The 233,847-nt window shown below is 34.4% G+C and overlaps 24 protein-coding genes, 2 long non-coding RNA genes and 3 pseudogenes across 34 annotated transcripts; 14 read left to right on the plus strand and 15 right to left on the minus strand.

The window, feature by feature from the left end:
- Positions 1–821: 821 nt before the first annotated feature.
- On the minus strand, positions 822–2,076 carry LOC131618162 (uncharacterized). Its single transcript, XM_058889425.1, has one exon. The coding sequence runs from the start codon at positions 1,893–1,895 to the stop codon at positions 1,008–1,010; it is 888 nt and encodes a 295-aa protein (XP_058745408.1). The 5' UTR covers positions 1,896–2,076; the 3' UTR covers positions 822–1,007.
- Positions 2,077–5,475: 3,399 nt separating this feature from the next.
- On the plus strand, positions 5,476–8,016 carry LOC131618163 (transcription termination factor MTERF2, chloroplastic-like). Its single transcript, XM_058889426.1, has one exon. It carries the CDS (start codon positions 5,606–5,608, stop codon positions 6,716–6,718), a length of 1,113 nt encoding a protein of 370 aa, XP_058745409.1. The 5' UTR covers positions 5,476–5,605; the 3' UTR covers positions 6,719–8,016.
- A 3,412-nt stretch (positions 8,017–11,428) lies between these two features.
- Positions 11,429–23,906, plus strand: LOC131619911 (uncharacterized; annotated as a pseudogene).
- Positions 23,907–26,106: 2,200 nt separating this feature from the next.
- Positions 26,107–28,903, minus strand: LOC131616375 (uncharacterized). The gene is made up of 8 exons (XM_058887688.1): positions 28,842–28,903; positions 28,618–28,686; positions 28,360–28,447; positions 27,813–27,999; positions 27,584–27,710; positions 27,423–27,503; positions 27,138–27,224; positions 26,107–27,051 (listed from the first exon to the last, which is right to left on the minus strand). The coding sequence occupies exons 3-8, from the start codon at positions 28,430–28,432 to the stop codon at positions 27,001–27,003; spliced, it is 606 nt and encodes a 201-aa protein (XP_058743671.1). The 5' UTR covers positions 28,433–28,447; positions 28,618–28,686; positions 28,842–28,903; the 3' UTR covers positions 26,107–27,000.
- Positions 28,904–30,187: 1,284 nt separating this feature from the next.
- Positions 30,188–32,431, minus strand: LOC131619912 (pentatricopeptide repeat-containing protein At1g79540-like). Its single transcript, XM_058890949.1, has one exon. The coding sequence runs from the start codon at positions 32,429–32,431 to the stop codon at positions 30,188–30,190; it is 2,244 nt and encodes a 747-aa protein (XP_058746932.1).
- Positions 32,432–33,222: 791 nt separating this feature from the next.
- On the plus strand, positions 33,223–34,254 carry LOC131619913 (uncharacterized). The gene is made up of 4 exons (XM_058890951.1): positions 33,223–33,324; positions 33,403–33,462; positions 33,521–33,768; positions 34,131–34,254. Exons 1-4 carry the CDS (start codon positions 33,223–33,225, stop codon positions 34,252–34,254), a joined length of 534 nt encoding a protein of 177 aa, XP_058746934.1.
- Positions 34,255–34,317: 63 nt separating this feature from the next.
- On the plus strand, positions 34,318–35,143 carry LOC131619914 (uncharacterized). Its single transcript, XM_058890952.1, has 2 exons — positions 34,318–34,637; positions 34,714–35,143. Exons 1-2 carry the CDS (start codon positions 34,318–34,320, stop codon positions 35,141–35,143), a joined length of 750 nt encoding a protein of 249 aa, XP_058746935.1.
- Positions 35,144–54,037: 18,894 nt separating this feature from the next.
- On the plus strand, positions 54,038–56,342 carry LOC131618164 (uncharacterized). 2 transcript variants are annotated; one of them, XR_009288757.1, is made up of 5 exons: positions 54,038–54,583; positions 54,656–54,933; positions 55,459–55,542; positions 55,629–55,793; positions 56,030–56,342. It is a non-coding gene; the product is annotated as an uncharacterized LOC131618164 (long non-coding RNA). The 2 variants fall into 2 exon arrangements; XR_009288756.1 differs by having other exon boundaries at positions 54,040–54,933.
- Positions 56,343–65,449: 9,107 nt separating this feature from the next.
- On the plus strand, positions 65,450–73,198 carry LOC131616381 (disease resistance protein RUN1-like). 6 transcript variants are annotated; one of them, XM_058887698.1, is made up of 9 exons: positions 65,450–66,018; positions 66,206–66,286; positions 66,500–67,598; positions 67,997–68,272; positions 68,394–69,173; positions 69,356–71,145; positions 72,321–72,371; positions 72,797–72,880; positions 72,986–73,198. In XM_058887698.1, the coding sequence occupies exons 1-6, from the start codon at positions 65,549–65,551 to the stop codon at positions 69,896–69,898; spliced, it is 3,249 nt and encodes a 1,082-aa protein (XP_058743681.1). In that variant the 5' UTR covers positions 65,450–65,548; the 3' UTR covers positions 69,899–71,145; positions 72,321–72,371; positions 72,797–72,880; positions 72,986–73,198. The 6 variants fall into 6 exon arrangements, with proteins under 6 accessions (XP_058743681.1, XP_058743684.1, XP_058743680.1 ...); XM_058887701.1 differs by having other exon boundaries at positions 68,394–68,877; positions 68,998–69,173; positions 72,797–73,198; XM_058887697.1 differs by having other exon boundaries at positions 72,774–73,198.
- On the minus strand, positions 73,196–75,556 carry LOC131616391 (uncharacterized). The gene is made up of 4 exons (XR_009288093.1): positions 75,282–75,556; positions 74,609–74,663; positions 74,413–74,530; positions 73,196–74,286 (listed from the first exon to the last, which is right to left on the minus strand). It is a non-coding gene; the product is annotated as an uncharacterized LOC131616391 (long non-coding RNA).
- Positions 75,557–78,335: 2,779 nt separating this feature from the next.
- On the plus strand, positions 78,336–78,920 carry LOC131619915 (toll/interleukin-1 receptor-like protein). Its single transcript, XM_058890953.1, has one exon. It carries the CDS (start codon positions 78,336–78,338, stop codon positions 78,918–78,920), a length of 585 nt encoding a protein of 194 aa, XP_058746936.1.
- Positions 78,921–79,043: 123 nt separating this feature from the next.
- On the plus strand, positions 79,044–84,886 carry LOC131619916 (disease resistance protein RUN1-like). Its single transcript, XM_058890954.1, has 5 exons — positions 79,044–79,048; positions 79,488–80,586; positions 80,962–81,237; positions 81,359–82,138; positions 84,055–84,886. Exons 1-5 carry the CDS (start codon positions 79,044–79,046, stop codon positions 84,826–84,828), a joined length of 2,934 nt encoding a protein of 977 aa, XP_058746937.1. The 3' UTR covers positions 84,829–84,886.
- A 1,773-nt stretch (positions 84,887–86,659) lies between these two features.
- LOC131619917 (uncharacterized) lies at positions 86,660–96,598 on the minus strand. Its single transcript, XM_058890955.1, has 11 exons — positions 96,116–96,598; positions 94,908–96,009; positions 94,532–94,807; positions 93,672–94,448; positions 92,655–93,324; positions 91,359–91,875; positions 91,125–91,205; positions 89,808–90,906; positions 89,095–89,370; positions 88,069–88,848; positions 86,660–87,411 (listed from the first exon to the last, which is right to left on the minus strand). Exons 1-11 carry the CDS (start codon positions 96,562–96,564, stop codon positions 86,812–86,814), a joined length of 6,627 nt encoding a protein of 2,208 aa, XP_058746938.1. The 5' UTR covers positions 96,565–96,598; the 3' UTR covers positions 86,660–86,811.
- A 3,987-nt stretch (positions 96,599–100,585) lies between these two features.
- On the plus strand, positions 100,586–101,358 carry LOC131616389 (uncharacterized). The gene has a single exon (XM_058887706.1). The coding sequence runs from the start codon at positions 100,736–100,738 to the stop codon at positions 101,321–101,323; it is 588 nt and encodes a 195-aa protein (XP_058743689.1). The 5' UTR covers positions 100,586–100,735; the 3' UTR covers positions 101,324–101,358.
- On the minus strand, positions 101,006–106,239 carry LOC131616384 (disease resistance protein RGA2-like). Its single transcript, XM_058887703.1, has 3 exons — positions 104,831–106,239; positions 101,813–104,680; positions 101,006–101,625 (listed from the first exon to the last, which is right to left on the minus strand). The coding sequence occupies exons 1-2, from the start codon at positions 104,875–104,877 to the stop codon at positions 101,827–101,829; spliced, it is 2,901 nt and encodes a 966-aa protein (XP_058743686.1). The 5' UTR covers positions 104,878–106,239; the 3' UTR covers positions 101,006–101,625; positions 101,813–101,826.
- A 3,198-nt stretch (positions 106,240–109,437) lies between these two features.
- LOC131619918 (uncharacterized) lies at positions 109,438–111,329 on the minus strand. The gene is made up of 2 exons (XM_058890956.1): positions 110,508–111,329; positions 109,438–110,438 (listed from the first exon to the last, which is right to left on the minus strand). Exons 1-2 carry the CDS (start codon positions 111,190–111,192, stop codon positions 109,438–109,440), a joined length of 1,686 nt encoding a protein of 561 aa, XP_058746939.1. The 5' UTR covers positions 111,193–111,329.
- A 591-nt stretch (positions 111,330–111,920) lies between these two features.
- LOC131619920 (disease resistance protein RUN1-like) lies at positions 111,921–115,170 on the minus strand. The gene is made up of 5 exons (XM_058890957.1): positions 114,886–115,170; positions 114,128–114,838; positions 113,683–113,958; positions 112,806–113,582; positions 111,921–112,694 (listed from the first exon to the last, which is right to left on the minus strand). The coding sequence occupies exons 1-5, from the start codon at positions 115,168–115,170 to the stop codon at positions 112,104–112,106; spliced, it is 2,640 nt and encodes an 879-aa protein (XP_058746940.1). The 3' UTR covers positions 111,921–112,103.
- Positions 115,171–116,670: 1,500 nt separating this feature from the next.
- On the minus strand, positions 116,671–121,120 carry LOC131616386 (uncharacterized). Its single transcript, XM_058887705.1, has 13 exons — positions 120,528–121,120; positions 119,688–120,040; positions 119,290–119,598; positions 119,093–119,209; positions 118,675–118,992; positions 118,340–118,597; positions 118,184–118,258; positions 117,818–118,103; positions 117,513–117,704; positions 117,361–117,428; positions 117,145–117,226; positions 116,960–117,055; positions 116,671–116,875 (listed from the first exon to the last, which is right to left on the minus strand). The coding sequence occupies exons 2-8, from the start codon at positions 120,033–120,035 to the stop codon at positions 117,957–117,959; spliced, it is 1,572 nt and encodes a 523-aa protein (XP_058743688.1). The 5' UTR covers positions 120,036–120,040; positions 120,528–121,120; the 3' UTR covers positions 116,671–116,875; positions 116,960–117,055; positions 117,145–117,226; positions 117,361–117,428; positions 117,513–117,704; positions 117,818–117,956.
- Positions 121,121–121,168: 48 nt separating this feature from the next.
- On the minus strand, positions 121,169–124,310 carry LOC131616385 (uncharacterized). The gene is made up of 2 exons (XM_058887704.1): positions 124,239–124,310; positions 121,169–124,105 (listed from the first exon to the last, which is right to left on the minus strand). Exon 2 carries the CDS (start codon positions 123,641–123,643, stop codon positions 121,169–121,171), a length of 2,475 nt encoding a protein of 824 aa, XP_058743687.1. The 5' UTR covers positions 123,644–124,105; positions 124,239–124,310.
- Positions 124,311–125,769: 1,459 nt separating this feature from the next.
- Positions 125,770–127,945, minus strand: LOC131616388 (putative disease resistance protein RGA4; annotated as a pseudogene).
- LOC131616379 (disease resistance protein RUN1-like) lies at positions 127,646–133,780 on the minus strand. Its single transcript, XM_058887695.1, has 5 exons — positions 133,141–133,780; positions 131,853–132,954; positions 131,167–131,442; positions 130,266–131,045; positions 127,646–129,421 (listed from the first exon to the last, which is right to left on the minus strand). Exons 1-5 carry the CDS (start codon positions 133,641–133,643, stop codon positions 128,792–128,794), a joined length of 3,291 nt encoding a protein of 1,096 aa, XP_058743678.1. The 5' UTR covers positions 133,644–133,780; the 3' UTR covers positions 127,646–128,791.
- A 5,948-nt stretch (positions 133,781–139,728) lies between these two features.
- Positions 139,729–143,778, plus strand: LOC131616380 (disease resistance protein RPV1-like; annotated as a pseudogene).
- A 1,258-nt stretch (positions 143,779–145,036) lies between these two features.
- Positions 145,037–150,385, plus strand: LOC131616383 (disease resistance protein RUN1-like). The gene is made up of 6 exons (XM_058887702.1): positions 145,037–145,675; positions 146,669–147,770; positions 147,866–147,922; positions 148,018–148,293; positions 148,396–149,124; positions 149,219–150,385. The coding sequence occupies exons 1-6, from the start codon at positions 145,179–145,181 to the stop codon at positions 149,801–149,803; spliced, it is 3,246 nt and encodes a 1,081-aa protein (XP_058743685.1). The 5' UTR covers positions 145,037–145,178; the 3' UTR covers positions 149,804–150,385.
- A 3,412-nt stretch (positions 150,386–153,797) lies between these two features.
- Positions 153,798–166,266, minus strand: LOC131616376 (uncharacterized). Of its 3 annotated transcripts, none has more exons than XM_058887691.1 (10): positions 165,537–166,266; positions 164,348–165,443; positions 163,893–164,168; positions 163,003–163,773; positions 160,939–161,510; positions 156,511–160,537; positions 156,012–156,152; positions 155,482–155,738; positions 155,057–155,308; positions 153,798–154,194 (listed from the first exon to the last, which is right to left on the minus strand). In XM_058887691.1, the coding sequence occupies exons 1-6, from the start codon at positions 166,073–166,075 to the stop codon at positions 157,462–157,464; spliced, it is 6,330 nt and encodes a 2,109-aa protein (XP_058743674.1). In that variant the 5' UTR covers positions 166,076–166,266; the 3' UTR covers positions 153,798–154,194; positions 155,057–155,308; positions 155,482–155,738; positions 156,012–156,152; positions 156,511–157,461. The 3 variants fall into 3 exon arrangements, with proteins under 3 accessions (XP_058743674.1, XP_058743675.1, XP_058743672.1); XM_058887692.1 differs by adding an exon at positions 155,840–155,902 and having other exon boundaries at positions 155,057–155,738; XM_058887689.1 differs by having other exon boundaries at positions 155,057–155,738.
- A 13,939-nt stretch (positions 166,267–180,205) lies between these two features.
- On the plus strand, positions 180,206–189,404 carry LOC131616377 (uncharacterized). Its single transcript, XM_058887693.1, has 6 exons — positions 180,206–180,773; positions 181,156–182,254; positions 182,423–182,698; positions 182,818–183,582; positions 185,190–185,773; positions 185,944–189,404. The coding sequence occupies exons 1-6, from the start codon at positions 180,274–180,276 to the stop codon at positions 189,017–189,019; spliced, it is 6,300 nt and encodes a 2,099-aa protein (XP_058743676.1). The 5' UTR covers positions 180,206–180,273; the 3' UTR covers positions 189,020–189,404.
- A 228-nt stretch (positions 189,405–189,632) lies between these two features.
- Positions 189,633–193,945, minus strand: LOC131616378 (disease resistance protein RUN1-like). The gene is made up of 5 exons (XM_058887694.1): positions 193,196–193,945; positions 191,987–193,082; positions 191,470–191,745; positions 190,590–191,354; positions 189,633–190,485 (listed from the first exon to the last, which is right to left on the minus strand). The coding sequence occupies exons 1-5, from the start codon at positions 193,693–193,695 to the stop codon at positions 189,775–189,777; spliced, it is 3,348 nt and encodes a 1,115-aa protein (XP_058743677.1). The 5' UTR covers positions 193,696–193,945; the 3' UTR covers positions 189,633–189,774.
- A 1,786-nt stretch (positions 193,946–195,731) lies between these two features.
- LOC131616390 (DNA-directed RNA polymerase II subunit 4) lies at positions 195,732–198,531 on the minus strand. Its single transcript, XM_058887707.1, has 7 exons — positions 198,384–198,531; positions 198,179–198,252; positions 197,840–197,948; positions 197,378–197,455; positions 197,061–197,094; positions 196,860–196,928; positions 195,732–196,127 (listed from the first exon to the last, which is right to left on the minus strand). The coding sequence occupies exons 2-7, from the start codon at positions 198,225–198,227 to the stop codon at positions 196,050–196,052; spliced, it is 417 nt and encodes a 138-aa protein (XP_058743690.1). The 5' UTR covers positions 198,228–198,252; positions 198,384–198,531; the 3' UTR covers positions 195,732–196,049.
- A 4,531-nt stretch (positions 198,532–203,062) lies between these two features.
- LOC131616392 (E3 ubiquitin-protein ligase CHIP-like) lies at positions 203,063–207,001 on the plus strand. Its single transcript, XM_058887709.1, has 8 exons — positions 203,063–203,379; positions 203,541–203,608; positions 203,858–203,921; positions 205,294–205,365; positions 205,864–205,997; positions 206,167–206,323; positions 206,413–206,523; positions 206,614–207,001. Exons 1-8 carry the CDS (start codon positions 203,272–203,274, stop codon positions 206,737–206,739), a joined length of 840 nt encoding a protein of 279 aa, XP_058743692.1. The 5' UTR covers positions 203,063–203,271; the 3' UTR covers positions 206,740–207,001.
- Positions 207,002–221,558: 14,557 nt separating this feature from the next.
- LOC131618165 (serine/threonine-protein kinase OXI1-like) lies at positions 221,559–223,407 on the plus strand. The gene is made up of 2 exons (XM_058889427.1): positions 221,559–222,136; positions 222,238–223,407. Exons 1-2 carry the CDS (start codon positions 221,736–221,738, stop codon positions 223,148–223,150), a joined length of 1,314 nt encoding a protein of 437 aa, XP_058745410.1. The 5' UTR covers positions 221,559–221,735; the 3' UTR covers positions 223,151–223,407.
- Positions 223,408–233,847: the final 10,440 nt, after the last annotated feature.

Consider the following 233,847-nt stretch of genomic DNA (forward strand, 5'->3'; position numbering starts at 1 on the left):
TATGGTGGCTGAAGCAATGGCCTTGAGATGGGGCATTCAACTTGCGGAAGACTTGGGCCTTACGAAGGTGGTGTTCCATTCAGGTGTCCTTGCTGTAGTAGATTGCGTTAATGGTATTAGGACTGTTTCAGATATTGTTCTGCTTGTTGTTGATTGTCATAACTTGTTTAATTTTTTTTTATTGTTATTTCTGTTGTTTTTATTGGTAGAGTCAAGAATTTCAAAGCTCATTCCTTTGTGGGAATAGATAACTTTGTTGGCTCTAGATCTTAGTTGGGTTTAATCCCACCCTACTTTGTACCCCTTTCCGTGTGTCCTGTGTTGTGTGATTAATGGAATTGGGTTGGTTATAAAAATAAAAATGAAAAACATACTCTATTTACGGTGGTTCTCCACTTTTACGTTTCCATTAATTGAATAAACTGTTTGAACTCTTCAATCAGACAAAATTTAAAGTTCTTGTCTCACAATATTTCAGATGGTCCAGCCTTCATTTAGATATAATAATTTTATGCTTGTAGCAGAGCATACACCATGTACATTTGCCGCATATAAATTATTTTTCTCTAAGTTCCATCATTTTCAGTCAGCTGTCCCTAAACTTAATACTCCCTCCGTTTTTTATTATAAGTCGTTTTAGACTTTTTACACAGTTTAAGAAAAATAATAATTGTTGTATGAAAATGAGAAATTATGAAGGTTTTTACAAAATTATCCTTCATTAATGACATATGGAAGATAAATTTATATAATTGAAAGGAGAGAGAATATTAATATTTAAGGGTATAATAGGAAAAATAGCATTAATTATTCATTGGAATTGTAAAGCGACTTATATTTAAATACAAATTTTTTTTCCAAAACGACTTATAATAAAAAACGGAGGGAGTAATGTAACTTCCACTATCTCATACTTTACCCAATCCGATTCAATTCAAAATTATTACATTATAAAATTAATCAAAATATAAAAATATTAACAAATTTTCAAAAACTTTTGACATTAGTTATCTCGTCCGGACAAATGAAATGACGTCGTTGAACCCAACCAACCTACATTTAACGCCACTGGAAGAAGAAACAACAGCGGGGACCGGATTTCCCTGAACCGGGTTCGTGGTTCTACGATACGGTCCAAACCATTTATTTTGCATGTACCGGTTCTTTCTCCAAGGAGGTATCGATAACCCTTTACTCCTTAAACACAGTTTCACAGCACCACACAATGCCAAAACGGTGCGTTTAAGTTCCTCCGATGTTCCAACGAAAATTTCAGGAACGTAACTCATAATCTCTGTGTAACTACTCGTCGGCCGTGCGATTTCAAACTTTCCGGCGAAATCAAGCTCAACGAAGTACCTAGTCTGCCACGTGGACGATCCAGATCGCACCACGTCGATAAACTCGTGGTTGCCGGAAATTAATCCGCCGGAGGATTCCCACCGAGTCTTACAAATCGCAGCATTGTGTCCCTTCTCACGCAAAAATGACATCACGTTTCGATTGAAAACGGAAAAGCTTCGTTCCTTTAGAAATGCGAACTTAACAGCAGCTTCAGAAACATGCACGCGAAGCATGTTCAAGTAAGAGTCTGCATCAGCATTTTCACCTCTTAACTTTAACAGATCCTCCACTGAGTCCAAGCAATCTGAAACTGAGTCAACTCGCTTCGAATCGAGATCAGTCTCCGCTGAATCACACTCATTTTCATTATCCTCCTCGAGGAAACCATGCACAAGCTCCGTCAGAGACGGTGAAGAAGTGAATTCTCCGTCACCGGAATGTTCGCTTCCGCTGCTGACGCCACTCAGTTGGCGGAAATTACCACCGAGGAGTCGAGCTTTGGCTTCGTCGTTGAACGGATCGGTGACTCGTTTATTTCTAGTAAAATTCATCTCAGTAATGATTCAAAGAGCTATAAATTCTGAGTTATGATTTTTTGTTTTGTTAGTAGAGGTAAGTGTGAGAGTTTGGTTATATAATAGTAGTTGGGATTTTGTAGAGAATATTCGAGGGAAACTTTTGAGTTTAAATTTGGTGGAGTTTATGCGATTTTGATTCAACTTTTTTTTGGGATTTAATAATTTGACTAAGTTAAAGTATTAAATTATGAGGATATGCTATGTAGGTTCGAAATATGAGATTAGAATTTGGATGTGCCAATTATATAGATGCCTTGGCATATTATTTTCTTTTAGGAAATTTTTATTTACCCATTTAAATAAAATTGATTTAACTTATTCACACTGAATTGTCAAATATAGAAAGCAAGTATGTTTGTCTAATTTTTGTTGTATTAAGAATTTAATTGATTTTTTTTTGACAACAAGAAACTAATGTAAAAAGATGTTTTATAAGTTCAATTAATAGTAATTCTTAACTTTTATAGATGTTTATACATGAATTAGATAAGATATTTGCATTAATCAATTATCACAATTAATTTCATTAAATAATTTTATATATTTGCACTTGAATTAATGAAAAGTTTTTATTTTTAGTTTAAATTTCACTACCCTTTCATGTTTTTTTCCTTGTTTATTTTAGGTCTCTTTCACATTTGTATTTTTCTTTTCTTTATAGTGTAAAATTAAATTCATAAACATTTTTGATGTTTAATTTTTAATTATAATTTTTTATTGAAAAAACTATCTCTTTTTGACATTTTATACAAACGAAACCAATTTTACTTTAATTTTGAATTTTTATTATTATATTTAAATTGTTGTTTAATGGTAGCTAGATAATATTGTTAAGTGAAAAATTATATTTCAAGGATTGTAACTGGCAACTGGGTACCAATACCACGAGATTGTAACTGATTACAGGTATGAAAATAATTAAATAAGTTAAAAATAAGTAAGTTTTTATATGGTATAATCGGAAACACATTTGTGGCAAATAGTTATCAGTGTTAGTATTTTTTATTTTGTAGCAGCTGTAACAGTTACAGGTAGAGTGCTAACTAACCATGCATGTACCCTCCTTTGATCCTTCATATCGAACATTAGCGACTCCGATTCAAGACCGATATTTCTCGACAACAATTGATTCAAAATCAATGTCTCTAGTTTAAGTGCACCGTGATCGCAGATGATGCATCACTGAATTGCTCAAGAAGCTTTGCTCCTCTGTAGTTTCCACAATCCTCTCCATTTATGGTTCCACAACGGAATAATAACCAATTCGAATATCATAATTTTTAATAATATGTTCCCTACAACTTCTAATAACCTAAATGCATCCATTGCCCTAATCATGTACACCTATGATCCATCATCCGTATCTATATCTTGTTGACCTTCCATGCTTAATTTCTTCTAACGGATATGAATATCAATAATTGGTATTAAATCACCATCCAATTTGCATCTTCCAAAATCACAAATACAAGATAACCCATATGATGATCTAATAGCACACACACAAATTTGAATGTCGATTCTTATATAATCAACTCTCGAAAACTTTTTAACAATGTGTCTCAAAACATCTATTGATACTAACCCACGCAGATTCCCATAAAATAGACTAGTGTGCGCGTGCTCAATTTCTTCAAAAATAAGAAGCTCTAATGTTGTTAATTATAACTTCAAGTTGTTATTCACACTCTTCCAACATTTTCACAAGTCACCTATACTATTTTCCAACATCTACTTTAATTTCCAATGAAAAAACTCAACCATAAAATGAAAAAAATAATCAAATAAGCATACTAAATCCTAAAATGAAAAAAAAAGCATCAAAGCAATACAAACTATAAATACTACAAGTACATACCTATTAGTTGTGGTGTTGCCCAAATATAACACTTGATTAATCTATGCTCTAACAAATCTACGCCTATGAGAAGTCAACCATTTTTACTTCACGTAATTAATAAATTGACTACAATCAAACATGTTTGCTCAAGCTGTTGTAACCACTTATGATACTTTACATCATCATTGTCTCATACAAGTTCCATCCATAGTCTGTGTCACAACATAGTTCTTGCATCTTGCTTGAACATTTTTGTTGACGTAAAATCGTTAAAGCAAATCAACTATCATTGGAAATATAATTTCACTTATTTTCACCAAAACAAGATATCTATCAGTCAAAATCACTTGTGGACATAAACCTTCCTTAATTAACAATTATTTTAGATTATCTAATACTCAATAAAAATTCTCTGTTTGTTCAAATTCCATATAGGCAAATGCCACAAAAAAATATCAGCTCGATTGATGTTATATCAACAATTACAAATAAATATCGTCTATATTTAATTGTCTTGTATGTGTTGTCCATAATCAACATAATAGAACAAATATTCAACAACTTTATTGAATATGGGTTAGAAAAAAAAACATCTCTCATAATATCTTAGTCATTTTTTCTTCTACTATAGTAAACATAACTCACACATCTTTTATCAACTTAAACAAATATTGTATCTCGATTCTAAAACCTCTGATCACTTTTTGTAACCTAATATTATGTTTATATATTTAGGTGATCGAGTTGACATCTATAAAAAGGATAAAACAAATATTTTAAAAGTATTAGGATTGAAGGGATAACTTTCCGATATCAAATAAAGTTCTCCTATTTAAATTTGAAAAAATAAATCAAAACTTTTACACTTACTAAAAAATCATTATCCAGCAATGTAATTGAAAAATTAATATATACAATATATGTATTAGATAAAAAATAAATAAATACTTATGCAGTTATTATTTAATTATTTTATTTTTCAACAATTCAGCCAATGTTATTAATTAAATCTATCTTGACACCATATTTGACACTAATTCTTACATCAAATACTATTCACTATATTTTTAGTGATAAATAATATATTTTTTTAAAATTTTATAAAAAATAGTGTTTTTAAAAAATATTATTGTTTTTAAAATTATTTTTGTAAAATTAGTTTAAACAAATATAAGATTTGTCATCAGCCAATTTTATTATTGTATTAACCACAAAAAATATAGGTGTTTATTAATCACATATTTTAGTTATAATTTATTAATGTTTACTACTTCATTAATCAATAAAAAAATAAATAACATTAATCAAATTCTGACATTAAATTATAAAATATAATAAACTGTCTATATTAACTTGGTTATGATATTAAATAAAATTAGTTAATAGAATGTAAAGACGGATAACTATATTTCATATTTTAATGTGAGAATTTAGTTAATATTATACATTTTTATTGGTTAATCAAGTTGTAAATTTGATGAACTATGATTAATAACATATACTTTTATAATTAATGTAACAATAAATTTGGTTAATGATAAAATTTATATGTATATTATAAAAGTAATTTTAAAAACAAAATATTTTTTATAATTATTATTATTTTCTATTTTAAAAAATTGAAAATAAAACATTGTTCAGGTAGATAAGGAGGGTATATAAGGTGAATAGTGCTTGGGTGACATCTTATGGTGTCAAAATAGCATTTTTGTAATTAAATATTAAACAAAACTCTCTTCTATCTCGCAATAACAACTCGTGAAAGTGAAAATACCCTTTTAACTGTTTTGATGCAATTACTGAACTTCGTTCCAAATTTCAAACTTGATTACAACACTCACTCATGCTTCGATTTCTCTCCAATGGGTCAAATCTTTTTCAGCAGCTTACATTCATCCCTACTATCTTAAAATCGTTGCCAGTTTTCACGCCTGCCACCTATTCGACAAATGTCCCAGCCGAAAATGAGGTTAAATTACAAAAATCAAGAGATAAATGGAAGGATGCCACTGAAGTTTTAAGTAAATGGGGTTGTGGTGGAGACGATATGAAGAGAATATTTACCCGTTGCCCCGCATTGCGCTATGCCGATCCTTCTCAGATTCAATCAAAACTCTGCTTGCTTAGTGACTTGGGTTTAGGGTCATCTGAGCTAGTGAAGATTATCAATTGCAGGCCTCGGTTTTTCAGGACGCGGATTAACCATAAGTTCGGAGAGAGGCTTGACTCTCTTATGTCATTGTTTGAGTCAAAGGAAATGCTTCACAAGGCCATTGTAAGAAACCCTTCATTGTTATGTGAAAATAGCTATGACATCGAAGGTATTGTTGCACAATATGAAAAGTTAGGTGTGCCGAAAAGGGACTTTGTTAAAATGCTGATTTTGCGGCCGACAATCATTTCAAGGACTTCCTTTGACGATGAGAAACTTGAGTATATAAGTAGGGCTAGGGTTTCGAAGGATGCTAAGTTGTACAAGTATGTGGTGACACTAATAGGGATTTCTCGTGTGGACACGATTCGTGAAAAGGTCTTGAATCTAGCAAAGTTTGGTTTTTCGGATGATGAGATACTTGCTCTTTTTGGGAGGTCTCCTAATATTTTGACATTGTCGACCGATAAGGTTCAGAGGAACATGACTTTCATTTTAGGTACAATGAAGCTTGAAGCTAAGACGATCTTAAAGTACCCGAATCTCTTGTTCGCAAATATGGAGACTGTTTTGAAGCCAAGAGGGCTTCTAGCAATGAAGATACAAGATATGGATTCCAAGTTGAAAATACCCTCAATACATAAGGCATTGAGGATGTCAGAGGAGAGGTTTTTAAAATTGTTTGTTGAATGTCATGACAAGGAAATAGCTGATGAATTAATGGAGTTTTATAAAAGGACAAAAGAGGTTAAAAGATTAGCAGCTTCATCAAAGACTTGTACTTCTAGAGGTTTCCCTTTTTGAACTACATTTCTATGCTTTGAGATAAGTTTAGAGCTGAAGTAGATTTCTGTTTTGTGGTTATTATTTTTCTGACGCTTCGTATTAGCTTTCTCTGTCTGTCTAAATCTTAATGGAGATTTTTCCTGTCAGTTTTTGTAACAGCCTGACAGGTGAGCGGCTAAGTTTTGAAGTGAGGAAATAATTTATATTCATATTGATGTAAAATAAATGCTGAATATTCTTACAAATGACAATGCACTAATCCTTATTTATGCTTATATTATGCTCCTGTTGATCTATGTCATAGAGATTCGACAAAGTTTTACGTTGACAGTCGATTGTCTTTCACAACCCTCTCCTTTTATTCCAGCTATACATTACAATGCTAACATAGACGAGATTCCAATGAGGTTGGTCTAGATGAAGCATGTGACGCACCCAAACTCTTTAGTGAGAGGTTCTTGGTTTGATATTTTGTGAAAAATAAACCTCTCTCAGAGAAGTCATACTCTTGTTGCTCTGTCTGTCTTGAACATGATTGTCTCTAGTAGCAGTGCACCTGTGAATTTCATCAAGAAAAGAGAGAACGGTGAAATGCTAACACAATATATGGTAGAATATGATGAGTTGATATATTTCAGACATTGTAACATTCATAAACAACTTAAATGTCTGTATATGGAAGCAAAAATGGTTTACACATTATGCATCAAGGAAGGTTGACTGTTTGACATTTTCTTTCTGTTATTTTATATTCCTATCTGTCAACTTAAAGGTGAAAAATTGTTTCCTCTGAAGGAACTGAAAGATATCATTAACAAGGTTCTTATGGGCTATGGTTGCAACCTGGTTCTTTTTCGTATGGACCACAATTTGAGGCTTTAGGTGATGTTGTATGCTTCACTTGCATATAAATTCATGAGGTGCAGTCTTTGTGTATGGCAAAATTTGCATGTTTGATTGTTTATCTTGAATGATAAATTTTTGGTTCCGTGCTTGCGTTATTCTTGGTTCATATTTGTATGAAACTAAGGACCTGTTTGTGCTTATGTTTTTCTTTTTCTTCATTATTGTTATTTTTTCTGTTTTAGTTATGAGCTCATTCTACACTGAATTTGATATTTGAGTATTAAAGCAATCTCTAATTTTTAATAATCTTACTTTTTTTCAACCAGAGAAAATTTACTGGTTAAATAAAAATCCCTCTTCTGGCATTGAGTTATTTCTTTATTTTGGTTATGAATGCATGAAACCGTAATTAGAGTGGTCAAAGTCAATGTCATGCATTGAAATTGCAAATCCATTCTTAGTGTGTTTTTGTTTGTAATTTGAGAGCAGATTGATTAATTAAAAACACAGTTTAGTACTACACTAACTAAAACAGACATTTATATATGTCATTTTTAATACTCCTAAACTCAAGGATTATAGGACAACTACACCATGCATCATTTAAGTTAAATGGTTTTTAAATAATTTTAACAAGTTAGCCCGTTGATTTTTTTTTTTTTTTTTTAACAAATTAGTTCTTTTAACATGTAAATGTGTAAGTTGTTTTAAGCACATTCACTTTAATGTTATTTTATTGTTATTGTTTTTTGATAAAGTAGTTTAATGTCTAAAATTTTATATTTTAAATGTGAATGAATAAGTGAAACATTGTAGATTTGAACTTATACCCCTATATCTAATGTCATTGTACGACTATCAATCAACTAAGTCGGTTTAATGGGATGCATTCATATTTATTCTACATGACATGAATGTGGTATTTAATTTATCCTTCATCTACAAATATAAAACTCTATATTGATGTATAACATAATTTTTTTTTTTTTAAGTTTGATAGTAAATTAAGGTATCTCTACACTTTATTATTTTTCTTTTAATCTTTTTTTTTCCATTTAGACTAATTTTAAGGATTTAAGATGTGCATGGGAGATGAATTAAACATATCGTTCTAAGGACATGGTTTAAATAATATATACATCCATTTTTTTTATAAAGTTTGTTTAAAAAGTTAGTGAAATAGATTTTGAGACTAAAGTAATAACCGGTTACAAATAAACTTTTAAAGGAAATCAAATAATGTATTCTTGTGTTGTGAAGGTCTTAGCTAATAGGCTAAAACAAGTTATTAGAGGGGTCATTCATTTCTAATAATCAATAGACTTTTGTAACTTGATTGCTAATGAAATGGTAGATGAGGGGAAAAAAAAGAAGAAATGACTGATTTTAATTAAAGTTGATTTCCAAAAAAACTTTTAAAATTATTGATTGATATTTTTTTGAAAGAGTTTATGACTCTTGAAGTCTTATGAATTTTTCAAATAAATAAAATAAATAAAAAATAGAGAAGGTGGATCATCAACTTAAATTCTTGTTAACGAGAATGCTACAAATGAATTTGGAGAGAAACTTAATATAAAGAGGTCTTTTATCACAATTTTTATTATTCTTGTGGAAGGTCATAACTATTTATTTAATGCAACATATAACGATGACACTTTAATTCTGAGTGAGAAAAGTTGAGCAAATATTAAAGGTGACAAATGGGCACGCAAGTACCATTTAGGTATGTCCTGCAAGAAAACATGTCCAAGAAAACGTGGCAGGGTGGGACAAACATAGTTGAGGGTGTGGATATAAAATATTGACGCGTCCTATAACAAAATGAAGGCGGGACAAAGCGGACTTGTGAACATGCACCTTTATAGTTTAAAAATTACAAAAAATTATGTTGATGTCTGTGCACGCAAAAACTTGAGCGGGAGGAATGAACACATTAGAGGGTGCAAGCCTAAACCCTTTATCTGCCTCGCAAAAAAGTGCGGGTAAAAAGGGTACGTCCGACGGACCGGATCCATTTTGTCACCCCTAACTAATATTAGCGCAATTAAATCAATTTTACTTCTTTAAACTTATACCTGATTTGAAGCTGAACTTCTATAAAAGTTTATTTGCAGGTGTCAATGTATCACACTCTTTATTAACTGAGGTGGGTAATATTCTTCATTGTAGAGTTATTAAATGAGGTGGGTAATATTCTTCATTATAGAGTTGCTCATGTTCTTTTCAAATATCTTAGCCTCCGTATCACACTCTTTATGAGGTGGGTAATATTCTTTATTTTAGAGTTGCTCATGTTCTTTTCAAATATCTTAGCCTCCGTATTAGTGGAAATTCAATGATTATTCTTTTGGACCTATAATTGATAATTTGAGTAAGGATTATCTCGTTTGAAATGTCATAATGCCTTTTGAGGCTTTCTTATTTTTCTCAAGTCAGTATTATCGTCCATGCCAGTATACTTTCTTTCTCTAAGACCCCTACAAGTATCATTTCTTTAATCAAATGTCTTTTTTATATTTGTTTATTGAGAATAAATGAGCATGGTAAGATTCATTGGATGCATTAAGATAAGTTTGCTTAGATCGGGATAAGGATGATTAGGGGTGCATATAATTATGGATTCTAATTTTGTTTTATTGAGGAAATGAGGTTGGAGATTGAAAACGGATCAAGATAGCTTATGGTTTAAAGGTTTTATTTTGCAAATATAGTATTGATGAGGTGTGATTAAGAATAAAAATACGTCTTTGAAATGGTGGAAAACCGTGTATATTATTTTTTTCTTGGATGAAAGGTGAGGTGGGAAAATGGTTTTCAAATCCCTTGATTAGAGTGGTGGGTAATGAAAAATATACTTATTTTTGGCGTGTCTCTTAGATTGGTGGGAGTTGTCTCAACGATTGTTATTCTAGACATTTTGGTTTGTATTATGTAAAAGATGTTTCAATAGTTCTTATACTCAAAGAGAGGTGAAAGTTTTATGGGAAAGGATGAAGGTGCAGACCTATGCTTTTTAGTTGGGAAGAAGATTTACATGAGGGTTGTTGTATCGAATTAGATAACTTTTAGATGTTAAGGTCAACTCAAAGTGAAGTGCACTCTATTAAAGATACTTACCGCATTCTCACTCAAGTAAACAAAAGGATCCAATAATAATTTAACTATCCAGTCTAAAATAAAATGGCGTTGTTGAATATTCTTTGCTTGCTTGGAGATTACTGAATAATCGTCTTGCCACTTTGATTAATATTAGTAAGACGTGAAATATCCAATCATAACGATTATCGTTAGTTTGGTGTTATTTAAAAAAATCTTAATAGTCTTTTCTTTAATTGTTTATTTTTGAATAATGAATAGAGTTTAAACTTAAATTTATTCAGTGTATCTTGTGCTTTTGCTAATAATGTATTTAGTTATGTCAATTGTGAATCAATTTTATAATTTATAAGTTTGTCGCATGTATCTAGAAAAGAATCTACATGACCCCTCTACAAGTGGAGTAATATGAACAAAATACTTCTTTAATAAAAAAGTTAAAATTTTGCAATTTTTTGTTACTTTTTTTTAATTGCTTAATTTTTATTACTTGCGAAATTTGCTATTGTACCAAAACTTCTGCGGAAAATACAATACCTACAAAATTTTCAATAGATTTAAAAAAAAATGCATTTTATAAAATAAAATGAAAGAAATATTTTTAATATTATTAGAATATATGGGATGCCAAATAGTACTAGTAGGAGATGCCAAATACAAGTAGGAGATGCCAAGTAGATTCTTCATCCTAAACGTTTTCAGACTTATGTTATGTGTTTTTAGTCTATATAAACCGCGCGCAAAATAAGTTGACCATTTCTTAGAAGGAAATCAACCTTATCTCTAATTTTGACCATATTGTAAGCTTTAAGTTTGTTAGTTAAATGAGTGTAGATTAAAATGAGTGTTTACTTAACATGACTGTTGTTTACTTTGACCCCCAAAAAAAGAGTGTTTACGTAACATTTTCTCCATTTAAGTTGATTCCAGAGTGTTTCTTCATGTAACTTTCTAAACGTAGGTGAGATAATAAAAAGTTATGGAGATATTTGATCTGTATTACGCGTGAACTGTTCACACACCCTCACCCTCTCACACACCCACCACATATAGAAACCCAAAGTGTTGAATCCAAAAATCAATGTATTCATCTTCATCCTCCTCCTCAAATCCCCGATGGATTCACGACGTCTTCATCAACTTCAGAGGCGAAGACACTCGCAAAACCTTCGTCTCCCATCTCTACGCCGTCCTCTCAAACGCCGGGATCAACACTTTCCTCGACAACGAGAAGCTAGAAAAAGGAGAGGACATTAGAAATGAACTAGTTCAATCGATTGGAGTGTCGCGAATAGCGATCGTAGTTTTCTCGAAAAACTACGCGGAATCCAGTTGGTGTTTGAATGAACTGGATAAAATTATGGAGTGTCGTAGGACTCTAGGTCAGGTCGTTTTGCCTGTGTTTTATGATGTTGAGCCTTCTGTTGTTCGGCATCAGAAAGGGGAGTTTGGTAAAGCTTTGGAAGTTAGTGCTAAGAGTAGATATATCATTGAGGAAGTGATGCAGAAGGTTTTGATTAGATGGAAAAAGGTGTTGACTGATGCATCCTTTTTATCTGGTTGGGAAGGAAGCGCTTTCAGGTATAGATTAATTATTAAGTCATTTTTAGTACAGTTTTTAGTGATGTTTTAGTGCTTTTTGGCGTGTGTTTGGTTATGCGGTGAAAAAGTTTGATTCTGAGTGATTTTATTATGGAAATTGATTATGGCTAAACGTGAATTCAAGGTAAAATAATTCATGTTTAGATAAACTCTTGTAAAAGTGAGTTGAACTATAAATTTAAATGTGTGTTTGGTTTGACTGTGGATATGATTGATTTTGATAGAGTTGAGTTTGGTATAATTGATTTTAACATAATTGAGTTTAGCATAAATGATTTATGTTTGAATACATTTATGTGAAAGTGAGTTAAACAACAAATTTCAGTGTAAAAATCAAGAAGCTACAAATTCTAGCTTCAAGGAGAATCAATTCTGGAAACAGAATCAATTCTACTTAAAAAGAACCAAACACTTCAAAATCACTCTATAATCAATTTTGCACCTCTAGAATTGCTTTTGCCTCATCCAAAAACCAAACTAGACATGCTAAGTGTATAAATTATGTTTAGACTCAAAAGCTACAATCCCAACTTCAAGTAAAATCAATTTAGAAAAAGCAGAATCAATTGTACTCGAGCGCAACCAAATATGTTAAAATCAATTCTACGCATCTAGAATCAATTCTACACATCTCGAATCAATTCTAAATGTTTAAACGACGAAACCAAACATACACTAGGTAGTGTTTTGACGAGCATTTGAAACTTGTATGTGTCTTTTACTATATAGTCTTTTGATGTTTATGCTCGTTATGTCTGATTCATAATTAATATATTGAAGGAGTGACCGTGAATTAGTGAAGAAAATTGTTGAGGTCATTTTGCCAAAACTAGACAACACATCCTTGCCGATTACTGACTTTCCGGTTGGATTAGAGTTCCATGTGAAACAAGTGGTTCAGTTGATTAAGAAACAACCGAGTGATGTTTGTATGGTAGGGATCTGGGGCATGGGAGGATCGGGTAAAACAACTGTAGCTAAAGCCATCTACAATCAAATTCATCGTAGATTTGAGTGTATAAGTTTCATTGAAAATATTAGAGAAGTTTGTGAACAGGATAGTAGAGGGCACATTCATTTACAACAACAACTTCTTTCGGATATCCTTAAAGCAAAGGAGAAGATACATAGTATTGCATTGGGGACAACTAGGATCCAGAAAGTGCTTTCTGGAAAAAAAGCACTTGTTGTACTTGATGATGTGACGGATTTTCAGCAAATAAAAGCCCTGTGTGGAAATCATAAAAGTTTTGGTTCTGGAAGCGTATTAATTGTTACAACCAGGGATGTCCGCATACTTAAGTTACTTGAAGTTGTTTCTGTCTATGAAATGAAGGAAATGCTCAAAAATGAGTCCCTTGAGCTTTTCTGTTGGCATGCTTTTAGACAAGCAAGTCCGAGAGGAGGCTATAGTGAGCTCGCAAGAAATGTGGTTGCTTATTGTAGAGGGTTACCACTGGCTCTTGAAGTCCTTGGATCCTACTTATTTGAAAGGTCAAAACAAGAATGGACAAGTGTACTATCAAAGTTAGAGAAAATTCCCAATGATGAAGTGCAAGAGAAACTGAGAATAAGCTATGATGGTTTGAAGGATGACATGGAAAAGGATATATTTCTCGATATATGTTGTTTCTTTATTGGTAAGGACAGAGCCTATGTTACAGAGATACTAAATGGCTGTGGACTTTATGCTGATATTGGAATAGCTGTCCTCATTGATCGGAGCCTCCTAAAAGTTGAGAAGAATAACAAGCTTGGAATGCATGATTTAATAAGAGACATGGGAAGAGAAATTGTTCGCAAAAGTTCAGCAAGAGAGCCTGGGAAGCGTAGTCGGTTGTGGTTTCACGAAGATGTGCACGATGTTTTGGAAAAAAATGCTGTAAGAACTTTCTCTATATACAATTTCAAACTTTTGAGTATCCTTTATAATCTTGTCAAGATTGTGAAATTCTGTTTGTTTTTGTTTTTGTTCTTCATAACTATTGGCTACGAATTGTGGGATTAATAATCCTAGTATGTTTTCCTACTCACATTCATTACAAGTGTGCTTGGTTCTGCCATTTTATGCATAACTTTCTAGCAAGAAAATAAAAAGCATTTCCCCTTACTTTTCTCAGGTTTCTTACTTCACATGCAGGGAACAGAAACTGTTGAGGCATTGATTTTGAACTTGCAAAGAACAGGAAGAGTTAGCTATAGTACCAATGCTTTTCAAGACATGCAGAAACTGAGACTTTTACAACTTGATCGTGTTGACCTCACTGGAGATTTTGGTAATTTTTCCAAACAACTGAGATGGGTCAACTGGCAAAGACCTGCCTTCAACTTTGTACCCAACGACTTTGATCAGGGAAATCTCGTTGTTTTTGAATTAAAACATAGCAATGTTAACCAAGTTTGGAAGGAAGCCAAGGTATAATTACATTTTCTTCAAAAATGTAGAAGTTGAAGACTCTAGCATCTGCTTCCACCTTTTCATTCCCCATTTTCCTCTCTAATTTTCCTTTTAAACAATTATTTTCTTGCAGTTGTTGCAGAAGCTAAAAATTCTTAATCTCAGTCATTCTAGGAACTTAAAAAGCACCCCTGACTTTTCAAAATTACCGAATCTAGAAAAGCTCATTATGAAAGATTGTCAAAGTTTATCCAACATACACCAGTCCATTGGAGATCTCAAGAATCTCCTTCTCATAAATTTGAAGGACTGTACAAGTCTTGGCTATCTTCCAAAAGAGATCTATCAATTGAGATCAGTGATAACTCTCATCTTTTCTGGTTGCTCAAAGATTGACAAATTGGAAGAAGATATAGGGCAAATGGAATCCTTGACAACTCTAATTGCAGCAAATACTGGTGTCAAGCAAGTTCCCCATTCAATAGTAAGATCAAAAAGCATTGGATATATATCCCTATGTGGATATGAAGGATTATCGCGTGACATTTTTCCTGCTATCATTTGGTCTTTGACGTCACCAACAATGAATTCCTTAGCACATATTCCCCCTTTTGGTGGCATGTCAATGTCTCTTGTTTCCTTGGATATAGATGGTAAAAATGTTGGTTTGGTCAATCAATCAGCAATTCTTAGCTGCAGCTCAAAACTTAGAAGAATTTGTGTACAATGTCACTCAGAGATTCATTTGAGAGAAGAGTTAAGAAGATTTCTGTATGATCTTAATGAGTTGGAAACATCACATGCTTCACAAACCTCGGATCTTTCCTTTAAATCTATTTTGTTTGGAATGGGAAGTTGCCAAATAATGAATGAGACTCTTCACAAGAGCTTATCCCAGGTTCTCTATCCTTCCACCTTTACTGATATTTTGATTTTTAATAAAGAGAAGCTAGAACGATATCCCCTTGCATTTGTTTCCCTAAATGGAATTTTTTTCATAAAGATACAAATTATTCAAGTATCTAGATAAGCTAGTATAAATGATAGGGTCAGACATGTAGCTTAGAAGCGATTTCTTTAGATGACTATATCCTTTTTTCTTCCGTAGATTCTATAGTTTTCTTTAACTCTATTTCCATTACTTTTCGTTTTTTAATGTCTATATTTATTTCATTTGTTTTGTCTTCATTCTTTTTACTTATACATATACATATTTAACTTGAAAACAAGAATTGAATAATTTCTAAAGTCACACAAGACCTTTAGATATATAAGGAAAAAAAGGAACATAAAAAAATTATATTTGGTTTTAGTATATTGGATTTTCTTATTACAGAATGCCAAGATCTAATTCAACAGTTGTAATTTCAAATATTTTTATTATGCAACTACAACCTAACCAGAACTAGCGGTAACTTGATATTTTTTTACAACTACTGAATTCTCGAAGTCTTGATATATGTTATTTCTTTCCTCTATATAAGCAGGAATCAAGAACGGTAAACTGGTTGGTATAACATTACACTTTATTAGAAAATAAAGCTTCGAGATGCATATAGTCTGCTCATAGCCTTTTATTTTCATGAAGAAGTGATTTACTTGCTAGAATCAACTCTTTAATGAGGAAACAGACTGTTCTACATAAATGATAACAGTATCTTAATGTTTTGAAGAGAAAATATCTGACAGGCAGATGGGATTTTCTAACATGTCAGTATTAGGCCTTATGTATGCACTGCCGGGAATGAAAGTAGCAGTGTTGTGGCAGTAGAGCTAGTTAGACGCTGTATGTAGTGAAACTCAGAATAAATTCCAAGATTTGTCTTAAGGACAACAACTAGACAAATTAAGTACAGTGCTTTTAGATAATAATCTTGAACTATAATAAAATAAAAATTGGAAGATTATTTGCAGTTGTGACTTTGAGACTCAAAGCAGCTCGAGGATACAATAGATGATTGATGAGTGAATTGGAGTGATCCAATGCAAATAGGCGAAATGTCTGGAGATGCAAATGAAACAAGCTAAGAAAATGATAGAGCCCGTAGGAAAGAAAAGCATTATATATCATATAGAAAGTGAGAATAAGTGTGTAATAACAAGATGAGAAAATGACCATTGGCATATTACTAGTAAAAAATGTGTTTAGCATATCCATATTACAAATAGTTTTTCAGCTATTGCTTGTTTTCTTTCAGTCAGTATCCTTGTAAGTTGTATGTATTTTTTTTGTGTAGTGCACTATTCTGACAATGTCCATTTGAATGCATAATTACATAAATAATTAAGCATTTGTTCATGAAACAGGGATTGCAAACCAAATATACAAGTGAAGGACCTTCAGTATGTTTTCAAGTGCCTGAGGATAGTGATTGTGGAATGAAGGGAATAACTTTATGCATTGTTTATTCATCAACACTTGAAAATATGTCACATGAATGTCTCACTAGTGTTCTCATCATTAATTACACAAAATTCACTATTCAGATATACAAGAGAGACACAATAATGTCCTTTAATGATGAAGATTGGAAGGGTGTGGTATCAAATTTAGGAGTTGGTGAAGATGTAGAGATTTATGTAGCTTTTGGGCATGGATTGACAGTTAAGGAGACTACTGTCTGTCTAATCTATGGTGAATCAACTATAATGGAAATTGAGCCATCAATTACTGTGGAAGTTGAGCCAATACCTGAAGTGGAGGTGCAACCATCACCTGATGTGAAAACAGAGCCATCACCTGGGGTGGAAGCACAACGATCGCCTAATGTGAAAATGGAGTCACCACTTACTGTCAAGAATGAGCCATTACCGAAGCCAAACGAAAAAATCTTTATAAGACTTGCAAAGAGAGTGGGCGGATGTTTATGTTTGAACCATAATTGAGATCTCAACAATTTTCATCGGGAACACCTTTATCCTTGTTAGAATGCTTTTTATAATTAGACACATGTAAAATTTGCGGCATTTGTTGCTAATGGGATTGGAATTAACAATCACATTAACTTGTATTTATTGTAAAATAATTATAAATACAGCTTTGTGTAGTCTCATTTGACACAGAATTCAAATTCAATAATTCTACTATGGGGGTTTCCTTGTATGTGTTTGGCAATAGTTTTCTTGGAGGGAAGACAGAACAATTCTTATGTTTTATCTATATAGACGAGATCTTTATGGTGTTGTTTGTTTCAATTAATGTGTTTATGAAAACTGGTAAGAGTTTCATTTACTAGACTAGGCTTGATGCTATAAAACTGTTACGACAATATTTGGTTGAATACATGTATTCTAACTTTGAGCGCTAGCCTGGAGTAGCTCCTTTATTTGTATAGGTTAATATTCAAGTGAAAATGGCAAATGAGGCATTGGTAAGTAAATTCCTTCATTTGTGAATCATAATTTATTGTCTTGTTAGAGCCAATAATGGAGAAGGTAGTTGGATTTTACAAGCTTACTGAAGTTATATCTGTGTGAAATATAGGAAAACTGAGGAGTATGTATGCACACATATGGTTCTAGTTCCACCTAAATTTTAACAAAATGATAATATATAGTGATGCACCTCAATTTTTATATTTCTTACTACAGCACTTTCACCCTCTTACTTCAGATCACTGTTTTGAGTTTCTGGTATACAGGTCAACGGATTCCAGTCTTGATGACTTCAGGTGTTTGGAGTCAAGAAGAAGCTCAAAATAGAGGACACCAAGAACCATGGCTTGTCCATTGGAACTACACATTGGTAAATATGAAAAGGCAAAAACATTTATCTACATATTAAGAACCACAACTGGGTGGAACTTGTTGCACAGTGGTTTGTGATACTAGCAATACGGTGCTGTAATATAACCTCATTTCTTTCCATCTTAAAGCCAACTAGGAACCTTAGCTATATAGAGACCTTCTTTTGCCGCCTCCACATGTACTTCATATGGCTAAAAAAACACATTTATTTTGTCCTCCAAATGTTTAAATCTGGACAAAAATTATGTTTTTTTTTCCGTCCGGGATGTGGTTTTTAAGAAATCATTGGGGTTGGGTATAGAAGTAGCTCTCATATAAATAAGCTCAAGAGAAGTAGCCCATGAGTAGCAGTGAGGTGATTAAAAGATTATGGGACTTCTCTCAAAAAATGCATTAAATCTATATTTTTTCTCAGGGGAGAAGACCGAAGAACAAGAGGAATCCATCAAATCAACAAGCAAGGACAGGACACTCCTTGTGGTAGACAAGTTTTATCTTTTTGCTTATTAAAAAGACAAGTTTTATCTTTTCTGTTAAATTCTGTAATTAGGTGATTACCATTGTGAAGTATGATCCTGGCTTCCCTTATTTTTCATTGCTGAAGTTACACAAAGATTTAATAACTAATTCTCATTTATCCCAACACTAATTAAATAAGTAACCATCATGATATAAGCAAAAGTGGAAACTAATACTAAGATAACTTAGAATACTATACTTTATTATGAAACAAATTAGAAAAAGTCTTCTACTTATATGGAATTTTTTTTTGCAGGAAACCCACTAGTGTATTTTAAAACACCACTAGTGTATTTCTAAATAATATAAGTGATGATTAAAGAAAGATAGATGACTTGTATTTTATCTTATCCCATTATTATAACTCTTTGTTCTGCATTTGTGACTTTGTATAATTGTTGATTTGATTTATCAATCAAAACAATGTCTTTCTCCTCTGATCATCCATGGATCTATGACGTGTTCATAAGTTTTAGAGGGGGTGATACTCGTGATGCCTTAGTTTCTCATCTCTATGCTGCACTTGCAAACGCAGGAATCAACACTTTTCTTGATAACAAGAATCTTAGAAAGGGAGAGGAGCTGGGGTCAGCATTAAAGAGAGCAATAGAAGGGTCTCAAATATCTATTGTTGTTATCTCACTGAACTATACAAAATCTAACTGGTGTCTTAACGAACTGGTACATATCATGGAGTGCCGCAAAACTTATGGCCAGTTTGTTATACCGGTATTTTACTGTGTTGGCCCATCGGTTGTCCGTAACCAGATGGGTGAGTTTGGAAAATCCTTGAGAATCACATCAAGAAAAAAAGAACATCTCTTTTACCAGTGGATAGGTGCACTCACTGAAGTTGCAAATCTAGCCGGCTGGGATTCCCACCGTTTCAGGTAAAACTTATTTGAGAATAAAGCCAATATTTTTTAGATTATAATGTGAATTTCAAAAATTTTGATCATTCATTATCTTCATAATTTTTAGTATTATTATTATGGAAACAGTGAAGGTGACCTAGTGAAGCAAATTGTTGAGGACATTTTGACAAAAATAGATGTCTCATTATTGTCTATTACTGAATTTCCGATTGGATTAGAATCCCATGTGCAAAAAGTGACCAAGTTTATTGATGATCAATCAAGGAAAGCCTGTACGATAGGGATATGGGGAATGGGCGGATCCGGCAAAACAACCGTTGCCAAAGCTATCTACAATCGAATCCATCGTAAATTTGAGGGTAGAACAAGTTTCATTGAAAGTATACGAGAGAGTTGTGAAAATGATAGTAGAGGAATTATTCATTTACAACAACAACTTCTTTCAGATCTTCTGAAAATAAAGGCCAAGATACATAGCATTGCATCGGGGATAGCTAAGATCAAGACAAGACTTAGAGGGCAAAAGGCTTTCGTAATACTCGATGATGTGACCAATTCAGAGCAATTAAAATCCCTGTGTGGATATCCTATGTTGTTTGGTTCGGGAAGTGCATTGATTATTACAACTAGAGATGTACGCCTTCTCAATTCACTCAGTGCTGGCCATGTCTTCACAATGACGGAAATGGACGACAACCAATCCCTTGAACTTTTCAGTTGGCATGCTTTTCGACAACAAAGTCCTACAGAAGATTTTAGTGAACTTTCTAGAAATGTAGTTGCTTATTGTGGAGGATTGCCACTAGCTCTTGAAGTCCTTGGATCTTACTTATATGAGAGGACGAAACAAGAATGGAGAAGCGCACTATCAAAATTAAAGAAAATTCCCAACAGTCAAGTGCTACAGAAATTGAGAATCAGCTACGATGGTTTAGAAGATTATAAAGAAAAAGATATTTTTCTTGACATATGTTGTTTCTTCATTGGAAAGAACAGAGCTGATGTTACAGAGATACTTAATGGATGCGGACTTCATGCTGATATTGGAATAGCTGTCCTCATAGAGCGTAGCCTCGTAAAAGTTGAAAAGAATAATAAGCTTCAAATGCATGATTTGCTACGAGACATGGGAAGAGCAATTGTTGGCGAAAGTTCAGAAAAAGAACCTGCAAAGCATAGTCGATTGTGGTTTCGTGACAATGTGCTGGATGTTATGTCAAATAATACTGTAAGAACTTTTGAGCATCCTCTACAATCTTATCCAGTTCTTAAAATTCTTTATTTGTTTCTGGACGAGTTTTGCTCTCCCTAGCAAGCAAGACAAATGATAAACATTATCCCTTTTCTCAGTTTTATTTTTATTTCACATGCAGGGAACAGAAACTGTTGAGGGATTGATTTTGAAGTTACAAAGAACAGGTCGAATTCGCTTAAGTACAAGTGTTTTTTATGAGATGAAAAAATTGAGGCTTTTAAAATTTGATGGTGTGGACCTCAAAGGAGATTATGGGTTAATTTCCAAACAATTGAGATGGGTTAATTGGCAACGATCTACCTTTAACTTTATACCCAAAGACTTTGATCAGGGAAATCTAGTTGTTTTTGAGTTAAAATATAGCAATGTTAAACAAGTTTGGCAGGAGACCAAGGTATAATAATATTTTCTTTTAAAACTCAAAGGATGATGACAATAAGATTTGATGCCACCTTTTCATTTCCCATTTTCTTCTCTTAGTTTTCTTTTAAACAAATATTTTCTTGTAGTTGTTGGAGAAGCTAAAAGTTCTCAATCTCAGTCATTCTAAGTACTTGAAAAGCACGCCCAACTTTTCAAAGTTACCGAATCTAGAAAAGCTTATTATGAAGGATTGTCAAAGTTTGTCTGAGGTACACAAGTCCATTGGGGATCTCAAGAAGATTCTTCTCATAAATTTGAAGAATTGTACTAATCTTACCAATCTCCAAAGAGAGATCTATCAATTGATATCAGTGAAAACTCTCATTCTTTCTGGTTGTTCAAAGATTGACAAATTGGAAGAAGACGTTGTGCAAATGGAATCTTTGTCAACTCTAATTGCAGAAAATACTGGTGTTAAACAAGTCCCCTTTTCATTAGTAAGATTAAAAGCCATTGGATATATATCTCTTTGTGGATATGAAGGATTATCATGTGACGTTTTTCCTTCTATCATTTGGCCTTGGCTTTCACCAACCAGAAATTCCCTACCCCGTGTTTCTCTATTTGGTGGCAGTTCATTGTCTGTAGTTTCGTTGGATGTAGAGAGTAATATGGACTATCATTCGCCAATGCTTACCATCCTTTCAAAACTTAGATGTGTTTCGGTTCAATGCCATTCAGAGATTCAAATAACCCAAGAATTACAAAAATTTGTTGATGATCTATATGATGTGAATGTTAGTGAATTGGAAACAACATCACATAGACGACAAATATCAAATAACTCCTTGAGATCACTTGTGATTGGAATGGGAAGTTCCGAAATGGTCATGGATACTCTTGGGAAAAGCTTATCACAGGTCCCTTCTCTATCCTTTCACCTTTGCTCATATTTATTGATATATCTATCAGATAAACTAATATCAATGCTAGAGGTCAGCATGTAACATTCTTGCTAGAATTGACTGGAATAAAACTAAGACATTTTCTAAAATGTTGATTTTAATTAGGCCTAACATACTAACAGTCACTCTTCAAAGAAGCAAATAGAAATAGCAGGAATGTACCAGACAGTAGAGCAAATTTACGAAAAAATCATTTGTATAAAATGATAAGCTCATAGAATTGTGAGAACTTGTAGACAAACTTATATATGTCGCCTGATTTCATTCTATTAGCTTCCTTGTATATTTGTCTGTGTTATTTGATATAATAAATGGCACAAAACTTTCATTTGCATTACATAATTAGAATCACTAAAATAACTAAGCATCTGTTCACGTTACAGGGATTGACATCCAATTCTAGTGATTCTTTTTTTCCGGGTGACAATTATCCTTCTTGGTTAACCTATACATGTGAAGGACCATCGGTAATTTTTCAAGTGCCTGAGGATACTGCATGTGGAATGAAAGGAATAACTTTGTGTGTTCTTTTTTTGTTAACACCTGAAAACATGGCAGCTGAATGTCTCAGTAGCATCTTGATCATAAATTACACAAAATTCACTATCCAGATTTACAAGCGAGAGACAGTATTGTCATTTAATGAAGAAGATTGGCAAGGTGTAGTGTCAAATTTAGGAGTTGGTGACAATGTAGAGATTTTTGTAGCTATCAGACATGGAATGACTATTAAGAAGACGACTGTCTATCTAATATATGATCAGTGAAATGAAATGAAAGCCAAGCCATCATTTATTACAGAAGTTGAGCCATTACATGAAGTGTAAGGGCAGCCATCACCTAATGTGAAAATGGGGCCATCACGTATTGTAAAGAATGAGCCATTATCGAAGACAAATAGAAAACTCTTTTCAAGACTTGCAAAGAGAGTGAAAGAACGTTTATGCTTGACCCAGAATAGAATAGATAACTCGATTAATGAAGTTCAGAACATTCTGTTAAGAGTGTTATTGAAAATATATAAGGATTTTTATATTTATATATATCTAATCATTCAATGTACTAGTTCACAAACACTCTTACTTTTATTTATTACCATAATAAGATGACACCATAATACAAAACTCAGCACATAAATTAAATATATCTATCCTCGACACAACACTCACACAACAAACAACGTAATTTTAGATATATATCAATAACACACAAGCTAATCATGACTACAGTATCCTTAATCATGGAAGAGGACCACTTTCAGGTGTAGGAGCATCGCTGCTATAAGGTGCGATATTTGTGTTATCGTTAAGTGGACAAAACCTATGATACAAAGGCCAAAGGTAAGGAGTAGCCATGCACATGTTATACAAAGTCGAACAATCTATACAATGCCAAGGCTTTTGAGATTTGTAAATACCATCATCTTTATTCGGTCGAGTATATATTTCTTCTGACTCAGCATTGTAACCATCTAGAAATAGTGGCACAACAAGGAGAATTAGAACAAGTGAAACAGTGGGTTTTCCCATAGAAAAGTGATATTGAGTTGCATGGAATGAAATTGGCTTCAAACCAAGCCAATTTATACAGCTACAGCTGCTTAATTAAACAAAATTAAAGAAATAAATAGTATGGTAATTTATGAGGGTGACTTGAGCCATTAATTTTGCTCTTGTCATCCCTTCTAATATGGACAAAAGGATGCATGCCTCAATACACTTACCTTTCAATGTTTTTCATATGAGAGTGATATGACAGTGTAATTGAGACGGACGTGGAACTAGTATCGAGAACCTGTGTAACATGTGTAACATGCAAATAGGAATTTGTCAAAAAAAAATTATGTTAGCTGTACAATTTATAATTTTCACTTTCAGGCTTTCAGCTGTCGACCAACAATGATGTTTCACTTTAAATTATAGTATCATATTAGACATACATCTGTATCATTTGTTAACAACATAACCTCGAAATTGTTGATATGATTCATAATTTGTTACAAGTAGATTGTTGTGGCAATCATCTATCTAACATTCATATGCTGAAATATATTAGAGAGATTGAGAGATCAAGAGATAGTGTGAAACCATAGTCATAGTGTTGAAAGGTTTGGGATTTCTGTAATTGTGGCTTAAGAATGATATTGCAAAGTGCCAAAAACTTCAAGGCACAGACTTAATCCTGTAGTGTTGCTTATCATAATTTGTTTTGTGCTCCTCTATCCTATAAAATATGTTGTTAGGCGGCGCCGGTTTTAAAAGTCTGGCAAATATTAAAAATGGGCTCTAAATAAAAAATAGATAACTAACCTTGAATTTTTATTTTTTCGTTTTATTTTTCTCTTTTGTTTTAGAGAGAGAGGAGAAGGTCAACGTGTCAGCCTTTAAGGGATTGACGTTAGTTGTGGTTGTCACCATAGGTGACGGCGGTACGGTGCATTGGTTGGCGCGTGGGAGGCGAATGTTCGACGATGAAAAGCTAAAAAGGAGATAAATGCGTGAAAACACATATTGAGGAAGGAGATTTGAATTTTACATTGACATCGATACAATCAAATCAAATCAATCTATTGAGATAGAGAGTGTTGCATAAAAAAAATCAACGTATTATGTTAGAGAGTGTTTCACAAAAATAGTTGTTGAAGATTCATTTCTACAAATGATGAAGACTTATATTTAATCGTAAAAATTTAATAATAAATGATATGGTCGTATGATGAATTTTTAAATATTTAATTATAAATAATATTAAAATTATTTGTCTAGTTCACACGAATGTTTCTCTCTTACACACTCGTACACATAAACATGTATTAGTCAACCAATGATATGCGTCTCTTTTTATTATTTATTGAATTCCGATAACTTAAAAATAATATTATAGCTTATAACTTTTTAATATGTTATTATTATTATTATTATTATTATTATTATTATTATTATATATATATATATATATATATATATATATATATATATATATATATATATATATATATATATATATATATATATATATATATATATATATATATATATATATATATATATATATATATATATATATATATATATATATATTGGTCGATGAGGTCATAACAAATAAGTACCATAAGAAAGAAAAGGTCAAATATGTAGCGACAGATGAATATCTCTCAGATCTAGACGACGAGTGTGTCGAAGAGAGTGAGGTCAATGTTGTTGAACTTAAGCCAGGACCTCCATACGTGTGTAATTTGTTGAAACCATCTAACAGGAAGAATCCTGGCGAACCCAGCAAGAATGATGAATTCGTCACAAAAACGTACAGTTTTGATATAAGTAAATGTGATAAAATATTTGATTTATTGGTTACTGATGGGTAGATTATAGTGCCTCCGGACCTAAAAACTCCTCCATTAAAACAAAAGGAAAAAAACGGTTTTGTAAATACCATAATTTTCTAGGTCATAAAACTTTTCAATGTGTGTTTTTCAGGAATTTGGTGCAGAAAGCCTTGAAAGAAGGAATATTGCAGTTTGGCGAGAAGCCAAAGGCGTCAATGCAAGTGAATGTTGATTCACTCCATACTGAAGAGACACACTATGTTGTGTCTGTCGATATTCTCATGGTAAAAGCTACTGATGGCTTCGACATGGAGGTCGGGAAATCTGAACAAATTTCTGCAATTGCGGAGGATGAAATGCAATTGGTGTACCCTTAGGCTGAAGAGGGATTAATTGACTTCTTGGAGAGATGCAAATTAAGTGATTCAAAAACTATGTTATGCCCTAGGTGTAGCACAGTGTTCCACGAAGAGGCTGCGAAGAAGCTTGAAGAGACCCTAATGTATGATCCCAAGAAGGGATGAGTTTTGTCGTCTAGTTTCACTTACGACAAACGAGGTGTCTCGCAAAGAAACGAAGAATATCTAAGGCAGTTTCGACAGTCTCAACAAAGGACTTATCGTCCTCCTGCTAATGTGCCCTAGGGGAAGTGGGTAAAACCTCTCAACCAAAGGGAGCAAGTCAACCAAAATGAAAAATTGTTGACCTAAAGATAGGGTTGTCAAACCAGGATAAATCCAACGTGTTGAAGGGTAACCCATATATCCCTCAGAACTATCAGGGGAAAACCCCCATGACATGGACGCAATGGAGCCGTCATCAAAGAAAGAAGGTCGAGCGTGAAGCCATGAGCCGTCATCAAAGAAAGAAGGTTGAGCGTGAAGCCATCACCGAATGCCCACTTTATAAAAATTCACCAGATTATAAATTTATTGAATTATATTCTCTTTAATTAATCATTGAAGTATCTCCTCTCTCTTTTTTTCCAGAATATGAATTACTACTCACCAAATTCTTTCAACATTGAAAACAAACTAGCACATAATCATTTGAAGAGTCTCTTTCAACTTTTGAACAAAGAAAATAGAAGGACGGATAAGTTTTCACAAAAGCAAGAGTTTTACTTATGGAAGGACTTGCCATTTACCCATTTACTTCCTAAACATTTTATAACAAGGCATTAATCTTTCATGTAATCCAAAAATGAAAAAACATCGAGAATATTTCAGCACTGGTATTATTCGAGAACAATCTTTAGACTATGAGCTCAAAACGTGTCTTCTTTCTGTATTCGGCATGTGTTGACTCATAACTTGGCTACATGATTGACGAAGGTTGGATCCACGCTTACAACCACCTAGAGAAACGATATAATTAGATTGTTACACAACTGTTACAAAATCAAATTAGCACTCGACAGTTTTTCTCAAGAAAGAAAACTACCTTCTCAACGCTTTTGCCTGAATGGAGATACTCAACTGCATCTGCAACAGAATGCAGGCCTATAAATTTCTTTGTATCCACAGCAACCTGAGTGAACAAAGGAGACAAAAACAAAGAAACACAAACTTCAAAACTTAGAAGCACAAGTCAGTGACAGATCCCCCAACTACTGCAATTATTCCCACGGCCTAAAATATAAATGAAATTCAGCACACATGAGTATAGGCATACTGCATCAAGTGATCAGCTTCATAAAAGAAATCTATGTTTGGGGATACATCATACCTCAAACCCTGCATCGAATGGAAGACGGGCTGCAGTGTCATTGTTATTGCCACCATAATAGCGGCCTGAGCTAAAATTTACCTATCAATACAATTCTTGTCAGAATTCTAGCTAGAAAATAAATTCACACACAAATCCTCTAGAAATACGTAAAAACTTACATCACTAGCATTTACACCAGCATAGATGATCTTAACAAGAACATAGTTTGATTTGATAGGTAATCTCAGTGGTGCTCTCGCTAAGCCGGTAGCATTCCGAAAGTTGTGAGTCAATGTATGAACAACTCTGCAAACAGTGAGCAGCAATATGAACCACTGAATAACTTATCCTTAAATGAAGAACTCAATATGCGTGTCATAACAAGATAATCAGAGTTGAAATACACACATTTTCTCAAAACTCTCGGGTAGTTTAATTGATGGAGCTTTGTATTCAGTTCTTCTCCTGAGACGTGTAGAACGTATCGTGTACTTTGCCTCTTCTGATGGGGTTGGCCAATACTCCATACCTAAACGATTAGTAATCCATAGGCAATCACCGGCTTTACTCTCATCCGTGATGAGCTCAAAAGCACCTTGAGAGGTTAAAATATTTTCACATCAAAACTTATGTATACATGATAAGAAATATAGACCAATCACTAAATTATTAACTCAGGGACACTCATCTGTGAAAAAAAACTAAGGGACATTCTCATCATGTGTGTTTTTTACTTTCTAAATCTTCTCATAATGTGTATTTTTTTGTCTTAAACCTTGGGAAGGGGGGTCTACTAACTCGAAGTTCGGCTGAAGGTAAGTGAAGTTTGATGTATTGAAGAAACGGGTTTGGTACAAATTCTCATTTCTGATTCAAAGGTCTACAATTCAAAGTACAACCACTCACGCTCTTTTTGCCAAGGTGCACCAAATAACAAAAAGATATGCAGACTTACCTTTCACCACCATTTCCATAGGTATAAAGCCCCCCATCATATTAAGGAATTTGGGATCCACCTTTAAGCCCATCTCAGTTTCAACAAACTGCACTAAACATTAACATTTGGGGGATTATAGTAAATTGTAATATAGCATAGAATTTAACAATTTAAGGTGAAATAAAAAGTAAAACAATGGAATCTAAAAATTTTATAGGTTAGAATAATAATCTGAAAACAAATATTCATTTTTTCAAGTCCAAAAACAAGTCTTACCTCAGGGCAAAGCACATTGACTCGGATTCTTTGACGTTTGTATAAACGAAGTGCACATAACAACAACACCTGTGAAGTGAAGAAACAGTTTAGGAAACTATAGCAAGTTAATTTTTGGGAAAACAAAAAATGATATAATACTAAGGGTAGAGGGTACTCCAGGAAGCAATAGTAAGTTAGTATAAGTTTTGTGGGGATGCATAATTCGTTGTTAAATGACAAACCTTCAGAACCACTATAGATAGGATCAAGATACATTGGATAAAGACCAGAAGCAGATCCCAAATTGATGATCACGCCAGGCCTTTTCAAAGCTTCCATGCTTTTAATCTATTTAAAACAACACAATCAATGGCAAAAGGTTTCAAGCCCTTTTTTCTATTTAAATAGCAAATGGTTAACTGTGCAATCTATAATGTGATATGTGAAAGATTGCCCTAACCAGAAGGAGAAAGCGAACAATTGAGAAGCTTCTGAGAGGAGAGAGGGATCTGAATCTCACAGAAGATACGCCATGCGAGAGAAGTGAGCGCGATCTGAAACTAAACGCGTGTGATAGAGAGGACGAGGGAATTCACAATTTTATAAAATTAGCTAGAATTGTAAATTCTCCAAAATTAGTCATGTAAAATATAAAATTAAATTCCATTTTTTTTAAAAATTTTGTCATTTATTTATCCAAACAAGGGATTTTGATGAAATCATTTTAAATTCCTTCATTACATTACATTCCCTTATTAAAATACTCCATCCAAACACACTCTAAAGAAAGACAGCCTTACCTACTAGTGTATACTATATGAGATATCACCACAACTAATGTTCGTATGGGAAATGGTTGTCTTCTTTCTGTATTCATTGCCATTATTTGTTTGAGACTATGAGGTGTAAACAAAGAAATATTCTGAAGCATACAACAAACTGAAGCACCCTTAAAAAACCTCAAATGAATGGTCTATAAGATGTGACGACAATCATGCAGAACAATAGAGCAAAAAATTGCCCCGACAAAATCAGCCCTGCAAGAAGTTAAGGAAACTGTCAATAATAATGACATTAAATGGAAACATTTTACATGTTCATGAATTTAATAGAAAATGATCCCACAGCAAAAAAGGAAATAGTGCATGTTTGTCTTTCCATTGGGGTAGCCAGCACAAACGATAATTTCTCTATAAGCACCAAGCGACATGTTCATACATTTCCATGCACTGGAACACGTGTAAATGAATAATCAAACGCACACTTAAAGAAAGAAACTTTGTGGGTATCTCATGTTAGACCAAAAGTCCAAGTGAAAGGAAATTCTAAAGCAATAAAGAAAATTCTGAAATATCAAATGTTTAGATTCCATATTAGTTAGACATGTCATTTCCTAGTTTAAAGTAAAAGCCTTGTAAGGCAGCATGCAAGAATATACCTCTTAATTGATTCTTGTAAGGGTTAAAGGGTACCGTTGGTTCATCACAATGTGTAGCAAGCCTCTTGATTCACGACCAGTTCCCTAGATGGGGATATTCAATGAAGAACCACATAAAGAAACGCGTTCATCTGAATCAATCAACATGACTTAATCTCTTCTTAGATAAATTTTTCTTTGATTTCTTTTTTGGTATTGGTCTATAAGATACACTGTCCTGCTATACTCATTTGAATTTAAACGGTATCCAAAAGATTCCATCCTCCCAATAAGATCAATAGCCCAGTCCTTATAATCTCGGGAAACAAGAAGAAACACAAGGAGATGATTACAAATCATTGGCCTCAACATGAAACCTCTGTCAAGAGTGTAAAGAAATATTTTTACTGCGTCATCTAGCCTCCCTTCTTTACAAAGACCTTTGATCAAATGTACACAACTTGTAGCATTGATTTTGATATTCAACTTGTCAAGAACAGAGAATATAATCAATGCTTCATATACTCTTCCTACCTGACAGAATCCAATAAGTAGAATTGTATATGGAGCTAATTTAAAATCCTTGGCCCTGAAGTCCAGTTCAAGTAAACCTCGAATCACTTGGTCCAATTTTCCTCCAACTAAATATTCCTCCAGCACACTGATTGAATCATTGTCCCGACTAGGAAGGCTCTTCAAATATTCCAAATAAAGACTGAACGCCAGCGAGACCTTGCTCTTTCTACACAACCAAGTCATAAGCCCTTTATATAATGAAAGGCTGGGTTCACAGCCAGCCTTCTGCATACGGTCATAAATCTTTAAGGCATCCTTTTCTCGGTCAACTTTATATAGCCCATTAATAAGTGTCCCATAAGTAACAGTATCGGGTGAGAGACCCTTCTTTTGCAGATCCTCAAAAAGCATGAAAGCACCTTTAATATTATAAGCCCTGCAAAAGGCATTGATTAGAGTGTTGTATGTAATAATGTCAGGCACAACCCCACTATCAGCAAGTTGAGTGAGAAACTTGTAAGCATCCAAAAATTTTCCGGCCTCACACATTTGCTCCACTTTTTTCTGGAGACTAGTACTATCAAAAACCTGACCAGAACCCTGAAAAAGGCTTAAGATTAACGAAGGTCTTCTCCCAATCTCCATCTTGTAAAGTAAAAGGCTTGCCTCCTCGAGTTTATGAGCATTGCATAATCCATTTATAAGCGCATTGAAGGTCACAACCGATGGAACACATCCAAGCGACTCCATCTGATTAAATAACTCTTGTGCTTTCTCAACCATTCCCTGCTTACACATTTCACATATAAGAATCGTATGCGTGTAAACATTTTGCTCAGAAATCTCAAGACAAAGAGACTGCGCTCGATCCAAAAGACCCGTGTCACACAAACCTTTAATTATAGCATTGTAGCAATAAGCATCAGGAGTTAAACCTATCTGAGTCATCTCATCTAACATCCTAGCAGCTTCACCAACCCTGCCCTCCTCCGACAGACCACGTATCATAATGGCATACAAAACAACATCAGGTGCAAAGCCCTCCTTAAACATCCTCGTATACAACGCATGTGCTTCACTATATCTCCTAGCCCTAAAAAACGCATTAATAAGAGAACTATAGCTATTTTGATTGAGCGAGAAACCATCTCTTTTTATCAACCATACAAAAGAAAGCGCTTCCTCTAACCTCCCCATCTTACAAAACCCATTCAACACAACATTACAAGAAATCATATCCGGCGGACACTCTTTTTCCTTCATAACATTAAACAACATAAGCGCCTCATCTACATTATTCGCCCGACACAAACCATAAAGAATCGAAGTAGTCGATACAACACTAGGAACAATACTAACCTTCTGCATTTCATCAAGCACCTCACGTGCACCCTTAATGTTACCACTTTTACAAAACCCATCAATCAACATGTTATAAGTATAGTCATTAGGATCAACATTGGACTTAAGCATGGTATTATACAAAGCAAAAGCAAGCACAAACAACTTTTCCTTCAACACATCTCTCAAAACAGTGTTATACATATGAGCATCAGGAATAACACCAAATTCGCGCATTTTACCGAATGACTCTATAGCTTTTTCGGTATGACCGGAGTATGAATAAGACCTAACTAAAGCTCTAACGGAATCTGAAGTAACTAAAACCCCTTTTTCCTTGAGAAGCTCAAGAGCTTCCCAGTAAAAGGAATGCCATTTCTTACGGATAAGGATACGACTAACCAAGTGATAGGGCTTGCTGGTAAGAGTGTCGAATTTGAGAGCGACCCAGATGCAGAAACGAAGAGCTAGTTGATCGGAGGAATTGCTGTGGATTCTGCGGAAGCCGCATAAGCAAGGGGTTTCAAACGATTTCTTCAACTTGGAGAGGGTCAACATTGGTTCTAGGTAGAATCAATCAGAATTGGAATTCAAATTTGATAGCCTTAGGAACATGAAAAGCTTCAGCTTGAACTTGAGCATGTGTGAAATTGGGTAATTCTGCAGCATAAATTGAAATATTGTTGATTAGCTTCGTATGCCATGTTTGATTTCCATTGAATTATGAAAATTGAAACAGGGGAAGCGATGAACGGAAGGAAATGCGAGAGAGATAACGAAGAAGAGAGACAAGAGGCAGATGAAAATAAGGATTGGGGGCGGTTAGATCAGTTAGGGTTTTACTCGGTTCAGGGTTTTGGGTTCTCAAGTGACCATACATCTCCATATTTTTCGGCAGCACCCCCTTTCAGACTCAATTTCGTCTGGACCCAAGCCCTACAAGCCAACCATGTTAACCACATGACAAATCTACATGCCACCCCATATTTTAATGGTCAGCCTCCCAATTTACGGTATTCCCAAAATACTCCTGAAACTATTATTTCAAAATTTTTATCATTTTTGAAAAAATAATTACTGTTAGAGAAAATCAGGTAAAACGTAAATTTTCGGTACCTTTTTTGGCCGATACCGAAAATTATTTGATTTTAACAAATTTTAGATATTCATATACCGAAATTTTCAAATTTCCAGTGCGATTTACCGGAGATTTTAAAAATTCCGGTACATTTACAAAACTCATTACCCCATATCATAAATTTTTCAAATTTCTGGTAGAAAACCCAGTACCGGAAATTCCAAATTTTCGGTGTGTACCAGAAATTTAATTAAAACATGAAATTTTAGGTATGGCAGACGAAGTTTTATATCTTTGTGATTCTGAACCGGCAGCTTCAGCTTCTTCTACGGATTCATGTAGTGATCTTATGCAGTACTTCGTGACAGATATAGTATGTTTACTTTACTTCATACCGTCTGTTTTTATAAATTGATGCGGTTATCTAATAGTATGTTTTTGTGAATGTCAGATTTTTGAATCACGAGATAAGGTTCTAGAATGGGCACGTGCTTTTGGGAACAAAATCATGGTATTGTTGTTAATGGAGTGCGGGAAAGGAAGGATAAATTGATTATGGGCTGTGACAGAGGAGGAAAAATTACAAACAGAAAAATGAAGTTGCGGCCCCTTCTGATGGCAATTCTACTATGAGGCTTAAATGTTTATTTAGGTTGAGATATGATCTGAGTGGTACTGGTTGGAAGGTGGTGGTTAAATGTCGGATGCATAATCATAGACTAGATAAGGATTTGTTAGGTCATGATATCTTGGATCGTCTAAAAGGTGATGAAAGAAAGTTTGTGAATGACATGACGAAGTACAATATGGCACCAAGGTACATCGTGTCTGCTTTGAAAGACAAAGACCTAGAAAATCTCATGAGTATTATCCAGATATACTGAGCTAGAGCAACATACAGACTAGGCAAGAGAGGTGCACTGACAGAAATGCAAATGTTATTTAGCCTTATCCACCAAGATAAATACATGTGTTAGTCTAGAAATAAGGAGAATACAGATATTGTGGCTGATATCTTCTGGACACACCCCCATTCTGTCAAGTTGTTGAATATGTTTCCTCTGGTGTTGATTTTTGACTGCACGTACAAGACAAATAGTTAAAAAATTTAATTTTAATTCTCCCATCTTAAAAATATGTCGAGTGATCTGGTTCATGAATTCATTTTTAATCGTGTAGGTACCGGCTACCACTACTTGAGATTTTTGGTGTTACATCAACAAAATTGACGTTTTCAGTTGCTTTTGCATATTTGGAACATGAAAGGGAGGAGAACTTCACATGGGCACTAAAGAGGCTTTAGGAGTTGTTCTATTCTGAGAAGTTGCTACCAGATGTCCTGGTGACGGAGCGAGAACTTGCATTAATGAATGTCATTGATTCTGTGTATCCAAATGCGTCTCATTTGTTGTGTACGTTTCATATTTCAAAAACTATTAGCCTGAAATGTAAAGAATATGTGGAATCAGAAAGACAAGAACATGTCATAGATCAGTGGAACAATATGATGTATTCAAATACAGAAGACGAATTTGATGTACATCTAAACCACTTAGAGGGTGTATGTGGTAATATTCCATCATTTGTCATGTATGTGAAAGAAACATGGTTAACACCATATACAGAAAGATTTGTTGCTGCATGGACTAACAGAGTCACTCATTTAGGGAACACAACAACAAACAGGTACATTCTTCTAAAGGAAAATATGTTTATGTTTTCTATCAGTGAGTTGTTTACTTAATTTGTTTATGATTTATAGGATGGAGTCTACACATTGGAGACTAAAGAACATGTTGACTAACAGTCGTGGTGATTTATGTGCAAGCTGGGAGGCTGTGAACACAATGTTGAAGTTGAAGTTGCAGCTAGGTTCCATAAGAGTGTCGTTTCAAAAAAGTATCGTCAACATTGAGCATCGGTATAACACTCCATTCTATTCTAAATTTCATAGTTTTGTTTCAAGACAGTGTATTCAACTCATTGAAAAGGAACTAGAAAGAGTCAAATTTGTTGGTGCGAGCAAGCAGAGGTGTGGTTGTTACATTAGAACAACACATGAGTTACCGTGTGCGTGTCAACTGGTCGGTTACCATATTTTAGGCATACCTATACCTTTGGAATCTATTCATGTGTTTTGGACGAAATTGCAAATTTCAGAATATGAGGTGAGTCCTGACGAGAGCAAGTGAAATTAAGAAGAGGAGTGCGAAGAGTTGAAGTAACAATTCACTCAAACTTACTTTCATTTACACCTCCACTTTATTTTTTTACCTTTTTTTGTTGGATTAATAAAGCCAATATTATTTTTTTTTACCAAAATCCAATATTATTATAATCACCTAATTTCTTTTAATTTCTTTTAATTAATCTTAATTAGCTAAATTGGGTTGCCCACCTAATTTTAATAGTTAATTTAACTCGTTCTAATTAATTGATTAAATTGATTTTGGTTAATTAACTAATTAATTCTCTCATCTAAACAACTTAATGATAAATAAAATCAATTTCTTTTCAAACAATTCAAACCTTTTTCATGATAAAATAGAGAGATGAAGTGACGATTGGCGCACGCCTTACAAATACCCCAGATTTTCATTCTTTTTAAAATTGTTTTTATAAAATTCGTAGATGAAGTGACGATTGGCGCACGCCTTTCGAATGCTCAAGTCTTTCGTTCGAATTCAAAACCTTTTGCATTATAAACTTGAAAGACGAAGTGACGATTGGCGCATGCCTTTCGAATACTCAAGCCTTTCGTTCGTTTTCAAAACCGTTTGCATTATAAACTTGAAAGACAAAGTGACGATTGGAGCACGCCTTTTGAATATCATAGTCTTTCTTTCTTTTTAAAATATTTCATAATAAATTGAAAAACCAAATGACAATTGGTGCACACCTTTTGAATATTTTGGTCTTTCTCCCTAAAACACATTAATTAAACTTGGAATAAAGGGACGATTGGAAGCACATCCATGCGAAACCCGAGTAAATGAGCACCTGGTGTACACTTATGCTCAAACGTTTACTGATACTCCACAAAGATTATATCTTCATAAAATGGACGACAAAGGACCGAGAGATGCATATCTCTTTAAAAGCCTTGGGTAAACGACGATGGGTATACACCTTGCTTCAACGGTTACCCTAGTTCATATAAAAGCGACTTAACCAATCAAACTTCTTTTTCCGTCCTTGTGCGATTCTAAAAACCTTTTTTAAACATGAATGTGTTTTAGCCATTTCGAAGCAAAACAAACAAACACTTCAGTATCCAAGAGCGAGCAACAAGTATTTTTAACCGCTCAAATACGATCCATTCAACGCAAAATATACATTATATCACATGCCACCAATTCAAACAAACATAAACTATTTAAATTATCTTTTTTACTCATACCATATTAACTCATATTACTACCAAATAAATTTAGGAGGATAAGAGATAGACTCCCTTTTCAAAGCATGAACATTATCATTAGTTTCTCGCCTAGTAAAAACAACCTTGAAGTTGTTGGGCCTCTTTAGATTATCTCTGTAATCATCAATAATAGAGCCCTAGATCGCTTTTTTGTTGGGCGTTGCTTTGGTGCTTGTGAGCTTTGTTTGGTTGGTGTCTTCTGTTGAAGGATGACCTTGGCCTCATGCTCAGGATTTTATATTTCTTTTGTTTCTTTAACTTCTTATTTTGCTTTTTGGGTTTCTTCCCACTCCTTGTGCAACCTGTATTTTTTTTTGTTGTATTTTGGGGAGTTTTCTCCCTCTGACCCGCTTTTATATACATGAGGAGTGATTGGAACACTCTCTTTTCAACACTCTCCCAAACACTCACTTTCTTATTGGTTGAAACATGTGTGGGTCCTACCACTTTAAGTGGCACCAATTTCCAAAGTGAGGGACCCACACATGTTTCAACCAATAAAAAAGTAAGTGTTTGAGAGAGTGTTGAAAAGAGAGTATCCCTAGCATTCCTCTTATATATATATATATATATATATATATATATATATATATATATATATATATATATATATATATATATATATATATATATCCTTTCAGAAAAACCAATAACAAAGTCATATTCTCAACCTATTAAAAGTTACACGATGAATATCATCAACCACTTTCTTACAACCTAACTCGAAAATGATACTTGCAAAACCTATTACCAAAATCCATTGTAGTGTTTTATAAACTTCAAGTTTCACACTCTACTACTTGAAGATTCATGTGACACCAATATGTTCTATAGCCATAACAAAACGACCAATATCATCTTGCACACATATTCCAATATTCAACCAAGCTTATTGTTGAAATACAACACCATTTACATTACATTTGAAAGAACAATATGAGGAGTTCTCAATAAATACTTGATAGAGGATTTAACATGGTTTGAGTCATTTGATTTTTTCGAGCATGTATCCATGAGCTAAGCATATACGTTGCTCGAATAATCACACCTTCCCAAAGTTTTATATTTATTTTTTTCCAAATACTCCATGTTATCATAGAAAATATGGACATTTCATCATGATTAAAAGGACATAATTAAATTTGGTTCCGTAGGGGTCATATGTTGGACACGATGTTGGAATAATTGTTCCAACATTTAACACCAGTATGACAACAATATAGAAACACAAAAGAAAGAGCAATAAAACAACACAAGAGATTGATAACTCAATTTGATACAAACAACACCTACATCTTGAGGGCACTATACCCAAAAAAGGAAATTCACTACTTTCGATTAGTACAATTAGCCTTATATGAACCTGATCGGTCACCATTTCTAGTAAGTTTCCGCATCTTTTTCCGACCGAAATTCGTAATCTTGGTAATACTAAGTGGCATTGTCTTATGTTTTTTAAAGTAAGTTTCTTGTTTTTCGGTTGTGTGATGTTGTTGCATGTTAGTGTGTTTTGAGTATTATACAAGTGTCGTTTTATGCGTTGGTTGTTAGTTTGTGTTTGGCCAGGTTGATGCACGGGAGAGGTAGAAACTTATGGCGCGCACGAGCGGAAAAAGAAGCCAAAAGAGCCAAAGCTGAGGTCAACACGGGCACCCGTGTGCATGCACACGGCCCGTGTCAAAAAGTGGATGGAAAAGCATTTCTTGAAGGCTAGGCAGAGGTTTCACACGGGCACCCGTGTTCCTGCACACGGTCCGTGTGAAAAGATGAGCAGAAAGTGGATTTTTGACAAAGGAGCAGAGGAACAACACGGGCACCTGTGTTCCTGCACACGGCCCGTGTTGGCAGGCGCGGGCAGATTTCCAACTTTTGAGATTTTGAAAGCCTTGAACTCATTAAGGGTATTTCGGACTTTTCGGATACTGGGGATGTGAGTCAACACTACTAAAACCTAACGGGAAGAAGGTTGGGGCATCTTGGATCATTCAGAATAGAGAATTACAGAGAAAGAGCAATCAAGGGATTTGGAAGAGATCTTCAAGAGCAATCGCGATTGGAGATCATATCGACCGATAATTTCTTGTAATGTCTACATTTACTCTTGTTATTTTCTTGAACACTATGAGTAGCTAAACTATTCTATGCTAGGGTGATGTCCCTAAATCTTTTCATGTAATGACTTGTTAAAACTGTTGTTGATGAATTTGATGTTTTTATAAATTGAGTTTATGATTCAAAGTTTTTCATGCTTTATCATATTGGAAAATATTTTATCGATCTACGGTTAGGGTTAGGCGTGGCACACCTCCCTAATGCATTTTGAATCAAAACACTACCGGTAAATCGCTTAGGAATAAGGATTTCACTATAGTGATCATCCATTCTAGATTACGATGCATAATGTCTTAATACTAAATTCAATTATTGAGGAATTGAAATTGACTTTTAAGTATTAAGAAGTTCTCCACTAAGGAATTAGGGAAAACCATTTTATAGAATTGATACTCAATTGTAGTCACATCTTTTCGTTAACAACGGTGTTCTCAAGGAGTCACGTAAGATTTATACATCAACCTTAGCATATCTTCTCATATTTGTACCAAATTATCATTTACTTATCGTTTTTAATTATAAACAGTTAGTTAGCTTTTATCAAACAAATCAAAAACCAACCATAGCTTTTTGTTCAATTGAAATTTAGTCCTGGCTTATATTTTATCCGCAGTTCTTGTGATCGATACTTGGATAAATCTCCACTTTAATAACTACATCGGTAAAAAGTAGTACACTTGCTATTTCCCGATCAAGTTTTTGGCGCCGTTGCCGGGGACTGCCAAACTATAAGCCGAATTTTAAGTCAATTGAAATTTTGTTGCTCTGCGACCAAAATTTTATTTTTATCTGTTATTTTAATTTTATTGCAATTTTGTTATCTGTTCTAACTGTTGTCTAACTGTTTATGCGAGGTCAGACCTCAGCTAAATTTTCCTTTGACACAGAACCAGAAAGAGCTCTGCACGAGAGACGCCGCAAGGCGAGAATTGAAAGACTGGCAGTACCAAGTGCAAGTCATAGTGTTCCACATCAGGAAAACGACGACGAAGTGTCTGTGCATTCGGAGCACAGCGACTCGAACTTTGACAGGGAGATAAATCAGGAATTGGTTAACATGGCTGGAAATCAACCTCCGGCGGAGAGATTGTTAGGGGACTATGGAGGTTCAAATGCTCATCCCAACCGGATGACTATTGTTAATCAACCAGTGAATGTGGCACATTTCCAGCTACATCCATCCACCATTCGCCAGTTGGAGAGCAAGCCTTTCTCCGGAAGAATAAACGAGGATGCAAATAAGCATCTTCAGAGATTCCTCACTACTACAACTTCGTTGAAGATTGAAGGTCATTCAGAGGAGGCCAAGAGACTTGTGATGTTCCCATTTACACTTACTGATGATGCAGAAGAGTGGTTTTACTCACTTCCGGCTGCAAGTATCACGACATGGCAAGAGATGGAAACAACATTCCTCAATGAATATTTTCCTGCTTCGGTGTTTATCCGAAAAAGATACGATATTGGTAATTTCAAACAAAAAGAGGGGGAATCATTGGGGGATGCATACAGGAGGTTCAAAAGGTGTCTGACTGCATGTCCTACTCATAACATGGACGCTACTGAACAGATGCAGAATTTCGTGAATGGTTTACGACTGAAGACAAAGCAGCTTATTGATACTGCTGCTGGTGGTTCAACCAATTTTTCTACAGCTACTGTTATCAAAAGAATTATAGAGGCAATCGCTGCTAATGAGCATCTCGAGTTGTATGATCGAACAGTGAGCCAACCGGAGGGTAAGATTGATTTGAAGCTGCCAGAGCAGGTTGTTAAGATGGAGGATCAGATCGCTGCAGAGGTAGAGAGAAGGTTAAAAAAGATGAATATTGGAACTCAGACAGTGGCACAGGTGGAACCAGTTAAAGCGGTTCTTTGTGAAATATGTGGTGGACCGCACTTTGCTATGCATTGTGTGGCAACTCAAGAATAGGTTGAGAAGATTCATATGTTGAGGCAGAATAATCCTTATGCCAACACATATAATCCGGGGTGGAAAAATCATCCGAACTTCTCATGGAAAGACCAGCAAGGAAACGTTCAGAAGCCGGTTCAAGGCCAACAACCATATCAACCTCAGACTCAACAATATCAACCACAGGGGCAACAATATCGTCCGCAACAACAACCATACCAGCAACCTCAACAACAATACCAACCACAGGGTCCAAGAAAGGCGGATTGGGAAATTGCCATTGAAAAGATGGCCGCTCAAAGCTCCCAATTCCAAGAAGAGACACGAAGCAATTTAAGGAACACCGGAGCCTCAATCAAGAACCTTAAAGTGCAAATGAGTCAAATTGCTCAACACCTTGCAATTCCGCAAGCACCGGGAGCCCTCCCAAGCGCAACTGTGACTAATCCTAAAGACAATAAAAAAATCAATGCCGTCACTACACGGAGAGGGAAACCACGTGAAGTAGTGGAAAAGAATTCGGAGAGTGAGGATCAATTGCTTGAAGTGGAGCTGGACATAAGAGAGAATGAGGAAGTGGAAGAAGAAGTGGTAACACCAGCACCGGTTACGAAAGAAAAAGTGTTAACACCAACACCAGCAATCAAGCTGCCTTACCCTCAAAGAAACAAGAAAAAGGGGCAGCAAGAAAAGAATTTTGAGAAGTTCCTGGAATTATTCAAAAAGCTGGAGCTGAATATTCCGTTGTTGGAGGCACTTGAGCAAATGCCCACCTATGCCAAATTCATGAAGGATATCATCGCTAAAAAGCGAACCATTGCAGACCATCCCATTATTCTAACAGAAACTTGTAGTGCTATTTTGCAGGGTCTGAAGATTCCAGTGAAAAAGAAGGATAGAGGAGCAGTAACCATCCCTTGCACTATTGGAGATACATCTTTCAAGAAAGCTCTAATTGATCTGGGGGCAAGTATCAGTCTCATGCCTTTATCCATCTACAAAAAGTTGGGAATTGGTGCAATCCAAGACACTCGGATGACTCTCCAATTTGCGGATCATTCGGTCAAGCGACCTTACGGAGTAGTCCAAGACGTCCTTGTGAAAGTGGATAAGTTTGTGTTTCCGGTAGATTTCGTAATTCTTGAAATGCCAGAAGATGAAGAGATGCCGATAATTTTGGGACGACCATTCTTGGAAACGGGGAGAGTCATGATAGATATGGATGGGGGTACACTTACTTTGAAGGTTTATGATGAAGAGTTAAAAATCAATGTTCGTAATACCATGAAGCATAAAAAGGATATTGGCACTAGTAGCAATATACAAGTGCTCGAACAAGTGGTAGAAAGTGACCATGTGGAGAGTGTATCGCAATTACCTCTCGAAAGAGTTTTGAGCATGTCAATTTTTGGGGAAAATGAAGAAGCCAATGATAATGAATTAGAGGTGGTATCAATGTTGGAAACTCAACCTATCCTTAAAGGTTCTCGAACACACAGGTGGGAAGATCTAAGGCAACCAATAGCATTGGGTTGTAATGAAGACAAGCCAAAAAGTTCAGAATTGAAACAGCTTCCGGAGAATCTTAAATATGTTTTCCTTGATTCTGAAGAAAAATGTCCCGCCATCATTAGCTCTAGTTTGAAAAATATACAAGAGGACAAGTTAATTGAAGTTCTGAAAAAGTTCAAGGGAGCTATTGGTTGGAAAATTGAAGACCTCAAGGGAATAAGTCCTACGATGTGCATGCACAAAATTCTCATGGAAGAAGATCACAAACCGGTGGTGCAGCCTCAAAGGAGATTGAACCCAGTTATGAAGGAGGTAGTGAGAAAGGAAGTCGTGAAGCTGTTAGATGCAGGACTTATTTACCCGATATCAGACAGTTCATGGGTGAGCCCTGTTCATGTGGTACCTAAAAAAGGAGGTACAACGGTGATAGCTAATGAAAAGAATGAGTTGATTCCTACCAGAATGCTCACTGGGTGGCGGGTGTGTATAGACTACAGAAGACTAAATTTGGCCACAAGGAAAGACCACTTTCCGTTGCCATTCATTGACCAGATGTTAGAAAGATTGGCCGGGCATGACTATTATTGTTTTCTGGATGGGTACTCTGGATACAACCAAATTGCGGTTGCACCGGAGGATCAAGAGAAGACGGCCTTTACTTGCCCATACGGTATCTTCGCTTATAGAAGGATGCCGTTCGGGTTGTGTAATGCCCCAGCGACATTTCAAAGATGCATGACTTCCATCTTTGCTGATATGCTTGAGAAGCATATGGAAGTCTTCATGGATGACTTCTCTGTTTTTGGTTCCTCATTTGATAACTGCCTGGCTAACCTTTCACTTGTTTTGCAGCGATGTCAAGAAAGTAATCTGATCCTAAACTGGGAGAAGTGCCATTTTATGGTACGAGAAGGCATTGTTCTTGGTCACAAGATTTCCCACAGGGGAATCGAAGTAGATCAAGCTAAGGTGGAAGTTATCTCAAAATTACCACCACCTGTGAATGAGAAAGGTATTCGGAGTTTCTTAGGCCATGCGGGATTCTACCGTAGATTCATAAGGGATTTTTCAAAGATAGCCAAACCTCTGACTACTTTGTTGGTTAAAGATAAGACTTTTGTATTCGATAAAGAGTGTGCCGATGCATTTGAGACACTGAAAAATAAACTAGTGTCGGCACCCATTGTGATTGCCCCTGATTGGTCTCTACCCTTTGAGATCATGTGCGATGCTAGCGACATTGCAGTGGGGGCTGTACTTGGACAGCGGAGAGAAAAATTGCTTCATGTTATTTATTATGCCAGTCACATTTTGAACCCTGCACAGATGAATTATGCAACTACCGAGAAGGAGTTGCTAGCTGTTGTGTATGACTTTGATAAATTCAGGCAATATCTGTTGGGTTCGAAAGTGATTGTTTACATTGACCATGCTGCTTTAAAATATCTCTTTGCCAAGCAGGATTCGAAACCCAGACTCCTGAGATGGATTTTACTTCTCCAAGAGTTCGATGTAGAGATTCGCGACAAGAAAGGGTGTGAGAACACTGTTGCAGATCATCTTTCGCGGATGTCACCCATTGAGGAGACAGAAGAGCGGCGTCCAATAAAGGATGAGTTTGCTGATGAACACATCCTAGCTGTTATTGGAGTGCCTTGGTTTGCTGATTACGCAAACTACCTTGTTGGCGGTATAATACCTGACGATTTTGATTCTAACCGTAAGAAAAAGTTTGTTCATGATTGCAGGTTCTATCTATGGGACGACCCATACCTGTACAAGAGAGGAGTAGATGGGTTGATACGACAATGTGTGCCTGAGGAGGAGCAAAAGAATGTGTTGAGAGCATGTCATGACTCTGAATATGGAGGTCATTTCAGTGGGGATCGTACTGCATCCAAAGTCTTGCAGTCAGGATTGTACTGGCCATCATTGTTCAAGGACTCCCAAGAGATGGTCAAGGAATGTGATAAGTGTCAGCTTACTGGGAACATATCAAAAAGAAATCAAATGCCCCAGAATTTCATGTTAGAGGTGGAGTTATTCGATGTTTGGGGAATTGACTTCATGGGTCCGTTTCCACCATCATTCGGGAAGAACTACATCTTAGTTGCAGTGGACTATGTATCGAAATGGGTGGAGGCGGTAGCTTTACCAACTAATGATGCGAAGGTAGTAGTCAAGTTCTTGAGAGAAAACATATTTTCAAGGTTTGGAGTACCGAGAGCGCTGATAAGTGATGAAGGAACTCACTTCCTCAATCACCTCATGGAAAAGCTTCTTTAGAAGTACAATGTGAAGCATCGGATAGCCACTCCTTACCACCCTCAAACTAGTGGTCAGGTAGAGGTGTCTAATAGACAGCTCAAACAAATTCTAGAGAAGACAGTGAGTTCGTCGCGAAAGGATTGGGCAACAAAGCTAGATGATGCGTTATGGGCTTACCGAACGGCGTTCAAAACGCCCATCGGGATGTCACCATACCAGCTTGTCTACGGCAAAGCATGTCACCTGCCTTTAGAGCTTGAACACAAGGCATTTTGGGCAACTAAATTCTTGAATATGGACTTATCTCTAGCAGGAAATTCTAGAATTCTGCAGTTGCATGAATTAGAAGAGTTTCGGAATCGTGCGTACGAAAATGCCAAAGTTTACAAGGAACAGACCAAGAAGTGGCACGATAGGAGGATCCAGAAAAAAGAGTTTTGGGAAGGACAACTTGTCCTTCTGTACAATTCCCGCTTGAAGCTATTCCCGGGAAAATTGAGGTCCAAATGGTCGGGACCATTTGTGGTTCATAAGGCGTTCCCTTACGGAGCAGTTGAAATTAAGAATCAAGCTAATGGAGACATCTTCAAAGTTAATGGGCAGAGACTAAAGCCATATTTCCAAGGTCAACCAGTTGGACAGGTTGATGTCATTCGTCTTGCTTAGTAGGACGATGGACCGTCGAGCCATGCGACGTTAAACGAAGCGCTCCGTGGGAGGCAACCCACGCTTGTTTTCTTTAACATTTTTGTTTTCTTTATTTTGTTTTATTGTAGGTGGTAGAGTTTGGACCGGTGGGCGTAACTCGAAGTAAACAAAGCACGAAGATTGCTCCATTTTGATGCATAGAAGTACATTAAACACGGGCCAAGAAAAATTTGCAAAAATGAGGATCAGCATTGGAAACACGGGCGCCCGTGTGCAGAGACACGGACCGTGTGGCCCGTCAGCACGCTCCCTTGAAAATAGGCAGAATTTTCACACGGCCGCCCGTGTGCAGCCACACGGACCGTGTTGGCTATGCGGGACAGAATTTTGAAAATTTTTTTGGGCCACCCATGTGGGCCCCATCTACATTATAACAATATTCTTCTTCTTTCCACTCATTTTCCCACTTCTCATTCTCCTCCTCCATTAAACCCTAGCCTCCACCTTCACTAAACTCACTCTACCACCATCAACCATCCATTTAAACACTTTAGTGCCTTCACAAAAGTTGCTCTACTCTCCATCCTCTTCACTTCTATCGGTTTAGTTTTTTATTTTGTGCAATTTTATTTTTCCGAATTTTTCCTTGTTGTGTTTGTGGTTTCTTGTTAAATTTTCTTGCAGAGCTATTATCATGCCTCCCCGAAAGACAACCCAACGCCGCAATGTCAGGGATGATTTCGCCGAATCCTCCCAACCGAGGCAGCGGGTCCGTCGCGCTCCTAGTCGCGCAACCGGTCGTGGCGGGAACCAAGAGGAAGATGCCCATGGCATTACATTTGCCATGCCGGAACACAAAGCAAGGTATGATGTCTTAGTTCAGCGTAAATTGCTCCCGACCAGGTATATCTGTGACGACACACTTACCAAGTTAGGCCTCAAGGATGAAGTCTACCGTATGTTTCACAACATCGGAATGTTGCCTTTTATGTTATTTGAGGCACCGACTTATGAAGGCCTAACTTTGGAATTTCTGAGCACAGTAGAATTTAAATTGAGACACAAATGGAATGGTTCCGAATTTGAGTATTTTGGTGATCTGGAATTTTATATGTTTGGAAATAAGCATACTTTATCTGTGGAAGAGGTTGGGGCGGCCCTTAAATTACCTTCTGCTGGACCGGGAGCCCCACCCGAAACATTTCCTGCTTGTGAATTTTGGGAAGCAATCACAGGTTCACCTGGGTACAATCCTAGTAAGGCTAAGGCCTCGGGGATTCATAACCCTTGCTTCAGATATGCTCAGAAAGGGTTAGCCTTTACTCTTTTTGGGAGAGGAGATAGTACAGGGGTGTGTGCAAAGAGAGAAATGTTTCTTTTGCATAATATGATTGAGGTAAGCCGAGTGAATATAGCGGCCTTTGCTGCTAATCACCTTAAACAGGTTGGGTATGCTTCTTCTGGGGAGATCTCTGTTGGTGGGATGATCACTCAGCTGGCTGATCACTTAAACTATAGCCAGCTCTTGATAGAGGAACCCTCAATCCCAGGTAAGAAGATTGACTTGCAAACTCTTGTCAATCAAAGAATGATTGTGGTTCAGCCAGGGTACTTCTCACTAACTGTCCATGGACAGCATATTATGGCACTACCTGCACCTGATACTATTTCTATTGCAAATCGTGCTAACTGGTTGTATGTAGCTACAGGTGAGTATATGGGTGAAAGCCCTCCACATGACCATAATTTTGCAGGTGACGACATGGAGGATGACCGTCCAGCCCAAGATCACCCTGTCCCGCCTCCTCAGCAGTTCTTCCAGCACACTGTTAGATCATCCTCCATGACTCAGGATCAATGGGGGTGGGTACAAACGGAGATTGGCGCTCTCTGCACCGAGCAAACACGACAAGGTGTTGAGTTGTTCAGACAAGGAGCTGTGGTGGATGATGTCCAAGAGATGATGCGACGCCTTATGTTGCAGTTTCCTCAGGATCCTCCTCCTCCACCGCCTTATCAGTGAGCTAGGTAATCTCCGTCACACTGGAATTAAAACATTGAGGACAATGTTTCGTTCAGGTGTGGGGGAGGTTCTATTTTATTTTATTGCTTTGCTTTCCGTTTTGAATTCATAGAATAGTTTGTTTAGTGTGTTTATGTTTTATTTCTCTTACTTTTATCTTTAAGTGTGTTTCTTCTAAGTTTGTGGGTGCAGTGCCAGCATGGTGTTACCAGATAAAGGATACAAGTCGGAAGGGAGCGAACTAACAGTTAGTGGTTGAACAACACATTCCACACTTGATCTCCGCAGGCACTACGGAAGCTGACACAATCAAAGAGAAGAAGGTAGGACGCAAGAAGTCGACACTGAACCAAGAGAGGAGTATGGTATACTTTAGATGAAAGGAAATTGCAGGACACCAAGAGCACCTTGAAGCATGCAAGCTTAACCGACCCGGTGAGATGTCAGAGCCAAATTCATAACTCCACATGAGAGTCCAGTCAGGTATGGCACTATTCACTTTGATTTTGCGTACGTTCTCATAACACAAGCACACTACGAAAGCGCACACTGAGGCAAGTTTTTTTTGTAAACCCCGAGCCTTTCTAGCCATCCCGTATGCATTATATCATTTGTCACCCTTTTGAGCCGTAATGTGTGTTTTGTTCATTGTTGTTAGTTATTTTTCTTACCACCCGCATTCCCATTGTTCATATTATCGCTCGGCATTTATAGTAATCACTTGAAGGACACTAAAGAATCTAAGTGTGGGGTTGTAAACCATTGAAAAAAGAAAAGGGGCAAAGAAAAAAAATTGATTCCTCAAAAGAAAAAAAGAAGAGAAAAGATGAATATGGATCTTGTGAAAAATAAAAAAAAAGAGGTTTTAAAAATTCAAAGCAAGAAAAATCTTTACCTTTGCCCACTTTTGAGAAAGACCAAATAAGGTCCAAACCCCATTTTTACGATTCAAATCAGTATGAGTAGAGAAGTGAATCCAATATAAATGCCGAGCACCAAACCTTTTGTTATCCCGTTTCTTGTTTACCCACCAAACCCAAGCCTCGATACAGCCCTAAGACCTCATGAAGTGTGTGCAATCCGTGTGTGTAGTGATTTGAGAATTTATTCAAAGTTGAAAGTAATATGCATGCCTTGATACTGTGAGTGTAGACACTTTAACCCGGAGAGATTTTGTGAGAGTGTGAAAAGCTTGCAGGTGAAAACGTGCTCGAAAGTGAGAATGCAGTCAATAGTTTGAAGAAGGAAACCAGAAAATCGATTGCTAAGTGTGGGAATCTTGCGAAAAACCTGATTGTGTTGTGGAGAAAAGAATCTCGTAGGTGACCTCTATTTTGCCTCGATACATCACTTGAGAACAAGCAATGAGATAAGTGTGGGGTTGTGATCGGTCACCATTTCTAGTAAGTTTCCGCATCTTTTTCCGACCGAAATTCGTAATCTTGGTAATACTAAGTGGCATTGTCTTATGTTTTTTAAAGTAAGTTTCTTGTTTTTCGGTTGTGTGATGTTGTTGCATGTTAGTGTGTTTTGAGTATTATACAAGTGCCGTTTTATGCGTTGGTTGTTAGTTTGTGTTTGGCCAGGTTGATGCACGGGAGAGGTAGAAACTTATGGCGCGCACGAGCGGAAAAAGAAGCCAAAAGAGCCAAAGCTGAGGTCAACACGGGCACCCGTGTGCATGCACACGGCCCGTGTCAAAAAGTGGATGGAAAAACATTTCTTGAAGGCTAGGCAGAGGTTTCACACGGGCACCCGTGTTCCTGCACACGGTCCGTGTGAAAAGATGAGCAGAAAGTGGATTTTTGACAAAGGAGCAGAGGAACAACACGGGCACCCGTGTTCCTGCACACGGCCCGTGTTGGCAGGCGCGGGCAGATTTCCAACTTTTGAGATTTTGAAAGCCTTGAACTCATTAAGGGTATTTCGGACCTTTCGGATACTGGGGATGTGAGCCAACACTACTAAAACCTAACGGGAAGAAGGTTGGGGCATCTTGGATCATTCAGAATAGAGAATTACAGAGAAAGAGCAATCAAGGGATTTGGAAGAGATCTTCAAGAGCAATCGCGATTGGAAATCATATCGACCGATAATTTCTTGTAATGTCTACATTTACTCTTGTTATTTTCTTGAACACTATGAGTAGCTAAACTATTCTATGCTAGGGTGATGTCCCTAAATCTTTTCATGTAATGACTTGTTAAAACCGTTGTTGATGAATTTGATGTTTTTATAAATTGAGTTTATGATTCAAAGTTTTTCATGCTTTATCATATTGGAAAATATTTTATCGATCTACGGTTAGGGTTAGGCGTGGCACACCTCCCTAATGCATTTTGAATCAAAACACTACCGGTAAATTGCTTAGGAATAAGGATTTCACTATAGTGATCATCCATTCTAGATTACGATGCATAATGTCTTAATACTAAATTCAATTATTGAGGAATTGAAATTGACTTTTAAGTATTAAGAAGTTCTCCACTAAGGAATTAGGGAAAACCATTTTATAGAATTGATACTCAATTGTAGTCACATCTTTTCGTTAACAACGGTGTTCTCAAGGAGTCACGTAAGATTTATACATCAACCTTAGCATATCTTCTCATATTTGTACCAAATTATCATTTACTTATCGTTTTTAATTATAAACAGTTAGTTAGCTTTTATCAAACAAATCAAAAACCAACCATAGCTTTTTGTTCAATTGAAATTTAGTCCTGGCTTATATTTTATCCGCAGTCCTTGTGATCGATACTTGGATAAATCTCCACTTTAATAACTACATCGGTAAAAAGTAGTACAGTTGCTATTTCCCGATCAGAACCCCATGATGTTCAAAGCCTCTTCTTAATTATAGTGACTTTCTATTTAGGTCTCCCCCCTAAATATGAGAATCCCTATCACTTTTCCTAAATCACTAATCCCAAGTGATAAACCTCAATACCAACTTATTGATTGCTGAATTTATAACTTAACTAAGACAAACCAACAACTATTCCAAGTTACTAAAACATAAAGTGGTGTACTTAAAGATTCAACACTAATTTTTATAATGACATTAGTGTGGAATACAAGAAATAGAGGACTCACAAACCCTAAACACAAAGAAATCAATCTTGCATAGAAAACCTTCCAAAACATGAGAGTTGAGTCTCCTTATATAACAATGTATTTTGGGCTCTTTTTTCATGGATCTTTGACTTAAATTCGTCTAGAATAATTTAGAATTTTGTTGGATTTGATTTCTCCATAAAAATCTCCAAAAGATATATTTGTTATATTCAAATTCAAATTTGATTTGATCTTCAATAACTGTCAAACAAATCAGCCACACATTGCTAAATAAACTGTATCAAATTTGATTAAGTCTTAATAAAAAACGCACAATCATCAACATTTATCAAGGCCTGCTGATAAGGGCGTATGTTGAGCAACACACATGTCGGAATATCGCGTTCCACGTGTCGCACGAGAACATCCAAATTAACTCTTCTCCATGACTTGTAGATCTTTTATTGTATAGTGAATCTTGGATAGGATTAAGCCCAAGCCAAAACTACAATACCATATTTTTGTTGCCATAGACCAGATGTTGCAGCACACATGTTGAAACATTGTGTTCCACATGTGTCCCTTCTGCATCAAACGGCTTGAACAAACATCATGTTGTTTTGCATAATGACACCAATCCAGCAGGCAATCAAAAGGAACAACAATGTCCCCCTTTGAAAAAAATTAGCAAAATAACTCTTCAATCAAGACACAACTGGATATCAAGGGCATTCCATACTCAGACCAATCAGCAGTAGCAAAAGAATATCCCATCAGAACAAACATCAGCATCCACAGAAGTTAGTAGCTTAGACAAAAAATCATGAGGTAATAACTCACATGAGTTTGTGGGCCAGAGATCATGAGGTAGTTATACACACATGAATCATGGGGTAGTTACACACACATGAGAATGCTACATATAAAGCTCCATAATCAACATGCAATCATTCAAGATGGGTTAGTCATGCATGTAAACACAGTTAGAGTTAGTAGATTGAAAATCAAAAGCTACTACTAACACACACGATAATAATGTTGAGGGCCATATGTCATTCAAGTTGCTTCAGCATATATGCACATATAATCAGATCAGGATCAGATCAATCACCAATTAGTCCCAATCACATCAGTTAGTACTACATGGTACTAAGCATAATCAGAAGTATATCAGTTGAAATCATACACCACGCAATTAATAGCAGAGTTAGTAGATATCAAAACTTCACTACACAGACCATTACTCCTTCTCGTTGCCATGATTTGGAAAAGGTGTTCCTCATAAATTAGTCAGTCAGCTAAGAGGTCAGTAGGTTAGCACATACATCAGATCAAGAGTAAGTAACCAAAAGCATGAATGTTGAACCCGATGCTAGAGCATCAATACTTAGTTATTGTCAACATACAAAAACAAGAGGCTATGAAGCCATTACATATCCAAAACAAAATAAAAACATACCTAAATACAAGGGCCAAATGATCAAAACAAAATCAGGACACGTCTTTAGACTTGATCTTCAGGACAAGCACGAGAATTCATGAAGGTAAACCATTGTTCATCAGCTTCAGAGCCAGAATCATATTTCTGAACAGGTTTCCTCTTCTCAAACTTCATCTTGGTGACATACTTTTGGATAGTCATAATTTTTTTTAATAATCAATAAAAACTATTATTGAACCGAGTACAAGGGGTTCTCAAACTCAACAAGATAGGATACCAACTCTACCCAAAATAGTCTAAGGGAGAGGTAAATCCATCAAAAAAGGAACAACCTGAAGTGGTTTTACAAGAAACACCTAACCACCTTCAGGTGTCGCACGCTCGCGAAAAATGAACAGAGTCGCCACCAATATATTTATCCCATAAGGGAAAGGAATACCAGGAAACCTAACAAAGGAAGGAACAGGGTCTTGCGACCAGAGAATCAAGGTACGGGAGTCGATTACGCAAGGGGAAGGTATTAGCACCCCTCGCGCCCATCGTACTCGATGGTATCCACCTATGTTTGTTTCTATCTAAAGGGTGTATAACTATGTCTATGTCTAAATGCGAAATGAATGCGAAATGTAGGGAAAAGAAAGAATTGTACTCGCACGGGCCCTACCCCGCTGCCTACGTATCCTTTTCAGGAATCAGAGTTACCGTAGCTCGGCTAAAGATTTTCTGTTTGTTTTTGTGTTTTTTATTGGGCGGAGTCAACGTTCACGTTCTTGCATAAGGGACGACCTACGATGCGTACAAACGGAAATGACATTGCCCTTAGGTGCCAACGAGGCAAAAGGAAAAGAAATGATTGGTTTGTGTCTTTTAGGGTAGATGAGTGGTGAACAGTTCCCAATACCGGGCCACTCACCACTTTCTCTACTTTGCTTTAGTCTGAACCATTGTTAGACGTTTTAAGTGTTTTTGGTTGTGTATTTTTTAAGGGAATTTACTTCACGATTCGAATCACATAAAATGTATAATGATCGAGAAGCAGATTAGGGAATGAATCCCACTCGCTTCCATCCCATTATGTAATGTTTGAGAAACAGATTAGAGAATGAATCTCACTCATTTCTCTCCCATTAATTAATGTTTGAGAAACAGATTAGGGAATGAATCCCACTCATTTCTCTCCCATTAGGTAGTGACCGAGAAACAGATTAGGGAATAAATCCCACTCGTTTCTATGCCACTAAGTGATTGAGAAATAGATTAGGGAATGAATCCCACTCATTTCTCTATCACTTGTTTAATGTGATTCGCATCTTCCGTTTATTAATGTTTTAAAGAGTTGAAAAAGAAAAAGAATGCAATAGGGAACTAGATCTAACATTCTAATCTATGAATGGCCCTAAGGTCAAGGATACCTATCCTATCTCAATTCCTCTTAGCAAAGAAGGAAGAGTCTAAGGGAACATGGCAAGCAATAACAAGATGTAATCTAAATCAAAGTAAGAAATGAGAGGCTAAGCATGGAAACAAGGGAAAGAAGCTCCAAGTCAGTAGCAAAACATGGGATTGAATGTCCCAAATCAAATACAAAAGCATCACGGTACCCTACAAAAACATCCACAAGAAGTTACCAAAGTATCGCATACGTCATTACTTACCAGTTAGCGGACAAACATCAATTAATCAAGACAAAAACAAGTGGACACATGAACTAGGCTTGAAGTCAGTAGCAAATAGCCTATACTAGATGCCTAAGCAACCAAAAAGTCACGCCAATAAGTTCCACACAAAATTACGGGTCATTTGTACAAGTTACGGTGCGATCGTCAACCAAAAACAAAGTATTCACATGTGAGAAAGAAAAATCGAGTAAAATAGGAAAACATGATCTAAAATTTTCAATTACAGGTCTTAGGACCTCTAAACATCTCTAATCATATGTACAAAAAGGAACCAACATTATTGCATGAATGCATTTCAATTTGAGAGCGCAAACGTCACAAGTATCTATTAGAAGCACACGTTAATCGAGCTAAAGGAAACTAACCAAATACCAATCAAAACAAAGAATTAGGAGTTCATTTTTTATACACAACATCATGGGTTAGTCTACTGGAATCATACAAAAATTGGTAATTAAATTCTAGTCCTAAGGTACTAAACGAAATTACTTTGCAAACTCTATCAAAATCAAAAGAAACATGAACATACCAAAGTAAATGATTTGTTTAAAATAGCAAGAAGGTTCTAAAAATCCTTAAGAAAATATTACAATTATTTACACACATAAAACTATCTAAAACATATTTTTATTTATTTTTTATTTCATGGAAAAATGATTTAGTAAGCAAAAGTTGGAAAGGAAACAATTTCTAAGCAATGTGCAAATCTGCCTAAGTCTGGAGGGTGAGAAAGTAAAGATGAATTGAACTATATTCATGCTACTAGCGCGTTTGGACCTAATCCTTGGGGGTGCAGAAAGTCAGTGGCGCTAAGGCCCAGTTTGTTTTTGTTCAGATTATTGTGAGACGCCAAAAATGGCGATGGGCTTAGCAGGGGGGTGAATAACAGCAATTCGTACATGGCCCAAGGATTGTCTTTGATCCAGATTTTATATTTGCTTAATCAAACTTATAATCCACTAATCAAACCTAAATCACCAATTAAACTTTGTTCCATTTCAAATTAAATTCAATTAATGTCAATTAATTAAAATAATCAAGATAAACTTAAAAGGGGATTAGGGTTTGAGAGTTGTGACCATTCATCTCACGTTCTTCTTTCTCCTCTTCCTCCTTGCACTCACGAAGCCGCGGCGGAGGAGACAGAGACGGTGTGGTGGTTTCCATTCTCGGATTCTCTAAGCGACCGGCATTCTTCTCCCTCGCTCATCTTTCTCCGATACTCTCAGTTCCCTTTCTCGATCTTGAACTCTCTTCGCCGTTCGTTCTCGCCCCTACTTATGGATTCAACATGATGATGAGGTTGATGATTCTCTGCAGTTGCGATGAAGATGATTTGGTTGCGATTCTCAGAGTTGGACAACGATCGATGATTTGATGGATATCGAATCTTGATTGAAGATGGTGAAGAAACGTTGACGCTGGAGTCGTTGTCGATGGAGTTCTATGGAGTTTTGTCGATGGTTGATGGTGAGGATGTAGGTTGAAGAGAGAATGAAGATTTGATGACGGTGGAGATTGTAGCGTTCTTGGTGACGAACAGATGACGAATGATGGTGGTGATATGAAGAATTGATTCTTCTGACTTCGTGAATCTGGTTTTTGATTGTTGTTTCTTTTGTTTGCAGATTGAAGGATGGAGAGAGCTGAAGGTGGATGGTTGCAGATCGTTGATTCAGTGTGAAGATGAAGAAGGTTATGGTGATGATGAAAGAGTAGAGAAGAAGATCGATTTTGTGGAGTTTCCGCAGAGGTTGAAGATTGGTGGTTGATGAAGTGAAGAGAGGTAGAAGAAGGGAGCCAGATGAATGTTGAAGTCTGAAGGTGGAGGAAAGTGGCGTGTGAAATGGTGGTCGAAGGTGATGCGTGCGGAGTGTGAAAAAGAAGAGAGAGTCCGAGATTAAAGGTTGATATCTTCTTCTGATTTTCCGTTTCTGATTCTGTTGAACTCTTTTCTCCACCCTTTTCTGTTAGTCAGGTTTTGGTTATAGAATTCAGTTAGGAATTCTGTTATTTTTGTTTGATAACTGTTAGCTACATTCGGAAATGAAAGTTAGTTAGGTTGTTTTCTGTTTTGTTAGTTATAGGAGGTAGGAAGTTGCTGGCTGAATGTTAGTAATTGGTAACTGACTTGGGTCTGAACTGCACTGCACCTATTTTTCTTTGTATGAACTTGTATGCCTTGGTTCCGCTGCATTGTTTTTCTTTCGCACTGACTATATGTCGATGGTGCCCTTTGAAATGGAACGAGATACACATATACCCTGTACTGTGGTGGTAATTGATACTCTGAATGTTGTATTGTTGTATGCTAAAGGTAACAGTTCTGACTTCGGTTTATCACGTGGCGTTGAACTGTGTTTGGGGCAGCTTGAGTCTTTTCTCATGGAGGATCCAGCTTGTACACTAACTGATTTGTTTTCTGATGCAGGGTTGTATGTTGATTCAGATTGGCATAGCACGACGAATCGAATGCTGCGGTTTATTGTTTTGGGAATCGGTAGCTTAAAGAAGTGTGAGATACATCCTTTTGTTTTTGAAGATTTGAGTAAAGAATAGGCTTTAGGATAGCTTATGGTTTTTTCTTTGTTAATGATGCAGGGACTGGCTTTATTAACAGTGAAGTAATTTGAATGTAGTGTGGGAGCTGTTTGGATTTTGAACTGGATGTGTGTATTGCTTTTTTCATGCGCTGAGTTAGGACATTCTTGTAGAATCACAACGTGAATGGCTTTGTACAAGTCGGGCGGCTAGTGTGAATTATCGGTATGCCTTTTTGATTTATGGATTTGTATGAAATGGTTTTGAATTGGAAGCAGTAGGTAATTTTATAATGGAATGTATGTTGAATTGTATGGTTTTGGTTTGAATTTTGTGTGGTGCTGTAGGTTTTGTAGCTTGTTTGAATAGGTTATGTTCTTGAAAAAACTGTCATGAAATTGGGAATAGATTAGAAAAGATTTGTTAGCTGTTAATTAATTCAGTTTGGATTTTGTGTGCAGGCTGCTTTAATGCCGTCGGCGATTTTCCTTCTGGTACAGGAGCAAGAGGATATTGAACATGAAGCCCATGGTTTGATGTATTAAGATATGGAGCAAAGCTGCTCATGATGTAGCTCAGGATTAAGATAGTTTGCAATGTGATGTAGACTTAACTGAACCTTGTAACAGATTGGACTTGGTCTTGTAATAAAAGTTGTATTTTTGATGGATTGTAGAATTCTTTTCTCTTTTTCTTTGTAAAATAACAGTGTGAAATTAGGATGCAGCTGAATGAGACCATAGAACTTAATGTAATTTGCTGATTGTATCTCCCTTTCCTTTGAATATGGATTATATAATGAACATACAATGATATTGAATGGACTCCTTCTTCCATGAATTCGGAACTCAATGTACAAAGTGTCTTTCTTTTGAATTTCTGTGGCTAGAAATGGAGGAGGGTATTTATAGCTTGATCTTTATTTGGAATATTACTGAAACATCATCTTTATTACCAAATTCAAATTCGGATCTCCTCAATTTGCATCTTGTCTTGAGATAAACCATGAGATGAGATGCCAATTATCATATTCATATCGAAGCCCCTCGTGAGAACCAAATAAATAGTTTGTATAGATCAAAACGTAACGACTAATTAGAGGACATTCTTCGAATCACGAAGGGGTCAAAGGGAATTCGGACCCACAGTAAATATCACGTGATTCTAGCCATCTAAGCAAGCTCTTTTTTACAACTGAAGAGAATTCAAATGAGACCGCTTTGGTGTAAAATAGCTTTGTACAATGATGAAACAGAAATCCATAGTGATCATAAGTTAAACTATAATTCCCTTGATCCATGCTCATAGATAGTCCAAGACGAATCCGCCTTGAATGAAGTATAAACCACCCATTTCCAAGCTCTTTGATTCTAAGCCAAATTTAGTGATTAATCCTGCATGGTATGTTAGATGACCTAATGGAGATATGCACATGAATGAAAAGCCTAAGCCAGATGAAATAAAGGGTAGGACAAATTTGGGGTATGACATCAGGACAAAAAGGATTTTATGCATAAAAGTAAACTTTTGGAAAGGCTTCCTTCAAAGTTTGATTGCCTAACAATGACTATGCCAGAAAGAAACACTCCTACCAATGTGCAACCTACAAGAAATGTTAGTAGAAAAATAATTTATATCATCTTCGATCATCATATCCACAAGAATAAGAACCTTCCACCATATAGAATCCCCACTGTTGATTAAATTATTGTTACTAAGGAACATTTTCACCTTCGGATTCCCGTACCTATGCTGTAATAGCCCACTCCAATTGGCCTCTTTTTCCTTTACGATCCTCCATTTCCACTTCATCAGTAAAGCTTTATTAAACAATTCTATATTTTTGATACCCAGACCTACGCTTTCCACTGGTCTATAAGTCGAGTCCCAGCTGACCCAACGAATATACTATTTATTCTCACAACCTTTCCACAAAAAATTGCTTTGAATACTCCGAATCTCTTTCAAAACCTTGACCAAAGCTTTATAGAAGGACAAAGAGTAAATAGAAATAGCATTCAAAACAACATTTAACAGAACAACTCTCCCTCCCATGGAGAGATGTCTACCTTTTCACTTCATCCACTTACCTCCGAATCCCATTTTGGTCAAAATAAACCTTAAATAATTCCAACTAACGGTATCATACTTCTTTCTCATTGATGTGAGCCTCATGATTGTTTAACTAGATAATATGTGGTGTTATGAAGTGATTAGGACTATATTGAGTGGAATGAAAAAGTAAAGAAGATCCTAAATCTCAGTCTTTCAATGTATTTGACAAACACTCCTTACTTTTATTTATAAAAATTTAGCATAGCAACTTAATACAAACTTCATAGCACAAAAATAAAGAGTACATAGCTATAACATCTTGATGCAAAACTCACTCAGATAATAAACAACATATTTTAAATACTACATAGATATACATATCAATAACACACAAGCTCGACATGGCTACAATATCTCTTATCATCATGGAAGAAGATCACTTTCAAGCTTAGGAGTGTCGCTTCTATTAAGTGCGACGTTTGTGGCATCGGTACAAAACTTACCATAGACTGGCCAAAAGTAAGGAGTACTCAAGCACATGCTATACAAAATCATACAATCTACACACTTTCCAAATTTTTGAGATTTGTAAATACCATCCTCTTTCTTCGATTGATTAGCTCTTCCTGCTTCCACAACATTATAACCATTAAAAAATATGGCTACAAGAAGAAGAAATAGAACAAGTGAAGTAGTCGTTTTGCTCATAGTGTATATAAATGAGTATTTTTTGTTTTCTTTATTGTTTTGTAGGAATAATATTGAGTTCAAATCATTCCAATTTATAGAACTATTCTAATGCATGAGTGTGCTATATTTAAATATAAAATTTTATCTTTGATTCACTTTTAACCATTAATTTCACATAGTTAATTTGTTCAAAATAATTAAAATTGACTTAATTAATTAACTGAGCAAAATTAATGAATAAATAGCACCAATTAAATTAAATGATACACATGCATGTGTGGTTAACAAATGCATCCGTGGTTAACAAATGAAAATTTAGGATGGTGACTTTTGAGCCATTGATTATGCATGTCTCCAATACACTACGACCATACCCACGTGTTTCTTTCTTTTATCATAGGACAGTGTTAGTGTAACCTGCATGGTGGACACTGTCCAAAAGCTTTCTGTAACATGCATGTAGAAATTTGTAAAAAGAAAAACATCTATAACCAGTTGTAATTAATAATTTACTAGACATCTCCATTGCACCTGATGTTCCTTGATAAGATCAATTTTATAGGATTGTTTTTATTTAATTTTAAATTTTTAAATAATTTAATATATATTTAAACAAATATTATAATAAAACACATAGTATTATAATTAAACATATATTTCAGAGTGATGGTTTAAAATTATGTAATAAAGATAAAATATATAAATTTAATGGTCATAGTGATGGTTTAAAATTATTTTACACAATGGTTAATAAAAACTTGTTGAAGATAGGTCTATTTGATAAATGTTTTTTTTTATCAAATTAATCACCTTATATTATCATATAATTGGAAATTAGAATAAAATTAATTTTTGTTGAAAGTGCATTTTTTAATATATATTAAGATTAAACATTAAGATATGTTCATTGTATTGAAATTAAATGTTATGATAAAATTTATTTTTTAAATATTAAAAATTCCTTAGAGCATGATTTAAATTAAATAAACATTCAAGCAATCTAAGGCAAAAATGAATCCATAAATGATGTTGATCATTACTCCACCAATTCATTTGTTTTTATGTTTGTTTTTACCACTATCATTTTTGTAATAAAAGTTGTACTCCTATTTATTTTATATCTATAAAGTTTGATCCTATTTTTTAACTCACTGTAATAATATTTTTTTTTTGCCAATAATACTCTTTAAATTTTATTGCAAAGAGAAAAATAAATATAATGAGATATAGTGATTAAGGGTAAAGTAGAATAAATATAAATAATTCCATCAAAATAAAATATGTATGGATTTGTGTGAAATCATTAATTAATATAAAATAGTGCATAAGAAATATCACGTAAAATTTTATAGTATAAAAGAGTGCCATAATGTATCTAAACTATGAAATTAAAGTATAAGAATAGAAGAGAAAATAAGAGATGTAAATTCAAATGTTACAATATAAGGAAATTCTATGAATATATAAAATCATATGTCTAAAATATTTTAAAGCAAAAGTTAATAAAACTAAATCAAACGGAGTAATAAACATCACATACATTATATAAAATATCATGACATATTTAAATGGTGATATTTAAAAGAATAGATATAAAATGTATGATATGTGATTGTTAGATAAATAAGTGTTGTGTGAGTTAAATCGTACTAAAATAGTATGGTATTATAAACAGTTCATAAATATTATATGATCACAAAAATAAAAATATTATATATCATATATTTCAGGATTTATTTTAATTAAATATGTTAATCATATAATAATAGTAATAATAATAATTTTTTAAATGAAGGTTGATATATATAAAAGAAGATTGATAAAAAAAGATAGGGGGATATCAACCAAAATCCTATCACGAATTGACAAACCTAAAGAAATGCATCTCAAGCCTATTCTTTACAAAATCTGCTCTTTGGCTAATCGGGATGAAATCAAAAAAAGAATAATCAGTAAGGTTAAGACCTAAGTTAGCAAGCTCATCAACACAACTATTACCCTCCCGAAAAATTGAGAGACTACAAAATTCCAATTAGTGATTAAATTTATACAATTCACCCATTTGTTTCTAATGTTCCACGGAACCAAGTATGGAGTATTAAAAGCTTTGACCACCGCCACGGAATCGGACTCCAACCACAGCCTATGCCAATTTCTCTCATGGGCGAACTCAATAGCAAACATTGCACCGGAAAGTTCGGCGATGAGCGAGTTTGACACATCCAAACCAACAATAAAAGCTACCAAAAATTCTCCATTACAATTTCTCGCAATGCCGCCGCAAGCAGAAAGACCAGAAGAAAAAGCTCCATCACAATTAATTTTGATCCAATTCAACGGAGGAGGTTTCCAAATAACCTCGACGATATTAGGAGCTTTGGGGGGACGGATAACAATTCTAAACCTCTTAAGAATTTCAAAGTCAAACATATCCAAAAACGATCCATCCGTGTTACTAGCAGCTAAAGCAACAACGTCTAAAATGAACGTAACCGAAGAATTGAAACTAATATTGATATCATGAAATCTGACCTGGTTGCGAGCGGACCAAATAGTATGGAGAATGAAAATAACCGCAGCAGTGATGACAGTCTGTCTCTGTCCTGTACCAGCAGAAGTGAGGAGATTTTCCACATCATTCCCATCCATTAACCGGCCTATGACAATTCATCTGATTTTTAAACCAGTGCCAAAAATGGGCAGCAGCACTGCACTCAAAGAAAAGATGCAGAACCGATTCCTCCGCTACCCGACAAAGATCACAACGAGATGGTAAAGAAAAACTACGCCGCTTCAATTGATCATCTGTGGACAACTTGTTATTAAAAAGCTTCCACATAAAGCACAACTTCGAGGGGGGAATAGATTTTGACCATATCCAACTCCACCAGCTTTTACGAATGCCTTTCGCCCTTTTGAATTCAAAGCAATCTTTAGCAGATAAATCTCCAAATTGAAAATGATTCCAAACTCTTGCATCCGGACGAAGATCAAACGGGATATGCTGAGCAAGGATCCGACGCTACATTGAAGAAGGAATATGATTGCAAGAATTAGAAAAATCCCATTTACCATTCACTATAAGGCTGCTGACTTTTTGATCTTCCAACTGAACCGCATCAGACTCGAGGTGAAAAGCCGAACCGCACCACTTATCCCACCAAAGATTAATAGAATCACCGTTGCCTAAACACCAAGAAGAATTGTCCACCGCTGTTGCCAATTCTGCCTTGAGACTAGACCAGATGGAGGAGTAAATGTGATGATTGATGAAATTACCTTTCCTCTGAACCCTTAGCCGAAGCACTCCTGCCCAATCATTCTTAGAATTTAACAAATCCCAGGCTAATTTCAAATTATAAGCATCATTCAGCGTTACCAACGAACGAAGCCTGAGCCCACCTTCCACTATCGGATTGCACATGACCTTCCACGAAATTGTTATAACCTTAGTCTTAGTAACATCTCCACTCCAAATAAACCTCTTAACCGACTGCTCGATGTCTCGAATTAAAGAAATCGGCCACGCATAAACAGCAAAACTATGAATAAGCATGCTCTGAATAACGAATTTAACAAGTTCCACCCTGCCGGCAAAGGACAATAAAGAACCCTTCCAGAAAGCTAATTTATTTTTCACCTTATCCGCAATAGGATGTAGATAAACCGCTTTAGGCCTGCCCTTAAAGATAGGAATTCCAAGATAAACAAACGGGTAGGCACCAATCCTGAAACCACACATCTTCGAAAGAATATTCAGCCTAGAAGATGTCACGTTAACTAGTATCTTACAGGCACTTGATAAAGATTTTGATTATAAAAAATATTATTTAAATAAATCAATTATTGAATCTCTAAATCATTGAATACAAATATTTTTAAACAAAAACATACTATTTATTTCTTGAAACCGTCAATTATTTCAATTTCGAATACATTAAATATAAATATTTCTAAACAAGAACATACCATTTTAAACTTTTAAAGAGTGTCTCATATTTATATTATTCAATAATAAATACTTTATTATTTAAATGAATTAAATTAACTTTAATACAAAGAGCAATATAACTCCCCTAAAGAAATAGAATAAAACCATTTATAGATTAAGAAAGAGAATAATAAAGAAACAAATATTATAGAAAAATAAGATGATTATAAAATATAATAGGTGTAAAATCTTAAAATGATAGTTAATAAATAAACAAGTGAGATAATAAATATGCATAAAATTTTATTGTAATAGCTCAACACACATCTTACTATTTGAATATTTATACATGTAAAAAAATAATAGAAACATTGTAGAATATTAGACAAAAAATTAGAGACATTCTAGGATTAGGATTATAGTATAATATATGATATGATATACTGATTGTATTATAGTGTCACATGAAAAAAAAATATGAATTTAAAATATAAAAAAAAAATTGGTGATGGTGGCCGGTAATTGATAGAGAGAGTTTTTTTTTTTAAAATAAGTAATGGTATTAATAAAATCGGGAAACTGAATACACAGACAATCACCTCTTTATATAAAATAGAGGGAAAATATTCCAAGCATAAAAATTACAAGCTAAAGAAGATCCGTTAACTACTCTAAACCACTTCCACGAGTTCAGAACGATAGCCGAAAAACACTCATCAAAGTTAAAGATATTATCTTTAAAGAGAATGGTGTTTCGCATTATCCACACATTCCACAAAATCGCTAACCAAATAATCCCCACAGTTAAACGATCTTCTTTAGCCTTAACCTTATCAGCATGATCCAAGAAATTCCTCAACTCCTCCATGGACAAATTCAGAGTCACCCAGCCATTGACCCACTTTTGTCCAAATTCTTCTAGTTAACGTGCACGTGTCAAACAAGTGACTGATATTTTCCGGTTCATGGAAGCAAAAAATGCAGCAACAGTCTGAGTCATTGACAATAAAATAAAAATTAGTGGTGGGATGGTGGGAATCGGTAGAGAGTTGAAAATAAAAAGAGACACAAGGATTTTTTAGGCAATTTTCTAATCGGCTTCGCTATGGGTATGTCTGTTTCCATTTTGAAAGAAATTGAGATAATGAAAATTAATCTTTGTAAATATAGTTTTACAAGAAAAAATTAGCCATCCAACCTTCAAAACCCTATGGTTGATGTTGATCCTAACCGAATACTTTCAATTTGATCCTCCGGTTACCGTTACTCCTTCAACAAAATCCTTTCTTCGAAGCTTTCACTTGGATGAATCCAAATTGCAAACATATCCTGACCCAAGATTACCAAAGTGATCCTCCGGTTTCCGTACTCCATTGACAAATATCCCCGTTCTTTAAAGCTTTCACTCGGCTGAATTCAAATTGCACAATCTTATGAAAAACTCTCAAATTAATCCTTGATCTTAGAAGAAAACCGAAATGGATCTATCTTGAAACCCCCACAGAATTTCCAACCCAATTGATTACAACGAATCCCAATTGAACATTATCAAACTATCTCAAGATCACTCAACAAAACTATTATGTGTAGTTATTGTATGTATGCATTAAGGGAATGAACACAATTTTGCATATATTTTTGGTTTCAATAAAGAGAAATGATGCATGAATATATATATATATATATATATATATATATATATATATATATATATATATATATATATATATATATATATATATATATACATGCGTGTGTGTGAAAGCACAAAACAAAAAAAAATAGGGTTGCAAAATTATAAAATTGGACATTTTGAATAGTGGGAGTTGACTCCAAAGGCAAGGGAGTCGACCCATACAGCTTGGGAGCCGACTTCTGTTGGACCGGAAAGAATTTTGAAAAGTTGTTTCAGTGGGAGATACGTAGCTCGTGGGAGTCGATTCCTTCGTGCTTTGTATCGACTCCAATACCCTAGGGGTAGACTCCTTTAGACTAAAGAGTTTCCTTTTCAGATTTTTTTCAGTGGGAGTCGGCTCCTAACACGAATGAGTTGACTCCAAAAAAGATTTTTCATAAAATGCACATTTTTGAAGATCTTAACATGTCCAAAACCTTTTGACTCGATCCTTAAGTATCCTAAGATGAAAATGCAACTCAGACATAAAGAGATAATGTCTAATGTACAAATACTAAATATTACCTAGTTTTGACATCATTCAAAATATCTAAGAGAGGATATTGCACTCACAGTTTTCATTGGAGTTGCTGTAACTTCTAACTTCTCCTTGTCTAACAATGCACATACCTTATCATGTTCATCTCGAATGATCTCCCTCTTTACCAATTAGTATCTCTTTATTATGGATCATAATCAAGCTATTGATGCCAAATGTTAGAACATAAAATCACACAATGGGTAAATCAATGGAGGTTTAGTGCTTGTGGAGAAGAACAAAATTAGAGAGAGAGAGAGAGAGAGAGAGAGAGAGAGAGAGAGAGTAATTGAGGGTGAGAATCAATAATGGCATTAAACTTGAGATGAGATGCCTCCAAGACATTTATACAAGAGTATTACAATAATTAGGACCTAAAACAAAATCTTAAACAACAAGAAAAGCTGAAAATTCGCGTGTGTAACTAGTTAACACAAATGGTTACAATACAACACAGCTGTAATCGGTTAATTAAGGCGTTTGCGTAACTAGTTACCACAGTGCAAAACAACTTTTCCATTAACTTAGAAGTGCTTTTACTTCGACTGTAACCAGTTACACACTAGTGTTAACCGATTACAGTACTTGAATTATTGAATTTTCATCCAACACACCACCTTAACTCAAGTGCTCCAAGTTATCCCTGTCGATGCTCATCTTCAACCTTGAACACATCATTTGTGACTCCCTTAATCAACACAACATTGAGCCAAGATAAAAATGAATGATTCATTTGAATATTTGAATTTGATTAAGACATTTAAATAAAATAAAAAATAGTAAAAAGAATTGTTGAAGTGACACATCAGATACATTAAATACCAAATCCATATAATTGAAGCAAGATTGTAATTAGATATTTTTAACCTTGAAATCAGAAAAGTTGAAAAGTAATAAATGAAGTCAGAAAGATATCCAGTGAATTTTTCATGTACTTTAGTTTTTATAGTAAGTTTTAAATTAACCGCGCTATCCATTTCTGGAAACAATTTTGAACCGTGACGAACGTTGACCTTACTTTATTGATTCATTTCCATAAACTGAGTCTTTCTGTAATCACTCATCTTCTCTCTTTTCATCGTAACAAACTCATGTTTTCTTCATCATCCAAACCCCAATGGATCTACGAGGTGTTCATCAATTTTAGGGGAAAAGACACTCGCAGCAATTTCGTTTCTCATCTCTATGCAGCACTCTCAAATGCTGGAATCAACACTTTTCTCGACGATGAGAATCTTGAAAAGGGAAAGGAACTTGGACCAGAGCTACTGCGAGCAATTGGAGGTTCTCGGATATTCATAGTTGTTTTCTCAGAAAACTACGTTCATTCTAGTTGGTGTCTTGATGAACTCGAACAAATCATGAAGTTCCACAGAGATAAGGATCGAGTTATTCTTCCTTTATTTCACGGTGGTATTACCCCTTCGTATATACGTGAATATGCTAAGCAAACTTTCGGAGAAGCTGTCAATAAAAGTAACAACACAAATAATTTGGAAAATCCACCAAAGACAACACTCAACAAATCTTCCACTTGGGCTGCTTGGGATATAAGTCACAGGTAAGTTTTCTATTTTGTTTTTTTATCGAACGACCGTGTAAAACTTGAGTTATAAGCTTAAAAACTGGCTATGCCAAAGAGAACCTACTAGTGCTTAGTTGACTTGGTTGCAAATGGATTTAATGATTTTAGCCTTCAAATCTTTCATTTTCGTATTTTGAAATATTTTTTGTTGAAATAATCAAAGGAGTGATGTGAAGGAAAATCCACGAAAGAAAGCACTCACCGATGCTTCGAATTTGGCTGGTTGGGATATGAATAATTACAGGTAAATGTCTTCTTCTTTTTAAACTTCGTTTCTAATAGGTTACTTGCAACTTGGAAGTGTTCATACAAAGTACATAGTATTTGAATTTTATTAGCGGTGTTAGTTTAGATGATTGGGAATTGAGTCAAATGTCAGTTCATGATTAGCAGTACTATGTTTTCTACTCTTTCATTATTTATTTCTTTGTCTTTTGAAAAATATTTATTATTGCAGTAACGAAAGCAGCGTTGTGAAGGAAGTTGTTGGCCAAGTTTTGAAAAAGCTAGACAAAAAATGCTTACCTATCCCAGATTTTCCAGTTGGACTAGAATCCCGTGCGGAACAGTTGATTCGGTTTTTAAGACAGAACACAAGAGAAGTTTGTTTAGTAGGGATTTGGGGAATGGGGGGAATTGGCAAAAGCACCATTGCCAAAGTCATCTACAATAATCTTTGTTATGAATTTGAAGATCGAAGCTTCCTTGCGAATATTAGAGAAGTTTGGGAGAAAGATAGAGGCCAAAAGGATTTACAAGAACAACTTCTTTCAGATATCCTAACAAGAAAAATAAAGGTGCGTAGTGTTGAGTTGGGAAAAGCTATGATCAATGAACGGCTCTCCACAAAACGGGCACTTGTTGTACTTGATGATGTTAGTACGCTGGAGCAACTAAAGGCACTATGTGGGAATCGAAATGGGATTGGTTCAGGAAGTATAATAATCATCACAACAAGAGATGTGCATCTACTTGATATCCTTGGAGTTGACTTTATTTATGAAGCGGAGGAATTGAATGCGATCGAGTCCCTTGAGCTTTTCAGTTGGCATGCGTTTAAGGAGGGGCATCCAGCTGAAGGTTTCCTTAGCCTCTCAGGAGATGTAGTTTCCTATTGTGGTGGACTGCCACTAGCTCTTGAAGTCCTTGGATCTTACTTGTGCAAGAGGAGAAAACAAGACTGGCGGAGTGTATTATCAAAGCTAGAAAAGATACCCAATGATCAAATACATGAGAAACTAAAAATTAGCTTTGATGGTTTAGAGGATCGTATGGAAAAGGACATATTTCTTGATGTGTGTTGTTTCTTTATCGGTAAGGACAAAGTTTATGTTACTGAGGTACTAAATGGTTGTGGATTTCATGCTGATATTGGAATAACAGTACTGATAGAAAGAAGCCTCATAAAAGTTGAAACGAATAATAAGCTTGGAATGCATGCTTTGCTACGAGACATGGGAAGAGAAATTGTTCGTGAAAGTTCACCCGAGGAGCCTGAGAAACGTAGTCGATTGTGGTGTCATGAGGATGTAGTTAATGTATTAACTGACCACACCGTAAGAATTTCTTTTCACAAATCTTGACTTCTTTTTTTTTTATCATCTTTCAAAATCTTTAAAGATATAAAAACTATAGTTGTTTTTGAAATGTTTTTTACTTTTCCCATCAATTGTCGAAAAATAGTGGGGTTCATTATCTTTCAAGTGTTTGTCCTTGTTAAAGATGCAATATAAAAACCATCTTAGGCTTATTAAAAATCTTACAAGTTTTTGTCCATGTTAAAAATCTTACAAGGTTCCGTTCATGTGTCTTCATGTAGCATCTCGAATTTTTGGAGAAGTTCGTTCACGGAATCCTGCCATTTTATATGTGATTGTATTTGTTGCTTCATGTAACAACTAAATTAAGATTTCCTTTTTAATTTATTTTTCTATGGTCTTTCTTTGTGTTGCAGGGAACAAATGCCATTGAAGGATTGGTTATGAAGTTGCAAGGGACCAGTGGTGTTTGCTTCGACACTATAGCTTTTGAAAAAATGAAGAGATTGAGATTGTTGCAACTTGATCATGTACAATTCATAGGAGATTATGGGTGTTTTCCAAGGAACCTGAAATGGCTTTCTTGGCAAGGATTTCCTTTAAAATACATGCCAGAAAACTTTTATCAGAACAATCTAGTTGCTATGGACTTAAAACACAGTAATCTTACACAAGTTTGGAAGAAGCCTCAGGTACATATATCACTAGATATTTTCCTCTTATAATCATGGTTAATGGAAATAGTTATTTTTGCCACTGTTTCATTTTCATCTTATCCACTAATTTTTCTTTTAAACAATTATTTTCTTGCAGTTGATGCAGAAGCTGAAAATTATCAATCTCAGTCATTCCAAGTGCTTAAAAAGCACCCCTGACTTTTCAAAATTACCGAACCTAGAAAAACTCGTTATGAAGGATTGTCAAAGTTTGTCCGAGGTGCACTCGTCCATTGGAGATCTCAAGAATCTTCTTTTGATAAATTTGAAGGATTGTACAAGCCTTAGCAATCTCCCAAGAGAGATATATCAATTGACATCAGTGAAAACTCTCATCCTCTCCGGCTGTTCAAAGATTGACAAGTTGGAAGAAGACATGGGGCAGATGGAATCCTTGAAAACACTGATTGCAAAAGATACATCCGTAAAAGAAGTTCCATATTCAATACTAAGATTAAAAAGTATTGGATATATATCCCTTTGTGGATATGAAGGATTACCGCATGATGTTTTTCCATCTCTCATTCGGTCTTGGATGTCACCAACAATGAATTCCTTATCACGCATTCCTCCTTTCGGTGGTATGTCAATGTCTCTTGTTTCCCTGAACATACAGACTAATAATTTGGGTTTGGTCTATCAATCAGAAATACTTAGCAGCTGTTCAAAACTAAGAAGTGTTTCAATACAATGTGACTCAGAGATTCAACTGAAACAAGAATTCAAAAGATTTCTTGATGATCTATACGGTGCCGGTCTTACTGAACTGGGAACATCACATGCACCGCAAATTTCAGATATTTCCTTGAGATCTGTTTTGATTGGAATTGGAAGTTGCCACATTGTCATCGATACTCTTGAGAAGAGCTTATCACAGGTTCCTTTTCTATCTTTCCACCTTTACCGATATTTATCATTACTTAAGAGAACATGGAATTACTTTCCATTTGCTTCTTTTTCTTCAAATGATAAAAGACTCTTAAATATACAAATCTATTCAACAAATTGCATAGCATAATTAGAATAATTTAAATAACTAAGCAAATGCTCATGATACAGAGATTGGCAACCAATTGTAGCAATTCTTTCTTTCCTGAAGACAATTATCCTTCTTGGTTAGTCTATAGAGGTGAAGGACCTTCGGTAAAATTTCAAGTTCCCGAGGATACCGATTCTGCAATGAAGGGCATAACTCTTTGTGTTCTTCATTCATCAAGACCTGAAAATCCGACATCTGAATGTTTCACTAGTGTCTTGATTATTAATTACACAAAATTCACTATCCATATTTACAAAGGAGACACGGTAATATCGTTTAATGATGAAGATTGGCTAAGCGTGAAATCAAATTTAGGAGTTGGTGACAATGTGGAGATTTTTGTAGCTATTGGGCACGGATTGACTGTTAAGGAGACGACTGTCTATCTAATATATGGAACGGAAGTTGACCCAACAATTCAAGTGGAAGCACATCCATCACCTGATGTGAAAACGGAACAATCACTTTTTGTCAAGAATGAACCATTACCGAAGACAAACAGAATTTCTTTTATAGGATTTGTAAAAAGAGTGAGAAAATGTTTATGCTTGAACCAGGATTGAGATCTTACCAATTTTATATTGGACACGCACTTTGTTATGTATGGAACTCTCTTGTATGTTTTGTAATATATTTCAGGGAGGATGTACAATGCTTGCTTGGGTTTTGGATGTGATCTTCATCATCATCTCTACCAATACATTGTAGCCTTGAAAAGGCCCTGCTATAAACAGTGCTTGGTTTGATCGAGGAAGTGTAAAATTAGTGCATCTAGGCCAGATGATTTCAAGTTGTTGGATAATATATTTTATAACTAAGAGTATCAGTAAGAGGGTGCATGCATGTTAAGATTTGCAGTCTTAAGGTAGCTTAATTTTCAGTCTTCCTTTCTATTTGAGAATTAGAACTAAAGGTAGATTCTTGCCTGCACCGTTGAGAATTAGAAAGGAATATTGTGTTTTAATTATTTAAAATAAGCATGGTTCAAATCTTATTCATGATATTTGGGGTGAAGTTTAAACAATATCTTTTGAAGTTTTAAAGCTGAAATTTAACAATAAATTGACATACATAGTCATTTAAATATTCTAAATTGATCTAACAAAAAAAATATTTTTGACTTCATATTTTTCTCAAATGTCATAATAGAATTACTTTTTTTCTAAAATAAATTGTCACGATAACCTATTATCTTAATTATGGTCAAGTCTAGGGTGAGGGCTCAATTAAGTTCCTCACCGGTAAGACCTTTAAAAATAGCCATGAGATTAAATGAATGTTTAAGATTTATTTGATTAAAATTGAGAACATGTAAAATTAGTTATAGGTGATTTTGTTTCTCACTGTCAAAATCTTTTTTTACTGTGTCAAAATCTTTTTTTACTTTTGTACGAATTGGGTTTCATACTTATCTAAAACATCTACATTATTCCATTATATATCTATCTCTCCGTCTCTCCATGTTTCTCAGTAACGTCTCAATTTTTTCCCTTTATTTTTTCCGGCGGCGGTCACCGGTAGAAGCAAAGCACACTATGTCCAATTTCCATGGTTTGATGGTTGGTGTTTTATAAAGCGGTACCAAATTCGTAATCCCAAATTCTCATTCCTCTCTCTCAATCGCTTTCTTCTTTTATACTATTTGTGTTTCGTACATAAACATAGATACACAAATCTCTTCTTCTCTTTTCTATTCTCGACTACAAACCCTCTCCGTTGACAATTTAAAGAGAGATTAGGAACCAAATCCTCTCTGTTGAGCTTTTTCGCAGAATATTTTCGTTTCTCACCAGCCACCGCTAGCTGCCAGGTACTACACACTCTGTTTTTGCTACTTGTTCATTGACTATCATTTTTAACCTAGTTTTTGTCTTCATTTCAATTTGGGAAATTCTGAGTTTTAACTTGTTGGTGGTTTTGATTTTTGAATGCTATTAGTTGAGTCAAACCATATTTTTATGAATAGTAGTTGAGTTTTCTGTGTGAAAAATCTGAACCTAGTTTGTTAATTTGGTTTGGTTTATGATTTTAGTGACCCACTAGATTTCAGTTTCTTTATGGCCTGGGTAATTAGTGCGACGCTTTGAAAAGTTTGGTTTTGTAAGTATTCAAAATTTTGATTTGATTGGCATTTAGTAGATTGTCATAGCATATCCTCAAAGGTGAATACTGAACATTAAGAATTTTTTAGACTTTTAGCAATTTTTCGTTCAAAGTCACTATTTGAAAAGCTTAAAAGGAGTCTAACAAGTTATCCACATGTTGTCAACTGTGGAGATTTTTTATTAAGAATTGATTTTTATTGTAAGAATATAAAAAGAACCGTCCTTGCGTGTTTCAGTGTAGTAAGTAGTAACAACCAGATGCTGGAGATGTTATGTTTCTATTCCCTGTCTGTTATTTTGTACAGTATTTACTAGTATTTAGTTAGTAGGTTGGGATTTGCAACAGGGTTTTGTTTTTTGTATGGGATGATCTTTTATATATGGGATTTGGCTCCTTAAAGTAAAGACATTAAGGGTTGATATTTTAAAATTCTTATGATTTGTTATAGATTTAGAATTTGATTTGAAAATTTGATTAGTAAATAAAGCTTGTAAATGACAAAGGTATCAACAGTTTTAAGAAAAATATAGAGGGTTAAACTTGGTAGATATTATTTGAGTAACATTTTAGTTATAATTTATTATTATCTTACGGGGACCATAATATGGTCATCTGTTCAGAATTTTCAGATAGTTAGAATTTTCAGCCTATTGTCTTGAGAAACACAAGCATCCTATTGATTTAATGTCTCATAATCTAGGTGTTTTTTTGCATTAGATCTGTGTCACCTTTAATTATTGTCATTTTGGCCAACATTTATTTTATGGGCTTTCCCTTGTGTGAGCTTTGTGTTTCTCACGAGTAAGAATTTGATTTGTTAAATAGTACAACTAATAGGATTTGTAGTGACCAAATGATAACCACTTGTGTGTTTCACAGCTGGAGCTTGAGCAGAAAGCTAGAACTCTGCACAAAGATATCATGAAGCATGTAAGTCGAATATCAATATTATTGTGCCGTGTAATAAATCCTTTTTTCCCTATTGTTAAGATATAGCTGAATATAATTCAAAGTGAAGTTACTTGGAATCTAGCATGTCAACATGAGCTATGCATCATGAAATTCAACAAGTGCAAAATCTCACTATTTTCCAGCATTCAAAAAACTTACTACTATACAAGCATAAAATTTACATTCGCATAATTTTGAATTTTACTTGAGCATGTGCCAGGAGACGGTAAATCTATAAATCATTCTCAAAATTTAAAATACGCTCCCCTTCAATCCTTTATCCCCAACACTTCATTTATCTAATGACTTATTAACATTATTGAACATTTCTGATTCCTTTAGAATATAAAAGAACCTCTGGTCTATCATATTTTGTTACAGATATTTGTCTCTTTATATGGCAGTGGATCTCAAGAGAGATAGCAGTGTTGCGAAATTGTCTTGATCTGGCAAATGAAAAGGGATGGAGGAGAGAATATCCTTTCATTGTCTGTACTCAAACTATATTCTGAATCTCAATCTGCTTTTTCTTCTCCCTTAGATTTCAAGGTATGGAAGAAAGGTGAAAGTGAAAGAGAGGCAATTCTTCTGAGGGATGCACTTAGGCTCTTTTCCCCCCAACGTGAGGAGTAAATCAAAATGAAGAAATCATCTTTATCGGATGAATGATTAGCATAATTGTATATTTTGTTTCTCCTTATAGGTGCTTTTTTGTACTGTTGCTAGTGAAAGAGTATTTTATTCATAACAGTTTGTGGATGACAAAAGAATATGCTATTGTGACTCTTTAACATGTTTTTATTCTATTGTACTTCTTCTAGTAGAGTAAAAATCTACAGATTTTATTAATTCAAACATATACAATGTTCTTTTATTTAAACCTTCCACCCTAAGTTTTCGACTAATTTTGTGTGAAGCCTCCAGTAGAGTAAAAAGCAAATAGAACAATCTAATCTAACATTATTTGAGTGATGAGTTTCTTTCTATTAAGTAATGGTGGTGAGGCAGGATTCTTTTATATTTTGTAAACAAATAAAGAGCTCTGTTATTAATGTTGACTGTATAAAAATACATATGTATTTCATTTATTTTGATTTTTTCCATACATTTGTTTAGAAGCTACACGACCTCTCTAATATGGAGGAAATCCTTCTTCTAACAAAGGAATGGAAAATTCTTACAATATTGATAATAGAATAATTCAATGTTTTGAAATTGGCAAAATATCATATCAGGCCATAATCCTTCTATTGACTGCTGCTTGCAGCATTTTCTTTCCTGAAAACTTGCAACTGTTCCTTGAACTCTTTACTCTTTTCAAAGTTGGCTTTTCAAGCAGCAAGTAATCCTTCTATTGACTGCTGCTTGCAGCATTTTCTTTCCTGAAAACTTGCAACTGTTCCTTGAACTCTTTACTCTTTTCAAAGTTGGCTTTTCAAGCAGCAAGTAATCCTTCTATTGACTGCTGCTTGCAGCATTTTCTTTCCTGAAAACTTGCAACTGTTCCTTGAACTCTTTACTCTTTTCAAAGTTGGCTTTTCAAGCAGCAAGTAATCCTTTTTCTCTTCGCAGCTTTCTGATTGAAAGCAGACAAATATTACATATCAAGGAAAACCAGATTAAAGCAAAGAACTTTAAATCGGTTTGGATCTGGTTAACAACAGTTTTAATTAAAAGCGAAATTTCAGTGAAAAATAATAAAACCACAAACAGGTTCATGTTCTGTGAACACAATGTCGTAGTTTCTATGAGCACCATCAATTTTCGTCGGTTTCGAGAACAACACCGCTGAACGACATAGCTTCTTCTTCTGAGAACACCACCATGTTGACTGCCATCATTGAATATCGTCAGTTCTAAGAACACCCCCATATTGAATGCACCACCATGTTGACTGCCATCATTGAATATCGTCAGTTCTAGAACACTCCCATATTGAATAATATGATTTAATATTAATAAAACATGAAAATAGTACAGCTTTAAATCTCAATCAAATAAAGCACTATTGATATTGAACCTAGACACAGTTGCCATGAATTCTTTTTTTGCATAACCATTTGGCACCATCAACTGAAATCTTCCTCACTATCCTCACCTGTTTCATCAACCACTTCCGTTGACACGTCTTTTAGTCCCTATCACAATAAACAACATAGTTTTAACATAAGTACTAAAGTACACTAATACGAAAATTTAAAATTTTCTCCTTTTACCTCCATACCACCTATAACTATTCGACAAATGGTACCGATGTTCTTTCTCTATTTCCTGCACCAAATATGTCATCCATGTTATTTTCATAACAAAAATTACTAATAAGTATACTCAAGCAGTCTTGGCTAACTAAATAATAACTTCAGAAGAACAAAACTTCATAAGCACCTCAAAAAATATTCTACAAACAAACTCATTCATGGTTGGCTCAAAAATTAACAAGTGAGGAGCCAAAGTCACCTATTTACAACAGGTCGTTATTGGCAAATCCGAGCAGACAAATCAAAACAACATAGGCTATATTGAGGAGCAATATTTAACATCTATAAAGCAATACAAAGTTACTAAAATTATTTAGCAGGATACAGTCTAGGAAAGATATTTAAATACTCTCAGCAAATAAACACACATATAATTGGTCTAGGAAAGAAATTTGAATACTCTCAATAAATAAACACATATAATTGGTTACTCACAGAAAAAAGAACACAAACATCAGACATAAGACTACAAGCTTCACGCAGAAGAACAAACTCGAATTCGACATCAAACAAGTGTCGTAAACAATTCAGCAAAAAAATAACCTAAAATTGAGTTTGGTAACAATATTAGCTGCATCGATGTTGCAAGCATATAATCAATCAAAGAAAATTTGAAGAAGTCAAAACTCACCGATTAAAATTGAATTATCGAGAATTTGACTATGAGTGAAGTGGCTCTCGCAGTAATAAATAGGTTGTGTTGCAACGGTGGTTCTCACGACGGTAGATAGGCTGTGTCGCAGTGGTGACTCTCGGGGCGGTAAATAAGTTATATTGCGGTGATGGATTTCGTGGCGGTGATAAAACTGTGTTGCAGCTGTGGTTGTCGCAATGTTAAATATGTTGTGTTGTAGTGGAGAATAAAGGAAGGTGCGATAAATAAGATGGTGTTTCTCTTTGCTTCTGACGGCGGCGGCCAGAAAAATGGAAACGGCAAATATAGAGAGAGATATATAATGGCATGTGAAACTGAAAATGTACGAAACAAATATAGTACGAAAAGTAAAAATACTTTTTTACTGTGTAAAAAAAATCACCTATAATTAATTTGACATGTTCTCAAATTTACCATAGTAGATCTTAACCATTCATTTAATCTTATGGATATTTTAAGAGGTCTCACCGGTGAGGGACTTAATTGAGCCCTCACCCTAGACTTAACCATTAATTATATGTTTTATTTTTATATAAAAATTATTATAGCTATTTAAAATATACTAAAATAAATTATTAATCTATTTATTTTATTTAAAAATAATAAAATACTATTATTTAAAAATAATAAAATACTATTATTTAAAACTAATTATAATTAGAATAATTTGACTCAAAAAGTAAATCATCTTAAAATTGTCCTCATTATCCTTAGTCGCTAAAGTCTATGGTTTATTTATGAGGATGTTTTATGTGAAGTTCTAAGTTGGATAACGTGTTTGGTAAAAAAAACGTCTTTAGTCTAAAAGAATAAAATAATCTATTAATTTCCTTGAAACAACGTCTATTTAGTGAAATAAGTAGGTCAACAGGGCCGGCCTAATCGACGCAGAGGCCCCGTTCTAAGTTTAAAAAAGGGCCCAAATTTAAAATATAAATATAATTATAATAATTAAAAAAGACGCATAAAAATTACATTTATGTATTAATCAATAATATATTTAATTATAATTATTTTGAGTTTTGATATATCTCAATTTTTGTATGTATTGAATTTTTAATATAGTATTTTTTTGATTTATTGATTTTTTATTATAACATTTTATTTATTTCGATTAATATTTAAGGGAAAAAATTGAATCTTTTAAAAAATTTGGGGCCTCCCATAATTTGGGGCCCTGTGCTGTAGCACTTCCTGCACATGCACAGGGCCAGCCCTGTAGGTCAACGCCATCGTTTAGATCAATAATAATAATACGATTAATAGAGATTGGTGTTTTAGAGATGATTTCGGTAATTTCATTGATACTGAAGTGACATGGGATCCTGGTAACTTTTATGTTCTCGAAGCGGAAGCTTTCGCTCTCAAAGAAGCTATCCAATTTGTTATGCCGTTAAATATTGATCGTATTACCTTCGAAAGTGATTCTCTTAGAGTGATGCAAGCTTTTCACTATGTTACCATAAGAATTTCAGAGTTTTATACTATAATAAGAGATATTCCGTTACTATTACATAATTTTTTCAAAGTTTGTTAAACGTCAAATGAATATGGTTGCTCACTCGTTAGTAAAGACAGCTAATTCTTGGGCTAGTCGTAGTATTATGCATGCAATTCCTTTTTGTATTAATCTTTTGATTATGAATGAGAAAAGTTAGTTTTGATTTGTTAAAAGAAAATACTCCATCCGTCCCAATTTATAAAAGAAATTCACTTTTTAGATTCATTGAATAATTAATGTATCAGGTCAATATATAGACTAGATACATTAATTATTCAATGAATCAAAAAAGTGATTTTCTCTTATAATTTGGGACAGAGGGAGTATATTTTAAGACTTTGAAGTTTGAGCAAGGTGGAGTATAGTTCTTTCCGGGATGTTCACAGTCCCTCAAGTGTGAGGCCTGAAGGGTCGAGTGTTTAAGGATAAAGTTGTCGGGCTAGTCCACTCGTGTTAGCCGACCAAGCTACTCAATTAAGTTCTTGCCAAATATGGAATGTACACAGTCCTCAAGCACGAGGCCTGAAGGAGATAAATGCTTAAGGATAAAGTTGCCAAGCTAATCCATCCATGTTAGACAACCAAGCTAATTAATTAGGTTTCTGCCAAATCTGAAATATACAATAATAAAGTCGTGGGTTGTGTCTTTACATGCTATCCAAGAGGTAGGAAAGGTTATACGATATTTCTTAGTACGGACGTCCGTTTAGTGAAATAAGATACGACACTACAACAAATAACATTTTTTATGACGAAATTTTCACCTCAGTCAGAAAAAAACGAGATAATATGCAAAGACGCACCATATTTATTTATTTTTATAAAAATAAAAACATCATATTCCCTCGGTTTTCAATAAAATCAAGGAAACAACAAGTCAGGACACGTTTCGAATCCCAACTATTCTAGTTTATGTTTTTATTTGTTTATAAGTTAATAGTAAATGATCTAACTCTTTGATTTACTTAAAAACTGAGGAATAACATAATCAAATTTTACTATAAAGCATCGGTCAAACATATTTTATTTTAATCATATCTTATATATGTTGGCGTCCCAACCTAGTACGCATCATTCTTTGGGATGAATTACAAGACAGAAAAAAAAAACTTCAATGTTCTTCTATCTTTAAACAAAACATTTATTCTATCATTAATCTATCTCGTATAATAGTGTTAAAGTTGTATTTTTAAAACAACTCTTTGTTAAAGATCTCACAACTCAATTACCATAGGCGCGAGACAAATGGACTTGCAGTAATGGACATTACGATCACAATTACCCAAGATGTTGGACCTTCTATTTTTTATATTTTGCATGAAAAAATGGACATTACGTCCATAAAGAAATTAACGGAGTAGATACAAAATTGTGTTGCAGGCGCACGTACAATGACCTACTAATCTGGCTACTAAACCAATGATAGAGAGCCTTGAGATCACCGATACTAGTTTTAAATTAAACAAGTAATTAATCAAAATTGCGCGCCACCAGTTTCTGTAAACAATTTTGAACTGTAACTAACATCCATGTTTCCTTCAACATCCGTACCCCAATGGATCTACGAGGTGTTCATCAATTTCCGAGGAAAAGACACTCGTAGCTATTTCGTTTCTCATCTCTATGCTGCACTCTCAAATGCTGGAATTAACACTTTTCTTGACGATCAGAATCTTGAAAAAGGAAAGGAACTTGGACCAGAATTATTTCGAGCAATTCGAGGCTCTCAGATATTCATCGTTGTGTTCTCAGAAGACTACGTTCACTCAAGTTGGTGTCTTGATGAACTCGAACAAATCATGAAATTCCGCAGAGATAGGGATCGACTTATTATGCCTGTATTTTACGGTGGTATTACCCCTTCGTATATACGTGGCTATGCTATGGATACTTTTGGAGAAGCTGTCAATACAAGTAGCAGAACAAATAATTTGGAAAATCCACGAAAGAAAGCACCCATCGGTGCTTCAAATTTGAGTGGTGCGAAGGAAAATCCACGAAAGAAAGAACCCGTTGGTGCTTCAAATTTGAGTAGTGTGAAGGAAAATCCACGAAAGGAAGCACTCATTGATGCTTCGAATTTGTCTGGTTGGGATATGAGTAATTACTGGTAAATGTCTTCTTTTTCTCTTCTTTTTTATAACTTGATTTCAATTAGGTCACTTGGAAGTATACATACAGAGTGTTTGAACTTGATTAAGGGTGCGTTAGTATACTTGATTGGAAATTATTGAGAAATGTGGTTGGCCTAACTCAACCCTACAAAACCGATTTGTAGGGTGAGAATTTCCCCACTTATAAGAACATGTTTAGTCTATATATTGTACACTGTGAGACTCTTAACACCTTATCACGCCTAGTACTTGACATCTGGAACGTGAAAATAAATGGTGGGTGACCCAATAGTGGAAACCTAATAATAGGTGGTCCACAAAATCTTAAACGAGTCTTTTGATACCATGTTAAAAAATGTGGTTGTGCCTAACTTAACCTTACAAAACCGGATAGTAGTGTGATAATTGCCCCCACTTATGAGGACATGTTCAAACCATATATTGTCCGATGTAAGACTCTTAACAATTAAGTCAAATGACACTTCATCATTAGCCGCACTATGTTTTAAGCTTCTAATCTATCATTATTTATGATCTTTGTCTTTTGAAAAATATTTATATTTGCAGTAATGAAAGCAGTGTTGTGAAGGAAATTGTTGAGCATGTTTTGAAAAAGCTAGACAAAATTTTTTTACCTATCCCAGATTTTCCAGTTGGACTAGAATCCCGTGCGGAACAGTTGATTTGGTTTTTAAGACAGAATACAAGAGGAGTACGTTTAGTAGGGATTTGGGGAATGGGGGGCATTGGCAAAAGCACCATTGCCAAAGTCATCTACAATAATCTTTGCTATGAATTTGAAGATCGAAGCTTCCTTGCTAATATTAGAGAACTTTGGGAAAAAGATAAGGGCCAAAAGGATTTACAAGAACAACTTCTTTCAAATATCCTAACAAGAAAGATAAAGGTGCCTAATGTTGAGATGGGAAAAGCTATTATCAATGAACGACTTCGCGCGAAACGGGCACTTGTTGTACTTGATGATGTGAGTACTATGAAGCAACTAAATGCACTATGTGGAAATCGAAATGAGATTGGTCCAGGAAGTATAATAATTATCACAACAAGAGATGTGCATCTACTTGACATCCTTGGAGTTGACTTTATTTATGAAGTGGAGGAATTGAATGCACGCGAGTCCCTTGAGCTTTTCAGTTGGCATGCGTTTAGGGAGGTGTGTCCAACTGAAGGTTTCCTTAGCCTCTCAGGAGATGTAGTTTCCTATTGTGGTGGACTGCCACTAGCTCTTGAAGTCCTTGGATCATACTTGTGCAAGAGGAGAAAACAAGACTGGCGGAGTGTATTATCAAAGCTAGAAAAGATACCCAATGATCAAATACATGAGAAACTAAAAATAAGCTTCGATGGTTTAGAGGATCGTATGGAAAAAGATATATTTCTTGATGTGTGTTGTTTCTTTATCGGTAAAGACAAAGCTTATGTTACAGAGATACTAAATGGTTGTGGACTTCATGCTGATATTGGAATAACCGTGCTGATAGAAAGAAGCCTCATAAAAGTTGAAAAGAATAATAAGCTTGGAATGCATGCTTTGCTACGAGACATGGGAAGAGAAATTGTGCGTGAAAGTTCACCTGAAGATCCTGGTGAACGTAGTCGATTGTGGTATCATGAAGATGTAGTTAATGTATTAACTGACCATACGGTAAGAATTTCTTAACACTGCATTTTGATTTTATTTTATCATCTTTGACAATCTTTAAAGATATAAAAGCTATGTTTGTTTTTGAAATGTTTCTTATTTTTCCCATCAATTGTAGAAAAATAGTGGGATTCATTATGTCACTAGTGTTTGTCATTGTTAAAGATGCAGTATTAAAAAAACAACTTAGGCTTAGGCGTTCCTATCTATTTCTTTGAACATTAGGTTTTTTTGTCCATGTTAAAAATCTAATACAAATTTCTGTTCATGTGTCATCATGTAACGACTCAAGTTGTAGTTGTTGCTTTTTGGTTACCAAACAACAAATTAAGGTTTCCTTTTTAATTTATTTTTCTATGGTCTTTCTTTGTGTTGCAGGGAACAAAAGCCATTGAAGGATTGGTTATGAAGTTGCAAGGGACCAGGAGTGTTTGCTTTGATACTATTGCTTTTGAGAAAATGAAGAGATTGAGATTGTTGCAACTTGATCATGTACAACTCATAGGAGATTATGAGTGTTTTCCGAAGCACCTAAAGTGGATTTCTTGGCACAGATTTCCTTTAAAATTCATGCCAGAAAACTTTTATCAGAAAAATCTAGTGGCGATGGACTTAAAACACAGTAAGCTTACACAAGTTTGGAAGAATCCTCAGGTACATGTCACCGGAGATTTTCCTTTTAAAATCAATGGTTAATGGATATTGTTATTTTTGCCACTGTCATTTTGCATCTTATCCTCTAATTTTTATTTAAAAAAAAAATGTTTTCTTGTAGTTGATGGAGGGACTGAAGATCCTAAATCTCAGTCATTCGAAGTACTTAAAAAGTACCCCTGACTTTTCAAATTTACCGAACCTTGAAAAGCTCATTATGAAGGATTGTCAAAGTTTGTCCAAGGTGCACTCGTCTATTGGAGATCTTAAGAATCTTCTTCTGATAAATTTGAAGGACTGTACAAGCCTAAGCAATCTCCCTAGAGAGATTTATCGATTGACATCAGTGAAAACTCTCATCCTTTCCGGTTGTTCAAAGATTGACAAGTTGGAAGAAGACATGGGGCAGATGGAATCCTTGACAACACTGATTGCGAAAGATACATCTGTAAAAGAAGTTCCCATTTCAATACTAAGATTAAAAAGTATTGGATATATATCCCTATGTGGATATGAAGGATTATCGCACGATGTGTTTCCATGTCTCATTAGGTCATGGATGTCACCAACAATGAATTCCTTATCACACATTCCTCCTTTTGGTGGTATGTCAATGTCTCTTGTTTCCCTGAACATAGAGACTAATAATTTGGATTCGGTCTATCAATCAGAGTTACTTAGCAGCTGTGCAAAACTAAGAAGTGTTTCGGTACAATGTGACTCGAAGATTCAACTCAAACAAGAATTCAGAAGTCTTCTCGTTGAGCTATATGATGCAGGTCTTACTGAACCGGGAACATCACATGCATCAAACATTTCGGAGCTTTCCTTGCGATCTCTTTTGATTCGAATTGGAAGTTGCCACATCGTCATCGATACTCTTGAAAAGAGCTTATCACAGGTTCCTTCTTTATCCTCCCACCTTTACTGATCCATTATAGTGTTTTCTTCTTCTTTTTCTACATATCATTGCTGTTTAACTTTAACTTCTATATCTACTTATTACAAGTTTTTAGCTTATTCATACACATAAAACATTCTTAACTTTAGAAGGATAGTTGAATAACTATTAAAATTATACACGGGTTTAGCCCTTTAGATATTGTAGGAGAAAAAGGAACAAAATAGTAAAATTATAGCTTTTGTTGATGTGAATGATATAATGAATCTTCTTACAACATACTGCAAACTACTAGCTCAACAATTCTTGTTGAAGTATTTTTAGTATATAACTACAATCTAACAAAAATCAGGTAACTAGATAATTTTGACACAACAAACAGAAGAAAATTTCCATTTGCATAGCATAATTAGAATTACATATATAACTAAGCATATGTTCATGTTACAGAGTTTGGCAACCAATTGTAATGATTCATTCCTTCCGGGTGGCAATTATCCTTCTTGGTTAGCCTATAGAGGTGAAGGACCTTCAGTACACTTTCAAGTTCCCGAGGATGCTGATTGTGGGATGAACGGAATAACTTTATGTGTTCTTTATTCATCAACACCTGAAAACCTCGCAACTGAATGTTTCACTAGTGTCTTGATTATTAATTACACAAAATTCACTATCCATATTTACAAAGGAGACACGGTAATATCGTTTAATGATGAAGATTGGCAAAGCGTGAAATCAAATTTAGGAGTTGGTGACAATGTGGAGATTTTTGTAGCTATTGGAAAAGGATGGATTGTTAGAAAGACTGCTGTCTATCTAATATATAACCTGTCAAATGCTATGGAAACTGAACCATCTAGTGAAGCAGAAATCGAGCCGCTACATAAAGTGGAAGTGCAACCATCACCTAATGTGAAGACAGAGCCATCATCACCTAATGTGAAGTCAGAGCCATCATCTGAAGAGGAAGTTCAAACACCACCTGATGTGAAAATGGAACCATCGCGTGTGGTAAAACATGAACCGTTGCCGAAGAAAAATAGAAATTATTTTACAAAACTTGCAAAAGAGTGGGAGAATGTTTATGCTTGAACCAGAATTGAGATCTCAGCAATTTTTTTTTTTTGTGCAAGCCTATTGTCCTAAATTGTAACTCTCTTGAGATCCCCGCCGCAATTCAATCACATGAATATGGTCGTTTGGTTAAAACTCGGTTGATAAAATTGATAACTAATTCTAGTCATTTGTTTGAGTTTTATAAAATGTTTTAGTTAAACATTAAGAATTAAGAATAGAAAGCATATTCTGTTTTCAAGCACCATTGAGTCAATAGTTATCCCTAGACTAAAGACACAAGAATTCTAAAACTCAAATATTCAAAGATTAAACTTCCATTCAAACAATGAAATCATAAATCATTCACATCGTTAAGCAAAGAGATAAGAATACAACTTTTAAATATTAATTCAAATAGATGAATAATATAGAATGATGACCTTTATTTTATAATGGAGTTGTGCATATTTATATACAAGAGAGAATCTTTTAGAATAAAAATAAAAAGTTCCCAACTCATGACTTCTTTCCTATCTAAGTAGGAATCCATAATGGTAGGCTCAATGTTTTTTTACAGTACCATTGCTAATGCTCTGAAGAGAAAATGATTGATTGAAATAAAATGTTGATAAGATCAATGAGAGAACTTGTAGACAAACATGTATCTGTAACAACTTTTACTGTGATAGCTGACTTGTTGGAAAGCGAAAAGGAACAATATTACCTGGTTTCGTTGGATCAGTTTCCTTGTAAACATTTTTATGTGTAGTGCACTATTTTGGCTCTATAAATGCCACGAAATTTCCATTTTCTTTGCATAATTAGACTTATATATATAACTAAGGATGTTCATGATACAGGGATTGGCAGCCAATTCTAGTGATTCTTTTCTACCTGGAGACAATTATCCTTCTTGGTTAGCCTATACATGCGAAGGACCTTCCATAATTTTTCAAGTGCCAGAGGATAATGAATGTTGCATAATGGGAATAACTTTATGTGTTCTTTATTCATCAACACCTGGAAACCAAGCAACCGAATGTCTCACTAGTATCTTGATCATTAATTACACAAAATTCACTATTCAGATTTACAAGCGAGACACAATAATGTCGTTTAATGATGATGATTGGCAAGGTGTCATATCAAATTTAGGAGTTGGTGACAATGTGAAGATTTTTGTAGCTATTGGGCATGGATTGAATGTTAAGGAGATGGTTGTCTATCTAATATATGGTCAGTCAACTACTGCTATGGAAGTTGAGCCAATACTTGAAGTGGAAGTGCAACTATTACGTGATATGAAAACTGAGCCATCACCTGGGGTGGAAGCCCAATCATCACCAAATATAAAAACGGAGTCATCACCCATAGTGGAAGAACAACCATCACCTGATGTGAAAACGGAGTCATCACGTAGGGTGGAAGCGCAACCATCACCTGGTGTGAAAACGGAATCATCACCTAGAGTGGAAGTGCAACCATCACCTGATGTGAAAACAGAGTCATCACCTAGAGTGGAAGCGCAACCATCACCTGATGTGAATACAGAGTCATCACCAAAGCCAAATGAAAAAATCTTTATAAGACTCACCAAGAGAGTAGGAAAATGTTTATGCTTGAACCCAAATTGAGATCTCAAGAATATTTTATTGGCATGCCTTTGTCCTAACATGGTATTCCCCTGTATGTTTTTCGTAATATTATTATGGGAGGCAGGACGGACAATGGTTATGTTTTATATATACACATGAGATCTATGAAGTTCTGTTTGTTTCAATTAATGTAGCTCTGAAAATTTTGTTGAAAATATAGTAGGATCTTTATATTTATTTAATAGGATTATTGTAGTGTCATATAATGTAAATGTAAATGGAGATAATGTTTCATATATTTATTTTGAATAATTGAATTTACTGCCTTCAGTTTTTTTTAAACTGACTCTAGCATGTAGTTAAAACTCATTTTCACAATAGTATGTCTCTGTTCTCTCATTCAACTAGACCATGTGTGATGCTATAAACACTCCTTATAATTTGACTTTTTTTTGTTAGTGTTTTTATTGTAGATGTAAGGATAAATATGGATGAAACACATTTGATAAGATTTAGGGACAAAGTGAAAATTTCCAACGTTGGTGCAGAAGCACTCTAAGATCATAGATAGAGTTACATACATCCAAATGCATTAATATTGGTCTTGTTAAGATGAACAAAATATCTACAACTTTAATGAGTGAGTCATGTCTGAATCAATCTACAAGATGGTGTGGTGTCTACTACAAGTTGATAACATGATGCTATACGTGACAGCTTAACCTTCCGGTGATTTTTTGTTTTAATAAAAAGTTCTAAATGTCTAAGTCAAATGATTTCAAATGAAGACTCAAAAGAGTGGAAAACTCAAGCATACACACAATCATCAGATGTTATGTGCTGGGGCGCAATTAACAAATTTCCTGGCTGCCATAGTTGCTCTGGGGTGCACATGACATGCGTGTGCGCATCTACATCACCCACATTCAAATTTTCAATTTTCATACTTTGGACATGAAAATATGTGTCTTTAGTCTAGAAATAGTGATTGATATTTGGAAACAATATATACTAACTATTTTAAATGCTCATTCTTAATTTTAGTTGCGTAAGTAATTAGAATTTTAAATAAGATTAGAAGTTCTTTTAACTCAAGGAATTATGATTAGAATATGTTAGAAAATTTAATAACAACTCAATAGATAAATTCATAACTAATTCTAGTCATTTGCTTAAGGTTGAAATCAACTCTACTTCATCCATAACATCCTTATCATCAATTCTATATTTTGCATCTTGATTTAATTTTAATTTTAATTTTAATTTTCATTATTGTTATTTTATTTTTGAATTGATAATCAACACAATTTTTTAGTTCGACATCTAATACTTTACTATTTTATTAGTTGTGATGATCCAATATACTTATTGAGTTCTAATAAATAATGCAGGCAAGAATGTACCTTTAGTTCTAATTCTCTAATAGAAAGGAAGACCGGAAATTAAGTTATTTTAAGCTCTGTAGTACCGACATCTCTAAAAAGACGTGTCTGATAGTATCAGTGTCCGAAAACGACATCAACACTAGTTATTACATTTAATTTATTTATTTTTTCAAATTATTATCAATGTCGATTTTCAATGTCTGTGTCATGTTTCTAGTGTCAATGCTTCATAGATCTTAAGAGTGTAATTCTTAACATGAATACACCCTCTTACTAATAGTCTTAGTTATAAAATGTATTATTTAATAACTTGAATTCATCTGACCTAGACTCATTAATTTCCTTGGTCAAAGCAAGCACTGTTCTATAGCAGGGTCTCTTCAAGGCTACCAAGTATTGGTAGAGATGATGATGAAGATGACATTTTCCAAAATGAGTGAATACATGGCATGTGATTTAATGTGGATGACATCCAAGACCAAAGGTGAGAAGAAAATCAGGATCCCGCGATCAATCACATTAATGGCCAAGCAAGCATTGTACATTCTCCCTAGTCTCTCCCTGAAATATATTACAAAACATACAAGAGAGTTCCATATAGAACAGAGTGCATGTCCAATATATAATTGGTAACATCTCAATTATGGTTCGAGAATAAACATTCTATCACTTTTATTGCTATTGTTATAAAGGAAATTCTTTTTGTCTTCGATAATGGTTCATTCTTGACAAAAAGTGATGATTCCGTTTTCACATTAGGTGATGGTTGTAGTTCCTCTTCAGCTGATGGTCCCGTTTTCACATCAGGTGATGGTTGTGTTTCCACTTGAATTGTTGGCTCAATTTCCATAGTAGTTGACTGACCATATATTAGATAGACAGCCGTCTCCTTTACGGCCAATCCATGCCCAATAGCTACAAAAATCTCCACATTGTCACCAACTCCTAAATTTGATTTCATGCTTTGCCAATCTTCATCATTAAACGACATTACTGTGTCTCCTTTGTAAATATGGATAGTGAATTTTGTGTAATTAATAATCAAGAGACTAGTGAAACATTCAGATGTCAGTTTTTCTCGTGTTGATGAATGAAGAACACATAGAGTTATGCCCTTCATTACAAAATCAGTATCCTCGGGAACTTGAAATTTTACCGAAGGTCCTTCACCCCTATAGGCTAACCAAGAAGGATAATTGTCTTCCAGAAAGAAAGAAATGCCATTGGTTGCCAATCTCTGTATCATGAGCATATGCTTAGTTATTTAAGTAATTCTAATTATGCTATGCAATGGACATTTTCTACCATTTATTGAGTCAAAGTAGTGTACTATACCGAAAAATATATACAAGGAAACTGATCGAATGAAAACAAGCACAATATGTTCCTTTTATGTAGTTCCTTTCCACTTTCCCACAACTCATCTATCACTGAAACAATTGTAATAACATATATAAGTTTGTCAACAAACTCTCTGGGTGGTGGGTTCTACTTTCTGTGTACAAAATATTTTTCATCAACTAGCTCTACTTGCACATTACTATTACTTGTATATCCTTCATTGAAGAGTGTCTCATAGTATACATGGCCTAGTATCAACATCTAAGAAATGAATAGTATTTTTTTCAATTATCTAAAATAATTTGTCTATTTTGTTCCTATTTTCTTCCATCTAAGTCTAAAGGACTAAGCACGTGTATAACTTAAATTGTTATTCAGTTGTCCTTCTATAGTTAAGAATGTATGATAGGTATGAAAACCTAAAAAAATGTGATACATGTAGATATTAACAAATAAATGTAATAAAGATAAAGTTAAAGAGCAATGATATGTAGACAGAGAAGAAAAAAAATAATATAATGGATCAGTAAAGGTGGGAGGATAGAGAAGGAACCTGTGAAAAGCTCTTTTCAAGAGTATCAATGACAATGTCGCAACTTCCAATTCCAATCAAAAGTGATCTCAAGGAAAGACCTGAAATTTGTGATGCATCTGATGTTCCCAGTTCAGTAAGACCTGCACCATATAGATCATCAAGAAGTCTTACGAATTCTCGTTTCAGTTGAATTTCTGAGTCACATTGTATCGAAACACTTCTTAATTTTGAACAGCTGCTAAGTATTTCTGGTTGATAGACCAAACCCGAATTATTAGTCTCTATGTTCAGGGAAACAAGAGACATTGACATACCACCAAAAGGAGGAATGTGTGATAAGGAATTCATTGTTGGTGACATCCAAGACATAATGAGAGATGGAAAAATATCACGCGATAATCCTTCATATCCACAAAGGGATATATATCCAATACTTTTTAATCTTAGTATTGAATAGGGAACTTCTTTTACAGATGTATCTTTTGCAATCAGTGTTGTCAAGGATTCCATCTGCCCCATGTCTTCTTCCAACTTGTTAATCTTTGAACAGCCAGAGAGGATGAGAGTTTTCACTGACGTCAATTGATATATCTCTCTTGGAAGATTGCTAAGGCTTGTACAATCCTTCAAATTTATCAGAAGGAGATTCTTGAGATCTCCAATGGATGAGTGCACCTCGGACAAACTTTGACAATCCTTCATAACGAGTTTTTCTAGGTTTGGTAATTTTGAAAAGTCAGGGGTGCTTTTTAAGTACTTGGAATGACTGAGATTGATAATTTTTAGCTTCAGCAACAACTGCAAGAAAATAATTGTTTAAAAGAAAATTAGATATTCAAGATTTGGTACCATTGAAAAGTCAAGAGTGTTTATCAAGTACATTGAATGACTAAGATTTCGGATCTTCAGTCCCTCTATCAACTACAACAAGAAAATAGATGTTTTAAATAAAAATTAGAGGATAAGATGCAAAATGAACAATGGAAAAAGTAACCATTCCCATTGGCCATGATTATAAAAGGAAAATATCTAGTGATAATGTACCTGAGGCTTCTTCCAAACTTGTATAAGATTACTGCATTTTAATTCCATAACAACTAGATTTTTTTGATAAAAGTTTTCTGGTGCGTATTTTAAAGGAAATCCTTGCCAAGAAAGCCATTTCAGGTTCTTTGGAAAACATTCATAATCTCCAATGAATTGTACATTATCAAGTTGCAACAACCTCATCCTCTTCATTTTCTCAAAAGCAATAGTATCAAAGCAAACATTACTGGTCCCTTGCAATTTCATAACTAATCCTTCAATGGCTTTTGTCCCCTGTGACACAAAAAAGACCATAAAATAGAAAGGAACGCTTAATTTGTTGTTTGGTAACCAAAAAGCAACAAGTACAGCTTGAGTTGTTACACGAAGTATTAAATATAATCATATATAAAATGACGCGGTTCTCATTGACGAACTTCTCTAAGGTGATTCTACATGAAGATACATGCATGGAAATTAATATTAGATTTTTAACGTGGACCAAAAACCTAAGGTACAAAGAAATAGATAGGAATACCTAAGCCTAAGTTGTAGGAGAAGAGACCTACAGAAAAATTATTTTTTATATTGCATCCTTAACAAGGACAAACACTTGTGAGATAGTGAATCCCACTATTTTCAGTCAATTGATGGGAAAAGTAAAAAAAAAACATTTAAAAACATAGTGAAAGATGATAAAAAATCAAAATGCAGTGTAAAGAAATTCTTACGGTACGGTTGGTTAATACATCAACTACATCCTCATGACACCACAATCGACTACGCTTCTCAGGCTCCTCGGGTGAACTTTCACGAACAATTTCTCTTCCCATGTCTCGTAGCAAGGAATGCATTCCAAGCTTACTATTCTTTTCAACTTTTATGAGGCATCTTTCTATCAGCACTGTTATTCCAATATCAGCATGAAGTCCACAACCATTTAGTATATCTGTAACATAAGCTTTATCCTTACCAATAAAGAAACAACACACATCAAGAAATATATCCTTTTCCATGTGATCCTCTAAACCATCGAAGCTTATTTTTAGTTTCTCATGAATTTGATCATTGGGTATCTTTTCTAGCTTTGATAATACACTCTGCCAGTCTTGTTTTCTTCTATTGAACAAGTAAGACCCAAGGACTTCAAGAGCTAGTGGCAGTCCACCACAGTAGGAAACTACACCTCCTGAGAGACTAAGGAATCCTTTAGTTGGACTTGCCTTCTTAAACGCATGCCAACTGAAAAGCTCAAGGGACTCGTGGTTATTCAATTTCTTTACTTTATAAATAAAGTCAACTCCAAGGATATTAAGTAAACGCACATCTCTTGTTGTGATGATTATTATACTTCCAGGACCAATTCCATTTCGATTTCCGCATAGTGCATTTAATTGCTCACGCATGCTCACATCATCAAGTACAACAAGTGCCTGTTTTGTGCAGAGTCGTTCGTTGATCATAGCTTTTCCCCACTCAACACTATGCACCTCTATCTTTCTTGTTAAGATATCTGAAAGAAGTTGTTCTTGTAAATTGTTTGGGCCCCTATCTTTCTCCCAACGTTCTCTAATATTAGCAAGGAAGCATCGATCTTCAAATTCATAACAAAGGTTATTGTAGATGACTTTGGCAATGGTGCTTTTGCCAATCCCCCCCATTCCCCAAATCCCCACCAAACAAACTCCTCTTGTATTCTGTCTTAAAAATTGAATCAACTGATCCGCACGGGATTCTAGTCCAACTGGAAAATCTGGGATAGGTAAGCATTTTTTGTCTAGTTTTATCAAAACTTGGCCAACAATTTCCTTCACAACACTGCTTTCATTGCTGCAATAATAAATATTTTTCAAAAAATAAAGGACATATAAGTAATGAAAGATTAGAAGCTTGAAACATAGTACTGCTAAAACTGGCATATGACTCAATTTCCAATCATGTAAACTAACACTGTTAATCAAGTTCAAATACTTTGTATTTTGTATGTACACTTCCAATTTGCAAGTAACCTATTAGAAATAAAGTTATAAAAAGAAGAAGACATTTACCTATAATTATTCATATCCCAACCAGCCAAATTCGAAGCATCAATGAGTGCTTTCTTTCGAGAACTTTCATCCACATCACTGCTTTGAATATTGCAACAAAAAATATTTCAAAAAACAAAAAAAATGAATAATTATAGGTAAATAATTAAAACTAATAAACATTTTCCTAACGTCCTTTCAATTGTTAATTTTACCAAACATTATAAAAACTTATTCATATAACCTATCATTTACCTGTTACTCATACCCCAATTAAACAAAGTCCAAGGAGTGTTAAGTGTTATCTTTGGTGGACTTTCCAAGTTATTTGTGTTGCTATTTCCATGGAGAGCTTCTCCAAAAGTATCCCTAGCATAGTCACGTATATACGAAGGGGTAATACCACCGTGAAATACAGGCATAATGACTCGATCCTTATGTGTGTGAAATTTCATGATTTGTGAGAGTTCATCAAGACACCAACTTGAGTGAATGTAGTTTTCCGAGAAAACAATGATGAATATCTGAGAACCTTGAATTGCTCGCAGTAACTCTGGTCCAAGTTCCTTTCCCTTTTGAAGATTCTCATCGTCGAGAAAAGTGTTGACTCCAGCATTTGAGAGTGCTGCATAAAGATGAGAAACGAAATTGCTGCGAGTGTCTTTTCCCCGGAAATTGATGAACACCTCGTAGATCCATTGAGGTCTAGATGTTGAAGAAAACATGGATTTGTTATTATGAGACAAGAGAGAAGATGAATGATTACAGAAGACTCAGTCTATGGATATGAATCATTAAAGCATTTAAAGTCAATGTTCCATACTGTTCAGAATTGCTTAAAGAAATGGGTAGTGCAATTTTGACTAACTACTAGGATAATTTAAAACTACAAGTGGGTTCCTAGTCACCTGATTAGGTTTCTTTAGCTACTCTGTCTTCACATGTCTTGCCAAATCTGAGTTTCTTTTTTAACAAAATAAATAAACAACATGAAGTGAAAACTAACTTTTTAGTGACTTTTTTTACTAGAAACCTCTAATTCAACTCATTCAAAATTCTTACAAAGTCGTTAAAGAACTGGGCAAGTAGTGATCGTATAATTGAACTCGACTGTTTTATTTTGGAGGCAACGCAGTAGTTTTATTGCTTTGTATAATTTTGGACAGTGCTGTGAAACGTTTTAAAGGGAGTGACCAAGTCCACGACTCGATCCGATAATTTTGTCTGTGGCTGAATTTTTGAAAACCGTGAAACAACACTAACTTTAACAGAATCCCATACCTGGCAGCATATGTAAATCATTATCTCCATTTACATGATATGACACTACAATAATCTTATGACATTAATATGAAGATCCTACCGTATTGTCAACAAATTTTTCAAAATTACATTAATTGGATCAAACAATGCCTCAAAGATCCCCCATCAGTGTACGTAAAATATAAGCATAGTTCGTCCTCCCTCTAAAAATAATATTACAAATAAACTTACAAGGGAATCCTATGTTAGGACAAAGGCATGCCAATAAAAAATTGCTTGAGTCTCAAGTTTGGTTCAAGAATAGACATTTCCCTATTCTCTTTGCGAGTCTTATAAAGATATTTTCATTTGGCTTTGGTAATGTCTCCATTTTCACATCAGGTGATGGTTGCACTTCCACTCTAGGTGATGGTTCCACTTCCACTCTAGGTGATGGCTCCGCCATCATATTAGGTGATGGCTCCGCCATCATATTAGGTGATGGTTGCGTTTTCCCTCTAGGTAATGGCTCCGTTTTCGCATCAAGCGATGGTTGCACTTCCACTTCAATTGTTGGCTCAACTTTCATAGCAGTTGACTGACCATAAATTAGATAGACAGCCGTCTCCTTAACAATCAATCCATGCTCAATAGCTACAAAAATCTTCACATTGTCACCAACTCCTAAATTTGATATGACACCTTGCCAATCTTCGTCATTAAACGACATTACCGTGTCTCGCTTGTATATCTGGATAGTGAATTTTGTGTAATTAATGATCAGGATACTAGTGAGACATTCAGTTGTCAGGTTCTCAGGTGTTGATGAATAAACAACACATAAAGTTATTCCCTTCATTCCACAATCAGCATCCTGAGGAACTTGAAATTGTATTGAAGGTCCTTCACCTCTATAGGCTAACCAAGAAGGATAATTGTCACCCGGAAGAAAAGAATCATTAGAATTGGCTGCCAATCCCTGCATCATGAACATATGATTATGCTGAGCAAATGGAAATTTTGTGCCATTTTTAATAGGGTCAAAAATAGTGTAGTACACATAAAAATGGACACAATGAAACTGAATCAATGAAACCAGGATACATTTTTTTCCAACAAGTGAGCTTTCACAATTACAACACAATCGTAACAGATATATGTTTTTCTACAAGTTCTCTCTCGGTTCAATGACCTTATCAACATTTTAGAAAATACCTTTAGTATATTCAAATTAATTACTTTCGCTTTTCGCTTTAGAGTATTAGAAATGGTACTGTTGTCAATTATGTATAAATATTAGTAAAAGTGAAAGGATAGATAAGGAACTTGTGATAAGCTCTTCTCAAGAGTATCTTTGACTATTTCGGAACTTCCCATTCTAATCACAAGTGATCTCAAGGAATGATTTGAGGTGTTTGATCCCTGTGATGTTGTTTCCAACTTAATAAAATTCACATCATATAGATCATTGACAAACTTTTGTAACTCTTGAGTTAGTTGATTCTTTGAATGACATTGAACCCAAACACATCTAAGTTTTGAAAGGATGGTAAGCATTGGTGAGTGATAGGCCATATTATTACTCTCCACATCCAAGGAAACAAGAGACAATGAATTGCTCCCAAATGGAGAAACACGGGGTAGGGAAGTTCTGGTTGGTAAAATCCAAGACTGAATGAGACATGGAAAAACATCGCGTGAAAATCCTTCATATCCGCATAGCGATATAAATCCGATACTTTTTGATCTTACAATTGAAAAAGGGACTTGTTTGACACCAGTATTTGCTGCAATTAGAGTTGTCAAGGATTCCATTTGCAATATATCTTCTTCCAATTTGTCAATCTTTGAACAACCAGAAAGAATGAGAGTTTTTACTGATATCAATTGATAGATCTCTATAGGGAGATTGGCAAGACTAGTACAATTCTTCAAATTTATGAGATGAATCTTCTTGAGATCCCCAATGGAATGGTGTACCTCAGATAAACTTTGACAATCCTTCATAATGAGCTTTTCTAGATTTGGTAATTTTGAAAAGTTAGGCGTGCTTTTCAAGTACTTGGAATGACTCAGATCGAGAACTTTTAGCTTCTCCAACAACTACAAGAAAATGAGAAATGAGAAAGTGTCAAGAAATCTTCTTGTCATCAACTTTTGAGCTTTAAAAGAAAGTAGTACTTTACCTTGGTCTCCTGCCAAACTTGTTTAACATTGCTATATTTTAATTCAAAAACGACTAGATTTCCCTGATCAAAGTCATTCGGTATAAATTTAAAGGAAGATTGTTTCCAATCAACCCATCTCAGTTGTTTGGAAATTAATCCATAATCTCCTTTAAGGTCAACACCATCAAGTTTTAAAAGCCTCAGCTTTTTCATTTCTTGGAAAGCATTAGTGCTGAAGTGAATTCTTCCTGTTTGTTGCACCCTCAAAATCAATCCTTCAATTGTTTGTGTTCCCTGCAATGTGAATGCAAACCATGCATCAAAACTAGTCTAGAAACAAACAAAGAGTCATATGATCTTAATAAGATTATAGATGATGTTCAAAAGTTCTTACAGTATTATTTGACAAAACATCCAGCACATCCTCACGAAACCACAATCGACTATGCTTTGCAGGCTCTTTTTCTGAGCTTTCGCCAACAATTGCTCTTCCCATGTCTCGTAGCAAATCATGCATTTGAAGCTTGTTATTCTTTTCTACTTTTACGAGGCTGCGTTCTATGAGGATAGCTATTCCAATATCAGCATGAAGTCCACAGCCATCAAGTATATCTGTAACAGCAACTCTGCTCTTTCCAATGAAGAAGCAGCATATGTCAAGAAATATATCCTTTTCCTTATAATCTTCTAAACCATCGTAGCTGATTCTCAATTTCTGTTGCACTTGATCGTTGGGAATTTTCTCTAATTTTGATAGTGCGCTTTTCCATTCTTCTTCCGTCCTCTCAGACAAGTAAGATCCAAGGACCTCAGGAGCCAGAGGCAATCCTCCACAATAAGCAACTACATTTCTAGAGAGTTCACTAAAATCTTTTCTAGGACTTGGTTGTCGAAAAGCATGCCAGCTGAAAAGTTCAAGGGACTGATTGTCATCCAGTTCCGTCATTGTGAAGACATGGCCAGCACTAAGTGATTTCAGAAGGCGTACATCTCTAGTTGTAATAATCACTACACTTCCCGAACCAAAGAACTTACGATTTCCACAGAGGGCTTTTAATTTCTCCGACTTGGTCACATCATCGAGTACGACGAAAGCCTTTTTCCCTCGAAGTCTTGTCTGTATCTTAGCTATCCCCGACGCAACGTTACGTATCTTGGCCTCTATTTTGAGGAGATCTGAAAGAAGCTGTTCTTGTAAATGAATAATTCCTCTAGTATCATTTTCACAAATCTCTCGTATACTTTCAATGAAACATGTTCTACCCTCAAATTTACGATGGATTCGGTTGTAGATAGCTTTGGCCGTAGTTGTTTTGCCCGAACCACCCATTCCCCATATCCCTATCATACAGGCTTTGCTTGATTGATCATCAATAAACTTGGTCATATTTTGCACACGGGATTCCAATCCAATCGGAAATTCAGTAATAGACAACAATGAGACATCTATTTTTGTCAAAATGTCCTCAACAATTTTCTTCACTAGTTCACCTTCACTGTTTCAGTATTAATAATAATAATAGTCATAAAGACAAAGAATGAGCATGAGTTATGAATTATACTGACATGATAATCTCAAAGAAATGTTGATTACTTGATTACCTGAATCGACTCGAATCCCAACCAGATAGATTAGCAACTTCAGTGAGTGCAGTCCTCCACTTGTCCAACAGATGTTCTTTTTTTCTTGCAGTGAATTTCAACGAGTCTCCAAAACTACCACTCGGTCTACGGACAGAAGATGGATCAACACGGTAAAATACCGGTATAACGAACCGGCCATAATTTTTGCGGCATTCCATGATATGCACCAATTCATTAAGACACCAGCTAGATTCTGTGTAGTAAACTGAAATAACAACAACAGATATGTGAGAGGCTTCTATTGCCCTCTTCAATTCTGGTCCAAGCTCCTCTCCCTTTCTAAGATTCTTGTCATCAATAAAAGTGTTAATTCCTGCGTTTGAGAGTGCAGCAAATAGATGAGAAACGAACGTGTCACGAGTATCATTTCCTCTGAAATTTATGAACACATCGTAGGAGAAAGACATTGTTTCAATGGATTTTCAATCAAGTCAACGACTATACAAGATCACAAATGCAGAACAATGAGTAATAATATCCTTTCTTAAATACTCCGTTACTACTATTTTATTTAGGTGGACCAATCAACGTTAACCATGTGTTAGTCTATTTAGTATTTACTTTGATGTTACTCTGAAAAGATATTAGTAAGATATCTGTAGTCACTTTTTTACTCTACTCATCTTTGAGCCTTCCACAGGAGCCTAGTTGAAGCTTTATTCCTATATTCAGTTCTCGAAGCTTTAGATGAACCTTCTGGACGAGGTTAGTTGAGTTCCTCTGACGAGGCTTAGTTGAGTTTTTCAAACGATACTTAGTTGAGTTCCTCAGGTGAGATTTAGTTGAGTCTTCTTGATGAGATTTAGTTGAGCCTCTCATGCGAGACTTAGTTGAGCTTTCTTGATAAGACTTAGTTAAGTCTTCTTCACAAGACTTAGTTGAGTCCCTCGTGTGAGGCTTAGTTGAGTCTTTCCGACGAGACTAATTTGAGACCCTCATGCGAGACTTAGTTGAGTCTTCCTGGCAATACTTTTGAGTCTCCTAGGGAGACTTAGTTGAGTCTTCTTGATGAGACTTAGTTGAGTCATTCAGGCGAGATTTAGTTGAGTCTTCCTAAGGTTGGAAAAGATCTCCATAGTGGAGTTACCTGTAGGAGGCAAGGAACTTGTTGTGGAAGTCTACCCGTTTAATTACCCTGTATGGTGATAAGGATCGCCATGTGGAAGTCTAGCAATTTAATTACCTTGTAGGACAGCAAGGATCTTCTTATGGAAGTCCACCAATTTTAATTACCTAATAGGGTGACATGGATATTCTCGTGAAAGTTCATCAATTTAATTACCCCGTAGAACGAGCAGAATCTTCTTATGGAAGTCCAACAATTTAATTACGTTGTAGGACGACAAAGATCTTTATGTGGAAGTCCAATAATTTAATTACATCGTAGGACGATAAAGATCTTCTTGTATCTTTATTCGAATTAAATTAGAGTTATATTTTCTGGGTGCTCTTTGTATAGTGGAGATCTCTTGGATGTGAGCGACATTTTTTGTTTCTTCAATTAGGTCAGTAACGCATCTTAGCCCTATTTTATTGTTTTCCTCCTTGGACTATAGTGCAGCCACGACGGCGTTCGCCACATACACTAATGTGAAGGGGGTATCCCCGATGGTGGAGTGAGGGTTCTGTGATACGACCATAGCACTTCGTGCAGCTGCTCGGCCCACAATCCTTTGGTGCCATCCAGCTTCTTCTTGATCCTCTTCAATATCACTTTATTTAATGATTCTTCTTGTCCCTTTGCCTAAGGGTGAACGAATGATACGAGCTTGGTTTGTACGCCCATGGCTTTGCAAAAATCGATCACGGTAGTACTGGAGAATTTCGATTTCGATTCCAAGACAATAATTCCTAGTAAACCAAACCTGCACATAATCTTCTGCCTATAAAAGTTACACATTTTTTCTTCTGTAATCTTGGACACGATCTCTATCTCTATCCACTTCATAAAGTAGTATACTCCCATGATCAAGAACTTTAGCTGCCTAGGAGCTAAAGGAATAGGTGCCAGAATTTCAATGCCTCATTGATAAAATGGCCATGGCGTTGTCACATAGTGAAGCAATTCAGTTGGTGCATGGTATAGATTGACATGTCTCTGGAATTTGTCAAATTTCTTGATGAATTGCATGTTGTCTCTCATTAATGAAGGCCAGTAGTAATCTGCTCTTAGCAACTTGTGCGGTTGAACCTTGGTTTCTTCGAACTAGCAAGCATGGACAATAGGTCTGCCATGAAATTCTGTTCTCTGAGCACATGCATTATCACAAAAGTTTTGAAACGCTCAGACAAGTCATGTACCTTCTTCATATATTTGATGAGTTGTGGGTCCTTTGCATGGTATTTGCCGGGACTTATTTTGCCACCATCTGAGAGTTGCTTTTGGATTTTAGAGTTGGTGTGCCTACTTCCAGGGCAAGGGACATGCCGACGATGAGGGCTTGATGTAGCACTGTGCTCGCATCATTACCTCAACCAACATTGTCATTGGTCCTAGGGGATGGATTCATTGAAATTCCCTGCCCCGAGACTGTTCTGGAATGCTCTTACAAACATTTTCTGATAGACCATGGCATATGTTGAATAAACTTGTGGTGGTTAGCTTCCGGTGCCTACTTAAGGTGAATTAATGGAATAGTTTTTTCACCAGATCCTGATAGCTAGTGGCATAGAATATTGGGAGGTCCATATACCATCTCATGGTTGCGTCCCTCCAAAGCTCTCATACAGGTGCTTGAACTTCAGAAAGTTAAGCGCTCTCTGATGATGTCCATCTAAATATTGATGGAGGCCACATGCTCACATGGGTAACTGCGTCTATCGAACTTTACCAATGATGGTGTCTTAAATTTTTCACTTATTTTTTCGAATAATTTTTTATAAAGCATCTTTTAACAAATTTTACTTTTAAAAATATTGCATATATTCACAAATAAATGTATAAAATAAAATTATTAAGAATTGAAATTACTAGAATTAACTAAAAAACGGTGGTCTTAAGGCAAGACGGACTAAACGAATAGGTGTGGCGGGCTTAAGGCTAAACGAACTGAACGAATAGGTTTGGCGGGTTTTGGCAGGACGAGCTTTGGCAGACGGCGGATTTTGGCGGGGGCGGCATTTGGTGGGCGGCGTACTTGAAATCCTAACCCGCCATTTTTTGGCGGGTGCGATGGCCGGCTTGATGGGCCACTACCCGTTTTGCAACCCCTAGCTGAGAATGTGCTTGAGGTTTGGCTTCATATGAGGCAGAGTTTCATATTGAGTTTGTAGTTGTGGGGACGACATATTATCTTGTGTCTGATACAAATTGATAGGGAGTTTAATAGAAGAAATTATTATTAATTTAATTAGTATTTTGATGTATTAGATGATATAATGTTTTCTAGAATATTCTAATAGCTTTTGGGCTTTTAATAGCTTTTGGGCTTTTAGTTATTTATCCATTAAGAGCATTATATATGTAGTGTCTTTGACACATTTTAGAGTATCAATCAAAGAAATGAAAAAGTCTTTATTTTATTAGTTTATTTTACTTGTCTCTTTTATTTCTCTTAGCTTTTCTCTAGAATGGGTGATGTTACAGAAATATTAAATGGATGTGGACTTTATGCAGGTATTGGAATAACTGTCCTTGCAGAGAAGAGCCTAGTAAAATTTGAAAAGAATAACAAGCTTGGAATGCATGATTTAATTAGAGACATGGGAAGAGAAATTGTTCGGGAAAGTTCGGCAAAAGAGCCTGGGAAGCGAAGTAGGTTGTGGTTCCGTGAGGATGTACATGACGTGTTGACAAAAAATACTGTAAGAACGTTCTGAATTGTTTTGCTCTTATAAATAATATCCGGAAAATCTTCGGTGCTTGATTAGAGTGTGTTTGCTCTGTCATGCTCATTACAATTGTTCTTGAGCTGCACCTCTGTACGTATCATTTTCTAGCAAGCAACAAAAACGGTTTTTTTACTTTTTTCTTTTGTTTTTTCATCACATGTAAGGAACAGAAACTGTTGAGGGATTGGTTTTGAAGGTGCAAAAAACCAATAGAGTCATCTTAAGTACTGATTCTTTCAAGGATATGAAGAAAATGAGACTTTTAGAACTTGATCATGCTGTTCTCACTGGAGATTATAGGTATCTTTCCAAAGAACTAAGGTGGGTCTATTGGCAAGGATTTACTTTCAATTATATACCTGACGAATTATATCAGGGAAATCTAGTTGTTATTGACGTAAAATACAGCAGTATCAAACAAGTGTGGAAGGAAGCTAAAGTATAATATTTTCTTCTCAAACTCAGTTTTATTACAGTAGTATTTGTTCCCGCCTCTCGAATTTTTCATTTGCATTTTTTTTACTTTGAAGCTAAAACTCCCTAAATATGTGGACTTATTCGAGAATATCGATCAAATAGATTAGATTAAATGATAAGTTTAGACTTGTAACATAGAAGTGAGATAAGGTTTTTTAGTTTATTATATCGGTTCCATTTTCTGTTTTTCTATGTTCTATCTTCTTTCTTCATTCATACCTCCTTTACTTTATTTTCTTAATGTCTACATAATTAACTAATCATAAGCTCATGATACAGGGATTGACAACAAATTGTCCCACTAACTTTTGTCTCCCGGATGACAATTATCCTACTTGGTTAGCCTATAAAAGTGAAGGAATTTCTGTACTTTTTCAAGTTCCCGAGGATAGTGATTGTCGCATGAAAGGGATAATCTTATGTGTTGTTTATTCATCAACAATTGAAAACATAGTAGCTGAATGTCTTACCAGTGTCTTGATTATTAATTACTCAAAGTGCACCATAAAGATATACAAGCGAGACACGGTAATGTCTTTTAATGATGAAGATTGGAAGGGCTTAACATCAAATCTAGAGCCTGGTGACAATGTGGAGATATTTGTAGCTTTTGGGCGTGGATTGTCCGTTAAGGTGACAGCTGCCTATCTAATATATGACCATTCAGTTATTACAGAAACTGAGCCAACTAACATGAATATGGAGCCATCTCAGGAAGACAAATTGCAACCATCACCTAATGTAAAAATGGAGCTATCACCAAATTTGAGAAGGGATCCATCTCAGAAGGTAAATAAAAACAAAGATATCTTTACAAAACTTGCAAAAAGAACGAGACAGTGTTTGTGCTTGAACTAATGTAGAAGTTTCAACAAATTTTGATTTGGCATACATTTGTCCTCATATGGTACTATCTTTGTTGTATGTGTTTTGCAATATTTCTAACCCCGTCATTACAGCAGCAAGCAACATAGTTTGCATTAACAGATACTATTACATAAATTACTTTGAGATACAACACCAATAAAATACCAAAAGAGCACCAATCCTATTTTAGCCACACATTTCAGAACAACTAGATCAACTGCAGCTGCTAGTCTGCTATATTTCCAACAGCATTCATGTGAATGTCAAAGCGGCTTCTTGAAGTTTGTGGAATCCTACAAGTAATTCAAAAACCTTTCAACAGATTAGAAATACTAACAAAGAAAATCAATCTAGTTGGACATTAATGCATATCTAACTAAGCCATTTACATAATGGAAGCTATTTACTTCTCAAGTTCTAGAAAATCAAACAACAGACACCAAATAAAATTAGCAAGTGGTTTTAAGAGGATATGGGTACCTTTAATAAGAAGATCACTTTAAGATTATGTTTGGGATGTGAGCAATTTTGGGCCATGTTGCACTTGTTTCTGTCTGGCACTCTTCAATTAAGAGGGGACACCTAATGATTATAAGGGTTTGTAAGTTGGTAAGATGAGGCATTCCATCTGGCAGTGAAACTAAAACTTGACATTCTGAAATGGTGATATGCTGAAGTGACGAGAGGTTGCAAATCCAAGCTGGAAATGCCTCTAGATCGGAACAATGTGATATTTCAATACTTTGCAAGGAAGGAAGATAGTTGAGTTTGTCCTTAAACCAAATTTCAATTTCTTGAAATGTTTCATTTGGAAGCCAATAAAAAACAAGATGCTTGAGAGAAGTCAGATTTTGCATCCAATCATTTGGAAGTGTTTTAACGTGCAGCTCATGTCCGCCAAGAAACAAGTGTTTTAGCATGGAAAGTGGAGGGAATTCATTCGAAGAATTTGATTTTACCATGTTTAATGTTGCTTCCAATGTGTTCATATTACAATCCCAGAAAACCAATTTCTCGTCGAGGTTTGGAAAAGTGGGCATGTGAGTTAACATTGGACAATCAATGATAGTTAAGTAAGAGAGACAAGGCAGAAAGGAGAGATGATATGATTGTGAAGAGTTATCATCCCTTACCCTCCACCATCCTTTCAATTTTTCACATCCACATATTCCGAGGTACTCCAAAGAAGGGAAGAATTCTTCGGATAAAAGAGGCTCTTCACAATATATGTACTCCAACTCATGTAGGTCACCTATAAAAAGATACTTTAGGAATGGGAGACATTCCATTGGTTGGAGATGCTGCACGCCTTCACAGTTCTTAAGAAATATTCGAACAATGTTTTTGAGTGAAGAAAGCCAATTAGAAAAAAATAAATCCTTATACCGCTCCCTCGAGCTTAATTTTCCAAATCCATACGTTTTCTTCTTCTCTTTAAATGCTTTTAAATTTTCAATTTGAAGATTTCTCAAATTGATTAAACTTAAGACATCTTTTGTAGAAAATTCAACTATTTCACACCCATTCAATATAAGTGTTTGAAGACAAACAATGTTACTTATGGATTTGAAAAGGCCTTTTAGTCCTACACAATACCATAACTGAAGATATCTTAACTGCTCTAAATTTCCAACTGAATCACACAACTCACTTATAGAACAATCTGAAAGCTTCAAAAAGCGTAAGTATTTGAATTTTGAAATAACAGACAATTCCTTTTCATTCCATCTCTTTGAATTATTGGTCTGGAAAATTAAAGTTCGCACTCTGCTTGCTTCCAATGACTCTAACAAACCAATAGCATCACTTTTCAACATTACATGGATGGGACTTCCAACAAGTCTTTTTGTCTCACTATCCAAGTAACAACAATCACTGCCGGCTACTTGCATTGCAAGATCATGTATTAAATCATGCATTTTAAAACTATATAAATCACCGGCATGAACTTGAGCATCTTGGAAAAATGACTTCATCAAGAAGATATTTACGAATCGGTTACCAATATCTTCCAAGATCTCCTTTTCATCTGAAAATTCAAGATAACCTTGTGCCATCCACAATTGAATCAACTCATCCTTCTGTATTTCCCAATCCTTAGGATATAAAGAGCAATAAGCAAAACATTGTCTTAGTTGAGGCGACAAGTTTTGGTAACTTAGTTTCAACACTGGCATGATGCTATCTTCATCTTCACATGATTTCCAAAAGTCACCTTGTAAAATAGCAATCCATTCCTTTTTTTCGCCTTTACCCTGTAATAGGCCCCCCAACGTTCTGATTGCTAGTGGAACACCCCCACACTTTTCTGCTATCTTCTTACCAAATGGTTCAAGAATTTGATTCACTCCTTTAGTCTCATCCCCAAATGTAATAATTTTCTTCAACAAACTCCAAGATTCTTTTGGATTCAAACCATTCAGAGTATAGGGAACACTTACACCCATTGTCTGTGCTACAGTTTTTGTACGAGTTGTCACTACAACCTTACTGTCTTGAGCCCCACACATCAAATAAGTCCTCAATTGAGTCCATTTTTCAAAACTCTCGTTCCAAATGTCATCTAGAACTAACAAGTATCTCTTATCAGTTAAGTTGTCACGAAGCATATTTTGCAAGTTTTCTAATGTTAACTTATCATCAATTTTGCCTTTGGTTACTAACTCCAACATTTTTTTCACAATAGTTTTGACATCAAAGTTATCAGAGATACATACCCACATCCTCTTTTCAAAAATCTTTGCTACTTCACCATCATTGTATACCAATTGGGCTAGAGCTGTTTTTCCTAAACCACCAATCCCAACAATAGCAACCACAGAGACATTCTGGTCCATATTTGGTTCTCTTAACAAGCGTATAATCTTGATTTTATCATCTTCTCTTCCAATGATATCAGATTCTAACACATATGAACTAGTTTCCCTCTTTACACTGTTACTATGTTCAACCACCACGACGTTTGGGATCAGATTCAACCCAGACATATCTTTCACAACATCATCAAATTTCTTTTGTATTTTATCAATCTTATGAGCCATTTTGTGGCGAAAAGCAATTCTAGTTGGAGATAAGGAATGAAGTACCTTGGTCATTTTGTTCTTATTAGTTTCCTCCATTTTGTGTCTCATATCTTGAATAAGAAACTCATCTAGCAAGTTATCAGCAGGAAGAAGCACATCATCTTTGAGTCTTCTTATCCATATCTGTATGGCACGGTTTTGTTGTTGTTTGTCCTCGGCGTCAAGAAGCACAGCTCTGATGGCCTCAACAGTATTCTTCAGCCTTTCCAATTCATCCATAACACCATAAATCCTTCCAAATTCATGAAAGGCCGCCGAAGCCAACCTGTTAACAATAGCCAAATGTTTTCACTTTGACTGTAATAATAAGCAACCATGCATCATATGTATATGTTTGTGTCTAAATAAGAATTTTCCGTGAGTGTGATGATTTGAATGGAAGGAATAGCAGAAAAAGAGTTGAACATGAACTCACCTGTTAATGAGGCTAGTAGCAACACCATATGGAATTTGCTCAACCATTATTATAGTTGCAAAGTAAATCAGATCGAATTAGTGGAACTTCAGAAAGATGCAGATAGAAAATTGTAATTATTCTTTAAAAAAAATACTAGTGGGCACGTTGTACAAATAGAAAATTAAGAAATGGGGAATGAAGTTGGACTTTTTTAATCTTTTGTTGACAAGGGTATCTCAATTTTCAATGCAATTTTTCCAATTCTACCCTCTAATTAATAAAGATGTCACAATTTCCAATACATTATAAGGGTATTATAGTAAAAACAATATTCTTTCTCTTATTTTTATGCACTTTTCTTAAACGGTGTGAAATAGTGTGCTGGGTCACTCATTATGGGACGGAGGGAGTATAAATCTGATACACAAGTTGATTTCTATACCTTTTAAAGCTAAAATAATTGTTTTTTATCTCTCTACAAATTGTGTAACCTTTGGTTTTGACCCTTTTATCTGAAAACAATAGCCCCAAACATTGATTTTGAGGTAGCTGATATCTCTTTCAACCCATGGGGGTGGGGGATCCCACATCCTTAAAAATCCGAAAATATCTCTAGCAGGATCCGAAAATATCCCTAGCATTCGCAGATATATCTCTAGATGCACCTAAAGTTACACTAACAAAGACGTTGCAAATGAGATATTCTTTATTTTACTCGAAAAAATGTCCAAAGATGCATCTCCGAAAGATTCCGAAGTTGTATCTACCTAAAGTGTCACCCATATCTGATTCATGCCACGTATTTTTCAAATTCAAGGTCATCATCTTCCTCACTAACGGATCCCTTTCTCTGAAATAAACCCTTATCTCTGCGCCATCGCCGCCTTTCTCAGCGGCCTCCTAAACCGCCACATCCTTAAAAATCCAAAAATATCCATAACATTTGGAGATGCATCTCCGGACACACTTAAAATTACCCTAACAAAGACGTTGCAAATGAGACATTATTTATTTAACTCGAATGTCCAGAAATGCATCGCCGAAAGATTCCAGAGATGTATCTCCCTAAAGTGTCACCGATATCTGATACATGCCACATATTTTCAAATTCAAGGTCATCATCTTCCTCACTAACTGATCCCCAGAGTTATCATTCCTTGCCGCGACGGCCGCTATAGCGGCGCCCTGGAGCGGTGCGTCCCCCACCCGCGCGAGATGCAGGGGGCGGTGGCGGAGATGGTGTAAGGAACGCTACAGGCGCTTTCCCGAGTCGCGGATCGCGGGATTTTCCCGGCTCCGGATTTAAAAGTGTGGTGCATCTGTTTCTTTTCGATTTTTAAGAAAAAAACCCTAATTTTTTAAAATGAAGAAGATGAGAAGAAGCACGAAAAAGATGACACGAGAAGAAGAAGATGAGAAGAAGTGGTGGGGCCAGAAAATATTTAACTAATAAATAATGGGAAAAAGAGTGTTGAAAAGTCAAAGAAATCACTTCCAAAGCAAAACACCTCTTAAAAAGAGAGTGACAGCTGTATACCACCTAAAAACAATAGTTATAATAATTAATCCTCTTGAAAAATAAAAAATAATACATACCACACCACATATAACCTCTCCTCCCTCATCGACAGTCACAGAGATAGAGTTTCATCTCGTTCTCGTTGTTTCAAACATCAAGAACCACATTCCTATTATTCTTGAGATGGAAAAAGATCAATATGGCAAATGGGTCGAGCTCTTCCGCATCTATGCCCTCTCTCATCGGATTCTATATCATATTGTTCCCTCTACGGACAAGAAACCACCGATAGATGTCTCTACTTCCGTGTATGAACAGTGGATTACTCTTGACTCTACCGCTCTTCAATGGATAAAGTTTGCGTAAAAAGAGAAGAAGAAAGTGATGATGGGTTTTTATAGAGTTAGCTTGCGAGAGTAGGTTACACTTGTCAGAAGTCTTGGATCACGTGCCAGCCGTTTTAAAGGACAACTGTAAAATGACTATTTAGTTTCCTCGGGAGTGGGAAGTTATGATGAATAATAACTGCACGCACGTTTCGATGAGACGTTTTGAGAAGGTAAACCACGATTGATTGACGGTTATTACTGTAGAACTAATAAAGCAGTCGAAATAGAAAATCACAAGAAATGCCTATCTCTGCATGAATTCAAAATAGCCATTTATTGGGGACAATTTGTTAGCTAAAGATTTCGACTAAAGAATTGTAATACTTTGGAGTATTGGATTATGATAAAGAAATAGTTCTCATAGATCTATTTAAGGGTTTTTCTCTTTGGAAGAGATGTTATTCGACCAAGAGTAACTTTTGTAATCTTTTACAAGTATCCTTCGACGGAAGCGCTGACATAGTCGAAATGCTGAAGCGGGAAGATTTGAAATTCAAATGGAACGACTTTGTCTAGCGGACACGTGAGAACATCTGAAGCGAAGTAAACGTTCGAAACGTCGAACGTGGCAGAAATCTATGTAGAGACCGTTGGGGTCGAAATAGTATAAGTAAGAATGCTATTGTTTAGATTGATATGTTCGAATCAATATACGAAATTCACAAAAATACTCGAAGTATCAGCGTGAGAGAAAAGAGTCTTTGCTGAAACAATGTATGTGTGAAGAAGATCATATTTACATTTCATGTTATTTGTTCAATGCAAAGTTATATTTAAAGTTGAAAGTCATGTTATTTATGCATTTACTTTATTTCATTTTAAAGTCATTTACTTGTTGCAATTTACACTAGAAAGTTGTATATATTCACAAACTAGAAAGATTATTGAATATGAATCAAATCACTGAAACACTATTTGACTATGTCCTAGGATCAATCTAGTCGATCCTGCGAGTAACCAGATTGTTTAAACACTTTGGAGGACTAGCGGTTGTTTGTCAGAAATCATTGGTAAACACCCCTTTACTTAAACCATGTCTTGCATGCCCTGGAAATTATTAAAAATATAATTTCTGTGAGACGACTCACCACTGACAATAATGTCTCTATTTCCTTTGACCCTTTTGGTTTTATTGTATTCAATTTTCTGACAAGGATCCCTCCCATGAGATGTGACAATCGTGACGATCTATATCATGTCACCACTCCCTCCAGTTTTGACGGTCTTACGTCGAGTCTTTGACACAGCTGTCCTGGTCATCAGTGCGTGTCTATTTTGAATTCCCTTTGCAAAAATAAGTTTATATGTTGCGAACCTTTTAGTTCTTCTGTTATTTGTGAGTCTTGTGTTTTAGGCAAACAAGTTAAATTGCCATTTTCTAATTCTCAAAATATAACTTTGATGCTATTTGATATCTTACGTAGTGATTTATGGACGTTTCCAATTTTAAGTTTTGGTGGTCATAAATTTCTAAACATTTGTCATCCTATAGTTCTCGAGCAACCTGAAAGAACATCTACATTTCATTGATCTGGTGTGATCACATCTTTCACAACTCATCACAACGTAAAGTTTTTTTTATTAGAGTCAGAATCAGATCTCTCGATAACTATATCCAAACCTAACTTAACAATTTTTGTACAAACTCATTTAAGCATATTATCATGCAATGTAAACGTATTTTTAGTGATAAAATATTTCCCAACATCATCAATTTTAACGATATCGGGATTTAAACAATCAATTCACCAACCTCTAGTATATTCGCATCTGGACTAACAACACTTGATTTCTCAAATACTGGATTGATAATATCAGAGTACACCATATCTAAAATCATTGCATGTAAATGAAACATAATCAAGCAAATATTTACACTAGTTTAGAAGGTCTTCCGGATGGTGTTTGAAAGACTCTAAAAGCTTCCTTCCAAATGATATCAATATTACAAAAACAAGAAAAACCAAAATATAAGTTAGTGAAAATTAATAGATATAAATATATATTACTTGTAATTTAAAATGATGTCGAGGTTGATGGTGTCGAAAAACAGATTGACTTTATGACCAAATGCAATAATTTGTAAGAAAAATAGATGTTATGGTAAAGTGGTGTAGAAGAGAAGGATAGAAATTACAAAATAATAAAGACTGCTTTTTTTTGAAGGAAAATGATATGTTGTTTTTCATATATTTCATTAAGTTGAAAGTACTACAAATATATAGAACCAAGCAATGAACTTACTTGTTGTAGTGGAAGTAAAATCCAAAACAACACTATTCTAAATAGTAGACTAAATAGTAGACATCATTAGATTTGGTCTACTTTACTATCTTGACAAGCAAGAATCTAATTATTATAAAAAAACAAGACAAGTAAAGTGACATGACAAGCAAAGTGACATAACAAGCAAAGGGACTAAACAAGTAATGTGACATAACAAGAAAAGTAATATGTTAGAAAAATATCAATTTCCAACACTCCTCCTTGAGATTTTTCTTGAATACTCCAAATATTGATCTCAATTCTTCAAACTTTCCCTTGAAAAGAGATTTTGTCATTATGTCTGACATCTGATTTTATGAATTACAATGCTCCAAATTGATTTCCTTTGTCTACAAGATACCATATTTGATTTTTCTCTATTATCTTTATCTCCTCATGCATGGCACATGTCCATTCTTCAACATTAGCAGCTTCAACATACCATGTAGGCTCTAATTAGCTATATTGCACCTGACATAAATATCATCCAAGATTCTAGTACCTCGTGTTGAAAAATCAACATCACTAGCATAATTTTCTCCTCCATCTTCTGAATTTTGATCTTCCAAACTATCATCCATAGGTAATACCTTACTTGGACCTCCAGCTTGACTTTTCTTCCAATTCCATTTAGAGAACTCATCAAACTTCACATCTTTTCTAACAAAAATTTTTTTGGTCTCCAAACTCTTTCTTTCACTTACTCCATTTTGTTTAGGAGTGTAAGGAACAGTAAATTGATGGCGGACTCCAACTTGTTCACAAAAAAATTTAAAACTCATTTGTTTTAAGATTGAGTTACTAAAGTGACCAAAATTTTTATGCCGTGAGGAGGAGTTACGAATAGTACTTGGAAATGCATGCATGGTTGTTTGTTTCCATTCTACTGGAAAACTTTTACCTCTCATTTCAACCGTCATTAACTTAGATCCAAAAGGATCTAGAATAGTACATCTCATGTCTTTGAAATGCAATGAATAGTTCTTTTCCATCATTTTCCCCACACTTAAAAGACTTTGATTTATTTCAGGAACAAATAAAACATCTGAAATATATTTGACACCTGAGGGAGTTTCAACAGCTACAACACCTTTTCCTTTGACATCGACATGTTCTCCCTTGCCGATAGTAACTTTGGTGTAAAAGGACTTATCAAGTTCCTTAAAAATGCCAACATTGTGAGGCATGTGATTAATGCACCCACTATCTATTAGCCATGTTTCTTTGCTACTATTGACAGAATAGCAAGAAGCCATGAATAATTGCTCCTCTTGTGGGTGGTATTCAACAACTTTGGCTTGTTGTTCCTGTTGGTTTACTTTATTTTTGCAAACCTTCTCCACATATCCAAGTTGATTGCAGGCTCTACATTCAACATCTGGCTTGTACCAACAATATTTTTCTAAATGAGTATCTTTTTTGCAATATTGACAAAGTGGAAATTTCTTTTTCCAACTTTCTCCTTTTTTGTTGAATTCCTCCCTTTTTCCTTTTCCTTTCTTTTCACCAAAATACTTTTTCTCAAAACTGTTGTAGTTTTGATTTTTGCTTTTGGTATTGGCCACAAAAGCACCTTCAACATTTTCTTCCATCCTTAAAGATCTTCTTTGTTCAGTAGCTTGCAAAGCATTAACAAGCTCTGCAAGTGTGATTTGAGAAAGGTCCTTAGTTTCTTCAAGAGAGGATACTTTTGCTTCAAACCTCTCTGGAAGACACACTAGAATTTTTTCCACAACTCTTTGATCACTGAGTTCCTCTCCCAGCAATTTAATTTGTGAAACAACCTTTGAAATTCTGTCAGAAAATTCTCTAACAGTTTCGGTTTCTTTCATTTTTAGTGCTTCAAACTCCCTTCTCAAGTTCAGCACTTGCATCTTCTTTATTCTTTCACTTCCTTGGAACTCCTCCTTCAACTTGTTCCAAGCTTCTTTTGCAATCTCAAGATTCAAGATCTTGATAAATATATCATCATGTAGTGCTGCATGTATTATGGCAAGTGCTCTTCCTTCTTTAGACACTTCCTCATTGTGATTTTTTATTTGAGCTACTGTTGGGTTATTTGGAAGAGGTAGTGGGTTGCTTCCATTTTCCACAATATCCCATAAACTTTGAGCTCTCAAATAAGCTTTCATTTTTGCAGCCCACAAATGATAGTTTTCTCCTACAAACATAGGAGGTGGAGGTAAAGAACTAGTGTTGGAAGCCATTTATGGTGTTTAAAGGTTTTTGTGAATTTTATCAAGTTGGTTTTCTTTCCTCACAGACCCGTTAAGATCAATGAAGCTCTGATACCATGTAAGAAAAATAGATGTTATGGTAAAGTGGTGTAGAAGAGAAGGATAGAAATTACAAAATAATAAAGATTGTTTTTTTTTTTTGAAGGAAAATGATATGTTAGAAAAGGAAAATGATAATGTGACAAATATATAGAACCAAGCAATGAACTTACTTGTTGTAGTGGAAGTAAAATTCAAAACAACACTATTCTAAATAGTAGACATCATTAGATTTGGTCTACTTTACTATCTTGACAAGCAAGAATCTAATTATTATAAAAAACAAGACAAGTAAAGTGACATGACAAGCAAAGTGACATAACAAGCAAAGTGACTAAACAAGTAATGTGACATAACAAGAAAAGTAATATGTTAGAAAAGGAAAATGATAATTGTTAAGAAAACATAAAAACAAGAAAAGCAAGAATAAATCTCAACCATTCATTATCACCACCACCCCATGATTCCTATTAAAAAGGAAATTAAATTAAAAATAAATTAAAATTTTTCCTATAATATAGTGACATGTGGACATTCTTGCATTTCTTCTCCAATTTCCTTCGTACTAAATATCATTACTCGTTAGAAAAATATCAATTTCCACATAATTGGATTTTTTTTTATAGTCTTTGAAAAATAGTGTTATTGAAATTCCCCACAATAACACCAAACCTTAGAAATACAGAATCATTCACTACGCTTCAAAGCCTAATGAGAAATGAATTCTTACAAAGACTTTCAGAATCTGATCAACTGAAACAAGACATTAACCAAATGAATGCTGCATAACAGTTAGAACAACCTCATTTTATGATGACAAAGGCATACTCAATCAAAAATTGTTAGAGACCTCTATTTTGGTTTATGCACAAACATTTTCCCATTCTCTTTGCAAGTCTTGAAAATATTTTCTCATTTGGATTCCGTGATGGTTCGGTTTTCATATCAAGTAATGGCTCCATATTCAGAATGGATGATGGCTGCAAGTTCACTTCCGGCGATATCTTCGTTTCCACGTTGATTGATGAACTAGTTTCCACAGTAACTGAATGGTTATATATTAGATATAAAACAGTCTCCTTAACCATCAATCCATGCCTAAAAGCTACCAAAATCTCCACATTGTCACCAGGTCCTAGATTTGATGTTAAACCCTTCCAATCTTCATTGTTAAAAGACATGACTGTGTCTCCCTTGTATATTTGGATAGTGCATTTTGTGTAGTTTATGATCAAGACATTAGTAAGATATTCAGTTGCCGTGTTTTCAGATGTTGATGAATAAACAACACGTAAAACTATTCCCTTTATGTGACAAAGATTATTCTCAGGAACTTGAAATAGTACTGAAGGTCCTTCACATGTATAGGCTAACCAAGAAGGATAATTGTCATCTGGAAGGCAAAAATTGCTTGAATCATTGGTTGTAAATCCCTGTACCATGAGCACATGCTTAGTTAGTTTCATAATTAGTAGTGCACTTAACTAATCATAAAACCGACGTTCGCTTAAAGATCGGAAAACGATAGAGGATTGAGAAGGAACCTGTGATATGCTCTTGCCAAGAGTGTTGATGACCATGTCACAATTTCCCATCTCAATCAAAAGCGATTTCAACGAAATGTCTAAGATAAGTGATGCATGTGATGCTGTTTCCAACTTGGTAAAACTTACATCATATAGATCATCTAAAAAATTTCTTAATTCTTGAGTCAGTTGCATCACTGACCGGCATTGAATCCAAACACTTCTATGTTTTGAAAGGTTTCTAAGCATTGGCGGTTGATAGCCCATACTATTACTTGATACATCCAAGGAAACTAGTGACAAAGAACTGTCCCCAAATGGAGATATACAGGGTAGGGAATTCATGGCTGGCGTCATCCAAGACCAAATGAGACGAGGAAACACATCACGTGATAAACCTTCATATCCACATAGGGATATAAATCCAATGCTTTTTAATCTTAATATTGAACGCGGAACTTCAGTCACTGATGTATCTTTTGCGTTCAGTGTTGTCAAGGATTCCATCTGCACAATGTCTTCTTCCAACTTGTCAATCTTTGAACAACCAGAAAGTGTAAGAGTTTTCAATGATTTCAATTGATAGATCTTCTTTGGGAGATTGCCAAGACTTGTACAGTCCTTCAAATTCAACATAAGTAGATTCCTAAGATCTCCAATAGACTTGTGTATCTCGGACAAATTTGGACAATTCTTCATAATGAGCTTTTCTAGATTCGGTACTTTTGAAAAGTCAGGAGTGCTTTTCAAGTACTTAGAATGACTAACATTGAGAATTTTCAGTTTATCCAACAACTGCAAGATGATAAATGTTCAAAAGAAAAATTAGAGAGGTGAGGCAAATACTACTGTCATCAAACTTTGAGTTCGGAAAGAAAATAGCAATATAGCATACCTTGGTTTCATTCCACACTTGTTTCATACTGCTGTATTTTACATCAATAGCAACTAGACTTCCCTGATAAAAATCATCGGGTATATAGTTGAAGGTAAATCCTTGCCAATGAATCCATCTCAGTTCTTTTGAAAGATACCGATAATCTCCAATGAGGATGGCATGATCAAGTTGTAAAAGTCTCAGTTTCTTCATCTCCTTGAAAGAATCAGTACTTAAGACAACTCTACTGGTTCTTTGCACCTTCAAAACCAATCCTTCTACAGTTTCTATTCCCTAGAATTTTAATACAACTTATAAGAGCAAAAACAATAAAATAAACCACCCTAGAATTTTAATCCAAGACTTGTAAGAGCAAACGATTCAAAAAAAAAAAGTTCTATGATCTCGATAAGATTATGGAGGACGATCAAAAGTTTCACATTTATAAAGAGGAAGCACTCACAGTATTTTTTGTCAAAACATCATGAACATCCTCACGAAACCACAATCTACTACGCTTTCCAGGCTCTTTTGTTGAACTTTCTCGAACAATCTCTCTTCCCATGTCTCTTATTAAACCGTGCATTCCAAGCTTGTTATTCTTTTCAATTTTTACAAGGCTCCGCTCTACGAGAACAGCTATTCCAATATCTGCATAAAGTCCACAGCCATTTAGGATCTTTGTAACATCGGCTCTGCCCTTGCCAACAAAGAAACAGCATATGTCAAGAAATATATCCTTTGCCATATCATCTTTTAAACCATCATAGCTTATTCTCAGTTTCTCTTGCACTTGATCATTGGGAATCCTCTTTAGTTTTGAGAGGACGCTTATCCATTCTTCTTCTTCTGTCCTCTCATACAAGTAAGAACCAAGGACTTCAAGAGCAATTGGTAATCCTCCACAATAAGCAACTACGTTCCTTGAGAGTTCATGGAAGTCTTTTATCGGAACAGGTTGCCTAAAAGCATGCCAACTGAAAAGTTCAAGGGACTCATTTTCGTCCATCTCCTTCATTGTACCCACGTAATCAACCTTAAATAAATTAAGTAGGCGTATATCTCTGGTTGTAACGATTAATACACTTCCCGGACAAAACAATTTAGGATTCCCACATAGTGATTTTAACTGTTCAAATGTTAGTTTCCAGTAGCTCTCAAAGCTTGTCCAAAATCACCCTTCTGGTGGCGCACAACGGAAGGTTCAACATCATAAAATACAGGAACAACAATTTGGGCACGAGTTAAGTGGCATTCAATGACTTTTTGAAGTTCATTAAGACACCAACTAGACTCAGTGTAGTTTTTGGAGAAAATAAGTATAGATATACGGGAGCTTTTTATTGCTCGTGACAGTTCTGGTCCAAGCTCGGTTCCTTTGTGAAGCTGGTTGTCGATGTAGGTCTTGATTCCTGCATTTGTGAGGCCGGCATTGAGATGTGAAACGAAACTCTGACGTGTGTCTTTCCCTCTAAAGTTGATGAACACGTCGTGTATATAATCCATTGATTCGATTAGAGAGGGTGGATGAAGTTGAGATTAAGAAGAAATGGTGAAGATAGAGTAACAGGTTCAGATTAATTTGTAGTAACATGATTCCTTCAATTATACATTTTCAACATGATGATCATTGCCAACGACTTGACCAGAATCATGAACCAGAACCACACACTCATAATTTTTTTGTCCTTATTGTAAATTTTAACTATTATAAAAATATTTATTCACTCTTTTATTTAAATAAATTATTTTAAAAGGAGAAAAATTTAAAATTTGGAAAATCGTTATAGAATATCTTACCCCATCCCACGGGTCTCTTATGCACCATGCGACTTGCCTAAGACGTTCCCTGCTTTGGTAGATATATCTTCAGAAGTAATTTTTTTTTTTATAAATTTTGTTTTGTTCATAGATGCACACACGGAAGCTTCCGTAGATACATCTACAGAAGCATTTGATGTTATATTCGCGCCAGACTCTTCTTCTCCCCCATTCTTCACATTTCTCATTTCAAAACTCTCAAACTCTCTCAACCTCAAAAATCAAACTTCCATCGAATTTATTTTTTTTCTCTCGAGTTCGACAGTTACCGTCAACATCAACGATTAACACATTCCAACAACTTCAAAACTCAATTTAATCGGTATATTTTTTAGTTATTTTAGAGTATTTCCCGTAATAGAGTTTAAATCAATTTTTAGATATAGAAATCATTAGTTACTTTTAGAAACATAGTTTAGAGACAATGTAGTTATTGTTTGATGTGTTAAACGGACGATCAAACCACCAAAATGAGATTTTTAACACTTTGCAACAGTGACCAGACGCCATTTTTGTGTTTTAGAGCTTTCAGATGGTTCCGTACACTACAACACGGAAGGGCTTCTAAAGCGCTTTTTTTGGCCTTTTACAGCGCTTTAAAGCGCTCTCATAGCCAGCGCTGGCGTAGGTAACGAAAGCGCTTTTAAAAGCGCTCTGGTAGACCCCCCTATAAGAGCGCTTTTTACACAAAAAACGCTCTGATAGACCCCCCTATAAGAGCGCTTTTTCTGGAAAAAGTGCTCTGGTAGACCCCCTATAAGAGCGCTTTTGCTGGAAAAAGCGCTCTGGTAGCCCCCCTACTAGAGCGCTTTTCCAAAAGCGCTTTGGTAGGTTGCGTTTTTTTTTTTCTTCTTTTTTTTATCTTTGGCTGCTCTTTTTGTAACAAAGCGCTTTCGTATGTGGACCTTTAAGAGCGCTTTTTAAAAGCGCTGTCGTTGCTAAATGAGATATTTTAAAGTGCAGCCTATAATTTCAGCCTCCCAGATCGACCTGTAATATTTTCGACCTGTAATATATTTTCAACCTGTAATATATTTTCAACCTGTAATATTTTCGACCAGTAATATATTTTCGACGATATATTTTCAACCATAGGTAGGACTATATATATACTAATATAATACCATTATAATATCCAAAATTATATATATACATCATTATGTCAATCAAACTAAATCTCTAACATCAACAATATTATACTTCAAATATTAATTGGCAACAATATGAACAAAGTTAGTAACCATATATTCTGGAGTACTATAATATTCTCTTCAAATCGACACAAATCCTACTACATGAATAGCTGATGAATATAAAATTGACACAATTCCTCTTTGATTTCTTCCAACTTAAGTTTCGGGTAAGAAGCAGCACGGAATTCGTCAAAGTACTACAGAATAAAAACATAATATGAATGATTTAGTTAAATGTAATAAATTATAAGAAGTTATCTAATTAAGTTATAAATCCATACCGTGATTGGAATCTCTAATTGATTCATTTGAAGGATTTCTTTCATAAACCTCAAAACAAAGTATCCGCAGTCTGAACTGTTCCGCTGTATCGGACACTACATAGAAAAACAAATAAGAAATTATAGTTGTCTTGTTTTATCAAGTAGCATAAATATTATAAGCAAAATTATGAAAAATAATGTACCTGCATTTTGATCCAAGTAATGTTGTTTGATTTAGTCCGGGATACCTGTGCGTCTCGTTGACTTCGGAACACTTGTATTGATCTAACAAAAATATAAAAGCATATATTTAGATCAATCTCACAAATAATTAAATATATAAATATACAAGAATATTTAGAACGATCCCAGTTACAAATCAATAATTTCCTTCATAGCCGGATAATTGCTCCACTCACCATCTACCGAATTCAGAAAATATACAACTTCTCTTATCGGGTTGATAGCAAGCAACAACTAGTGTGCTCTATAAATTAAAACAATAGGTTATATAAAAATTTTGCTACGCAAAAGAAACAAAGATTAAATAAACCAAGAATGAGAAACTAACCCTACTGGTCGGGTATTATACGCCCAAAGAATCAGACTTTCTGTATTGCCGGATGACATGAATCTATCGACTAAGCGCTGTCTAACTGATTCCGGTTCCGAATCAATTGTCATTCCGCTGCAATGGGCGGAAGACACGAAACGGAATCTGTTTGACAATGCAGTCCCGCGCAACACTCTGTCATGCAACAACCTTAAATAAAAACATTATAAACATATTAGCGGATGAGTGAAAAACATAATAAACATAATGTGTAAATAAATTGTTCGACTAATTAAATAATATATCGGATGAGTGAATATTACCGGATGTACGAGTGCATATTAGCGACGCCTAGTTGTTCTTGCGTAAAAATCTCTTCCAAGTCATCTATTGCAATATGTGAAATGAATTCAACACCAAAGATACCTTCCTCCATATTGATTTGACGGAGAGCACCTTCCTTCAAATCGGACATATCAACAAGTGTTCCGAGCCTCGTCCGATATCGAGGAAAAAAGCACCACCTTTTTTTGCCGCTTGCTTCGGAGGACCCTTAGGCGGTACGCTACGAACGACCTGTGTCACTTGTTGTGACTCCCGAGCAGATGCCTAAAAATCAAATAACGATCGATAAAATATAAAATCATGGAGTTTTACATTCAAATTATATATTAACACCTTAAATGTACCTCTTTTAGTGATGCAACAGACTCCTCCTCCTGTAAAATCCCTTTGCCCTTAATTGCGGGTTTTGTAGGAGCAGTCTAAAATTAAAATGTAAAAAATAATTAACGTAACGGTGCAAAATTGACATTCGAAAACTAAATGATTCATTTTGAATATACCTCATCACCAATGATAATGAGCTCCGAGGGCCATGCAACAAATGACCCTATTGCATCTCGCAGCAATGTCGTCTCTGAGACCATGTCAGGTACCGGTAGCACCGCATCATGATCTAATACAACATCCACCGATACTTTCAGGTGTCCATCCGGGAGCGGTCTATGGTGAAATAAATCTCCCACAGTGTTGTGCACTTTTCCCTTGCCAACTAGGCGATAAGACGGTGACGATAAGTATAGTTGGCAAAAAGAAATGCCCTAAACCAATAGTAAATATAAAGTCATTATCGTTAATAAAATAGAACAATTTGTAAGGAAAAGAAATTTATAACTACCTTGGGAAGTTTTCTTTGACAGTTGAAACTAGCTTTATCACTAGTTTCTTTCACCGATGCAGTATTGCACTTTTCTCTCATATACATATCTTTATCTCTTTGCAATTCAGAGACTTGTGCTTGCAATTCCTGCAATTTTTGCAACACTTCTTCATTTGAAGGATTTCTTCTCCTAGGATGCTTGTAAAAAGAGGTTGGAGTCACACCATGACCCTTACCCCTCACCCGACCGGGATACTCAGGAGCATCTAGTGCTCTACTAAGTATGCTCCTATCATCCTGGTCCTCACCGGTGGACACCGATTGCGACAATGTCTCCTGTAATTCATTTACATTTCAATAATTATTAGTGGAGATAAAAAATCATTTATATATTAAAAAACATTTGATTTAATTAAAGACACAGTATTATACTTACACATTCAGCATAAACTCTCTGAACATCGGGATCGACAGCTCGATTCTTGCCCACACGAGCTTCCTTCCACAACACATGTTCAGGAAGTGAAATTTCCTCACTTTTAGACTCCTCTAACTATGCATTGACACAAATGATAAAATCGTCAAATAAAACACATTTAGACAATTAATTAAAACGCATTTCTATTTACTTACAATTTTATCCTCTAAGCGTGCATATCCCAAACGCCCTTTTTTGTATGGATACGCGGGTTTGGATGCTCTCGCACTATTCGTGGCACTCCTTTTTCGAAAATCTTCATCTCTTTGATTTACAAACTCAACCCAATCTTTTTCATCAATGAAGATCTCATACTTTTTTGGCCGTCCCGGTGCCTCTTCAAGAAAGTTTCCATCTTTATCCTTAAGATAGGTGTTTGTCAAAAAAGCTTTCCACCCTCTATATCTTTTCCCGGCCAAACTAAGTATGTAGTGTCTACGATCATCTGGTATGTCAAAAGTCCTCTATAAAAAACATACGCATAGTGTGTTAGTATAAGTAATTTAAACAATTTATCGTCAAGATAATAACAACAACCATATATGATATATACCTGAAGCTCGTCCCAAATCGCTTTTTTTTTCGCATCCAACTCTTCGCTTTTGAGATTCCATTTAGCTACGGAGACTGGAATATGCATACGAACAAGTGTACCAATATAGTTTGTCAACTTTGCAGAATTAGGACCAATTGGTTGGTTTTCAGAATTCCATTCCAAATGGTATACTAATCCTTGGTCTCTATGTCGTACGATTCCCTTCATAATGGTGATGCCTCGTGCAACTTCTTTTGCTTCAGTATCAGGTGGAGCATTTGCACCCAGAGCATCTCTTTCTTGAGCATCTCTTTCTTGTGAGTTTTCTTGTGAGTTTTCAGGTGGAGCATCTCTATCCGGAGCCATTGAACCTGTATCAAACAAATTAAAGCACATTAGTACACTATTAATAAGCTAACAATCTATACAAGTCAATGGAAGTCAAACCATGCATGTACAAGTAAATCGGGAAATTCTATCGGTACAAATCAAAATAAGCGTCAAAAAAGAAAGTTGTCGGAATTGAACGAAATTTACACGGCTATGGTAAAATGTCCCCACGGACTCAAAAATAAAGTCGGTTTTCCGAAATTCAGACCCTAAGCCCGACTTTTGATTACGGGCAGAAGCAAAACCGATAGAAAAACAGTCCCGAAATGTAAAGATAAGTGCATGAGCAGCTCCGGAATCGTCAAAATAGTATAGTTACATGTAAAGAAGTCGACAAACGGATACATGGTTCAAAAGTTATGTACAAAACGAGAATATGCACCAAAATTGAATAAGTACTATACTATTGAATAAAACAATTGGTACAAATTGAATAAAGCAAATTAGTCGGAATATGTATACTATTACCTTTATCACTAACGTCTCTTTCTTTTCTTGGTAGGATTGTGTTCTACGCGTCTCTTAACAACGTGGACGGTTGGATTGATCCAAATACCCTCATTATGATCATTTCTAGTACAAGATTCATTCTCATTTTGATCGTTTCTTGTACAAGATTCAATGCCAACACCAATATCACCTTGATCTTCAATGTTTTCATCAACTATTTTGTTAGATAAAAGCACTATAGACCATTTCGTACTTGTCGGATCATTGACATAGAACACTTGTTTAGTTTGAGAGGCTAGAATGAAAGGCTCATCTTTGTACCCTACCCTATTGAGATCCACTTGCAAAAATCCTGACTTATCCATTCGTATGCCACTATTATTTTCAACTCACTTGCAACCAAATACAGGAATCTGAAACTTCGCGTAATCAAACACCAAAATGCGCTCGATAACCCCAAAATATGACAAATTTGCAAATTTCGGATTTAAGTCATTCGCACTTGATATGTGCATTGCTTCAGCTACCAAGGTAACACCACTATTTTGCATAGTACTTTTATCATCCTGTTCTTTGGTATAAAATGTGTATCCATTAATTGCGTATGCGCTATAAGAAAGCACAATTACACTTGGACCATAGGCTAAACATCTCAACCTTTATGTTACTGAAGCAGGATCTGAACGATACTTTGAATAAATATGATCCCTAAACCACGGTATGAAACTTCGATTGTGCTCTCGTACTATCCAGCTCTCATTTCTATTTGGATTTAAATCTCGGAGAACAACCTTGTGCATTTCAACATACGACTCAACCTCAATCTCATTGTGCAGAACATACAAGTGCGCTTGATCCCGTTCGACCATTGATACTGTCACAACTTTATTTCCAATTAGCCTTTTTCCTTCTTTTTTTTCGACAATATGAGATTTGGGGAGTCCAATTGATTGAACATTTGACAGATATTCAGTACAAAACTCAACCGCTTCTTCAACAACGTATCGTTCGGCAATACAACCCTCCGGTCGACTTCTGTTTTTCACGTACCCTTTTAATATTTTCATATAACGTTCAGCAGGGTACATCCATCTCATATAAGCTGGTCCGCACAATTGTGTCTCTTTCACAAGATGAACGACTAGATGAACCATTATGTCAAAAAACGAGGGAAGAAAATACATTTCAAGATCACATAAAGTAACAACTATCTCTTTTTGCAATGTTGGTAAGATCGCGGGATCGACCACCTTACTGCAAATAGACCTGAAGAAGAAACACAGCTTAGTTATTGCGCTTCTTACTTTTTCTGGCAGAATAGAACGTATACCTATTGGTAAAAAATGTTCCATTATAACATGGCAATCATGCGTCTTCAAACTCTTTAACTTGAGGTCTTTCATGGACACAAGTCTTCTAATATCTGAAGAGTAGCCTTCTGGAACTTTAACTTCACTGAGGAACTTACACAATGTTTTCTTCTCCTTTCTAGATAGAGTGTAAACAGCAGGTGGCAGATATGTTCGTCTTCCTTTCGTCACGGGTCCCAATTCAGTTCTCATTCCCATGTTTACCATGTCCTTCCTTATGTTAAGGCCATCCTTAGACTTTCCTTGTATATTGAGTAACGTACCTATGACGCTGTCAAATACATTTTTTTCAATATGCATAACATCCAGGAAATGTCTTACGTACAACGACTTCCAATATGGAAGTTCAAAAAAAATTGACTTCTTCTTCCACCCACCCTTGACAAGTGAATGTGCAAAAGGCTTGCCAAACTGAGTGCTCATATCTTTCACCTTTTCAAAAATTTGATCACCTGACAAAAAAGGCGGGGCTGTACCATGTTCGGCCTTTCCATTGAATGCTTTTCTCCACCCACGGTAGTGATGATTAGAATTTAAGAATCTACGATGGTCGAGAAAGACATTCTTCTGACAAAGCTCCAATCGTGTCGTATCGGTTTCGTCTTCACAAACAGGACACGCCTTTTGACCTTTATTGCTGTACCCGGATAGATTTCCGTATGCTGGAAAATCATTAATTGTTCCAAACAACATCGCCCTCAAGTTGAAACTTTCCTTCCTATACCCATCGTAAACCTCCACACCGTTCTCCCACAAAAACTTTAAATCTTCGATTAAGGGTGCCAAGTATACGTCTATGTCATTCCCTGGTTGTTTAGGCCCAGAAATTAGCATAGATAACATCATGTACTTACGCTTCATACATAGCCACGGAGGTAGGTTATAAATCATAAGAATCACAGGCCATGTGCTATGCGAGATACTTTGAATACCATGCGGGTTCATTCCATCAGTAGACAATGACAACCGAAGGTTTCTTGCTTCTTTTCCAAATTCAGGATAATCAGTATCAACTTTCATCCATTGTGGTGAGTCTGCCGGATGTCGCAACTTTCCATCAATAATTCTTTCATCTGCATGCCAAGTCAAGTGTCTTGAATCGGTCTCACTACGATACATGCGTCTAAATCTCAGAATTATAGGAAAATACCATAAGACTTTAGCAGGAGATAACTTTTTCTTATATCGAGGGGCACCACATTTAGGACACTCATTCAACGCTGCATACTCGTTTCGAAACAAAACGCAATCGTTTGGACATGTATGTATCTTATCATAGCTCATGCCAATAGAGGACAACATCTTTTTGGCTTCATACGTTCGATTGGGAAGAACATTATCCTTTGGTAGCATATCTTTCATAAGGGCTAATAACTCTGTGAAACTTTTATCCGACCATCCAGTGTCCGCCTTTAAGTTGTACAACTTTAACACCGCAGACAATCTTGTGAATTTTGAACAACCATCATACAATGGTTTCTCTGCATCGCTTACCAACCTCTCAAACATTTTGGGACAATCCTCAAGATCTTCTTCAAGCGCTTCTGCAATCTCTTCGACTCGATCGCACTCGTATGTGTCTGTGCAATCGTCGTTTGAAGCATACTTCCTATTACAACTCGACTCAGCATTCCCGTTACTTTTCTCACCATGCATTGTCCAACATGTATAACTTCTATCAATTCCAAACCGTAGTAAATGGGATGTCAACTTATTCCCGTCAACCTTACCCCCATAACAGCAACCCAAGCAAGGACACGGCATTCGAAGCGGGTCTTCGGAGTGCGCAACCGCAAACTCAACGAATTCCTATACCCCTTTCTCGTACTCTTTCGACAATCGGTTTGAATTCATCCATGTCTTATCCATGTCTTAATTAAGCTAAACAAATGCTTCTTGGTTTCTCTATCAGGTACTAAGGAATTCTGTCAAGATAATAAATAGCTATCATCATAATAGAATACCTAATCAGAATACCTAATCAGAATACCCGATTTCTTAAAGAAGACATTACCTTATTTCAAGGTAATATAAGTCCACAAACCAAAAAACTGGTTGAGAGACACTAAATTGATATTAAATAGAACCATAAACAATAAACTATAAGCAGAAAATAACAAACTATAAGCAAGAAGAAAGGGATAGTAACCTGAGTTAGACTTTATGTGGGAGATAGGTAGGTTTGAATCAGCGTTGTACAAGTAGAAACCAGAGACTTCAAAGTAACTGTAAAATTAAACACACACACTACAATGATTAAGAAACTATATGCAAACTGTAGCACAAACTACAATGATTAAGAATAGATTAATATTATTTTGACATACATTTTTATATTAGCAAAAGAATAACTAATTACCTTTAGAGAAATTCAGAAACTTCTGGAACCACACACCGTAAGCTAATCTGATGTCTCTAGTGATATTCTTTTAAAAAATCTTTAATATCCCCTGAAAAATAATCATAACCCAGATGTTATAGCAATTCTAGATACATAGTACCGCAAGGTAAATCAAAGTTTAACAACTACTTAGAAACCGGGGCAGCAACTACGCATGTCAAAACAACGTCGTGAAAACGACCACAAATCATAGTCGAGTCATACAAATGGAGAAATCAAGGTGGAGCAATTATATCTCATGAGAAAACAACAATTTAGCATGTATTTTCATAACGGGGCAGCATTGATGTCTAACAAAATAAAGAGGAAAATACACTCAACTCCCTTTAGATTTAGCTAAATAACACAAACATCTTCTTTAACTTTCAAAATATAATAACCGTCCTCTATCGTGATATCGTGTTATTTAGAGAAATCGGAAGAATTAACTTATGTGAGTGATGGAGAGTTGAGCCTGTATCCAGAAGAAGAAGCAAGCAATAGAAGCATAGTGAAGGAACTGACTTACAATCAAAGGAGAGTGGGATTTGATTTGGATATAATGACAAAGATATATCAGGCTATGATTATTTGTTGATAAGATATATTAGACTTGTCAAACATTGGACATGGTAAACTATACCATTATGATGAATCATAAGCCAAAGATACATAGAAAAAACTATTTGCTTGCTATCATACTTTTAGAGTAAACTATACCATTATCACTTCAGGATCAAATAAGATAGCAACACAAAAACAAATTTCTACATTACAGAAATTATGAACAGAAGCAGAACCAGAAACTATTTGCTTGATATCATACTTTTAGAGTAAACTATACCATTATCTCTCATACATGTTTCAAAGTATTCTCACAATTTGCTCTTAAAATAGTGGGAAGACTTTACCTGAACAGAAGCAGAACTGGACTTTGATTTTGACCAAGAAAAACCCTAAAATCCCACAAGACTTTGATTCTGAGAGAAGCAGCAAGAAGACGACGACGGCGGCTAGTTGAGACGACGACGGAGGGACGGAGGAGGGGCTGATACCACGGCGGAGGGAGTGAGAGCGAGGAAGCAGAGAGTACGTGAGCGAGGAAGAAGAAGAAGATGTACGGAGGAGTTTTGGGTTTTTGAAAATAGCGTGTTTTAGTTTTATGAAAATTTTAAAAAGGGCTACCAGAGCGCTTTTCAGAAGCGCTTTCATATGCCCCTTTATACCAGCGCTTTATTACTAAAAGCGCTTTCGTACCCACCCCCTATAAGAGCGCTTTCAAAAGCGCTTTCATACCCACCCCCTATAAGAGCGCTTTTAGAAAGCGCTTTCATACCCACCCCCTATAAGAGCGCTTTTAGAAAGCGCTTTCATACCCACCCCCTATAAGAGCGCTTTTAGAAAGCGCTTTCATTACCCCCCCCCTATAAGAGCGCTTTTCTAGCGTGATTTTTAATTTTGTTTTTAGCCAAACCTACCAGAGCGCTTTTGGGCAAAAGCGCTTTCGTAGGTGTGCTGTTAAAAGCCAAATTTGGCGTAGTGGTAGATGCATCTACAGAACATATGAAACGTTACGTAGTTCTGTAGATGTACCTACGGAAGAAACTCGATTTTTTTGTAATAGAAGGTACTTCTGTAGATGCATCTACGAAAGAGTTCCTTACGTTATGTGCACATATGCTGAAGCGGTAAAGCGGCAAGCAAAAAGTAATAGGTATTATTTATTACCGGGTTTAACATCAAATCTAGAGCCCGGTGACAATGTAGAGATATTTGTAGCTTTTGGGCGTGGATTGTCTGTTAAGGTGACAGCTGGCTATCTAATATATGACCATTCAGTTACTACAGAAACTGAGCCAACTAACATGAATATGGAGCCATCTCAGGAAGACAAATTGCAACCATCACCTAATGCAAAAATGGAGCTATCACCAAATTTGAGAAGGGATCCATCTCAGAAGGTAAATAAAAACAAAGATATCTTTACAAAACTTGCGAAAAGAACGAGACAGTGTTTGTGCTTGAACTAATGTAGAAGTTTCAACAAATTTTGATTCGGCATACATTTGTCCTCATATGGTACTATCTTTGTTGTATGTGTTTTGCAATATTTTTCTGGGAGTGAGACTAATTGTACTATTTTATATACAGAGAGGAGACTTCATGCCGTTATTGTTTGTTTCAATCAATATCCTTCAGAAACTCTTGTTAAAAGTTCAGTTCTCTATATTCCTAACCCCGCCATTGCTTGATTTGTTGATTCTTGCTTTCTCTTCTCTTCATATTGTTGTTTGGCACCTTCGAAGCTGCTGGCAGAATTGCATTTATTTTCCTGTCTACTCACTATCGGTTTTCTCATGTCTTTTGAGAGAGAAATCATTGTGTTTCATAGAAAGACAAGGAAAGGAGATAATATATAACTGTGAAGAGTTATCAACATCATTTACATCATCCCTCGTCATCTTCCATCCCCTCAACTTTTCATATCCAACAAATTTGAGTTTCACCAAAGATGGGAAAAATGATTCAGATAAAAGAGGCTCTTCATAATATATGAATTCCAAGTCATGAAGGTAATATATACTTAATGACTTAAGAAACGGGAGATGCTCCATTGGTGGGAGATACTTCATATATGGACATTGACATAGAGAGACTTGAACAATATTTGTGAGTAAAGAAAACCAATTTTTAAAAAATGGCACTATTATATTGTCCCCCACCTCCAATTTTCTAAATTTAGATATCTCAAATTGTCAAATTGATTAATTTTTAAAATTTTCAATATTGAAATGTCTCAAATTGATTAATTTTGAGATATCTTTTGTAGAAAATTCAACTTCTTTACACCCCTCCAACCCTCCAATATCAGTGTTTGTAAGAAAACAACACTACTTATGGAATAGAAAAGACTTTCCAATCCTTCGCAATACCGTAAAAAGTAGATATCTTAAGTGCTTCAATTTTCCAATTGAATCACACAACTTCCTTAAAGAACAATGTGATAGCTTCAATACACGCAAGTTTTTGAATTTTGAAATGACAAACAATTCCTTCTCATTCCAACTCTCTGAAAAGTTAGACTCTCTGAAAAGTTAGACAGCAAAATTAAAGATCGTGTCCTACTTGCATCCAATGACTCCATCAAACTAATAGCATCACTTTTCAACATAACATGCATGGGACTTCGTACAGGTACTTTTGTTGCACTATCCAAATAACAACAGTCACTTCTGGATAATTGCAAGATCATGTACTAAATCATGCATTTTGAAACTGCGTATATCACCAAGACGGTCAGTTTCAGCATCTTGGAAAAAAGAATTCATGAAGAAAATCTTCACGATTTGATTACCAGTGTCTTCCATGAGTTGCTTTTCATCTCGACATTCGAGATAACCTTGTGCCTTCCATAGTTGAATCAACTCTTCCTTTATTTCCCAATCTTTAGGATATAAAGAACAGTAAGCAAAAGATTGTCGTAGTTGAGGAGACAGGTTTTGGTAACTCCATTTCAACACAGGCATAATGCTTTCTTCATCATCAGATGATTTCCAAAAATCAACTTCAAAATTATCATTCCATTCTCTTTCTTCACTTTTACCCTGTAACAGGCCTCCTAATGTTCTGATTGCTAGCGGAACATCACGACATTTTTCAGCTATCTTCTTGCCAATTGTTGTCATTTCAAGAGACACTCTCAATTCCTTTACTCGATGATCCAATTAATACACACATGTAATAATCCAGGAGTCACCTATGGCCACACCTTTCAGATTGATTGCAGCTACATTTCCATCAGCATTCATGCATATATAGATCACAACAGCTAGATAGTTGCCATGACACAAACACAAAAGCATCAATCTTAGCGGTGCATTTTAATCATATCAAAATCATAAACATCCTTCAACTAAGTGACAATGTGACATAGTACTGGTAAGTTTTGAAACCACATTAGACATTGTCACTTCAACAATTGCATATTTCTTCAAGCGCAGTTCACCCTTCAACAATAGCATCAGTACCATGTTTATCAATAGACAGTGTGCTGACACATTCTATATTTGGTGCACAACAGTATTGAAATATGCACGATTTTATTGTAAAATCCAAGCTGATCGATCATTCTATATTATTCAACTATTTGAATCAACCTTTGTAAGTTGTGTTCTTATCTCTTTGCTTAATGATTTCTATCACTTGATCAACTTTAGAATGATTTATGATTAGTTGGTTGAATGGAAGTTTAATCTTTAAATGTTTGAGTTTAAGAATCCTTTTGTCTTTAGACTAGGAATACTCATTGACTCAATGATGCTTGAAGACAATATATACTTTCTATTCTTAATGCTTAAATATAATACATTTCATAACTGAAACTATTACGCAAATGACTAGAATTAGCTATGAATTCATCTCCCAAGTTGTTCCTCAAAGAAGCACATTCATGGAATTGAATTGTGGAGATCTCAAGAGAGCTCTATATTAGGACAATAGGCTTGCCTTGCCGATAAAAAATTGTTGAGAATTCAATTCTGGTTCAAGCATAAACATTCTCCCACTTTCTTTGCAAGTTTTGTAAAGATTTTTCTATTTGTTTTCGGTAATGGTTCCATTTTTATTTTAGGTGATGGTTGTAGTGCCACTTCAGCTGATGGCCCCGTTCTCGCATTAGGTGATGGTTGCACTTCCACTTCTTGTAATGACTCTATTTTTGTGTCGGTCAATGGGTCCACCTCCATAATATTTGATGGCTCAATTTCAATACCATTTGAAGGATCATATATTAGATACACAGTTGTCTCCTTAACAATCAATCCATTCCCAATAGCTATAACAATCTCCACATTGTCACCAACTCCTAAATTTAATACCATGCTTTGCCAATCTTCATCATTAAACGACATAACGGTGTCTTGTTTGTAAATATGGATAGTGAAGTTTGTGTAATTAATGATCAAGACACTAATGAGACATTCGGTTCCCAAGTTTTCAGGTGTTGATGAATAAAGAACACACAAAGTTATTCCTTTCATGCAACAACCACCACTATCCCCAGGCACTTGAAAAAGTACCGAAGATCCTTCACCTTTATACGTTAACCAAAAAGGATAATTGTCACTTGGAAGGAACGAATCACTAGAATCGGTTGCTAATCCCTGTATCATGAACATATACTTAGTTATTTATGTAATTCTAATTATGCTCTTCAAAAGGACATTTCCTGCAGTTTATTGTGTCAAAATCTCAAAATAGTGTAATAGAAAAATATTAAATGAAACTGATCAATTAAAACATGCAATATAGTTCCTTTCATATATCTCCTTACCACTTTCCTACAACTCATCTATTACATTAACAATTATAATAGCAGATATATGTTTGTCTACAAATTCTCTCTGGGTGGTGGGTTATATGGCCTTATCAATCTGTATGAAAGAGTTTTCATTAACTAGCTCTACTTGCACATTACTATTACTTGTATTCACTTCTTTGAAGAGTGTCTGATGATATATAAGGCCTAGTATCAACATCTTAAAAAAAATTGTTGAGCTAGTGGTTTGTATTGTGCAGTTAGAAGATCCATTATATCATTCACAACAAAATATAATTTTCTTATTTTGTTCCTCTTTCTCCATTTATAACCAAAGGATTAAGCCCGAGTATAACTTCAATAGTTATTCAGCTATCCATCTAAAGTTAAGCATGTGGTATGCGTATAAATAAGCTAAAAATTGTGATAAATATAGATATTAACAAATAAATGCAATGAAGATAAAGCTAAAGAACAATGAGATATAATAAGGATCTAAAAAGTTACTTCACTTCTATGTTAAATGTCTGGCCTTAAGATTTATGTTTGTTTCTCAGATTGATATTTGAATAAATTTGTATATTTAGGAATCTTTTACCACTTCAAGATGAAAATGAAAATGGAAAGTAATTCCATGTTCTCGTAAGTAGTGATAAATATCAAAGAAGGTGGGAGGTCAGAGAAGGAACCTGTGATAAGCTCTTCTCAAGAGTATCCATGACAATGTGGCAGCTTCCGATTCCAATCAAAACAGATCTCAAGGAAAGATCTGAAATTTGTGATGCATGTGATGTTCCCAGTTCAGTAAGACCTGCACCATATAGATCATCAAGAAGTTTTCGGAATTCTTCTTTCAGTTGAACCTCTGAATCAAATTGTACAGAAAAACTTCTTAGTTTTGAACAGCTGCTAAGTATTTCTGATTGATAGACCAAACCCAAATTACTAGTCTCTAAGTTCAGGGAAATAAGAGACATTGACAAGCCACCAAAAGGAGGAACGTGAGTTAAGGAATCCATTGTTGGTGACATCCAAGACCTAATGAGGGATGGAAAAACATCACGTGATAATCCTTTGTATCCACATAGGGATATAAATCCAATACTTTTTAATCGTAGTATTGAATGGGGAACTTCTTTTACGGATGTATCTTTTGCAATCAGTGTTGTCAAGGATTCCATCTGCCCCACGTCTTCTTCCAACTTGTCAATCTTTGAACAACCGGAAAGGATGAGAGTTTTCACTGATGTCAGTTGATATATCTCTCTGGGGAGATTGCTAAGGCTTGTACAGTCCTTCAAGTTTATCAAAAGAAGATTCTTGAGATCTCCAATGGATGAGTGCACCTTGGATAAATTTCGACAATCCTTCATAATGAGATTTTCTAGGTTCGGCAAGTTTGAAAAGTCAGGGGTTCTTTTTAAGTACTTAGAATGACTGAGATTGATAATTTTTAGCTTCTGCAACAACTACAAGAAAATAAAAGTTCTGAATAAAATTTAGAGGATAAGATGCAAAATGAAACAGTGGCAAGAATAACTATTTCCATTATCCATTAATTTGAAAAGGAAAAACTCTAGTGATGTGTACCTGAGGCTTCTTCCAAACTTGGGTGAGATTACTGTGTTTTAAGTCCATAGCAACTAGATTTTTCTGATTAAAGTTTTCTGGCGTGTATTTTAAAGGAAACCCTTGCCAAGAAAGCCATCTCAGGTGCTTCGGAAAACACTCATAATCTCCAATGAGTTGCACATGATCAAGTTGCAACAATCTCAATCTCTTCATTTTCTCAAAAGCAATAGTATCGAAGCAAAGGCTACTGGTCATTTGCAACTTTATAACCAATCCTTCAATGGCTTTTGTTCCCTATGACACAAATGACATAAAAAGGAAACCTTCATTTTCAGTAACCAAAAAGTAACAAGTACAGCGTGAGTTGTTTCATATGTAAAATGACATAATTCTCATGAACTAACTTCTCCAAAAACACAAGTTGTTACATGAAGACACATGACTGAAAATTTTAGTATATTAGATTTTTAACATGGACAGAAAACCTAATGTACAAAGCAATAGATAGGAAGACCTAAGCCTAAGCTGTATATAGGAGAAGAGAAGAGTGACACACATAAACTGTTCTTATATTGCTTTTTAACAAAGACCGACACATGTCAGATAATGAATCCCACTATTTTTCGGCCAATTGGTTTTTTATATTTTTACAGATTATGAAAGATGATAAAAAAATTCAAAATGCAATGTAACGAAGTTCTTACGGTATGGTCAGTCAATACATCAACTACATCCTCATGACACCACAATCGACTACGCTTCTCAGGCTCTTCAGGTGAACTTTCACGGACAATTTCTCTACCCATGTCTCGTAGCAAAGAATGCATGCCAAGCTTATTATTCTTTTCAACTTTTATGAGGCTTCTTTCTATCAGCACTGTTATTCCAATATCAGCATGAAGTCCACAACCATTTAGTATCTCTGTAACATAAGCTTTGTCCTTATCGATAAAGAAACAACACACATCAAGAAATATATCCTTTTCCATGCGATCCTCTAAACCATCGAAGCTTATTTTTAGTTTCTCATGTATTTCATCATTGGGAATCTTTTCTAGCTTTGATAATACACTTTTCCAGTCTTGTTTTCTCCTCTTGAACAAATAAGATCCAAGGACTTCAAGAGCTAATGGTAGTCCACCACAATAGGAAACTACATCTCCTGAGAGACTAAAGAAACCTTCAGTTGGACTCGCCTCCCTAAACGCATGCCGACTGAAAAGCTCAAGGGACTCCCGTGCATTCAATCCTTCCGCTTCATAAATAAAGTCAACTCCAAGAAAATCAAGTAGACGCACATCTCTTGTTGTGATGATTATTATACTTCCCGGACCAATCCCATTTCGACTTCCACATAATGCATTTAATTGCTCACGCGTACTCACATCATCGAGTACAACAAGCACTTGTTTCGTGCAAAGTCTTTCATTGATCATAGCTTTTCCCCACTCAACATTATGCACCTTTATATTTCTTGTTTTGAGGATATCTGAAAGAAGTTGTTCTTGTAAATCGATTCGCCCCCTATCTCTCTCCCAAACTTCTCTAATACTAGCAAGGAAGCTCTGATCTTCAAATTCAGAATAGAGTTTATTGTAGACAACTTTAGCAATGGTGCTTTTCCCAATCCCTCCCATTCCCCAAATCCCTGCTAAACAAACTCCTCTTGTATTCTGTCTTAAAAACCGAATCAACTGTTCCGCACGGGATTCTAGCCCAACTGGAAAATCTGGGACAGGTAAGTATCTTTTGTCTAGTTTTCTCAAAACATGGGCCACAATTTCCTTCACAACAATGCTTTCATTACTGCAACAATAAATCTTTTTCAAAAGACAAAAATGGTAATCAATAATGAAAGGTTAAAAGCTTAAAACATACTGCTTAGATCTCAAATATAAGCGAACAAGAACTTTTTTCAGAGGTGTTCGTGCTGCAGATGTATAATCATAATACGAGTAATTACGAAAATAGACATAGACAAATATATTATACCTATAATTCTTCATATCCCAACCAGCCAAATGAGAAGCATCAGTGAGTGCTTTATTTCGTGAATCATAAAAGGGAGATACCAAATCATGTGGGAGGCTATTGGAAGGTTGTGCAACAGTTTTGTCAGCATATTGACGTATATCCGAAGGGGTAATACCGCAAAATACAGGCATAACAAGCTGATGACCCATAGCGTGGCATTGCATGATTAGTTCGAGTTCATCAAGACACCAATTAGAATCAACGTAGTTTTGGGAGAAAACAACGATGGATATCTGAGAGCCTTGAATTGCTCGCACTAATTCTGGTCTAAGTTTCTTTCCCTTTTGAAGATTGTGGTCGTCAAGAAAAGCGTTGATTCCAGTGTTTGAGAGTGCTGCATAGAGGTGAGAAACGAAATTGGCACGAGTGTCTTTTCCTCTGAAATTGATGAAAACGTCGTAGATCCATTGGGATCCGGAACTTGGAGAGGAAGGAGGGGCGACAAAAGGAAGATGAGACATGGATGAGTAGTTATGAGAGAAGAAAATGGGGATACTGGTGATGGATGATGAAGAGCACGTAAAAGTCAACGCTCAACTCTGTTGAAAACACCTACAATTGGTGTGTCACTAAAACATTCCGGTGGTATATCTACTTAGGGAAAGTTACTGGGAGTAATTTAAAATTAGATGGGTGTTAATGTAATTTTAATACATGGTTAGTGTATTTTTCCAAAAAAATTGGTATAGTTTTATAATTTTGGGTAGGAGAAGAGATGCAAATTGGTATAGTTGGTGCTTACTTTTCTCGGTGCTCTCACGTTAACGTGAAAAATCACAATTATCTTTAACATTTAGAAATGTATCTTTTAATAGACTTTTTTTCACGCACTCTTCAGTATAAATTGATGAGAAACTCGTATTTTGTCAAAATTTGATATGGAGATTCATCTCCGAATGTGTATGAGGTCAATCCAGAGATGCATCTCCGTAAATACTACTAATTCACAATTTAGTGGGTGGTACAGAGATGCATCCCCGAACGCGTTTAATACATTAATTTGAGCTAAAACCTTCCTTCTACCTCCTTCATTTTCTGATAACTCACTCAACCATAAAAAAATCCAAGTATTGGTAATTTTCCTCAGCCATTCAAGCTTCTCATCCAATCAAACTTCTCACTGTATTCTACTTCATTTGCTACAAAGGTTTAGGGATGGCAAGCAGATCCGAACCCGCGGGGCCCACCCGCAACTGAACCCGAGTCAACGGGTGAAAACCCGAATTGACTGGATTTGGGTTCGGGTTCGGGTGCCACCCGATATTTCGGGTGCGGGTTTGGGTAATATGAAACCCGCACCCGAAATCACACCCGCTTATATATATATATATATATATATATATATATATATATATATATATATATATATATATATATATATATTTAATTATATTATACATATAAAATATTGTGGAAAGTTGTAAGAAAATTGAAGGAAAAATGTATTTTGTTGCTGGTTCGGGTTTGGGTGAAAAAACTCGAACCCAACGGGTGTGGGCGTGGGTGTTGTTTTGCCACCCGAATAGGCTTTGGGTTTGGGTTCGGATTCGAGTGGAGATTTCGGGTGCGGGTATGGGTAGTGTGAAACCCGCACCCGACCCGACCCGACATGTTGTTATCCCTACAAAGGTTCTCACTCCACTCAAGCTTCTCATTCACAACTTAAATTTGATAAGTTTTTCAAAATTCATTCCTTTTTTATGTTTCAAATAACATTTTAGGAAACATAAAATGTTTAAGCTACATTAGGTAGTGTGCAATCGAAATAGGTAGCATAAATGGACATGCATTTAAATTTGTTTGGAGTTTTGGGAAGCAATGAAGTTTCTTCCATTTTTGCAAAGTCGGAGCTTTGTCTGGAGATACATCTCATGATTCTTTCTGAACTAATTTTGGGAGATGTATCTCTGAATTTAAGCCTTCCAGAATTTTGGTTGCATTTTTTATTTGACTATTTGGTTTTAATGCGTGTGCAATGGCTGAAAACAATCCTGACAGAATTAGGCTCGGTCGTGTGTCCCAAACCGCATTTGTACGACATGAGAGGGACGCTAGCAGGACCATGGGGCCATAATTTGATGAAATCTCATTTGATGGTTTACAATGTCGAGGTCCTCACCCATATGGTTCTACTTCTCGTTGCCTTATGTCTCATGCCTCAACTTCACGGGGCCACGAGTCCCTAGATGATGAAGCAACACCTAAAGCCCCTGAAGCCCAGGAGGAACCCGCTGATGATGCCTCTTTAGAGAGTTATCCAGGAGGCCGATATGACACCTCCTTAATTCATATCATGGAGACCATGTTGTTAGGCATGTTTGGGAAGGAGAAGCATATTTATTTACTTTTGCAATACATTTGTTTTAAGCTAATTAAATCGTAATTGATGGTGATATTGTTTTTATATGTACAATAGCGTATATGTTTAAAACTGGTAAACCATGACAAGAAGATATTGGAGTTGGTATAGGCCGACGTTTATTAGTTCAGGGATGTTATGTGGTATTTTGGTCTTGTCGTTTCATGTGTTGTTGCATACATGACCATACACCATGGCATGAAGGCGACATTTGTAGAGAGATTACATTCAAAGATGTCATCTTTCAACCTTTCTATTGGCGAGATGAACATCTCTCTAGATGACGTCACGTGCCCCCTGCATCTTTCCATCGGGGGAAAATTACTAGGCCACGAAAGGCTCGGTTGAGAGGAATCCAGTGAGATGCTAGTTATATATTTGGGCTAGCTGACACCAGACTGCTAGATTTAAATTTTCATAATTCATTTGTTACAATTATTATTAATATTGTATCTAAACCATTTTCAAGGATGAATCATCTTCCACTTCTCTCGCATCACTTGGTGGGAAGTTGTGCCTACCTACACAAGGATTGGCCACGTGTTGCCGCATTTACTCCATATAGAGGAAATAATGCAATCGAGCCATTTAGAGTATATCTTGACCGTCATGTACCAGATGACATTGCCTTCCGCCCATAAGGCGACTATTGCGAGACGTCTCATCTGGATGCCATCTCCTTATATTCTAGATGGTTGGCATGTGGGTCAGATATGATGTATCCTTATATGCCCGAGCGAGTGATGCATCATTTTTGCTATTTGCATATTATTCCAAGACCCCCTTTAAGTATGATCCTTCAACCATCAGAATGTCTGCCGCGAACTCATAATGAGCTCTTTGGTTTCATCAACGCCTATCAAAACGCTCTAAATGCATGCCGCAAACTTATAGTGAGCTCTCCGACCGTATCAACGCTCATCAAAGCGCTCTGAACGCTTGCCACAAACTCATAGTAAACTCTCTGGTCGCATCAACGACCATCAAAATAGTTTAAATGTTCGCCACAAACTCAAAAGAGGTACCCGATCAGGTCAACACCCAAGAGGGCGCCCCAAAATGTTCAGCGTAAATTTGGCAGAACACTCTGACACCTTTCCTCAGAATGGTTCCTAACTCATATTTGTAATACTATATGACAGGTGACTCTGTCCACAACTAAAACTCTCCGACATGTTGCGACCCTATCAACAAGAAGACCTCCACTAGAGGTTTCGTCTATGCTCGACTGAAAAACTAGAAAAAATCCAAAGACCTATTGGGGGCAACAAACTCTAGTAAACACATCATGTACATCCCAGATTTAAGAAATAGAGAATGGATCTCCTCTTGCTCAGAATCAAAACCATCTCGACCCTCTGAGAAGAAGAGTAACACGCACTTAAGTGCATCTCCCCTAAAGGGCTTCACACTTGGGCGACTTATGTACATCCGGGATGCATATCCTGGAGTGGAGCTCAAATCGTCGAAATACTTTAGCGTCCCACCCTTTACAGGCCTCACGCTTAGGGGGCTTATGTATATTCGGGACGTACATCCCAGGTAATCTACCAAGACAACCCATAAACTTAAGCTTTTTCGCCTTACCATGCCTCACGCTTGAGGGGATTATATACATTAGGGATGTATGTCTCGGGCAATCTACCAATTCGTCCATATCCGAATTGATCTTACACCTCAAGATGGGTTCAAGATAACCATTGTAACACCTTAATTTCCCCGGCATTTATTAATATAAAATCAGAGTAAATTGTTTAGATAATAAACATGCAATTAGGATGTCACACTTCTCAAAACATATTAAATTTGCTCAATCATTTAAATAGATACATAACACATTATGCGTGAACCAAAACAAAAATTCATAGTTCTTAACTTCTTATTTTATTACGCAGCAGAAAAGATTCGCATAATGTTATCAAAATAATCTACATCCAGCATGAACAACATTTATTCAAATAATACGAAGTTCAAAAGACTCCAAACAATCATCAAAGGAAATAAGAGTCACTAAGCATTCAACCCCCCCCCAGTGTTACGTATCAGAGCACGACCCGGCTCGACATAAGGAACAGGAAGATCAACATATTCTAAGCTACTCTAAAGCGCACTAATAATCTATACTTGCACGTTACCTACGTGGAGGCAACATTCAAACAGAAGGGGTGAGATATCATAACAATATAAGGAAGCGTATGATAATAAGTATATGAAAAATAAAGTTATACACATTTCACCAACTTCACAAAAGCATCATCATCATCCATCATCAAGTAAAATACAAATATTCAACGACAAACAACTCATCATCATCATCAATAGTTATACAAACATTCGACAACAAAAAACTCATAATAACATTATTAGTTATAAAAATATGCATCGCCAAACATTTCCTCATCATTCTCGTGAAAATGTAATGAGACTGACATCGATGCAAATGCATGTGGTGTTAATAGGGAATACACCATCATCATAAAATTTCCAATAAATAGAGGCATCAACAAGGTATACACCTTCATCACAAATTGCACTCAATCCACACAATGGGATTGATGCCATCTTAGATTTTGAATCCAGGTCATCGTAAATTGCCAATCCAGGTCATCGTAGTTTGCCAATCCAGATCATCACAAATTCAATGTATGTGACACAACATGCAACACAACAATAACAATTATGCAACCACAAGGCATAAGCCTTCAACAAACGCCAATAGAGGCCATCACTTCATCGTCATAACAACATCAATTCATCATGTTATTCATACCTCATCATAGACTTCATATTACACACATCATCATAACATCATCAATTCATAATATTTATCATAATAACAACCAACATCATAGTACACAAGTCAAGTAACGACATAACACGGTTAATTCAACTTCTTAAGAAAAGTATATTTATTGTTAATTCATCACAAGGCATCATTATATCATCATAAGGAAAATACACATCATCATATCAATAACATCGTATCGTCATAAGAAAAACACAATTCATGTTGCACTATGACATGGTTACGTCAAATCGTAACAAAGGGCATACCTCCTATGTTAACACTACATAATTCATCATTAATCCTAATACAAGCACTAGGAAATTACATTTTAGGAATCATTTTATTCAATCATGGTATAGTTCATTACATTAGCTTTCCAACGCTTCAAATGAGAGTTAAATCAGAGTTACGGTCGCGAAGATATGTCTAAAACAATTTTTATAAAACTATGTTTCGGTTTCGTAACAATATGTGTCGACACAAACCCTCATGTGTCGACTCATAATTCAAAATTTTGATTTTCCAACACAGCATGTATCGACTGATGCTCATATGTGTCGACTCCAATATATTCCAATTTTTGTTTTTAGAAAAATGCACAGTATGTGTCGATACATACTGCTTTGTGTCGACTCATAATAGAATTTTTTAAGACAAGAATCGACACATCAGCTTATGTATCGACATATATAACTTTCAAACTTCTGTTTTTATAAAACTTCTGTTTTTATAAAACTTCTGTACCTAACATGTGTCGACTCATGTTACGAAAAATTCCCCAAATTACATTCAGAAACCCTGTTCAGACTATGGACGAGATGCTAGTACATCCGAGATGTACGTATATGGCGGTCAAATAGCGGCAGGTGGATCCGAGATACTCTTCCTAGATGTACAGTGCGTCTGCATGTCTAAAATTTTTTGAGGACATTTTTGGATTAGAGGTGTGTTTCAGGAAAAGAAATTCCCTTTCTTGTTTAGTGCGTATGGATGTCTATTTATTTCTTAGACCACGTGTCACAAATGACCTCGGCTCAATACACTGTCATTGGAACGGACGCATGGGAGATTCTAAATGGGAAGCGCCTAGTTGACCACTTTCTCACTAGATGGGCGAGGTTGGCGCGTAATGCAACCCTCAAAAAGGGGTCTCGTACCAATGCCGACTTATAAACATCTCCGCCGTCATCCCCTCTCAACTGCACTCATGATCAAGCAGACTTCAGAGCCGGAATGTAAGATTTTGCTGAGAATATTGCAATGTACCCAAAGTTGACTTACCAATAACTTTACTTTTTCATGAATTTGACAGTGGAACTTTTAAAAACTAATTACAAATTACAATAAATAAATAGACTTTTGTTTGGCCATATGATTGTGTGGTTCTGGTTCATGATAGCAGTCCAAGTAGACTTCTCTACTGTTAAATGTTGAAAATGAATAATTGAAGTCATCACATTACAAACACTTCAAATCTTAAAACCATGTCATCCACTCTATTCAACTTAATGGGTTATAATTCTTCTTCTTCATTCGATCATCAATGGATACATGATGTGTTCATCAATTTTAGAGGGAAAGATACTCGTAAATCTTTTGTTTCTCATCTCTATGCTACACTCACAAACGCAGGAATCAAAACTTACATGGACAGTCAGATTCACATGGGAACCGAGCTAGGACGAGAACTGTCACGAGCAATAGAAGGCTCTCGTATTTCTATCCTTGTTTTCTCCAAAAACTACACTCAATCTAGTTGGTGTCTTATTGAGCTTGAAAAAATCATGGAATGTCACAAATATAATCGCCAGTTGGTTGTCCCAGTGTTTTATGACGTTGATCCTTCGGTTGTGCGCCACCAGAAGGATGATTTTGGAAAAGTTTTGACAGCTACCGCAAATAAAATAGAGTTTCGTTCGGGAGGAGAGGAAAAGAGGGAATGTGTTCTGTCTAGTTGGAGGAGTGCACTCACCCAAGCTGCTAATTTCTCTGGTTGGGATGTTGCCAATTACAGGTAAGTGTACATCAACACTTGCTAGTTTTTTTGGGTTTTTATTTTATTTTTCACAAAGCATGCTCACTCTGTGTTTTATACTTATTAACATATAAGGAGTGAAGGTGAACTAGTGCAGCAAATTGTTGAGGATGTTTTGGCTAAGCTTGACGGAAAATTCTTGTCTATTACCGAATATCCAGTTGGATTGGAGTCCCGTGTTCAAAATGTGACTGACTTTATTGAAAATCAAACAAAGAAAATTTGTATGATAGGGATATGGGGAATGGGCGGATCTGGTAAAACAATCGAATTCATCGCAAATTTGTGGAAAGAAGTTTCATTGAAAATGTTAGACAAGTCTCTGAAAAGGGAAATAGAGAGATACATAGTATTGCGTTAGGGACCACTACGATTGAGAAAATACTTGGGGGGAAAAAAGCACTTGTTGTACTTGATGATGTGACCGCTTATGAACAATTAAAATCTCTATGTGGAAATGCTAAATTGTTTTGTCCGGGAAGTGTATTAATTGTTACAACCAGAGATGTACGCGTACTTAATTTATTGAAGGAAATGAATGAAAGTGAGTCCCTCGAGCTTTTCAGTTGCCATGCTTTTAGACAACCTAGTCCAATAGAAGATTTTCGTGAACTCTCAAGTAACGTAGTTGCTTACTGTCGAGGATTACCAATTGCTCTTGAAGTCCTTGGTTCTTACTTATCTGAGAGGTCAAAAGAAGAATGGATTAGTGTACTCTCAAAACTAAAGAGAATTCCCAATGATCGAGTGCAAGAGAAACTGAGAATAAGCTATGATGGTTTAGAGGATGATATGGTAAATGATACATTTCTTGACATATGTTGTTTCTTTGTTGGCAAGGACAGAGCCTATGTTACGGAGATACTAAATGGTTGTGGACTTCATGCTGGTATTGGAATAACTCTTCTTGTAGAGCGGAGCCTTGTAAAAATTGAAAAGAATAACAAGCTTGGTATGCATGATTTAATAAGAGACATGGGAAGAGAAATTGTTCGGGAAAGTTCAGCAAAAACACCTGGGAAGCGTAGTCGATTATGGCTTCACCAGGATGTAAATGATATTTTGACAAAAAATTCTGTAAGAACTTTAGTCACCCTCTATAATCTTATCATTATCATGAGACTCTTTGTTACTGAATTATTTTTTTCTATGTAACTATCGGCTCAAAATTGTAGGATTCATAATCAAAGATGCCAAGACAACGCTGTTGTAGGCTTTAGCTTTATATATCACTTGAATCTACAACGAAAAAAGGTCCCCCCTTACTTTTCTCTGGTTTTTTCTTCATCTTTAGGGAACAGAAACTGGAGGGTTTGGTTTTGAAATTGGAAAGAAGCTGCAGAGTTTGCTTCAGTGCTAATTCTTTCAAGCAGATGAAGAATCTGAGACTTCTACAACTTGATTGTGTTGACCTCACTGGAGATTACGGGTATCTTTCTAAAGAACTGAGATGGGTCCATTGGAAAGAATCCACCTTCAACTCTATACCCAATGGCTTTTATCTTGGAAATCTTGTTGTTATTGAGTTAAAACACAGCAATATTAGACATGTTTGGAATGACACCGAGGTGTGATAATATTTTCTTTTGAAACTGAAAATTGATGAGAATAACAATTATTGTCTTGCCACCATTTCATTTTCAATTTTTTCTCTAACTTTTTTAAACATATGACTTCTTGTAGTTGTTGGGGAACCTAAAAATTCTCAATCTCAGTCATTCCAAGTGCTTGACAAGCACTCCTGACTTTTCAAGATCGCCGAATCTAGAAAAACTCATCATGAAGGATTGTCCAAATTTGTCTGTGGTACACCACTCCATCGGAGATCTCAATAGTCTTCTAATGATAAACTTGAAGGACTGTACAAGTCTTAGCAATCTCCCAATGAAGATATATCAATTGAAATCTTTGAAAACTCTCATCCTTTCTGGATGTTCAAAGATTGACAAGTTGGAAGAAGACATAGTGCAGATGGAGTCCTTGACAACACTGATCGCAAAAGATACAGCTATAGAAGAGGTGCCTTATTCAATAATAAGATCGAAAAGCATCGGATATATATCCCTATGTGGCTACGAAGGATTATCACGCGATATATTTCCTTCTCTCATTTGGTCTTGGATGTCACCAACAATGAATTCGCCACCCCATATTTTCCAATTTGGAAACATGGCTCTGTCTCTAGCTCCCAACAATGTCCAGAATAATAACTTGGGCTTTCTGTCACCAATAATTAGGAGCCTTTCACAACTCAGAACTGTTTGTGTACAATATCGCTCCAGTATCGAACTAACTCAAGACTTACGAAAAGTGCTTGAGAACCAATATGAAGTAAAATTTTCCGGATCAGAAACATCAAATGCATCACAAATTTCAAATATTTCCTTGAGATCGCTTTTGATTGGAATGGGAAGTTGCCACACTGTCATCCATACTCTTGGCGAGAGCATATCAAAGGTTATATATCTATCCTCTTGGAATTTCTATCTTTTTATTATTATATTTTACTATGTTAAATCTAAATTGCTATGAGTAGCATTTACATCTGGTCAATATTTTAGATCAGGTGTCCCCTTTCAAAGCACATTTTCTTTTAGTATCATACTGTTGTTTTCTTTAACATGTTCACCTTTTGGAATTTCAATTGACACTCACTTAAAGCACATTCTAATAACACAATTACGTAGTTAACTAAGCACACGCCTATGATACAGGGATTGACAACCAATGATTCGAGCGATTTTTGCCTTCCGGGTGGCAATTATCCTTCTTGGCTAGCCTATACAGGTGGACGTTCGGCAAAATTTCATGTTCCTAAGGATATTGATTGTCACCTGAAAGGAATAGTTTTATGTGTTGTTTATTCATCGACGTCTGAAAACATAAGAGCTGAAAGTCTAACTAGTATCTTGATCATCAATTACACAAAGTGCACCAACGAGATATATAAGGGAGACACAACAATGTCCTTTAATGATGAAGATTGGAAGAATGTAACAGCAAATCTAAGACCTGGTGATGAAGTTGAAGTCTTTGTAGCTTTCGGCCATGGATTGATTGTTATGGAGACAGGTGTTTATCTAATATATGGCCAGTCAGTTACAACGGAAGTTGAACAATCAATTCCTACGGGAGTTGATTCATCAACTTACATGGAAATGGAGCCATTAGCCGAAGAGAGCGTGCAACTATCGCCTTATGTTCAAGTGGAGGCATCCACTAATGTTAAAATCAATCTGTCACCGGAAGTGAAGGTGCAGTCACCACCTATCATCAAAATGCTGCCATCCCCAAAGGCCAATAAAAGTATATTCACAAGACTTCCTAAAAGAATGTGTGCATGTTTATGCTTGAACCTGCATAGTGATAAAGGTTTGAACAATATTTGATTAGGAATTTGGAATACAAAGCGTTCTTCCTATTCTTATCATTTCTTTGTCTTTTTTCTTACAAAATTTTATTTATAAATTAATTAGTGATTGTTAATTTTTATAATAATTTTAAAGTTGTTTTTGAAAAATAGTTATCATCTTGGTGTTTAAGTAAGAATTAATTTGTGAAAGAATCCTTACTAAAAAAAACACATTTATAAAATTAGGTAACAAAATTTTGGATAAAATAAAAAAAAATTCAGATAGTTATCTCGCATGTCTATAGGAATGCTAATAAGTGTGCGGACTGTTTAGCCAACCATGGATGCACTGATAAGAGATTTATCTTTTTTGATACAGCTCCTGATTTTCTTAGTGATCTTTTAGAGCTCGATGCTGTGGGGATTTCTATTCCCTTAGTTGATTTGTAGTTGTTTTTTTTTTTTTTTTTCGGGCTTTTTTAAGCCCTCAGTATTATCAAAAAAAAAAAAAAATTCAGATAAAACCCGTTCTAGAAAAATTTAAATCTCAAACCGGTTCTGAGAAATATCCAATATCAAACTAGTTCAAACAAAAAAAAACTCATTTTTAATTCTAAATCGATTTTAAATTGAACTGAACCAAATTAAAATTAATTTAAAAAAAGTAAATATATGATTTTTGGTTTAATTTTACAACCATGCACATAGGGGTGGCAAAACGGGCCGGGCCCCGCCGGGCCGCCCGCGCACCCGCCAAAAATTGGCGGGTTGGGTTGGGATTTTAGGCTCGCCGCTCGCCAAAGCCCGCCCCGCCAAAACCCGCTGCCCGCCATACCCGCCCCGCCAAAGCCCGCCGCTCGCCAAAACTCACTCCTCCTCCAAAACTCACTCTTTTTTTAGTTAATTATAGTAATTGCAATTCTTGATGGTTTATTTTATACATTTATTTATAAACATATGTAATATTTTTTAGAGTAAATTTGTTAAAAAATTACTTTTATAAAAAATTGTTTTAAAAAATAAGTGAAAAGTTTAATTAAAAGGTAAAAAAAACATATTAATCTATTAAAAAAATATAAATAAAAATAGGCGGGTAAGCCCGCCGCCCGCCAACCCGCCATCTTGGCGGGACGGGCATGATTTTGATGCCCATTTTACTTGGCGGGCATGCCCGCCCCGCTCGTTTTTTGGCGGGCATAAGACAGAGCGGGCGTCGGGCGGGGCGGGCGGCCCGTTTTGCCACCCCTACATGCACACCCTGGTCAAAATTATATTCACGTCAAAATTTGGTTTAAAAAAAAAAATTGTAGTATAAAAATACTAATTTCTTAAAGACCTGAAAAAACGAGCGCCTGGTCTCAATATTCCAACTATCTACCACCCAATTATTATAAGCTAAGCTTTCCATACTCCGACTTCATAATCTCTAAGAGTTGACTTGAAAACATCTCATCGAAGATCAATGCCTTCTTCATCCTCCTCCTCCGCTCCTCAATTCGTCTACGACGTCTTCCTCAACTTCAGAGGCAAAGACGTTCGTCGTAGCTTCGTTTCTCAGCTCCACAAATCCCTCACTGATGCCGGAATCCACACTTTTCTCGACGACGAGAGCCTCGAAAAGGGAACGGATCTTGAACCAGAACTAATGCGAGCAATTGAAGCTTCTCGTATTTGCATAGTGGTTTTCACCAGAGCTTATATCACATCTACTTGGTGTCTTAAAGAGCTTGTTCATATTATGAACTGCTGTAAAACTACTGGACAGATTGTTCTGCCTATATTTTACCATGTTGAAGCGTCCGAGGTGCGTCATCAGAACGACGGTTATAGAAGAGCTTTGCAAGCAACTGCAAAAAGAAGAAGCTCTGGAGGGGAAAGAATGGAGCATATGTTATCCAAATGGACCACTGCTCTAAACGAAGCTGGAACTATAATTGGATGGGATTTCCAAAATTTCAGGTTACTTTTTTTCTTTCTTTTTCTCTTTTTGATTAAAAGTGACTCAAACGTTGTATAAAAGTGAATTTAATTTAAAAATAACTTTTAAATAGAATCAGATCTAGAGTCCAAAATCAATTATACTTTTACCAAATCAAATAGGTTAAAATCACTTTTATCACTTCCAAAACATAGAGTTTGGTCAAAATAGCGGTTAACTTATAAGCTATCTAGTTTATAATTTATGACTTGATAGCTGATGATCAATAGTTTATAGTTGATGATGGTTGATAGTTATAGAGGATAAACTAATTGAAGTGATTGGTAAAATTAACGGTACTACTAACTTATAAATGGTAAAATGACATAAAAAATATTTAATACATAATTATTTCAATTTAAATTAAAATAAACTAAAAAGGACAAAAGTGTGTTTTTGATAAAATAATAAGGATAAAACTGGAAGAAAAAATGATAAACTATAAGCTATAAGCCAAAATGTTATTTGAAATAACGTCTGAAAAATAAATATAAGTTAGTAAAATAAACTATAAGCTCGTGATGAAAACACCGTTATTAAACAGATCTAAACTATCATATGAAATTTTAAGCCATAAGCTTAAAAATGTGTCTTATCAAACAAAGTCATAGCTAATGCATGTTTGGTTCAGCGACGACGATGAAATTGATTTTGTAAAATTGATTATTATTATTATTAAAAGTAAATTGAAGATAAAATGATTTGTGCTGGCATACATTCTTGCAAAGTGAGTTAAGAATTTTAGATTCAAAAGTTATAAATCTTAGTTTGAGGTAAAATCAATTTTAAAGGGAAAATCAATTACACTTCAGAAAAGCAAAACATGTCAAAAATCAATTATATTCATTTACAAGAACAACTTCAATAATCAATTACACATTAAAGGAATTTTATTGCGGAATGAGGCATACTTTTCAGCTTATAATAATCTTTCAAATAATTTATTTATATTCATTCTTTGTGTTTTATTGAAGGAATGAAGTTGAGTTAATTTCTGAAATAGTTCAAGATGTTTCCAGAAAGCTAAAAAGTAGATTATTGAAAATTACCGAGTTTCCAGTTGGATTGGATACCCGTGTGCAACAAATGATTCACTTTATTGAAAAGCATTCAACCAAAGTTTGCTTGATAGGGATCTGGGGTATGGCTGGTTCTGGTAAAACAACAACTGCCAGAGCTATCTACAACAATTTTAATCACAAATTTTTAAAACACTGTTTCATTGGAGATATTCGACAAGTTTGTGAAAGAGGTGATGGAGAGATTAATCATTTACAAGAACAGCTTCTTTCAAGTGTTTCGAAAACAAATGAAAAGATACATAACACTCCAGACGGGATAGCCACAATTGAGAAAAGATTTATTGGAAAAAAGGCACTCGTTGTACTCGATGATGTGAGCACATTTGAGCAAGTAGAAGCCCTATGCGGAAACAGTAAATGTTTTGGTTCGGGAACTGTATTGATTGTTACATCCAGGGATTTGCGTATACTTAAGTTACTTGAAGTCGACCGTATCTATAGTATAAAGGAAATGGACGAAAGCAAGTCTCTTGAGCTTTTCTGTTGGCATGTTTTCAGGAAACCAAATCCAAAAGACGAATTCGTTGAACTCTCAAAAAGTATAGTTGCTTACTGTGGAGGATTACCACTGGCTCTAGAAGTTATTGGATCTTACTTGCGTGGCAGGCCAGAACAATTTTGGGAATATGTACTATCACAATTAGAGAGAATTCCAAATGATAAAGTGCAGGACAAACTCCAAATAAGCTATGAAGGTTTAGAGGATGATCTTCAAAAGGATATATTTCTTGACATTTGTTGTTTCTTTATTGGGAAGGATAGGGCCCATGTTTCAGAGATTCTAGATGGCTGTGGACCTTATTCTGATGTTGGAATAACTGTCCTCATAGAGCGCAGCCTTCTAAAAGTCGAAAAGAATAACAAGCTTGGAATGCATGGTTTGCTACGAGACATGGGAAGAGAGATTGTTCGTAAAGAATCAAAGAAAGAGCCTGAGAAACGTAGTCGATTGTGGCTTCACAAGGATGCACATAAAGTATTGACAGATAATAGTGTAAGAACTTTCTCTGTATATAATTTGAAACTTTTGAGTGTGTTTGCATTGTAATGCTCAATTGCTCATTACAAACATGTTTTCTTTACATGCAGGGAACAAAAACGGTGGAAGGATTGGTTATGAATTCCCAAAGCACCAACAAAAACGGTGTAAGAACTTTCTCTGTATATAATTTGAAACTTTTGAGTGTGTTTGCATTGTAATGCTCAATTGCTCATTACAAACATGTTTTCTTTACATGCAGGGAACAAAAACGGTGGAAGGATTGGTTATGAATTCCCAAAGCACCAACAATGTTTGCTTCGAAACTGATACATTCAAGGAGATGAAGAATTTGAGACTTTTACAACTTCATGGCGTTGATCTTATCGGAGATTTTAAGCATCTTTCTCAAGAACTGAGATGGCTCCATTGGCAGGGATTTACTGGTGAATGTATACCTGGTGACTTTAATCTGGGAAATCTAGTTGCTTTTGAGTTAAAGCGCAGCAATATTAAACAAGTTTGGAATGAAACAAAGGTGATATATAGTTATTTTATTTTGAAACTAAAAATTTGATAACAATAGTGTTGTAAACTCAATGAAAATTTCATTTTTATTTTAAACATTTATCTTTTTCAGCTGATGGAGAAGCTGAAAATTCTCAATCTGAGTCATTCCAAGTACTTGACAAGCACTCCAGACTTTTCGAAATTGCCAAATCTAGAAAAGCTCATTATGAAAGACTGTCCAAGCTTGTCTGTGGTACACCAGTCCATTGGGGATCTGAGGAATATTCTTCTGATAAATTTTAAAGATTGTACAAGTCTTAGCAATCTCCCAGAGACGATAAATCAATTGAAGTCTTTGAAAACTCTCATCCTTTCCGGTTGTTCAAAGATTGACAAGGTTGAAGAAAGCATAGTGCAGATGGAATCCTTGACAACACTGGTCATAAAAGATACAGGTGTGAAAGAGGAGATGTATTCAGTAGTACGATCAAAAAGCATCGGATATATCTCTCTTTGTGGATATGAAGGATTATCATTTGATGTTTTTCCTTCTGTTATTTGGTCTTGGATGTCACCAACAATGGCTTTGTCTTTAGCTTCCATCAATGTACAGAACAATAACTCGGGCTTTCTAACACCAATTGTTAGGAGCCTTTCACAACTCAGAACTGTTTGGATACAATGCCACTCAAAGGTTCAACTAGCCCAAGAATTACAAAGAATTCTTGTTGATCAACATGATATTAATCGTACAGACTTGGAAGACTCGCTCGTCTCAAATCTTTCCTTGAAATCACATTTGATTGGAATGGGAAGTTGCCACACAGTCATGGATACTCTTTGCAAGCGCATACCACAGGTTCCTACTCTATCCTTTTGGCTATTTCGTTTCAACTAGCTTCTTAGTTTCAATAGCATAATTGTATAAATAACTACATATGCTTATGATACAGGGATCAACAACCAATGATTCGAGCAATTTTTTCCTTCCGGGTGGAAATTATCCTTCTTGGTTAGCCTATACAAACGATGGACCTTCGGCACCATTTCATATTCCTAAGGATATTAATTGTCTCATGGAGGGAATAGTCTTGCGTGTTGTTTACTCGTCAACATCTGAAACCATGGCAGTTGAATGTCTTACTAGTGTCTTGATCATTAATAACACAAAGTGCACCATCCATATATACAAGCGAGACACAGTGGTGTCCTTTATTGATGAAGATTGGAAGAATGTAATATCAAATCTAGAACCTGGTGACGATGTCGAGATTTATGTGGTTTTTGGGCATGGATTGATTGTTAAGAAGACAACTGTTTGTCTAATATATGGCCAGTCAGTTATTATGGAAGTTGATTCATCAATTAAGATGGAATTGAACGTGCTGCCGCAGCCGTTACCTGAAGTGAACATGCAAACATCGTCTAATGGGACAGTACCAAAGGCCAATAAAAGTTTATTTTCAGGATTTGGAAAAAAAATGGGTGCATGTTTATGCCTGAACCAGCAAAGAGATAAAGATTTGAACAATTTTTGAATCCTTTGTCACAAATGGGATTCCTTTGTTTCATTGAATCAGGATGGAGGGAAGCATTGTGTTTTATATACATAGGGGACATGTCGAACTTTCCATCTCATAATTTTATTTTTTTATTTCGTTTTCGTACGAAAATCCATTTATATTTAATTCATATTTAATTGGTTTTACGTGTTTGGACTATAGGTTCAAAAAGTTGTCTTTTGTAGAGTGAGTTTAATTATGCTTCAATTGCATCTATCCATTTTACCATTGTATTCTATTTTAAACATAATTTATCGAGATCTATTTATTTTCATGAGTGACAGGTACCTCATCAATCTCTTATAGAGATGAAATGTTTATTATGTCCGAGAATTCTTTTAGATTTTCTATATTCTCACTTGGGTCATCTTTATTCTTAACTCCCTTTCTTGTTCGAGGATTTTTTATCTTTTGAACCGATTGGTATACCACGCTCAGGTGTGGTTGAGATTCATTGGATTGTCCAACAGGAATATCAATTTTTATTGGAACATTTGCAGCTGGAATATGATTTAGTCACACCTTTTGGATCGGTGAATGCACCTGATAATTGATTTGTTAAGTTTTGCAGATGAATTATCTTTTCAACTTCTAGTTCACATTGCTTCGTTCAAGGATCAATATGAGATAATAATAATTCATTCCAAGTGATCTCTTTTTTCAACTTATTCTCTTTCCCTAATGCTGAAAATTTTGATTCATCAAAATGACAATCAGCAAAACGAACAGTGAATAAATCTCATGTTGGTTCAAGGTACTTTACAATAGATGGAGATTCATATCCAACATATATTCTCATCCTCCTTTGAGGACTCATCTTATTGCGTTGTGCTAGAGAAATTGGACAATTTAACATGTCACCCCTTTTATTATACATGTCACCCCCCACATTTGTTTAATCCAAAATTACCCTTGAATAAGTTAGTGGGGGGTGAAGCATGAAATTTCCGGTATATTTTTTGCAAAAAAAAATAATAATAATTTGTTCTACCGGGAATTTGAAATTTTCGGTATGAAATTTCAAAAAAAAATCCGATAATTTTTTTAAAATTTTCGGTATATATTTGAAATTTTCACTAAAAACTCACGAAAATTTCTAAGAATTTGGTATTTTTCGAAATTTCCGGTAGAAACGGATATTTTTTAAAAATTAATGACTTTAGGCAAGGGTTTAATGGTTAAACTATACCCCTTGGGGGGTGGCATGTTAAATCGTCGAGAAATTGGAACATACATCGCATATTCAAAAATTCTTAGATGGACAATATTAGGTTCTTTACCAAAAACTAATTGTAAAGGGGAAGAGGTGTGGTAACTCGTTGGCCTGATGCGAATCAATGTTGCGGCATGCAAAATTTCATGTCCCCAAGCAAAAACTGGGAGTTTGCATCTCATAATAAGTGGTCTTGCAATTAATTTTATACGTTTAATAAATGATTCTGCAAGTCCATTTTGTGTATGAACATGTGCTATTGGGTGTTCAATGTCAATTCCAATAGACATACAATACTCATTAAATGCTTGAGATGAAAATTTTGCAGCATTATCAAGACGTATTTTTTTGACAGGATAATCGGGGAAATGAGCTCTTATTCAAATTAGTTGAGCTAGCAATCTCGCAAGTGTCTGGTTGTGAGTTCACAACAAACAAACATGTGACCATTTAGTTGATGCATCAACTAAAATCATAAAATATCTAAATAGTCCACATGATGGGTGTATTAGCCCACAATTATAATCATGTATACTCTAAAAAACTGATAGATTCATTTTCAATTTTTGTTGGTGAAGGCTGAATTATCAACTACCTTTGCGAGCAAGAACTGCATGAGAACTTATTTGATTGAATAATTTTCTGATTCATTAATTGATGACGGCATGAATTTTCAATTATTTTTCGCATCATTATATAACCGAGATGACCTAACATGTCATGCCAAATTAGAAATTTATCATTATTTGTAAACTTCTGATTTACAGTTGTATGTGCTTCAATTGTACTAATATAAGTGAAGTACAAGCCAGAGGATAAAGTCAATCGCTTTTCTATTACACATTTTGTGTCCGAATTGTGTTTTGTAATATAAAGATATTCAATCTCTCCATCATCTCCAATAAGGTAATCAAATAAGATATAATAGGTTGAATAACTAACATATTTTATGAAGGTAAAACAAACAACATTATTTTAATGATTAGATATAATATTTAATCTAAAGTAAATAAGTTATATATATATATATATATATATATATATATATATATATATATATATATATATATATATATATATATATATATATATATATATATATATTATGAAGGTAGATATAATTTAAATATAATATTTAAGCTAAAGTAAATAAGTTATTTATATATATTGTCTTTACTAACGAGAATTTCTGCCTCCGTCCTGCTTAATGACCGGTTACAAAATTCACAAAAGAAAGTTTTTGGATGGCCGTTTAAGAATTTGTATTTTAGTTTTTGCTTTTGTTCATTAATGATTTACTTTATTTTTGTGCATTTATTTAGAATGGAACTTATGACTAATAAGTTTTTCCCCTTGGTGTAAGAACAATCGAGAGTAAAAGTGACATATTTTTCACGACGCCCTTCATTATCTCACATAAGAAATCAAGTTAAATCCCATTTTAATTGCATCATGACTAATACTCTATTTTTCAAACAAATTACAAATTGTTCTTAATTAATATGAAACAATAACATGATTTTTATTGCATCATGAAATAAGCACTATCAAATATAAAAATTGACACTTGGCATCAGAAGGTTGGGAAGAGATTTGAAAACTTAAGAAATATAATATACAATAAAAAAAACACATGAATTAACATGTTTCATACCTCAAACACACATCAAAACTATTTTGTAACAAAATTAAAAGGAATTTTTTCGAAGAAGAAACAAAAAGGTAAAAAAAAAATTAACAAAGAGAATTAGAACACGAAGAAGACGACCATAACATATTAGAACGATAGTAGAGAGAGCAACAATTGTGACGAACATCAGCTCAGTGAAAGCAAGTTTTTTAACTAATGGTTTCTACTTTCTATGTTTTTTAGTTTGATTCTAGATATGTATTTTGTTGAAAGGAATGAAGTGTAAACAAAAATAGAGAATAATTAAACCGATATAAAATTTGGACTTAATGATGGGTGGGATAAAAAATTTATAGCATAATTATATCCATTGAAGAGGGTATGGGTACTTTTCTAATGAAGAGATTATAAAATCATCTTTGGGACTTTACAAATTAACTTGTTTGTTTACCCGTGCGAGGCACGTGACAAAATTTCTTAAATTTACTAATGTTTTATAATTATTTATTGTTTATAAATATAGTTATAGTAACATTAAAATTAGTTAAATAATATAATATATTTTTGTTAATTGAAACAATATTAAAAAAATTGTATATTAACTTTTAACAACAAAATTAAATAACAAAGAATTGGTAAGATACTAATAAATTTTTTATTTAATTTCAAATACTCTATAAATAAAATGAACATAAAAAACGAGTCCTGAATAAATTAAAAAAAATTAAATATTAAATACAAAACATTTCGGAAAAAAATGATCAGTAGGTAGTCATGAGTAGAAAAGAAAATATATATTCATAGTTGTTTTATTATAAAAAAAGCACAACTTTATCAATAAATCAAAAGTTCAAAATTATCTAAAATTTCCTCCAAATTGGATAAATGATCACAACTCAAAATTATAGACATTATGACACTTAATTCTACTTTATTAGTTTTTATTTTTATTTTATTTTGTTTCTATCTTAGAGTAACACAAGGTATTTTTCTGCAATATTTTACTTATAAGCTATCTTCCAACAGCCAATTCTTTTATCACCATTAACAATACACCAAACATCAAAAAGTCAGAACGAAACACAATAACAACAACAATTTACAGTTTGAAAGAACATTCAGATTCATTCAAAAGGAAACAAAGTATGATGTGTCACTCTTCTCTATGATCCACTGCAAGCAGCCATGAACAATAATATTCTTATTCATAACCATCAGCCCTGAAACTTATATAAAAATGTGTCTTATAGCGCTATAACATAGCGAAACTTAAACAAAGCACTGTAGCTCTCCAATATGGTATTTAGTAGAAAATGCTAAAATAGCGACTCTGTAGTACTGTTGTTGAGTAGCAAAACTTGAAAAAACTCGTTATTACCACAATCAAACTTATAATTAATCGAATATGAAAATAACCTAATTAAAATCCAGAAGAACACTAACAACCTTTTGGATAGCCTCATTTGTCACCCTTGGGGAAGACTTCCTTGAAGCCAAAGCGAAAGCATTAGAAGAATAGTAAGCCTGCAAAATAAAAACTAAAATAATATTAAATAATATTTCATAATTTATATTTAAAAAATATTTTCTCTCATTTCAAAGGGATTCAATAGAAAATAATTAGAAAAAAAACAATATTTGAAATGATTAGCTACTATTACAAAAAGAAAAGAAAGGTTGGTCTATGTATTGAATTCTATTAGATACAATTTGTAACTTCATAAGCAAAACTAATACTTCAGGTAAAGAATTACTAATGAGAAATCACGAATCTGAAATAGTATCGCATCTCCGGTTCAAATTTTTCTAAAGAACAACACATGGGACAGTGAAGTAATGATGCTAAATTTATTATTCATAATGAGTGACTTTAGCAATTAACTAAAAAAAGACAAATATATACTTTAACTATTAGATTAGTTTTCACTTTTATATTATCTTATTTCAAAAACCATTACTTCACTTTTTAATTTTTGAAGCAATAACGAGTTGATAACTCAACATAGTTAATTAATCTTCTAAAAGTTCAGCACAGAGGAAATTAAAGTAAAAGCAAAACAAAATGTGTTATTGACTAAGAATGACTAAAAACAACATAATCACATATAAGTAAAAGCAGGTGGAGTAAAACTAAGGAGGTTAAATATTTGTAAAATAAAATCAGTTTCAGTGGAAAGTAAAAAGTAACAAACATATTATTTCACATCCTAATCAAGATTCATGTCCTATGATAAAACTTGTGCCACCTGCATCATTTCACATACTGGTATGAGAAAGATAATAGAAGGACATTATAGTTATCAACCCAATTGGTTGCTCCAACAAACATAACGCCTTTTAACATATAATATATAATACAAAGTGATCCGTTCGCGCTACCACTAACCTTGTAGCTTAGAACCCATGTCAGTAGCTAAACACCTAGCAGTCCAATGAAGCATCAACCAAAGGATGGAAACTTATATGATCAACCACTCCAAGTCCAAGATGAGTTCCACTATGAACTCAAAATAACAGTATGAAATGCATCCTTAGCCATAGGTAACACATTATCAAAACGGCGGCGAACTCCATCATGCGAACATCTTTGTGGAGGTCATCCTTGGTTTTGCATAGGAACAGGCGCTCAAGACAGTCACTTCGCAGTAGAATAATTTGAAATACCAAGACATTCATTAATATGGTAAATATAATGATACATAACAATAGACCATAGTGGTATTTCATTCCAATAAGACAATAGGAGACAATATATGGTAAATATAATGATATACAACAACAGAATTTTGCCTAAGGCGGATATATCAATACCGTCGATGATTATTTTGCCTCCGGTAGGTTTCACCGTCAATGATTATGTAGAATTTTGTATGAATGGGTTGATTTTATCCTTGTAGTCTTCTTCATCAGTGGAATCATCAGCGGCATCCATCGCAGAAGTATAGAAATCCTTCATTGCAGTTGAAGAATATGTTGAACCATGTTTCTCATTAGAGGAAAACAATTCCATAAATCCTTGAGAATCCTTATGCATCATATAGCATTTGATTCTTGAAGTATTACCAAACCTGCACAAATGATAAAACAATAACCATAAGTTTACCAAATCTGCACAAATGATAAAACTATAACCATAAATAGCTCAAATAAGATAAACCAAACACAATACTAAGGTCTCAAAAAACACGCGGGTTGGATCAGATTCAATCGGTAATTTCGTGTCCAACCCTACCTGGTAATACATACAACAGTCAATATCTCTGAAAAATATTCATCATTAATCAAACATCTCAAATATTACAGATGCCAAAATATAGAAACATGATAAAGATTAAACTTACTTAGTAGTTGTGTCTAATCTAAGACCTTTGACGAAGTTCATGCCTTGCACTTCAAACTTCAAAGCACTACAAAATTGCTTGATGTCTCTTTATGCCTTGACACTCCAGTAATTCATTTGCTTCAAATGATTGCCCCTAAACCTGCATAAGTTATATAAACCACATCGGTACCATATTGAATTAACTTCAATTTGCATATATCCAAGTTTGAGTATTTAAATCTGATTTATTTATTTCACCAATTCAACATTCAGAATCTGAATCACAAAAAGTATTATATTATTTTTCTCTAATTTATTTATTTCAGGAAATCAACATTCTGAATTCCAAAAATTCTTATATTAAACAATATTATTGAAATAGAACGAAAGTAAAATTTATCAGAATCAGAATTGCTGAAAATTAAGAAAATAAAATAGAGTAAAATATAGAGAAAATTAAAATGATTAAAAATGATATTCATAATCCAAATCAAGCAGAATAATAGAATATAATATACCTTCACCACAACTGAGTTTGAAACACTTGAATCGAGTTTGAGTGCGCAAGAACTCAGGCAAAGTGGTTGATGGTTCAATGCTGGATAACTAAAACTTTTCACAATTGATAACCAAAATCAAACTGGTTTCTAAAACCCTATGCATCTTCTTTCATGTGTTTTGAGAATGTGTTTTGAGAATAAGAGGGATTGAACCCTATGTTAATGAGAGATGGAGAGAATGAATAAAATGAGGAGTGAAAGAGAGATTGCAATGAAAGATGAGAAGGGTTTCACTTTGTTTTCCATTTAACGGCGAATTTCGGTCGCGTTGGGTTTGAAGACCAGAGGGAGAAGAGAGATTGTTATTGTTGACGGAAAAGAGATAGAATAAGGGAGAGAATTGTGGTATGGTCATCTTGAAGCAGAAATCAAAAGAGAGAGAAGAGGGGCAAAGTTTTTGATGTGGGTGTGATTTGGAGAGGGAGAAGAGGTGAAACGGCTTGTTTCTTCCTCTTCCCCAAATCGATTTTGGTGAACGTGGTTTTGGTTGTTTTCAAGGCACAAAATCGATTTCTTAATGGTCCAAACAGTAAATACTTTGTGTATGAAGAGGAAAGGGAAGATGTTTCAGATTCTCAAAAGTGAATAATGATAACAAATAAATATAACTAAAAAAATAAAATGTTAAAATATAAAGAAGTAATAGAATTTACTATAAATAGAATGAGAAGAAATTGTGAGAATGCATAAGAGAGTGACACTTGGCAAATTTGCCAAAGAACTCATCTTGCTTTTTTATATTGTATGATAGACCAAAACAGTGATAACAGATAACAAAAGTGTAATAGCCGGAAGTAATGGAATAGATGCATATTGAAGATTGTGACTAACTTCTTACAATGAAAAATAGTACTAAGATGGAATGAAGACTAGCTCCTTACAAATTGGTAAATGAAGATACTAATATTCTCATAATAACAATGACTCTGACTGCTCAGCCACCAAACTGCTTCTTGAATGCCTCACACCATACGTCAGGTCTCCCTTTATTCTCTTCTGTGTGTGTTCACTGATTTCTTCAATCCCTTCCTCCACTCTCTTACTGCCCCCTGAGTAATTAGTTATTTTCCCTCCCAATTCCACCCCCACTTCATCATTCCTCCTTTCAATCCTTACCCCTTCCTCCCTATTTCCCTTTTTACCCCTCCACTCATACACATGCGTTAAAGGCGTATCACAAATTTTGTCCCAAGTTTCACCCGTTTGTTTCTGGCATTCTTCAACTACGAGGGGACATCCAATGATTTCTAGGGTCTGTAAGTTGGTTAGACTGGACATTCTATTGGGCAGTGATGCTAAATTGATGCAATCATGCATCTTCAGATGCTGAAGCGATGAGAGGTTGCAGATCCAATCAGGCAATACCTCTACCTCTTCACAATTATGAAAGCCAATTATTTGTAGAGAAGGAAGACACTCGGAGTTGTTCTCAAACCAAGTTTCTGTATCCCGGAATGTTTGAGATGAAAACCAATTAATATGAAGAAACTGGAGAGAAGTGAGATTTTTCATCCAATCACTCGGGATACTTTTCACATCCAGGCTCACTCCGTCAATATGCAAGGATTTGAGCATGGAAAGAGCAGGGAAGCCATTCAATGCTTCCTTGTTCAGTGTTGTTACCAATGTTTCCACACTACTATCATACAATTCCAATCCGATTTCAAGATTTGGAAAGGCAGGTATGCAAGTCAACTTCAAACATCCTATGATTGATAATTGAGACAAACGAGGAAAGGCAGGCAAGAAGAGATTTTGTGAAGAGTTAGTATTATTGAAATCATCTCCCATCTTCCTCCATCCCCTCAACTTGTAACAAAACTGCAAAGAGAGGCTCTTTAGAGATGGAAAGAACACTGAAGAAAAATCTTGTTCATAATATATGTACTCCAGTTCTTCAAGGAAACCTATATGAAGTGACTTAAGGAACGGGAGACGCTCCAATGGTGGGAGAAACTGGAGACTTCCACACAAAAAGAAAGATATTTCAACAATATTTGTCAGTGGAGAAAGCCACCTTGAAAAATTCATCCTCTTATGCTGCCAAATGCTCAGTTTTACAAATCCAAATGGTGTCTTATCTCTGGAGGCTTCCCAATCAGAGATGTGAAGGTGTCTCAAATTGATCAATTTTGATACAACCTTTGTAGAAAGCTCCACTTTTTCATTAGGTGTCAATGTTAGTGTTTGTAACAAAACAAGACTGCTCAAGGATTTGTAAAGACTTCCCAGTCCTCTACAATTTGACAAGTTAAGATATCTTAAATGTTTCATTTTTCCAATTGATCTAGAAGACTTGCTTAAAGAACAATTCGACAGCTTCAAGACACGCAACTGTTCGAATTTTGAAATGACTGACAATTCATCCTCATTCAATTCCTCATCGGAAGACAGCAAAATCAAAGTTCGCAACCTGCTTCCATCAAATGAGTCTAACAAATGAACTGCATTGGGTTCCAGCGATACATGCATGGCTCTTCGTACACGGCTTTTTATTACACTGTCCAAGTGACAACAGTCACTGCCAGCTGCTTGCATTGCAAGATCATGCATTAAATCATGCATTTTGAAACTAACTATATCACCATCTTCACCCACTTTTGCATCTTGGAAAAATGACCTCATCAAGAAAATCTTCACAAATTCTTCACCAGTGTCTTCCATGAGTTCCTTTTCATTTGAGCATTGAAGATAACCCTGTGCCATCCAAAGTTGAATCAATAGATCCTTCTCGATTTCCCAATCCTTAGGAAATAAAGAGCAATAAGAAAAACATTGTCTTAACCGAGGTGATAAACTTTGGTAACTCATTTTCAAGATTGGTAGTATGATGCTTTCTCTGTGTTCGGCTAATTCCGAAAACACTCCTTGTAAGACATCCATGCATTCCGTTTCTTCACTTTTACACTGTAATAGGCCGCCCAGTGTTCTAACTGCTAGTGGAAGTCCCATGCACTTTTCTGCTATTTGTTTACCAATTGATTCAAGTTTTTGATCCACTCCATTGGTTTCATTCCTAAATATCATTTTCTTTAAAATACTCCAAGATACATCTAGAGTCAAACCACTCAAAAAATAGAGGTCGCTTGCTTCCAGTCTCTCTGCCAGACTGCTATCACGAGTTGTCATTAAAACCTTACTATCTTCAGCACCGCACATCAAATAAGTTCTCAATTGAGTCCAGTTTTCATGATTAGAATACCAAATGCCATCCAAGACTAACAAATACCTTTCACCAGCTAAATTTTCATGAAGTTTATGTTGTATGTATTCAATGGATAACTTATCATCAATTTTGCAATCGATTAATGACTCCAACATTTTCTTCACAATAGTCTTGACATCAAAGTTACGAGATACACATACCCACATTTTTTTTTCAAAATGATTTTGCACTTCCACATCATTATATACGAACTGAGCAAGAGCTGTCTTGCCTATACCTCCCATACCAACAATAGCAATGGATGATATATTTCCACGTGGTTGCCTCAAGAGATTTATAATTTCCTTTTTATCATCTTCTCTTCCAACGATATCTGATTCTAACAAAAACAAAATAGATTTGTTCCTTAAGCTGTCAGTTTGCTTAATCACCGCAGCTTTTGGGCTTAAATTCAACTTAGCTATTTCTGCCGCCACATCATCAAACATTTTTTTTATTTTTTCAAATTTAGGAACCATTGTTCGGCGAAGATAAGTATGGTTCAAAGATAATGAACGAAATACCCGTGACATCTTTTTCTTATCACCTGCATTCACTTTGTATCTCATACCTTCAATAACAAACTCATCTAGTAAGTCATCTGCAAGATGAAGCACATCTTCGAGCCTTCTTTGCACAACATAATATTGTTCCTGTTTCTCCTGTGCATCAAGGAGCTCAAATCTTAAGCATTCAACAGAGCTCTTAAGTTTTTCCAACTCATCCATAACACCATAAATCTGTCCATGTTCATGAGAGGCTGCAGCTGCAGAAGCCAACCTATTAAAACAAAAAAAGATTAGTACATTTTGACCCTTCTCTTCTTTTCTCTTTTTTATACGAATGATAAAAATATTTCTATATGCTATACATGATAGGTATCATATTTATTTAAAAAAAGAAAATTTAGTCACATGTTAAAGAGGCTTTCAGCAATAGCATATAGCAAGGCTTAATGACTTTTAGTTATAACCTATATTTGAGTTTTTTGTTTTTACATGCAATTTTTCATATTTGCAGAAAGGGTCTTAGTGAAATAGAACTTTAAATAAAACATACCAAAAAATAAAGGCTAGATGAGATGAATTTTATTATTAAAAATGAAATGTTTTGATTCAAACAACCATTTCTCCTAAATCAATTTTAAAATAATACAATCAAATGCAAAACAATTTTTCTACCTTTTGTTGCCGTAAACATCATTCCCCAAAACCTCTATCTCATCAGCTTTCTCTGATTGATTCAGAATTTCCTGGTATCTTTTACTTGTTTCATCCTTTTTATAATCACAACTCCACAAACCAAACATAGGAACAACATCATTCATCGAACCGTCTTTCTCATCAGCAGAAACTTCCATAGTAATTGACCGGTCATATAATAGATAGACAGCTGCCTTCTTAACAATCAACCCATGCCCAAAAGCTACAAATATCTCCACATTGTCGCCAGGTCCTAGATTTGATGCTACGTTCTTCCAATCTTCATCGTTAGAGGACATTATTGTATCTCGCTTGTATGTATGAACGGTGAATTTAGTGTAGTTAATTATAATAACACTGGCGAGACATTCAGCAGCCATGTTTTCAGATGTTGATGAATAAACAACACATAAAGTTATTCCCTTCATGCAGAAATCACTATCCTCAGGCACTTGAAAATGTACGGAAGATCCTTCACTTGTATAGGCTAACCAAGAAGGATAATTGTCCCCCGGAAGGAAATATTCACCAGAATCATTGGTTGTTAATCCCTGTATCAAGAGCATATGCTAACTTAATTAAGTGCTTATACTATTCAAATGGACTTTTTGTAAATGTCAATCCCAATTCCAAAAGGCTAATATGTTTAAGAATATAAATGAGTACTGCATAAAGAAAACTATAAACTAGGAAGCTAGTCGAAAGAACTAATATGCCCTCGGGGATATCCTTTTTCCCATTAAAAAAATAAATATCCTTCAACTTGTAATGAGTATTTTATAATATAAAATAATACCACATATTAGAATATATTTAATATCATAGAATATCTTTGATATTACTATGTAGGGCATATTAGTTAATATTCTAGGATCAGTTTGTAATCTTAGAAACTATTTATAATTTATTAAAACAGAGTCGCAAATCCTATCATCGCCACTTCATCAATTTAGTGTCATGTATTCCAAATTTTGTCATGTCAAAAAAAGATTTAGGTGGCACCTCTCAAAACACACCTAACAATCTTTCTTCTCTATTGAACTTATTGAGTAACTCTCACCCATACAATCATGTTCTCATTTTTCTTCCAATATTTCTCCGTTACAAAATTAATAGATCTAATCAAAATGAGCGGTTTGTTAATTGACAGATTAATTATTTCCCCGTTGAGGTATCATTTTCTCAAAAACCTACATATTTTATTATATTTACAGCTTGGTATACTTCATAGATTTCTCATGTCTTTCCTGCTCAAAAATCATAGTTTAACAATAACAAATGTCATAGTATATCTTTGTACACAATTCCTCCTACAGATCTATGATCTTACTGCTCTATGTGAATGAAGTTTTATTTTATGAACAGTTGCAAACCAACAGGTAAATCAGAAACTTAGAGAATCCTACTATTTACTAATGGAAAAAGCTAACATGTGCCCCAAGGGCACAATATAATGAGATATTTATAGAATTATTTTCTTGGAACGCGTGCATTCAATGTATCGAAACTTTAAATATGACTTTATTGCATTTAATTACATTTTAATTTTTCTAATTATAGTATCCTTAACATGTGCCCTAAGGGTACATGTTAGCATGACCCGTTACTTATTTATTTTCTGCTATGTTTTCTCTTTAAGACATCAGAAGCTGTACAGTTGTTTGTCAGTAATGTAAAATACCTTGTTAGCTATGCTTTACTCCACATAATCAGTTCTAGCAAGTAAATCAATTCTTCCTAAACAGAAAATAGTAATGGTGTAGTAACATTCACTGTGGGTGGGTTCCTACTAATATTGAGAGTAAAGGAACAAGTGTACAGCAGACATTGACAGTTTCTGATCTAGTTACTGTGAGATAGTAGTTACATACAATAACACTAAAAAAAGGTTTTATAAGGGTGACAGCTAATCTAAATTATTGAGAAGACAAAACTGCTTAGAAGTAAAGCATTGAGGTATATATGCTACAGTATGTGGCGCTTTAGATTTAACATGTTATAATAGATAAAGGTTAGAAAAAGCCAAGAGGATAGGAAAGGAACCTGTGATATGCTCTTGCTAAGAGTATCGATAACCATGTGGAAACTTCCCATTCCAATCAAAAGTGATCTCAGGGAAAGATTTGAGATTTGTGGTGCATGTGATGTTTCCACTTCGGTAAATCTAACATCATATTGATCATCAAGAATTCTTCGTAACTCTTGAGTAAGTTGAATCTTTGAGCAGAATCGTACCCCTATTATTCTCAGTTGTAAAAGGTTGCTAACCGTTGGTGATAGAAAGCCCAAGTTATTTTTCTGTTCATCGATAGAAGCTAGATAATATGTAATGTTCCTAAATGGGGAAATATAGGGAAGAGACCTCATGGTTGGTGACATCCAAGACCAAATGAGAGAAGGAAGAACATCGCGTGAGAGTCCTTCATATCCAATTAGGGATATATAATCGATGTTCGATCTTGCTACTGAAAAGGGCACTTCTTTAACAGCTGTATTGTCTGCAATCAGCGTCACCAAGGATTCCATTTGCATTATGTCTTCTTCCAACTTGTCAAGCTTTGAACAACCCGAAAGGATGAGAGTTTCCAAAGATTTCAGTTGATACATCTTCTTTGGAAGATGGCTAAGGCTTGTACAGTCCTTCAAATTTATCAGAAGAATATTGTTGAGATCTCCAATGGATGGGTGTATTTTGGACAAAGATGGACAATCCTTCATTATGAGCTTTTCAAGATTTGGTATTTTTGAAAAGTCTGGGCCTCTTTTCAAGTATCTCGAATGACTAAGATTGAGAATTTTTAGATTCACAAGCACCTGATAGAAGATAAATGTTTAAAATAAAAATTAGAGAAAAATGGAAAATAAAATGGTGGCAACAATTATAATTAATTATAAACAACTTCTAGTTTCAAAATAAAATGTTAATACTACACCTGGGTTTTATTCCAAACTTTTTCAATATTGCTGTATTTTAAGTCGATAACAACTAGATTTCCTTGATAAAATTCATCAGGTATATAGTTCAAGGTAAATCCTCGCCAATGAAGCCATCTCAGTTCTTTAGAAAGGTTCCCATAATTTCCATTGAGGTCAACACCATCAAGTTGTAGAAGTCTGAGCTTCTTCATCTTCTTGAAAGAATTAGTATTGAAGCGAACTCTCATGGTACTTTCCGACTTCAAAACCAGTCCCTCTATAACTTCTGTTCCCTACATGTGAGGAAAACATTAAAATAAAAGGAACCCTTTTTTTTTTGCTAGAAGCAAAATGATGTATGAAACAATAGAATTGCAGCCTAAGCACACTTGTAAGGAACATAACAAGGCAAAACAGTTCAGTAACAAATAAAGAGTCATATGATCTTGATAAAGGTGATTAAAGTTCTTACAGAATTTGTGGTCAAAATATGATGTACATCCTCGTGAAACCACAATCGACTACGCTTCCCAGGCTCTTTAGCTGAACTTTCGCGGACAATTTCTCTTCCCATGTCTCTTATTAAGTCATGCATTCCAAGCTTGTTATTTTTCTCAATTTTTACAAGGTTCCGCTCTATGAGGACAGCTATCCCAACACCAGCATAAAATCCGCAGCCATTTAGTATTTCTGTAACATAGGATCTGTCCTTACCTATAAAGAAACAACATATATCAAGAAATATATCCTTTTGCATATCATCCATTAAAGCATCAAAGCTTAGTCTCATTTTCTGTTGCAGTTGATGATTGGGAATTCTTTCTAATTTTAAGAGCACATTTTTCCAATCTTCTTTTCTTCTCTCATATAAGTTAGAACCAAGGACTTCAAGAGCCAATGGTGATCCTCGGCAATAAGCAACTACATTCCTCGAGAGTTCCCTGAATTTTTCCTTTGGAATAGGCTGTCTAAAAGCATGCCAGCTGAAAAGCTCAAGGGACTCATCGTCCTCCAATTCCTTCATTGTGCAGACATAGTCCGCGTTAACGAGCTTAAGCAGGCCTGCATCTCTAGTAGTAACAATGAATACACTTCCTGGACCAAACAATCTAAAATTTGCACATAGCGCTTTTAGCTGTTCAAATGTGGTCACATCATCGAGTACAACGAGTACTTTAGTGCCACGAAGATCATTGATCATCATTTCCCCTGATTCAATGCTATCTATCATCATATTTTTGTTCTTGATATCCCAAAGTAATTGTTGTTGTAACTGAATAATCCCGTTATTTTCCTCACAAACTTCTCTAACATTTGCAATGAAACTTCTATTCATAAAATTCCAATGAATTTGATTATAGATGGATTTGGCCACAGTTGTTTTACCAGATCCACCCATTCCGCAGATCCCTATCAAGCAAACTTGGCCAGAATGATTTTCTATAATGTCAGTCACTTCTTCCACATAGGACTCCAGTCCAACTGGAAATGAGGCAATAAACAAAGATTCTCTTTGCAGCTTTCTCAAGACAGCCTCAACAATTTGCTGCACTAGTTCATCTTGATACCTTGGATTGTAATAATAACTATACAAGGTCAAAAATATGTTCCAGAAACAAGAAAAAACCCTAAGAAACTAAAAAGTGCTGATTTACGTTTACCTGTAATTGGGGACATGCCAACCAGACAAATTAGCAGCTTCGGTGAGTGCAGTGCTCCAATTTGACAACACATTTTCCATCTTTTCTTCTCCTTCTGAATGAAAGTATACTTCTTTTGCAGTATCCCTCAAAACTTGTCCAAAATCACCCCTCTGGCGACGAACATCGGAAGGGTTAACATCATAAAACACAGGGACAACAAATTGGCCAAGAATTTTGCGGCATTCCATAATTTTTTCCAGCTCGTTAAGACACCAGCTAGATTCTGCATAATTTTTGGAGAAGACAATGATAGATATACGAGCATCTTCTATTGCTCCCAGTAGTTCAGAATCCAGATCGGTTTCCTTGTGGAGGTGATAATCGATGTATGATTCGACTCCGGCTTTGGAGAGAGCAACATCGAGATCAGAAACGAAAGTTTTGCTAGTGTCTTCTCGTCTAAAATTGATAAACACATCGTGCATCAATCGGGAATTGGAGGATAAAGAAGATGGAGAAGGAGAAGAAGGAGGAGAAGAAAAAGAAGGAGAATCCATCAATTCCTTGAAATGAAGTCAACGCTGAGAAGAAAATGTACAGTAAAGAGTAACAGGTTTTTTCGGATTACAACACTCTTGAATTAATTTATATGTTATGGCATCTACTTTGGGAAGGAGTTAAGTGAGTAAGGGTGTGCTTGATAGAGATATTGGAGAGAGAAGTAATAAGAGAATTTTATTTCTCTTGCTTGGAATGCATAGAAGAAGTTGAGAAGAAACATGCATAGAAACACTATATTTACACTAAAGAGTAATGCTATTCTTACACCCATTTTTTACATCAATACTTACACCAAATATTATTCACCGTATTTATACGGTGAACAGTGTTTTTTTAAATATAATAATAATTTTTATAAAAAATATTTTTTACGGACGGCACTGTTAATGTATGAACGTACATTAACCAATTTCATTATTGCATTAACAAAGTTTTTATATTGCATTAACTAAATTTGGTGGCTACTAAAAATTATTTTTAATACCTGAATGTTGCATTAACCAACTTCATTACCGCATTAACCAAGTTTTTACACTGCATTAACCAAGTTTGGTGACTGGTAAAAATTATTTTTAATACCTGGATGTTGCATTAACCAACTTCATTAATGCATTAACCAAGTTTTTACACTGAATTAACCAAGTTTTTACACTGCATTAACCAAATTTGAGTAATGTCATTCTTACATCCATAAACAGTACTTTACAGTAGTTATCAAATTTGGTTAATGCAGAGTAAAAACTTGGTTAATGCAACATTCAGGTATTAAAAATAATTTTTAGCTGTCATCAAACTTGGTTAATGCAGTGTAAAAATTTAGTTAATGCAGTAATGAAGTTGGTTAATGCACGTCCGTACATAAATAGTGTCGTCCGTAATTTTAAAAATAAAAAATAAAAAGTATTATTTTATTTTAAAAAACACTGTTCACCATATAAATACGGTGAACAGTGTTTGGTGTAAGTATTGGTGTAAAAAAATGGGTGTAAGAATAGCATTACTCTTACACTAAAATCTAACACTTACACCGTATAATAATACGGTTTTACTTTTTAAAATGTTTAATCATTAATTTTTATTAGCTCCGACACAAACAACCACATTGGGCATGATGTATTTGATACGGTGTAAAAGTGTGGTGTTAAACTTTTGGTGTAAACATAGCAACACTCAAAGATGTAATATTTATGGGGCCCATACCATTTTTCAGTTCTTGTTATTTTACTAAATAGCAAAGAAACGAACAGTGATAATTAGGGGTGTTCAAATTAAATCGACTTAATACAAAATCGCAAAATTAAACCAAACCAAATCGAAACCGCAAAAAATCACAATTGGTTCGGATGTGTTTGGGTCATTCTTTATCAAAACTACGTGTTAGAATATAGTTTGGTTCTAATCATATAATTAGTGTTTTGATGATAACAAGCAAATAAATTTTGTATAAGTAAATATGGTACTCTAATTATATGTTTCTGATTTCAGAAGATGTTTTAATTCAAGTACCTCTAGAACTTGATAAACAAAGATGAATAAATGCAAAGATACTCAAAGTCTTAAGGCAACTTCGGATAAAGCACCAAAACCGCTGCAAACATACTGATACAGAAGATGAATTCAAAGCTGAACAGAAGTTCATGAAATCTGATTCAGAAAGAAAGATCCGTTAAAAACATAATCATTAGCAAGGCGATTGCAACACTCAAAAAATGTCATTCCCAAGGTTGATTGAAGAAGCTATCCACATGCAGCTCGTTGGAGAAAACAAAAACGAAAAGCAAACACGCAAACATTAAATGTTTCGTTCAAGAATCAAGTTAACGGACAAAAATCTTGAGCTATATATTCATGTTCGTTTAAAACAACAATGAAAAAAATAGATGCAAACATCATTTCTCTGAAAATCATCAAAGTATGAAGATACATCAAAACTCGCTGAAGAAAAAGTTTTCATATCCATATTCTGAGTTCAAACTCTCTGTGCTAAATATTAGTGAAATATCACAGTTGTGATTAACGCTTTGTAGAAGCAATCTTAAACACTATCATTTAAGGTTACTCGGTAACAGTTCTTTGAGAGACCAGTTGGGCCAGAAGTCTCAAGAAGTCTAGGACTAGTTGAGTCTTAGAAGTTAGTTAGTCACAAACAGTTGGTTTGTGCAGGTTGTTAGTCACCAGCAGTTAGCTCGTGCATTGTATTGTTAGTCACATCGGTTGGCTGTGCAATTGTAATAAAGTTCTGATTATAGTGGATTAAGTCCTCATTGAGAGAGGCTAATCATCTGTGGAGGGTGGACTGGAGTAGTTTGAGTTGCAAATGAACCAGGATAAAAATAACTGTGTTCTGTCTATTGTTGCTCTAAACGAAAAAGAAACACTTATTCAACCCCCCCCCCCTCTAAGTGTTTTCTCAACCTTCAATTGGCATCAGAGCGATTGGTTCTGGGTGCAAACACTTAACCGTGCCAAATAAAGATCCAGAAGGAAAACACTATGGCTAATGAAGTAAACAACAATGGTTTTTCAAGACCTCCTGTATTCAATGGGGAAAACTTCGAATAGTGGAAAGATAGAATAGAAAGCTTCTTTCTAGGATGTCATCCTAGCCTATGGGATACTATAGTAGATGGCTACGAACATCCTATAAATGAAGGCAAAAAGATAGACAAAAAAAACATGATAGATCAACAAAAGAAGGATTTCAAGAACCATCACAAAGCCAGAATCATCTCACTAAGTGCTATCTCACACGCTGAATATGAAAAAATCACAAACAGAGACACAACACACGACATGTTTGAGTCACTCAAAATGACTCATGAAGGCAATGCTAAAGTCAAAGAGACAAAAGCTCCGGCTCTTATCAAGAAGTATGAAGCCTTCAAGATGGAAGATGATGAGACCATTGAAGCCATGTTCTCGAGGATTCAAACTTTGATTGATGGCTTAAGAGTTCTAAACAAAGGATATACTAAAGCTGATCATGTCAAGAAAATAATCAGAAGTCTACCAAGAAGATGGGGGCCAATGGCTACAGCGTTCAAAGTCGCAAAAAATCTAGATGAAGTACATTAGAGTCATTGTTTGCAAGCCCTAAGGCCGGAACAAGGAGATGCCATTGTTAGGGCATAGAGCTTATGCTCTTCGTATCCACACGTACAGACGTTTTCAGACAAATCGGGTGCCACCATTGAGTCCGTGAGGATCCATTTAGTAGATCTGGGTGGACTTGATCCTTGTCTAACGCTTTTTTTAGTTTTGCTTCTTGCAGAAAATGGCTACCATAATTCGTAGCTAAAACCATGGCAAAGCTGAAGTAGGTTCGTAGCTGATTTGAGGAAGATGATGATGAATAGTGTTATGGTTGGTGGACCACACGCGCATGTTGGTGATTGGGTGGTCAATATTTGTTGATTCTCTCCCCACACGCAATCCGTCCATGCAATGGATAATGGGCCCGGCTAACCTGTGTTCTTTGACTTTTCAAATTACAGCGTGTTTTGATATTTATTGATATGGACGGCATTAATAATCAACAAAGCGCGTTTGATTCATGTGGTCAGAGAGGGAGAGTTGTAGCCTTAGAAACGTGGGTTCAAATCCCGCTAATGTCAATTAATTTTTAACAATTGTTTGATTGCATTTGTTTTCAGATCCAGCGGCTGCAGCCAACACACACTCATGGTGCACCATCAACACCAGCCACCGGATTCAACTCAATGTCAGATCCAACGTTCTAGAACATGTTGATCCACCATACACCCTCAAGGGCGTACCATATAGAATCCAGCGTCCAGGTTTTTCTAATTTTTTTACTCCTTTTTTTAAAAAAAAACAATTCCATATATTTTTTAAAACAAAACCAAAACCTTTTTTTTAATGAAAACAATAATTTAGTTTTTAGGTTTCATAAGTAAATTGATATAATTTTATGTTTAAGGTTTAATTAATAATAATATTTAGAATTAGTTTAATTTAATCAAATTATGGTTTTTTAGGCTAATAATTTAATTTTAGGCAAATTTTTTACCATTAGCTTTAGGCTAATTATTTTTAGGTTTTAATATAATTTTTAACCATTAATTTTCTATGTTTATTTTTAGGTTTTATTTATAATTTTGACTAGTAGTTTTTATTTTTAGGTTTATCTACTAACCTTTAAAATTTAGGGTTTATCACCTTGATTACCTCTTTATATTCACGAATTTCTCTTCTCATCCCATGCTCTATGAATGTCGCATGTGTGTTTATTATCTGCCATTTCAATTTTAGAAAATTGTATAGGTCGCAATAAGTTTTCTTGTAATAGTTTAGGTTTATAATTTCTGCCTTTTAAGTTTTTTGCCTTTCCCCCGGTTTTTGGTTTGTAATCCCCTCTCCGAAGCCTTGTAATAGCGTAGGAAATTTTACTTCTGCCTTTATTTTATATTAATGGCATGGTTAGTAAAGTAGGGAGTGGTAACCTCTAAATTGAATCTAGTTCACCTAATGCAAGATAAATATTTGAATCTAATTCACGTGATTGTTGCACACACCCACGATTATAATAGTCAAGTCCCTTCGAGCGTAGGGATACCTTAGCAAATGCTGCCTACGATTCTAAATCATCATCAAAAGATCATAGTCCATTTGAGTTGCCTAAACAATGAAATGATCTTGTCCCTCGATGTTGCCTCGAATAAAATGATGATCGTCCTTTCGAATGACTATTCACGTCCTTTCCTAAGACTTCCTACCTCCCATATGGTATGCATAGACTTATGGAAAACGATGATTCTCGATGACCCGTACATCCAATGAAAAGACTACCTACCCTCCTTATGGTATGGATAACCCTTTCAAATAAAATACTTGAAGAACAAGAAAGATCCACTTTTAGGGTAGGTACTCTTAACTGCTTGCTCACATAACTAGGTAACAAATCACAACTGTAATACGGTGGGAGAACTGACTTTTTTAAATGTTGCGGATAGCAAGAGTCGCCACCGACTTTTATTTTATCCAATTGGAAAGGCAAAAAGAACAGGAAAGACCTTTGAAAGATTTTGAGTTCGGGGGGTAGGTTATACAAAGGGAAGGCGTAAGCACCTTTGGTATCCATGGTTATCCATGGGCTCTTAATTTCTTAGCTCACTTGTTTGTTTGATTTGTTTGAAAGAAACTGTAGTGTGTGATTTAGAAAAAGATTTTGAATAAGGACTTTAACTTGTAAATAAGTGTAGCCTTTTGGAATTTATTTTGGAAAGAAGTGTGCGAAAAGCATTTTGAATTTTGAATTGAGCAAGCAGTTAAGAGTACCTACCCTAAGTTCGTCTTTCTTGTTCTTGAGGTCTTTCGTTTGAAAGGGCTATCCATACCATAAGGAAGGTAGGTAGTCTTTTCATTGGATGTTAAGGGTCATCGAGAATCATCGTTTGCCATAAGTATATCCATACCATAAAAAGGGTAGGAAGCCTTTAGGAAAGGATGTGAATAGTCATTTGCAGGCAACTTGTAAGGATACCTTAGCATTCGGAGGGACGATCATCATTTATCAAGGCGACATCGAGGGACGAGATCATTTTGAATCGTAAGTAACTCGAAGGGACTATGATCTTTTATCGAAGGAGTATGATGATTTGAATCGAAGGCAACATAAAAGGGGGTTACCTCAAAGGTGTGTGGGTGCAACAATCATGTGATTCTGATTCAATTATATTATCTTGTAAATTAGTGATCTAGATTCAGTTAATAGTCTTGCCACTCCCTATTGTTACTAACCACACAGTTAATATATTTACAGAAAAATAAAGTGTGGAAATTAAAAGTTCCTAGAGATGCGAATACAAAGCCAAAAACCTTCGAGGAGGCGAATACAAAGCCAAAAACCCGGAGATGCGGAAAATAAAAGGCAGAAATATAAACCTAATTACTATTACAAGAAAACTTATTGCGACCTATACATACTTTCTAGAATTAAAATGGCAAACAATAAATAAATAATTAAAGGTACGCGACATTCACAGAGTATGAGATGAGAAGAGAATCACGCATAAAAGAAATTCAATGTTTAAAAACAATAGTGGTAAATCTAAACCTTAAAGGAAACCCTAGCCTACAGTTAATGGGTAACACCTACCAAAAGGTTTTCTATGGTTTTTGAAGTCAAGGATAAATATAAAAACCTAATTAAAATTAAATCCAAATTATAAACTAATTAACCTAATTAATTAACTAAATCTTAAATTTTCTAAAAATCAACTAACCTAATAAAAACTAAATATTTTTAGTAAACTAAATAAATAAAATCCCAGAATTAAACTTAAAAGAAAGCTAATCCTAATTTTATTAATTAATTATTGGTTAGTTGACTAATTAATTAATGATTAGAAGGGTTAAAAAACTAATTAATGGCTAATTAAGTAAATAAAATAATAATGATAAAAGAAAGAAAGGAAAGAAAACAAAATATGGTAATGACTGGGGCGTTGGATTCAATGTGGTGGTCTTCTGAGTGTCCATCGTTGACGCGCGCATCTGGATCGTCAGATCTAACCACGTAGCAATCTGATGGCTGATGGAGAGAGGTGTATCGTGCGCCATGTATGGTCATATGCACCGGATCTGCAAACTAGATAATACAAAGAAAAAATTGCACCAGCCAGGGTTCGAACTCGTATCTTTGGCATGATCAGCAAAACGCACCATCGTCCGCGCTGCACTTTTTAGTTGAAATAGATCCAATCAAGAACTATAATATATTAAACGTAAGTGATTCAAAATTTAAAAATAGAATTTGTGCGCCTTGCCCTTCATCTTCTTCGTAGAACAAACAGGCCTATACCTATAGTGACGGACTGCAATTTTCAAAAATAAGAAATACACAATATAAATTCAATGCAAGGCCATAGACTGGATCGCAATAACCTCCTGAGTATGATTGTACCATTAATTTGGTCCAATTTCGCCTAGTTTGGAAACCCTAATTCGAAGCTTACTAACCCTAACCATGGCATCACCTGAATCCTGCACTTAAACACCAATTAACCGACACAGGAAGTTTGTAATGCTAATTCTAAACATGACCATGCCCTCATATATGTTTTATGATGCGTATATGAATGGATTAAGAATAGGAAAAAATCAAACCAAACCGTGACAAGTGAGATGAAATTCTACACGTTCTGATTGATGGTGAGGATGGAGTTATGTTCAAAAAACGCCAAGGAACTGATTGAGACGCTTTGTTTGGCCTGAATTGAACTGGAATTTGACCCACCACCTTCTCTTTGTTCACGGTTTTTGTGAGTTTTGGATGGTTCCTTTTCACAATTTTTCCTCTCGAATAAGGCTCTGGCTGCGGCAAAATCCTCTCCTTTTCTCTGACCAAGTTTAGACACTTATAGAGATTTCCTTAGGTCAACAAATTTGGAGAGAAATCATGTAATTCCAATGTTTGAGATTTGGTTAAACTTGATTGAAATTGGTTATGCAATATTTCCAAATTGGCCAAAATTTGATTCAATCTTTTCAATCTTCATTAGAACGAAATTAGATCACCTATAATGTCTAATTGGTGATTGGATTTGATTAAAAAAATTTCTCCCACCAAATCTTTGATTATTACCTAAATTATTTGATTTATATCATTTTTTAAATGAATAAAAATCAATATAAAATCAAATAAAAATCATAAATTCGTGGCATTGAGATTAGATCTTCTTGATGACTTCGAGAACAAGATTGGATCATAAAAGATTGGGCTTCTTTGCAAAAAGACCCATTTTGACCCTTATTTGCTTCATGCATTTTACCAAAAATTGACCAACTTTGACAAAGCATATCTCCCTCAATTTTTAAGGTATGGAAGTGTTCTAGAACTTTTGGGAAAGCCCAAGATGTCCTCTACAATCTACTTTGGAACATATTTTGCATTTGAAGATTTTATCTTGGAGATATGGCTCCTGACAAAAAACTGTTTTTTGTGAACTTTCAAAAGAACCTGTAATGTTCTGGCTCATATCTCCTAAGCTGAAGCATTTCTTAACCTTGGGCCCAACATCAAAGTTGTAGAGAATTGAATTTCCTTGAGAATTAGCTTTGGTTGTGAAATTTTTGATAAAATATGAGAGACTTATGGCTGGTCAAAGTTCAGTTGACTTTTAGTTCAAAACCCTAAATTAGAAACTTTTAACCTTTGATGAATTTGAAGCTTTCTTTAATGAATCATGATCAACCCTTGATCAAATGATGAATTTAACTTCAAAATATTGATTTTGACCAAAAAATCAGGAGTTTTGACTGTGATTTGAGCATAGTTGACTTCTTAGGTCAAACTGGTTGACTGTTGACCATTTGAGTAGTTGACTGGGCAATCTTGTAATTTAAGGTTTGAAACTTGGCATGAGGATTCCTTTGAAGCATATGAGAGGCCATGGGATCCATTTGAGGTCTTAGAACTTGATTTGACCTTGAGAGAAACAAAACCCTAATTGTGGACTTATTGCTTAGGAGAGAGATAGTCAGGCTTATTTCTCAGTGTTTGCCAAAATATTTTAAAATATGATGGACAAATTTTGGGGTATGACAACAACACACAATACAAAAAAGTTACAGCAGGGAGAAAGAAAAGGAAGATGCATAACAAAAAACCTAATTTGTTTTTTATTTCATTTTTCTCACACTGAAATCCTAAAATCAGAATAAGAAGAAAACAAACCCTTAAAAACTTTAAAGATCTAAGCAGAGAAGGACAAAGAGCATAAACCTTGATTCGTAGATTTTGTAAATCCTTCCAGAACCCAGTTGTCTTTGTTGAAGAAAAGAATGAGGGAAGAAAGAAGAAGAAGAAGAAGAAGAAGAAGAAGAAGAAGAGATGAAAGAAGCAAGAAGAAAGAGAGACAACAGAAGAGAGAAGAAAGCTAAAGAGAAAGAGAGAAAGGTAGCGGAAGAGAGAACATGAATTTACATCTTTTGTGTGGAAAATGGAGGGTGGCGTGCATCATGTCTGCAGAGAGCATGCTTTTGGAAGAAGAAATTATAGTTTCAAGATATTTTGGGAAGAGAAGATAAAGGGGTTGCAGGAAACGATATCCATTTGGATGCAATTTGTGGTCAAGAGGAGAAAAGTGGCTTGCAAAAAAGTAAATAGTAGTCTGCGAAATAGTAATAGTTTGGAAGGAAATGTTCTTTTATTTAATGTACTTTATTTGTTGTTGTCCAATAAAATATCTTTTAGTGTTTAGAACAAACCAACATAAGACATTATTTGCCCCAAATATATTAATTTAGGCTAAGATAATCAAAGGGTATTATGGTAAATTCCAGAACAACAAATTTTCTTATATTATAGATTTCTATTTATATTCTAACAACTACTACAACTTGATAAATTAAATTAATATTTATATGACAATCATCATTGAAAACTTTTTTTTTTTGTTAATTCATATTTTTTAAAAATATTTTTTAACCATAACTATATAATATTTGTTAAATATTTATTTCGACTTTTCGTGACTCGTGCGAACGCACGGGTCTTTTACTAGTTATTATAAATAGGTGGGTGTTGTCAAACTAATAATGCATTGCAAAATTTTGAAAAAGAAATTAACGTTCAAGTAATTGATAATTTTGGATCAACAATTTTCACTCTCTTATTTGTTTGATAACATGAATCAAGTAATAAGATTGGTATATGTGTTTTACGATATCTAAATTAATACTAAATAATTTGTTAAAAGAATTTATTTATATATTATATTTTTTGTTATAGGATTTAGCTTATCCATCGGAGCTTGGTATATTTGTGGACAAACGAATGTTGTTTAAGGTAGAGGTTACTGATGCCAGTTTGTTTCGTAATTGACGCAATTATATTGTGAAGAAGATGACTCAAGACGGGGAGATAATCAATCGGTTTTTAACATTGTATGAGATCAATGTATGAAAACATTTTGTATTGATATTTCTTATTTTTTTATTGATAATTTAAGTAATACTCACTCTCTCAACATATATAACAAATGAATAAACCGGATATTGATGCTGAGCGTGTTCAGATAGGAAATGAAATTGCCGATAATAATATTATGGTATATAAATTGTTTTTTTTTTTTTTTTATATTAAGAGATTGGCTCATAGTCCTGAATCAATTGTGAATGATATCAATGGTGGTAAATGATATCAACGGTGGTGCTACATCGGTTATCAAAGATCCTAAATGTGTGAAGCTTGAAAACTCTAATTGAATGTCCTGCGTGTTAAAGACTATCGTTGTGTCTTGCAGTTTATTTTAACTTACCCGTTGCTAAACCACGTTGATGCCAAATATGACATTTGTTTTAATCAAATTTGCAATAATCACGTAAACATTCCATGATAGTTGAGATTATATTTTTTGATATAATAAAAAAACAAAAAATCATTATCATTAATCTCGGCACTGTGATATAATTATTGAATGCATACTAAGCTCTTCGTTACTCACAAAATATAGCAATGATCATAAGCTCTTCGTTACTCACAAAATATAGCAATAATCAATATGATCAGATCCAATTTATTTATAACTAGTATATAACCCTCGCGTTGCGCGGTTGACTTATAATATATTATTGTCATTGTATATAATATTTTAAACTTCAAAATATTGTTATTATATTTATTATTATGACTATAAAATTTAGAAAAAAATATATATTAAATGATGATAACTCAATATCACACATTGATATACACATAATTATGAATATAATAATAAAAATAAATAATTAATTGATTTAATTGTTAATAAAAATTTGTATCAAGACAATAAATGACTGAATAAATATAAATAAATGATAGAAGTTACAAAATAGAAAAAAATAGTTGAAAAATTTATCAGTTATATTTATATATTTATTCAATCAATGACATTTTTAAATTGTTAGCTTTTGATATTGTATTTATTTTAATTTTGTAAGAATTCACTCTCTTTCTAACTATTAATTTTTTATATTTTTCATAGATTTTAAATTATTTATTAATTTCATTCGTTGATATTTATTTCATTACTATTACTATGAAATATTTAAAAATATATTTTTATTATTATTAATTTTGAAGTAATGATGGTTTAATTCAACAGTTTTATAATGATCAGTTTTCATTAAAATTATTATAAAAAATTTAAAAATTCTAATATTTAATTTTATAAATTTAATTAATTAATAATTAAAAAAGTGAGACCTTGAATAAATAATTTTTTTGTTAAAATATCTGGTTAATGGTTAAAATATATGATTAAAATATATTGTAAGACTCTTTTCTTAAAATAAAATATTATATATTACACTTAAATTTGTAGAACCACAGTGCTCTATAACTATTCTTTTTATCTTTAAATAATTTTAAAGGTCAATAGTCAAATTAAAAATTCTAATATTTAATTTTATAAAGCCCATAAATTTTGAAATTAGAAAACCAATAAATATGTGCATTTTTAATTCTATAATAACCAACATATATCAAAATAAATATGACTATAAATATGATTAAAATAATAATTACAATTTATATCTACAAGAAAGCAGTACTACCATTCTAGAATTGTGAAGAAAGAGGAAGAAAATTAAAAAAAAATTAAAAAATCATAATAAAAATAAAAACATCTTAACATAAGCAGATGTATTACAATTTCTAGAATTTAGATTTTCCATATGAATGCAAGAGATGTATATTTCAATATTCGTTATAAAATTGTTATTTGTAGGAGCTTGTGCCAATTATACCTTTTTTAAATTGTAAAACCTGCAAAATAAAAATTAGAAATTATATTACACAATATGAATATGAGTATTAAATGAATTTGAATATGATGAAAATAATATAGATGAAGTAAATTTAAATATGATCAAAATAAGAAATAAAATTTATTAGAAAAAATATGGACATAAAAAAAATGGAACCTTCCAAAAGCTTTTGGATTAGATAAAGATAGAAAAATCAATTATCTTTTTTAATCGATAGAATATTTCACTCATTCATTCCATGCTTTGTCAAATTATTCATCAAATCAAATTCCAAAATATATGTGTGACAGTGAGAAAAAAAGTGAGAAGAGTTTATCTATTTAAGGAAGAAATGTTGACGAATTTATGGGTTTCAAAATAATGAAATGATATTATGATGGACAGTTTCATAAAACTCTTCACTTTTTAAACATTAAGTTTTGCAATAATTATAAAAATAATATAATTAAAAAATTTGTAACTGATTTTGTTCCAAAAATAAATTGTAATTAAAATAGGATGGTGGAAAACCTTCAAAATACATCGTTACTAATTGGTATTGGAGAGTTATAACTACATTAAGAATCTAATTGTAGTAATTAATAATTATAACTACATAAGGAAAGAAAATATTGATGGAAAGAAAATTAAAAAAATAATCAGTTACAAATATTGATGGGAAAATGAAAGCTATTTTTTTTATCATAATTAGTTAAAAAATAATTTTATATTTGTAATTTTATAATGTCAAATTTATATGAAAAACGAAATGAGAAAATATTTATCTTAATGTATAGTTTACTTCCTAATTAAAATGATATAATTAAATATTTAGTTTTAATTAATTAATTTGACTACAAAAAATTAAATAAGTGAATTAAAGTCATTTTTTATTATAACTTATTAATAAATATTTATATAAATACAATAATTAAATGAATGGTAATCAAACAATAGCAGTTACAGAATTGAAATGAAAGAAAAAAAAATCAAATATTTATGTGATATATTTCTATATTTATTCAATTAAATTAATATTTTATGATATTTTATCTACTTGAGTATTTTAGTTTTCACTATACTTAGTATTTATTATCTATATTTTCTATTGATTTCAATATAAATTAATTTTGGGCATCACTATTTTAAAAATATATTTTACAAATATTTCTATTAATTTACTAACGAAATAAATTCAATAAAACATATTACTTAAGTAATTTATTTATATAGTATATTTATCGTTAATTGAGTAAACGTTATTAAATAGTTGTCTAGATTATTATACAAAACTACTAAGATAAAATCATTTAAAAAATAATTATTTTATATTATTGTTAATAATAATTATTTTTATATTTAAAAAATAATTGTTATAATATAAAAAATAATTATTTTATATGTTGGAAATATGTCTTTACATTTATATTAAGTAGATTATTTATGTATATATAGTTTTACTCTATTTTAAGTTATTATTTATTTTTATTACTTATCACTATGGCTCAATATTATTATTAACTTTTTAATATATATATATATATATATATATATATATATATATATATATATATATATATATATATATAAACATATTTTTAAATATATTTTGAATCCAACAATTTATATTAAAATATTATTTATGTATATTTAGTTTTACTCTATTTCAAGTTATTATTTATTTGTATTATTTATCACAATGGCTCAATATTATTATTAAAATATTTATTATTTTTATTATTATTTTAATTATTAATATTGCATCAATTATTAAATAATATTTTTATTATTACTATTATTTGAATTATTAATATTGTGTCAATTAATAAATAATATTAATTATTACTTATTATTATATTATTAAGGTTAATATTATTATTATTATATTGTTAATGATTATTTATTCTATAATTATTATAATTATTATTTATTTGAATATTGAATTTGTATAATTATGGTTTGTATTTAGAATTATTTCTAAATGACATGTGGCAATAATTATTATCAAGATGATATGTGGCTAGAGTTGCCATCATGACCTCTTTACATTTATATTAAGTAGATATTGAAAGCTATTTTAATTTTATTATTTCAATAATATATAACATGCTAAAAAATATGTGTATCCCAAGTGTCAAAGTCTAATTTATTAAAAATATAATATTTTATTTGGTATTTCCCGCCACTTTACATAATGAACATACTCCCTCTCCCTCAGACAATAATTATAAGCAAATATTCTCTTTTTAGGTCCGTTGAATAATAAATGTATTTGGTCTTTTATGTAGATTAGATACATTCATTGCTCAATTAACTTAAAAATGGAATTTATAATTAAAGCCGGAGGGACAATTTATTTCATCTGAAAAAAGAAATGCTTTGTTGAAACACAAACAAACCTCAGCGTTGACTTCAACTCCTCTCACCCACTCGAATCGAACTAATGGATTCTTCTTCATCATCATCCTTAAAATTCAATGATAAATGGATCTACGACGTGTTCGTCAGCTATTTAGGGAAAGACACGGGTCAGAATTTCGTTTCACATCTACAAACTGCACTCACAATTGCAGGAATTACCACTTGTATCAACTATCGGATTGGAAATGGAACCGAGCTGGGACCAGAACTTTCACGAGCAATAGGATGGTCTCGTATATCTATCCTTGTTTTCTCCCGAAACTACACTCAATCTAGTTGGTGTCTTAACGAACTTCAAAAAGTCATGGAATGCCACAGAACTGGTGACCAGGCTGTTGTCCCTGTGTTTTATGATGTTGATCCATCGGTTGTACGCCTCCAGAATGGTGGTTTTGGAAAAGATTTGAGAGCCACCGCAAAAAGAATCTCAGCAAAGGGAAAGATGGAACATGTGCTGTCTAGTTGGAGGAAGGCACTCACCGAAGCTGCTAATTTGTTAGGTTGGGATGCCACCAAGTACAGGTTAATCAACACTTTATAGTTTTTTTTTTTTAATTATTTTCTAGAAGATAGACTATGTTTGGATTGACGGAACCGGATTAAGTGGAGTAGAATGAAACATAATAGCTGAATAAGATATATATCTTATTGTTTGGGTATTTTATTAATAATGTTCCTGGAATAAAAAAAAATGGAGGAGTGGATGAAATGGATTCCATCAAGTTCCATTTCATCCATCATTTGCAAATCCTAACAATAAAATCATCTTATTTACCACTCCATTTCATTCCATCACAAACCACCAATCCAAACATACCCATAATAATGTATATATTTTTTACTTTGATGTCTTTGCCAATGTATGTTCACTCTGTGTGTTTTATAATAATTATTATACTACAAGGTATAAAGATGAACTAGTGCAGCGAATTGTTGAGGATGTTTTGAGAAAGCTAAACAGGGGATTATTGAATATTACCAAATTTCCAGTTGGATTGCATGCCCATGTGCAACAAGTGATACAGTTTATTGAAAATCAGTCAAGCAAAGTTTGTTTGATAGGGATCTGGGGTATGGGTGGATTGGGTAAAACAACAACAGCCAGAGCTGTCTACAACCAAATTCATTACAAATTTGATGACCTGAGCTTCATTGAAAATATTAGAGAAGTTTGTACAAAAGGTGACGGAGAGATTATTCATTTACAAGAACAGCCTCTTTCAAATGTCTTGGAAACAAATGAGAAGATACATACTACATATGGGATATCCACAACTGAGAAAAGATTTATAGGGAAAAAGGTACTCATTGTACTCGATGATGTGAGCACATTTGGTCAAGTAGAAGCCCTGTGTGGAAACCGTAAATGTTATGGTCTAGGAAGTGTATTGATTGTCACCACCAGGGATAAGCGCATACTTAATTTACTTAAAGTTGACCGTGTATTTAGTATAGAGGAAATGGACACAAGCAAGTCCCTTGAGCTTTTCTGTTGGCATGCTTTCAGACAACCCAGTCCAATAGAAGACTTCCGTGAGCTCTCAAAGAACGTAGTTGCTTATTGTGGAGGATTACCGGTTGCTCTTGAAGTCCTTGGTTCTTCCTTATATGAGAGAACAGAAAAAGAATGGATAAGTGTACTGTCAAAACTAAAGAGAACTCCAAATGATCGAGTGCAAGAAAAATTGAGAATAAGTTATGATAGTTTGAAGGATGATATGACAAAGGATATATTTCTTGACATATGTTGTTTCTTTATCGGCAAGGATAAAGGCGATGTTACAGAGATATTAAATAACTATGGACTTTATGCTGATGTTGGCATAGCCATGCTCGTAGAGTGCAGCCTCCTAAAAGTTGAGAAGAATGACAAGCTTGGAATGCATGATTTAATAAGAGACATGGGAAGAGAAATTGTTCGCGGAAGTTCACAAAAAGAACCTGGGAAGCGGAGTCGGTTGTGGCTTCACGAGGATGTACATGATGTTTTGACCACAAAATCTGTAAGAACTTTAATCACCCTTATCAGACCCTATTTGTTTCTGAACTATTTTGCCTTGTTATATTCCTTACAAGTGGCTTAGGCTAAAATACTGTAGCTTCATACATCACTTTGTTTCTTGCAAAAAGAAAAACGCTTCCTATTACTTTTATATTTTCCTCACATGTAGGGAACAGAAGCTATACAGGGATTGGTTTTGAAGTCGGAAAGAACTGGCAGAATTCGCTTCAGTACGGATTCTTTCAAGGAGATGAAGAAACTCAGACTTCTAGAACTTGATCGCGTTGACCTCACTGGAGATTATGGCAACCTTTCTAAAGAACTAAGATGGGTCCACTGGCAAGGATTTAGCTTGAACTATATACCTGATGAATTTTATCAAGGAAATCTAGTTGTTATCGACTTAAAATTCAGCAATATTAAAAAAGTTTGGAATAAAACCCAGGTATAGTATTAACATTTTACTTTGAACCCATAAGTTGTTTAAAATTTATTATAATTGTTGCCACCATTTCATTTTCCATTTTTCTCTAATTTTTATTTTAAACATTTATCTTCTATCAGGTGCTAGTGAATCTAAAAATTCTCAATCTCAGTCATTCGAGATACTTGAACAGAGGTCCGGACTTTTCAAAATTACCAAATCTTGAAAAGCTCATTATGATGGATTGTCCATCTTTGTCCAAAATACACCCATCCATTGGAGATCTCAATAATCTTCTTCTAATAAATTTGAAGGACTGTACAGGTCTTAGCCATCTTCCAAAGAAGATCTATCAACTGAAATCTTTGGAAACTCTCATCCTTTCTGGTTGTTCGAAGCTTGACAAGTTGGAAGAAGACATAGTGCAATTGGAATCCTTGACAACGCTGATTGCCAAAGGTACATCTGTAAAACATGTTCCCTATTCAATACTAAGATTGAAAAGCATTGGATATATATCCCTGTGTGGACATGAAGGATTATCACGCGAAATTTTTCCTTCTCTCATCTCGTCTTGGATGTCACCAACCATGAACTCTCTTCCCCAAATTTCCCCATTTAGGAACATTACATATTATCTAGCTTCTATCGCTGTACAGAAAAATAACCCTGGCTTTTTATCACCAACGGTTAGCAGCCTTTTACGACTGAGAACTTTTGGGGTACAATTCCGCTCAAAGATTGAACTTACTCAAGAATTACGAAGAATTCTTGATGATCAATATGATATTAGATTTACCAAAGTAGAAACATCACAATTCTCAAATCTATCCTTGAGATCACTTTTGATTGGAATGGGAAGTTTCCACAAAGTCATCGATACTCTAAGCAAGAGCATATTACAGGTTCCTTTCCCATCTTCTTGGATTTCCTAACCTTTATCTATTATAATTTGTTAAATCTAAAGTGCCACATGGCATAATGTAGACCTTAATGCTTTACTTCTCAGCAATTTTTACGTGTCAATATTTTCGATTAGGTGTCACCTTATAAAACCTTTTTTTTAGTGTTCTTGTATTGTATAATTACTATCACACAACTCACAAGAACTAGGTTGCTAGATTGTTCTTTATAACTACTGAATAGTTAAACTGTTAATGTATGTTGTTTACTTGTTCCGTTGTTCTCAATATTAGTAGGAGTGTTACTACACCATTACTATTTTGTATTTAGGAAGAAGTGATCTACTTGCTAGAATCAACTATGTGAATTAAAGCAAACAAGGTATTCTACATAACTGACAACTGTACAGTTCCTGATATAAGAGAATACATAAGAATCTATGAAGTATACGGAGTAGGGATGGCAACGGGGCGGGTCGGGGACGGTTATTACCTTTCCCAAACCCAAACCCGAATCCCCAAACAATCCCCGTTCTCCGCCCCAAACCCAATCGGAGAAGGAGAATTAAAACCCAAACCCGACCCAAACGGGTTCGGGGTGGGTTCGGGTATCCCCGCCCCGCCACCATCCATTTAGTGAAATCAATTTTTTGATAGAAATATTTATTTCTTTTTTAAAATTAAATTACTTTATAAATAATAAAATAAAACAATTTCAAAAAAATTCATACATACATTTCAAATATTCTAAATAGTAAATACAAATCAAAACATAAAAACATTAGCGACATATTTAATATTCTAAATTATCAAAAATATATAATAATATATACAATGAAATAAACGGGGACGGGTTCGGGGTGGGTACTAGTGTCCCCATTACCCGCCTCGTCCCCATATCTTATAATCGGGGAAAACCCAAACTCGAACCCAAACTCAGTCAAAGCGGGTTTTCCCCGTCAACTTCGAGGCGGATTCGGGTGGGTACCCACGGATACGGGTTTTGTTGTCATGCCTAATACGGAGCGGCGAGCTGTAAATAGATATACTGGGTTATGAGAAAACAATACCTCAATACAGAAATGATTAATCTGTCACTCAACATGTGATTTAAACTGTCAAAAGCAAGGAAAACCTTGGAGTTTATCACATATCACATAAAATCAGACAAACCAATAATAATCAATAAAGGATTACAAGTTGATAAAAATAAAAGCAGAAACTGAAACAATGCTGGAAATCCAAAGATCACTTGAATCAATTCCAAAATTTGTCTTTAATACTACAACTAGAAGTTAACTTCCAGAGCAATTTCTTTTCTCTTTCAATTTCACTCTCTTGACACCACTACACTCCACATCTCAAAGTATAATTACATATAAATAACTATCCGAATACTCCTCTAATTGTTTTCCTCATGATAGTTATTTTTTAATGGGAATAAGGGTATCCCCAAGGGCATATCAATTCTTTCAACTAGCTTTCTAGTTTATGGTTTTCTGTTATTTTCTTAAAACATTTTAACCTTTTGGAATTGGGATTGACATTTACAAAAAGTCTATTTGAATAGTAGAAGTACTTAATTAAGTTAGCATTTGTTCATGATACAGGGATTAACAACCAAAGATTCGGGTGAATATTTCCTTCCCGGGGACAATTATCCTTCTTGGTTAGTCTATAAGGGTGAAGGACCTTCAGTAAAGTTTCAAGTGCCTGAGGATAGTGATTACTGTATGAAGGGAATAACTTTATGCGCTGTTTATTCATCAACATCTGAAAACATGGCAACTGAATGTCTCACAAGTGTTTCTATAATTAATTACAATAAATTCACTGTTCATATATACAAGCGAGATACAATAATGTCCTTTAATGATGAAGATTGGAAGAACGTAGCATCAAATCTAGGACCTGGTGACAATGTGGAGATATTTGTAGCTTTTGGGCATGGGTTGATTGTTAAGAAGGTAGCTGTCTATCTATTATATTACCAGTCAATTGATATGGATGTTTCTGCAAATGAGAAAGATGGTTTGATGAATGATGTTGGTCCTATGTTCAAAGGTGGTTTGTGGAGTTGTGATTATAAAAAAGATATGGATGAAACAAGTAAAAGATACCAGGAAATTCTGAATCAATCAGAGAATGCTGTTGAGATAGAGGTTTTGGGAAATGATGTTGACGTCAATAAAAGGTAGAAAAATTGTTTTGCATTCGATTGTAGTAATTAAAGTTGATTTAGGAGAAATGGTTGTTTATATAGCATATAGAATTTTGTAAATTATTTTTATTAAAAAAAAAAGGAAGAGAAGGGTCAAAATGAAAAAAATTAATTAGTGTACTATTTTTGTTTTGTTTTAACAGGTTGGCTTCTGCAGCCTTTCATGAATATGGACAGATTTATGATGTTATGGATGAGTTGGAAAAACTTAAGAACTCTGTTGAATGCATTAGATTTGAGCTCCTTGATGCACAGGAGAAACAAGAACAATATTGTGCTGCGCAAAGTTGGATAAGAAGTCTCGAAGATGTGCTTCATCTTGCAGATGACTTACTAGATGAGTTTATTATTGAAGGTATGAGATACAAAGTGAATGCAGGTGATAAGAAAAAGATGTCACGGGTATTTCGTTCATTATCTTCAAATCATACTTATCTTCGCCGAACACTGGTTCCTAAATTCAAAAAAATAAAAAAAATGTTTGATGATATGGTGGAAGAAATGGCTAAGTTGAATTTAGGCCCAAAAGCTGCGGTGGTTAAGCACACTGACAGCTTAAGGAACAAATCTGTTTCTTTTTTGTTAGAATCGGATATCATTGGAAGAGAAGATGAGAAAAAGGAAATTATAAATCTCTTGAGGCAACCACGTAGAAATATATCATCAATTGCTATTGTTGGTATGGGAGGTATAGGCAAGACAGCTCTTGCTCAGTTCGTATATAATGATGTGGAAGTGCAAAATCATTTTGAAAAAAAAATGTGGGTATGTGTATCTCCTAACTTTGATGTCAAGACTATTGTGAAGAAAATGTTGGAGTCATTAACCGATAGCAAAATTGATGATAAGTTATCCATTGAATACATACAACATAAACTTCATGAAAATTTAGCTGGTGAAAGATATTTGTTAGTCTTGGATAACATTTGGAATGCTAGTCATGAAAAATGGACTCAATTGAGAACTTATTTAATGTGTGGTGCTGAAGACAGTAAGGTTTTAATGACAACTCGTGATGGCAGTCTTGCAGAAAGACTGGAAGCAAGCGACCTCTATTTTTTGAGTGGTTTGACTCTAGATGTATCTTGGAGTATTTTAAAGAAAATGATATTTAGGAATGAAACCGATGGAGTGGATCAAAAACTTGAATCAATTGGTATACAAATAGCCGAAGAGTGCATGGGACATCCACTATTGATTCGAACACTGGGAGGCCTATTACAGAGTAAAAGTGAAGAAATGGAATGGATCGATGTCTTACGAGAAGTGTTTTTGGAATTAGGCGAACACAGAGAAAGCATCATACCCCACATCCTGAAAATGAGTTACCAAAGTTTGTCACCTCGGTTAAGACAATGTTTTGCTTATTGCTCTTTATTTCCCAAGGATTGGGAAATCGAGAAGGATCTATTGATTCAACTTTGGATGGCACAGGGTTATCTTCAATGCTCAGATGAAAAGGAAATCATGGAAGACACTGGTGAAGAATTTGTGAAGATTTTCTTGATGAGGTCATTTTTCCAAGATGTCAAAGTGGGCGAAGATGGTGAAATAGTTAGTTTCAAAATGCATGATTTAATGCATGACCTTGCAATAGCAGCAGCTGGCAATGATTGTTGTTACTTGGACAGTGAGACAAATAGCTGTGTACAAAGACCCATGCATGTATCGTTGGAGCCCAATGCAGTTCATTTGTTGGACTCATTTGATGGAAGCAGGTTGCGAACTTTGATTTTGCTGTCTTCCAATGAGGAAGAATTGAATGAGGATAAATTGTCAGTAATTTCAAAATTCAAACAGTTGCGTGTCTTAAAGCTGTCGAATTGTTCTTTAAGCAAGTCTTCTAGATCAATTGGAAAAATGAAACATTTAAGATATCTTAACTTGTCAAATTGTAGAGGACTGGGAAGTCTTTACAAATCCTTAAGCAGCCTTGTTTTGTTACAAACACTAACATTGACACCTAATGAAAAAGTGGAGCTTTTTACAAAGGTTGTATCAAAATTGATCAATTTGAGACACCTCCACATCTCTGATTGGGAAGCCTCCAGAGACAGGACACCATTTGGATTTGTACAATTGAGCATTTGGCAACATAAGAGGATGAATATTTCAAATTGGCTTTCTCCACTGACAAATATTGTTGAAATATCTTTCTTTTTGTGTGGAAGTCTCCAGTTTCTCCCACCGTTGGAGCGTCTCCCGTTCCTTAAGTCACTTCATATAGGTTTCCTTGAAGAACTGGAGTACATATATTATGAACAAGATTTTTCTTCAGTGTTCTTTCCATCTCTAAAGAGCCTCTCTTTGCAGTTTTGTTACAAGTTGAGGGGATGGAGGAAGATGGGAGATGATTTCAATAATACTAACTCTTCACAAAATCTCTCCTTGCCTACCTTTCCTCGTCTGTCTCAATTATCAATCATAGGATGTCTGAAGTTGACTTGCATGCCTGCCTTCCCAAGTCTTGAAAACGGATTGGAATGGTATGATAGTAGTGTGGAAACATTGGTAGCAACACTGAACAACGAAACATTGAATGGCTTCCCTGCTCTTTCCATGCTCAAATCCTTGCATATTGATGGAGTAAGCCTGGATGTGAAAAGTATCCCGAGTGATTGGATGAAAAACCTCACTTCTCTCCAGTTTCTTCATATTAATTGGTTTTCACCTCAAACGTTCCGGGATACAGAAGCTTGGTTTGAGAACAACTCCGAGTGTCTTCCTTGTCTACAAATAATTGGCTTTCATAATTGTGAAGAGATAGAGGTACTGCCTGATTGGATCTGCAACCTCTCATCGCTTCAGCATCTGAAGATGCATGATTGCATAAATTTGGCATCACTGCCCAATAGAATGTCCAGTCTAACCAACTTACAGACCCTAGAAATCATTGGATGTCCCCTCTTAGTTGAAGAATGCCAGAAACAAACGGGTGAAACTTGGGACAAAATTTGTGATACGCCTTTAAAACATATGTATGAGTGGAGGGGGAAAAAGGGAAATAGGGAGGAAGGAGTAAGAATTGAAAGGAGGGATGATGAAGTGGGAGGGAAAATAACTAATTACTTAGGGGGAAGTAAGAGAGTGGAGGAAGGGATTGAAGAAATCAGTGAACACACACAGAAGAGAATAAAGGGAAACCTGACGTATGGTGTGAGGCATTCTAGAAGCAATTTGGTGGCTGAGCAGTCAGACTCAGAGTCATTGTTATTATGAGAATATTAGTATCTTCATTTACCAATTTGTAAGGAGCTAGTCTCCATTCCATCTTAGTACTATTTTCGTTGTAAGAAGTTAGTCACAATCTTCAATATGCATCTATTCCATTACTTCCTGCTATTACACTTTTGTTATCACTGCTTTAATTTTGTTATCACTGCTTTAATCTGTTAATTTGTAAAGTCCCAAAGATAATCATATCATCACTTCATTAGCTATAACCTCTACAAACAACTAATTTTTTGGTTTCTATTATTTTTGGTATCTAAAAAAACTATTCATTTTTATAAACTTCTATTCGTAATAATAATATTAATAATAGTTGCCTTCTAAGGTGAGGTAGCTGTTAAGTCTATCCCAGGTGAATTAACATATGCAACTTAATATATATGTACTTGAAAATAAATATTGCACTTGTTTTAATAATACTCTACTTGAAACCCCTTTCAATTTGACAAGTAATTTATTTGTAATTGTTACAAGGAAATATAGAAACTTGAATTTAAATTGTTAAGTGTTACTTTGTATCTCATTTTTAATCTTAAATTATTAATACTAGTATTTTAGTGTGCTATAAAGTTTAAGGGTACATTTTTATATGCTCTGAAATAATTTACTGAGGTTAAGATGCAAATGAATTTCCAAACTTTGATTACAACTCCAATGGGATTATTCATTACACTTATTCCCTCCTCCCTCAATAAAAAATTCGAAGCATGAAGCAAGGGAATCCCATTTATGACAGGCATTTCCTATAACAAATTGTTCAAACCTTTATCTCTATGCTGAGTCAAGCATAAACATGCACCCATTCTTTTTGCAAGTCTTGCAAATTGTCTCCTTTTATTGGACTTTGATGTTGGCTCTATTTTCATGATAGATGATGACGACTCAACCTTCACTTTAGGTGACGGATTCGATTTAGCATCAGCTGATGCCTCCACTGTCACATTAGCTGGTGATTGCATGTTCACTTTAAGTGATGGAGGCAAGCTGTTTTCCTCTGATGGTTCCATTTCCATGTTAGTTGATGAATCAACTTCCGTAATAGTTGACTGCTCAAATTCTGTAGTTATTGGCAGGCCATATATCGTAAAGACAGCGGTCTCCTTAACAATTATTCCCCGGCCAAAAGCTACAAAGATCTCCACGTCGTCACCGGGTTCTAGATTTGATGCTACATTCTTCCAATCTTCATCATTAAAAGACATTATTGTGTCACGCTTGTATATCTGAACGATGCATTTTGTGTAATTAACAATCAAGATACTAGTAAGACATTCAGCTCCCATGTTTTCAGATGTTGATGAATAAACAACACATAAAACTATTCCCTTCACGTGACAATCAATATCCTTAGGAACTTGAAATTGTGCTGAATGTCCTTCGCCTGTATAGGCTAGCCAAGAGGGAAAATTGCAACCAGGAAGGGAGAAATTGTTCGAATCATTGGCTGTCAATCCCTGTATCATAAACATGAGCTTGATTATTTACTTATTTATGTAACTATGTTATTCAAACTATGAAGTTAGTAGAAACAAGGCAGCCAAGAGGATAGAGAAGGAACCTGTGATATGCTCTTGCAAAGAGTATCCATGACTGTGTGGCAACTTCCCATTCCAATCAAAAGCGATCTCAAGGAAAGATTCGAGATTTGTGATGCTTCCAACTCAGTACGGCTAACATCATATTGATCATCAAGAATTCTTCGTAATTCTTGAGTTAGCTGAATCTTTGAGTGGCATTGCACCCAAACAGTTCTGAGTTGTGAAAAGCTCTTAATCATTGGTGATAGAAAGCCCAAGTTATTATTTTGTACATTGATGGAAGTTAGAGTCAAAGCCATGTTACCAAATGGGGAAATTTGAGGTAGACAATTCATTGTTGGAGACGTCCAAGACCAAATGAGAGAAGGAAAAAAATCGCGTGTTAATCCTTCATAGCCACATAGGGATATATATCCTATACTTTTCGATCTTACTATTGAATAAGGAACCTCTTTTATAGCTGTATCTTTTGCGATCAGTGTTGTCAAGGATTCCATTTGCACTATGTCTTCATCCAACTTGTCAATTTTTGAACAACCGGAAAGGATGAGAGTTTTCAAAGACTTCAATTGATAGATCTTTCTTGGAAGATCGCTAAGATTTGTACAGTCCTTCAAATTTATCAGAAGAAGGTTATTGAGATCTCCAATGGATTGGTGTACCTCAGACAATTTTGGACAATCCTTCATGATGAGCTTTTCTAGATTTGGTGATTTGGAAAAGTCAGGAGTGCTTTTCAAGTACTTGGAATGACTAAGATTAAGAATTTTTAGGTTCCCCAGCAACTGCAAAAGTTAAATATTTAAATAAAAATTAGAGGAAAAATGTAAACTGGAATGGTGGCAACAGGTACTACTCTCACCAACTTTAAGTTTTAAAAAAAAAAGGTTTACATTCTACCTTGGTTTCATTCCAAACTTGTTTGATACTGCTGTGTTTTAACTCGATAACAACTAGATTTCCCAAATAAAATTCATCTGGTATTCGGTTGAAGGTAAATTCTTGCCAACAGATCCATCTAAGTTCTTTAGAAAGACACCCGTAATCTCCAGCGAGGTCAACGCTATCAAGTTGTAGAAGTCTCAGATTCTTCATCTCCTTGAAAGAATTAGCACTGAAGCAAACTCTGTTGGTTCCTTGCAACTTCAAAACCAACCCCTCAACAGTTTCTGTTCCCTATATGTGAAGAAAAAACCCGAGAAAAGTAAGGGGAAACATTCTTTGTTTTGTTTTCTAGATGAAAAGTAAAATATAAAGCTACAGCAGTGCAGCCTAAGCATACTTGTATGGAATGACAGAAAATACTCTGATTACGATTCCTACAATTTTTAGTCGATGTTTATGTAGAGTAAAACAATTCAGAACCAAATAGTCTTACGCAATTGATAAGATAATGGAATCTGATTTAAGTACTTACCGAATTTTTGGTCAAAATTTCATGTACATCCTGGTGAAACCATAACCGACTACGCTTTCCAGGATCTTTTGCTGAACTATTACGAACAATTTCTCTTCCCATGTCTCTAATTAAATCATGCATTCCAAGCTTGTTATTCTTTTCAATTTTTACAAGGCTCCGCTCTACAAGAAGAGTTATTCCAATACCAGCATGAAGTCCACAACCAGTTAGTATCTCCGTAACATAGGCTCTGTCCTTGCCGATAAAGAAAAAACATATATCAAGAAATATATCCTTTTCCATATCATCCTTTAAACCATCATAGCTTACTCTCAGTTTCTCTTGCACTTGATCATTGGGAATTCTCTCTAATTTCGAGAGTACACATTTCCATTCTTGTTTTGTCCTCTCACTTAAGTAAGAACCAATGACTTCGAGAGCCAGTGGTAATCCTCCACAATAAGCAACTACGTTTCTCGAGAGTTTGCGGAAGTCTTTTATTGGACTCGGCTGTCTAAAAGCGTGCCAACTGAAAAGCTCAAGGGACTCTTTTTCGTCCATTTCTTTCAGAGTACAAACATGATTAACGCCTTTAAGCAGGCGAGCATCTCTGGTTGTAACAATTAATACACTTCCCGGACCAAACAATTTTGAATCTGCACATAGCGCTTTTAGCTGTTCAAATGTGGTCACGTCATCAAGAACAACAAGTACTTTTTTCCCCTGAAATCTTTTCCTGATCATACTCGTCCCCAACGCAGTGCTACGTATCTTCTCCTTTGTGTTCATGATATCTGAAAGAAGTTGTTGTTGTAAATGAATAATCCCTCTAATTTCCTTTTTACAAACTTCTCTAACATTTTCAATGAAACTTCTATCCACAAATTTGCGGTGAATTTGATTGTAGATGGCTTTGGCTGTGGTAGTCTTACCAGATCCGCCCATCCCCCAAATCCCTATCACACAAACCTTCTTTAGTTGATTTTCAATAAAGTCTGTCGCATTTCGCACATGGGATTCTAATCCAACTGGAAATTCGGTAATAGACAAAAATGCGCTGCCTAGTTTTTCCAAAACATCCTCAACAATCTGCTGCACTAGTTCACTTTCATTGCTTTGATGGTAATAATCATAAAACACAAAAAGTTAGCATAAATTGTGAAAGACAACAAGGTAAAAAAAAACTATTAATATGTTAAGGAAAATAGAAAGTGTTCCTTTAGCTACCTGCATTTGGGGATATGCCAACCAGACAAATTAGCAGCTTGAGTGAGCACATTCCTCCAACTAGAGAGTACATATTCCATCCTTTCCCCTGCAAAGTCAAAGTATATTTTTTCTGCGGTAGCTCTCAAACTATCTCCGAATTCACCATTCTGGTGGCGCACAACGGAAGGGTCAATATCAAAAAATATAGGGACAACCAACTGACCATTAGTTCTATGGCAACTCATTATCTCTTTGAGTTCGTAAAGACACCAACTGGATTCTGTATATCTTTTGGAGAAAACAACAATAGATATATGAGACATTCGTATTGCCCTCGATAGTTCTGATCCCAACTCGGTTCCCTTGGGAAGCTGACGGTCAATGTAAGTGTTGATTCCTGCATTTGAGAGGGCTGCGTCGAGATGAGAAACAAAGCTGGTACGAGTATCTTCCCCTCTGAAGTTGAGGAATACGTCGTGCATCAATTGAGGGTTGGAAGATGAAGATGGTGGTAACATTGTTAAGACTAGGATGGCAGGATTTTAAGTCAACTTTTATATAAGCATATTCACCTTATCACCTTATCGCCTTTCGAACCTCTTCATGGCTCTGCACTACTCTCCGTCTTCTCCTTCTCAGACATCAGCTTTTATATAAGCAAATATTTAGTGACAAGAGGCAGTAAGGTGTAAGCTTAAAAAAAGGCATTATCAAACTAAACTTAAAGTAACAAAATGTATTGTTTGTCTTAAGCGTAAAGGTTCCAAAGTCAATGACAATAAAAACGAAAGGCTTTGAGTGGGAGGTTCATGGTAATCTAAGTCTTCAGGATTCAGGATTGTTTAATTTAAAAGACAGTGAAGAGTTTTTAAACTATTGAGGTTGTTGGAGATGCTGAAAATTAAATAATCAATAATTGAACTCATCTCTTTGACATTAAATAGTGTTAGCCTCTAATCTGTCACTATATCTTTAACGGGCTTATAATATTGGCATCAACCAATTACTCACTATCTAGATGCTTCTAAAGAGTAATGACTCGCCACTATTAATCTTAACGGTCTTATCAAACTTGGGCTGAATTCATTACAATCCGTCACGTGAAGGGAACATGCAACCATCACCTAATGTGACAGTCGAGGCATCAACTAATGTTAAAACCAATCCGTTGCCAGAAGTGAAGGCGGGCGGTCATCAGGTATCATGAAAACTAATCCATCACCAACCCCGAATAGAAGTATATTTACAAGACATGGAAAAAGAATAGGTACATGTTTATGCTGTAACTAGCTAAGAGATAAAAGTTGGAACAAGTCAAGGACTAAGTATTGAAAATCTTCATTATTATGTTATAAAAATTCAGCACGCAATCTAATGGTAAACCATATTTCATAGCAGTGAATTTGCAGTCCCAACAAATGGGTTATTTGATGATATAAGTTTACAAGTTCTCAAGTTCTACTGATTTTACAGGAGAAATTTTTGTTAAAAAAGAAACACAATCATCCCAAACTTTCTCACTTCTTCGCCAAACTAACATTTTGGTGAACTTGTACTCTGGTAATGCCAAATTATATCTTGTCATGTCTTCATGGCATTGTTTTCCCACAGAATAGACAAGGCAATAACAACATCCATCACTAATTGTTTGATTACCAACAAATATACTATAATATATATCTTTACCACATGCTGGGTACAAATGTGATGAACAATCTCTTAGATGACTTTCATAAGATGTTAATGGTCTTTGTGCATAATCATTTGTAGCATGAGAATCACTTGTTTCTTGAAGAATAGTTGAAAGTCCAGATTTGACTAACAAAAGAAAACAAGCAACTGCAATTGGTGATACTCTAAAGGGGACAAATGAAGCCATGATTCAATTTTTTGTTGTTGGAGATATATGATTAAAAATAACTCCAATAAGTTTTTGATGGATTGTTCATGATGAAATAATGTATATATAGTTTAAAAATTGTTGATATTTGCTTTGTTTGGTTTTTGAAAACTCCAACAAACCAAAAATTAATTGTAAGGATGTTAGCAAGTTTTCCAAAACCTTCATCATTCAATTCACATGTTGGCGTGTTACACTTTCGGTTCATTAATTAAAAACATCAGTTTCATTGTATGAAAACAAAAAGTTAGTAAGTTCATATTAAAAAAAAAAACTGTTGTTACAAAGTTTTATATAAATTAAATGGTAAAACAATCTGATAAAAATAAATACAAAATACACACTTCAAATTTTAATAAAATCTTATCTAAAATTAATCTCAATCAAGTGGTTAGATGAGGGAATAATTTAGATAATACTCCAATATCAAATGTCTTCACTCTCATTTATTATCTAAATTGTATTGGCAAGATTCACTTAAATATTATAGTAACTATTTTTATTGATAAGAATATTTAAGTTAAAAAGATTAGTTCAACATGGAAAACATTGAATAGTAATCTAGGATCGTTTGCGTTGGGTATTCATAGAATTGGAGTTCCTGAAATCATATTTGGAGAAATTTTCACACGTAAAACTCTGTAGTTTCTACTGTCAAAAACAAAATCTCTAGTTTCTTGACAATTATCACACATTTGTAGGAACTAGTAACCCATGCTTGTAAAAAGGAATTCTCTACACAGCAAAACAATAATCGTATTTTTTCATCAACATAACAAGTCACTATCTAGGGTCTCTATCAAATTCCCCTTGATAAAAGTCCTGGTAAAGTTGCTACAATATTACATTGTAGAGTTTTGTAATAACCATACAACAACGTATTTGCTTGCAGTCAAGTGATATGTCATTTAGTACCACTTACATTACACACAACGTAGGAATAGCCATGATTTACGAGAATTGAATGAAACTTTATTCAAATTTCTTAATCAGTGATAAGTCATTTAACATCTTCTCAATTGCTTCGTCATCCTGAGCACGCCCTCTTGTCTGCAGATAAAAAAATGACATATAATGTAAAAGATGTATTAGTTGTTATTACACAAATGTGGTGTCTAAAATGTATAACTTGTTTAGCAGCTTCACAAAGCTTCCATAAGTAGGGCTTAATAAAATGCTATAATTTTAAACCGCAATATGCAAGCATGCAAGAATATTTTAAATGTCAATCACCCATTAATTCTTCGAAGGCTAACATATAGAGGAAAGTTTAATATTAAAAAAAATTGTTATTCTATTTGTTAGAAAAATAACTTTCTTTGGATGATAAAAAAGCTTTTTGAACCATGACCTGAAGTACAATCCGCTGAGGGTAAATAAGAAAAGAACAATGCAACAGAAGGCTTGTGATTAGGTGTAGGATGAATAAAAAAATAGAATAATTGTGAGATACCATTAAGGAGAAGAACAAAAATAATTAGCAGCCCAATAAAATCCTTAAGCACACAGATTTTACTTATACGAGTTCTCTCTAATTTAGCGAATTTTCATAAATTTAATTTCCCTATCTAACTTGTCAAAATAAAATTTTATACAAAAAAAAAAAGGAAGTTTCCATGTTAGATAGCTTCATATTTGCTTTAATTAAAACCTTTAGTTAGCTCCCTCCCCTATTTCACTTTTAGCAAGCACAAAGAATGAAAATGATTTCAAATTGGCCTAAAAAAAACCATCCCTGCCCAAAAGGATAATTTTCAAAGAGGAGAATCAAATAGTTTCTACCTTAATAGATGGAACCATAGCAATAGCTTCCTCCACAGTTTCTGGGCAAAGATTGCCTAGGACACACAGCTGCAATAAATCCATTCAAACAAATAATCATATACTGTAAATGTGTGAAATTATAACTTATTTTCTTTATTCTGAATAAAATGTGAAAATGCACTATCTAAATTAAATTCGTGAAGGGAATAAGCATATTACCTCAAACTCGGCCAACTGATATCTTGCCAGAATTCTTATGTTAGTTAAGATCACAATTTGAAGCAAGGCTTCAAAATTTCAAAGTTTCTTATTACTTGGGTACAATAGTCCTTTAATATATCAAAAGATAGGAGGTGTTAATTAAAATAAAACTCAAAATCTAGAAAGCCAAGAGGTCAATTAAGAATCAAATGAAAATAGGTCAATCATTGTTATGAAAGAACGTGACATGGACTCGAACACAATTTTGATTGGACTTCAATATATAAACCGTGAGAACTAGAAAATAGGTTCATCAAATGTGTTTTGAAGGATACTCTCGAACTTGTCTAACAGCATCAGGATTTTTGTAGCGGCTGAAACGCTTTACATACTGCAATGACTTTTCGAATACCCTGGAAACAAGAAAAAGGAAAGAGCGTTATTATAAGGAGCTGACAACCAGCAATATTGCTCCTCTTCCATCTAAACATCAGCATCAAATCCTCCAGTTGAAAGATAACAATTGGCAAGTTCAAAAAACATGTGATTTAATTTCAATATTACGATAGCTTCAGACACCAAAGCATACTCTTCTTACAGCAATTGTATCTAAATACAAGATCTCGGATATTAAGTATAACGGATCAACTTATTTAGTTTCGACAAGCCTTGTGGTCGGCTACCTGGATCAATTTTCGCCATAATGTTCCATTCAGAACCATGCTTCTATCCAAATTGTTATGCATGAACATTATGTCAAATTAACGCATGAATTTTGATAAATGATTTGAACTCACTGAGAAACTTGATTGACGGCATCATCAGATGATTGCTGAAGTTGCTCATATTTGTGCTCCAGAATTAATGAAACTTCACAGTTCATCAAGCACTTTGCTTTCAAAAACTCTGAAAAATCAATCTACTTATTTAGTGTGAAATCAAAAACCGATATCGATTATACCAAACCAAAAACTCTGAAAAACCAATCTACTTCTTTAGGGTAAAATCAAAAAGTGAAATCAATTATACCAAACTAAAAACATGTTCAACCAATTAAACATAATTAAGCACAACAGCAGCATCTAATCTAACAAAGAACCGAACAGATTTTGTGGAAAAAGGGATAATGGGATAACCGTCTCCGATTTTGAGCTCGGCGGCGTTTTCCTCCTCTTCGCCAGACATGGTTTTGAAAATTACGATTCAGTCCCTGGGTTGAATTGAGTTAGGTTAGAACAGAATCAGTAAGTAATTTTGAAGATTCGAAAGAAATTAGGAATCAAAAAGCACGAGAACGATGATGAGATTGCGAAGAAGAAACGGTGCGAGGAAGGAACTAACCAGAATCAAAACGAGTTTCGAGTCGTTCAGGTGGGAGTAAGAAAAGAATTTGGACAAAGTTTTCTCGCTCTTTGTTGAGTGAGGCCCCTTTTATTTATTTTTTAAGTACAAGACGGGGTGAGTTAACCCACATAATTAAATCAATAGTTTGGATTCTATTCGATAATGAATTCCTTGAATTGGAACTCTAAGCATGGGCCTAGGTTTGAATCTTGAGAGTGTGCTATTTTCAATGTTCTGAGTCTGAATTGGATTCGTTAGGTATTATCAATCTTGTGTTAGGTCAGTTCATACCGAACTTTGTTCTGACTTTAAATGGGGCTCCCGTTAGTAGATGGTGAAAAAATAGTTGAATTGGGTTAACCATCCAAATGAGCTGAAATGAGCGAAATATTAAATTCATTAATTAAATATATCGAATTTAAACTATACATAATTTAACTCATTAAATTTATAAATCAATTCAATTATATATGAAATGAATTATAGTTTTTTTTTTATAAGCAAAATTTATATATATATATATATATATATATATATATATATATATATATATATATATATATATATATATATATATATAAAGATACAGACATTGAATATAGCATATATTCAAGCCATTACACCAAACAATCCAAATTAACCAAGTGGTGCTTGCAGCCAATTGTACCAAACTGGGCATTTAGACCCTTTTTAGCCAATAGCATGCCAAGACCATGACATAAATTTGATGTTCTCAATCATATCATCTAAATTACAACTTTCCCCACAAAAAATCAGCTTATTTCTAAACCTCCAAGTTGTTGCCATCCATACTAATGCTAATCTTTTCCTCTTCTTCCTTGAGTTTCTTCCTGTAGCAGACATGCTTGAACAGAAGGAAATCAAATGTGTCCCACCCTACAGCCCATCAACATCTCTCACGCCTAACCATATGTTTATTTTTCTCCATAATTCCTTTGCAACACAACATGAGAAGAAGAGGTGTGCACAGTCTTCCTCAAAGTTTAAGCATAAGGAACATACCTTATCTAGTTCGCTAACAATAATGTTTCTCTTCCCCAGCTGGTGCTTTGTCGGTAATCTGTCCAGAATTAATCTCCACCCGAAAATCTTTAATTTTGATGGGGTCTTTGATTGCCATATCAGTTTCAATCCACTTGTAGATATTACCTCCAAATTATCTTCTAAATGTCCCTGTCGAATGACGCTATAGCAACTTTTAACCGAAAACAAACCATTATGGTTGGGCCACCATCGATAAGTGTCCAACAAGCCAATCGATGGTTTGTAGTCAGTTAACAGGTTCAGTAGCTCGAAAGATTCCTCCATTGCTTCCGGGCTGGTCAGTAATTCGTCGCTCGCAGCCCCGAAGTCCCAGCTCCACGACTCCTCATGCCAGCTTCCCATTTTCGAGACCTTCCCAAACTGTTTCTTTGAGAGGCTGAACAGAGAAGGGAACACGTCCTTGAGTGGAGCACTTGGGTTTAAGAGTAGGTTTAAAGATTTCCTTCAAATTTTAATTCTATATTTTCTTCTAATATAAAGATTTTAATTAATAATTTATATACTAAATTGAACAAAATACTTTTGAAAATAATTATACAACAAAGAAAATAATTTTAAAAAATTATAACTTTTATTTCATTTCTATATTTTTTTATTTAAAAAATATATTAATTTAAAATATTAAATATAAAAAAAAATAGACTTTAAAAAAATAACTTTTAAGTTTGTGAAACAAACGAGTTAAATTTAAGAGATGAACTTAACGAGTTAAACCGAATTGTTTGTGAACTTATAACGAGTTGAATTTGAATTTTAAAAAAATTGTGTCGAACTTAAATCGAGATTTGAACTAAACCAACTATTAACGAGTTGACTCGAACTGGGACGAATTCGACTCGACTCGACTCATTTGTCGCCTTACATATAACCAAAAACTTAACAATACATAATTAAATATAACGTTTATTTAATAATACCTCTTTCTCAAAATAATTTTTAAAATAACTGTCGTTTAAGGTTTTTTCATGAATTAAAGAACGTAATAATATTGATGTGTTGGAAGTAAAATTCCACATTGAAAAGTGCTTTTCGATTAGCTAAATTAGCTATAATATTTTTTACATTCTTACTAAATTAGCTAAATTAAGTTTATTGATGTGTTGGAAGTGAAATTCATGATAATAATTAAAAGATATAATTGAAAAAAAATAATCATTTCCATATTGAAAAGTGAGAATGAGAGTTATTTTAAAATGGAGGGAGTATATGATTTTAATGAAATAGTTTTAAATTCAATTGTGGTGTTTATTGGTGTATAAGATCTCACTATGTATTGTAAGTCATCTCGATCTTAAGGTAAGGAAGTGGAGTTTGATTTGATCTCAAAAAATATGAATAAAATTAGGGAATAAGATGGTAACATAGTTAACTCGTGTAGAAACATTTTGGGTGATTTCTTCAATAGAATGGTAGGTGTGAGAGTATGAATTTTCTCTTTGAATGTCGCTAACAAAGTTAACTTGTAACATATCATTCCAACTTGACAATACATGGCCTCATGATCGTTAACTCCACATATGTCAACATACATCGTGTTGCTGCTACATCATTCACATTCATTCTTTTAAACTTTTGAAATATAGCAACAAATTTTGAAGATAAAAGTTTAACGTATCAACAACATACCTTTCTCCCATTTTCATTAATTGAGAACACTCATTTGACCATTAGCAATGATTTTGTGTCACTTCCCCAAACAAAATAGAAATGTGTCATTCACATTTTTTGTTCATTAATGTCTCATCCATAACATTACTCGTAGTAAAACGGGTTTTATATGCCAAAGCATTTTAAAAGACTATTTTTTTAAAAAGACTCGTAGTAAAACGGGTTATGAGTCATTTTTTCAAGCAGGGGCATATCTTAAGTATCTTCTTGAATCTCTCTTAACTCTTGTAGAAAGACTCATTTTCCTTTTGAACAAAGATAATGATTATATTGTGCATGTATGTGATTTTGCTTGCACAAGAAGTCCTTAGCTAGATATGTCATGGGCAACTCCTTCCATGTAATGATCAAATTAGCATACTCTTGGATGAGGGCTGAGGCATAATCCTTAAGTGAGCGATTCACAATCGTTGTTACATTTTTTTGTTTTTTATAACTTATAAATGATGTTGCCCAATCGACATCCTCACAAAACGAGGGGGCTCGCCCTTAGGACAGATGATGTGTATAGTACCGTTATCTTCAGTTATGAGTCATACCATGACCCCTTGAAAAGTAGGTGGCCCAACAGTCTCCCCTAATCCCGGGGTAGCGGTTACTATCTTTAGGGGTTTCCTTAACCATATGTCCAAGAGGATCAATTAGGAGGGTCATCCTTTTTAGAATCAAGAGGATGCTCTTTTTCATTTAGAGGAGGCAAACGAGACCCCAAGGATCGTTCCCTGCTAAGAGAGGTGACACGGGAATGACCATACATAGTAGACATGATATCGAAACAAAGACCACAAAAGCACCTGACATAAGTCTTCATCTTCATTTAGTTGAGAGAGCTGGATTAACCATCCAGATATCTCTAACACCTAAACCCCTCCTTTCTTATACTTACAAACATCAGGCCATCTCACCCAAGACATCTTGGACTCCCTTTCACACCTCTCCAAAGAAACTTAATATAAATTCTAACTAACTTCTTCCACACTTTCACATACATTTTAAAGAAGGTAAGATAGAACACAAGAATAATATTGAGGATATAATTTAGGAGAATAACATTTCCTTCAAGACTGACATTCCTATGATTCCAATAGTGAAGTCTATTCCAAGTTAGATTAACAAGAGGTTTTCAAGTGGGCTCCAATCGATGATTGGTGCCTTTTGGCAGCTAACGATACTTAAAAGGGAGATATTAAATCTTACAATGAAGAAAACATTTTTTCGCACCTTTTATTTCGCTTATGGACTCCTTGTCTCTAACATCTTCATACTCTTCTCTGTGAGCTTTTCTATTGTTAGGGGTTTGTGACTGAAAAAATAGAAATGAGAAACCCAATTTTAACTAAGCCTTTTAATTAGACGTGTACATGACACAACAAATAAATGCAACTCGACCTGAAAAAATAAAGAATCGAATTGGTAATTTTAAAAGATAATCCTAACCTTTTAATTAGACGTGTACATGACACAACAAATAAATGCAACTCGACCTGAAAAAATAAAGAATCGAATTGGTAATTTTAAAAGATAATCCTAACCTTTTAATTAGACGTGTACATGACACAACAAATAAACGCGACTCGACCTGAAAAAATAAAGAATTGAATTGGTAATTTTAAAAGATAATCCTAACCTTTTAATTAGACGTGTACATGACACAACAAATAAACGCGACTCGACCTGAAAAAATAAAGAATCGAATTGGTAGTTTTAAAAGATAATCCTAACCTTTTAATTAGACGTGTACATGACACAACAAATAAACGCGGCTCGACCAAAAAAATAAAAGATCGAATTGGTATTTTTAAAAGATAATCCTAACCTTTTAATCAAACGTGTACATGACACAACTAATAAACGCGACTCGACCTGAAAAAGTAAAACTTCGAATTGGTATTTTTAAAAGATAAGAGATTAAAATGGATATTTTTTATTAACTCTTTAATACAAAATCAGCGAGTCAAGAACTCAATTCTCATTTCCAAAACTCGTCGTTACCTTCTCTTCTCGGTACTATCCGTTTCTTCTTCCTCTCTCCTTCCAAATTTCTCCATTCCCAATTCTCTATCTCCCAATTCATTCACTCACATTACTACAGACTCTATATATACCCAAACTATACATACACCTATAGATACAGTGACAGAGAGTAAGAGAAATGCCGCCAAACCCTGCGGAGGTGAAACGAGCGGAGCTTTTGAGAAATGACGGGAACAATTACTTCAAGAAAAACCGTTTTGGAGCAGCAATCGATGCTTACACTCAGGTTTTCATCGATTTCTTCTTCCGTTACCGTTCACTTTTTTTTAGGTTTTTTTTTTTTTGAAATGTTTCGATTTTGACTAACCTATTTTGTTTTTTATCGTAAAGATGAAAACTTTGTTCAGTTCCTTACATGGGTTTATTCTTTTGTTGTTGTTTTTACAGGCGATAACGTTTTGCCCTAACATTCCGGTTTATTATACCAATCGTGCTCTGTGCCATCTCAAGCGCAAGTATATGTTTTATTCTTCTTTTGGGTGTTATTTTGTGTTTAGGGTTTTTGATTTTTGTTGTGATTGGGATTGTGGTTTTTTATTAGGGTTTTAAATTCGGTCTGCAATTGAAATGGTGGTTGAAACATTGTGATTTTGGAGGGTTTATTGACTGCAATTGGGTTCACATTAACTTTTGTGTAGTATTGAATATTGATTTGACTGCAATTTTGAAGCCCCTGCTTTTTGTTGTGTTTGGTTTGTTTGTAGTGAATGGGAGAGGGTTGAGGAAGACTCTAGAAGAGCAATTCAGCTGGACAGCAATTCGGTTAAGGTTATTGTGGTTGATCCGTTTGTTGTTTTGTAATTCCTTTTGTCTCACTTGTTGTTGATTCAATGGCTTCATTCATCGGTTAGTCGTATTGAATTTCATTTTGAATGAGTTTCGAATGTGTTTGTGTGCACATTTAATTGTGTGTCGGGATAAATTTATTTATGCGTGATGCTAAAGATTCTTGAAATGAAGCTTTTCACATCATTCTAGAGCCTTTTTTATAGAACGATTACTTTTATTATATTTTTATTTCTTAGAGTATTGTAACAATGACGATTGGATTTGAAGTTTTTATCTATGCCCTCCAAAATCTTCCTCCAATACATATTTTTTAGTTCCTCTATTTTGAGGTGATTCCGTGTTATAAAGAGAAATAAGCTCCTTCATTCAAGTTGATAGACTATCTTTTCTTCTATCTCACTTTCCTCCTTACCTTTTCACAACACCTTCCCCTTCCTTCCTAATCTGTCTAACAGACCCCAAGTGAATTTCATGAGTTTTGACATATGATCTATTCTTTTCAGAATGATCTAGGAACTGTAAATGACTCATTTTATTCAGTGGTTGGTTGCATAAATGATAGCTGGACTTTGTACTTTGCAGACTAGTTATGGGTTTCACAGAGGTGCAAAGTAGGTTGTATTGAAGTGCCACTTTAATTAACAAGCAGCACCTTCTTTTCCTTTCACTTTCTTACTAGTCATTGTTATTTTTTTCAACTCTACCAATCCAAACTTATACAGGTTGTCTTAGTTTGAGAAGCAAGGTTTGTTCTTATTTCTTCTAATAGAAAAATTGGCTAGTCTGGTCTTCGTATCTTTTTGGCTTAATATGATGCGTATCAATAGTGAAATTAGAGAATGGGTTTCTCTTTTGTGTATCTTCTTGATTTTGGTTTGTGACATTCTTAATTCTCTGTTTTGGAGTACAACTGTAAATGTCTTTGTAAGATGACGATCTTTATTATAAGCCTTTTAACATAATGTACAGCTGTTTGAATATTCTTGGAGCAAACCTCAACTTTATTTCATATTTAGATTTGTATATTGCATTAGTGATAGTGACTAAATGATGCCGAGTTGTGTCTAAATCAAACATAACTTTGGGGAATCTAGTTCATTAACTACCAATACATGTATATGTCTTGTTAGTTAATTTTGGAAGGAGATTCTATGTCAAATTATCAACTTTAATACACGTGAAGTAATTGTTTTTTGAAGCGATATCCAGAGTTTGGTGAAATCACTGGCTGTTTGAAAGTCTTTCTCATTATATCTTATATTAACTGGTAGTTAAATCTGTAAAATGGTTGCATCTTTTTGTTTTGTTTTGACTATCTTGTTTCCAGCTGAATCTTGTGTATGTATTTCAGGCGCACTATATGTTGGGACTTGCGTTGCTACAGAAACAAGAGCTTCCGAAAGGAATCAAAGAATTGGAAAAGGTTTGTATATCTGTTTCATTCAAATCCCATCAATTTGTTATATCTTCTTCAATAAGTTATGTGGTGCTTCATAGTATAATTTGTTATAACTGCAAACAAATTTACTACTATTTTCTGTTTGCCATGAGCTGGTGATGTTTTACATAATACCATTTGAAGAGTCCTATTACTTGCGGATTAATGCCAGTACAAGTCCTATACTATTAATTTTTACACTTGGCCGTCTCCTCTATTTTCTTCCATACAAAGGGTAGTTCAAACCGATTTTAAGCCAAAAGCTCTGCTCTAGGTCATGGATGATTTTTCAAATTTTAATTTCTCTAATTCTTGAACTCTCCAGTCGTCTGTGTTTTCTTTTGGTAATATTGTGAGTTGCACTATCATGTTCAGTCTTGTTGATTTTGTTGTGTGATACCTTTTAATGAGATATTAACATTGACTTACCCTTAATTTTTAAATGAACGATGACTCTTTTGCTGTTTTTTGGTCATAATTAAGGCTTTGAATCTTGGGAGAGGTGCCAATCCACAAGGTTATATGGTAGAAGAAATATGGCAAGCGCTTGCAAAAGCAAAATACAGAGAGTGGGAACGTGCTTCATCCCAGCGATCTTGGGATTTGCAGAACTTGAAGTATGTTTTTCTGGTGATTGTCTCAGTTGCTGATCAGTTGTATTTGTTATTAATATAAATTATTAACTATTGTACAATTTTTTCCTGCCAAGTTTCAACTATTTATTTGTCAGTAAATATTGTGATATCATGTAAAATGTTACTATCACAATATGTATTTGTGTCTCAGAGAAGCCTGTGTGTCTGCTATAAAGGAAAAACAATATCTCGGAGCTATCTCTGAGTCAGAAGGATTTATAGATGATGATGCTACTTCCTATTTGAAACATTTGGAGGCTATTGAAAGAGTTTTCAATAAAGCTGCAGAAGACGATATACCAGCTGAGGTTTGTACACGACTTTTCTTTTTAGATAATAGATCCAAGGAGTAATTAGTATGTTATTAACCACCTAAATCGGATCGTTGAATCTACAGATTCCAGATCATCTATGCTGTAGAATAACACTTGATATTTTTCATGATCCTGTAATCACTCCAAGTGGACTTACATATGAGAGGGCAGTGCTTCTTGATCATCTTCAGAAGGTAATGTGTTTTGCATGTTTCGTAATCTGGATGATGTATTTTCAGTTTTCACAAAGTTGAATTGCACTAATTTAACCGGTCGTGTCATAGGTGGGTGGTTTTGATCCAATCACAAGGGAGAAACTTGATCCATCACAACTAGTACCAAACTTGGCCATTAAGGAAGCAGTCCATGAGTTTTTGGACAAACATGGGTGGGCTTACAAGATAGATTAAGTTGTAAATTGACAGTTTGTTGCAGGTTTTGTTTGCTTCGGAGATTTAGATGATTACTGCTATACTGTTGCAAGTGTGGCCAATTCATATGCTAATATTGTTTGTTGCTAGTGTTTTGACTTTGAACAGCTTATTGTGAAGTGTACATATATGGTTTTGGCTGTGATGTTTTGTATATAATATAGTTGTCAACTCCATTGTGGATCCAATGGTGTGTTGCTACATTATTCAATGAATTTAACAATTGGGTTTTATATCACAAGTTGAGTCTGCAAGCAATCACATGTTTAAACTGGGGTATCCGTAGCAAGTAGAATATGCAATTCAACGTGCTTTGATTTACAGCATTAGTTAGTTTACAGCCACTTCTTTTACTACTCTGGCAGCTGTGGTAAATTCGATTGAGGCAATGATAATTTAGTAATAGGAGTTAGAATGTTAAGTAAATTATTTTTTCATTTAATTGATGTATGGAAAAATACTCTTCATAAGGTATTTGAGTTTCATATATTAAAGGATATTTTTCATCACTTAACAATTTACTTTTTATTTCTATATTTTTGTTTACTCTTTTAGGTTTGGTTTATGTCTCCCCAAACTCTCCTATAATTTAAATATGTTTTTTTTTTTTATATTTATTAAATAACGTTTCAATACATAACTAGATACAAACATAAAATAATTGTATACAACAATGTAAATAAATTAAATTTATTTATTGACAACATTAATAAATATTAATGTAAAGATTTCAATATTTATAAATAAACAAGTGTAATAAATATCTTGAGCAACATTTCAATATTTTTATATGTTTAATTATCGTTTGGTCTCATGTTTCCATTCGTTTACATGTTTGGTTCATCTATTTTAAAATTTCTCGACTTTGATCGTTTTCTTATTTTCTCGACTTAAAAGTAGCAATTTAATATTTAAAAAATGACTTTATATAAGATGATAATGATCTCTATGCATAATTACTTTTAAAGGAGATGAAATTCCTTTTTCAATATATACATTACATCCTAAAAAATATATAATCAATTAATGTAATGTATATATATTTCAATCATTATTCAAACATCTATGGTCTCAAAAACAGTTTTATTAGATATCAATTTGCACAAAATATTTAATTAAAGTTAAATACATTAGGACCAACAGAGTTAAAGTTAAATACATTAGGATCAATTGATGCACCTTGAGGGATATTAAGTAAAGAAGTAATACAATTATCCCAAACACTTTGGCTCTTTTTCAAAATTTCACTTCTTGTGTTCTCATATTTTGGTGAAGTCAAAACATATTTAGTCATGTCTTCATTGCATTGTTTTCCCACTCCATTCACAAGGTTAAAGCAACACTCATTACTAGCTGTTTGATTACCAAAGAATACACTAAAGTATATTTCATCACCACATGAAGGGTATACCTTTGATACACATTCACTCAAATATTTTTCATAAGGTGATAATGGTCTTTGAGTGGGAGAATTTTTTGATAGTTGAACATATGATGAAATTCCAGTTCCAAATAACAAAGCAAAACAAGTTAATACTATTGCTAATAAACTAAAATTGCAAAATGTTGCCATGGCTCTATATTTTTTTTGGGTTGAAGGTAACTCAAATAGTTTTTCTATGGCATGTTAATATTAAAGTGAGCTATATTTATAGTCTAGAAGTAATTAATATCTGAATGAATCCGTCTTTGGAAACTCTTATAATTAATGAATTGTTGTTTGCAAGTTTTAAAAACGTTCACAATTCTATTCAAATGTTACACAAATAGTATGTTAAAAATATGAGTTTCATTCTTACAGAATGATTGTTTAGTTCAACTACATAAAAATATTTAATTATTTTTATGTAAAGGATAAAACACTTCCTACCTCAACCTTTGAAATTTTCTTAAAGAGATTAATTGTAAAATATTTTAAAAGACAATAATACTTTTGAGTATGTGGTTTTTTATCTCGTTGATAACACTTTACAACTTCATACAAAATTAGAAATAAAAGATGAAGTAGAAAGAGTTATATTTTGTTATTACGCATATGTATTTTCGATGGGACGGAGAAATTGATATGCAAAGTTAATACTTTAACTCCTAGGTCAATGAGAGGTTTTATAAATAATGTGAGTGAGAATGAAATTTTATGCATAAAATGACACTCTTCATTATTATATTCTAAGAGTGGTTGAAAACGTTCATTTGTGATGCAACTTGTTGTCGGATAGTCGTTTGGTCGGATCCGACGGTGAATCATGTGTTGTGGTGTGAAATTGTTTGCTTCTAACCAAGCGAATGTCTACATGCTCCGCGTACCTATTCACTTAGGGTTTGATCGTGGGCCTTTCTCCACGGGTCTAGCGAACGACCATAAATAATTGTCCTCAAGCCCTTATTCATATATAGTATAGTGGGGACTTTGTCGCGTTGACTTTTAGGTCGGATGGTATCAGAAGTAAGTGAAAAGTATTGATGGGACGTCACTAGCATTGGGAACAAATGCCTTAAATGTCTCTTTCTTGATTATTGACGTTTTGCAAGGAGGTTAAGACGTGTGTCACTATGCCTGACAGTAATGATACACTCTCTATCTTAGAATACTTGAGTATCTTTGAACATTTGATGAAGAGTTATCGACTATTGACTGTGCAGTTCGTACTTCTCGATGTGGTAGATCGCATGGCCTATTACAGTGGAGTTGCATATAAGAAGCTCTTGGACCACTATCCTTCTCTTTTATTTGCTGCTTGTGAATTTGAGGAACTTTTATTATTCTTCTTCTTCTTTTGCAATTTCTTATGTTGATTCCAGTTTCTCACATTCATCGACCATTTCACACCTCCTTTTTCAGTGTGTGAGCCCCCAAATTAGCTTATTTCGAGGTATAGCCAAGATTACCCTTTTATTTCAATCTTGCTTCTTTATTAGGGGTTTTTGAGCAAAGGGCCAGAGGCCCTTGGTTTGTCTGTTTTGCATTTTGGTGAACCAATTGATGTAGATGTATTTTGATTGGGATATCATATTACCTTTAAACTTTTTTTAGGAAGATGTTTGTATTTATTCCTTTTTATGTGTTGGTAGAGCCTTTATAATGAAGGGCCTTCAATCTAAAAGTTGTAAGGCTATAGGGGATAATTCACCAGTATGGATGGATCAAGATACATTAGGTACTGCCTCCACTTTTGCTATTGAATGCGGCTTGGACCGTGCCATCACAATGGTGGGACCCTCTAAAGAATGGAGGGTGGTTCTCTCGAGGAAGACAAGAGGATGTATAATAAATTCGAAGGATGCATTGTTCCCTTCCTTATTACATATTCTCTCTTATAGGTTTCTGCCTCCCTTTCAATGATTTCAAGGTCGGCGTTCTTAACCACTTATTAGTTTCCCCTTCACAATAACATCCAATATGTTAGGCCTACATCAAGGTCTCCCAATATTGGTGTAAATATAAGAAGGGTGTGTCAACTACGTTCATCTTACACCCCTTTAAAGCTCAGTGTAACTTTGTTGATTCAGATCAAGGTCAAGGCCTGATATCTCTTAAGTAATGCACAAATATGTACAAAGTATATTTGGAGAGTGTAAAACACTTCAAAGATCAATAATTCATGTTTACTTCCCTCAACGAGATGGCCTATGCTAACATATGTAAAATAGAGCTTGGGTTGCCTTACCGGTGTTTAAACAAGTTTTCTAAGTTTTGGCATCAAACTCGTTTCATTGCAGATCATGGATCACATGTTTAAAAAATGGATGACATGTCCATTATTGGCCTTTGATTTTCCACTATCTAACCCATCCATTAATGGCTTGTCGACAAAATGAAATGTTATAAAACAATGCATAAGATGAAAAAGACTCCTCAAATTGTACCTTCGATAACATGTGCCCCAAATGCTTCCACCACTGGGGGTTGAGACTGTAGGCCCTCTATTAGATTGGTTACCATTTTTTCACCTACCCCAGCATATACAGCGGTCCAACATTATCTTAACCACGTCATAATTGGAAATTCCTCGTGGTCTTCATCGGTCGTGGCTTTAGGGAGTTTGGTAATTAGTCTTGAGTTCGAAGTGTGAGTACACTATCCCATTTGAGATGTTTTGCATGATGTCAAAACAAGGAAAATTTTAGCATTTTTGTATATTGGACGACCTCTTTGGTATCTCTGAATCTTAATGTGCATCTTAGAATTAGGAAGCTTATAATGTATTTAGAAAAGGATTTATGCATTAAAAACATGTTTTTATATGAAAAACATGTCTATGTGTCGACACATACGATCTATGAGTCGACACATGTGCATGCGTTTTAAATCCTGTAGGCTCTATAATGCATGTGACAACACACAAGCTTTTCAGGTTGACAGATAGAAGAAAATTTTCTTCAATGAGTCGACTCATACGTCGAATAAGTTGACACATGTACTTGCTTTTTAAAGCCTGTAGCTTCTGTTTGCATGAGTCGACTCACAAGGCTCTTCAGGTCGACACATAGTAGAATTTTTTTTACTATGATTCAACTCATGACTTGCATGTGTCGACACATGTGTCAAAATGAGTCAGCACATGACTTACATGTGTTAACACATGTGTAACTTTTTTTTTTTTGAAAATTTGCATTCTTTTCTAAACCTCTAGTTTTCTTTTTGCCTCCAACTTGCACACATATAAATACCTCATACATGCATCATTTCAAACTTGATGAAACCATAAACATCCAAAGAGTTCTTTTCTTCTTCAATGTATCATATATATGCATACACACAATAATTATACATAATCATTCTTGTTGGGTGTCATCTAGATTTAGATTAATAACATCCAATTTAGGTTGTTGAATTGTAAATTTGGTTGAGAATATTTGGGTGTTTCATTCGGAAAAACCAGTTAGGGTTTGTCCTCCAAGATCACGGTGTTGATTTGGGGGTTTTAGACAAGATTTTTCAATTCGGATTCAGTCGAGTGAAAGCTTTGAAGAAGGTGGTTATGTCAAAGAAGCAACGATTACCGGAGGTTCGTTTAGAAATCTTTGGGTCACGATAATTTGTAGTTGGATTCAGTTGAGTGAAAGCTTCGAAGAAGGTGGTTCTGTCGAAGGTGTAGGAGTAACCGGATGATCAATTGGTATTATCAAGTTACTTGATTGAGCTCAAGATCAAGGGAGCGGTAGGAGTTAGAATCATCATCAAACATATCATTTGTAAGATTAGATTGCTATTATTCTCTTGTAAACACTTTTTGCAAATTAAGATTGATCATCTAAATTCCGTTTGGAATTGGGGAAAGAAGTAGCCATAGCCAGGACGATCGATGAACTGCCTAGAGAAGTAGCCATAGTTAATAAATTTTCAAAACAGAATTTTCACTAGTTCATTTTTACTAGGGATCCATTCACCCCTCTAGAGGAGTTGACTTTGTCTAACACGAGGTTCCTCAAGCTGTTGATCAGATGCTTGATCAAGACTTAGGGAAATATGACTCCATGTGAGGGAATACATCGACTCTAGTGGCCTTTCCCCCTCGCTTCTTTCCCGCCCCAATCCAATAACTGTCAGGGAGATCTGAGCTTCTCTTTCTAAAGAGGACTGCACATAACTTTCGGGAAAAATGAAGTTGTTCGTCATAAATAGCTGGAAGATATGATATATAATACCCTATAGGAATCAATATTTTTAGCTTTTTGCACTGTCTTCTTTCTCAATCGTCTTCAATGATAAAAGGAAGTGCTTAAAGAATGTGTCAAGGCCCTTACAATCGAGGGAAACCACTAGAGTATCTTGGTACTTTGGTCAAAAAGGTATAATCACTTTTACGAACGGTGATGGGGAAAACCAAAGCTCTATCTCTTGCCTAGATAGCACAGATCATGTCTGAAACTTCTCGTGTTGAGCCAAGCAAAGGAATTAATTATTCTCGTAAGACGACCGTGGACCTAATGGAATCCTTGAGAGAGACTCGAGAAGTTTGAAAGAAGACTAAGGACGACCTTCGGGAAACATTTATTGAAAATATTTCTCTAGCTAAAGAGTATGCAAAGGAAGTGAAAGACAATTATTCTGCCATGCTTGTATCCTTTGAGAATGCATTCCATCAAGTGGAACATTTTTATCCCATAGTGTATGTTTCTTGAGAGCTAGTCCGACTTGACCAAGAAATAGTGAATGTGGAGTTGGTCTTTGTTATGGACAATTCAGATAGATAATCTTTCTCCTTTTTTTATGTAATGTGTTTGTACCTGATATATCTTCAATGAATAAGTAAACTTTATTGTTCTTGTTTTGAAGTGTGCATTTCAATTTCTATTAATTACCATTATTTTTACCTGTTTTTACGACATTTCTATAATTCACGAATTCGTTTCTTATGGAGATAGCTTGTTCTCTGAGGCCGTGCTCAAAGTTCTGTTGGACGTATATGGGGATAGTTGTAGGCCAATGGTCGAAACCCCTTCCACACCCCCAAGTGAGAATTTGGTTCGAGCTCAATGAATGAGGACTCACCTATTCCGATTTAGTGGATAGTTACCAAGAGGGAGGGTGGACCCTTAGTTGCTACTTTGTGGTTTTTTGTCCTTATGTGCATTGACATTGTGGGGGCAATGATTATTTTAGTCGTACGTTAGTGGTATTTATGACAACACCCTTGAGTTGTTTATGATGGAGTTTTAATTTCTTTCGCCGCACGTTGATGGCATTTGTGAAAACACCCTTAAATCATTGTTACCTTTTATAATCACAATTAAAAGAGGGTTTGGTGGTAGAGATAACCATGATATGAAGGTAAAAAAAATGATTTTTCAAAGTTTAAATTGGAATAACCACGGAGATTTTAGATCTATAATATTTTTTGGGAAAAAAAGTTGTAACATTGTGTTTATGGGTCTTCCTCTCAGATCTCTAGTTCAATATATTTAGCAGTTTCAGAGATATAGTAAACAAATTCTTCTTGTGGTGGTTCTTTTGAATGTCTATTTATTGTATATTTATGCAAATTTTTTAGTGAATCAGAAAATTCTTGAAATCTATTATTGAAACAAAGACTAGAGACTTGCAATTACTCTTCAAAATCTCTTTTATCATTGGTATATTTTTCAGAAATTTGGAATAATGGATGATTAAATTTTTAAAAGTAATTGTTGCTCTATCATTATTTCTCATACCAATTAATTAGATCATATTATAGATTTATAGTGCACAATATTTACTATTTAGAGTTTATTACCATTTTATTAGATATCAAGTTGAGCAACTATGAATTTGCATAATATACTTAATTAAAGTTGAATACATTAGGACCTACTGAATTAAAATTAAATACATTAGGATCTATTGAATCTTCAGGCATATTTAGTAAAGAAGAAATACAATTATCCCAAACACTTTGGCTCCTTTTGGTAATAATATCTCTTGTTTTCTCATAACTTGGTGAAGTCAAAATATATTTAGTCATGTCTTCATTGCATTGCTTTCCCACCACATTCACAAGATTAAAGCAACATTCATTACTAGCTGTTTGATTACCAAAAAATATGGTTAAGAATATTTCATCACCACATGAAGGGTATACCTTTGATGAACATTCACTCAAATAATTGTCATACAATGATGCTTCTACATGACTACTTTCAATGGGAGAAATATTTGATAGTTCATAAGTACTTTCAGTGGGAGAAATATTTGATAGTTGAACATATGATGAAATTCCAATTTCAACTAATAGAGCAAAACAAATAGTTAATATTGATAATAATAAACTAAGGTTGCAAAATGTAGCCATGAGTTTATTGGTGAATTTTTAGCCTATAGTATTATATTTATTAGTTTAAAAATAAATAATATTTGTATGAATCAGTTTTTGAAATTTATAGTATTTAAAATTATAATTAATTGAATTGATATTGGTAAGTTTTAAAAGCGTTTATGATTGAATTCATATGTTTCACTTTTGATGTTATAATTATGAGTTTTGTTAGTAAAATGGTTATGAGTTTTAGTTTCATTAATGTTGTATGTTTTCAATTGTAAATGTAGATGCATGTTTTTTCTAAATTTGTAAGAAACACATAATAGAGGTGGGAGGGAATTTTAAAAAAAAAATATTAATATTAATTAGTAGAATAGTTATGTGATTTAAAATATAATAAATTAAAGTAAATTAATAGAAAAAAATCAAAACATATGCATTAATATTCTAAAAAGGATAAATAATTAGAGAAAAAATGACAAAAATGATGCTTAATTTGAGATAGAGAGAAAATGTTTTTTTTTGTTTAAAAACCAATCTAACATGGATAGAGACCTAAACTAATTTTTATCAGGATAAATAAATTTTTGGTCCCTTAAATTTATTTTAATTTTGATTTTCCCATTTTAAAATATGATTTATTGATTATTTCATTAACTTTTTTTAAGATTTTATTCCCATTTTATTTGAGTTTCATTTTTTTTTTGACGTGACAACTAAGTAAATGATGTGAGATGTTAGAAATTTCGGTAAAAATAAATAGATTCAGGCCTGAATCGTGAATATAGTCATCTTTCTTAAAAGTATTTCAACACTCTCTTTGAAGTCTTAGAGTAGAAATACAAGAATACCCAGGATAATTCAACCTTATAATCGAGTCTGCACAAGACTGGTTAAAAACTCGGGTGCATGGAAGAGGGTATGGAATAATGAAGAGGATGTGTGTTTGATTGTGTGATATTCAAAACTTGAATAATGTATTTATAGGTCATGCATGTGTTGTTTCACAAGTTTGCAACTCTTGATGAAACAACACATTTTCAGAATAACTTTGCAATGATTCGCCTATATTTATCTTATTCACCACTTCATGAAGTGTTGCATATTTTGAATTCGAAATTCAAATTATCAACAACGGAAAAAAATCAAGAGCAATGATAAAAATCAAGCCGCCAAATGTCGGTTGAATGCTAGAGCGCCGCAGACGCCACTTCTTTAATGTTGCAAATAGCTCTATTGCTCTGATGCGCCGTGCCTAAGTGCTCAAGTGTTGTCACTAGCGCCTCTACGCCCACGCCCTCAGACCTGGTCTCGGAGTCAGTGTCGCTGGTGGCGACACAATCGAGGGTTTATATGAATGAGACTAGTGGCATAATTCTTTGGACCACTACACTACACTAGTCCATGTGGCTCTTTATCCTCTTTTGTCTTTTTGTTGAGTAAATGTTCTTAACTCTTTATAAGGACTTTTAATGTGAGTAAAACTTTCTATGCGAAACTATTTCCCTTAAATTTTTTAGCATTTATTTATTTATTTTTTGGTTTATCACCACCGGTTAAGTCTGGTTCGGGCGTCAGTTCTGACGATACCATCTCAAAATTCACATAGAAGAAGTTCATATTGTGTCCTTTTCTATGAGACATGTATCCTTAATATTGAACTTCATTAATATTTTAAAATAAAAACGTGGTGTTAAGTTCAACCATTTCATCATGATTGGTCTTACAAACCGTGGTGAAAACTGATGCTTATTTAAATTTAAGCAAAATTGTCTCTCACTCAATACATAACTATTGTTTTTCTCAAAATAAAATCCTAACATATTTCTCTCTTTTCTCTCGAAACAAAATCCTAACTTATGCAATAAGTCATATCTTCTCTCTCAAAACAAAACCCCAAACGTATGCAACGATTTCGTCTTCTTTGAACCTATGGGTACCTTCATGTTCGTCTTCACCAAATTTACCCATCGATTTCGTTTATGTTTCAAACTCTTTTAATCTATTATTATTTAGGTTTCAATAAGTTGTGTCATAATGTTTTGACTTGTTTATGTTTATGATTTTGTTTGTTTTGACTTTTTTATGTTTATGTTTATGATTCTACAGGTTTTGACTTGTTTATGCTTATCTTTATGATCCTGCTTGTTTTGAATTGCAATTATGGATGGGTGAATGATAAAAATCAATGAGGATGAATGTAAAGTTAACACAACAAACTTGTGTTAGCGCTCCAAACTTATCGATTAACACATGTTTGATGCTCCGACTTCAGCTTCATCCTCTTTTCCTTTCATTTGTTGATTCCATTATGGGACAGATACATTTCTGGCACATTTTATGAGTTGATATTGTTTTTGTTACATATAAGTTCTATGTTGTTTAAGGTTTGTTGTTGATGAATATTTTATTAATATTTGTTTTAGATAAGTTTAATATATCTTATGTGGTTTGAGTGTTTTTTCAACACCTTACCGAATATGTAGCCTTTTGGATTGCATTAAAAAATTATAATAGGATGGATAAAGTTATATTCAGTCTATTATCTTCATTTCGCTATTTAACAAATTGAACATGGTTTAACGCTTCTTATTTTTCAACGTCATGTTCCTTCACCTCTAATTTAATTTGCAATGTAAATAATATGTTGCAAAATGAAATATAGGCGAGGGAAGGGGGTTGAATAACTAAAAGCATTAAAACAAGTTCTAACAATTAAAATAGCCTCCTATAACCGTTTACGCCTTTTCAGGTAACCGGTTATGCCCTCAAAAAACCAGTTCCTGCAGTTTCAAAAGTGCTTATTTTTTAAATTTGTCATATCGAATTGCTCCCAAAAGCTTATATAATGCATTTGAATTATTATGTACTTCCGATAGAAATAAGCACTCCAAGTAATTCATGATAAATTCAGTGTATATATCTCAATGGTTGTTTAGAAGAATCGTTGTTAAAAAGTTCTCTTTAAAGTATATCACAGCAGTTGTATAAAGTAATTGTTGTGATAATTAGTGCGCTTCCAAACATATAGTCACGGTCGTGCGATCGTGGTGGAAAGCATCATACAACAATCACACGTTACCTCACAACGGTTGGTCAACCGTTGTGGTATCCCTTTTCTAACCGTTGTGGTATGTATTTTCCATAATAGTGAAAATTTACAAGGCAAGAGGATGATGAGAGCACACTGTTGATTGTAATCACTGAAGCACAAAGCAGCACATAAGGCAGCAGTAACGGGTTACACTCTGCTAGTAACCGATAACTAGATGTGGCAGAAGGCAGTTGTTACCGATTACAAGCCCACGGTAACCGGTTACCACAAATTGAAAATGTGATGGTGGATGTTAGAGAAGATGTAGAATGTCGCGATCAATGGTATCTCGACTTCGAGTGCTCAATTCACATGGCAAGAATCGTCAATACACATATTATCTTAAGATTTTGGATGAATATGTAGTGTCTTTCATTTGATGTGTTGTTATAAAAAAAGGCCCGAATATAAAAATATTCTTACATGTTAGATCCCAAAAAAATTGAAACACAATGATGTTACCACACTTGTCTAATTTTATTTATAAATTCAAAGTATAAGTTCAAAAAATAATTATCTTAACAAAAGAAGGCAACTGTTAACCTAGTGATTCTAATCACTTTGTACTTGGCAGTTGGCATTCATGGTCATACTCATGGAGAAGAAAAGAACATTCACGTTCATTTAACAGTAATAGTTAGGTTTGTTCATGTTCAACAAGTACTATTTATTCACTTTTTGATTACCGTTTTTATGAGGATACTCTCTTATACACGCAACTATAAAAAAATTAAAGTATTAACTATTATTTTCTACTTTCAAATTTATCAATTTATTTTTGGTAAGAGTCACATGTATGTAATATATAATTAATGGAAAATGCTTAAAGGTACGAGAGAATTTTCGTACATCTTATGCGAATGAATTGTTAATTGATTTTGATGTGTTGTTTGATGAAGAGAAAAAAATGTAGGTGATATAAAGAAGAGTATATTTTGTACTTGTAGTGCTTTTGTTTTTAAATTGAACAATAATGAGTTTTTTTCTACAAGTCATTTAACCTATATTTATTTTACTGTAGTATAAAATAAATATTATAATCTCAACTATGAGTGCAAAATTTACAATCTAAACATGTTCGTGCAAATGATACGAAAAATCTCTCATGCTATATAACAATGCTCATAATTAATTGACGGTGCACACTTTTTTCTGTGACTGAATCAATTTTTAATTTTGTCAAAGATTTCACACATGATTTTCACGAAGATGTCCACTAAGGAAAGTTGTCAAAGACAATAATAGTAGTGTCTATGAGCTCATCATATACGTGAAACTATGAAATATTAATAGAAAAAAACTGTTGTCTAACTTTTATTTTATAATAAACTGTTGTTTGACTTTTTAAAATGAATTGTTGTCTAACTTAAGAACAAAGTTTAAGACAATTTTTCTTCATACAAAAATGGTAAAAAGGATTATCTGAATTCAAGAGCAAGTTAATTATTCAATTCAAATTAATTAAATTAATTTTTTTCCTTTCAAAATTTGATTTTAAACTGAACCAAACCAATCCTAATCCATCTCAATTGATTTTGACATTAATTTTATGTTAATAAAAATGGATTATCTGAAAACCGAAACAAACAATAATAATTTAATTTATTTTAGTTGTATTATCTTCAAAAAAATTATTATTTGATGTATGAGAGTTTTAATTTTATGAAACTTATACATTTAAACTATACAGAAAAAAAAAAAAAGATGAACTGTCGGTAAAATTCAGCCGCGGCCCACCACCGACACCTTGAACGTGGAAAATTATTGATGCTGATTCTAATTTCTAAAACATAATTATATTTCAAAAAATATTTTTTAAACCTTAAAATAAACATACCTTAAAGAATATATATTTTATCTAAAAGAAAACTTTATAATATTTTATAATAAATTTAATATATTATTTACTATACAACGAAAAACGACACTTATTTTATCAATTTTTTCTTTGAGTTATACCTGACCAAATTGTGTACTTGTTTATCTATATTTACAAGTGAGTACGAATCTTTAGAGCACACTCAGTTAAGATTCGTGTAATCAACGCACATCTCCACTTTCTCGAAACTTTTTTGACCAACACGACACTGGGGAGTCAATCAATATGTTTACTTTAGGATATAAAGTTATCATCGAGCAAGCGATAGATAATTTTCATAGTTGTTTTAACTTTTTTCGGTAGATATTGCCTACTTTGATGGAATACATATTATAGATCCAACATCTCCATCTCTTCGAGGGGATTGACCTCTTGTTGGCGTTGTCTAATGTTTTGGACATTGTCTTCAAATGTTCAATTGTGGCGTCGTAATTTATCTATGGCGGCTCGCATCTCCATCATGACCTTGACGACTCCTGTACCTCTGGTACCCTCAGGAGTAGGGGATGATTATTGGAAAAAAGTGTGACTCATGTTAGTTTTATCAGTCTTCACGGTGGGCGCCACTATATTGTTCAAGAAAGAACAAGTGCGTGTGAGTGTTATCTCTGCAAAGGCATGGAGATTTAGTGATCTTGGTATGTATATTACACGTTTGGGGTGAGTGTTAGTCCACGACGACGAGTAGCTTTGTACGGTGGTTTCTGAGGTTGTTTAAGAGACCAACTCACGTGAGGTAAGAGATCTTGTTGCTGGTCGACGCAGCTAGGTCGCATGCAGAAGACTTGAGTAATGTTGACTTTGTTACTCAGAGTTGAGTACTCTCTAAATTGTGTTTGAATGTGTGTAAGTAAGTAAGTGTTACTCAAGAGTTTTCTTCTATTCCTTTGAGAGATAGTGTATTTATAGGAGTTCTCTTAGAACTAGGGTCTATGACCTATTAGACGTGGCCTTATTCGCTCTATTTATTAAGGAAATAACAGTCAGACTATATTTTTGATGTCAATAAAGATTCGCTCTTGCTTAACTTTCACGTCAAACTAACTATATGGACGACTTCACTATACTCCGTCCAAGCAACCTATTTGTTGGACGATGGACGCCCGTAATATCGAGCTTTTACCATTTAGGACACTACAAGTTTGTTTCTTTTCTTCAATTTGTATCCTGATTATTTAATAAAAACTCATTATTACCTTTTATATTTAACTATAATTTAAAATAAAATAAATGTGTTTTAAATGTGGAAATAAAAAATTCAAATATATTATTTTTAAAAAAAATAGGATGTACCTACTATCATAATCACTATCTTAACAACTACTACCTCCAGTCTTATTTATAAAAAAATATTCTCTTTTTAGATACATTGAATAAATAATGTATTTGGACAATATGTTATCCAAATACATTATTTATTCAATGTATTTAAAAAGAGAATAAATAGGACCACAAGGAGTATTAGCTATTTTGCCAAATATAGCCTAATTCTATTGTGCGTGAATAAAAAACTACAGTACCGTATACAAGTTTCTTTTTCAGCATCTATTCGATCATTGTTTTATTCCCATCTCATTTCACCTTATTGGAACAACACCCGTATCTAATTTGTGCACCGTTAAATTAACATTGAACGTAAATCAGATTTTGTTGCAGTTCATATTGGTACACTATAAGTAAATTTCATATTGTACCAATAGGTACTAGTGTTCATATATTAATATGTTAATTTATAGACTGTTTGTGTTTCTCCCTAGCTATCATCATGTATATTATCGTGCTTCCACTAATCTAAATATCTTTTGAATAAAAAACAAAATATTATTATATACCCCACCTTGACTTTGATTTTGAAACATTCCATGGTCCTAACCCGAGTGGAACGGATTCTAGAAATCCCACACGCGCAATTTTCAACCCACCATTTGCTGTCTATTAGGTATCACGTTCTCACCCTTTCTTCTTTCTAACTCCCAACGCTATTTCTTCATCACTCACAACTTTATATATTCATCACACTCTATTCTTACCACGTGTCACAATTACACACGGTTCAAACTATCTATATGTATAAAAAACCATTAAGTTGAATTCACTCACATGATGAAACATTGAATTCTTGTCCAACAAGAAAGGAAACAACAACGTACCCAACACGCTTCAAGCTTTATAAAACCTCTAAAAGCCACACAACAAACAAAACTACACTTCAAAGTTAAAAAAAACTTACCCGGTTCTTTCCCGGTACCCGGTCAGCTGCACAATGAGCAGCAGCAAAAACAACCAAACCGAAACAGCAAACTCCCTAGATTTCAAAAAACTAAAAATCATATCCGCCGTGGGACGCGGCGCCAAGGGCGTCGTGTTTCTCGCGCGAACCGGTTACCGGTCATCAGACGAGTGCCTTGCTCTGAAAGTAACATCCAAAGCTCTTATACATCAAAAGAACGCAAAGAATAATTCAAAAGGCTCCGGCGAGTACAAGAGAGCGTCGTTTGAAGAAGAAGTGCTACGTCGTTTCGATCATCCACTTCTACCACGGTTGCGAGGTGTGTTCGAAACCGAGAAAATCGTTGGATTCGCCATTGATTATTGCCATGGCGGGAACCTCCATTCTCTCAGAAAAAAACAAACTGAGAAAATGTTCTCCGATGATGCCATTAGGTAAATTTTCTTACATGATTCAATCAATAATCAATATGAATATCTTTAATTATATACAAAATTTTTACTAGATTCTGATTTTTTTTCTTGTTTTGGTGAAGGTTTTACGCTGCTGAATTGGTTCTTGCATTGGAGTATCTTCATCATCAAGGAATAGTGTATAGAGATTTGAAACCAGAGAACGTGATGATTCAAGAAAACGGTCACATAATGCTCGTAGATTTCGATCTATCTACAAAGCTGAAAGCTAAATCACCAACTCAATCACTGAGTAATGACTCGTCGGATAGATCTAAGTCTAACTTATCAAAAGAGAAACATACAAAGAAGCGGTTGATCTCGCGATTCTCCCGATGTAACTCGGGGATCTCACCGTGTGACTCGGATTTTGACTCGCAGCCCGGTGTGAACTCAGTGAATAGAAACGAGTCGGAATCGGTTGAATCAGTTGAAAAATCGAACTCGTTCGTTGGAACGGAAGATTACGTGGCACCTGAAATCGTACTTGGAAAAGGTCACGGTTTTGAAGTTGATTGGTGGTCGTTAGGGGTCGTTTTACACGAGATGCTGTATGGAACGACGCCGTTTAACGGGACGAATAGGAAAGAAACGTTTTACAGGATTTTGTCAAAGGAACCTGAGTTAACGGGTGAGAAAACGGCGTTAAGGGACTTGATACGCAAATTGTTGGAAAAGGATCCTGACCGTAGGATCAAGGTGGATGAGATCAAGGGTCATGATTTCTTTAAAGGAGTTATGTGGGACAGGGTGGTTGAATTGGCAAGACCACCTTATATTCCTTGTATTGAAGTTGAGAATGAGAATACTAAAGGGTATAGTAAGAAATATGTGGAGGTTTTTGTTCATGAAGTGTTTTTTCCTGAGGGTGGTGATAATAATGAAGAGAAGAAGAATAAAATGGAAGATAAGAAGGTTAATGGTGAAGATAAAACAGGGTGGGTTGATAAATTGAGTAATAGTCTCAATGAGGATGAGGATTTTTTAATTTTTTGATAGTTATTTTTTAAAAATATTTATTTGTAAATTAAATATAGTATTATTAGGGTTTTGTTGTGTTACAGTATTATTAGGCATCTAACAGTTGAATAATTATTTCAACAAAATATGTTTTATTTTTTAAAAGAAAGCACAAAAGCTTATTAGAAAAAGAAATAAAAAGTTACTCAAATTAGAAGGTTTCTAATTATTAGAAAAAGTATTTTTAATTAGGACTTGAGTGAAACACTTCATGAACCTTTATATTGGTGTGCAATATTTTTCTATTGTCAATACAACCTTCATATATTGGCAATAGAAAAATAAATTGGTGTGCAATATTAAAAACACGTTTTGTGAATTTTCAAAATATTGATTTTTGAAGGAGGTTGAAATTATATTTGGAGTTATGATATGATCTTCTTTTTGTGTCTACTTTTTTTATGACTCATATATGAACTTTATAATGCACGATGGGTTGGATTTAGGTCTATTTTATAACAAATGTCTCTAACTCAATTGCATGAGGGAGTAGAGAGTAGTTACTTAGTTCTTGATGATGATAAGGCGATTAAAAGAGGGTTTTATTTAGATCATGATTTAGAGGGGAATGGTTCGGTCGAGAAGGTAGGAGTTATTGAAAAACAACATTATTTGAGGCCTTATATGATAGTAAGGCTCTAGCTTTGGGCGCTAGATAATTTGAGAAGGATTTTTATTTGAATTTTAGGTGATTGTTGTCGCAAAAGACATCAATTGACTACTTCATTTGTATAGTTTTAGTGTTATTGAATGTCAACTTGACTATCTTTTATGAATATTTGTATTTCACGGTATTTTTTCAAATTTAAATTATTTTGAACTTAATAATTTTTGATTAATTCAAAAACTATACTTACAAGCGATTTCAAATGGATCCAACTACCAACATATTAAAGAAACTTAAAAGAACCAATACTATCAAATGAAACTATTAATCCTCTAGCATTAGAATAGCAATATACTTCATAATCTTCTTATTATTCCACCCTCTATAAACAAGTTTGTCTATAATTTCCCCCCTATATTCGTGTTATCTGCAACATCACCTAAAAATTTGTTATTTCTCAGATTCCAAATTGCATACATAGTCTTTGTAATCGCCATTTTAAGGATAGCAGCTTTTGCACTTTTTCCCTTTGTGTGTTGTGTTAACCATTCCATCTCCTTTTGCCAATCTTCAGGACTGTTCTGGTCTGGACCGAGCAGGCCCAACGCTTACATTAGGGCCTAGCAGACTCAATCCCTTACCCAGACCGAACATGCCCAATCACTCTAGGCCTAATAACACTTCCAGTAGCCGTTATGAAGTCAGCTCCACATAGGACCACGTGGTCAAACCAACTGGGAGGGATTCAGGCAACTCCCTCCAAACCCTATGCCATGCTCATCCAGAACGCGAAGTTACTTGCTGACTCAGCCCTAACACTGGGGATTCTGGTAGTTCCTAGCACGTGGGCCTCCAATTGGATTTGGCCCAATTAGGGAACCTTGGCCCAGCGTTGGGGACTATAAATACCCTCTTTCAATAGAGGGTCAAGTATTCATTCATTCTCTCATAAACCTTGTGCTTGCTCTCTCTGATTGCTTTCTTACTTTGGCATCGGAGTATCTTGCAGGTACTCTCTTCTCAATTCTTCAAGTCCACCGTAGCTGACTGTGACGATCCACTCTGATCAGGTAAGATCAAGAGCTATGTTGAGTTTGAATCCAGTCTAAGATTTCCATCCAAATCTTCCTAATAGTAAAGCACTCGAAGAAGAGATGATGTATTGATTCTATTCTAGAACAGAAACAACATTCTGTGTTATTAATCATTCCAAATCTGAATAGACGGTCTTTTGTAGCTAATCTCTCATGGCAGGCAAGCCATAATGTAAAGCAGACACGAGGTCGTGCATTGTTTTCGTATGTCAGATGCCTCTAATTAACCTTTGATTTACAGTTTTGCAAAATTGTATAGATTTTTCTCTTGTTGAATTTTTCCAACTTTGAAATATCATCTCAGTCTTCCATACAATTCCCAACCTCTCTTTGTCCAAGAATTGCCTTCAAAATCCAAATATGCTCTATTTTTTACTTCAACTTCCACCAAGTGTTTGTTTTTCATATAATATGCTTGTATCCAACGAACCCACGACGAATCGGATTTTCCACTAAGATTCACAGCAACCGGATCAAGTTAATTTTAATTTTTTCCACCTATATATACAACTTTTTTTCAAATTTTTTTTAAAATTTATTCAAAGCTTAACTGTGGGTAATATAAGTTTTTGTGTGTCATAATTGTTTAACGGATAACCAAGTTTTCCGAATTGATTAATAAATAATCTATAAAAAAATATTTTTATAACTTTACCCGCAACTTATTTGTGGATAAATAAATTTTTGTGTGAATAAACTTGTTTATTTAATTAATTTTACAAATTGTTTACTATATAACTTGTAACAAAAAAATTTCGAAAATTCCCATAACTTATTCTTCGATAAATTATGTTTTCATGACAATTATTACACACGAAAACTTAGATTATCCATGAATAAATTGTGTAAGGGTGAAAACATTGTGTAGGTGTGAAAAATTACCATGTTTACTTAGAAAAAAATCACTTTGGATCCTCTCCATCAATATTCTCTCCTTCCCTCTCCTTCCTCTCTATCTCTCTCTTAACCTCATTCTCTTTCTTAATTATTTTATGCTTTTTAATGATGAGTGAGAGTGAAATTAAGAGAGAGATAGAGAGGAAGGAGAGGGAAGGAAAGAATATTGAAGGAGAGGATCCAAGTCCGAAAAAAACACCTTTACTTTCAATTTACTTTCAATAAAAGAAGCTATGTAGGCCATAAGGGCTCCATCGATTCAATGTATGTAGCTGTGTGTTATGATTCAATATAGGTAGCTGTTTTATGATTCAATGGTCAAAACGAAAAGATTATGACTAATTTTCAAAGGAGGACTGTATGTTTTTCTATTGTTACAAAAACTATTACAACAAAGTAAAGAAAATTCAATAAGTAAAAGTTAAGAACTAAATAATTTTGGTGTTAATTTACAATTTTCAAACAAGCGCTTATGTTTGATAATTCATCACAATTATTTATAATTATTATTTTATATAATTAAAATAAAACTCAAATATAATTTAAGATCTGAATAGTTACGATTTACTGTCAGTATGAAAATATTTTATATTATTAGTATATTTCAATTAAATTTTTTAATTAATATAACTAATTAAAATATTGTTTTTGTCTATAACAAAAATTTTAATACTACATATTATGGGTTCATATAATCTCCATAAAAATATTATCTCTTTCTTTATAAGCAAAACAATAATAAATTAAATCATAGTTATAGTATATGTCATGATCAATTAACCATAGATTTAGTTCCATGATTTAGAACAATGTATACAATAATTAAAATATATGAGAAAACTTATCTCTTAAGTTGATTTGATACTTTTATATTTATTTTAAAAATTAAGATCTTCGTGCTCTTCTTTTTCAATTTTTGACAAGGTAGATACAAATTAATTAAGTTATTTCTCGTTATAATTGTCATATGTGACTCCTTTTACTTCAAAATTCTTTTGAAACATAATATAATATAAATTACATGATTTTTTGCTCATTAATTTTTTTAATATTTTAAATATTGTATAATTAACTTGCAGACGAAACATAATCATCAACTAAATATATAATTAATTATTTAAAACTAAAAAAGTTATGTTACGTAGGTTATTTATAGTTGAATATATAAAACTCACTTACAGTTTGAAGAAAACTCACTTACAGTTTGAAGAAACCTCGACAAGTTTATTAACAATATAAAATAAATATTTGTCTAATTATGAGAACATGTTAATGTTGGAGATGTTTTTTATAAGGGGCATTGATACATAGTGTAAGATTATGCAGTTAGTAAGGGACACACAACTTAAACAAATCATTGTTTTCGGATTGCATGCATTTTATTGTTCATTTGATGTTCTTTTACATACAGATTATGGTATAATGATTTGGCTCTTCAGATACATCAATGTCTTAAATCTCTGTAGGGTGTCCAGATGGTATCCTCTACTGTCAGCACATTAAGCCTGTACTCCGTAACACCGCCTGGATGTGCTTGCATATCCCTCCATCTCTTTTCCCGTGGAGAGTCAGCATGGGTATGTTGTACCCTCCTATCACAGATGGTGGGGAATTGCTCTTATATTCAGTACTGATAAAAGAACAAATATACATAAGAACTAAATTACAAATAATAATTTTCAATATATACATGGAATAGACTCAAATAGCCAACAAGGTACTTAGAGTCAAAGGCATTCGCAACTCAAATTGATACATATATGTTAGTTAATGCAGTGCACTCCCAAGCCTAACTGGTATGCCCATGGCTACTGAATAGCCATAGGTAACGAGCATCAATATAAACACGAGACTTATTTGCAAAGATAGTACATGCTACTAAATGTAGAATGTACACCATTCTGGTTGCCTTATACATCTTCCGCTTCACAAACTCGATATACTTGTCCCGAAAGCCAACACATCTAAAAGTGAGCTACTCTACAGAAATCAAACTCCTCAAGCACGACCTCCTCGGTAATTTATAAATCTCATGTAGTCGCGATACATGCAAGCTTCAGATTATTAACAGGAGCGGGGGGGAAATCTATCGGCAAAGAGGAGATGGAATAGTGAGGAGACGTCATCCAAAGTGATAGTCATCTCCCCATGTGTGTCAAGCATGGTGAGTGAGCAGTCGACCATTGATAGAAGACTGAAATCAACAACAGTCCTCCTGACCTGCTCAGGCCTCAGAACCTTACCGAAGTTCTTCATCTTTAACTCGTGGGACGTCACCTTCAGCGTGGGACGGTCCTGTGACAAACAGAGTTCACAAAATTATCAGTTAGTTTCGAGACATTAAGTATCAACATTTAATAAATTAAAGTTAAACTATATATATATATATATATATATATATATATATATATATATATATATATATCCCTATCATAATCGGTATGCCACATTGACGCCATATTCTGTAAGCAGTGATCGGTCACTGGGTCCTCTAAGAAACTCTCTGTCAGTGTGCACAAATGGTTCAATTAAAGTAGTAGCAATAGCCTCGACTTCAGTTGTCTCGGCCTCAGCAGCAACAGGGAACGCATTTGTCTTGACCTCATTGGTATTATGGGTCGCGTCTGTGTCGGCCACCTCATCAACAATATGGGTTGCATCTTTGTTGGCCACCTCATCAGCAAAAAGTGTCTGTCTGTCTCGGCCACCATAGATGGGTCAAAAACAACCCGACCTTACACCTCTTCACCATAAGCACCCTCAACAACCTACTCATCTAGATCATCTTTGGGATGTATGCCAGCTCTAAGAGCTCAGCGTCAGAATCTACGAGGTGTGCGGAAGGACTACTCTGCCAGTCGTTTTCAATGAGAACTAATAAGAAATACTTTCCCCGCCCGTAGCTGCAATGACACTGCCTTAACTTTCCTAGCACGGGTCATTGTTGTCTTTATATATGTGATCTTTGAAGCAATAATGGCTTCCTTTCCCTGGTCCTCACTAAAAAATAGAAAGAAAATTCAAAAAGTAGTTTAGTGTATGAGTTTTTATCGAGAATTTCAAAATTGTCGGTAATGAGTTTGCCTACTTTTTTAAAATTCACGGTATAAACACATGAGTTTTTACCGAAATTTTGGAAATTTTTAGCAAATAGTACTCGTGAAAGTTATGATTTTTTTACTAAAAATTATAATATTGTCACTATAAATCATGAAAGTTGAAAAAAACTTACTTTGGATGAAATGTCCGATATGAATTTGCAAATTTTCGATATCATCCAATAATTTTTAATAAATATGAAAGGTTTGAGTGAATTTGAAATATGATAAAATTGTGAAAGATAATATGATAAATTCATTTAATGTATTCAATGTATAGAGGTGTCTCATATGAGTTGGGGATGACAAATTAAATTCTCATAAAATTGACTAAAATAATATTTCTCTAGCTGGACTTGGTCTTATGGGTCCAATATCTTTAATAGGTTGGGCTAAAGTTCCTACCAAGTCCAAATTCCATCCTCCAACAAATGTTGATAATTTCACCTCCAAATAATATTAATAATTTTAAATTATTGTAAATTTGCCTTTAAAAGTTCAGAACAACTTTTCTTTAATGTTTATTTAAATATCGACACATTTTCTTTATTTTAGATTAAGGAAGCTTGCATTGAAAGCAAGCTATCAGACATGAATCATGCTCAGTACCAAAAAATAAAAGACATGGATCATGCTCAGTACCAAAACTGCATCATAAAAAACTAAAGAAATTATCAAAATAGAAGTCGATGGACTTTTATGTCATCCATTATAAGACATTGTAGTTAATGGTATTAATGAACATTATAGTAATAGTCAACAAATTAATTAATGATGTTTTGAATTATTTTGACTTTCAATTGGAAAAATTCACATGATGTTTAATTTCAAGGTTCAACTGAAAAATACTTATTGAAATTGAAAGTTTATGCTATCGGACCGGCCGGTCGGATCGGTTAGACCGGAAATCGGCCAAGTAATTGATCTGGTTCAATAACTTGATCGGAAATGTTATTGAATTGGTGTGAACCGATCAAAATCGGTGTAAATTGCTAAAATTGAGAAAACCGACAGTTTTTGTGAACAGGCGATTTAAATGCATTTTTTTTATTTTAAAAAATTAAAACAATGTCGTTTTGACTATTTTAATAGAAAATTAAAATATAAAAAAAAATGTTGCAGATGCGGTTGATTTTGTTACCGATGATTTTAATATTGAAGAAGGAGATCTCAACATTAAAATAATTTTTCTTTTATTGAAATTAAATTTAGTAGACAATAGAATTATTTTGTTATAAATTATTCAATTAGATTATGTTGCGATTAAACTTTTTTTTGCACTATTTTAATTATGTACTATTTTATTGTGTGTGATACCTATATGTAAAGATTGAATTTAAATTATGAGCTTGTGAATTTTTTTATAATATGATGTTTTCAAAAAATTTAAGTGTTAGTTATATTTTGTAGAGACTGAGTCATCTGGTTCGACAGATTTTATACCTATATAATTTTGTTATAACGACTGGTCTATTCAACTGAGTTATCCGATTTAATCTGGTTTAGTCATGCGGTTCGACCAGTGACTCAGTGGTGTGTCTAATAAACGAGTAATCCAGTATCCTCGCCAGTTTGATGTCCGGTCCGATTTTTAAAACACTCATGCTAAGTATTAAAAAACTCTTAAATAGAAAATCAATGTTAAAAACACTAAGAAATTACTCCCTCCGTTCCTTTTTAAGTGTCGTTTTAGAAGAATTTTTTTGTTCCTATTTAAGTGTCGTTTTATAATTTAATGTTATAATTTGTCAATTATACCCTTATTTTCTTAATAACTCCACCTCACATTTTTTAATTAGTTATTGGAAAAAGAGAGTGCATGAATGAATTTATTTGGAAAGAGAAAAATAAATAAGGGTATGATAGGAAAAGTAACTCTAACAATTCACTATCTTGGTTGAAGAGCTTTTTGCTAAAATGACACTTAAAAAGGAACGGAGGGAGTAATTGTTATGTATAGTCCGTATAAATTTTTTTACAATTAAAATCAAATTTCAATTAAATATAACGGTCACGATTAATTATGTAAGTGTATACAAATTAAATTCAAACAGTAAATAAAATTTAAGTATTTAGTATAAATTAATGTATAATTTTTAAAATAAGGGCACAAATTAGTATTGTTATTATAAATAACAAACAATGCTAATTAGATGTTTTTCATGTTAATTTTTGCCAAATTCAAGTAATATTTTTGAAAAATAAACATTTAATCTAAATCTAACATTAGATGTTTTAGTAAAAGAAAAAAACTTTTATGTGTTTTGTTTCAATAATCAATTAGTTTATTGATGATAAACTTAAATTAAATAAATATTTTGGATATAATGTCCATAAATGGGAAGAAAATAGGTGATTATTATTAATGCTATTTTCGGTTATTATTATGAAAAAAACTTAAGAGATTAATTATTCCTATTTATTTATAAGAAAATGTCACCACTTTTAAAGTAGTGTTTATTTTTAAAAAGAATTTTTAAACTCAAAATTAATATTTGTTTTTTAATATATGAAACTGTATTTAATGTTTTACAATTTCACATAATAGCGTATTTGTAGAAATATTAAAAAAAAAATTACTACAATTAAAAGTATATTAATTTGAATTTTTATTATTTTGTTTTATTTGTATTGGAATATTTCGTTATTAGAAAATAGAATTTAATTGGTATGCACTTACGGTATAATTTTTTTTTACACTGTCAATTAATCATGGTCCTTGGATTTTTAATGACGTTTAACTTTAATTCGAATGATCTATAGAATATTCTCTTTAAATGGTTGTGATGTACCTGTGTAGAAAAATATGGTTTTGCATCTATAAAGTTTTTTTCTTTAAATTTAGGATTAAATATGTTTTTGGTCCTTATGAATATTTTAAATTTTATTTTTAGTCTCTATTAAAAAAAGGATATATTTTAGTACATACAAAATTTTTATGCATGCAGTTTTAGTCTCCGTTATTTTTTAAAATTTTGAAAACTGTTTAATTACTTTTTAATTTTTAAATTTTTGAATAACTTTTTTCATCCATGTTAAGTTCCCTAGAGATCAGCACACACATAGTTAAGAGAACATTGTTCTTTGCTATCTTTTGTTGAACTTTACCTTTCAAGGCTTTCCAACACACATTAGGTTCACAAAATCTCAACTTCTCAACCTTATCACGACATAATAGGTTTTTCTTTTCTAATTTAACTAGACTCTTTTCATTGACATGGTCAAGTTGCATGTTCTGTCAAGGATTTTTTTTAGATGTTATAGCAACTAAACTAATAACATTTTTAGCTTCAAGATAATTTAAGTTATTTCTCTTAATGCCTTTCGTGACTTCCATGGATCATCCCTTCATACCTATCATAACACCTTACTCACCTTTGAACATGTATCCTTTCTTAACAAGTTTACTAAGAGAAATTTAATTTCTCTTAAGATCAGGTATATATACCAAACCCCAATGAAAATTTTCACGATTTCATCATGAAACTCGAATCTTAAAGATCCAATACCAGCAAATTTACATACTTCATTATTTCCCAAAAAAAAAACATTGATCCTCCATCTTGATCACATGAGTCCTCAAACAATGACTTGTTTTGAATCATATGTCAAGTACATCTAAAATCTATGATTCATTCTTTATCAGAGTTATTGATAGTGGCTACCAAGGCATCAAAAGATTCATATTCATCTAGGACAATGGCAACATTACCATTATCCTTTTTCTCAACATTGTTGTTCTTCCTATCATGACACCCCTTCCTTGTATGAACCCCATCTTATAAAGATAACGCCTTATAGAACGAACATCACCACCATGAGTCTTTTGATGTGATTTATCTTTCTTTTTATCATTCTTGCCATCTTTTTTGAGTATTTTTCTTTCATGAACACTTCTTTACCCACAGATGAAAATTTAAGCTCATTTCTCTCACTCAAATCCTTAGAATCGTGAGTACTTTGCACCTTTTCAAAAATCAAAGATTTTTTTCATACAACATTTCTTAGAAGTGTGCATGTGACTTTGATATTTCACATAACAACAAGGTTTGGTCCTTATCATCAATATTAACATCAATAATGTTTTTCAAATTAAGAATTAATTTGTTTAACATATCCAATTGTTCTATTAAATATTTAATTACGTTAATCTTGAAAGAATATAAAGCTTCTATCAGATAAAGATGGTTTTCCAAGAATTTTGTCATGTACAAACCTTGAAGCTTGACCATTTTTCTAACAACTGTCTTTTCCTTTGAAACTTGTCTCAGAACCTTATCACGAAGGCTCGAGATAATTGCATATTATGGATTTTCTCGATCATTGTTGTCTTCTCCATCTTTATTAATATTACATTCATCTTATATGAACCTTCCAACACTTCTAGTAAACACTATTGAAAGAGGTTGCATCTTCAAACGTCATAAACCAAAATCATTCAATCCAATATATTTTACAATTTCAAATTTTGTTGAAAGCATGATTAATCCACGCTTCAGGCATGAATTTGTTGAGATTTAAAACAAACAAACAAAAATTTAAAATCTGAATTTTGAATATTTGAAAGAATTATTCAACATGTATTGTTTATAGTAATATATTTTATCAATAATTTTAGTCTATATATCAAAATAAACCAGAATGTCACCAATTTTACAAACATTACATGTGATTTGTAGATTTAAATTTTAATTTAAAATTTGATTAAATTCTGATTTAGTTTAGTCTTTATATAGACTAAAGTTAAGTTTAAATTTTGATTTGTAGATTTAAAAATTCTATAGTTTTAGTTACATTTTCTTTTTTGTGTTTGAAAATCATATTTAAGTTTGAATTTTTTATTTTTGATGTTGATGTTCATAATAGTTTTAACCTAATAAAAAAATCTTTTAAAATATGAAAGGTACACATGAGTCGACTTTATAACAATCTACTGACTAAACATATTGTGAGAATTGAAATTGAAGAAAATTAAAC

The sequence above is a fragment of the Vicia villosa genome, linkage group LG7, assembly GCF_029867415.1.
Source record: "Vicia villosa cultivar HV-30 ecotype Madison, WI linkage group LG7, Vvil1.0, whole genome shotgun sequence".
In the NCBI taxonomy this organism is placed as follows: Eukaryota; Viridiplantae; Streptophyta; class Magnoliopsida; order Fabales; family Fabaceae; genus Vicia; species Vicia villosa.

Excerpts from the sequence above, each read along its gene's own strand:
- LOC131618162 (XM_058889425.1), bottom strand. The coding sequence starts at position 1,895 with ATGAATTTTACTAGAAATAAACGAGTCACCGATCCGTTCAACGACGAA.
- LOC131618163 (XM_058889426.1), top strand. The coding sequence starts at position 5,606 with ATGCTTCGATTTCTCTCCAATGGGTCAAATCTTTTTCAGCAGCTTACA.
- LOC131616375 (XM_058887688.1), bottom strand. The coding sequence starts at position 28,432 with ATGGGCTTAAAGGTGGATCCCAAATTCCTTAATATGATGGGGGGCTTT. Across the intron at positions 28,000-28,359 it reads TATGGAAATGGTGGTGAAAG|GTGCTTTTGAGCTCATCACG; the intron begins GTAAGTCTGCAT and ends TAACCTCTCAAG. Across the intron at positions 27,225-27,422 it reads CATTCGATGCAGGGTTTGAG|GTTGCTGTGGATACAAAGAA; the intron begins GTATGATGTATC and ends TTGTTCACTCAG.
- LOC131619912 (XM_058890949.1), bottom strand. The coding sequence starts at position 32,431 with ATGTTGACCCTCTCCAAGTTGAAGAAATCGTTTGAAACCCCTTGCTTA.
- LOC131619913 (XM_058890951.1), top strand. The coding sequence starts at position 33,223 with ATGGCAGACGAAGTTTTATATCTTTGTGATTCTGAACCGGCAGCTTCA. Across the intron at positions 33,325-33,402 it reads AGTACTTCGTGACAGATATA|ATTTTTGAATCACGAGATAA; the intron begins GTATGTTTACTT and ends TGTGAATGTCAG. Across the intron at positions 33,769-34,130 it reads AAGTACAATATGGCACCAAG|GTACCGGCTACCACTACTTG; the intron begins GTACATCGTGTC and ends TTAATCGTGTAG.
- LOC131619914 (XM_058890952.1), top strand. The coding sequence starts at position 34,318 with ATGAATGTCATTGATTCTGTGTATCCAAATGCGTCTCATTTGTTGTGT. Across the intron at positions 34,638-34,713 it reads GGGAACACAACAACAAACAG|GATGGAGTCTACACATTGGA; the intron begins GTACATTCTTCT and ends TATGATTTATAG.
- LOC131616381 (XM_058887697.1), top strand. The coding sequence starts at position 65,549 with ATGTTTTCTTCATCATCCAAACCCCAATGGATCTACGAGGTGTTCATC. Across the intron at positions 68,273-68,393 it reads AAGTTTGGAAGAAGCCTCAG|TTGATGCAGAAGCTGAAAAT; the intron begins GTACATATATCA and ends ATTTTCTTGCAG. Across the intron at positions 69,174-69,355 it reads TTGAGAAGAGCTTATCACAG|AGATTGGCAACCAATTGTAG; the intron begins GTTCCTTTTCTA and ends CTCATGATACAG.
- LOC131619915 (XM_058890953.1), top strand. The coding sequence starts at position 78,336 with ATGTTTCCTTCAACATCCGTACCCCAATGGATCTACGAGGTGTTCATC.
- LOC131619916 (XM_058890954.1), top strand. Across the intron at positions 80,587-80,961 it reads ATGTATTAACTGACCATACG|GGAACAAAAGCCATTGAAGG; the intron begins GTAAGAATTTCT and ends TTTGTGTTGCAG. Across the intron at positions 82,139-84,054 it reads TTGAAAAGAGCTTATCACAG|GGATTGGCAGCCAATTCTAG; the intron begins GTTCCTTCTTTA and ends TTCATGATACAG.
- LOC131619917 (XM_058890955.1), bottom strand. The coding sequence starts at position 96,564 with ATGTCTTTCTCCTACGATGTGTTCATAAATTTCAGAGGAAATGATACT. Across the intron at positions 94,808-94,907 it reads ATGTTTTGTCAAATAATACT|GGAACACAAACAATTGAAGG; the intron begins GTAAGAACTTTT and ends TTCACATTGCAG. Across the intron at positions 89,371-89,807 it reads ATGTATTAACCAACCGTACC|GGGACAAAAGCCATTGAAGG; the intron begins GTAAGAATTTCT and ends TTTGTGTCACAG.
- LOC131616389 (XM_058887706.1), top strand. The coding sequence starts at position 100,736 with ATGATACAGGGATTGACAACAAATTGTCCCACTAACTTTTGTCTCCCG.
- LOC131616384 (XM_058887703.1), bottom strand. The coding sequence starts at position 104,877 with ATGGTTGAGCAAATTCCATATGGTGTTGCTACTAGCCTCATTAACAG. Across the intron at positions 104,681-104,830 it reads GCTACTAGCCTCATTAACAG|GTTGGCTTCGGCGGCCTTTC; the intron begins GTGAGTTCATGT and ends TATTGTTAACAG.
- LOC131619918 (XM_058890956.1), bottom strand. The coding sequence starts at position 111,192 with ATGGCTTCCAACACTAGTTCTTTACCTCCACCTCCTATGTTTGTAGGA. Across the intron at positions 110,439-110,507 it reads TCAAAACTACAACAGTTTTG|GGAAAAAGAAATTTCCACTT; the intron begins AGAAAAAGTATT and ends AAGGAGAAAGTT.
- LOC131619920 (XM_058890957.1), bottom strand. The coding sequence starts at position 115,170 with ATGGATTATATACACGACGTGTTCATCAACTTTAGAGGGAAAGACACA. Across the intron at positions 114,839-114,885 it reads GTGCCCAAATTGTTGTTCCT|TTTTGGACAAGCTTTGAGAG; the intron begins GTATTTTATGAT and ends CCAGAAGGGTGA. Across the intron at positions 113,959-114,127 it reads ATGTTTTGACAAAAAATACT|GGAATAGAAACTGTAGAAGG; the intron begins GTGAGTGCTTCC and ends TTAAAATTCTAG.
- LOC131616386 (XM_058887705.1), bottom strand. The coding sequence starts at position 120,035 with ATGGCTCCGGATAGAGATGCTCCACCTGAAAACTCACAAGAAAACTCA. Across the intron at positions 118,598-118,674 it reads GTCAAAGAAAACTTCCCAAG|GGCATTTCTTTTTGCCAACT; the intron begins GTAGTTATAAAT and ends CTATTGGTTTAG. Across the intron at positions 118,104-118,183 it reads CTGTTGCATCACTAAAAGAG|GCATCTGCTCGGGAGTCACA; the intron begins GTACATTTAAGG and ends TTTGATTTTTAG.
- LOC131616385 (XM_058887704.1), bottom strand. The coding sequence starts at position 123,643 with ATGCCGTGTCCTTGCTTGGGTTGCTGTTATGGGGGTAAGGTTGACGGG.
- LOC131616379 (XM_058887695.1), bottom strand. The coding sequence starts at position 133,643 with ATGTCTCATCTTCCTTTTGTCGCCCCTCCTTCCTCTCCAAGTTCCGGA. Across the intron at positions 132,955-133,140 it reads TGGGATATGAAGAATTATAG|TAATGAAAGCATTGTTGTGA; the intron begins GTATAATATATT and ends TTATTGTTGCAG. Across the intron at positions 129,422-130,265 it reads TTGAGAAGAGCTTATCACAG|GGATTAGCAACCGATTCTAG; the intron begins GTTCCTTCTCTG and ends TTCATGATACAG.
- LOC131616383 (XM_058887702.1), top strand. The coding sequence starts at position 145,179 with ATGCCTTCTTCATCCTCCTCCTCCGCTCCTCAATTCGTCTACGACGTC. Across the intron at positions 148,294-148,395 it reads AAGTTTGGAATGAAACAAAG|CTGATGGAGAAGCTGAAAAT; the intron begins GTGATATATAGT and ends TATCTTTTTCAG. Across the intron at positions 149,125-149,218 it reads TTTGCAAGCGCATACCACAG|GGATCAACAACCAATGATTC; the intron begins GTTCCTACTCTA and ends CTTATGATACAG.
- LOC131616376 (XM_058887691.1), bottom strand. The coding sequence starts at position 166,075 with ATGGATTCTCCTTCTTTTTCTTCTCCTCCTTCTTCTCCTTCTCCATCT. Across the intron at positions 165,444-165,536 it reads TGGCATGTCCCCAATTACAG|GTATCAAGATGAACTAGTGC; the intron begins GTAAACGTAAAT and ends TTACAATCCAAG. Across the intron at positions 161,511-163,002 it reads TTAGCAAGAGCATATCACAG|GGATTAACAACCAATGATTC; the intron begins GTTCCTTTCCTA and ends CTCTTGATACAG.
- LOC131616377 (XM_058887693.1), top strand. The coding sequence starts at position 180,274 with ATGGATTCTTCTTCATCATCATCCTTAAAATTCAATGATAAATGGATC. Across the intron at positions 182,699-182,817 it reads AAGTTTGGAATAAAACCCAG|GTGCTAGTGAATCTAAAAAT; the intron begins GTATAGTATTAA and ends ATCTTCTATCAG. Across the intron at positions 183,583-185,189 it reads TAAGCAAGAGCATATTACAG|GGATTAACAACCAAAGATTC; the intron begins GTTCCTTTCCCA and ends TTCATGATACAG.
- LOC131616378 (XM_058887694.1), bottom strand. The coding sequence starts at position 193,695 with ATGTTACCACCATCTTCATCTTCCAACCCTCAATTGATGCACGACGTA. Across the intron at positions 193,083-193,195 it reads TGGCATATCCCCAAATGCAG|CAATGAAAGTGAACTAGTGC; the intron begins GTAGCTAAAGGA and ends TTACCATCAAAG. Across the intron at positions 190,486-190,589 it reads TTTGCAAGAGCATATCACAG|GGATTGACAGCCAATGATTC; the intron begins GTTCCTTCTCTA and ends TTTATGATACAG.
- LOC131616390 (XM_058887707.1), bottom strand. The coding sequence starts at position 198,227 with ATGTCTGGCGAAGAGGAGGAAAACGCCGCCGAGCTCAAAATCGGAGAC. Across the intron at positions 197,949-198,178 it reads CGAGCTCAAAATCGGAGACG|AGTTTTTGAAAGCAAAGTGC; the intron begins GTTATCCCATTA and ends TTGATTTTTCAG. Across the intron at positions 196,128-196,859 it reads CTATGGTTCCATCTATTAAG|ACAAGAGGGCGTGCTCAGGA; the intron begins GTAGAAACTATT and ends TTTTATCTGCAG.
- LOC131616392 (XM_058887709.1), top strand. The coding sequence starts at position 203,272 with ATGCCGCCAAACCCTGCGGAGGTGAAACGAGCGGAGCTTTTGAGAAAT. Across the intron at positions 203,380-203,540 it reads CAATCGATGCTTACACTCAG|GCGATAACGTTTTGCCCTAA; the intron begins GTTTTCATCGAT and ends TTGTTTTTACAG. Across the intron at positions 205,998-206,166 it reads TGGGATTTGCAGAACTTGAA|AGAAGCCTGTGTGTCTGCTA; the intron begins GTATGTTTTTCT and ends TTTGTGTCTCAG.
- LOC131618165 (XM_058889427.1), top strand. The coding sequence starts at position 221,736 with ATGAGCAGCAGCAAAAACAACCAAACCGAAACAGCAAACTCCCTAGAT. Across the intron at positions 222,137-222,237 it reads TTCTCCGATGATGCCATTAG|GTTTTACGCTGCTGAATTGG; the intron begins GTAAATTTTCTT and ends GTTTTGGTGAAG.